The sequence below is a fragment of the Amblyraja radiata genome, chromosome 26, assembly GCF_010909765.2.
Source record: "Amblyraja radiata isolate CabotCenter1 chromosome 26, sAmbRad1.1.pri, whole genome shotgun sequence".
NCBI lineage: Eukaryota > Metazoa > Chordata > Chondrichthyes > Rajiformes > Rajidae > Amblyraja > Amblyraja radiata.
The window spans coordinates 32,856,382-33,144,739 of record NC_045981.1 but is presented as its reverse complement, the minus strand read 5'-3'; the positions used below and the strand labels follow the sequence as shown (position 1 = coordinate 33,144,739).

The 288,358-nt window shown below is 42.4% G+C and overlaps 2 protein-coding genes across 9 annotated transcripts; one reads left to right on the top strand and one right to left on the bottom strand.

Moving 5' to 3' along the window:
- Positions 1–111,440: 111,440 nt before the first annotated feature.
- Positions 111,441–247,332, top strand: tnrc6c (trinucleotide repeat containing adaptor 6C). 8 transcript variants are annotated; one of them, XM_033044627.1, is made up of 23 exons: positions 111,442–111,979; positions 151,888–151,987; positions 152,093–152,114; positions 172,282–172,632; positions 200,839–203,475; positions 210,203–210,409; positions 213,577–213,764; positions 213,895–213,975; positions 214,970–215,027; positions 216,296–216,441; positions 219,415–219,564; positions 220,589–220,729; positions 221,171–221,290; positions 222,057–222,140; positions 225,084–225,306; positions 227,370–227,537; positions 228,223–228,414; positions 230,607–230,756; positions 232,820–232,933; positions 240,422–240,622; positions 241,216–241,286; positions 242,630–242,769; positions 243,806–247,332. In XM_033044627.1, the coding sequence occupies exons 2-23, from the start codon at positions 151,925–151,927 to the stop codon at positions 244,164–244,166; spliced, it is 5,868 nt and encodes a 1,955-aa protein (XP_032900518.1). In that variant the 5' UTR covers positions 111,442–111,979; positions 151,888–151,924; the 3' UTR covers positions 244,167–247,332. The 8 variants fall into 8 exon arrangements, with proteins under 8 accessions (XP_032900520.1, XP_032900519.1, XP_032900518.1 ...); XM_033044625.1 differs by having other exon boundaries at positions 219,391–219,564; XM_033044626.1 differs by having other exon boundaries at positions 216,275–216,441.
- A 31,297-nt stretch (positions 247,333–278,629) lies between these two features.
- On the bottom strand, positions 278,630–280,045 carry LOC116988129 (GTP-binding protein Rhes-like). Its single transcript, XM_033044622.1, has one exon. The coding sequence runs from the start codon at positions 279,862–279,864 to the stop codon at positions 279,238–279,240; it is 627 nt and encodes a 208-aa protein (XP_032900513.1). The 5' UTR covers positions 279,865–280,045; the 3' UTR covers positions 278,630–279,237.
- Between the last annotated feature and the right edge of the window lie 8,313 nt (positions 280,046–288,358).

Below are 288,358 nucleotides of genomic sequence, written 5' to 3'. Positions count from 1 at the left end.
CTGTCTACCCTATCAATGCCTCCTATGCTTCTATCAGGTCTTTCCTCACTCGATGATGCTCCAGAGAAAACAATCCAACCTTGTTCAACCTCTCCTAAGATCTAATGCCCCTTAATCCAGGCAACATTCTGGTAAACCTCTTCTGCACCCTTTCCAAAGCCTCCTCATCCACCCTGCAATGGGGCAACCAGCACTGCATGCAATACTCCAAAAGCAGCCTTGCCAGAGTCCCATAAAGCTGCAACATGACTTCCGGACTCTTATACTCAATGCTCTGACAGATGAAAACAAGCATACCATGCCAATTTTTTTTACCGATAAGGCAAGCATACATGCCAATGTTGGCCACAAGTTCTGCAACTTAATATCAATATCCCTGTTGCAATTAAAGCGGCTAGTGTCAATGATCAGCCAAGCTAGGTGATTTTGTCACATCTCACACCAATTGCTTTGTGCAAAATCAGCCAAGATTCAGAAGCAGGTATAATATGCAGTGTTTCACAGGGAAGAGAGCATAAGGGGAATAAAAAGGTTTCTGATACTGCTAAATCAACATGTATGGAAAATTTGCTTTACACACCAAATGTTTTGAGCTTCATACAGAGTCTTGTGAAGTCTTGTCCAAGTCTTGTGATGGTTCATTTATTTAAGTCAGTGGTTATATTGATTATTTAATGGCACCGTTTGTAGGGTTGTTTACTTTGCGAGTAAATCTGAAGAATTTCTGCAGTGGTGTTCCAGCTTTGTATTTGATTTATCCCCACTTTTCCGAAGCTCTTCTCTAGAGAACGCAATTCTGAAATTCTATCCATGTCTTTGTTCACATAAAATACAATGAAAACTTCTGTTGCCCTGGAAGTTAATGCTGTGCTAAAACTGCCTTCTAAAATAATTCCATTCTCAATCCCCAGTCGTGTAGTAAATGGTTTGTAGTTTAGGGTTTTTTCAGCTTGTTCAGGTTTCTTGGAAGTATAATTAGGGATCAAGCACATCGCCATTGTATGTGACTAATGCAAGCTTCAAGCAATAAAACCTTTGCTTCTTTTAATGAGCATTTTTTGAAATGCAGACATCAGAAATTTGGCATAATAACTGAAAATATAGGTTTATTTATATTGTTTTAAAATCAGGTAGGAAGTACCGTTTATTAAAATGCCAGGAATTTAATGTGACTTTGGATCTAAATGGAGAATATCTATCAATTGCAGGTCATATCGTGCACAGCAAACAGGGTAACAGGTTTAGGATTTGCAGTGTCACGGAATGAGGGACTCCAAAAAGGTTCAATGTAAGGTCTTTGGGACCTGTCTGAAGAAGGGTCACCCAACACAAATCATCACCTATCCATGTTCGTCAGAGATGCTGCCTGACCCGCTGAGTTACTCCGGCCCTTTGTGACCTTCAATGTATGGTCTATTCTGTCAACTTCCAGCAAGTCTTCAATGGGAAATAAAACACTAAGGGCTGGAAGACCTCAGTAGGCCAGGCAGCAACCATGGTAGAGAAGGGTCCTGACCCAAAATGTCTGTGCATTTCCCTCTAGAAATGCTGCCTGACCTGTTAAGTTACTCCAGCACTTTGTGTTTTGCTCAGGATTTCAGCCTTTGTTGTTCTATGTGTCTCCAATGTGAGGTGCATGTTCATGACATAGAAAATGGTGGATGTCCTCAACAAGTCAATAGGAACTGCAGGAGGACAGAGAAAGCTTTCGACAGAGAAAGGTTTTGACATTTCCACCCAGGGAAAAAAAGGTTCTGATTGTCTACACTATCTATGCCTCATAGTTTTATATACTTCTATCAGGTCTCCTCTCAACCATCTAATCCAGGCAAACCTCCGAGAAACCTCTTCTGCACCTTCTCTCAAGCCTCTACATCCTTCCTGTAATGGGGCCAGAACTGCATGACAAGTCCATCTTTAACAATACAAACGTTCAGAGGCAAAGTAGGACGGACTAATGAAACAGATTTAACATCAGTCATCTCATGGAAAGGTTGCAAAATAAAATATAAGCAAAGTTGTGAGAATAGATTGTGGTGATCAGCCTACCAGGAAGGAAAAAATATAGTCTCTTTATATGTGTAGGGAGGAGGAAGGAATGTCTGAAGAAGGGTCTCGACCCGCAACGTCACCCATTCCTTCTCTCCAGAGATGCTGCCTGTCCCGCTGAAATGTAAAGTCTAAACTCAGCGGGTCAGGCAAGGTTTCTGGAGACCAAGGAGAGGTGACCTTTTGGGTAAAGAGTAAAGGGCCTGTCCCACTTTCACGACCTAATTCACGACCTTTTTTACTCGTGGACATTTTTCATCATGCTAGAAAAACACCCCGATCTAGATGCCACGAGTACCTACGACTAGCATCACGGCCTGCTACGACCTATCTACAACCTCGTGACGACCATGCTGCGAGTATGAGTCAAGGGCAACCTCGGCAGAGGTCGTGAATTAGGTCGTGAAAGTGGGACAGGCCCTTAAGTAAAGGGTCCCAACCCGAAACTTACTTACTTAATTGAGGGCACAGATTTAAGGTGAGAGGGGAAATGTTTAAAAGGGACCTGAGCGGCTACCTTTTCGGATATAATGGTGTACATGGAACAAGCTGCTAGAGGAAGTGGTACAGACAGGTACAATTATGACATTTAAAAGCTACTTAGCTGGGTACATGGATAGGAATGGTTTGGAGGAATATGGACCAGGCAGGTGGGACTAGCTCAGTTAAGAAACTTAGTTGCAGAGTGAGGCCATGTGCAAATTGAAGGAACAGCACCTCGTATTTTGCTTGGGCAACTTCTTCTTCTTGCGTATCGCGTGCACAGCCTAAAGTTGCAAGACAACTTGCTCTGTTTGATCTTCTGTTTGTGCACGCCAGGTTGATTGCATTCGTTAAAACAGGGTGGACCACGTGAAGGTTGCAATCTCCCACCCCCTTGGGCAACTTACAACCCAGCGGTATAAATATTGGTTTCTCTCTCCGTCCCTCCCACACCCTGGTCATCCTGCTAGTATATCTTCATTATCACCTCCTCCATGCCAACAATGGACCATTGTGGGCTCCTTGGCCATCACTGATTTGTTCTGTATCTTTACATACCTCTAGTTTCCCTTTCCGCTGACTCTGAGTCGGGAGAAGTGACCCGGCCCAAAACTTCACCTATTCCTTTTCTCCAGAGATGTTGCCTGCCCTGTTGAGTTACTCCAACATTTTGTGTCTATCTTTGGCATGGACATGTTGTGCTGTATACCTCTACGACTGACTATGAGATGTAAATGCCTGATATAAATCTGATAATACCTGATAATATATACTTCGAGGGGAGAGGATGGGGAATTAAAACAGCTAACTTTTCCATCTACTCAGATGTCGTCTTTATTAGTTGTGGCTTTTCAGTTGCAAAAGACAATTTTGCAATTTCTAGGTCGAATGGCCTCTAACACACTTATTTACACTTAAGTGACATACCAGGAAATCACAGGCCTATTCTCTGATCAGATGTTAACTGAACATTTTCACCTGGATAACAAGGAGGCTCTTTGTTTTTGACTATTTCAGGGAATTTGGGTGAAAATTATGGGAGAGGAGATTGGATGCCTAATCACTTATCATTTCTACTTCTGATGACTTTTCAGACGAGCTAGAATTAGTATCCATTGTGAAGTCACAGTCAAACACCTCATTAATGCTCACCCACTGAGAATGTTAATTAGTCCGGTGAGAGAGGATTCTCGGCAGCTCTGAAGTTGAATTGCCACATGGGAATCACTTTGAGTAAGATACGTTCTCACACGCTATTTTACTAAAAGCAGGATCTTCAGTGCTACATTAAAATAATGAGGTTCAGTCATCTGAATGTAGAAAAAATTTGTGAAGAATCTGTACATAGTCGGTTCATGAGCTCTTTAATATCCGTACATCCACCCAAAAAGTGTTGGAGCAACTCAACAGGTCAGGCAGCATCTTCGGAGAACATTATGTGGCATTTTGGGTCGGGACCATTCTTCAAATTGTAGAGTTGTGTTTTTTAACTGAAAATCCAGTCTGAAGGAGGGTCGCGAACCGAAACATCACGCCTCAATGTAGCTGTCTGAAGAATGGTCCAAGATCCAAAACATCACCTATCAATGTTGTCCACAGGTGCTGGCAGGAAAATGGGGTTGAGAGGGACAGATAGATCAGCCATAATTGAATGGCGGAATAGACTCGAAGGGCCGAATGGCTTAATTCTGCTCATATAGAGGTGATCACTGGTCGACGTGGACTCTGCATCTAGTGGGAGGCAGAAGGTATGCAACATTTCACAAACCACCCAACCTCCCATCCTGTCAGTAATCTGAGAAGCTCTGTGGTCCCCAAGTTTGCCTTGACAGCCACCTCAGAACCCCATAAAACCAGAGAGGAAGCTAGTCACTCTCAATCCCAAGGGATTGCCAAAGAAGAGAAAGCCATATGAAACAAATTACTGCGTTTTTATTCAAGGAGTAGAAAGCAAGGCGTAAAGACAAAGAACGCAAAAATCTGAAATTAAGGCTCTGAAATTTCTTGCCATTGTAAGAAGTAGGAAAGGGGCGGCACAGTAGCGCAGCGGTTGAGTTGCTGCCTCACAGCACCAGAGGTTCGATCCTGACTATGGGTGCTGTCAGATTCTCCCTGTGACCGTGTGGGTTTTCTCCAGGTGCTCCAGTTTCCTCCTCGACTTTAGCTTGCAGTGAACGTTATACTCTTTATTCCTGTATCTGTACACTGTGGACGTCTGGATTGCAATTTGGAGTATTGTGAGCAGTTTTGGGCCCCCAATATCTGAGGAAGGATGTGCTGGCATTGGAGACGGTCCAGAGGAGCTTTATGAGAATGATACCAGGAATTATGGGGTTAATATATGATGCACTGGGCCTGTACTCGCAGGAGTTCAGGTGGATGTGGGGGGCACCTCATTGAAACATACCGAATACCAAAAGGCTTGGATAGAGTGGATGAGGAGAGGATGTTTCCACTAATGGGAGAGTCTAGGATCAGAGGCCACAGCTTTAGAATATAAGGACGTAGCTTTAGAAATGGATTCATTGCCACAGAAGGCTGTGCAGACCAAGTCAATGGATATTTTTAAGGCGGAGATTGACAAATGCTTGATGATTACGGGTGTCAAGGGTTATGGGGTTTAGACAGGAGAATGGGGTTGAGAGGCAAAGGTATCTATGTCATGATCATGCTCATGATATCAGGCAACTGAACCATCGTACCAACAATTAGAGAGCAGGCCTGAGCTACTATCTTCCTCATTGGAGATCCTCAGTCTATCTTTAATCGGATTTTACTGGACTTTACCTTGCACCAAACGTTATTCCCTTTATCTGTACCCTTATCTGAACCCTGTGAATGGCTCGATTGTAATCATGTTTTGTCTTTCTGCGGACTGTTTAGCATGCAACAAAACCTGCTCACTGTACCTTGGTACACAAGACAATAAACTAAACTAAACTAAACAGTACCATGAAATTTACTTCATGACATCAAAATGGCTGATAACCAAATGTATTCAGAACCGCATAATCCAAGTTGCTATTTATTGGCATAAAGATATATCTTGATATATTTGATTAGTACGGGTGTCAGGGGTTATGGGGGGAAGGCAGGAGAATGGGGTTGAGAGGGAAAGATAGACTACGCATGATTGAATGGCAGAGTAGACTTGATGGACCGAAAGGCTAATTCTGCTCCTATACTATAACTCATGAACTTGTGAGCTTAAATGTGATTAGTACTTATTAGAGGGACCTTGCCTGTCTTTAGCTAGATGCTGAGGTTAACTCAGATGGTTCTGCAGCTGAGAATGTGGTAGGCAGCATCATATTGAGAAAAGTAATTCTTCCACTAATGTAATCATCAGACAAGAAGGATTGGATCTGCAGTTCTCCTGTAGAAGCAGTGCGTTATCTTTGTTTGTTGACTTGATCGGATGAAATAATATTTCTTTATCAGCTAAATATTATCCAATACAGTGGATGATTAAATTTTACACTTAGCATTTAACATATATCATTTGAGTCAAATGCCTTATCATTTAGTGAAGGAATTAATATAAACACATTAGAAAGTATAATGAAACAATTTTGAACTGTTTCATTATACCCATCTACCCCAGCAGCAGACTATTTAAACCTATTATTATACTAATAGCTATATAATAATTATAATGTGAACAAAATAAATATTAATTAGAGCCATGCAAAGAGTTCATAAATGTAAAAATACCAGAAGGAAATTTTAAAAGATTTAATTGTATGTTTCTTTGTTATCAATATGAGTTGCAAAGGTTTCCTTGGAAACTTCTAAATTTCTTTTTGTTGAAATCCAAATGTACTTGCATCTATAAATCAGTCAGCTCGGAGCTGTGTCCAAGACATCCTCTTCACATTAGTTACGAAATGAACACAGAATGGTATAGCACAGGAAAAGGCCCTGCGGCCCATAATGTCTGTGTCAAACATGATGCCAAGAAAAACTAACCCCCTCCACTTGCACATAATCCATATTTCTCCATTCCCTGCATTTCCATGTGAAAAGCTAAAAGCCTCTTAAATGCTACTATCGTATCTGCCTCCACCACCACCTCTGGCAGTGCGTTCCAGCACACACCACCCTCTGTAAAAAAACTTGACGTCGCTCATCTATATAACTAAACGTCTCATCTTGACCACTTCCAATCTGCGCTGTATATTGATTTTTGAAAAAACGCTACCATATATCGCTATGATTTTTAGCCCAACTTACTCACTGTCCTCTTACGCTGAGGCAGCCCCGAGGATTTTTCCGAGCGATGAAAAATAAAAAGGTTATGAAGGTGTAAAAGATCTTGAGATCAGCTGATTGCTCCTCTCGCCTGTCAATCACCGTGAAGAAGGTAACGCCTCTTCCGGGGCGGGCAGGACTATAAAACCCCGGATGCCTGGTCAATCTGGAAGATCGTGAGGGAGAGTCCACAACTGTGATTCTAAGCTGTGAACTAAACTGTGAGTCTGCAATGTACTTGCAATAAATGATTGTTAGCCCTTAATGACAATGTAATGAGTTGTTTGGCAATTTGGTGGCCTGCACACTGCTTGAAATACTACAAAACCGAATTTGGTGGCCTGCCCTCTGCCTGAAATGCTATGAAATTAAATTTGGTGGCCTGCACTAGGCCTGAAATGCAATTTCAAGGAATAGCCGTGAGTGAACTGCCAGCCGATCAGCCCTGAGTGACTGAGCTGCCAGCCCACCAGGCCTGAGTGACTGAGCAGCCAGCCCACCAGGCCTGAGTGACTGAGCTGCCAGCCCACCAGGCCTGAGTGACTGAGCTGCCAGCCCACCAGCGCAAGAATCCCTTCGGCGCACAACACCCATACTAGCGCTCCAGAAAGCGACCCCCACCCACTGGCCTCCAATATTGGAATTGGTGGAGAGGTGGAATATTGCGTTGGGGGACCAGCCCTCCCATGTGAACATGAGACCCAACGGGTCCCACTTCGTCTAGTATCTCTTAAACTTTGTCAAAGAGCACAGAAAATTCTAACCAGAGAAAAAACTGGCTCAGCCTTTATTTTTTCAGTTCAGCTCTTCCTGAATACTGATCATTGACACGCTATCTTAGTGCACTGCACTGGTGAATTGGCCGCAGTACACTAACACAGTCAGCTTCATGTCTCCCACTTCTTGGGGACACTGCTTTAGTTTAGTTTAGTTTAGAGATAAAACGCTGAAACAGGGCTATCGGCCCTCCGAGTCCGCGCTGAACAGCGATCCCCGCACACTAACACTATCCTACACTCTACGGACCATTTCAATTTACAGAAGCCAATTAACTTACAAACCTTCACGTCTTTGGGGTGTGGGAGGAAACTGGAGTCCCCAGAGAAAACCCATGCTGGTCATGGGGAGAATGCACAAACTCCGTACAGACAACACCCATGGTCAGGATCAAACCTGGGTCTCTGACGCTGTAAGGCAGCAACTCCACCGCTGCGCCACCGTGCCTTCTTCAACTGAACTGGCCCATTGCAAAATATGAGCCCTGAACGGGCAGAAGGAGTGGGGTATTCTGGTCACTGCTCACTTTATGTTCAGAATTACCTGGTTACAATTAAAATGTTGTTCACGACAAAGCCATAGTCTGGGAAATCAACCATCAAATAGCCTAAAATAAATCCCTTCTTCAATGTGTCTGCTGGATGACACGGGTGTTATAAATGTTAGGAATAGAATTAGGCCATTCGGCCCATCATGTCTACACCGCCATTCAATCATGGCAGATCTATCTCTCCCTCCTAACCCCATTCTCCTGCCTTCTCCCCATTACCTCTGACACCCATACAAATCAAGAATATATCTATCTCTGCCTTAAAAAAATCAACTGACTTGGCCTCCACAGCCTTCTGTGGCAAAGAATTCCACAGATTCACCACCCTCTGAATAAAGAAATTTCTCCTTCTTCCTAAAAGAACATCCTTTAATTCTGAAGTTATGACCTCTAGTCCACCACACAGGTGTTATGGCCTGTTAGATCGTTGCGTGCTGTGATATGGTCCGCCACAAGGCTTTCTGCTGTAATTCACTACAAGTAACTACATATCATCCAATTTAACACAAACTTACAGGCAAAAGCAGCTGTAGATTTGTCAATTTGAACCAGATGCTCACTCACTAAAACACGTGGAGGATTTGGGAGTGTCTGGGCTTATACCAGCATTAACCCAATTAGTTTTATAATCTTACTAGACCCACTGGGACCCGTTGGGTCGCTGTCACACGGGAGGCCTGGTACCCCAACGCAACCCGTTCCCCAACGCCATATTCCACCACTCACCCATTCCCCCATATTCCAGCACTCACCCATTGCCCCCAACTGTGGAGGGGCATATCCCCAGCACTGCCTCTCCCTCCTCTTGCTTTGAGGACTTTAAAAAATAATGCAATTGCCCCCTCCCTCTCCTGTTGAGCTAAAAACTAGGTGAAAGGACTGGGTGTTGCTCATTTGCAACTTTGTTACAAGCTGTGCCAGCAAGGATTTAGATGTTAAATTCTTCTTGAACTTGAATTTTTAAACCTAAAAATCATGAATGACGTGAAATATAAGATCAATCTGAATGAAACTTTAGAGGAAGACCACGGGACGAAGGTGTGGAAGGTGGTTCAAAAACTTTAGCGCTACCGTGTACCGTTTTGGCATAGACACCTTCTCAATCGCACACACACAAACAAGACAAGACTTTTAATAGTATACTAGACCAAGTGCAGATCCGTTGGGTCTGTTCCCCCAACACGCATTTGCAGGGGGGAGGGGGGCATGCAACGCCACACACACTAACTACCCCCACACACACACTAACTACCCCCCTTGATATTATATTAATATTATTAATTTGCTCCTTTGACCCCATACCCGCCCTATCCACGGACGCATAGCCCCCAACTCGCAGGCCCGCCTAGAGAGGGGGGGGGGGGGGGTAGAGAGTGAGGGCAGAGAGAGAATGGGGAGAGACAGAGAGAGAGACAGAGACAGAAGGGCAAGAGACAGAGGGAGAGGGTGGGTGGAGGGGAGGACGAGAGGGAGGGTGGGTGAGGGGGGTGGGTGGAGGAAGAGGGAAGCCAGAGATGGGAGGGGAGAGGGGAGGAGAAAAGGGGGGAAAGGGGGGCTGAGAGGGGGAAAAGGGAAGGGGAGAGGGGGTGGGAAGGGAGGGGGGAAGGGGGTAAAGGAGGGGGTGGAGGGAAGGGGGTAGGGAAGGGATGGAGGGAAGGGTGGGGGAGAGAGAGAGGGGAGGGTATGGAGGGGAGGGGGAAGGTTTAGGGGGGGAGGGTGAGGGAGGGCAGGGGGTTGGGGAGAGGAAGGGGGAGAGAGAGAGAGGGAGGGGGGAGAGAGAGAGGGAGGGTAGGGTGAGAGTGGGGAAAGGGAGGGGGAGGGGGAGGTGGAGGGAAGGGGATGGGGAGGGGTGGGGGAGAGAGAGAGGGAGGGGAGGGAGAGAGAGGGGAGAGAGAGAGAGGGGGGAGAGAGGGGGGAGAGAGAGAGAGGAGAGAGAGAGGGGGGAGAGAGAGAGCAGGGAGAGAGTGAAAGAGAGGGGGGGAGGGAGAGAGAGAGGAGAGGGGGGACCAGCCGATCATGGCTTCCGCAAAAGTAAGCGCACCCACCAGCGTGACCGAGTCGGGCCGGGCAGGGGAGGGGAGGGGTGACAGACGATCGGGCCTCCCCGGAGAGGATGTCGTCCCATGTGACGGGTAGAGAGGAGAGGGGAGAGAGGGAGGGAGGAGGTGAGAAGTGGAGGGGGGTGTTGGAGGGGAGCCGGGCTGCGAAATGTGGAGACAGAAGCGGCTTCTGACTCTGTGGGAACCCACAGCTGGAATGAGCGGGCAGGAGATGGGAGGGGCGGGGCTTCACGACCTGCGTTGACAGTGAGGAGAACCTCATTCAGCGCATGAGCGATCTGCAGAACAAAGATCCTATAGCGGAGCTGATCTGTATGGTCTGCTGCAGAACATTCTTGTTCTTTCTGCGCCTTTTGAAGGACGGGGGGGTGCATGGAGTAACGCACCTCGTGGAAAACTGCGCATGCGTGGTGACAGCAGCTGCATTAATCCACAGCGGCAGGCAGGGGGGTGCAGGAGGCAGGTGAGCCTTGATTGGTGGGCATGTGGGCATTGTGCGTCAGCAGCTGGCAAGCATTGATTTTATTTTTTAAGTGCGGTTTGTGAACAATTTTATTCAAAATCTGGGGAAATAATTGAGTATAAGTTAAATCCCTACTGGAATATGTAAAAATCTCCGCGTTTTTGCGTCTGGTTTTCGAGGAGATATGTTTCAAAGGCAAAATGACATACACCCCCTCCCCACACACACACACACACACACACATACACACATACACATACACACACACACACACACACACACACACACACACACACACACACACACACACACACACACACACACACACACACACACACACACACACACACACACACACACACACACACATAGTTTTAAAAGTATACTAGACCAAGTGCAGACCTGTTGGGTCTGTTCCCCCAATGCGCGTTTGCGTCAGGGGGGGGGGGGGGCGGGGCGGCATGCGGCGTCACACACACTAACCATCCCCACACACACACTAACTACCCCCCTTGATATTATATTAATATTATCAATTTGCTCCTTTTATCCCATAACCGCCCTATCCACTGACGCATAGCCCCCAACTCGCAGGCGCATCAAGAGAGGGGGGGGGGGGTAGACAGTGAGGGCGAAAATGGGAAGAGACAGAGAGAGAGGGGGGGTGGAGGGGAGGAAGAGAGGGAGGGTGGGTTAGGGGGAAAGAGATGGGAGGAATGAGAGGGGAAATGGGGCCGAGATCTGCTGAACAAAGATCCTATAGCTGAGCTGTAGAATCTTTGTTCTGCAGAACTTTCTTGATCTTTCTGCGCCTTTTGAAGAACGGGGGGGATGGGGGGGGGGGGGGGGGTGGTTGGCCAACGCACCTCGTGGAAAACTGCACATGCGCGTTGAGAGCAGCTGCATTAATCCGCAGCGGCGGGGGGGGGCGGGGCCAGGAGGCAGATGGGCCTGGATTGGTGGGCATGTGGGCATTATGATGTCAGCAGCTGGCAAGCGGCGAGTATTTTTTAAAAAGTGAGTTTTGTGTGCAACTTTATTCAAAATCTGGGGAAATAATCAACCGAATTTGGAGAGAAGTGGGTTTCTGAAATCATATGTTAAATTCCTACCGAAATTGTAAAAATCTCCACGTTTTTGCGTCTGGGTTTCGAGGATATACGTTTCAAACGCAAAATGACATACACACACACACACACACACACACACACACACACACACACACACACACACACACACACACACACACACACACACACACACACACACACACACACACACAGTTTTTGAAGACAGACAGACAGACAGACAGACAGACAGACAGACAGACAGACAGATAGACAGATAGATAGATAGATAGATAGATAGATAGATAGATAGATAGATAGATAGATAGATAGATAGATAGATAGATAGATAGATAGATAGATAGATAGATGAGGTCGTATTTGTTCATTTGGTCAAATTATATTTGTCATGAATATCGCTGAGACTTTTCATACAGCAAGATTACAATCTGGGAATGTTCACTGTGTTATTTCCATCACTGGCATAAATTTGATAGGTGTTTGCTATTAGCTAATGGAAAGGTATTCTTTAATTAAAATAGGCTTCATTCCTAATAAATGCATAATTAGTCCACCAAAGATTCCGCTTGAATCAATACCAATAAATAATAATCACTTGTATACCATGTACCATAATCATTTAATCAAACGCGTCTTAATTCAATCTAAACAAAAACAGCAGAAGGAAACAATAAATGAATGAAGAAAATTGATGCTCTTCTCTGTATAATGCCTGAGGAAGTCTGTTTCTGATTGACTGCACTGTATGTACAGAAATACATTAAATATCCATGTGGTATATTTTATGCAAAAAAAAGGAGTTTTAAAAGATAATCAAAAACAAAATGCAAATAACTAGGAAGCAAAATATGCATATGTTGTGCTTTGTAGAAGCAAATTACTAAGTCATATAACGACCTAAAAAACACATTAGGGGTCACTTCATCAAACCAGAAATGATAATATTTAAAACCAAATTCTCCTTTTTATATTTCTACTGTTCCAGAAATGAATTTGGAAATCATTTTAGTTTTTTTTGAAAAGCCAAGGGAATTTTGGTATTGGGTTTAACATTATTAACAGTGTTGTCTTCAAACATAAGACTGGTGCTTGTTGATTACTCCCTAATTAACCTGCAAAGAAGCTTGAAAGTGCACACCACCAGACTCAGGAACAGCTTCTTCCCCAGTTATCTGGGTTCTGAACAGTCCTTCCATAAGCTAGGGTACTGTCCAATTCACCTCTCCCCATTGAGGGCATTGGACTGTCTAAGAAACTGATGCACTACAATGGATAGACACAAAATACTGGAGCAACAGGCAGCATCTCTGGATAGAAGGAATGGGTGATGTTTCGGGTTGAAACCCTTCTTCAGACCATTACTACATGCACTACAATGCTAAGAACTATATTTCACATTATATATCTACAACTATGCTCCACCTATTGGACTTGAGTTTGACTTGATTTTATCTATTTTTGGTATATCTGATTTGCCTGGATAGTTTGCAAAACAAAGCTTTTCACTATACCTCAGTACACGTGATAACAATATACCTAAACCCAAACCAGAAATCTACACCATCACTGCATGGCCACTATTTGAGGGTTGGTTTGGTGAAGCATTTAACAGTTTATGGGTTATCTGGCTCTAACTATTTTTATTTTCTGCATTTGTAACCCATATATGCTCTTTCATTGGCTTTCTACTCTACTCATGAACATGTAGAAACAAGGAATTGCAGATACTGCTTTACATATGAAGACATAGAGTGCTGGAGTAGTTTAGCAGATCAGGCAACATCTCAGGAGGACATGGATAGGCGACGTGTGTAGGAAGGAACTGCAGATGCTGGTTTAAAGCGATGATAGACACAAGAAGCTGGAATGACTCAGCGGGTCAGACAGCATCTCTGGAGAAAAGGAATAGGTGATGTTTCAGGTCAAGACCCTACTTTAGACTGAATCAGACTCAAGAAGGGTCCTGACCCAAAATATCCCTATCCATGTTCTCTTGAGATGTTGCCTGACCCGCTGAGCTACGTGAACACTCTGCTTCTTCTACTCATGGGCATGATGGGCTCAATACCTTATTCTATGATGCCTTGTTATTGATTTGTTTGACAAAATGATGAAAATACAGAAATTATTAACAGTTGGATCTCCAGCCAAGTACTCACCCAGACAGATTCCTAGTTGCTATCTATCTTCAAGCATGAAGAAAAATCAGCTGGGCAGGTTTAAATGCAAACAGCTGAATAATGTGATTTTTCTGATGTTTCCAATCTTATTCGGGAAATGCTAATAATAGACGAATTGGGAATGGTACGTTCGGATGCAGCCAAATACTAAAATTCTTTGAACATTCATCACAAAATACTTTGAATGCTGTTTTATGAGAATATTTATGTATAAACAAAATAAAAACATTGGAAATTAATTTTAATATAGTGATACCACATAGAAACATGCCCTTCGGCCTACCGAGTCTGTGCCAACCAATGATCACCCATACACTATTCTACACACTAGGGGAAATTTACAGAGGCCAATTAGCATAAGAAACTGCACGTCTTTGGAATGTGGGAGGAAACCCGAGCACCCAGAGAAAAACTATGCGGTCACCGGGCGAATGTACAAACTCCGCACAGACAGCACCCATGGTTAGGATCAAGCCTGGGTCTCTGGCACAGTACGGCAGCATCTTTACTGCTGTACCACTGTGCGGCCCCTCTGAACAGAATTTGAGCAGAACAATCAGCCCCTCTTGCCTGTTCCATCATTCAGTAAGATGACGGCAGATCTCTCATCTCAGCAGAACAAACCTGAGTCTTGCTTAGATGGAGCATCTTGGTCAGCATAGACGAGTTGGGCCGAAGGGCCTGTTTCCATGCTCGATAGCTCTATGACTCTGACTCTAAGACATCCTCAATTTTTTCAAATGAACAAATCCGAAAATGGGAGGTGAACAATTGGCTTAGTCATAGCCCATCAGAACCAGAACAATAAAACACTGCATCAACTAGAATTCTAAAATAAAACAGAAAACACTGGAAAATCTCATCAAGTTAGGCCGCAGAGAAGTAAAGTTAATATTTCACATCAAGGACTCTTTCTCAGAACTCAGTCTTCAACCGGAAATGGTAGTTTTGTTTCTCCTTCTGAGATGCTGCCTGACCTGTTGTGGTTCCACCATTTTCTATGTTTACTCCATCAAAACAAGCTGGACAACGTTGAAGCACCACTCTCTTCCCAACTGCCTTCTCTGTTCTAGAATCATGCTCACCTCATTTCTTCCTATAATTTTCACCAAAACATCACAATCAAGAGGAGACTTGTCAGGGTAGATGTTGAGGAGATATTTGCAGCAATGGGAGTCTCCGACAAAGGGGCACAGTGATGACAAAGGAGTGATAATTTAAAACTGAGATGTCTTACAACGTCCTGCACAGGGTGGTGGATCTCTGCAATCCTTTACATTTGTGGGTTCCGGAGGCATGAACACTGAAGGTATCTCAAGGGCCTGTCCCACTTGGGCGACCTAATCCGTGAGTTCTGGCGAGTTTGCCCTCGACTCATACTCGCAGCATTGTCGACACGAGGTCGTAGGAGGTCTTCGTAACTCTCCTTCATGCTGGAGAGTGGTCTCCGCATACGCGAGGTCTCAGCTAGGTCGCGGCGTTTTTTTCTATATGTTAAAAAATGCCCGCGAATAAAAAAAGGTTGCCCTGGAAAAAATCGATACTTTTTTTACTCGTGGTTTAGTCATAGCAGGTCGTAGTAGGTTGGCATGTTAGTCGTAGGTAAACGAGGGTAGTCGAAGGTAGTCGTAGATAGTCTTCATCATAGTCGAAGGGAGGTCGAAGGGAAGTCGATGGAAATCAAAGGAGGTCGTCTTCACTCTCCACTATTCGGTGTCCAATTTTCCCGAAGTTAGTTGTAGCTAGTCCTAGCTAGTCGAAACTGGTCTTCAACATAGTCGAAGGAGGTCGAAGGAGGTCTTCAACATTTCATTTTTTCAACTCGCCAATTAGGTCGCCCAAGAGGAACAGCCCCTTAAAGAGGAAGTGGGTGAATTCTTGAACTCAGTAACTTGAGTAACTCAGTGGCTCATGCAGCATCTCTGGAGAACATGGAAAGGTGACATTTTGGGTCAAGACCCTTATTAGCAAATTTTGTTTGCGGATGCTCTTGTAGTGCTTTGTTTTGCTACATTAAAGACACTAGGCAAGTAAAATTTACTTGCTTTACAACCAACATTCCTTTCCAATTTATAATGAATTCATTAAATAGAGGAGTTGATATTCCTTGTAACACAGTTTGTACGACTGGTAATGCAAGCATTTCTATGTTTCATAAAATACCATGTTTTATCACATGTAACTCAATCCAATTAATTAACCTTCTATTACAAAGGAAGCAATTGACTTTCCCATTCAAATAAAAATCAGAATTATGGACTTGAGTACTTCATACCTTCAATTTTATTCAGCTGAATAAACAGGAATCCTGTTGAGGTAACCTACTTCTTTCAGAGGTAAACACCAGACCTGCGTTATTTTAAACAGAAAAGCTTATTCTTTAAGTCTTCCATTGCAGCAAAATTACTGAGCAGTAGGTTTTCTTTTTACCCATTGTCTTAAATTGACCCATTTGTTCGATTTAAAAATGCATATCATGGTCTTAGCTTCTTAACTTGGGGCTTTCATTTATAATTTCCTGTACTTACACACAAAGAGACAAGAAATCAGTATTAATAGATGGTAGGGGAACCGCAGAACCGCACCTGCCGTCTGAAGGTTGAAATAATGGCATCTCAGCATTGCTTCTTTCCCCCAGGGGCACCCCATACAATGAAGAAAATGCTGTGAAATTGGCACTGCTGCTTAAGAGCTCGATGACTACAAAGAACTCGTTTGGTTTTGTAGTGTATGTTTTAAATATAGCATTTTGCAAAGATACAGATCTTGACCTGGAAACATTATATTGCTCAAGCGACCTTGAAATGAAATCACATTTATGTGCTACTTTCTTTTTCCTGAGTGTCGAGGTGAAGCAGCAATAAAAGATAACTCAGTCTGTGTCACTTAGTATACAAGACAGCCAGTAACAGATGCTAATTGTGTTTCACTGCACACACTCCAAGGCACAAGATAAATGGAAGCTGAGTGAAACTGTGATATGTTTATGTAGTCCAGAGAGAGAAAGACTAGAGATCTAGTCATATCACATTAAACTATATACTACTATCGACAAATAATTTGTGACAAACTGTAAGTATGCAAATGTAGAAGTTACAGTGAGAGGCTTAAAATTCTTCCGCTCAATATTTAGTTACATTTCTATTTTTGAGGCACTAACGTGTTTCTTCCAAAGGAAACTCCTACAGATTATTCTATGAACTCAAGAAATAGTACTGTTGATTTAATGGTATATTCTTTTTTTTTTAAGTATGTAATCTTGAATAATAAGAAATCTAATGAGGTCGTGTAGATGTTTATCGAGTTTTAGTTTTGAAGCGGATTTTCAAAGGACACATGCGGTATGCCACATTGCTTTTACTAGCAGACATTAGGAGAATGTGCCCTAATTAATAACCTCTCACAGCCTTGGACTTGGCAGTCACTGTAAAGGTTGCTGCCTTTCTATTTTATCTGCCCACTGCTGATAGTGGCAGCCAGCAATAGCCCTGTGGTGCACGCATGAATGATTATCCGGTTTTCTTTGAAAAATTCATGAGGCTGAATTGTTAGCATGTGTAATTACTGTGTAATAACCAAGGCTTAGTCTGCTGTTTGTCCAAATAGGGGAGGGATAGCTGCGTTTAAAGGGAGTCTAGGGGGAAGTAGGGTGTTGCAAGGAGAGTGATAGGTGGTCACCTAGTCATGCTCAGTCTTATCTGGTCAGACCATTTGCAAATAACACCTTTAGACATCCTTTAAATCAAACCTACTGTGGCCATAGGGAAAAGAAAAACCACACCACTGTGTTATTCTGTTTCTAAGCATTTTTTTTCACACTTGCAGGATATTAGAACATAGATTATCATAAAATCATGGGTCATAAGAACAGAATTAGGCCATTCGGCCCATCAAGTCTGCTCCACTATCGTGGCTGATCTATTTTTTATTCTCAACCCCATTTTCCTGCATTCTTCCCCATAACCTTTCACTTCCTTACTAACCAAGAATATGATCAGCCATGATCATATTGAATGGCGGTGCAGGCTCGAAGGGCCGAATGGCCTACTCCTGCACCTATTTTCTATGTTTCTATGAACCTATCAATCTACATTTTAAATATACCCGATGACTTGGCCTCCACAGCCATCTACAGCAATGAATTGCAGAGATTCACCACCCGCTGGCTAAAGAATAGAGAGCAGTACAGCACAGGGACAGGCCCTTTGGCCCTTAACGACCATGCTGAACATGATGAAAAGTTAAGCTAATCTCCTCGACCATGATCAATATCCCTCTATTCTTCTTAAAGCTTCTTAAATGCCACCTTCTTCTTGTGTTTGGCGTGCCCAGCCTAAAGTCGTAGGACAAACGTGTTCTATTCGATCTTATTTGATTGTGCACGCCGGGTTGATTGCATTCGTTGAAACAGGGCCGACCACGTGAAGGTTGCAATCTTCCACCCCAATGCCACCTTAAATATGCTAATTTAAAAGACCTCCTCAAGTGCAAATATTTAACATTATCGGGCAAATGTGTGGTCGTGTGTCTGCGTTTTATTTTATTTTTTTGTCTGGCCATGGGGAGTGATGGGGAACAAGTCTATCTCTGCTTGTTCCTCCTGTATGCTTCGATGTTTTTATATTAACAAGGAGTGCTTTGTTAATATCTTGAAACTACCTGGTGGAAATGGAATTGCGAAGAATCTCAAATAAACAGATGGCAAAGTATGTCATTCTGAATGCATTGTGTAAAAGAGGAGACTGTGGCAATAATTAGACCGTACTGCTTCAAAAAAAGCATTAATGGAAGCCATTTAAACATTTTGATACTCACGGGCAGTTACCTATGCCTCCTGATAGAAATCGTGCAAGATTGGCAGAATCCATTTTCAGAGAGAAAGGCTAGATTGTGCCTGTCAGTTTCTGGTAAAGTTTAATAAATTTCATGTCATTGTAAAGACCAGCTAGTGACGAATGGCCCAAGGCAAATAAAACATGATGAACATATGATACTGTAGTTTAACACACTCACTCATATGCTTAGTCCAATACCATTATGAATACTAGCTTATTTGCTGTCAATGGCTATCATGTGGCACATTTTACTAACCATTCACAGCACATGTAAGCACCCGGGGCAAGTTAATAACTGTATGATTATTAGTTATTGCAGTTTTGGACAATTATTTTTATTATTAAATATTCATTTCCATCTTACCCACTTTTGTTTACTGTCTTCTTTTGCTAGAAGTTCTTTATCATTACACAACGATTCACTTATCAGTTGCATCAAAGGCGTGTTCAGATGGAATATTGGTTTAAATGTGCACGTGTTATCACATTTAACAATTTCCCCAATAAATGCTGTTCAGTGGGAGAGTAAACGTCTTTGGATTATGTTTAATTCCTGCACAATATCTACTAATTATTCATTACATTGTTTGAAGAATGGATATTCCGGGATACTTGCTAATTAATGCATATTGTTTTTTTAAATTAATCAATCAAAACTCATTGTATCATGTGGAAGCATGCTGCATGCACAGCTAAAGCCCCTTGTGTCTCCAATTAGCTCACGTTGTTAAAGTGTCTCTTTGAATTTTAATCAGGTACTTCAGAAAAAAAAGGTTGTACTAATAGTAACCAAAGGAAGTGAAAGAACTGATATCTTTGCAAATAACATGATCACATTTAATGTAGGAAGAGCTTTCAAGATAAGAGACATTAAACATCTTTAGCCTAATTTGTAATTAATTCATTTTCTTCTTGGAGAGTCCCAGGGGTTCAAAGATGACCCTGCTGCCAGTTCAGTTCTGTGGACTTTGAGGTGACTGATAAGGGCAGGATGGGATCTGCTGATTCTGCCTCAGATGCTGGATGGGACAAGAGTGTGGGACATCACATTAAAGAATATTTAAGCAATTTTAACCATTTGTCTTCAAAACAGCATGAATGCATTCGAGACAGATTATATAAAAAAGCAATATAATAGAATCAGGGCCTTGAAATTGCAAAGAAAATTACTGACACAGTGCCCTCCATAATGTTTGGGACAAAGACCCATCATTTATTTATTTGCCTTTGTACTCCACAATTTGAGATTTGTAATAGAAAAAATTACATGTGGTTAAAGTGTACATTGTTAGATTTTAATAAAGGGCATTTTTTGAATATTTTGGTTTCACCATGTAGAAATGACAGCAGTGTTTATACATAGTCCCCCCATTTCAGGACACCACAACGTTTGGAACACAGCAATTGCATGTAAATTAAAGTAGTTATGTTTAGTATTTTGTTGCATATCCTTTGCATGCAATGACTGCTTGAAGTCTGCGATTCATGGACATCACCAGTTGCTAGGTGTCTTCTCTGGTGATGCTCTGCCAGGCCTGTATTGTAGCCATCTTTAGCTTAAGCTTGTTTTGGGGGTAGTCCCCTTAAGTTTTCTCTTCAGCATATAAAAGGCATGCTCAATTGGGTTCCGATCGGGTGATAGACTTGGCCACTCAAGAATTGAACATTTTTTAGCTTTGAAAAACTCATTTGTTGCTTTTGCAGTATGTTGGGATCATTGTCTTGCTGTAGAATGAACCACCATCCAATGAATTTTGAGGCATTTGTTTGAACTTGAGCTGATATGATGTGTCTATACACTATATAATTCATTATGCTACTACCATCAGCAATCTCATCAATGAAGATAAGTGAACCAGTACCTTCAGCAGCCATACATGCCCAGGCCATAACACCCCCACCACCATGTTTCACAGATGAGGTGGTATGCTTTGGATCTTGGGCAGTTCCTTCTCTCCTCCCTACTTTGCTCTTGCCATCACTCTGATATAAGTTAATCTTCATCTCATCTGTCCACAATGTCTTTTTCCAGAACTGTGGTTGCTCTTTTAAGTACTTTGTGGCAAACTGTTATCCGGCCATCCTATTTTTGTGGCTAACCAGTGGTTTGCATCCTGCAGTGTAGCATCTGTATTTCTGTTCATGAAGTCTTCAGCAGACAGTGGTCATTGACAAATCCACACCTGACTCCTGAAGAGTGTTTCTGATCTGTAGGACAGGTGTTTTTCTTTATTATAGAGAGAATTATAGTGAATAGGTGCAGGAGTAGGCCGTTTGGCCCTTTGAGCTAACAGAAGTAGGCCATTCTTCTGTCATCAGCTGTGGAGGTCTTCCTTGACCTGCCAGTCCCTTTGTGATTAGTAAGCTCATCAGTACTCTCTTTCTTCTTAATGATGTTCCAAACAGTTGATTTTGGTAAGCTTAAGGTTTGGCTGATTCGTGTTTCTCAGTCTCATAATGGCTTCTTTGACTTTCATTGGCACAACTTTGGCCCTCATGTTGATAAACAGCAATAAAAGTTTCCAAATGTGATGGGAAGACTGGAGGAAAGACTGCGGGGTGCTCTAGGAGGCATTTAAACACACCTGAGCAATTCAAAATGCCTGTGAAGCCATGTGTCCCAAACATTATGATGACCTGAAATGGGGGAACTGTGTATAAACACAGCTGTAATTTTGACATGGTGAAACCAAAATGTATAAAAATACCCTTTAATAAAATCTGACAATGTGCACTTTAACCACATGTGATTTTGTTCTATTACACATCTCAAATTGTGGAGTACTGAGGCAAATAAAGAAATGATGGGTCTTTGTCCCAAACATTATAGAGGGCGCTGTATATGTCCTTAAAATACAAAGGTAAATGTTCCCAGAGTGTTTCCCTTTAAAATTAATACCAGCCTAAAATTAGGTGAAACTTTAAAAATATTCACTGCATTTGGCTTGATTGTTCTCATGTATAACATGACCTGATTTAATTTGATGGCCAGCAAACAAAAGCTATTCATTGTATCTTGGAAAGGCAGTACCAATACCTTATGTAGAATGAATCCCTCATAGAAATAAATAAGAAAATGTTGATTGATTTCTTCAGAAAATAATGGAAATGTGCTTCACTGTCATTTTCTGCTTATTGGGTATTTTTATCTATTCCGACAAATTCTTTTGCTGGAGTGTGTGAGGTGGGAAAAAATGTTATCTAACTGTAAGTACAGCCCAATGTGGAAATGTTGCAATATTCCAGAATAGTTAGAGTCTTGCTCGATTATCCTGCAATATTTGTACAGACCGTTCCCATGGGATAATAAACAGATTGGCTTGAATCCATGACAGGAAGGTTTGAACTCGATCAGCTGAGCGGTCATTTTTTAATCCTCGTTTTATTATGTTAGTCATGATGAGGCCAAGTTAGTGCCTTACGGTGTCCCAGCAATGACAAAATGTAGTTCTGCCTTTGTTCCAGTATCAGTAACTGTAGAGCAGCTTTGTAGTCACTGACTAGGTTTAGATGGGCATTTAAGACAAATCACTGATTGGCATGCCAGTGAAGCAAAAAAATATGGACTTCATCATGAAGAGGTATGTTCAGAAACTGCCCAAGATGTGATCAATTTCTTTCCACAGACGGAAGGGCCTGTGGTGTGTTTCTGTGCCTGCATTATGACTGACAGTGACTAGAATGAAATACAAAGCTTGCTGACTGCAGTGCACAGCTAGGATATGAATATAATGACTATTTTTCAACCAGCCAACCAAAGCTTTATTAATGCTTTAGGTGTCATCCTGTCTGTGTTCCGTGCGCGATTGATATATTGAATATTTTTAAGCTAAATATTGCTGCAGAATTAAATTTATGAGATATATGAAACTATTAGTATTTAAAATAATTAGAAATAATAACATACTAAATTAGTGGCTTCGTATTACAGAGTCCTTCCCTGGCAGAGAAAAGATCAGGTGTACAACGCCTAGTCATTAATCAAGCTTTAACTTTAAATAGGAGCTCAGTATTAGTAATGGCACAAAGTCTCACCAAATACTCAATGTTTTTTTGTTAGACTGTGTGGTATATAGATTAATAATATACTATTGATGATAACAGTACAGGCAGACAATATTGCGGTATCCAATTTACATGCCGTGTCTGACGTGACATTTCTGCCAGAACAGGAAAAAATATATTAAAAATGTTGTTGGCTATAAATGTTACTTCTTAACAAAATATTCCCCATTCTTATTTTAAAGGCAGGTACAACATTTCGCACCAGATCAAATGAAAATATAGTCATTAAAGAATTTATTCCTTATTTATTGTCTGTATTCTGCATTGATATTTTATCCAGCCATCTTTCTCTCTTTAAACTGTTCAGCAATTCCATTGTAAGTAGCGAAACAAAACCTTCAAGTCCATTTGATATGTGTCTTTTTTTTGTATTTACCTTGGAACATATGCCATTTTGATGAAGTGTCTAATGAATAGACCCAAACACAATTTTCACCATTTTTTTTACAGTAAATTAGGGAATGATTCTCACGTTAGCGTCACAATGAGTAAGATAGGATTTTCAGTATTTGTGTGACCTCAAGGTCACCTGAAGGAAAGCAACATAAATCAAAGTGACACCCGGGCAAGAAACCTAAACTGTCCTTGTATGTCGACTCTAACACAAAACTGAGGCATACCGTGTGCTCGGCAAGTATTTATTTCAGAGCTTCAGGCAGCTAATTTTGACAATTATTTGATAAACCCATGTAGATCGATTAACATTTTAGACTGGTGGAACAAAGGGAGAAATAGTTCATTCATTATCTTTAAAATTCTTCAGTCTCAATAAAAGAAGGAAATAAAATATGTTGTTTTACGATTACATTTCTTTTCTCCCCAACAGTAAGAAACAATGTTTTATTTTAAACCTGTAACCCTCCATGCACGCAGCCAATTATAGCAAAACTTCACTCTGTGACCCTTCTCCACCAGGGTAAAGGCAGTATACTGTAACCAGGAAACAAAGAGCTGGGAAAATATGTACAATTGCAAAATGTGGATGAATTGGGATACATCAGCGTGTGAAGATTTTCTTCAGAACGTTGCCTCCTATTCCGGCCACTCTTGCAAGCTATGATTTTGATGTATTCAGTTTAGTGTTTTAATCTGCTCAAAGAGGATCTCCCCATTCTACGATTAGCTAGAAAAGAGTAAATTAACTGACACTTACCTCAAGAAAATTAAATGATATTATAGTAATTTAATCTTCAAGATGGAGTATTCCAAATAGTCACATAAATAAATGTTCAATCTTCATAAATATAATACAGTAAAAATATTAAATACATTTATAGCATCATGGGCCTGCATTACATTTTTTAATTAGTTTCAGGTTATTTGTGACAATGTCTTGTAATGAGTAGGTTTACAGTAAGATGGAATTGCAATTCTCCAAGGGATGCAGTCACTCCAACCACTTTATTTCACATCAGGTTTAATAGCCTTGCAACCTATAGCAAGCAGTCTTGTCAAATTCACCTCAGGCTCAAACAATATGCTTTGCACCTCAAATCTCAGCTTGCCCAAGACAATCATGTGTGTGGAGTGGTTTTGCGCTTGCTGTATTTGGAACAGCCCTATTTTTTCTCTACACCAGTTCAGCAGTAATCCTGCTGAAGCAATAAAAGAGATTTACGGAATCCACAGCACATATTGAATATCTGAAATAAAAACAAAATCAAAGTGCTGCAAATGCTTTGCAGGTCAGGCGGCATTTTGTGGGGAGAGAAACAGAACTAACATTTCGAACTCTTCATCGGGACTGGAGTAACTCAGCGAGACAGGCAGCATCCGTGGAGGGATTGGGGCCATTCCCAAAAACATTTCCTGTCCATTCCCTCCACAAATACTGCCTTACCCATTGGGTTACTCAGCACTTTGAGTTTTGCTCAAGACTACAGCATCTGCAGTTCATTTTGAGTGTCAACTATTAACTATTTGTCTCTCCACAATGATATATGAATATTTACAGCAGTTTCTGATGTTCAAAACCATACCAGACATTCCCTTCCACTGGCCTCCCAATTCAGGGCTGAACCCTCTATGCATAAGTGCACGATTATTTATTTTTCTGAAGTTACCATGAATCATTTGACACGCTTCAATGCCTAATTATTCTAACACTATTTTATTTTATTCAACTTATTTGTCCTCATTTTTCATTCAGGAGTCTCCTACCTACACAATGTTGTAGACAAAGAGTTTACTGCCTCTCATTAATTGTCCATAACAGTAGCTATCAAATGATTTGGGCAGCACAGTGATGCAGTGGGTGAGTTGCAGCTGGTGAATTGCAACCTTACAATGCCAGAAATCCAGGTTTGGTCCTGACTGTGGATGCTGTCTGTATGGAGTTTGTACGTTCTGCCTGTAACCGCATAGGTTTTCTCCAGGTGTTCCAGTTTTCTCCCACACTCCAAATACATACAGGTTTGTCGATTAATTGGCTTTTGTAAATTGTAAATTGTCCCTGGTGTGTATGATAATGCTAGTGTATGGGGTGATCGCTGTTCTGTGCAGACTCAGTGGGCTGAAGGCCCTGTTTCTGCGCTAAAGTCTAACGTCTAATTGACTTGGAATGGTTTGTAATAGTTACATGTCTGAATCTTCTAATGGGGGGTGTTTGGAGATAATAATAATAATAATAATAATAATAATAACAATAATAATAATAATAATAATAATAATAATAATATATCTTTATTGTCATTGCACAGAGGTACAACGAGATTTGGAATTCAACTTATATCCGATGTAATAACTTAATTAGCTAAAAATGTAGACACTCAGAGAAACAAGATAAAAAAAACAGTTAAAGCAGTATAAAGTGCAAATAGGTCTGTGCCGGGTCGATGTGCGACGTGACCATCTGAGGGAGACAGTTCATGTGGGTGGGGGGCACTCAGCAGGGCCGGTTCAGAGCAGCTATAACTCTGGGGATGAAGCTGTTCCTAAGTCTGGTGGTGCGGGCGTAGAAGGCCTTGTAACGTCTGCCGGATGGTAAAAGTTCGAACAGACTATTGCAAGGGTGTGAGGAGTCTTTATGAATGCTGATGGCCTTCCTGAGGCACCGTGTATTGTAGATGCCCTCCAAGGCTGGTACCTGTGTCTCAATTATCTTCTGCGGTCTGTGGACAACCCGCTGAAGAGCTCTCTTCACCGCCTCCGTGCAGCTGAGATACCACACAGAGACGCCATATGTTAGGATGTTCTCTGTGGTGCAGCGGTAGAAGGTTGTCAGCAGCTGTTGGGGCAGACCAGTCTTTTTCAGTATTCTCAGGAAGAACAGTCAATGCTGTGCCTTCTTGACCAGCGCATGGTGGACCATGTGAGGTCCTCCAAAATGTGTGTGCCCAGAAACCCGAAGCTGGACATTCTCTCCACACTGTCCCCGTTGATAAAGATTGGAGCCTATTCCCCATTATGTGACCTTCTGAAGTTGATGATCAGCTCCTTGGTCTTAGAGGAGTTTAGGGACAGGTTGTTATCTGAGCACCTGTCCGCCAGGTTCTGCACCTTGTGTGTTTCATCACCGTTGATGATCAGCCCGATCACCATTGTGTCATTTGCAAACTTGACGATAGGATAGTGTTGGTGTCGAATGCAGGAACACAGTCGTGTGTGAAGAGGGAGTAGAGCATGGGGCTCAGTACACAGCCCTGTGGTGTGCCGGTGCTCAGAGTGATAGTGGAGGACAGGTGCGGGCCCAGTCTCACTGCCTGTGGGCGCTCCGTCAGGAAATTCAGGATCCAGTCGCATATCGACGAGCTGAGGCCTAACTGATGGAGTTTGGTCATGAGCTTGGTGGGGATGGCCGTGTTGAAGGCAGAGCTGTAGTCTATGAAGAGCATCCTCACGTATGTGCCCTGTTTCTCCAGGTGAGTCAAGACAGTGTGAAGAGCCAGAGAGATGGCATCCTCTGTTGATCTATTTGCCCTGTATGCAAATTGACGAGAGTCCAGTGAGGCAGGGATGCTGGATTTGATGTGTGAGAGGACCAGCCTTTCAAAGCACTTCATGGTTATTGGTGTTAAGGCAATCAGACGGTAGTCGTTCAGGTTGGTGATTGTTGTCTTTTTCGGCACCGGCACTATGGTAGCTGACTTCAGGCACTTGGGGACCGTTGTCAGAGATAGAGACAGGTTAAAGATCCTGGTGAATACCTCATCCAGCTGTTCAGCACAATCTTTATAGTACCCTTCCTTGGACTCCGTCTGGGCCTGCAGCCTTGCGTGGATTAACCCTTCGCAAAGCGCACTGTACCTCCTGAATGCTCAATGTTAAGATCTGTCCCTCCGCCATGGCCGGGGTTATTCCACTCCTGGTGGTGTTGCCAGTTTCGAAGCGGGCAAAGAAGGTGTTAAGCTTGTTGGCCAGTGTGATATCACTCTGGGGGCAAGCGGGGCTGCTCTTGTAGTCAGTGATGTCCCTGACATCCTGCCACATGCTTCTGGTGTCCGCGGTATTGAAGTGATCTTCCACCCTTTGCCTGTGGATGTCTTTGGCCCTTTTTATACCTTAGTTCAGGTTTGACCTGGCCGCACTGTATGCTGAAGTATCACCGGATTTAAAGGCATTGTTGTGTGCCCTTAGCAAATTTCTGTACCTCCTTGTACATCCACGGTTTCCGGTTTGGGAACATCTTTATTTCCTTGTCCACTGTGACAGTCTCCACACAGCAGTTGATGTAGGAGAGCACAGTGGGTGTGTACTCCTCCAAGTCTACCTCTGTACCACAGGTTGCCCGTTGTGCAAAGAGGTCCCAGTCGGTGCGATCGAAGCAGTCCTGGAGTTGTAGGGTGGCGTCCTCGGGCCATATTTTGACCGTCTTTATTGCAGGTTTGGTCTTGCGGATGAGGGGTTTGTATGCAGGCAGTAGAAACAGTGAGAGCTGATCGGATTGTCTCAGGGGTGGGCAGGGGAGAGCTCTGTATGCGTCCTTGACGTTGGTCATCTATTATCATCTCACAATGAAAAGTTTCGCTCACCAATTGGTGTAGTTTCCCTCTTCAGGTAGCAGCAATCTCATGAAAATAATTTAATTTTACATTGGTGAAAAAAGTATCTTGGCTAGTTGCATCATGGCCTGCTATGGCGATTCCAACGCATGGGAAAACACGAGGCTACAAGGAGTGGTGAACCCAGCGCAGTCCATCATGGGCACAGCCTTCCTCGCTATCAAAAGCATCTACGCGAAGCACTGCCTCAAGAAGGTGGCATCTATTATCCTATTTTCCTTTGAAGGCTTTGGAAGTTTGGTATGTCCCCAACAACTCTCACCAATTTCTACAGATGCACCGTAGAAAGCAGTTTATCGGGATGCATCACAGCATGGGAATCGCTCCATCCTTGACGGCAAGAAATTACAGGGAATTGTGGATGCAGCCCAGACAAACACACAAACCAACCTCCCTTTGATTGACTCTGTCTACACTTCATGCTACCTCGGCAAGGCCATCAGCATAATCAAGGACGTGTCTCTCCCCAGTCACTCCCTCTTCTCCCCTCTCCCATCATACATTTATGGAATTTATGAAATTCCCTGCCACAGAGGGCAGTGGAGGCCAAGTCACTGGATGGATTTAAGAGAGAGTTAGATAGAGCTCTAGGGGCTAGTGGAGTCAAGGGATATGGGGAGAAGGCAGGCACTGGTTATTGATAGGGGACGATCAGCCATGATCACAATGAATGGCGGTGCTGGCTCGAAGGGCCGAATGGCCTCCTCCTGCACCTATTGTCTATTTTTCTATGTTTCTAAGGGGTACAGAAGTGTGAAAACGCAGACCTCCAGATTCAGGAACAGTTTCTGCCCAGCTGTTAGCAGGCAACTTAACCATCCAATCAACAACTCGAGAGCAGTTCCGATCTACCATCGACCTCATCAGAGGTCTATTGGACTATTTTTAATCAGATTTTACTGGTCTTTAACTACTGCCACCATATGTTATTCCCTTTATCCAGTATCTGTACACTGCGGACATGATTGTAACCAAGTATCGTTTTTCTGCTGACTGGATAGCATGAACAGAAATCTTTTCATTGTACCTCGGTACTTTTGACAATAAACTAAACTAACCAACAGAGTGGAGATATATTTATTTTGAATGGACCAGTGTCAAGAGTCAAGAGTCAACATTGTCGTATGTACCAACAATGACATCCCTACATGCGGCAACTTAACAGACCCGTAAACGCAGTACGCACTGATAAAATAGATTCATCTTTTTTTTTAAATAACATAACAGCAATAATATTGGGTAGCCCTAAAAATGCAAATACCCACGTCCTTCTTGATACTTTCCATCAGTTGAAACCTTAACTAAGCCGAAAAACCTGCCCCTCTCCTGTATATTTGTGGTTCAGAATATTGAAATTCTTCCTTGCAGTCGAAATTTCATTTATATATTCTTCTATAGGTTTAATAAAATAAACAGGATTGGGCAGTTAAATGTTGATTTTCTTGAGGATTTCTTGTAATCCACACTGGCTACCATAAAATAGATGATACAAAAGCCTTACTTTAACATTTTACCACTCATGAGATGTCAAAACGAACTGGCGATCTTAACGAACAGAAACATTTCCAGCAACCAATGACAGAAATTAATAGATTGAAGATGATTTCCGCACTAAATCATGAAATTAACATTTTTACCTAGATAACTGCTGGATGCCTAGAGCACAGAGCACGGTGCGTGTGGGTGTTACATGAATCGCAGAAGGCTCTACTACCAGTCAGTTAATATGAGATGATTCACCATTTAAGACAAAAGAAAACTTCACCACAATGCAGCTCAGTTATACATATTCAATTCTAAGACCATTTCTCAGGAGAAGTACCAGTTTCATTGTGCAATTAACATATTTATCTTTGTGATGGGTTTTTTAAACCATGTAACAATTAAGACGTGAAGCAGTTTGCTCTGGAAAAATATGATAATTTGTTCTGGGAGATACAGAACTAATGGACTCAAAGTCCAACAGTCATTAACTTTATTGAGAGTGACTGAGTAAAGGAAATGCCATTTAAATTCATGCTGCTTTCCCCTAAAATCAATGTCAAGAGCAGTATTTCTTTCTAATTACTTAGTTTTGTCTTCCTTAAATTTATCGATTGATTGCAGTGTTCGCATTGGCTTCAGCTGTTGGCAACTGAAAAGTACTCTGCATTTTTTTTCAAACCTTTCATACTTTGGCAATGGGTATGAAATAGCTTTTGGGAAACTTTGATGGAGTTCAGGTGTATCGTTGTTTGGCTCCTCTACATAATGAATCGATTTATTCTTCCATTAAGTTTCAAGAGTTTCAAGTTTCAAGAGTGTTTATTTATCATATGCAGTGGAGATGAACCAGGCTTTGCCTTGTCCCTCCTCTCTCCCAGGTTTCTTCCCCCCCTAACATCCCCACCATAATCAGTCTGAAAAAGGGTCCCTGCCCAAAATGTCACCTATCAATGTTTGCCAGAGATGATGCCTGACCCGCTGAGTTACTTGAACACTTTGTCTCAAACACTTTGGGTATTTATTTCAATGAAATTCTTACTTGCTGCCGCTTTACAGGCACATTAGATACAACTACAGCAACAACAACAACAACAACAACAGCAACAACAACAACAACAACAAATACATAAACAATAAATGATCTGTTATTAAAAGTAAACCAGACTGGATTTGTGCAAAAAACTAAAGTACGTAGACCATAGTAGTGCGAAGTCTGTTGTGGTTCATTGCTGAGGTAGGGTTGTGGATACAGTTGTGCAGGGTTGTTTGAAGAACCTAATGGCTGATAGGAAGAAGTTGTCGTTGTACCTGGAGGTCACGGTTTTCAGGCTCCTGTACCTTCTTCCTGATGGGAGCAGCAAAATAAGAGCATGGCCAGGGTGGTGTGGGTCTTTGATGATATGTTACGTAGCACAGCGTGAAAAAATCCATTACTTTTGGAATGGATGAGGCCTAACAACTCGCGGTAAGTTCAAAAGGTATAAAATATGTATTTGCAGCAACTTCAGATGTTGTGAGCATCTGAATGAGGGGTGACTGGTTAAGGCACCATTAGCACAGCTTCTGGGAGAGCTGAATAACTTGGGGATAATGTTGTAATGTTTAAAAGTGCACATGGAGTCACCAGATCTACTTTTTAATGATAGTGAGTGTGGATAATGTTATTTTTACTCCAACATCCAAAAGTAACTTTTTAGATACATGTTTGACTATACAAATCTTAAGAAAACGAGTTGGATGAGCAAAGTGATATAATTCTGCTGTCAGGTTAATTTTGTTAACTTAATATCTTACATGGTTAATCAAAGCAAAGGGGTGCAAAAGTCAATGGATTATATTGAATAATACATTTTGACCATTTTGAGACCATCTATCAAAATTGTTGGAAGAGACCCTTGACTTTTGAAATGTAACTTACAATATTCTTAGAAACTGAGTAGTGCTTCATGAGTCTGCCACCACTTTAGTAAAACAATATATTAGTGGAGATTTAATTAAATGAAAAATTAATTTCGCTTTATTGATAGAATGAACTGGAAATAGCTTCTGCAGAATAATTTTAGAAACAGGAAACACAAACTATTTCTGATCAAGAAATATTAAAGTAAAATTAAATCCCTGTAGGAGAAAGAATCTAGCATTAAACCTATAATTTTAAGTATGTTTGTTTATGCAATCAAACATCACCAAAAATATTCTTCAACCACAAGAGGACTGCACATAGCTAGGTTGCTAGGAGATATGCAACACAGGGACTTCCAATTTAACTTCCATCCTGGCGAGGGAATTAGAATAACACAAAGATAATGTATTAGATGTCATTCTGGTGTTAGACATTCAAATTAATAATGAAGAAAGAAAAGATAGAGTGTATAATAGTTTTATTAGGCTGCACTTTGGGATCAATTGTAATCTATTATTACTCCCAGTGAGAGCAATTACAACTTGCATTAAATAGTAATTTTCAACTTTCCAGCAATGTGATATTTATTTTAAATAAAATATTTATTTTTAAAAGTTTAATTATTTTCCGTAACTTTGCCTCATCATATACAATGGAATAGTGACGTAAAATTAACAGGGAAGTAATTAATCAGCTGAAAATAAATATGGGGTATTGATCTGAAATCAAGTGGCCTGTTGTTCACAATGGATCTTATAGAAAAATACATTAAAAAGATCTAAGGAGGAATATATTTACGGTATAAAATCAGTTTGCAGAAGAGGCTACATACGTGATTAATAACTTTAGAATCATACAGCATGGAAACAGGCACTTCATCCCAATCCACCCATTCCAATCAAGAACTCTCATCTGCACACATTTGGCCCATATCCCTCTAAGCTTTTCCTATCCATGTAACCATGCAAATGTCTCTTAAATGTTGTCATTGTACTTGCCTCCAATACTTCCTCTGCAACTTGTTCCATATACCCACCACCCTCTGTGTAAAAAAACTGCTCCTCTGGTTCTTATTAAATCTTTCCCATCACCGTAAATGTATGTCCTCTCGTTCTTGTTTCTCTTAGATTCAAGATTTAAGAAATTCAAGAGAGTTTATTGTCATGTGTGCCAGATAGGACAACAAAATTCTTGCTTTGCTTCAGCACAACAGAATATAGTAGGCATGAATAATACAGAAAAGATCAGTGTGTCCATATACCATTATATAAATATATACACACATGAATAAATAAACAGATAAAGTGCAAATAAACAGATAATGGGCTATGAATGTTCAGAGTTTTGTATGGGTTGAGTTTAATAGCCTGAAGGCTGTGGGGAAGTAGCTATTCCTGAACCTGGACGTTGCAGTCTTCAGGCTCCTGTATCTTCTACCTGAAGGTAGCGGGGAGATGAGTGTGTGGCCAGGATGGTGTGGGTCCTTGATGATGCTGCCAGCCTTTTTGAGGCAGCGACTGAGATAGATCCCCTCAATGGTAGGGAGGTCAGAGCCCATAATGGACTGGGCAGTGTTTACTACTTTTTGTAGTCTTTTCCGCTCCTGGGCGCTCAAGTTGCCGAACCAAGCCACGATGCAACCGGTCAGCATGCTCTCTACTGTGCACCTGTAGAAGTTAGAGAGAGTCCTCCTTGACATACCGACTCTCCGTATTCTTCTCAGGAAGTAGAGGCGCTGATGTGCTTTCTTTATAATTGCATCAGTGTTCTCGGACCAGGAGAGATCTTCAGAGATGTGCACATCCAGGAATTTGAAGCTCTTGACCCTTTCCACCATCTATATAAATATCTATATAAATATATAAATTGATATAAATGGGACTGTGGGTCCCCATCCTACCCCTTCTAAAGTCCACAATCAGTTCCTTGGTTTTGCTGGTGTTGAGGGCCAGGTTATTGTGCTGGCACCATTTGGTCAGTCGGTCGATCTCTCTTCTATATTCTGACTCGTCCCCATCAGTGATATGTCCCACAACAGTGGTGTCGTCAGTGAACTTGATGATGGTGTTCGCACTATGATCGACTATGCAGTCATGAGTATAGAGTGAGTACAGCAGGGGGCTGAGCACGCAGCCTAGAGGTGCTCCTGTGCTGATTGTTATCGAGGCTGACACCTTTTCACCAATTCGAACAGTCTGTGGTCTGTGAATGAGGAAGTCGAGGATCCAATTGCAGAGGGATGCGCAGAGACCCAGTTCTGCGAGTTTGGTAACCAGCTTGGAGGGGATGATTGTATTAAATGCCGAGCTGTAATCGATGAATAACAGCCTGATATATGAGTTTTTGTCATCCAAGTGGTCCAGAGCAGAGTGGAGAGCCAGTGAGATCGCATCCACCGTTGATCTGTTGTGGTGGTATGCAAACTGCTGTGGGACCAGGTATTTGTCGAGGTAGGAGTTGATTTGCGCCATGACCAACCTCTCAAAACACTTCATCACCACCGACGTTAGTGCCACTGGTTGATAGTCATTGAGGCACGTCACCTTGCTCTTCTTGGGACCTTGGGCATAATTGATGCCCTTTTAAAGCAGGTGGGAACCTCAGATGTGAGAGGTTGAAAATGTCCGTAAAAACTACAGCCAGTTGGTCCGCACAGGTTTTTAGAACACGACCGGGTATACCATCAGGTCCAGGCGCTTTTCGAGGGTTCACCCCTCTGAAGGATTTCCTGACGTCGGCTTCTGTGACTGTGACTGAAATACCATCACAGCAGATGGGGGCTCGAGAAGGCACATCAGTGTTCTCCCTATCAAAGCCTGGGTAAAATGCATTGAGCTCGTCAGGGAGTGATGTTACGCCGACATTTCGCCTTGTAAGAGGTGATTGCATTCAGGCCCCGCCACAGCTGTCGAACATCCGTCTCATCCTCCAGCTTGGAGCAGGTCCCTTTTGGCCTTTTTGATGGCCTTACCAAGGTCATATCTGGACTTCTTGTAGGCCACTGTATCATCAGACATGAATGCCCGGTGTCTGGTCTTCAGAAGAGTGCAGATCTCAAAGTTCATCCAAGGCTTCTGATTGGGAAACACTCGGAAGGTTTTTGTAGGGATGCAGTCCTCCACACATTTCTTTATGAAGTCCGTAACGACTGTGGCGTATTCGTTCAAGTCCGCTGCCGAGCCCTTGAACATTGCCCAGTCTACAGACTCCAAACAGTCCTGGAGTTGTTCCTCTGCCCCCACCCTCCCCCCCAACCTCCCCCTCCCAGCTCTGTACAGTCCTCACCTCTGGGGGTGCTATCTTCAATTGCTGCCTGTAGGCAGGAAGAAGCAGCCAAGAAGACCAAGTGTATGGTCGGATTTACCGAAGTGAGGGCGAGGGATAGAACGATAGGCATTCATAATGGTGGTGTAGCAGTGGTCGAGGGTGTTTGGTCCTCTGGTGCAGCAGGAGACATGTTGCTGGAAGTTAGGGAGCGATTTCGTAAGGTTTGCTTTATTGAAATCCCCAGCTATGGTGGTAAATACCTCGAGGTAAGACGTCTGGTGTTTGTTGACCACGGCGTGCAGCTCCTCCAGTGCCAGGCGGACGTTTGCCTGGGGTGGGATGTAGACCGCGGTCAGGGTGATGGAGGTGAATTCTCTCGGGAGGTAGAACGGACGGCACTTCACCGCCAGATGTTCCAGGTGTGGAGAGCAGGAGTTGGACAGGACTGCCACGTCTGAGCACCACGCAGAGTTGACCATGAGGCAGACGCCCCCTCCTCTCCCTTTCCCAGATGCCTGCGAACGGTCCATACAGTGGATGGAGAACCATTCAGGCTGGACCGCTGAGTCTGGGGAGCTGGGGGTGAGCCATGTCTCTGTGAAACAGAACACAGAGCATTCCCTCAGCTCCCTTTGATAAAGCAGCCTTGCCCTTAAGTCCTCCACTTTGTTTTCAAGTGACTGTACGTTGGCCAGTAGGATAGTAGGGAGAGGGGGCCGAAGTCCCCTGCGCTTCAGTCTGACCTGAAGTCCTGCCTGTCGGCCACGTTTCCGGACACAATGGAGATCCCCCCGTAGTTTCCAGGTACTGTGTTTAGTGTACCTGCTGTTTCTGCGAACCTGCGTTGGAACGGGGATTCCCTTGCAGACGGCAGCTCCAGCTCCGTTCCGATTGAGGATTCCCTTGCAGACGGCAGCTCCAGCTCCGTTGCTCCCGGGAAATCCTGCTCGTTGGCTCCGGAGGGCTTCCCAGATACAGTCCCTTTGATTTCTAGACGGGTCGGGTTCTCTCCAGCTGTCCAGGGAACGCTTGCAGTCGGAGGCTCCTGCAGCTGAGGGAGATCGTGAAATCGTTAGTGCCTTCAGATGCACTAGGAGCTTATCCGTTACGGCGCCGATTTCTGCTGTTTTTCCGATCCAGGTAAGTTGCTTGTTGCTGTAAGTAATCTTCATCTGTTTGGCTGTTAGCAAAAAGTCGCCGCTGGCAGGCGCCATCTTAGGGGATCCTATATCCTACCCTGGCTATTTTTGATTTACCTACACTGTGAAAAAGATAATATGCATTCACCCTATCTATTCCCCTCATGGTTTCATACAACTCTATAAGATCACCCCTCAGTCTCCTGTGCGCCAAGGAATAATGTCCTAGCCTGCCGCACCTCTCCCTATAACTCAGGCCCTCAAGTCCTAGGAACAATGATAAATGATACGCGTTTATATTCCAAAATAAATCTTGGCTTCAGTAGATTCCTAATGTGATATGAATGGAAAAATAATAAATCCAATAGATAGATGCAAAATGTACACGTTACAAGATAAACGCTACCCAAAACATGACCTATCTACAGTACGTTCTCCAGAGATGTTGCCTGCCCGGTTGTGTTAATCCAGCACATTGGATCCTTCATTTGAATGGTCATTCTTCGCTGTATCATATCATTTTCCCGTTGGAAACCAGAACCACTGCGTCGCTAATGTTTTCAACGATGATGAATGAATGAATGAATCATTTCAAACCATGTTGCTGAAAGCTGAGAACGTATATCAGTCCTTATCTGAATGTTAGAGAAACTTTTGACAAAGTTCCATCAGTCTCTATGGATGGGAGCTTCTTAAAAAGTTGCCATCTGACCTGAACTTCATGGGAATGCATCTGACCAGCCACAGTGATGATGCCATGTTGGTTCACGCCCATTGAAGAATTCTGACAGACAAAAAGGCAGGAGAGAAAAAGCTAATTAACCTCCACAGATGCTGCCCGGCCCATTGAGTTCCTCCTACAGTTTGCTTTCTTTACTCCAGATTCCAGCATCTGGTGTCATCCACATTATCCAGCTTTATTCGTTATTCCCTTTATCATGTATTTGTACACTGTGAATGGCTTGATAGTCATCACGTGTTGTCTTTCCGCTGCTTGGTTAGCACGCACTGTAAATGATTTTCACTGCACCTTGGTACACGTGACAACAAACTAAACTAAAACTAATCTGCAGTTTCCTGTGTTTCCACTGTCTTAAAGCTTTAAAAAAAACTAATATTCAGAGACCTTTTAAGAACCATTAAAAGCAATGTAGATAATTAAAATATATATATATATTTAAAATATTTAAATCCAGAATATGCAAATAAGGATGATTATGTGAACAGCACTGTGAACAAACAAGCAAACAAACAAAAGGAACAAAAGGAACATCATTTAAAATGGTGATATCTCAGACTCTGTGTTTTCAACATAATACGCTACATCCTTTGCATGTTTCTGCACAAAGGACCCACAGGGGTACAGATACCACAAAAATAAATTAATTGAAGACACATAAAAATGCTTGGAAATCAATCAAAACTATACAGTAAAATAATTTGAAAGAAAATCACTTATCTTCCCCGTTCCGGAGACTCCGAACATGTGAATGGGGATTTAGATCCTTTATCAGATCTGACCTGATGTCAAATTGGAAAGATTCCCTGGTTGTGTAAATCCACAAAGAGAAGATATATTGATTTTTCTTTACTCATTAATTGTCATATGCTCCAGCAATGGAACAATGAAATTCTAACTAACTGCAGCATAACAGGTCCATAAATACAATAATACACAATATTCAAAAATGCAATATATGAATACAGTAACTACAATAGTTCAAAACTGAAGTCTGTAGTGCAATAAAAAAACACAGTCCACAGCAGATTATAGTTGCTGAGGTTAGTGTTGTGTAGTGTTGCTGGTAAGAAGCTGTTCTTGAACCTGCTGGTCATGGTTTCAAGGTTCCCTGCCCCTTTTCCCGATGGTAGCAGCAAAATCAAACCATAGCCAGGGTGGGTCTTTGATGATATTGGTTTCCTGAAGGGTCCCTACCCAAAATGTCATTTATCCATTCCCACCACAAATGCTGCTGGACTTACCGAGTTCCTCCAGCATTTTACCTTTTGCCCTTCAATCAAATTAGTGGTTAATGTTGACTTCTGGGTCTACGCCAAGTGGCCACCATTCCACACATGGCATCCATAAATGCTTTAAAAGAAGCCCACATGGTCACAGGGAGAACGTACAAGCTCTATACAAACTCTATACAGCACCCGTCATCAGGATCGAATCTGGGTCTGGCACTATAAGGCAATAACTCTACCGTTTAGCCACTGTGCCACATTTTACTTTACACACTCTGTATGTTACTCACTGGAGTAAAGTCACTACATAAAGTTAATGGAAAACACATTAAAATGCAAATCAATAAAAACAATAAACAAAAGCAAATGAGCAATTGACGTTAGCTCTTTCCACAACCTAGTTCTTACATTGTGTTATATGTAAGATTTCCTTGCTGGAATGGAGCCATTTAGGCATCTTTGACTCTGACCAGAGGCCACCCTTGCTGAAGAACACCATGTAGTTGTTTCTGAACAGGATCACAGAAGCTGTGTCATAAAGCTCGACCCACCACTGTCACCGTGTAATGATTCCGCTTTAGTCATTAAACTCTCTGTGGTTTAGTACTGGGAGAAATCAGCTTGTGTTTGAAATAAAGTGAAACGTTTACTTGATTAGTTTAATTTATTGTCATGTGTACTGCGGTACAGTATAAAGGTTTTTGTTGCGTGCTATCCAGTCAGTGGAAAGACTATACATGATTACAACTAAGCCATCCATAGCATTCATATTGAGGATAAAGTAATAACATTTAGTGCAAGAGAAAGTCCAGTAAAGTCTGATTAAAGATAGTCTAAGAGACTTCATTTAGATAGATGGTAGCTCGGGACCACTCTCTAGTTGTTGATAGGATGGTTCAGTTGCCCCATAATAGCTGGGAAGAAAATGTCTCTAAATCTGTATGTATCGCATATCATCGCATGAGTATAGGTAAGCTTCGCACAGACTGTATCTCACTTGCTTGCTTCAGAGACAGGGTTGAGAAGGTGCAACTCCAGAGCCAACAATATCATGAGAGACCCCTTCCACCCCTGCAACGGACTGTTCCAGCTGCTACGGTCAGGCAAACGCCTCCGTTGCCATGCGGTGAGAACGGAGAGGTTGAGAAGGAGTTTCTTCCCAGAGGCCATTCGGACTGTAAACGCCTATCTCACCAGGGACTAACTCTACTGAACGTTTTTCCTTCCATTATTTATTATGTAAAAGAATATGTGTGTTATGATTGTGTTTATAGTTTGTTTGGTTGTTTGGTTGTTTGTCTTTTGCACAAACGTCCGCGAGCATTGCCACTTTCATTTCACTGCACATCTCGTATGTGTATGTGACAAATACACTTGACTTGACTTGACTTGAAATCTCTTGCACGTCACCTCAATTACGAGGGTGTTTAGTGATATCAAGGATCTCTTTCCATAGGGGCTCTTACAATAGATTACAGAGGGACATCAGGGATGTAGGACATTGGTCTGCAAGTCTGCATGAGTCCCGGAAATGATGGCAGGAGAATGGTGGAGTATTGTTGATTGCCTCGTTATCAGAGAAAGAAAAGGTTAAAGCTTAAATCTCAGATCTAAATGCTAAAATATCCTAGGCCATCTCTGCCATTTATTTGGTAGAAACCGATCCATAAGTGTATTGTCTGTGCTGCAGTTTGATAATGGGAAATAAAGGAAAGAATTAAAGTATGGGGTATAATGAGTTTTTCACCTTCATTTAAGAATGTATGAACATTTCTGATCTTCTAATGAAAGCCTGAATCAGGCTGAAGAAGTGTCCCAACCCGAAATGTAGTCTGAATCAGTCTGAAGAAGGGTTTCAACATGAAATGTCATCTGTCCATCCCCTGACCTGCTGAGTTCCTCCAGCACATTGATTTTGTTTTGCTCGGAATTTCTCAGCAAATAAAATATTTTAGAATTTCAATATTTGAAGTTTAATAGGCCATATTTTTTTGGCAGCACCCTGCACTGAATACTCATCTATGTAGGAAGGAATAGAAAGATTAAACGAGAACTTACCGTTTGAAGTTTGATCTTTATTTTATGAGAAGCTGGTGAGGGAATAGTGAAGAGCCCGCCAGCCCACATGCGCGTCAATCTTCAGAGCAACTGTATGAAACCACAGACCAGTTGCAGAACTTAAACTATAGAAAGACTAATGAGACTAGAGTTACCGGATGATCTTTTATGAGAATCAGGGTTGGGAGTGGAGGGCACGTAATCCCTCACTTCAACTTCTCATAAAATAAAGATCAAACTTCAAACGGTAAGTTCCCGTTTAATCTTTCTATTTTATTTCGAAGTCACGTGAGTGACTACGTGAAGACTTCAAAGCTATGTGGTTTCATGCAGTAACCCAATCTGTGTGTGAAACACTTAAACAGATAAAACCACAAATGGTAAAAAGACATGGGTTATTAACAACATAGAAACATAGAAACATAGAAAATAGGTGCAGGAGTAGGCCATTTGGCCCTTCGAGTCTGCACCGCAATTCAATATGATCATGGCTGATCATCCAACTCAGTATCCTGTACCTGCCTTCTCTCCATCCCCCTGATCCCTTTAGCCACAAGGGCCACATCTAACTCCCTCTTAAATATAGCCAATGAACTGGCCTCAACTACCTTCTGTGGCAGAGAATTCCACAAATTCACCACTCTGTGTGAAATTTTTTTTTCTCATCTCGGTCCTAAGAGACTTCCCCCTTATCCTTAAACTGTGACCCCTTGTTCTGGATGCTAACTTGCATACATGGCCATTGCTCTTAATCGGACCATAGTCCCAATTGGCTTTGAGTTCGACAATAACTCATGCAACCCTGTTCAGAATTCTATCTGCAAATATCTAGACATATTCAACCAAATTTTATAACTTCTGAACACGCACTATGTAAGCCTCTTGCTGTATGTTGAAAGGGAAATATCCATTTTATTGGCTGCTCATGAGCCATCAGCAATCTCTTGAGAGACTATTAAATAACAATGAAGAAACTATCATTCATCTCATAGGTACTAGCAAGCTCAGTGTATCTGTATACATAATCACACCCCCAATCTCCGATCTGGTGGGTATGCTGTCAACTCCAAATGTACGCAACCATACCCGTTTTGCTTTATGATATAATTCCCATAACAAGCTACCCTAATGTCAGTTATGACCCAGACACCGAGTCAGAGATTGAGTAAAGACTGTGTTATTTGTGCTGAAATCAGTTGCTAAAAGGATAATCAACTTAAAGATACTGCTCCCATTAGGAATACAGTAGATGAATATCTGCATAATAATTTACTGATATACATCGCACACTACGATGATCGTAGGCTTTTAGAGCGGTCATATAAAAACCACCTTGTGTAGCGTTAGTGAACAGCGGGTGAATAGCCAATCATTTATTGTCCCACTTATAGAATTATAAAGAATGACAAGACAGCACAAGCAGTGTTAATTGTGCTATCACATAATCGCTTCTCTAAGCCCAAACTGAAAGCAACACAAACCTCTGTCATTTCCGTTTAAAATTAACTCACATATCTTGTTCACAAATTTCCCATACAATTTTGGAGAGCTAGCTGCCCGAGAAAAGAGGCTGCACCAGCCATCACTCATGACTTCGAGTAAATAGGAGCTTCTTAGCCGCCTTACCATGACCTGAATGAATAGGCAAAGTTGGCACAATTAAGTTTCATGTTGCCTCGTCCTTAATATCGTAATAGGCATCTACTGATAAACCCCTAAGTCTTATCAGCTGCAAATTTTGCATGTCATCTAAAACTTAATGACACAATGCCCTTTGATCTGAGTAGGGCAGCATTAGCTTCCACCACTGGCTATGTTATCAAACACCAAATATATCTGTGCCTCTTGTGTATAGATATGGCAAAGTATGCCTCTTCAAGATAGATTCTCTGAATCAGCTAAATTGCTGAAAGTCAATCATCCATCTCAAACTGGGTAACCAACCACATGATCAGATTAACCAAATCCTAACCTGATTTGGCATGCTCCATGTTCCTACAATCTTGAGAAATATCAGAAATATACCCCTTTTTGTTCCTGAGCAGACTACTCATCCTCTGTGAGATGTCACTGATTCCACTTGGAATCACCGTTCCTCTATTGACCATACGGACGGAGGTTTCTTGACTTCTCTTGCCACGGAGGATGCATTATCTAGTTATTCATTCAATTCGCTGATAACATATAATCAGAACCTTATGACTAGAGCTGAAACACCGAATCCACTTGATGTGGGAATACGAGTTCCCTGTCAACTCTAGACTATTAGAGTCACCATAAATCTTCAGCGTTCTTCCTCAGAGTGGAAATTAGCCTAATGCGAGCCTGAACCAGGAATTGCTTCGCAGTCCTCTGACTGAAACCACCTGTCTGAGTTGCCAGAGTGGGCAACACAATCTCTTCGACCAGCCACTCAATCAGGAATACTGGTCTTGAGAGCCTACAGATTATTATATATACCTTTTTGATTCACAACATGAACCTGCAGGTCAGATAAAATACTATATGCCAGACCGGCTTCCTGCTAGTAGCTACTTATCCCCGAGAGGATGGCAATGATGTTTTCAATAAACTGGCAACTGCACTAACTGGGCAGAATTTTAACCATGTGTTAAGGGAGATTACAACTACTTCCCTCTACTGAGCAGCCTGATATTCTCAATCACAGATGTTGAGGCAGTGCTTACCTGGTCAATATGACACATATGGCCAGCCAGTTCCAGAATGGTCTACCCTGAACGAGGGTAACCAAGCTGTTCCTACTTGGAAATTACAGAGGTTACTATGCAAGGCACCCTGCCAATGTCTCTGCATCAATCTGTCTTCTCCAGAGACAGTGAAAAGATACTAGACAGCCCATGCTGCCAGTAAATCCAAACCTGGGCCAACAGACTGCTCCATTTCGGAGTTTTATGGAGGTTAATAAAGAGACCTTACCTGCCAGCGTCTCTGAACCCGGGTCGACCTGCTTGTTGGAGCTTCAGCGAAGTTCCATTTGCAGACCCTGTCTGAGCACATCTTCAGCCCCATGCTTGCCATTCCTTCAGCTGGTGTGATGTTAGATAGCTGATACTGCTGACCAACTCCTCTTGTAGTGGCTTGCCCGTCCCCGAGGGAACAGCAAATTTAGAGGCAAGACCAAGCAGCTCTTCCTTATGCGACTCTCGCACATCATGCATTAAAGCATGGGATTCAGGCACATACTCATATTTGGAGTCAGCTCCATACTGACCTCCCACACTCCCCTCATCCGAGTGGGAGGAATATTGCAACCCTGAACCAGGCGTTGCCACAGGCATATGACTCGAACTGCCTGTGCATGCCTCCGCAACACAGAGCATATGTTGTGCCATCATCTCCGACACTCCCTTCATCCGAGTGTGAGGAATATTGCAACCCTGAACCAGGCGTTGCCACAGGCGTATGACTCGAACTGCCTGTGCATGCCTCCGTAACACGGAGCATATTTCGTGCCACCATCTGATCCATCAGATGTTCCAATTGAGACAAACGGCCAATCACATCTGCCATAGATGTGGGGACAGAATCCTCTTGTCCCGAATCATCTGACAGGACTTGTCTCACAGACTTGGCTTTGGCTTTGCCCCAACCCGGGGTTGCCAAGCTGCTCCCTCTAGGAGCTGAATCAGAACTAGCTGTGCAGATCGGCGTCGTCAGCGACTCCGAAGTGGAAATGGATGGCCGTCGGCTTTTCGCACTGCCGCGGTCCTCTGCTGCTGGTATAAATCATCATTATTTATTGTACTTACCAGACAGGTTGCGCCTGCTAGTGACTCCGAGTCAGAAAGATTGTTCCCGATGTTGGGGAAGTCCAGAACAAGGGATCACAGTTTAAGGATAAGGGGGAAGTCTTTTAGGGCTGAGATGAGAAAAACATTTTTCACACAGAGAGTGGTCAATCTGTGGAATTCTTTAGTTGAGGCCAGTTCAATGGCTATATTTAAGAGGGAATTAGATGTGGCCCTTGTGGCTAAAGGGATCAGGGGGTATGGAGGGAAGGCAGGTACAGGATACTGAGTTGGATGATCAGCCATGATCATACTGAATACCGGTGCAGGCTCGAAGGGCCGAATGGCCTACTCCTGCACCTATTTTCTATGTTTCTTTGTTTCTATGTTTCCTTGCTCCTCGAGCCTCAATGGAGTATTTCAGGGGAGGAAATAGAGCGCAACCCTGAACCAGGTGTTGCTTCCTCAGGTGTCTGATAGACACAGCTCAAAACGCTTCCTTAAGCCAGGAGCTCCTTTCTGGAGCCTCAATGGAGTTTCTTAGGGGAGGAAATTGCCTCCTCAGGCCTCTGGCTGACTCTCTTTCGGAGCATCAACCTGTCCAAACAGCCGCCTGCTCCAGTGGAGCCCCATTCTGCTACGATAGTCACAAACGTGACTGAGCGGCAACCGCTATTATAAACTGCCGGCTCTATTTATAGCTGCCCTATAAATAGAACATTCGCTATACGCTGCTCTACAGCGTATGCTGAACCGACCTCAGCTGGACCAATATCACTGAACCAATATCCTTCCTTGGCTTAAAATAAAAAGGACTTTTGGAATAAATATATCAGAAACCAATATCATGATTAAATGTCCAAATTCCACATTGTGACTCCCCTTTCCAAGTCTGTATTTTATCTCTTGCATTTTGTTCTGCATTGGTGTCATGTCATTCAACAGCAATAGACTGATTTTGATGGACCTACAATTGTTCATTATCAGTATAATGTCGCTGACCCGGCCACGCCGGCAGCCGCAATATTGTATCCCCAGCTCCTTATGGAGCCTCCACGGCGGCCTCCAAATCCGGCCGCCTGCTCCCGTTCGGAGTTCCAATGGCGGCAGCAGCACAGGCTGCGCCCGTCAGCTACTCCGGGCCCGCTGAACCGCAGCGACCCGTTCCTGAAAACAAAATGAGCTTACCTGCCAGAGCAGTTTCGAACTGCTCCGATTCCCACGCCACGCGTCGGCGTATTGAAGCGCATGCGGGCTGGCGGGCTCTTCACGTAGTCACTCACATGACTTCGAAATAAAACTGCAGATGCTTGTCTATACTGAAGATAGACGCAAAACGCTGGTGTAAATCAGCGGGCCCCTGCTTTAGTCAACTGTCAAATATTGTACAAAAATTGAACCTCTGTCACTTTCAAAAACATTCAAATATATAAAACTAAAGTAAAATAAAAAATACACATAATTAACACAAAATACATTTAAAAAAATGTATATGGTAAATTACTGTATCTAATATAATCCTCCCTCACAGATCAGCCTCCCACTGGGGTCTGAAGAAGGTTTCCGACCCAACACCTCGCCTATTATTTTTCTCCAGAGATGCTGCCTGACCCGCTGAGTTACTCCAGCACTTTCTATTTATCTACACATTTGTGGCACAGCTAGTAGAGCCACTGGTTCACAGAGTAAGAGACACGGGTTCAATCCTAACCTCGGGTACTGTCTGTATGGAGTTTGCAAATTCTCCCTGTGAATGAGTGGGTTTCCTCCAGTTACTCCGGTTTTCCCCCACATCCCAAAGACCTGTGGGTTGGTAGGTCTTCTTCTTTCGTGTCCATCTTCCATGTGTTAAATGTTGACATCGCTGTCATCGTCTGTCCTGAAAAGGACACAAACTGCCAGCAACAATCAGTGGGAGCCATCACTTGGTGCAATAGATGATAGTGGTAGCAGAATTAGCTCGGGATACTTCCAGTTTCCAGCCACGTGGACGCTTCTGCTATGGGGCCGGTAGGTAGGTTGATTGTTTGTTATGAATTGCCCGGTGTGTGGGAGAGTGCAAGAGTCTGGAGAGAGTAATGAGAATGTGGGGAGAATTAAACTGGATTAGATAAGTGTAGGATTAGCGTAAATGGGTGGTTGATGGTCGTAGTGGACTCGGTGGGCCGAAGGGCCCGTTTCCATGCTATACCTCTCTATGACTATAAAGTAGAATAACACATTTTCAAATGATTCCAGTAAGTTTAAAGAGAGCATGGCAAACAAGGAGGCTCCAGTAAGTTTAAAGGGAATGCGGTCAACTGAAGCAGGTGGGTTGAAAGGGAGCATGAGAACTGGGATCCCGGCAAGTGGATGTGGAGCAAACATCACATGGTGCTCAAGATGCTGACTGACCCATCAGGATTACAAATAGTTGAATAGCAGATTAGTGGAATTCTACTGTATCAGGAAATTCAGAACTAATTTACAAACTTGAGTATTACATAGAGAGATGCTGGAAAATCAAGGCGGTAGTTTGATTGAAGGGAAAAAAACTATTTAACCAGAATAAAGATTGAGTTTCTTTGCACATGATTCATGTTTCCATGTTGTGTATAACTTCACACAATAACCCTCGCCCTGTCATTACACCTTGCTTAATGTATTAAGATGTTTGCATGGTGGTGCAGCAGTTAGTGTTGCTGACTCTTGGCTCCAGGGACCTGGTTTTGATCCTGACCTAAGATGCTGTGTATGGGAGGTTTGCAAATTCTCCTCATGACTACATGGGCTTCCACTTAGACCCCAGGTTTTCTCCTAAATCTCAAAGACATGCTGTTGGTTAACTGGCTGTTGTAAATTATCACTCCGTGTAAATAAGTGGCAATTAAACCAAAAGGAGATTGATGGGAATGAGGGAGAATAAGTTGCAGGGAGCTACAGGGAAAAGAAAGAATGGATAAGGAATTTGGCAAGGACCCCAGAGAATGTAAAACTTACAAAAAAATCGCAGCCAGCAAAAGAAATCCAAATAACACAAATTCAGACTCAGGTACCTGTAGCACTTTGATAGGTAAGTTTAATCAATGTTGTGGCACATTATTTTACTATTCTCTTTGTTGCAATACCAGCATGACTAATTTAGCTTGATGTTATCAGAGACATACAACATGATAAGTATAGCCTTTATCATTATCATTTCCTCAGAGGTTGAATAATAGCAATGGAATATTACTGATCTCTGAAATTGCTTTTACTGCTTCCTCCTTATTTACATTAAATGCATTGGAAATCAGCTTTTGTCATTATTGAATTAGCTGAGTAATTTATTTTTAGTCAGTTAATTTATGGGCTTTTAATGCACACAATGATTGTTATTTATAAATTAAGCAACTAACTCTTAAATTATGTGACATTACTTGACATAACGTGATAGCGTATAAAATTACGTAAATAGATTTCAGAAAAGTCAAATTAAAATGCTGTCAGTGAATGATTCCCATGTCTAATTATCTGGTTGGAATGATACAACAATATACCAAAATGCATATATGCACATGATTCCTTATTACTGGGGTGATTATCCAACATGTCAAATTAAATCAATTTAATTTGACAGAAGATAATTCAATTGTAAATGCAACATATGGGGAAGAACCATGTTAGCGGGGTAGTTATATCCTGCTACAAGTAACATTATTTAACTCAATACAGTTAAATAGGAATGTTGACATTTTTAGGTAAGTGGAGGCATAAAGGTACATTGTCCTCCATTTATTGAAGTTATATTTTGGTGTGAGTGTAAAGTGTAAGAATCTTGCTTTATAATCAAACTGACATTTTCACTTATATTGATAAATGGAAAAAACATTACCCAATAGTCATTGGTACAATTGCCTTTGACAGCTGTATTGGTTACGAGATCGGAGATGCATGTTCTGCCTGATCTGAACATGTAAAATATACAAATTCACACACGTTTCTCAATGATTTGGGATGAATTTGTAATTTTTTTCTTATTTTATTCAAAATATGTTTTTAATTATTTAGTTTTAATGAATACTAGACCAAGTGCAGACCCGTTGGGTCTGTTTCCCCAACGGCGTTTTGCGGGGGTGGGGGGGTGGGGAGGGGGGGCTGCGGCATCAAACTCACATTAACCACCCCCCAAACACACAGGTGGGGGGAGGGGGGATGTGAAGAGGGGAGGGAGGGGAGAGGAGGTGGAGGAAACGGGACAGATTTGGGAGGGAAAGGAGGTCGGGGTAGGGGGTGAGAGAGGGGGATGGGGAGAGAGATGTGAGGGAGGGGGAGGTAGGGGAGGAGGGAGGGTGGAGGAGAGGGGTGGGGGAGAGAGGGGAAAGAGTGGGGAGGGAGAGTGGAGGGGGAAGGGGGAGAGGTGGAAGAGTGGGGAATTTTGTACGTTTCTATAAGATACCCCCTCAATCTTCTAAATTCTAGCATGTACAAGTCGAGTCTATCCAGTCTTTCGTCATATGAAAGTCCTGACATCACAGGAATCAGTCTGGTGAACCTTCTCTGTACTCCCTCTATGGCAACAATGTATTTGAGCATTGGGCATTGTGACATCACACGATGGAACGTTCACCAGGGGCTGGGGCTCCTGCAAAGGCATATGTAAATGAATCCATTCCGATTGGACATCTGTGAGCATCGGGCATTGTGACATCACACGATGGAACGTTCACCAGGGGCTGGGGCTGGTGCTGCTTCTATGGGTGAGAAGCCAGTTTAGTTTTGAAATATTGGGGGGCGGGAGAAGGATTTGATTAAAAACGTGCACTTAAACACGACGAAATGTAATGAGGAGCAGATACTTAGAAAGAAAAGTGAAATCTCTACCGAAATGGAAAAGATGTCGGCGATTCAGCTTTCCCCCTTATCCTTAAACTTTGACCCCTTGTTCTGGTCTTCCCCAACATCCGGAACAATCTTTCTGCATCTAGCCCGTCCAACCCCTTAAGAATTTTATACGTTTCTATAAGAGACCCCCTTAATCTTCTAAAATCTAGCATGTACAAGCCGAGTCTATCCAGTCTTTCATCATATGAAAGTCTTGACATCCCAGGAATCAGTCTGGTGAACCTTCTCTGTACTCCCTCTATGGCAACAATGTCTTTGAACATTAGGCATTGTGACATCACACAATGGAACGTTCACCAAGTGCTTGTGCTCCTGCAAAGGCATATGTAAATGAATCCATTCCGATTGGACATCTGTGAGCATTGGGCATTGTGACATCACACGATGGAACGTTCACCAGGGGCTGGGGATGGGGCTGGTGCAGCTTCTATGGGTGAGAAGCCAGTTTAGTTTTGAAATATTGGGGGGGGGGGGGGGAAGGATTTGATTAAAAACGTGTACTTAAACACGACGAAATGTAATGAGGTGCGGATACTTAGAAAGAAAAGTGAAATCTCTACCGAAATGGAAAAGATGTCGGCGATTCTGCATCTGGTTTCGGAGTTGCAGCGAATCAAAGGAAGAAATGCGGCCGGAAGCCGTCCATGTAAATGGATCCATTCCGATTGGACGTCTGGGAGCGTCGGGCATTGCGATTGGACGTCTGCGAGCATCGGGCATTGTGACATCGCACGGCGGGAACGAATCGAAAGGCAGAAAGGGATCCGGACGCCAGCCGGACGGATGGGGCGAGAGTTTTATATATTAACTAGACCAAGTGCAGACCCGTTGGGTCTGTTTCCCCAACGGCGTTTGTGGGGGGGGGGGGGGGGGGGGGGTTGTGAAGGGGGGGGGGGGGGGTGGGGGGGGGGGGGAAACGGGATTGATTTGGGGGGGAAAGGAGAGCGGGGTAGGGGGTGAGAGATGGGGAGAGAGATGGGGGGGATGGGGAAGATGGGGAGGAGGGAGGGAGGGGGAGAGGGGTGGGGGAGAGAGGGGAAAGAGTGGGGAGGGAGAGTGGAGAGGGAAGGGGGAGAGGTGGAAGAGTGGTGAGGGAGGTGGAGAGGGGTAGGGGGAGTGATGGAAGAGGGACATAGGGGTAGGAGGAAGGGGGCGGGTTGAGAGAGGGAAGGGGGTGGCGTAGAGAGGGAAGGGGGTGGGGAAGAGAGGGATGGGTTGGAGAGGGAGAGGGGTGATGAGAGGGAAACATAGAACCATTGAAATTAAGTGCAGGAGTAGGCCATTAGGCCCTTCGAGCCTGCACCACCATTCAATATGATCGTGGCTGATCATCCAACTCAGTATTCTGTACCTGCCTTCTCTACATACCCCCTGATCCCTTTAGCCACAAGGGCCACATCTAACTCCCTCTTAAATTCAGCCAATGAACAGGCCTCAACTACATTCTGTGCCAGTGAATTCCAGAGATTCACCACTCTCTGTGTGAAAAATGTTTTTCACATCTCGGTCCTAAAAGATTTACCCCTTATCCTTAAACTGTGACCCCTTGTTCTGGACTTCCCCAACATCTGGAACAATCTTCCTGCATCTAGCCTGTCCAACCCCTTAAGAATTTTGTACGTTTCTATAAGATACCCCCTCAATCTTCTAAATTCTAGCGAGTACAAGGCGAGTCTATCCAGTCTTTCGTCATTTGAAAATCCTGAAATTCCAGGAATCACTGGTGAACCTTCTCTGTACTCCCTCTATTGCAACAATGTATTTGAGCATTGGGCATTGTGACATCACACGATGGAACGTTCACCAGGGGCTGGGGCTCCTGCAAAGGCATATGTAAATGAATCCATTCCGATTGGACATATGTGAACATTGGGCATTGTGACATCACACGATGGAATGTTCACCAGGGGCTGGGGCTGGTGCTGCTTCTATGGGTGCGAAGCCAGTTTATTTTTGAAATATTGGGGGGGGGGGAAGGATTTGATTGAAAACGTGTACTTAAACACGACGAAATGTAATGAGGAGCGGATACTTAGAAAGAAAAGTGAAATCTCTACCGAAATGGAAAAGACGTCGGCGATTCTGCGTCCGGTTTCGGAGTTGCAGGGAATCAAAGGAAGAAATGCGGCCGGAAGCCGTACATGTAAATGGATCCATTCCGATTGGACATCTGCGAGCGTCGGGCATCACGATTGGACGTCTGCGAGCATCGGGCATTGTGACATCGCACGGCGGGAACGAATCGAAAGGCTGAAAGGCAGTCGGACGGATGTCGGACGGATGGGGCGAGAGTTTTATATAAAGATAGATAGATAGATAGATAGATAGATAGATAGATAGATAGATAGATAGATAGATAGATAGATAGATAGATAGATAGATAGATAGATAGATAGATAGATAGATAGATAGATAGATAGATAGATAGATAGATAGATGATAGATATTGGCAGAATGAATTTTGGGTGGCAGATAGACACAAAATGCTGGAGTAACAGCGGGTTAGGCAGCATCTCTATAGAAAAGGAATAGGAGATGTTTCAGGACCAGACCCTTCATCAGACTGAGAGTCAGGGAAGGGGAAACTAGAGATTTGAGTAGGTACAGAACAAAGCAGAGCCTGCATCGATGAGTCTGGAAATGTGGAGCCCATTGTTTTTAATTTTGGACGCCTGGGTTTCATAGACTTAACATTGATAATTATATTAGCAGAGTGGAGAGAATATTTTGATCCACCTGTGTGCAATTAAATATACTCAAGACCAGTGTATTTGTAACTAAATATGCTCTAGACAGTATATTGAAATCTTTTTAATATTTCTCTTACTCATAATCAAAAGTGTAAGCAAATGGGCCTGTCCCATTTAGGCGATTTTTCAGGCGATTGCCGGTGACTGTCAAGTTGCCGGCAGTCGCCTGAAAAGATGGCAACTGGAGCAGCGACTGTCAGAGTGGAACACACACACACACACACACACATCGCTTCCTTCACCAGCCAGTTCTGCAGGCGGGGGACAGGGCAAGCGGGGGGCGCACTGTCTGAGTGAAATTCACACGGTGCAAAGCCAATGTGATACAGACTCATACCGCGATGAACAGGAAGGTTGGCGCTGTAATTAAGAAGCTAAAAAGCACAGTGTATGGTAAGTCCTTTAAAAGAGGGGGGGAGAGGGAGAGAGGGGGAGAGAGGGGGGGAGAAGGAGGGAGAAGGCGTGGAGACACTCCTCTTTTTTAAGAAGCCACAGATACACGGCTGTGAAGCTCGGCGGATATTAACAATACTGGTCGGTTATCCTTGATTCTGAAAACTACTGCTTACGGTTTTTTTTCCCAATGAGCCAATGAAATTCACCGATCTGCACCGGCTTCAAGGACAATAGCCTAAGAGAACCATCGACCTACTGGCAACCCACTAGGACGTCCTGGATACCCACCTACGGCACAAGAATTCTTGCTACTCTCTATGGCGGCTTCTTTCTAGTCGCCGCTAATTTTTCAACATGTTGAAAAATTTGCGGCGAGCATAATGAGGCCGCGACTAGTTCCCAGAATGCGGGAACTCCTCACGACCATGAAGGCGACTCCCCGGCAACCACCCGCAAACATGTGGCGACCATGTGGCGACTGCATAGTCTCCTAAAAAGTCACATAAGTGGGACAGGCCCATAAGTGTGATGTGTCATTTGGCTTATTTTTTTTAACGTCATTGTTACACTTGTACTTCACCCATTTTCATTTTTTGATACTGTTCCTTTATACTGTATTTTCTTCTCTGTCTTCCACTTTTTTTGTTAGGGTTCCAGGCACACATTCTCATTTGTACCTCTTTTTTGAAGTATTACGTTTAAAGTATTGAATGTTGGAACTGTGGTTTGATGGGAAGAAATGGAAACAGGCAGGAAAGATATACTTTGAAGGCAGCTGCAGTTTGAATGGATTGTGACATACTTTAGGAAATAGGTGTGGACGTAAATGTTTATTTAAGGTGCAACGTAATGCCTTCAAAGCATCATTGTTACGGCATGTATTTCATTGGAGATAGATATTAAATATTATTAAGATACCAACTGTCAATGTTCATCAATGGATTCAACCATAGTTCCCTGATTTGTTTAGGTTAAACAAAGTGCACACTAGTTTAATTTAGTTTATTATTGTCAGATGTACAGTGAAAAGCTTTTGCTGCCCAGTCAAAGAAACCTAGTATACATGATTATAATCAAGCCATCCACAGTGTACAGATATATGATAAAGGATACAACATTTAGTGCAACATAAAGACCGACCTGCTGCGGAAATAAATAATTAAATGAATGGAACGATTGTAATGTATGATAGCAGATCTTCTTCTGGGACCAGCATGCAAAGATTCACCTATCTCCAATGCCATCTTAATACTAAAAGTCAATGAATAAGGCCACAAATGCTAAATGTTTTAAATGAATCCATATTGGACACTTATTTTCTTTCTCTGAATGACTTCTGTTGTGAATATTGTCAGTGCATTAAGTGTGATTTGATGTTTAGTTTGTAAAGAGGGCCTAATCCCACTAAGACATAATGGACACAGCAATCATTAGTGCTGTAGAATTATAAAAAATAAATCGTGGTAATTCCTCCAAAATATCTTGCGGTTGTACAAGAAGCAAACAAGTGAACATTACAGATTAGTGAGCTAGAACTAACAAAATATGCATCACGTTCCATTCACTGGACCTCCTGAGATGGTTTATTGTGTTATTTGTCTATCAGTTCAGGTAATCAGTGGTTCTCTGTTACTGTTTCACTATTGTGCAGTATTCTATTTGTAGGTTGAAGGGAAATATATTCAATTCCTTTCTGTAAAGGGTGTTTTTTGTGCACAAACATTTTACCAGAGTTATTGTGTATTACTTTATGTTATCCAAGCCTTCCGTGTAATTAGATCACTCTTTTGAGAAGTACTCTATTAGTATGCATGAGTGAATTCATGGAGAATCGACCCTTATCTAGTCGACAATTAAGTTATTTGAAAGCTCACATATGTAATGAAAACTGAGAAAGAAAGCTTTCTCTCCGTGTATGTATTTATGATTATGATATGGGCTTCTAATAGCCATTTCATTATAAATATGTTCTGTGATTACAAAGAAAGTGTTATGAATGGCAGGTGAAAGACACAAGTGATTGCATATTTGTATGAATGATTGTCATAGCTTCACACAGTGACAGCTAAAGATTATTGACATTTACTGTCATGACAGTGTTTCATGGAATTAATAGTTCATTCCCATTCTATGTTTCATTTGCAAATTGCTTTATTTTTGGTATGTGTTTATATGGGTTTTCAATTCAAATTTAAGCAATCAAGAACTCTGCTTATAAAATAACACGAGTTCAATATAGTAATTTGGGTTAAATGTTATTTTATATATCTTGCAGTCCCTCAAGGCGCAATGATGTTTGTTCTGTTTGGCAGCATGAAATACAAGTTCATGCCTCGAAATAATTATTAATGAGCTAATTGTGAAGCCAGTTCGGAAAGGAGGGCCTATTTGTGCATATAACATATGAAGATAAATTGATTGTATGTACACTGGCAGTTGCTAAGATAGCATTCTCAACTATCTCTCAAAGGTCCAATGCTCTATGGATACTGTCTACTGTCAAGAATATATTCACTTGCTGTGGAAATACATACAAGGAGGAAAGAGTATGTTTATCCTCCATCTTGCCATTCACCACCCTGCCCCACCTTTCCTTCTTGCTTTGCCTCACTGAAATATTAAAATGTTTTAAAAAGTAAATTACTACAAAATATTCCAGTAATGAAGTGAATGCCATGGGAAAGATTAACACTCAATTACAGATCATTTACAACCCAGGTAGCAGAATACTGTACTGGCATAAAGAAATATCCATAAGGTTAAAACATGTTTGGCTAATATCTCATCCATTGGGTGACCTAACGCCACACATCTTGATCATGAGGAGTATGGCAAATGTTCTCGAACTGCTGAGTTCAAAGAAATTCACAAAATTTCAACTTTGAAGGAAATTAATGATATAAAAGTATTTCTACAACTTTAACCATATAAACTATTTGGAGGTCAAATGTTTCCTGATCTTCAGATTTATTTATTTAGTCATAGGAGCAGAAGCAGGTCATTCACCCCCATCAAGTCTACTCTGCTATTCAATCATGGGTGATCTACCTTTCCCTCTCCACCCCCATTCTCCTGCCTTCGCCCCATACCCCTTGACACCCTAACTAATCAAGAATCTGTTCATCTCAGCCTTAAAAATACACGTTGACTTGTCCTCCACAGACATCTGTGACAATGAATTCCACAGATTCACCACCCTCTGACTAACGAAATTGCTCCTCATCTTCTTTCTACGGTCCGTCCTTTTATTCTGAGGTTATGCCTTCTGGTCCTAGACTCTCCCACTAGTAGGAACAACTTCTCAGCATCCAATCTATCCAGGCCTTTCACTAATCAGGCTAGATCACAACTAACCTCTCATCAAAGAATAATTTATAAATTAGCTGTCAAATATTCTAAGATTCTAGTATCTGGAAGGGCTTTTCCATGCCGACCAAGTTTGGATAGCCTCATTTGCCTATATATGGCCCATATTCTAAACCCTTCCTATCTATATACCTGGCCAAATGTATTTTCAAAGTCGTAATTGTAAAGATGACCTCAACACAATCAGCATTTATTGCTCATCCTGAACTGCCCTTCGGTAGTTGGGAGAGCTCCGCTATCTTCAATTGCTGTACTCCCACTGGGCTGTAACTGAAGGAAATTAAAAAATATTGATTAAAAAAACAGCATTATATTTCAAGAATGGAATAGGACAATATCAGGAACTTTGGGCATGGATACATTCCCATGTATCTGCAGCCCATGTTAGTGGCAAGTCTGTGGAGGGCTGATAAAGAAGACTTGGTTCCAATACATGTGGTTCCAATCAAGCAGCTATTGCGACCCAGATGGTGCCAAGCCTCTTAATTATCAATGCAGAGGCAATCATCCATGAAGATGAGGAATCGTCCTCTTGTCCAGCTTGTGGTAGGAAAGCTTTGAAGAAGATAGGGGTTGATTGTACTTCTCAGAGTATCCAGCATTTACTTTATTTTGTAACTACTATATAAATGTATTTCTTTTCATATAGATTTAGCTTGTACATGCTCCAAAGCCCTTCTTATTCCTAAATTGAGGTGCCAAGTTTTGGATAGTGTAAGTGTTTGGGGATCGCTGGTCAGCACGGGCTTGGTGGGCCGAAGGGCCTGTTTCAATGCTGTATCTCTAAACTGCATTAAACTAAACTAAGTCCTGGTGCACCATGTATCAGAACATGGTCAAAGAGCAGGGGTGCAGCAGGAAGTATAGAGGGGGGGAAAGGGTTTCACAGAACTGTCGGCGGAGAGAGGAGGGGAACTTCGTCAAACTAGGGTTACTTTGAAGAGATGGAGCTGTAAGGTGAAAACATAAGGGACTGCAGGCTGTAATCTTGAACAAAAAGCTGGAAGAACAGGTTAGCATCTGAGCAAGAAATAGACATTTGATGTTTTGGGTCAAGAAGGTTGAAAAAGTATTAAATGCCCATGCACTCGCCCGTGACTGTTCAAAATAAATATTTGAGGTGACTTTAAGAACCTTGAAACGCTTGTTGGGGAACCAAGAAGCCCAACATAAAAGGACGCTAAGCCTCCAAACTTACCATCCAGCCACCTCTGTTAATCGCCTCTTTACTCAGCAATGGTCGAGCCTGCGGATCCCACATTAGCCTCATCAGCCACCTCAGAACTCACAGGCTGGACTGGAAGTATGCTATACTCGACCTCAAGGGTCTGCCCATGAAGAAATAAAATCACCACCCACATTGTACCGTGAAGTTCTTTCTTTGAACTGCAATTACTCAAATGAGGTTATTATTTTATTCAGTCAACTTCATTAAATTTCTATTGAGGAGCTGTAACGTTACTTGTATTATGTACTCTATTAACAGCAGAATTCACAATGTTTTAGTCATAAAAGCAGCCACTGCACTGGAGAAGTAATTTGTCTTAATTCTACTGCATAATAATGCAGATTAAATTAGACCAAATATTGTTCTTGCTATTGAAACACGCAGAAAGCAAATACTTCATTTGCAAGGTGCACGGAAAAGAAAATAGGAAACTATATTATGAAAATATAATTAGGCATTCTCATTATGCAGTTTTATATCATCTCTGCTGGGCAGAAGCAGACCATTCAGCTGAGCCATTCCATGCTGATATTTATGCTCCATTCAAACCTCCTAATATATTTTTGCAAGAATGAAGTAGAATCTGATGAAAGTATACAAAATTGTGAGAGGCATAGATAGAGCAGACAGTCAGAATCTTTTTCCCAGGGTAGAAATGTCAAAGGCGAGGGCATAGCTTTAAACTGAAAGGGGCAATGTTTAAAGGAGATGTGCGGGGCAAGTTTTTTTACACAGAGTGGTGGTAGGCTGGAACATGCTGCCAAGGGTGGATGTGGAGGCAGATACGATAGAGGCATTTAATAATGTTTTGGGCAGGCACATGAATATGTCGGGCATGGACAGATAAAAATCGCACACAGGCGGAGAAGATTAATTTAACCAGGCATCATGTTCAGCACGGACATTGTGGGCCAAAGGGCCTTTTCCTGTGCTGTACTGTTCTAAGTTCTATAACATTACAGCTACAAATATACTATTTGTCTTGTATTGTATGGTAGAGTATCCCTCATCTATTAAATTCTGCATAGGAAATAGACAGTAACTGGTTGGTACTTAATTCAACCTGCAGTCACACTATCCATGCTGGCTTTGTGATTTTACCCCTGCCCTCTAATCAATAGGATCCTGTTGCCTCTCCCTGCCTCAATATAACAACTCATGCCGTTAAGGCCCGCTTCACAGTTTTCAAATATTTCTGTTAATTGGCCATTTAAAACACAAAATTGAACCAACTAATGAAATAAATAAAAAATATATTAAACTATAACATTAGATAAAAATGTGCAAAAAGTAATAAAGAAAAGATAAAAGTCTTTGATAAACCTATCTTTGTAATTAAGATTGATAATACCATTCACATCTGAAGAAAGGTCCTGACCCGAAACATCACCTGTCTTTTCCCACCCCAGATGCTGCCTGATCTTTGTGTTTTTGCTCAAGATTCCAATGTTTGTAGCCACTTGTCTCCTGTAGCACCATTCAAATCTCTGAGATGACGTGAGGTATGACAGACTTAGGGGAGATTCGAAATATATCCTGCTCCTTGACTCTGTAGATTAAGAAAGTTCCTTTAATCATTGGTAAAGCCAACATCGGAGCAAGAGGTGCATTGTGCCCTGCACTTCTGTGCTCCAGTCTGTAGGCACAGATGTGGGAACCCTGAATGTGTTGACCTGCAGAATGCAGCAAGCTGCTGGTTCTCTTAGGAATCACCAGTTTGCCATCAGCCTTATCCGACCCATTATCTCTTGGCAGTACTTTGCTTATTGTCTAAGAATAAACATGCTGTGAGCTACAGCTTTGGCTCTTAAACCATAATTAAGAAGCAGGGCTCTGGAATAAAAAACAAGACTTAACATGTCAGCAGTGATTTAATGAGTTAAACTTCACACCACATGAATGGCGTGGATATTGAACATGACACTTTGAAAACACTAGCCTGTGGTGATTGTGTGTACTAGGATAATGAAAGATGTATGATGACTCTACTGTTACATGAGGTACTAGAAGGCCATTGACATGTTGGAGGTATTCTGAAAAAACTATTTGATCCATTTGTTTTCCGGATAAGCACAAGCAATAACGTGGGGGTCAGCCACCTCCTTTTGTGGATGGGGAGGAAAGGTTTGGATCTTTTTAATAGGTAGGGAATAAATGAATCGGTGTATAAATATCTTGACAGATTTTTGAAGAATACAGCTCATGCCCCAAGGACTCTACACAGTTGCATTACTTAAAGGGGCTGCTCCTTGCCTTCAGGCTGCATTTCTCACCCACCATCCTCATCTTTGGACACCCTGTGCGCAGGAGAGAGTATAGGGCCAAAGATGTTCTGGGTGGGTTGCTCCTGGGCCTGGCCAAGCTGGCCATCCACAAGTCACGGTGCTAGGCGGAAGAGGGCTCTGCCTGAGCCGGCTGCCTGCCCCTTTTCCGGGGTTACGTCTGTGCCCGGGTGGTACTAGCGAGGGACCCTGGGGAATTTCTGGGACCGCAGGGGGTTGAATGTATCCTCAATAAAGATTGTAACATAGTTGTATAGTAGTGTATTTAGTATATCTGTTTGTTATGTATTACGGTGGTGGCTTCTGTTTGTTTTATTGTATTGTAAATATTATTTTTAATAATTGCATACATTTTTTGATTTGAAAAAATCTGAGTCTGAGTCAGTTTGTGGCGGTAAACCAGATATGCTTGTTGACAGTTTCCTTATTAGGTTTAGAACAACAGCCAGCAATCCAAATAAAAGGAAATGATGAAAAGATAGTTGCCCAACACATTTGTTAATCAATATAAAGAGAACTTTGATTAGGACGGAGGAGCAAATTACAACATGGATGAAGAAACAAGGAACTGCAGATTCTGTTTTATAAAAAAAGATACAAAGTGCTGGAGTAGCTCTTTGGACAACATGGATAGATGACATTTTGGGTCAGGATCCTTTTTAAGTCTGAAGAAGGCTCCTGATCCGAAACATAATCTAGTTCTCAAACCTTTCACATGAGAGACATACTTTGAAAATCCACGCTGTCACAGCCCCTCTGAATCATAATGGCTTCAATCAAGTCTCTTTCCTGAAGAAGGGTCCGGACCCAAAATGTCACCACCAGACTCAGGAACACCTTCTTCCCCTCTGCTATCAGGTTTTTGAACAGTCCTTCCATAAGATAGGGTACTGTCTGATTCCCCTTTGCCCAATACATTGAACTTTTTCTTTGGAACTGATGTTTTACAGTGCGTTACAATGTTGAGAATGATATCCTGTGCTCTGTATCTTCCCCCTTGCTCTATCTACTGTTCTTAAGCTTGACGATTGTATTTATGTGTGGTATATCACATCTGATTGGATAGCATGCAAAACAATGCCTTCCACTCTAGCTCGGTGTAACAACAATAAACCTAAACCTCGCACTATACATGGATAATAGAGATTCCATCATCTATCTATGGAATGTAAGCATGATGGACTGTGATCACCAATGCAAGACCACAAAGATAACATGAAAGGTTTTTGAGCTATTATTCATTCTGAGATACAGTCCAGGAATAGAAATGGTGCCAGCAGATGCATTATCTTCACCTCTCTTGGTCCGTTCACTGCCATTGAATTTTTATTTCTTCGACCTGCATCCAGTTCAGGTTCCCACAAACTCACTGGGACTTCAGTTCCCACTGAAATCCATGCAGCAAAAGAAGAGTTGCACAGGGAATGGTATCATCCTACTGCAAGAATAACACATGACCTGAAATGGTTGTTGTTGTGGTTCACCCGAGAGAAAATACTTGCACAATACTGAATCGCTCAGCATTATGTAAATTCCAGGCAATTTTCTTCATGCAGAGATCTGGCCGTTTGCATTTCCAATTTAAAATACGGAATACTCACTTCAGATTACAATTCTGTGTTTGTTATTTAGTAGTGGGAATTTTAGAGTGACCGAGGCTTACGTGTAAGAAGCAACGTCCTATTCACCATTACCAGTAAAACAATATATTTCCTGGTGCGTTTATCCGAGCCTCATTGAGCCACACAGGGATTCAGATTCATTTGGCATGGAAGGCTCAATTATGGCATTAGCTCCAGTCGGACCTGAAGGAAAACATTGAATTGCCAGTGAAGGCCACAGCAGCCACAGTCAATTTTGCCTCAGGGATTTTCCAGGCTGACAGAAAGAACATCAGCAACAACGGCGGGCTGCAGTGCGCAGGTGCATCAAGCTGAAACCTTTTCTGTTGGAGAAGGCAATCATGTTCTTTTCCCCTGGGTAACGTAGAACAACTGGAGGAAGCTGTGTGATTTTTCCAAATGGCAAGATTTTCTTGCTCCTGCAAACAAGCCTGTGGATGACCTGCGAAGATTTCTACTTGATTAGTGTTCATCTTCAGCACGAGTACCTACATAGGGTAATGCCAGGGAATACACAGCCTCCGACAGAAACAACAACGCATTTATTTTACAGTAACCTATCATGCCCACATTAACTGCCAAAAGAAATCAAAACAGAGGAGATTTACTAGAATGTTGCCTGGGTTTCAGCATCTAAGTTACAGAGAAAGGTTGAACAAGATAGGGCTTTATTCTTTGGAGCGCAGAAGGTTAAGGGGGGACTTGATAGAGGTCTTTAAAATGATGAGAGGGATAGACAGAGTTGACGTGGATAAGCTCTTTTCATTCAGAGTAGGGAAGATTCAAACGAGAGGACATGATTTGAGAATTAAGGGACAAAAGTTTAGGGGCAACATGAGGGGGAACTCTCTTTACTCAGAGAGTGGTAACTGTGTGGAATGAGCTTTCATTGGAAATGGTGAAGGCAGGTTCGTTTTTATCATTTAAAAATAAATTGGATAGGTATATGGATGGGAAATGAATGGAGGGTTATGGTCTGAGTGCAGGTAGATGGGACTAGGTGAGAATAAGTGTTCGGCACGGACTAGAAGGGCCGAGATGGCCTGTTTCCGTGCTGTAATTGTTATATGGTTATATGGTTGGATCACGTTCAATTTCAAATTCATGTTTATCGTCATGTTCACGAGTACAGTGAGGTTTAGAGATAGAGCGCGGAAACAGGCCCTTTCGGCCCACCGGGTCTGTGCCGACCAACAATCCCCGCACATTAACACTATCCTATACCCACTAGGGACAATTTTTACATTTACCAAGCCAATTAACCTACAAACCTGGACGTCTTTGGAGTGTGGGAGGAAACCAAAGATCTCGGGGAAAACCCACGTCGGGACAGCACCCATAGTCGGGATCGAACCTGGGTCTCCGGCGCTGCATTCGCTGTATGGCAGCAACTCTACCGCTGCGCCACCGTGACATGAGAGGTGCAGGTACAATAAAACATTTTGCTTGTAGCAGCATCACAGGCACATAGACAAACACACAAAACAAATTATATGTAGATTATATGTAAAATTTCTGAAAGAACGAATACGGTGCAAAAAAGACGAGACATTAATACAAAAACATGATTTGAAGAAAAACAAGTTCATAATAGTGCAAGGGGTGGGCTACAGTTTTCTGTTATTGAAGTACGGTTAGGGTTGCCCAGATTAGTTTAAGGGCTCTTAGTAAATGCTATAAATGGAACTAGATTGATGGGGCATCTTGGTCGGCATGGTCGAGTTGGGCCAAAGGGCCTGTTTCTGTGCTGTAGGATTCTATAACTATGAACTGATTGTTGTAGCAAAATAGTTGCATCTGAACCTGGTGGTGTGACACTTCAGGCTTCCTGTACTTCCTGAGTAAATGTACTTCCTGTAGCAGTGAGAAGACAACGTGGCCTGGGTCAGGGCCGGCCTTAAGCGGCTTTTTCACGGGGCGACTTGACGCAAGAGTTAACCAGAGTTTAACATCGTGGGAACCTCATGCGATAACAGTACGGCATTCGTGGACCACCGTGGACCACCGTAGCGCTAACGGCAGGTAATCGTGTAACTTGGTGACTCGGGAGAAAATTCAAGCAAGTTTGAATTTCTCCAAGAGTGACTTGTACACTTGTGGTTGAGCATTGCAACATTATATGAACGTAGTGGCCAGTGCGATATCCGTGCGATATCCGTAATAACTCTTGCGGTTACCGTGGGAACTCCTGCGAACGGTGAACCCGGAAGCTGGACAGAGGGGACAGAAGGTGAGTAAAAATTGTCTTCTGTGGGATTGAATTTAAAAAATAAAGATTTGCATCCGCATATGGACATCAACTTATTCATGAGTTATGTTAATGAGATTCCAGAAAATAACTATAATCTTTAAAAGGGACTTTAAAAGGAACTTTACTGAAAGGTCCCGCATTTTTATGGTCCGTGAGGAATTTTTCATATGTACTTCTTTGAGAGATACAGCTCGGAGTCCTCGCCGACTAGCGATCGATGCCTTTCCGAAGCAGGGTCCGGAACGCTACCAATCAATGTTCTCCAGAGACCCGTGTAAGGAGTGAACTGCACATGCTGGTTTAAACCGAAGATAGACACAAAAAGCTGGAGTAACTCAGCGAGTCAAGCAGCATCTCTGGAGAAAAATAGCTGATGTTTCGGGACGAGACACATCTTCAGACTCAATTCCGATAAGGATGTCTGAAGAAGGGTTCCGATTCGAATCGCCACCTATTCTTTTTCTCCAGAGATGCTGCCTGACCCGCTGACTTACTCCAGCTTTTTATGTTTTTCTTCCCAGATCTGACTTACCTGCTGAGTTACACCAACATTTTGTGTCCTTTTGAGCGTATTAACCAGCATCTGCAGTTCCTTTAGACATTACCTAACTTCAGATTTTAGAGATATAGCGCGGAAACAGGCCCTTCGGCCCACCGAGTCCGCGCCGACCACCTATTCTTATCCGGCTTCAGAACGGTTCTTCTTTCCATTCGTTTGGGCACTGACCCGACCTACCAACCTACCTCAATGCGGACATTGGACTTTTCCCCCCTGGAACTGTCCTGAAAACATATATTCGGAACTCTGGTATTTTCCTCTTCACTCTACCTGGTGTTCTTGTGCATGTGTCGGAGGGAACAGCAGATGCCGGTTTAAAGAGAATGCTGGAGTAACTCGACGGTTCAAAATGCTGGAGTAACTCAACGGGACATGCAGCATCTCTAAAGAGAAGGAACGGGTGACGTTTCGGGTCGAGGCCCTTCTTCAGACTGTACGTGGCTTGGTTATATTCATGTATAGCATTATCTGATATGATTGTATAGCACGCAAACAAAAGTTTATTCCCTGCATAGAATCATACAGCGTAGAAACAGGCCCTTCGACCCAACTTGCCCACACCGACCAACATGTCCCATCTACACTAGTCCCACTTGCCCGCGTTTGGCCCATAACCATCTAAACCTATCCTATCCATGCTTCAGTCTAATGCGTCTTAAACATTGCGACAGTACCTGCCTCAACTACCTTAACGGATAGCTCATTCCATACACCCACCACCCTTTGCGTAAAATAGTTACCCCTTAGGCTCTCATTAAATCATTCCCCCCGAACCTAAACCTGTATCTGCTGGTTCTCGATCTGAGACAATAATAACAAACCAAAGCGAGTTAGGACATCAACGGGGAGATCTTGGATAAACCCAAGGTAGCCACAAAATGGAGAAACTCAGCGCAACAGGCAGCATCTCTGGGGAGAAGGAATGGGTGACATTTCGGGTCGAGACCCTTCTGATATGCTGCCTGTCCCGCTGAGCTACATGTTGTGTCTATCTTCGTTTTAATCCAGCATCTGCAGTTCCTTCCTGGCCGAACCCGATTGAAAGATGAGAGGCTGGGCGATAGAGCACTGGGTGTGACAAGGATCAGGCTTCAGTAAGCAAAGTAAAGAGAGGTGGCAACGTTATGGAAATGAAGCGGGTAATCCGAGTGATGGCGAGACGGTATCCTCTAATGTGTCGGAAAGAACTGTAGATGTTGGTTTGCGCCGATGATAGACACAGTAATACTGGAGACAGACATAAAATACTGGACGGGCAGCATCTGGATAAAAGGAATGGGTGACGTTTCGGGACGAGACTCTGAAGAAGGGTCTCGAAACGAAACGTCACACATTCCTTGTCTCCAGAGATGCTGCCCGTCCCGCTGTGTTACTCCAGCATTTCGTGTCTATCTTCCGTATGCTCTGTGATGGTCATCTCGGAGTCAAGTGGCAACTCTGGTCTGTAGACACGAGGAACTGCAGATGCAGGAATCACGAGCAAAACACAGAGCATTGGACGAGCCTGACCCTTTGAGTTCCTCCATCACTTTGTGTTGAAGTCAGGTCTGGACATTGCTTGGCTCAGTCTCAGGCGCCGGCTAACTAGGAAGGTCGAGTCAAAGTCCAGCACTAACACTCAAGAAATAACGTTTGCGGCCTGATGTTCCCAATATTTAATTGAAATCATTAATAAAGTAAATAAATAGATACCGGTCTAATCAGTATCTACGGGATTGGACAGGCTAGATGCAGGAAGAATGTTCCCGATGTTGGGGGAGTCCAGAACCAGGGTCCCAGTTTTACAGTCTACCGTGGGAACTCTTTAACTCAGTAAAGTAAAGTAAAGTAAAGTAGCCTTTATTGTCATATCAGCGCACAGGCAGCAGTTGATTGTTGCTCTATTCAGTTTCCCAGGGGGTCGGGACGGGACTGGAGTTGGGAGGGAAAGGTGGGGGAGTCGAGGGAGAGGAGGGGGAGACAGATGGGGGTGTCTTCATTTACTGGCGGTGGGTGTCTGTCACTGAAACAGGCAGGTGAGATTTCACATCCACCTTGTGTGTGCCTCTCTCTCTCTCTCCCTCCCTCCCTCTTACACAGGCTGAGAGACTCTGCCTCTGTGAGTGTACGTCTCTTTCTCCCCCTCTCCCACACACAGTAAGACCGAGGTACTGTGCTCAGTCCATCTGTGTCTCCCACATACACAGTAAAACATGTCTCCAAATGAGCCAATTCAACCAAGGGAGGATATTTATAGTGTGTGAAAAAAAAGTGACATCATTTGTGCCACGTGATGATTTAACAACACTTCACAATGTTCATTCAAGATATAACGGGAAAGCTCGGGAGACGGACAAGTCACTCGCACAAATAACAGAAATGCCGAGTACCGTGGGAACTCTTTATCTACCCCCCGTTATATCGTGTGATATCGTGCTAGACCACGACCACTTCACTGGTTACATCTTGCGTCAAGTCGCCCCGTGAAAAAGCCGCATTAGGAGGTGCGGGGCCCAATTGGGAAAAATTTTCATAGCAATATAAATAATTAATTATAAATGAGTCACGTGTCGTGAGTAACATGACAATTCGGGGGAGAGTTCCTTTCACAGCGTGTGGGGAGTCTAGCCAGGGGTAAAGTTGCGGGGAGGGAAGGAGAGTACCCCCTCCTTCTCAACCCCCCCCCCCCAGCAGCGCTGTCCTTTTTCAGCCACTTCCCACTTTACAGCCGCTTCCCATCAGCTGCTATCAATGAGGGATAGACTTGGCTATCCCTCAGTACAGCAGCATCGTTCTTGATGTCGCTGTACTGAGGGATAATGAAGTCTATCTTTCATGGCTAACAACCTAACCTTCGGCATCCAAGATGCAGGTACATTTTTTAGCAATGTTACAACATTTTGAGATTTAAAAAATCAAGTCAGCATAAAAAGAAGTTTAATTTGACACCTAATTCACTTTCATATCTTCAGTATTAAAAAAGGTTATGGCCATTTTCATACTCGGAAATTAGCAGCTTGTTCCCTATTGCTTTTCCATTGACTTAACACAAAAGCTGTGATCGAGGACAGTCAAAAGCCCATAACTTTCTTAAAAATTAAGAGAACTGAATTAAATTTTCAATTATCATAGATTGAAGCATTCTGAAACAAATATAAAACATCTTACTTGGATGACCTGAAATTAAAGCATATAATTAGTTAATTACCTAATTGTAGCTAATTACAAAATTGACCGTTGTGACGGAAATAGTAATAAACACCCAGACTGCCTTGAATAGTTCAGAACTTTAATATTATTGTATTATATGCTGTAAGTCCATAACAGATAGGTAAATAAATTACAATTTCTAGCAATAGACCAGGTCTTTATGGAGAAGATCAGTTGCTAGTTGGTACATTGGCATACCATAACCAGTAGCATCATCATACTCCTCAGATTGTAACCAATAAGCAACTGTACACCTTGTTTTTCAATTTTTTCAACTTTTCAATTTTGGCATTGTAAACTACAAGTTTTTGCTCTTCAAACCACGCATGACATGCCTTTCTGAGCACTACTTTCCCATTAATAATGTCCTGTAGATTCAATTTCTTAAGAAAAAAATATATTTTTTAAATAGCCTAAGTATCCAAATAACAAACTAATCCCATTCACACAAGAATTCACAATATATTATGATTTTTAGATCTCACTGTCATGAATTTATATGCCAGATGGAAGGAATTTAATGTTTAATTCCCATAAATTAATCTAGAAACATCCACTCAAGATAATCAAAATTATTTTTTGCACAATACATGTGGCTATAACTGTTGTGTATATTTAACATGCCATTTCTTAGCGCTAACGGCAGGTACTCGGGAAACGTGGTAACTCATGAAGATTTTTCAACATGTTGAAAAATGTCCACAAGAAAAATATACTCAGGATGTAAAAATGTGATACTTTTGAACACGTAGTCAAACCGTAGTAGCTTGTGAGTTTACTGTAGTAGGACCTGGTGTCCTATATCACTATTGTATGTTCATGATGGAAATAAGAATACTCTGTATATTCATTACCTTTGATTTGTAGTTTTATGTAATCCTCCCATAATATCTGCGTTCCATTAACAATATCTATCAGACATACAGAATGTTGCAAGGTAATATCTTGCCCAAACTCAGTTGTATCTTTCTATCTCAATAAATATCACAAAATATGCCATTGTTTCAGTCAAATTATGACAAAATATAAAATGTAGGTTATTTGTTATCAGAAATGCCATCCCAGAATCAACAGTACTTAATGAACATTTGTTTTACTAATTTACGATCCATATCCAACAAAAAGTTGTGATAATTGCATAAAATGTATTATTGTCTTAGAAATTTGGTGTGGAATGATAATCCATCTCAGTACTCCTTTAGGCAAGTCCCAAGCTATAGATACTTTTCCCCTACCCCCAATCCCCCTCGCCCGATCTTCATTGAACGTACCATTTGACTAATCTTTTACTCAGCTGCTGTAACGTTTCCTTCCTATCAAAATCTCTGTGTAGCATCTCTGTCCCTATCTTCCAATTCCCACTTTGAAATAAAATACAACTTTAGACTTTCGATTTTCGACTTAAAAATTTCACAGCAGGATCGCTATATAAATGCAAATATATGGTATTTTATCCTAGCATCCCCCCCCCCCCCCCCCCGACTCCCCCCTCCCTTCCCACCGTAACTTGAAGCGTTTGCATTTGGAGAAGTTCGATACGGACCAGGAATTAAAATTAATAGCTATGAATCGATTATGAATCAATCAATTATGAAGCGAGCTACGAGGTTAGATTGAAACACCTGTCAGAGGGCTAAGAAACAATCCTGAGTTGACGGCGTATTGTTTTAAGTGAGCGTTTTGCAGTTACCTCATTCTGGTTAAATATTCTGGTTAAATATAATTTCCACGGAAATCTCCTATTTCACTTTGAAATTATATCAGTAACCACCTTAATGTTCGTGCGTTTAGTACCGGGTATGCTTGAAACAATTTATTGTAATGTACTGTATCTTTAAAAAAAACTACATCAACCAGTTGTGAAAATTACACTGAATCGAACGATGATTGAAAATGCGTGGGAATCGACTAATCGTGATCCTGCTGCGAAATGGTTAAGTCGAAAGTTGTATTTTATTTCAAAGTGGGAATCTGAAGATAGGGACAGAGATGCTACACAGATATTTTAAGCTCTTGGGTGAACTCGCACAGTGGGACAAGGCTTGAGGCAGCATCTATGGAGCGAAGGAAATAGCCAGGTCTGAAGAAGGGTTTCGACCTGAAACGTTGCATATTTCCTTCGCTCCATAGATGCTGCCTCACCCGCTAAGTTTCTCCAGCAATTTTGTCTACCGCAAAACGTCAATGATTCCAGGAATGCCGAGAGAGCTAGAGAGAGAGGTGGGGAACGGGAGAGAGAGAGCGCACGAGAGAGAGAGGGAGGGAGAGAGTGAAAGACAGAGAGACACAACGTGGGTCGGTAGGTAAATTGAATGACTAACCTGCTGCAGACCAAGAATCTCACCAAGAAGAAGTCCTCAATCATGATGATGAGTTTTAAGAAATTCTCAATGTGACATTAATGCATCAATCTACATTCCTCAGTAAATGTAATTATGTTTTGAAGAAGTGTTAATGACACCGCGTCAATTGGATTCAAAGGAACGCAGCGTCATTAATACTTCTTCTAAAACACAATTACATTTACTGAGGAATGTGGATCGATGCATTGATGGCACATTGGATAACTATTTGTTATCTACTGGCTGTTCACAAATGCTACAGTAGTTAACACATCGTTTGTGTCTGATGGCCGTACAGCGCTTGTTATCCATGTAAGTTTTGTAAACAAAATCCGTATGGCAAATGTTTTTTTTAAAAATCTTTATTTAACAAAGCGAATTTGTATTTCCATATGAAATACGGTAAATTAACGCGGGGCCCCCCCTTGGGCGCGGGGCCCAATTTGGAAAAATCTGTTCAATCGGCCTAAGGCCGGCCCTGGCCTGGGTGGTGGGTAACCTTGAATATAAATGCTGTCTCTATCATGCGATAAACGTGATACCTGCTTGGCTATTGATTAGTGATCCTTCTGCAGCATTATTAAAGAGCAAGCACAGTAAAACCTTGATTATCCACAATCGGACCATTCAGAAATTCCAATGGTTCAGCATCCAATCCACAGGTGATGTTCCTTGTACATTAGACTTGAGAGGTACAGCGTGGAAACAGACCCATCAGCCCACCGCGTCCGTGCTGTCCAATGATCACCCCGTACAATAGCACATTAATACATACTACGGCCAATTTACAGTTGACATACAGTTACATAAACCTTTAGACAAAATCACTGACTATTTGCCTCACAGAATGAATCAATCATTGTATCCACAATTCAACTTTAAAGCACCATCTTTATCATTTACACTGTCACTCTAATTGATGTTAGTTACACCTTACTGCATATATTCATTTTAGAGCCACACAAATAAAAATGTTACAATTTCAGGAGTCCTGCATTATTTAAAATGCCACACTGTATAATTTGGATAGGACTGAAAGAAAGATGAGAAGGTTCCATTTTGCTGTTAATCCATGTCTATTTGATCTGGTGAAGTTGGTGAAGATCTGGTGAAGGACACAAAATTTGTGCTAGATCCTCTTTAACTTGATAACAGTGAATTGACACCAATCTCAGTGTTCCTGACTTCATCATCTGACTACAGGGATCATGAGTGGCCAGTCCTAACTGAAGCGTCTCTTAAAAAGAACATTCTTTGTGGCTTTGCCAGTGATGGGATTTAGCCCAAGGTCTTTAGAACTTGCTTGAAGCCTTCATAGATCACAAGCAAGTACAAGCACCGCAATGATCAGAGTTTGCTGTGGAGGCCTTGACAATGATATGAAAGAAAAGTTTCCTTTGCACAGATGGTCTGTAAATCTTCCAGACAGATACTTGAGAGCATTGGAATCAAGCCTGAAGGAAATTGACACCTTTTAATATCTTCAGATGGATGATCAAGGTTAAGGTAAGCGGCATCCATTCTATCTCCTTTAAGCTAGAGTACTAGCATCACTTGCAGTGCACCTTCATCAATAGCTTATAAACATCAATGAAAACTCATTCTCGGCATTTACATGCTTCACCAGACCCTAAAGGGCCTGTCCCACTTGCGTGTCCTTGGCACGCAAATTACGCGACCTCGTGGTCGCGTTGAGGCGTACGGGCATCGTATGGCCGTGCAGGGATGGTCACACTGAGAAGCGCGGAGGGGTATGTAGTTGTGCGCGACATCGCGCGGGGCTCCGAAATTTTTGTTGTGAACTAAATCTTTGCGCGCCAACGGCCTGTCGCGGAACTGATGGCCAAAGTGGGACAGGCCCAAGACCCTGGCGCGACGCAACGTCTCGCCTTCAACAGCAGCAGAAGCAGGCAAACGATCGCTGAGCGCGGCCTGGGGCTCACGGCCGTTGCGGTCCGGATCCGCCCCCACTTCTACTCCCAGAGCGGGGCCAAGGAAATTGAAGATAGACACAAAATGCTGGAGTAACTCAGCGGGACCGGCAGCATCTCTGGAGAGAAGCAATGGGTGACGTTTCGGGTCAAGACCCTTCTTTTCAGACGGAAGAAGAGTCTCGACACGAAAAGTCACCCATTGCTTCTCTCCAGAGATGCTGCCGGTCCCACTGAGTTACTCCAGCTTTGTGTCCATCTTCAAATGACGACATGCGCTCCAGACGGCTGTGCGTAATCGCGTCCGACCTTCGCGGAACCATCGCGGCTCAACGCGACCTCGATGTCGCGTAATTTGCGTGCCAAGGACACGTAAGTGGGACAGGCCCTTAACAGTCTTGCCAGTACTGCAAGCCTCACACCATGTCCCATAGCTTGTAGACATTGCCAGCTTGTTAAACATGACAGATACATCATCCAAAGTAATTGCAAAGCATCCAATAGCACATTTTCGTGCAAGAAAATATGCCAAACACCAACAATCGATAGCTGAGTGAAAAATCAACTTTTGATCTCCCCAACCTGGAGTACAGAGTGCCTATAATTATAGATGCAAACACCATAGAGTCGATAGCCAGTCATTGAAATTGACTATTTTCGTCATATCACATCTTCTTTTCCAAATCACAATCACTTCTGATTAATGACAGCAGATAGTATAAATATGCATCTCTTTCTTCCCTCCCTCCTCTGAATATAACCGTTCAATTTGTATGTTTCTTTCAGATGACCTTTAAGTTAAAACTGACCAGCCAGGTACCGGTGCATGAAGACAAAGATGCAAAGTGCACAGCATCACTCAATCCAGCACCTGCAGCACAGTTTAGAGAATGGTACTTAGCATATTGTAGAGATTGGCTTTGATGTGAAATTTATACATGGTGAGTTACAGGGACACGTGACTTATAGCCAGAACTGGAGTAAAGGGTAACATAGGTGGGAACACCCACAGGAGATGTTTGATGACTATCAGGTCTTTTAGAAAGAATATGTGAAATGCCAAGCAAGTTAAGGGATTCCAGACTCAACATCAAACATTGCATGGAACATACACCTTTGTGCCAAGGATACACTACAGGCTAAACTATCACTCAGTGTCTAAAAGCCAAAGTCTGAACTGCTTTTATAGGCAGAAGCTGTAATTATAATTGGAAGTTCAATTTTCTGTTGTGCCATCATTTTGTGCTGGCAATAGTGGCTCTGGACAACTGCAGTGATATTCAAAGGAGTTTGTGAGGTTCACAGCACTCCAACAAAGTGGCTTCCAGTGAATTACTGTACATCAAATCTGCTTTTCTTTCAAAGAATGGCAATATCTGTAATTGCATTGATACTTAAAATGTCCATGCCGGTCAGCCAGCCAGTCCGTGCAGAATATAGCCTTATAAAGCCAGAGAAACTAAAGGTACTCCTCCAAGATAAACTGCAGTGCGCTCTAGTACGAGTGAATATTCCTTCCATCAGCCATGCTTTAGAAACATAGAAACACAGAAACATAGAAAATAAGTGCAGAAGTAGGCCATTCGGCCAGCACCACCGTCATCCAAAATCAGTACCCTGTTCCTGCTTTCTCCTTGATTCCTTTAGCCATAAGAGCTATATCTAACTCTCTCTTGTATACATCCAGTGAATTGGCCTCCACTGCATTCTGGGGCAGATTATTCCACAGATTCACAACTCGCTGGGTGAAAAGTTTTTCCTCATCTCAGTCCTTTAAACATAGGTACTCCTTGGATGCAAAGCATATGCTCAAGATTGATTAATTGATATTGCTATTATTGTTATAATGGTAAGAATGTAAATATATGGCACAAACATGATTTGGTTTGGTGCTGCATTCGTCAATTATGAGATCAAGTATATACTGGGATGATCAAGAGCAGATGGATGCAAGGTGGCAGTTGAAGTGGAATGGACAGTGTTTTTTCTGGACTTCCAATCACTCATAAGACGTAGGGATCAGTGAAAAGGCCAGCAATGAGTGAGTTTTCTAACTGGCCTTGAGATGTTACTGTGGACCTCAGTCTTCAGCGGCTGCACACCACATGGTGAAAGCACTTTCAGGTGCAGATAGATTCCAGGATTTTGATACTGTTACCATGGAGGGAAAAAAATACATTTCCAACTTAGGCTTATGTAGGTATGTTACAAAACTTACCTTCAGCGGCGCTGCAATTCTGCCACAGGCCGTGTGCGCAATGTTGGCGCGTTTGAGGGGGGGGGGGCGGGGTTAAAACAGGGTTTTTTCCCGACCTGGTCCTGAATTATATTTGTTGGAGTGCAAGATTTTGCTAAAGAATCGTTCCTACGGCCGTTCTGTGTGTTTTTAAAAATAATTCACCCGACAAGTTAATCGCTGTAATGATTTTAAAAGCAGCTTCTGAAGCCGTCAATGCCGGCAACTGGGACGGATTTTATGCAGGACCAGGTAAAAGAAAGTTGTTTATTTTTATGTATAAAAGTGTTGCTTAAGATGTATTTAATTCACATTTTACATTGCGAAACGCTGATTTTGTCCCCCCGAAGAACCGGCAGTGTATTTGCTGCAGATATGGGGGTATAAATTCACCGCATCTGAACGTTCTAAATGGTCCCGTTCCAGTAAAACGCACTCGCAAGCTGATTTAAATGGCCATTAATTTACAGGTATTAAACATTAAATTCCTTCCATTTGGCCTATAAACCCATGACAATGAGATTTAAAAATTATGTTATATTCTGAATTCTTGTGTGAATGTTATTTGGACACTTAGGCTATTTAAAAATGTTAATCTATTCTTAAGAAATGGATAGATGTTTAGATCTAGTAATTGAATTTTGTAATTAGCTACAATTAGGTAACTAACTAATTATATGCTTTAATTTCAAGTCATCTAAGTAAGATTGTTTCATATTTGAAAATTTCTTTCAGTTCTCTTAAATTTTAAGAAAGTTATCGGCTTTTAAATGTTCTCGATCACAGCTTTTGTGTTAAGTCAATGAAAAAGCAATAGGGAACAAGATGTCAATTTCCGAGTATGAAAATGGCCATAACTTTTTTAATACTGAAGATATGAAACTGAATTAGGTGTGAAATTAAACTTCTTTTTATGCTTTATCTGATGGGATAAATTAAAGACTTGATTTTTTAAATCTCAAAATGTTGTAACATTGCTAGCTTGTGGTGTATGACTGCAGGGAATGTGGGGATGATACCGTTGTCATGCCACTGCTGCCCTTTTCCTTCATGGTAGTTTAAATAATGCGTTTAAGAAATACTGTGGAATAAGTCTTGGTAAAATACATCACTGCATCTTGTTGGTGGTACATATTACTGCTGCCTTTCCTCAGGATATTGTTGGGGAGAATTCAGCAAAGTGGGGAGATGGGCATTGGTAAATAGAACAGCATGAATCCAGGGACACTATATTTTGCCTCCTGCTCTGTGCCTGAAGAACGATAATGAAGCCTGCTCTCCTTGAGTAATTTTGAATAATCCTTGAGTATGTTTTACCTCCTGACTCTAGTAGAGTGCTGAGAACTGAACAACAGTACAATCTCCGTCACGAGACTGGAAAGAGCCAGAGGCAGAGAAATAGTACAAGAGCAGTCTCTGCCACTGGCCAGGTAGTTCATGCCCAACTGTGCCACCGAAGCATGTGGCAGATCTCTTTGTGAACACCCTTGGGGAAGTGATGCATGTTCACGTGTTGTTCCAATTAAAATGAAAGGGAAGAGCAGCAGCTGGAAACCCCTTTGTTCTTGTTTTTTTTCCGTTTAGAGCTATTTGCCCCAATATCTCCTTTAACTATTTGCCTATTTCTTTCTCCATCATGCATGTAGGTACAACAAAGTCCCATCAGTAACTGGCCTGCGACAAATTATAACTGTATTTTAATCGACTGCGACCTCTTAATTATTATCAAATATCAATGATATACAACAATCAAATCAAACTTCGGCAAATTGACTTATCTCTCCTTTTAGTTAAACCCGCAATGATGCAGGATGTGGGAATACAGGAAGGAATGGATAGACAGAGATAGGTACTGCTAAATACTGGTTCTCCCATTCACGTTCAACACATGATGTACCTGGATCATTGCAGTCCAATTTAATAACGATGAGATCAAATTATTAAAAGGCAATCACTGAGATCATGATCTGTACACTTACATTCAATGCCACATTCACTATCTCCCTTAAACATTTGGCATATCAAGTCATCAAGTCAAGTTTATTCGTCACATACACATACGAGATGTGCAGTGAAATGAAAAGTGGCAATGCTCGCGGACTTTGTGTAAAAAGACAAACAACCAAACAAACTATAAACACAATCATAAACACACACATATTATTTTACATATTAAATATTGGAAGGAAAAACGTTCAGTAAAGTTAGTCCCTGGTGAGATAGGAGTTTACAGTCCAAATGGCCTCTGGGAAGAAACTCCTTCTCAACCTCTCCGTTCTCACAGCATGACAACGGAGGCGTTGGCCTGGCCGTAGCAGCTGGAACAGTCCGTTGCATGGGTGGAAGGGGTCTCCCATGATTTTATTGGCTCTGGAGGTGCACCTCCTGATGTATAGTTCCTGCAGGGGGGCGAGTGAAGTTCCCATAGTGCGTTCGGCCAAACGCACTACTCTCTGCAGAGCCTTCTTGTCCTGGGCAGACCAATTCCCAAACCAGATGGTAATATGGTATGAATAGCGCCAAAAATATATATACTCACAATCATGCATAAAATTAGCACTTCCTCCCCAACAATACTATGAAAATACCACAATCAGCAGTTGAAGAAAGCAGTAAAAAAGTAATTAGCAAAAGGTGATAAATACTGGCATTGCCCTAGACTGCTATATTTTCTGAAGAAAATGAACAATTAAATCAGTCACGTCCTCAAATTCAACTTTCTTAACAAAAATATCAAGTATGAGTGATATGAAAACATTGGAAATAAGCAGCCTAGCATTGTTCTCACCTATTCACTGCACAATTTTGGCTGCAGTCTACTCCTGAAGTGATTGACTCGTGTGCCAAGATTAATGCATTTGACCAGGATATAATGAGGTCTTTGTATGTTACTCTGGTGCCTTTAAAAAAAATCAATATTTTTGAATCGAAAGCTCATTTTTGCAAGTGTCTGCATCTCCTTGTGTGATTGCATCGCTGCATATGTAATTCTAACATCAGAAATGAAAGCACCATGTTGATTCTAAATCTTTAGAAAGTAGAAGAGTGAACCTTCTAAAAATGTGTTCCTGAGACAAAATATAATGCAGTGAACTGATATGGGTGTACATTATTTCAGGGAAAAGTGCAGAAGTGTGGAATAATCATCATGCTCACATAGTGACAAATAAATGAATTGTGACCAATAGCCAATGCTTCCTTTTCATCAGAATCCAGTAACTACTTCTGGGGGTAATAACAGTGAATATTTAATATGCTTGTGTGGCATTGCTCTGATGGTTATCTTAATACATGGGTTAATGTATTTGCTTTAAATGGGCAATGTGCTGCATGCACCTTGTAGCATACATTTTATGGCCAAGAGCAATAAATGAGAATAATTTAACTGAACCGTCACTACAAAGGTGAGGGACTCTATCTTGATCCGAGAAAGTCCCACATGACAAATTTCTTATTTCGGTAATGATGTTAAGTGGGAGACAGTGCTTCTGGGATGAGAATGGAGCATAAATTTTCCTGAAACACTCTTGAGTGGTTGCAAGTGCCCCGGTGTCAAAACTCAATTGACTGAGGAATGAGAGCAGAGTGTTTGCCCAACATTTCAGTGCTGACAAGTTGCAGAGTATAAAAGGGAAGTCAAATCAGAAAGTATAAGGTAAATAAAGGAGAAACAAATAAATAAAAGCAGCAGCTTTTAATTCGGGAACTTTTATTAATTCAGGCCAGACTAATGACATGTTGTGCCTTTGTTTTGAAGCTGTGTGGACATAGGAATGATTTAGTGCACAAAACTACCTTGTAAATATTATGTGCACATGCGACTATAGACAAATTCCCTCGTTTAGATCATGCATTGTCCACATGCAAATTGTCTTGAGTGTAGTTGTTTCTTCATTCAACTAATTTCATTAAGTAGGACAAGGGGATGGTTTTGAAGAAAACGAGATAGTTTAAAATTAAATTAATGTAAGGCACAAGGTGATAAAAAGGATCAGGAACACATTGATTTTTAAAAAATATAAGCATGAATCCCAATTAAATAAACTATTAATGCCTCCAGAATGCATGCTCTTCAATGTATGCAGCATCAACAATAAAAAGAGATCCTGAACTAAAATTCATAGCATAGACACATATGGGGAAAGAAGGAGAGGGGTAGAATAATACACAAGATTATTTCACCAATGATTGATAACTAATGTCTGGAGAAAAATAAAATTCAGAACCATATTCATATGAACTGAAATAAAACAAACTTCTCGAAGTTAAAGAGTATGCTGCAGAGCACATAAAATAGAAGGCTGCAATAAATCAATTGTCAGGTTTATTATCATATGCACAAGTACAGTGAGGTACAAGTGCAATGAAAAATCTTGCTTGCAGCAAACACGCAAAAATAAATTATACATAAATTATGCACAAATTTCTGAACAAAGACCATGCAGAAAGCAAGACATTAGTGCAAATGCATAAATAAGCAAAATAAAGTTCATGGTGGTACAAGAAGTGGATCATCCTGTTCCATTATCGAGGTAGGATTAGGATTGTAGTGGTTGGTTCAAGAACCTCATAGTTGCAGGGAAGTAGCTGTTACTGAACCTGGTGGTGGGGACTTCAGCTTTCAATCTTTCCTGTCTGATGGCTGCAGTTAGAAGAGAGCACAGCCCAGATGGTAGGGATCCTTGATGACAGATTCTGCCTTCTTGAGGCCGCACATCATACATAGGCTTTCCATGGAGGGGAAGGCTGTGCCCGTGATGGACAGGGATGGGTCCACTACTTTCTGCAGCCTCTCACATTCGTGAGCATTGAAATTGTCATACCTGCCCACGATGCACCCAGTCAGGATACTTTCTACATACATCCGCAAATGTTTGTTCGAGTACTTAGAGTTATACCCAGATCTCTTTAAACTTCTACAAAAGTAGAGGCTCTGGCATTTCTTCATGATTATATCCACGTTCTGAACCCAGGACAAGTCATCTGAGACGTTTATGACCAGGAATTTGAAGCTGCTTTCTCTACCACTGATCCACTGTTAAAAACTGTCACAAGTCTCCTCACTTCACCTTTCTGAGGTCAACGATTGCTTCCCTGGTTTTGTTGATGCTGAGTGAGAGTTTGTTGTAGTAACAACATATATATATCTCATCTTGACCACTTCCTGTCTCCGCTGTATATTGATTTTAGAAAACACGCTACCACATATCACTATGATTTTGGGCCATCTTACTCACAGTCCTCCTCCGCTGAGGCAGGCCTGAGGATTTTTCCGATTGATGAAAAATAAAAAAGGTATGAGTGTTTAAAAAATCTTGAGATCAGCTGATTGGTCCTCTCGCTTGTCAATCACCAAGGTGAAGGTAACGCCCCTTCCCCTAGACCAGGACGAGGAGAGGATTGTCGTTTAATGTTATTTAAACAGATAGAGGGAGAGGAGGGGTGTAGGGAGGGGAGAGAGGTTATGGAGGGAGGGAGGGACTGAGGGTAGGGGAAAGGAGAGGGAGGGAGAGGTGAGGGAGAGAGTGGGGGGGGGGGAAGAGGAGAGGGGAAAGAAGAGGGAGGGTGAAGAGTAGGGGATGGGAGTGCTGTGGGATGAGGGGAAATGAGACGCGCCTGCGCAGTTGGGGGATATAGGTGAGTGGAGGAATATTGCGTTGGGGACACGGGTTGCGTTGGGGGAACGGGTGAGTGGTGGAATATTGCGTTGGGGGAACGGGGCCCAACGGGTCCCGCTTGGTCTAGTATTTATATATAAAACAGTATGTGAGATAATTAAAACAATATAAGTATTATCATTGAATCTTTTAATCATTCAATTACTTTTTCAATTCTCCAGAAGCGAGAATGAGGGTAGTACAGAAAATACGATGGTCACATTATGTGCAGGGCTCCTTTGTAACCAAATATAAAAAAGGGAACATCTAAACAATAGTAATCATAACATCTAGGTCGATTTTGTGATGATCGTGAGCTAATTAAAGATTAAAAAACATAAATAGGAGAAAAGGGCAGGATAAATCAGTGACACTGAAACAAATTGTTTATTAACAAATGAATAAATAGAGAAGCAGTTGGAGATACTTAGAAAGATGAATAAAATCATTCTGGAGAATATGTCAATATAAAACATCGCTTTTTGGAACATTTTAACCTGAAGAACAATAAATGTAAGGTTAGAGATTAGACCACGCACGACTGTTAAATCATTTGGCCCCTTGTTTGTTGGAGAGAATGACTGTGATAATAATATGAGAAAAGATCAAAAAGATGTAAAATCCTCTTACAATAAAGTGCAAGGGTTAGGTAAGGTGGGTTATGGGGTAGGGCAGTGATGATTAACTATTCAGTCTAAGAGAGGATCCTTGGTCTATCCTAATTTCATTTATGCATTTAGTAAGAGTTTAGAAAAGAGGCATTATGCTATTTATAGAAAAGAGCCTAGTCCATCACGGGTGCTGACCTCCCCACCATCGAAGGGATCTACAAGAGTCGTTGCCACAAAAAGGCAGTCAGCATCATCAGAGACCACACCACCCTGGCCACACTCTCATTTCACTCCTGCCATAGGGAAATAAGTATAGGACCTTGAAAACTGTTATGTCCAGGTTTAGGAGCAACCTCTATCCTACAATCATCATTCTATTAAACACTACAACCATATAGGCGCTGAACTATATATCCTTGGGAGGGAGGGGGGGGGGGAGGCATTATTTTTGACTGCATTATTATTGTTTAATCATTTGTCCATTTGTTCTATATATATACTGAACATTTTTTATTATTATGGGTATTACAGAGCACTCTGTTCACATATCTGTTGTGCTGCTGCTAGTAAGAATGTCATTGTTCCATTTCAGGACATATGACAATAAAATACTCTTGACTTTTGAATTGTTGTTACTCAGAATATCAAATTGTATGTCACAGCATTCCACTAGTGTCAGTGTTGCGACTATTAGAGTTTACCTTTAATACTGAGGACTGTGCAAAAGTAACATAATAATTTACAGAATGAACTTGTTCTCATGCACAGGAATTTCAATAGGGTTCAGGGAGAAGAATGAAGAAGGAGACTACCTATTTCTTCGAAAATAAAGTCTCAACATTTAGTGAGTTGAATTTCCAATTGGAAGAAGGAATTCTGATTAAGAGGCAGTTTTAAATGCACAATATTTTAATTTAAATATATTCTGTAGTCAGTAGAAAGCCTGATTCCAAGTATTGGTTCCTGACTAGTAGAGAACATTTCAGAAGTGATTATGAGGTGGGTTATTAGCCCATTAGGATCACAAACATGTGGGGTTTGCAACATGACAGTTTTGGAGGACAAACTACGGGAGCCTCAGAGAGATTGGGGCAAAGATGAATATTTGGGAGTTGGCGATCCCCTTTTTCCTACTCCTCCTGGCCCACAAGCTGAAAACTAGCAACTTAACTCTTGCAAGCAGCAGTTTTTTGCCTTAATTTAGTTGTTAGGGAATCTCCAACATGCATTAAATGTCGGACTAAATGTAAAAGTCTAGTCATCCAATTAAAATATTTAAATGACTGAAACAAATCTTGGGAGTGCGTGGTTATCCATCCCTTTTCAGTTAAAGTTGGAAATGTGGAATCAGGGATGAGGGTTTTTAAGCCTTAATATCCATTAAACCACTATTTATTAAAGGTTAAGACTACCATTGAGGAGTTTATTTTCTAAAGGGACAAAATAAAAAAAGCATGTTGATTGTGTACAGAAACCTAATTACACCACATTGGAGTCATCTTTATTTCTTGCTCAAGATGGATATTGGAAAGGAAATGTGCCAAAAGTATTTACCAGAATGAAAGTAGAACCATGTGGTAACACCTTAAAGGAAAAATTGAACAGGGTTCGGAATGTTTTCTCTAGAATGAAACTATTGGTGCACATCCTGTAGAGCACTTCAAAATGATGAATGGGCTAGATAGGGTGAACACTGTTTCCATTTGTGGATGAATTGATATTAAAGCTGTCAATACAAGATTTACAATCATAATTTCAAGGAAAACCAATTCATCCAGAAAGTTGTTGGAATATGAATATACCACCTGAAGCAATTTGACTGAATCATGTGTGCATTAACAGGTGAGAGAAAATAATAGGACAAGTAGCTAGGATTAGATGAAGGCGGCTTATGTACAGTATAAAGCAAAGTTGCGATTGTTGGGCCAAATGGTCTGTCTCTGTGATCTAGCTGCTTTGCAATACCATGTTTTCTTGATACTGTGGGGAATTTTGGAGTAGTGGTAATTGGTGGTTGTATGTGAAGCCAAGGTTTGGGAATAGTTATAGTAACATTGAGCCCTGATGAGCAGACAGATGAAGTCTCACTTCAGTCAAATAAAAATCCTTCAGGACAGTGAAAATACCGTCAAATAATTTATCAGGAGGAGAACACAGTGACTATTATGCTTAATGACTACAGGCCTGTCGCACTGACTGCTGTAGTCATGAAGACCCTTGAAAGGCTTGTGCTGGCCAAGCTGAAAAATATCACAAACTCCCTGCTGGACCCTCTGCAGTTTGCATATCGGGCCAATAGATCTGTGGATGACGCAGTCAACCTGGGCCTGCACTTCATCCTCCAGCACCTAAATTGCCAGGGGACCTGTGCGAGGATTTTGTTTGTTGATTTTAGCTCTGCATTCAACACCATTGTGCCAGAGCTACTACACTCCAAACTTTCCGAGTTGACTGTGCCTGAACCCCTCTGTCGGTGGATCACCAGCTTCCTGACAGACAGGGAGCAGCATGTGAGGCTGGGAAAGCACATCTCGGACCCGCAAACCCTCAGCATAGGAGCACCGCAAGGCTGCATACTCTCCCCTCTCCTCTACTCTCTCTACACCCATGACTGCAACTCCACTGACTCCTCTGTCAAGCTTCTCAAGTTTGCGGATGACACAACCCTGATTGGACTGATCCAGGATGGGGAAGAATCTGCCTACAGACAAGAAGTGGCACAGCTGGCAGCCTGGTGCCATCGCAACAACCTGGAGCTCAATGCTCTTAAGACAATGGAATTGATAGTAGACTTTAGGAGAGCTCGCCCTCCCCTCACCCCACTCACCATCAATAATACCACAGTCCCATCGGTGAAGTCTTTTAAGTTCCTGGGAACCATCATCTCCAAGGGCCTTAAATGGGGGGCTACCATCGACTCCACAGTCAAAAAGGCACAATAGAGGATGTACTTCCTGCGGCAGCTGAGGAAGCACAATCTGCTACAGGCAATGATGGTCTAATTCTATACAGCCATCGTAGAGTCTGTCCTCACTTTCTTCATCATGGTCTGGTTTGGCTCAGCCACCAAGCACGACATCCGGAGGCTGCAGCGAATCGGCCGATTAGCTGAGAAGATTATTGGCTGCAACCTTCCCTCCATTGATGAACTATACACTACAAGGGTTAGGAAGCGAGCGGGTAAGATCATCCCTGACCCCTCTCACCCTGGCCACAAACTCTTTGAATCACCTCCCTCTGGAAGGCGACTCCGGACTGTCAAAGCTGCCACAGCCAGACATAGAAACAGCTTTTTTCCACGAGTAGTAGCTCTACTCAATAACCAAAAATCTGTAGCCTCCTTTTGCTCTGGTATTTTACTTAATTCACATGTTTAATCAATAATGTTTTGTTATTAATGTTTAATGTTTTATGTGTCATTCCTAACTGTCACTGTATGTCGTTGTCACTTGTGGGCGGAGCACCAAGGCAAATTCCTTGTATGTGAATATTGACCAATAAACTTATTCAATCATTCCTATTCACTCATTCATTCATTCATTAATATGTTAATATATCGCTCTTAAATTTAAGCATAAACTTCTAAGTACACACCATATAGGGGAAACTTCAAAATTAAGTAAAGACCCAATATTTTGGAAGGTAAATGGTGCTTAGAAATAAAATCTTAATATACTTCGCACTGTACCTGTTAGTTCCAGTTTTCAAGTTAAAATAACCTGTTCTTGATTTATTAAAAGATCTTTGAATTAGTTCTTCTACTCAATGCTACTCTTTTGGCTTGGATTTATAAGTTTTATTTATTGCCTGTGGTTATGAATATAATTTCTAAATTTATAGCTAAGATGGATAAAGTGTTATAAATCACGCTATACGTCATTGTAATGATCCAGAGCAGATGATAAAGTCCTACATGTTTCAAAGAGTGCTTGCATTGGAAAAAATGCTTGTTTATTGTAGCTTGTTAGTTTCAAACATACATTAATGATTCAGACTTTCAGCATATTATTTTAGCCATGTTTCATTCTATGGATATATTTGCATTGAGAAAACTGGTATAGTCATTGTTTAATATCAAAATTACTTGGAATTGATATATGCACACACAATGTGGCAGGAATTCTCATAAAGTACTTTACACAACTTTTTATTAAAGAAAAGATACTGAGGTTGGAGAATTCAGAATTGGGTGAACGGAGCTATAATAACAATAGCAGAAGTACTAAATTTGAACAAGGTCAAATTACAGAAACTTGACAGGATACACCCATGGATCTGAAGAATTTTGGTGGAACACGGGGAGGAAATTTTGTAATTGGTGATAAAGGTGAAATTATTAAATATATAGATGAAGTGAAAATAATCGGAGATGGTACAGATTTTAGAAAGAAAGAATGGATGATACAATGCACAGCTGGTAAAGTTGCTGCCTCACAGAAACCCGGGTTTTATCCTGTCTATGTGGAGTTTGCACGTTCTTCCTGTGATCCCATAGGTTTCCTCCAGGTGCTTTAGTTTTCAGCCAAATCGCAAAGACGTATGGGTTAATTGGCCTCTGTAAAAAAACGCCCCTAATGTGTTGGATGTGAAAGTGGGTTAACAGAATTATTGTGAATGGGTGATTGATGGTCAGCGTGGACTTGGTGAGCTAAAGAGCCTGTTTTCATGCTGTATCTCTAAACCAAACTAAACGTAAAAGTGGTTAATTTCTTGAGATGTATTTGGTAGAATGTGCATAGCCAGTGGATGGGATAACTGTGGAATTTCAGAATGCCTTTAAAAATTAGGTGCTACATGAGGAACTATTGAGAATGATAATGGTGTGAAGAGAAGTGTTCAATATATTTTATACTCTTGATCTTATTAGTTGCAGCAATCAACTTTGTTCAACAATCAACTTTGCAAACAACCTAGGATTGGCCATGGTCAGGGCAACCAAATATTGCAATACATTTACGAGTCACTGCCCTTCTGACTCAAAATGAATGTGCAATTCATGTTTGCTGTAGTGGAGGCTTGGGTCTGAGAAACAATGAGGCATCATTTTCATAGTTAATCCTTCACTCCTTCTAAGCCTTATTGGTAAAATTCAATTTTTAACATGAGCTCAGTCCTAATGAGAATTACCTTTGTAGCAGCTGATACTTTTGAACTAATTGCCTATTTAAAGTTGAAATATAAAAATTGCTGAGTTGCAAAACTATATTCTTCTAGATCAGTTTGTCGTAAAGGTGTTTTATTTTTATAAGATGTAATTTTAAGCTTGTCTGCCAATGTTTACAGTATTCCCAGAAAATAAAGAGGTACCAAAATCAGACTTTAAACACCCTCAACCGCAATTTGAAGCTGAATGTTCAACGGAGAATCAAAGCAAATTGTTCCACACTTTGACTGGGCGAATCAACTGTGATGTGCTGTAAGAAAGAACTTAAAAAAGCAAAATATAATTCTTAACATAAGTTCATCAATTAACTAGTCAAAACAGCAGAGTATTTCACTATCATGTTCTTCACAGGTAAACTAGATTTAATTGAAAGACAAATTATTGTAATCCCAAAGCAATTTTTCAACAAAATCTCTTTGAAATTATATCAGATATGCTTACTATTTGTCATGCAATTGTTTTCATTGCTATTTACTTATTTTGATGTGTGGTCTTAAATTTATTCCTTTAGGAAGTATAGAACAGTGTTTTCTCTGTAATTAATTAATTTTGATTATGTATATTAAGTAGTGGCTTGGTAGTAGAATGTAAAAGGGCAATCCTGTCATATGCCACCAGGGTTGGTAATCCACTGTGGTAGTGTGAGAATGAAAATGATGCAATGTAGGCAAATGCAGTTAATGTTACAATTTGCAGCTTTTGGTAAAGCTGAATTGTTTCCATAAAACAACAATTTGTTCTGCAAAGTCAAATGAAAGATTTCTTCAAATACATACGCACTTAATGATATAATGTCTTTAAAATGCATTTCATGCATCGTACTGGTCAATTTTTCCACAAAGAAAATCAGAGGTTGTACAATGACTATTAATTGTAGGAACATTGTGACCAAATCGCTTAGGGGTGGCATCAATGAAAATTATTGTTTTTTGTGAGATAGAGCTAAGATATTATAGATTCTACTTTGGTAAAATGTCATTGTTAGAAATGTTTAAATCAGAAACACAAAACTAAGTTTATTTGAATCAAAGTTAAATATATATTTTTAAAGCTCGGTTACGTACATTTTCTCCACATTTTTGCCTAATAATAGCAATGCACATGCTACATTTATGACAAAAGCTTTTGTGCAAATTTAGCATTTTATTTATTTGGATAACTCATGATTTAAATCACAAATCATGATGATCACTGTGATCTCTTGATGAAGTTAGACAAGAAATAAAAGGGCTGTGGTTACTGTAAACTATAAGCAGGCTGATGCTGTCTTGAAACAAAGGCTTATATCCACCCAGACCTGTAGCAGCTGATACCTATGAACTAATTGTTTATTTAAAGTTGAAACATTAAAATGGCTGCATTCCAAAATGATGTTCTTCTAGATCATTTTGTTGCAGAGGTATTTCATTTTTAATAGGTTGTAATATTTGGCATGTCTGTCGGTGTTTACAAATAGTGCCATTATTGTCAATCACACCAATATCAATTGTGCGTTGTTAAGTTCCGACTCTATCACTAGTGGTGAAACAAAGGAACCAGCACTGCAGTGTCGACGTTTGCCATGATAAGTAGAGCCGCTGAGCTGTTTGTAAACAAAGCCATTCACTATAAAATGCTGAGATCTGATATAAAAATCATAATTAGAGCTTAATAATGAACTCTAAAGCTGAAACTGGTTAATTATATGGTACTTCTGCTTTAAATGAAATGCCTTGTTTATGCTCCCTTCCATCACACTCTTAATGCACTGAAGATTATTTCATCTTCAATGTCAAATACAATTTGCACTAGCGTGGAATACTGAAATGCTATTGTTTGGAACATGCTTTAGGCAACAGTGAAAATATAAACTGAAAATGTTATTGAATTTGAACATACTTAAAACTGGTGTACTGACAATATATTAAATTAAAACCTTCACTAAAATGGTTAACTAAAGAACTACTTTCATTATGATATTTTTATTGGTTAGATGTTTAGCTTCTATTTTGTATTATTACATGCAGCTTGTTCCGAGACTGATACGTACAGTTCATTATTTATTCGTTTCTCGGACTCTAAATAGATGGAGTGTAACACTGGAACAAGAATTGTGTTCCTTTTCGAGAAAGCTTTGATGGATTTGTGCTCTACATCTATCTTGGTTTGCCAAATGACAAATACAGTGGCCTCTGGGGGTTCATGTCGGCCACCCCCATCTGAGCATACTGCTGCCTGCATACCATTTACTGTTTGTTGCAAAGCAAGCACACAAATCCACATTTTGCAGTTATTGATTTTAGTGTTTGTTCATTAGTTGCAGAGGGAACAGAAGCTGCATTGGTAATCTATAATAGATAGGGATAGCCATGCGAGAGGTTCTGGCGATCGTTCTAACATTAGAGGGCTTTATCTTATCAAATAGGCAGTAAATAGGCATGTCTACATTGCATTGGCATTGCTGTGTGCCATCTCTTATTTCTGCTCGACAGTTGTTTTCTATTTATGACTCTGGCAGTCTCTGTGGAATCCTCGCAGTGCCCTTAGAAGAATTTAGCAATCAGTTCAGTTAATGCATCCAGCCAGCTCAATTGAACCCAACAAATAATACCTAGCTCATGGAAGATACATGTTTGTCTAATTTAAAAATATTCTCTGGATCCAAATATCGGCTAACCTTATTTGATGGAGAATTCAAGGTTCTTTTGCTTTACTTTGTTGAAATTGAATAATTGCAGTGCAGTTGTTTGTGTCAATTGCCAAAATGTCAGAGTATAAATGATAATTTAATTATAAATCAAAATATTTTTCTCCATCATTATCTATTCAGTGTTTTTAGTTTCTTTAGATGGAACTTAAATTGAATGTTCATAATTTTCATTGTGAGTTTGCATCTTTTAATTAAATATAAAGAAATTAAACTTTTTAAAAATCTGCTACATCTTATAAATGTCATAGAGTGAGTTTAATGGAGACTTTCATTTTTTTTTTGCATTATTAATTTGTTCCCAACTACATGTTAGTATGCTTCCCATTATTCTGTTGAAGAAACTAGACCACTTGCCATACACTGTCTCTCAGTGCCACTCTTGCTGGCAAGCAATCACAATCTAGTTGTTGTTTTCTCAATGTGAATTTTGTGGTGCGGCGATATGCCCGAAATGAAGGCGAGGAGCCGGGTATTTCGGGGGGAATTTTAGTTGTTGTTGTTCTCTTGTCCAGTCGGGTCTGCAAGAGGATGATCGCGCCTAAACCCCTGCCCTTTATCCCTGTAGCTAAGGGCCGCCCCCGTACTAGTCCATTCCCGTGCCGAGGGGTTCGATAGTGGAATAGCCCGACCCTTGGGAGCCGCCACAGGACCCTCCCCCCCCCCCCTCCCCCAGAACAGGAGGCACGAAACGCACCGGCAGGCGTACATCCCGACCGGACCGTGTATGGAAGTCGGCCGACAGAGGGGCCGGCGGAGGCACAGGTGGAGTGACAGGCGGAGGGAGCCGTGAAAGGGGGGGCGCCCTCGAGGCCGAGGTTGGGCAATGTCCAGATATGCCGGCTTTAACCAGTCAATCGACACGGCCTCCTGCCAGCCCCCCATGTCCAACACAAAGGTCGTCTGTCCGGAACGGGCCTTCATACGGCCTCTGGAGCAGCGTCCGGTGGGCGTCACGTCGCAGGAATACATAGGGGCAGTCCCAGATTGCCGATGGCACGTGCGGGTGGAATGTCCCATGGCGGGACGTTGGCATGGGCGTGAACATGACAACTCGCTCGCGAAGGTGCTATAGGGTGGATGAGGGCGGTCCCTGCTGCCCCGGCGCCGACGGCATGCGTCTCCCCGAGCCCCGTGAGCGTCGACCCGTAAACGAGCTCCGCTGAAGATGAGGCCAAGTCCTCCTTAGGCGCAGTTCGGATGCCCAGCAAGACCCACGGAAGGGCGTCCATCCAGTCCCGGCCGGAAAGTCGCGCCTTCAGCACTGCCTTGAGCTGCCGGTGGAACCTCTCTACCAGGTCGTTTGCCTGCGGGTGATAGGCCATGGTGCAGCCACACACCCAACAGGTGAGCCATGGCCAACCATGGCTCAGAGGTGAACTGTGGCCCCCGGTCCGAGGAGATGTCCACTGGCACCCCAAAGCGAGCAATCCAGTGCATGGACAACGCACGAGCGCACGTAGCTGTCGAAGTATCGGCCAGCAGTATGGCCTCCGGCCACCGCGTGAAGCGGTCCACCATCGTGAGGAGGTGGGTGACGCCCCAGGACGGCGGGAAATGCCCCACAATGTCCACGTGGAGGTGGTCGAACCGCCGGTGAGGTAGGCCTAACTCCCGGAGGGGCTCCCTGACGTGGCGCTGGATTTTTGCCGTCTGGCACGGAATGCAGGTGCGGGCCCAGTGGCCAACCTGCTTGCGCAGACCGTGCCACATGAACCGAGCTGTCACTAATGCCATCGTCGCCCAGATGGATGGGTGAGCCAGCCTGTGGATCACGTCGAAAACCCTCCGGCGCCAGGCGGCAGGGACGATGGGGCACAGCTGACCAGACGACACATCGCAAATTATTGTTGCTCCTCCAGGGCCGAGAGGGACATTCTCAAGGTGAAGGCCGGAGATGGCAGTCCGGTAGGCGGGCATCTCACCATCCAGGAGCTGAGCCTCCACCAGGGCAGAATAGTCAATGCCGGTGTCGACAGCGGGGCGGGACAACACATCGGCCACCCGGTTCTCCTTCCCCTCGATGAAGCGGATGGAGGTGGTGTACTCCGAGATGTACGCCAACTGCCGCTGCTGCCGTGTGGACCAAGGGTCGGAAACCTTTGCCAGGGCGAAGGTGAGCGGCTTGTGGTCCGTGTAAGCGGTGAATGGCAGGCCCTCCAGGAAGTAGCGGAAGTGGCGCACCGGCAGATACAGAGCCAGGAGCTCGCGGTCGAGTGCGCTGTACTTCGCCGGCTGAAGAAGGCCAGGGGCCGCCAACCCCCGTCCGTTAGTTGTTCCAGTACGGCGCCAACCGCCGACTCCAAGGCGTCCACCATAAGGGTGGTCGGGGCATCCTCCAGCGGGTGAACCAGCAGCGCAGCCCGAGCAAGGGCCTCCTTCAAGCTGCCAAATGTCGCCACCGACTCGTTGGTCCACTCAACGTCCTTACGCCTACCCGCCAGAAGATGATACAGCGGCCGCATGATGTGGGCCGCGGATGGCACATAATGGTGATAAAAGGCCACCATGCCAACAAACTAATGCAGGCACAGTGTATGGACGGGGAAACCGGCGGATGGCGTCGACCCTGTCCAGCAAGGGATCCGCACCTTGTGAAGTCACGTGATGGCCGAGGAAGTCGATGGTGGTCACCCCAAACCGGCACTTCGCGAGGTTCACAGCCAAACCATGCTCACTGAGCCACTGACAGAGCTGCTGGAGGTGGGCACAGTGTTCCTGCTGCCAGCGGCTGGCCACCAAGATGTCGTTGAGGACAAAAACTCGAGACCGCGACACACACCGTCCATTAACCGTTGAAATGCCTGCGCGGCGTTCTTAGGGCCGAACGGCATCCGCATGAACTCGTACAATACAAACGGCGTAATGATTGCCGTCTTGGGCACATCCTCAAGGACCGGGATCTGGTTATAGCCCCGCACTAAATCCACTTTTGAGAAAATAGTAGCCTCGGCCAGATGGGCGTTGAAGTCCTGTGGGGCACGGATATCGGTTTGTGGCGGTAGCGGCATTCAGCCACCGATAATCCCCGCAAGGTCGCCAGCCCCCGCTTACCTTAGGTCCATGTGGAGTGGGGACGCCCATGGTCTGTTCGAAGGGCGGATGATCGCCAAGGACTCCATCATGCTGAACTCCTGCCGTGCCAGATGTAGCTTATAAAGCGGCAGTCGGCGTGCTCGTGCGTGGAGGGGTGGGCTGGTAGTTGATATGAAATGCATCACCTCGTGGTTGGGGGTCGACGACCGGAACTGTGGGGTCAGGATGTCCGGGCAAGACCCGAGCAAAACAGGAGTCCACGGACGACAGGGGGCGTGCAATCGGCTCATCCAGACGCAGCCCAGTTACTGATGCTGTATCATTAATAAAGTCTTTTTACCTTTATCACGGTGTTAGACTTCAGTTATTTGAACAGCAACATCGCAACATGGTGTCAGAAGCGGGATACGAACCCACACCTCCAAAATTCCAGCATATAGCAACCACCCTGAAGTGCTGGCTGGTGAATTGACTGCCGTTGTCAGTTAACAGTCTGCCCAGAGATCCGTGGACTGAAAAATGGCTAGATAACTTTGAAATCACCTCGCTAGAAGTGGGGCTGCTGAGAAGATCGGTGTCAAACCATCCTGAATATCAATCGACGAGTACCAGGTACTGCTTGCCATGCCACTCAAATATGTCAGTTGCCACTGTAAACCACGGGAGTGCAGGTACCGGATGTGAAAGAGGTGGTTGCTTTTGCTGGTGAGGTGTCAAGCTGTTGCACACTGCACAGGATGCCACATTCTCAGTGATGTAGTCGGCCATGCCAGGCCAATAAAACATGGTTCTTGCCCATAGGACAGTAGTTTCAGCGTCTGGGTGCCCTGCATGGACAGCGTTAATTTACTTGTTGTGTAGCGAAGCAGGGACCACAGCCTTGTGTCCTTTTAAAACAATGCCATCCTGCAGTACTACCTCATCACGGATGGCATTAAAGGCCGGACTGGCAGTGGAACGTTGTAGTGATTGTCTGGCCAGCCGCGCTTAATGACAGAGGTAAGCGACCGTAAAATACTGTCAGCAGCAGTGTGGGCAACTAAATCCTCCATATAGAATGATGGGATAAAAGTCACGGCCATTACAATAAAGTATTCATCTGGTGAGGGCGGATCCTCGCAGGTCTTCCAGGGTGCACGTGAGAGAGTGTTGGCCAGGTGCATATCCTTATCGCGTTTGTGGATCAGAATAATGTCATATTTTTGAAGTTGCAGCAACATCCACTGCAGGCGCGCAGGAGAGGTGTGGATCTGTTAAAAATGCTGATCAGAGGTTGGTGGTCAGTTTCAATTGTGACCGTGTGTCCAAAGATAAAATCATTGAATTTCTTGCAGGCGAAAACAACCGCCAACAGCTCTTTCTCAATTTGGGCATATCGTTGTTCTGTGTCAGTCATAGTACGCGAGGCATAGGCAACAGGCCTATTTCCGTTACCGTCATTTTGAAGACATGCTGCACCTAGTCCATGTTGTGAGGCGTCACAAGTCAGTGTGACCGGCCATTTAGGATCAAAGTAAGCAAGAGTAGGAACACAAGACATCTGCTGCTTAAGAGTGTCGAACGCCTTCTGTTGTTGCTCGTGCCAAGTCCAAGCAGTGTCTTTGTGTGTAAGCTGGCGCAATGGGGCTGATATTTCGCTGAAACCCGGAATGAATTTGCTCAAGTAGTTAGCCCTGTCAAGGAATCTCTGCAAGCTTAGCACATCTGTGGGTGCTGGGAGCTTGTTGATAGCACTGGTTTTCACTGGATCAGTTTTTAGGCCGTCTTTTGTAAACACATGGCCTATGTATTTAACCTCATTCACCCTGAATTTGCATTTTTGAGGGTTCAGCTTGAGATTGATGGCCTTGGCACGATCCAAGACTTTCGTCAAATTGGCATTGTGTTCTTCGACCGTTCGTCCTGCAACGAGGATATCATTCATTACGATGGAGCATGGGTAGCCTGCAAACAACTGCTCCATAGCTTGTTGAAATACTTCACTAGCAGAACATATTCCAAAGGGCATGCAAATAAATTTATAACGTCCAAACGGAGTGCTGAAAGTGGTTAACTTGGAGGAGTTGTGTTCCAGCAAAATCTGCCAGAATGATCTCTTGCCATCTAGCACCGTGAATACAGTTGCCTCAGCCATCTGCGCAGCAATCTCATCCACAGTGCACATGGGATAGTGTTGTCGCTTAATTGCTGTGTCTAAGTCTTTGGGGTTGATACAAATCCGTATCTCGTCTTTGTTCTTCTTGGTAGCCACGACTATGGTGGAGACCCAGTCCGAGGGGTCTGCTATGGGAGCAATCACACCTAGAGACACCATTCTGTTAAGTTCACTTTGAACACGGTCCCGCATAGCGTGGGGGAATATTGTGAGCTGGACGAACAACAGGAATTGCCTCAGGGTCAATGGTAATCATGTACCTGACAGGCAGCCTGCCCAGCTTATCGGCAAACAAAACCTTGTATTGTGTCAGGATTTGATGGTTAAAGTCACAGTCTGTAATCAGGTGACAAACAGAAGGGCTGAAAGTAATTAGGTTCATGTCTAGACATGCGTTAGCACCCAGCAGAGATGGCACATTTTCACGAACCACATAGAAATCCAGGTTGTGGACACGTAAGTTAAGACAGCAGCTTAACGCAACTTGACCGATAGGGTGCACTCGACCTCCTGCTAATGGAACAAGGGATGTAGCCATTGGAGAAACAGTCTGTTTTTCCAACTTTTGGAACACAGCCAGTCAGATAACATTGCAATGAGCTCCAGAATCCGCTTTCAGATAAAGAGTTTTGGTATTAATGAGCAAAGCGACCTTGGGGTCTAGTTGTTTATGCATTAAATCAGACAAAGCATGCACATCGACATCAACACATTCGCCTGCAGCCTGTAAATCCATGGGAGCTGGTTGTGAGAATTCTGAGATAGAGCTTTCTCGTCCAAGTGAATTAACAGATTGTTTGAACTCTGTTGTTACATGAATGGCAGCACTTGAGGAAATGGTTTCTTTTGTTGCAAAATCGACATAATTTTCCATACGCAGGGCAATGGTCATGAATAGCGCCATGTGAACCCCCACAGTTAAAGCAATTGTCAATCAGTCTCAACTTGGCATCCGGCACGTGAGAAAAATGAGGAGCGATTTGATAAGACATACCGGCAGCATTGACTTCACGATTAGTAGAGTGTCCCAAAACTTAGATGTGAGCATCAGCCAATTCAGCAATGCAACAGCAGTTTTCAACAGTCTCTAGGGTAAGGTCAGCATCCCGCAGTAACTCGTCACGTAATTAATCATTGCGGATACGATGAATCAAACGGTCCCGGATTAGGCTGTCACATATATCTCTGAAATGCTCTGTTGTGCTTCAGCGAACTGACATATTTGAGTGCCATGGCAAGCAGTACGTGGTACTCGTCGATTCATATTCAGGATGGTTTGACATCGATCTTCTCAGCAGCCCCACTTCTAGCGGGTGATTTTGAAGTTATTTCGCCATTTTTCAGTCCAAGGATCTTCGGGCAGACTGTTAACTGACAATGGCAGTCAATTCACCAGCCAGCACTTCAGGGAGTTTGTTATACGTTGGAATTTTCGCCATATTACTAGCAGCCCTGAATATCCTCAATCGAATGTACTGGCTGAGCGGGCTGTCAAGATTGCCAAACAGCTCATGGAACGTTCGTACAGAGCCAATTCCGACGTATTCCTGGACCTGCTCAACTTACGCAACATCTCCCGCGACCCCATATTGGGTTCACCCACTCAACGTTTATTGTCAAGGCAGTCCTGTGGCGGATCAGGCATTGATCCCACAGGTGATCCCACCCGAAGAGGTTCAATCCAGGTTGCAATATAAGCGTGACATTCAAAAACAATGGTTTGACAAAACAAGTAGGCCACTGCCACCATTGAACAAGGGGCAGGTGGTCTGTTTACAGACTGACAAAAGTTGGTGTGATTTCTGCAATTGCTTCTGAGCCACGCTCGTATATGGTCAGTGCTGATGGCGGCACCTACAGGCGTAACAGACAACATATCCTGGTTCTTGGTTCTTGGTTTCTTGGTCCTCCAAAATATTCCAAATGGAATTTCAGATTCAGATTCAGATTCAGATTCAATTTTAATTGTCATTGTCAGTGTACAGTACAGAGACAACGAAATGCATTTAGCATCTCCCTGGAAGAGCGACATAGCAAATTATTTGAATAAATAATAATAAGTGTCCGGGGGGGGGGGGGGGGGGGGGGGTGATTGGCAGTCACCGAGGTACGTTGTTGAGTAGAGTGACAGCTGCCGGGAAGAAGCTGTTCCTGGACCTGCTGGTCCGGCAACGGAGAGACCTGTAGCGCCTCCCGGATGGTAGGAGGGTAAACAGTCCATGGTTGGGGTGAGAGCAGTCCTTGGCGATGCTGAGCGCCCTCCGCAGACAACGCTTGCTTTGGACAGACTCAATGGAGGGGAGCGAGGAACCGGTGATGCGTTGGGCAATTTTCACCACCCTCTGCAATGCCTTCCGGTCGGAGACAGAGCAGTTGCCATACCATACTGTGATGCAGTTGGTAAGGATGCTCTCGATGGTGCAGCGGTAGAAGTTCACCAGGATCTGAGGAGACAGATGGACCTTCTTCAGTCTCCTCAGGAAGAAGAGACGCTGGTGAGCCTTCTTGATCAGAGTTGAGGTATTGTGGGTCCAAGAGAGGTCATCGGAGATGTTGACTCCCAGGAACCTGAAGCTAGAAACACGTTCCACCTCCGTCCCGTTAATGTGGATGGGGGTGTGCGTGCCGCCCCTGGACTTCCTGAAGTCTACAATGAGCTCCTTGGTCTTCTTGGAGTTAAGGGCCAGGTTGTTGTCAGCGCACCATGCTGCTATGTGCTGGACCTCCTCCCTGTAGGCCGACTCATCGTTGTTGCTGATGAGGCCAATCACCGTTGTATCATCTGCATGCTTGATGATGGTGTTAGTACCATGTACAGGTGTGCAGTCATAGGTGAAGAGGGAGTAGAGGAGGGGGTTCAGCACACAGCCCTGTGGAACGCCGGTGTTCAGGGTGAGGGTTGAAGAGGTGTGCTTGTCTAACCTAACAGACTGGGGTCTGTTGGTTAGAAAGTCCAGTATCCAGTTGCAGAGGGAGGGGTCGATGCCCAGGTTACCGAGTTTGGTGATCAGTTTTGATGGTATAATGGTGTTGAATGCTGAGCTGTAATCGATGAACAGCATTCTTACGTAAGTGTCTCTGTTGTCGAGGTGGGAGAGGGCGGAGTGAAGTGCCGTTGAGATGGCATCCTCCGTACTCCTGTTCTTGCGGTAGGCAAACTGATAGGGATCTAGTGTGGGGGGTAGGCAGCTTTTGAGGTGTGCCAGGACCAGCCTCTCGAAGCACTTGGTGATGATGGGGGTAAGTGCAACTGGGCGGAAGTCGTTGAGGCTTGCCGCAGTGGAGTGTTTTGGCACTGGCACGATGGAGGTGGTTTTAAGGCACGTGGGGACAACTGCTTGGGCAAGTGACAGGTTGAAGATGTCAGTCCAGACGTCTGTCAGCTGCGCAGCACAGGCCCTGAGCACGCGCCCGGGGATGCCGTCAGGGCCAGCAGCTTTACGTGCATTAGTCCTACTCAGTGCCACGTATACGTCATAGGGGGTGAGTGTGAGGGGTTGGTGATCGGCAGGTAGCACAGCCTTGATGGCTGTCTCTAGATTGTCCCTGTCGAAGCGGCCATAGAAGTGATTAAGCTCCTCAAGGAAGGAGGCGTTGCTGGATGTGGGGGTGGTGTTGGAGGGTCTGTAGTCCGTGATGGCCTGGATGCCTTGCCACATGCGTCGGGGGTCGGAGTTGTTGTTGAAGTGCTCCTCAATCCTGAGCTTATGGCAGTGCTTGGCCTTCTTGATGCCCCTCTTCAGGTTAGCCCTGGCTGAACTGTAGGCTCGAGCATCGCCTGACCTAAAAGCGGTGTCCCGTGCTTTCAGCAGTAGCCCGAGGTGGTGGAGGGAGGGCTTAAGCCAGAAATACGAGCCAGTTCCTCCTCCGTATTATCCAGACCATACAAGTATACTTCCGTCTGTGTCTCACAGCACTCTTCCGCCTATACCAGCACAACAACCCGTGTCTGCAACGGCTCCATCTGGCTGAGCCCGTAAACCTGGAGCAGGAGCTGTTAAGGCCGAGGTATTTCTCGGCGGCCGGGGGGTCTTCGAGGAACTGAGTGACTTCTCCAGCCGTGTCCTGGTCGAGGGCCCCCACCAGATAGAAGTAGCGGGTGTTGTCCGCCGTAATGCCCCACAGCTGGAATTGGGCTTCCGCCTGCTGAAACCAGACACGAGGCCGGGCAGTCCAGACCGTAGGTAGTTTAACGGCAACCGCGTTGAGAGACATGGTCCGGTTGGCCTGAGAGGCAGCCGGATGGGTGGCTCTGTCTTTTGACTCCATTATGACACCAATGGAGTGTCGGGTTCACCAATGTGCCGCGGCGATAAGCCCGAAATGAAGGCGAGGAGCTGGATATTTCGGGAGGAATTTTATTAGTTGTTGTTCTCTTGTCCAGTCGGGTCTGCAAGAGGACGATCGCGCCTAAACCCCTGCCCTTTATCCCTGTAGCTAAGGGCCGCCCCCGGAATAGTCCATTCCAATGCCGAGGGGTTCGATAGTGGAATGGCCCGACTCTTGGGAGCCGCCACAATTTATTAGTTTGCCATAATTGTTTCCACTGGTGATGCATCCCAAATTCTGCGTAAGCAATTGCAAACTAAAACTACGAGTCCATGAAATGGTTATGTGAGGTGAAATCTACACACAGGTTCACAGAGAACATTATTATGATCCTAAAATTCAAATTTTCAGAGTCTGTTTGAGTTGTAATTTGTTAATGTAGCCATCCAGAGTGATTCAACAGGTGTCAAATTGTATTTGTAATTAAATGTCTTCTCTCTTTCCTACTTGTATCTTAAGTGATTTTCAGTGCAAATGAAATGCCTTATGTTCACAAAACAATTACTGTTGCTGAATACTTTTGTATGCATGTACTTCAATCTTAATACTGCTGCTGAAACTGAAAATAGAGGCAATGTATGATTAAACAGCAATTTATTGTTCTTTTTCAAACCTAGAAAAGGAAGTTACCAAATTATATTTCACGATAACTTAACTAAAGCAATTAAAAACCACAGATGACGGTTTACAAAAAAAAAACAAGTGCTGGAGTAACTCAGTGGGTCACATTCCTGGAGATGGATGTGAGGTTTTGGACCTGGACTCTACTTCAGAATGATTGTCCACCCATCAGACAATCTAACCTCTCTCACCTGCTCCAACCTATCAATTTTAAACCAGCATCTGCAGTTATTTCAGACACATTTTGTCCACCCACCTATCAATTGCCAGGTTTCTCCAGCTTTTTCCCTCTACTACAACATTACAACCTAGTATGGACCTTGTGGGCCGAATGGATTCTTGGGCTGGCACCTCAGTCACTCAGGCCTGGTGGGCTGGCAGCTCAGTCACTCAGGCATGGTGGGCTGGCAGCTGAATCACTCAGGCCTGGTGGGCTGACAGCTCAGTCACTCAGGCCTGGTGGGCTGGCAGCTGAATCACTCAGGCCTGGTGGGCTGACAGCTTAGTCACTCAGGCCTGGTGGGCTGGGAGCTCAGTCACTCAGGGCTGGTGGGCTGGCAGCTCAGAAACTGCCAGAAATTCTGCCCAAAACAAGTTAGAGACTGTGAGAGGGAAGGGGGAGAGGGTGGAGAATCAATTTTGGACATTTTTCATCTATTTCCACAGATCACAGCAATGAATGAGGAAAGTCTATCCTGGCCTGGATTTTACAGGGAGACAATGAAGGGAGGGAGAAAAATACTGGGGTGGCAATTAATATTTGCAGGAAGAATATTTACTGATGGGCTGAAGGGTCTCCTCCTGGGCTGAAGGGACTCTTTAAAATCTCAGTGTAAGGCAGTTTTTCTGGACTTTTCCTGGCCTGGCACGGGCCTTTAGCGCCAAAATGCTCTTCCTGGGTTACTACGGGCATTTTGGGCAAAAGGGACTGGTTTCTCGCATAATAGGAGCCTTGTGGGCCGAAATGAGTGGTTTCAGGCAGGCCAAACAACTCATTTCATTTCATTTCAATTTCAATTCCAAGCTCAGGGCAGGTCAAAAAACATATTTCATTTTCATTTCATTTCATTTCAGTTTTAAGCACAGGGCAGGCCAAACAACTCATTTCATTTGCATTTTATTCCCATTGCCATTTCAGTTTCAAGCACAGGGCAGGCCAAACAACTCATTTCATTTTCATTTTCATTTCATTTCATTTCCATTGCCATTTCAGTTTCAAGCACAGGGCAGGCCAAACAACTCATCACATTTTCATTTCAATTGCCATTAAGGGCTAACAAATCATTTATTGCAAGTACATTGCAGACTCACAGTTCAGTTGACTCACAGTTCAGTTGACTCACAGTTCAGTTGACTCACAGCAGAATCACAGTTGTGGCCTCTCCCTCGCGATATTCCAGAGTGAATGACTCACGTCCAGGCATCCAGGGTTTTATAGTCCTGCCCCCCCCCCCCCGGAAGGGGTGTTACCTTCATCATGGTGATTGGCAGGCGAGAGGACCAATCAGCTGATCTCAAGGTTTTTTAAACATTCATAACTTTTTTATTTTTCATCTATCGGAAAAATCCGCAGGGCTGCCTCAGCGGAGGAGGATTGTGAGTAAGACAGCCAAAAATCATAGCGATATAGGGTAGCGTTTTTTTCTAAAATCAATATACAGCGCAGACAGGAAGTGGTCAAGATGAGACTTTTAGTTATATAGAAGATATATATATATATATATATATATATATATATATCTTCTATATAGCTATAAAGCTATAAAAAATGTTGCAGTATTAAAGAAAAGCTTACATCTCTGTACCTGATGCGAGTAAAAGTTACATCCATCAATATGAAATTAAATAGTACATACATATATGTATATATGTATATATATATATATATATATATGTGTGTGTGTGTGTGTGTGTGTGTACTTGTGAGTATGTGTATATATACACATACTGAACCTTTTTTTTCTCTCTCTAGTTTATTATATTGTTTACAGTGTACTATGTTTACATATTCTGTTGTGCTGCAGCAACTAAGAATTTCATTGTTCTATCTGGGACATATGACAATAAAACATTCTTGACTCTCTACTACAATAAATCTGAAGAAGGGTCCAAAGTTGCCTATCCATGTCTAAACATTGCCTATCCATGTCTAATTAAAGTGCCTTTATTGATTAAAATACAAATCACACTACTCTGACCTATTATTAGGCATAAAATGTAAAATGCTTACATCCAGAATTAATCAAAATATTTAAATTAACTTCTTCCTTTTTAAATACATTTTTCATAGCTGGTCTCACTAAATAGTCCACAACCACATTTCAATTAAAATATGAGGCAGATGTACTTATGATGTTGGTCCAGTAGAGTGTCTACTGGGAGCATGACCAGTATCCAGCTTTGATTTCACTGTACCTAGCCCACTTACGAACTACTTGAGAGAGTTAAAGAAAGAGCTCCTCATTGAGGTTTTACAATGAACACAATATTTCTCAGCAGGGACATATTTTAATAAAATCTCTCAAGCACTTTTCAACTAAACGCCTGGTGAGTGCGGGTGGGGGGGGGGGGCTTTCTGGAGTGCTGGTATGGGTGTTGTGGGCTGAAAGGACTGGTTTCCAGAGAGCTAGTATGGACATTGTGGGCCAAATGGATTCTTGAGCTGGTGGCTCACTCACTCAAGCCTGTTGTGCAGGCACTTCATTCACTCACGGCTGGTGGGATGGTAGTTGACACGACTATTCCTTGAAATTCCATTTCAAGCAGGGTGCAAAGCCACCAAATTCAAGTGCAGTTTCTTACCACTTCAAACAGGGTGCAAGGCCACTAAATCCAAGTGCAGTTTCATACCATTTCAAGCAGGGTGCAAGGCCACTAAAGACAGCGAGTCGTGGCCTCTCCCTCCTCCATCTTGCAGAGACTGAGCCACGCCCACACTTCTGGGCTTTATAGTTCCTCCCTCCTCCCACCAGAAGGGGCGTGGCCTTCATGGCGTGATTGACAGGAGAGAGAATCTCAACATTTTTTAAACACTAATAACTCTTTTACTTTTCATCGATGAAAAGAATCCTCGGCACATGATGAGCGGAGGGGGACTCTGAACAAGATGGCCAAAAATCACAGCCGTACGTGGTATCGTTTTTTCTAAAATCAATATAAAGCGCAAACCGGAAGTGGTCAAGATTAGACCATTCCCTACTTGATTAAACTATATAGAAGGCAAGGCAACTTTAATTAGGCAAGGCAACTTTAATTAGGCAAGGCAACTTTAATTAGGCAACACAGCTTTAGCATTTCCAAACCAAATGCAACACAGCTTCAATATAAATCAATATAAAGCGCAAACAGTAAGTGGTCAAGATTACTTTTAATTATATAGAAGGCAAGGCAACTTTAATTAGCCAAGGCAACTTTAATTAGGCAACACAGCTTTAGCATTTCCAAACCAAAGGCAACACAGCTTTAGCATTTCCAAACCAAAGGCAACACAGCTTTAGCATTTCCAAACCAAAGGCAACACAACTTTTGCATTTCCAAACCAAAGGCAACACAGATTTAGCATTTCCAAATCAAAGGCAACACAGATTTAGCATTTCCAAACCAAAGGCAACACACCTTTAGCATTTCAAAAACTATATTTTCAAACCACATTAAGGACACTGACAGGTCAGTAAAACCACTCAGTTTAGCAGTCATGTGTTCAGTGTTATTCACAGCTCAGACTCAGAGACTCTCTCGCTCCCCCATCTTGCGGAGACTGACTGAGGCACTCAACACTTTCGGGTTTTATAGTCCCTCGGGAAGGGGCGTGGCCTTCAGGAAAGAGAATCTCAACATTTTTTTAAACACAAATAACTCTTTTACTTTTAATCAATGGGAAAAATCCTCTTATCCTGCACAGCAGAGGGGGACTGAGTAAGATGGCCAAAAATCACAGCGATAAGTGGCAGCGTTTTTTTTCTAAAATCAATATACAGAACAACAGGAAGTGGTCAAGATCAGACTTTTAGAAATATAGATTACTAGACTAAGTGGAACCTGTTGGGTCCCTGTCACACGGAAGGCCTGGTCCCCCAACACAACCCATTCCCTAACACAACATTTCACCACGCACCCCTTCCCCCAACGCAACCCGTTCCCCCAACACAATATTCCACCACTCATAGCCCCCAACTGCACAGGTGCGGCTCATTTCCCCTCATCCCCCAGCACTCCAACTCCCACCCCATCCCCTCTCCTCCTCCCCTCCCCCAATCCCTCCCTCATCTCCCTCCCTCTCCTTTCCCCTACCCTGTCATTCCTGCCCTCCGTAACTGCTCTCCCCACCCCCTCCTATCCCTCTATCCCCCACCTTCCCCACTCACCTCTCCCTATCCCCCCCAATATCGCTCCTCACCTCCCCCACTGCACTCCTCTTCCTTTATTCCCCACTCCCCCCCTCCTCTCACTCTATTCCCCCTCCTCCCCACTCCCTCCTCACCTCCCCCACTTCCCCCCTCTCCATCTGTAATCCCCTCCTCTCCCTCAATTCGCCCACTCTCCCTCCTCACCTACCCAGGATCTCGATGGTGCCACTCCTTTCCCTCCTTGCGCGCCCAAAGCAGCAGCGCCACCGCCCTCAGAGCCAGGCTCAGTGCCCAGGCCTTGGATCGGCGTGGCCTCTCCCCACCCCGAAGTCTGCCGCACGGGCTCAGATCAGCAGCAGCAGCCGTCGACCTCAGAGCCAGCCTCAGCACCCAGGTCCCGGATCGTTGGCGCAACTTCTCCCCGCCCCGCCTCGCCCCACCCCGGAGCCGGCCGCCGCCATGCGCAGATGCAGCCCCAGCCTCAACGCCAAGGCGGCGGATCCCCACGGGCCCAGGATGGGAAAAATTAAAACGGAAGTAATATTACCCGTGTTGCCCTTGTGAAAAAAGGTGGCGATCAGAATTCTGGAAAGGCCCCAACTGCGCAGCCACGGCTTGGTTGATATTTGCGACGCCAGTAAAGACGCGCATGGGAACTCTACCCCAAATGCACATGCGCTGGTGGGGGGCGCTGTTCCCTAACTAAAACTAAAAATAAGTTAGTTATTTTTAAACAATAACTTTTAAAATATACCATCAATCTGAACAAAACTTGATTCATTTACAGCACGGGACAATCGTGAGTAAGGTGGGTTTAAAATCGTAGCGCTATCGTGTACTGTTTTTGCGTAAATAGAGGTACAACGCAAATCTGCAGATAACAAGTTGAGTACTCGGCAGCTTGAGAGACCATTGTGATTAGTGCACTGAGAGTGGCATTGTGACAACATCATTGGAAGCTCCTGGAAAAAAGGCTGTCTATGAGAAGCTGTGGTTACCGTTGGCAACATCCCATTGTAATGTCATTGTGGAACTCGGCAGCTTGAGAGCCCATTGTGATTGGTGCATTGTGAATGGCATTGTGACATCATCATTGGAAAGTCCTGGAAAACGGCTGTGTGTGAGAACCGTTTTTTGCCTTTTTTAAAACTTGAATCGTCAATAACTTGTGAAATATACGATGAAATCTTAACTGAACCAGATTACTGCTTGGTGGGGGGAAATGTAAGTCAGAATATGTGAAAATGTAAGCGTTAGTGCATAGCGTTTTGACGAAGGTAGAATAGCACATGCGGAAACAGGTACACACACACGAAAGCACGCATACATACAAGATGAGACTTGATAAGTATATAGATACTAGACTAGACTAATTGTGATCCGTTCCCACAATGCAATATTCTAGCACACCCATAGCCCCCAACTGCGCAGGCACGGCTGATGGGTTCCCGTTGTGATGCCCCTGATCCCCCCCATCTCCCCTCACCACCACCCCACTCCCCCCCCTTCCACATCCCCCCCCCCCACTCACCAACTCCATTCCCCCTCAACTCTCCACTATTAGCGGCTCTCCGGCAGCGCAGCCATTCCGGCCCATTGGGTTCCCATTGTGACGTAGAACATGCAGGTATAACTGCGCAGGCTCGGCTGATGGCCACGGCTAGTGGAAAAGGGATTTATTAAAGCTTAAATGTGAATAACACTTAAAATATAAGAACAAATTAAATGTTAAAGATGAGATTTATTCAGTTCAGTTCTTTCTTGTTGCGTCTCTTGTTCCCTTCTCTTCCTTGCTGCTCCTCGACGTCCCTTTTAAATCGTTCCTTGACCATCCCGAAGCTCTTTTTCTCCTTCTTAGCATGATGTTAAAAAAGCAGACTAAACACAAGTTCAGTAAACTGCCACTGGCCCCGTTTTCTCCAGCAGGGCGGCAATGAAGTTGTACTTGAGGTAGGGGCAGTCCAGGGGGGCTTGAAGCGGGTGCCGTCGGGGGGGTGAGGTTGAAAGGCTTGAAGGGGGGGCTGTCGGGGAGGTGCTTGAAGCGGGGGCTGTTGGGGGCGGGGGCTTCAAGCGGGTGTGAGCGCCCTGGAGCCAGGGGGGGGGGCGCGAGCTTCCTGGAGCCGGTGGGGGGGCTTGAGGCGGGGGCTGTCGGGGGTGTGCTGGAAGTGGGGGCTTGAAGCGGGGACTGTCGGGGGGGGGGGGAGGTGGGAGAGCTTGAAGCGGGGGCTATCAGGAGGGGTGGGCTTGAAGTGGGTCTGTCAGGGGGGGGCTTGAAATGGGGGCTGTAGGGGGGGCTTGAAGCAGGGGCTGTCGGGGGAGGCTTGAAATTGGGGCTCTCGAGGGGGAGAGTCATGGAGCCGGAAGGGTGGCGAGCATCTTGGAGCCGGGGGCGTGAGCATCCTGGAGCCGGCGGGCGGGTGCTTGAAGTGGGGGCTTGAGGTGGGGGCTTGAGGTGGGGGCTGTCGGGGGGGGGGGGGGGAGGGCTTGAAGTGGGGCCCATCGGGGGGGGGGGCTTGAAGCGGGGGCTGTCGGGGGGATGTCTTGAAGCGGAGGCTGTCAGAGGGGGGCTTGAAGCGGGGGCTGTCGGGGTGGTCTTGAAGCGGGCGCTGTCAGGGGGGGGCGAGCGTCCTGTAGCCGGGAGGGGGTGTCGAGCATCCTGGAGCCGGGGGTGGGGGAGGGGATAGGCCGAGGGTACGCAGCACGGCCTCTCCCCACCCCCAGTGGGACCCATTGGGTCTCTGTCACACGGGAGACCTCGTCCTCCAACGCAACCTGTTCCCCCAACGCAATATTTGGCCATTCACCAATAGGCCCCACGGGAGGCTTGTTCTCCCACTGCAACCCGTTCCCCAACGCAATATTCCACCACTCACCCGTTCTTCCAACGCAACCCGTTTCCCCAACTCACCCATAGTCCCCAACAACTTTCCCCTTATACACCCTCCCTCATTTTAAACTTTAAAAAAAATGCAATTGCACTTGTTTGGGCTGGCAGGACACAGTGTCCTGGGATAGCAACATTGTAGCAAGTAGGGCTACAAACCCATTGTGATGTCATAGCTGTAAGTGCCAGTGCAGAAGGAAGAAATATTTCACAAATTGGGGTTTGTAAATGTATAAATGTATAAATGGGAATAACTTTTAAAATATAACATCCGAACGAAACTTGATACACTACACCACAGGACAATGGTGAGTAAGGTGGTGCAAAAATTGTAGCGCTATCGTGTATCGTTTTGGCGTAGTTCAGGTTATGAAAAGCACGCTCACAAACAAACACGCAAACTCACACACAAGATGAGAGTGTTAGTAATATAGAGATACACCGGCCCTATTTTCTCCAGCACGGTGGCGATGAAGATGTACGTGAGGTGGGGGCTGTCGGGGGAGGGGGGGGTGAGCGTCCTGGTGCCGGGGAAGGGGGAGGGATTGAGGTGGGGGCGGCGAGCCATGGCGGCTGTCAGGGGGCGTGGCGAGTGGGCTGGAGCCAGGCGAGGGGGAGGGCTCGAGGCAGGGGCTGTCGGGGCGGTGAGTGTCCTGGGGCCAGGGGAGGGGGAGGGCTTGAGGCGGGGGCTTTCAGGGGTGAGCTTCCTGGAGTCGGGGGAGGGGGAACGGGAGGAAGAGTCCGAGGGTACCTGGCGCAGCCCCTCCCCACCCCCGGTCCCTGCACCGGCTCCAACCCCAGCCCAGGGGGGGGGGGGGGGAGGAGAAATTAAAATGGAAGGAAATTTAACCGTGAAGCTGTCGGGTGTGATGGGAAAAAAGATAGCGGTCTGAAATTATGGAAAGGCCACGTTGAGGACCCGTGGGGTGTCCTTTATGATGCCTGTCAAGTAAAGGTGACAAGTGGGGGCGGTCAAGTGGGGGCGGGGCAAGTATTGGCGCTGTTTTATTTATTTTTTAAGTTTTAAATGTCAATAACTTGTAAAATAAATGATCAATCTGAAAAAACCTTGTTTTAATGTACATCATAGGACAATGGTGACTCTTGTTGAGTAAGGTGGGTCAAAATTTGTAGCGCTATCGTGTACCGTTTTTGCGGAAATACAAATCAGGCAAACAAACGGACAAACAAACGAGATGAAAGATTTAGTAATAGAGATAGGTGTGACCACTTTGCTTGATATGGGCAGAGCTAATGTAATTATTTTTTTTTTAATGAAGGTGCTACATAGAACAATTCATCTATCATTATGAAACCGAGTAAGAAAATCCTAGATGCCTAACATATGGTTAATTACTTGATCTCACCCAGCGCAATCAGAGTTCAACAATTTGCCCACATGGTTTAGAGAGGTGTTAGGTTTTGCATCCCAATCTCCACCCGCAATCTCTCTTGAAGATTTCAGAAGCATAAGGATCTTTCGGTTTTACTGCAGCTTTTATGATGAAATAGATGATTATGGGAGACTGCCAGGATCCACATTCATAATGGTAATTAATGCATGTAAATAAGGGACTGACAGACCTATACTGTGAAAATTATTCAGTACTTTCCAGAGAAACGATGAAACAAGCGAGAAACACTGAGAAGAAAAGTACTTTAAAACAAAATGGTCAAACCATCATATCATATTATAACATATCATCCTATCATATCTCTATACTTTATACTTTATCTCTATACTATACTCTAAACTCTGATATTGGATGTGTGTGTGTGTGTGTGTGTGTGTGTGTGTGTGTGTGTGTGTGTGTGTGTGTGTGTGTGTGTGTGTGTGTGTGTGTGTGTGTGTGTGTGTGTGTGTGTGTGTGTGTGTTTGTTTGTGTATAATCACATCTTCTCGAAAATTCTACGCAGTAACAATAACATTTTTACATATTCCGGTCGATATTTTTTCCGCGGAGTCCAAAATTGCCTTAACTGAAAATTTCATGCTATATATCTCTAGTTATTACTAAAAATGTTCTAAAATCGGACAAAGCTTTGAAATAAAAATGACTGTCTTTCGCTGATGATGTCACATTGGGTCTGAATTGCTGCCGTCTTGCTCGCGCTGCGAGTGATGTCACCCCCCCACATCTCCCTACTCCCCCCCATTATTCAAAAGACGTTGCCGGAGATGAAGTCGCCGAACTCGCAGTCTTTTGGTTGCTGGCCGCACCCCCTCACTTGGGGTCCTCGGGTCAGCGCATGGTGGGGAGGTTGCTGCTGCAGATTGGACCTGGGCTGGAGCAGATCCAGGAGCTGGAGTGAGGGAGTATTGCGTTCAGGAACCAGCCTTGCCCTGTGACGCCATGCTCCATCTCTCTGTGCCTCTGCCCTCTCTCCCACTCCCCCGGTCCTCTCTCCCACTCCCCCGGGCCTCTCTCCCACCCCTCTCCACCCCCTCTCTCTCCCCCCCTCTCAACCACCTCTCTCTCCCCCTCTCTCTGCCCTACTCCTCTCCCCCCTCCTCTCCCGCCTTTCGCTGATGACGTCACAACGGGTTGTCATCCTCGCGCTGCGAGTGATATCATCCCCCCGAACCCTCCCTCCTCCCCCCACATTATTCAAAAGACGCAGCTGGAGATGAAGTCGGGCCGTGGACTGAAGACCAAAGATCATTGCTGAAGACTGTGGCGGCCCAACTCGCGGTCCTTTGGTCGACGCTCGCACGCTCGCTCGCGTCCTTGTGTCGGCGCATGGTGAGGAGGTTGCTGCCGATCTCTGCCTCAGTCGCTGCCCTCTCTCTGCCTCTACTCGCTGCCTGTCCTCTGCTTCTGCCCTTTGCCTCTGCCATCTGCCTCTGCCCTCTGCCCTTGCCCTCTACCTCTGCCCTCGCTCTCTCTACCCCCCTCCGTCTCCCTCTCTAGCAGTGCCTGCGAGTTGGGGGCTATGCATGAGTGGATAAGGCAGGGGGGGATGGGGTAAAAGGAGCGAATGAATAATATTAATATAATATCAAGGGGGGTGGTTAGTGTGTGAGTATGCGGAGTGGTTAGTGTCCCAACGGATCCTGTGAGTACCCTTAATGTGGTTTGAAAATATAGTTTGGAAATGCTGAATGCAACGAGACCTGGGTGTCATGGTACACCAGTCATTGAAAGTAGGCATGCAGGTGCAGCAGGCAGTGAAGAAAGCGAATGGTATGTTAGCATTCATAGCAAAAGGATTTGAGTATAGGAGCAGGAAGGTTCTACTGCAGTTATACAGGGTCTTGGTGAGACCACACTTGGAGTATTGCGTACAGTTTTGGTCTCCTAATCTGAGGAAAGACATTCTTGCCATAGAGGGAGTACAGAGAAGGTTCACCAGACTGATTCCTGGGATGTCAGGACTTTCATGAAGAAAGACTAGATAGACTCGGCTTGTACTCGCTAGAATTTAGAAGATTGAGGGGGGGATCTTATAGAAACTTACAAAATTCTTAAGGGGTTGGACAGTCTAGATGCAGAAAGATTGTTGCTGATGTTGGGGAAGTCCAGAACAAGGGGTCCCAGTTTAAGGATAAAGGGGAAATCTTTTAGGACTGAGATGAGAAAAACATTTTTTACAGAGAGTGGAATTCTCTGCCACAGAATGTAGTTGAGGCCAGTTCATTGGCTATATTTAAGAGGTCAGTTAGATGTGGGCCATGTGGCTAAAGGGATCAGGGGGTATGGAGAGAAGGCAGATACAGGATACTGAGTTGGATGATCAGCCATGATCATATTGAATGGCGGTGCAGGTTCGAAGGGCCAAATGCCCTACTCCTGCACCTATTTTCTATGAAGATGTGTTGCCTTTGGTTTGGAAATGTTAACGCTGTGTTGCCTTTGGTTTGGAAATGCTAAAGCTGTGTTACCTTTGGTTTGGAAATGCTAAAGCTGTGTTGACTAATTAAAGTTGACCTTGCCTAATTAAAGTTGCCTTGCCTAATTAAAGTTGCCTTGACTAATTGAAGTTGCCTTGCCTAATTGAAGTTGCATTGCCTAATTAAAGTTGCCTTGCCTAATTAAAGTTGCCTTGCCTTCTAAATAATTAAAAGTCTAATCTTGACCACTTCCATTTTGCGCTTTATACTGATTTTAGAAAAAAACGCTACCATATACGGCTGTGATTTTTGGCCACCTTAGAGTCCCCCTCCGCTCAGCAGTGTCAAGGATTTTTCCCATCGATGAAAAATAAGAGTTATTAGTGTTTTAAAAATGTTGATTCTCTCTCCTGTCAATCATACCATGAAGGCTCCTTCTGGTGGGAGGGGGGAAGGGACTATAAAACCCAGAAGTGTGGGCGTGGTTCAGTCTCTGCAAGATGGAAGAGCGAGAGGTCACGACTCGCTGACTTTAGTGACCTTGCACCCTGCTTGAAATGGTATGAAACTGCACTTGAATTTGGTGGCCTTGCACTCTGCTAGAAGTGCTAAGAAACTGCACTTGAATTTGGTGGCCTTGCACCCTGCTTGATTTCAAGGACTAGCTGTGAGTCAACTGTCAGCCCACCAGCCGTGAGTGAGCTGCCAGCCACAACAGGCTTAAGTGAATCAACCGTCAGCCCAAAAATCCATTTGGCGCACAATGTCCATACTAGCCCTTTGGAAACCAATCCCTTCAGCCCACAACACCCATACTAGCTCTCCAGAAAGCCCCCCCCCCCTCCACTGGCCACCAATATTGGAATTGGTGGAGAGGTGGAATATTGCGTTGGGGGTCCAGCTGGGATGCTGGGACCCAACGGGTCCCACTTAGTCTAGTAACTATTAAAAGTATGATCTTGGATGTTTGTGTGTTATCACATATTCGCGAAAAATCTATGCGGTAACGATACGATTTTTACATATTCCGGTTGACATTTTTCCTGTGGAGTCCAAAACTACTTATCTGAAAATTTCATGCTTTATTTCTTGACATTACTGAAAATGTTTAAAAATATGACAAAACTTTGAATTTAAAAACGACTGCCTTTCGCTGATGGGTCACAATGGGTCTGCTCCGCGTGCCGTTCTTCCATGCGCTGCGAGTGACGTCACCCCCCACCCGACCCCTCCCGTCCCCCCCTCCCCGGTTATTCAAAAGACGCAGAAAGAACGAGAAAGTCGTGCCCAGTACTGGAGCGGCCGAGCTTTTAGCTCCGTTCCTCGGGTCCTCCCTTTCTTTCTCCCCCCCCTTTCACTAGGGAGTGGTGAGTATTGGGACCAATGGTGGAGTGGTGCCCCCTCCCTCTCTACCCTCTGTCTCTGCCCTGTCATTGCGCTCTGTCTCTGTGTCTGCCCCCTGTCTCTGTCGCAGGCCTCTGTCGCTGACCTCTCTCTGTCTCTGTCGCTGCCCTCTCTGCGTCTGCCCTCTCTGCCTCTGTCTCTGCCCTCTCTCTGTCTCTGCCCTCTCTCTGTCTCTGCCCTCTCTCTCTACCCTCCTCCCTCTCTAGGTGCGTCTGCGCAGTTGGGGGCTATGCGTGAGTGGATAGGGTGGGGGATGGGGTAAAAAGAGCGAATTAATAATATTAATATAATATCAAAGGGGGTGGTTAGTGTGTGTGTGTGGGGGGGTGGTTAGTGTTTGTGTGTGGGGGGGGGGGTGGTTAGTGTATGTGTATGTGGGGGGTGTTTAGTGTGTGTGTGACGCCGCAGGCCACCCCCCTCCCCCCCCCTCCCCCGCAAAATAGTAACTATTAAAACACTGATCTTGAATGTGTGTGTGTTATTACATCTTCACGAAAAATCAACGTGGTAACGATAAAATATTTACATATTCCGGTTGACATTTTTTCCGTCGAGTCCAAATCACCTTATCTGAAAATGTCATGCTTTATTTCTCGACTTATTACTGAAAAAGTTAAAAAATATCACAAGACTTTGAATTTAAACGAGAAGCTCTCGCTGATGATGTCACAATGGTCCTGCTCGGCGCCATCTTCCACGCGCTGCGAGTGATGTCACCCACCCAACCCCTCACTCCCCCCTCCCCCCGTTATTCAAAAGATGCCGCTGGAGATGAAGTCGGGCCCTGGACTGAAGCTGCCGAACTCGCAGTCCTTTGGTCGATGCCCGGCCACCTCCTCGCTCGGCTCCTGGTGGGGAGGCAGCTGCTCGGGTCAACGCCCGCCCCCGCGGCCTCCCTCAAATCCACGTCCGCCCACTGCCCTCTCCCTGCCTCTGCCTTCTCCCTCTGTCTCTGCCCTCTCCCTCAGCCCTCTCTGTCTCTGCCCTCTGTCTCTGCCCTCTGTCTCTGCCCTGTCTCTGCCATCTGTCTCTGCCCTCTCTCTGTGCCTTATCTCTCTGCCCTCTCTCTCTCTCTCTGCCCTCTCTCTCTCTCTACCCCCTGCCTCTCCCTCTCTAGCCGCGCCTGTGAGTTAGGGGCTATGTGTGGGGGTAGGGCGGGGATGGGGTAAAAGGAGCGAATGAATAATATAAATATAATATCAAGGGGGGTGGTTAGTGTGTGCGTGTTACGCCCCCACGCGTTGAGGGCACAGGACCCAACGGGTCCCACTTGGTCTAGTTATTTTTTTTAATTCAAGAAACTATTATCACAACTTAAATTCCTGGATTATCTCATTGCTGACAATTAATTGCCAGTGTAGGAAAGAAGTGCAGATGCAGACACAAAATGCTGGAGTAACTCAGCGGGATAGGCAGCATCTCTGGAGAGAAGGAATGGGTGACGTTTCGGGTCGAGACCCTTCTTCATTACAAATGAATTGCTGGTGTTTTGCTGTAAATGTTGCAGTAGTGATTTGAAATGAAACTAAAGATTACCCAACAATGCAAAGTTTGAAAATTGGGAAAAACAATGCAATGAGTTTTTTAAAATCAGATTCAGGCGTGGTTTATGAGAGATTTGATCAGAGGATGAAATGGAAACCGTGCATCCCAATGATATTTGCAGCTGCTGTAGCACAGTGGAGTGCCGATTCAGCTATAATGTATTTGATTTTGATTGGGTTATTTCACTAGGTCAAATTAGATAAGCTTTGTATCTATTAAGCAGATGAAGTCGAGCTGTATCAGATCATGTACAATTGACAATTACTAGGTCATTTGTATATGTTAAGGACAGGCTTGTTTGTGGTTGGCAGTTATAGATGATTGGGCAGACGGTTGCCACAGCAACGAGCCATGGCAGCCACGTGACCCCCAGCGCTGGCCGTGATTGGTTGGATTCGTGCACCCTGGATGACATGTCAGGCGGATCTCTGAGGAGATTTGTTTCCCAAACTTTTATCGCTTTAATTTTAATTCATGACCTTCTCCCCTCACATCCTTCTCCTCGAGTGTTTACCTGTCGCAATATGGGGTCTTTGGCGCCTTTCCTCGCTTTGCTTTCTTACTCGACTTTCAGACAGCGGATCCCTCTAACCCGCCCGAAGACACGGAGTGACGGGCGCCAATGGCGGGGGGGGGAGAGGAGGGAGGAGTTTGCCCGGCGTCGCTGTCACGTGGTGCAACGGCGCCGCAAACGATAGGTCAGAACGGTCGCCGTGGCAACGCGGAGCGGCGGGTCGGTTGAGCGAGGAGGAGGAGGAGTGACGTTGAGTTGTGATCACGTGACCGTCAGACAAGGTCAGAGGTCGTTTCCTCAGCAAGATTAGCCCGTTCTTGTCAGTGACAACAAAATGGCTGCTGGTGCACCGTTATCAACAATTTACTAAACCCCCGGGGGGAGTGAAAGTGGCTCAAATTTTCCCACCCTCCCCCCGCCTATCTCCTTCCTTCCTTCCCTCCCCACTTCACACACCTCCGGCGTTTGTTTTTTTTTTCCGTCTCCGTAGTTGGATGTTTCCCCCTTCTCTTTGCACTTTAAATTGATGAGGTTTGTAGTGCGCGGCGGTACGCTGGCCGTCCGCGCCGTTGCTAGGGGCTGATCGTGCCGTCGAGGGGGCTGGGGCTGCTCTGAAGTGAGGCGGGTGGCGGCGCTGGTGCCCCCGCCGTGTGTTGGTGTTCGTGGCCGCCCACCGGCCGCAGCTCTCCCACACCTTCAGCCATTTAACGGTTTGGAGGATCTTTTTGTCACCTTATCCCCCCTCCCCTCGGATCCTTCCAGAGAACCCGAGTTTAAAGCTGCCAAAGAGCCTCAGGAAGAAATTCAAAGGTAAGCAGGCTACCCTCGACTTTATTTTGAGTGTTGCGCACGTTATTTCTTGCATTTAAATGCACGCAAACGCACATACGAGCCACGGGTTGACTTGAAGGGTTGTAAGAATTGCGTGGTCGGGAGTAAATTTGGTTTGACCTGCGTCGGTCTTTCAGCCGGTGAGTAGGTTGTGAATAGCTATGAAAGGGGGTTGCACCTTCTCCCGTGTTACTGATGAGCTAATGATTCAGGTTCAGTCCGTCAGGTCTTGGAATCTGTAGATCGGATGATACAAATCGTTTGCAAAACACAAAGTAACTCAGCGGGTCAGGCTGTATCTGTGGCGGGAATGGACAGGCGACGTTTCGGGTCAGAACCCTTCTCCAAAAATCGGTTCCCGGTCGAGTGTCAAACCCATGAAATGACAGGAACACCTTAATGAGATACCGCAGCTTGTTTCACAGACTTGCGAGCCGCGACAGTGAAATTAAACGGCAGGAATTCTGCAATGCTCGTTTTGATTCAGTGATTTCACAGTGGAAATATGATATTCAGGGGAGGGGGGTAGACAGTTTTTGAAGTTTTCGTGGATTTGTGGCGATTCAGTAGTAATCGCATTTCTGTTATTTAGCCTAGTGCTGAGCTCGAGTATTGGCTAGCTTCTGTTGTGGAGCCAAAGCGCTGGCATTTTTGGATCGTTGCCCACGTTGTCTCGTTCTCGTTCTCTCTCTCTCGCTCTCTCTCTCTCATACTGTATCATTTTTGATGGCTTCTGAGGTGGAATGTGCATTTTGAGATTGGCTGCGGTGTCGTGCCTGTTCCAGCTTTGAATGTTGCTCCAGTTATAATTAAATAAGCGATTAAAACATACAATCATGCAAAACCCACAGTAAGATCAATATGTGCCTACGTTCTGTATCAGAATGTTTTATATTTAGCGTTTTTAATTCACTGCAGCAATTTGTTAAAATGCAAGTGGCGTCAACCATTATTACAATTGTCATTAGATATTTTCCTTCTGTAGGAAGTGTTGAGAAAATAAATGCATTTCTGTGACCCCAAATTTTGCATTATTTTTTTAATCTGGTGTAGCCGAAGTAAATCTTTATTAAATCTAAATGTTTTTGTGCTTAAAATTTTGTCTCTGAAGAATTCAAGGTAATGTAATTAATGCATTTTGTGAAAATTGCCAGAACATCCAAATAATCTAATATATTTATAGAGTTACAATTTCCTGAAAAATTGTTGTAAAAAAGAGATTAAAGAAAGTGTTAGCTATTTTACAGGACATTTAATTAGGTCTGTGTAGGAATGTATAGACATATCAATCAGGAAAAAAAACTATTATGCCACTTCAAATTTGAAGTTGTTCCAAGAATTTAAACTTGCAGGTGAGGAGTTGTATGAAATAAGTCTCATTTATGCAAAGACTATTTCCCAAGTGGTTCAGCATGTAGTTGAATTATGTAGCTTAGCAATGTTCCAAGCTCAGTATCCACTTTGCTTTCAGTTAACTGATTTTCTCAGGTTAATTTGCTTCTGTATGTCTTATTGAAGTGAATATAGAAAGGAAATTTGGTCAAAGGACTCGATTCTGATCACTATCTGTTGGTGCAGGTTTAGGTATCAGCCTTGGTTGCAAAATCGGAGTTATTCACGTACAAGGTTTGCAAAGAAATATTGACCATATAATTGGGTGCGATAAAAGAGTGTGCCTGGTGGCCATGTAACGGCAATCCAGGAACGAGTCGGTGTCGAGGGAAGATGAAAGGAGGAAAAATAAAAATTGTTTGACTTGTGCCATACTTATAAAGAAAAATTGTGCCCTTTCTGTATTTGAGTTTTTCTTTAAATGTAAATCAGTAGCTGTCAACATTATTTTCAGAGGCCCTTGCTAAAACATTTTGCAAATCTTGTTAACTCTTGAAACTCTGTTTTTCTTGCTGCTGTTAATTGGATTTACAAGATCTGTGTTATGCTTTGGTTTTTGTGCAACACAAATGAAGTTTGTGGAAATAATATCCCCATTTGGTTCAAATAGTGTTAACTCTAAAATTACTGGTAATATTCTAAGTATTTTCAGAGATTCCAGTCATGCATATGTAGTAACTTGAAATGAGCTATTGCTGATTGCAATACAGTAATTTGGAGTCTTTTTCAACACTGTCAACTTTATGGTGCACTTGTGTTAATAAATCCTAAAGGATGATACCTAAAGGCAATTATTAAATATTGTACTGCAATGTTGGCTGAACAGGTGCTATTTGAATCAAACTCAAAATGTATAGAATGTCTTTATATCTTGTGGGGGGCATGGGGTGAGGTTGGAAAACACCATAAACATACCATCTACTAAGACATGCTTAGCCTCGAGCCACGCATGTGAAAATTAATCGATCTGTAACCTAAATAGTAAATGAATTGGATGATGGAGGGTGAGGAACTTGCCCATTATCAGCCCAACAGTAATGTCAGGTGTGGTTGGTGCTAACATACAGCATTGAAGGTCCAATGGAGACACAAACTGCAGTTGTTGAAATCTTGAGCAAAACAAACTGTTGGAGGAACACAGCGGATCAGGCAGCAAATTGAAGAGAATGGAGAGGCAATGTTTTGGTGGAATAGCGCCTCATTCTGCTCGAGTACCTTACAACCCAATAGTATGAATGTTGACTGCTCCAATTTCAATTGATACTGAATTATCTCAATGGGATTAGGATAGGTAAGGGGGAGGTGCAGCGAGACCTGGGTGTCCTTGTACACCAGTCACTGAAAGTTGGCGTGTAGGTACAGCAGGCAGTGAAGAAAGCTAATGGAATGTTGGCCTTCATAACAAGAGGATTTCAGTATAGGAGTAAAGAGGTTTTTCTGCAGTTGTATAGGGCTCTGGTAAGACCACACCTGGAGTATTGTGTACAGTTTGGGTCTCCTAATTTGAGGAAGGACATCCTTGTGATTGAGACAGTGCAGCGTAGGTTCACGAGATTGATCCCTGGGATGGCGGGACTGTCATATGAGGAAAGATTGAAAAGACTAGGCTTGTATTCACTCGAGTTTAGAAGGATGAGGGGGATCTTATAGAAACTTATTAAAGGACTGGACAAGCTAAATGCAGGAAAAATGTTCCCAATGTTGGGCAAGTCCAGAACCAGGGGCCACAGTCTTAGAATAAAGGGGAGGCCATTTAAGACTGAGGTGAGAAAAAACTTTTTCACCCAGAGAATTGTGAATTTGTGGAATTCCCTGCCACAGAGGGCAGTGGAGGCCAAATCACTGGATGGATTTAGGAGAGAGTTAGATAAAGCTCCAGGGGCTAGTGGAATCAAGGGATATGGGGAGAAGGCAGGCACGGGTTATTGATTGGGGACGATCAGCCATGATCACAATGAATGGCGGTTCTGGCTCGAAGGGCCGAATGGCCTCCTCCTGCACCTATTTTCTATGTTTCTATGTAACTCCAATTTCCCAACCCTTCAGACTGGAGTAGGGTGGGGAAAATGAAAACTGGAAAAGTAGTGGGGGTGGGACAAAGCCTGGCAAGTGATAGGTGGATAGAGGTAAGAGGGGCTTCATTGGCAAATTAGTGGATTCAGTGATGAAGATTAGAAGTGAATGGTAGACAAAAGGGTGTTGTATATGGAGAGGAATGAAAGGTAAAGCGGCGGGAGGGATCTGGGTGGGGGTGGGGGGGGGGGGGGTAAGAGGAAAATTGGGAGGCTTAGAAGAGAGATAATTGTACGAGGAAGGGAAATGAGCATGGTTTCGGGGGGGAGGGGATTGGTGGGAGAAAGGGAGGAATGGTTAGCAACAGGACATACAGCAGGCCTTGGCTGCAGAGCATGTGTTTATCAATCAGTCATCTAGTCTATGCTTGGTCTCGCTGATCTCAAGGAAGTCACATTGGGACCACTGAATGCAGTAGATGAGGTTTGAAGAGGTGCACATGAACCTCTGTCTAATCTGGAAGGGCTGCTGGAAACCCTGGATGGAATGGAGAGAGGAGGTGGTGCATTTCTTGCAGTTGGAGGGGAAAGTACCTAGTGAAGAGACGGATTGGATAGGAAGGGATCAGTGAAACAAGGAGTTATGGGGGGTGGGGGGTGGGGGAGCGTTTTTTACAAAGCAGAAAGAGGTGGTGACAAGAAGATGGAACTAGTGGTGGGATCATGTTCAACGTGGTGGTAGTATCAAGAAATTATATGATGGGTGTGGAGACTGGTGGGTTGAAGGGCGAGGACCATGAGAACACTTTGTTCTGTCTCGGAAGGTGAATTGAGCAGAAGGTATGGCAGGTATGACTATTTCAAGGATATTTTATTGTTTAATGTATTATTTATTGGTGCACAGCAGGAAGAATAGATGGAAGAAGAGTGATGTTTGGGGGTGGTGATATCTATAGCTAAAAATGTTGTGGACCTTCATAAATAGTGGTATAGACTTTAGAATGACTACTTTTGAGCAGCTTACCTCGCAAATGGTAATCTTTGATCTCTGTTGCATCTCAAAGGAAATTTGTTTTTTTTCAGTGGTCTTTTGCCGTCAAATTAATTAATATTCCAGCAATCAACAGTATATACAGATCCACCACCGTTTTCCCCCTGAAAATGTAGCGCTTAGGCCGGGTGAGGAGGCCTATCTCTACCTCATTGGGACTTCCGTACTGTTCGTCGGGTTGAATCTGCCCCCTGCGGTCAGGTCACTGGAACTCTGGCCCGGCCCAGCTGGAGACGGCAGATCCGTTTCCATAGCCGACTTTGTGGGCTGGTATCTTAATACCCCGGCAGCCTAAGCGGACTGTTCCAGTACCATTGGACATTTCTTGGAGGCCATGACCTCTGGTCCGGCAAATTGGTCAATCCAGAAAGGCTCTGGAACCAAGGGTGCTGGAAAATCGGTGGCAGACCTGTATCACTTGAGAGATTATGTTGATAACAAATAGCATTGTTTGCTCCAGATTTATTGAGGCACAAAGTTGCAAGTGGATGCTTGCAATAGGGTAATTGTGTAAACTCCTCGATGGAAACAGAAAGTCCATTTCCATCAGGCATAGCTCAGCCTGGCACATTTGAATCAATATTTGTCCAGAACTGTGGCAGAGTTTTGAGCACCACATCTTGGGTGACTGCCTGTGAAGTATCGAAAGAATCCTGGGCTCTCCTATGCAGGTAATGCATTAAAAAGATTATTTGAGACGCCATAAACAGATAAGAGATTCAATTGTAGCGTTTTGAAGGGCGGAAGTATTTATTTCTCAACCAACAATAGCATTGTCAATTACTTGATATTCATCGTAGCTGTTTATAGCCATTTGTTGTGTGTCAATTTGCTATTGTGCATTCCACATTACTACAGTTACTACATGACAGATTTACTCATTTGACTGTGAAAGGTTGAGAAACAATTCTGTAGACGCAATTCTTTTGTTTTTAGATGTGTGCCTGTTATTGCTTTTATATCCACACTTGCACAGTAGTTTAAGACCATTAGTTTGTTTTGAGATAAACCAATGTTGTCACAGACCAAGGTTATACCCAAATAAATTTGCAGCTTTTAAGAAAAAAGTTGCTTAAGTGTGAGGGTTGTTGCCCAACAATATTTCTTGAAGTGGAGCAATGTAAATTTCACAAAGAGAGAACATGAATTCTTCTCTTGTTTTACTTAAATCTGCTCCATTATATTCAAAAACAATTTTTTTGTGCTTTTAAAAAATGTACTGAGCAATTCTAATATGATAAAAATATTATCGAGTTGACACAGCATCATTGCAAGATTGTGTATTTACGCTCTAGGTCTTTTTAAAATATATTTTCATATACAGAATACACAGTGGGATGCCAACTTTATTACTCTCTGGAAGACCTCTGTGCAGTAACCTGTAAGTTAACAGGTTTGTCACGCATGTAATTAACATGATGTTTTACTGTTCCATTTTCACAGTATTTAACCATTATTGGTGCCACATGAAATCATGCAGAAGAGGTCTTGCAGGTGTAATTAGTTTTCGCGATAGATGGAAGATAGACAAAAAGCTGGAGTAACTCAGCGGGCGGGCAGCATTTCCGGACAGAAGGAATGGGTGACTTTTCGGGACGAGACCCTTCTTCAGACTGAAAGTCACGTGAAAGGGAAACGAGATATAGATGATGTAGAGAAATATAGATGTAGAGAGAAATTAATGAAAGATATGCAAAAAAGTAACGATGATAAAGGAAACGGGCCATCATTAGCTGTTTGTTGGGTGAAAACGAGAAGTTGGTACGATTTGGGTGGGGGAGGGATGGAGAAAGCGGGAATGCCGGTGTTACTTGAAATTAGAGAAATCAAGGTTCATACCACTGGGTTGTAAACTGCCCAAGCAAAATATGAGATGCAGTTCCTCCAGTTTGCGTCTTGTCTCACTCTGACAATGGTGGAGGCCTAGGACAGAAAGGTCAGTGTGGGAATGGGAAGGAGATTTAAAGCATTAAAGTAACTGGGAGATCAGATAAGTCCAGGCGGACTGAACAAAGGTGTTCAGCGAAACAATCGCTAAGTCTACATTTTGTCTCTGAATGTACCTCTGCGAAACCTGAAAGGACTGTTGGGTCCCTGGACAGAGTTGAGGGGAGAGCTATGTTTGTGTCTGGAACAAGAGCCAGGCTATTGGTGTATTCTCGTAATGCTTTCTGATAATTCTGCCGCTTGAATGCCAGGTCTCCGCGGAACTTCAGTGCAGTCAGCTTCTCCACATCATCAGCTGTCGAGAGTTTATCCACAAACCACTCACAGATGTTTCATCTCCTGTGGTTGCAGGAGAAGGTACCTAGGGACGGGTTGGCTTGGGTGGGAAGGGATGAGTTAACCAGGGTGTTGCAGAGCGACCGGTCTCTGCCGAAAGCAGAAAGGCGTAGAGATGGGAAGATGTGATTAGTGGTGGGATCTTGTTGGAGGATGCGAAAGTGTGTCGGATAATTACATGTTCTTGGTTCTTGGTTTCTTGGTCCTCCAAAATATTCCAACTGGAATTTAAACTGGAGGTGGTGGAGGGAGGACTTAAGCCAGAAAGGGTTATTAGGAAGAAAGAGCTACTTTAAATTTAGTTGCATCTGTTTTATGCGACGGCTGATGTGGTGAAAGGATAAGGACTCTGTCTCTGTCTGAAGAAGCGTCTTGATCCGAAACGTCACCCATTCCTTCTCTCCACAGATGCTGCCTGACCCGCTGAGTTACTCCAGCATTTTGTGTCCAACTTCGATTTAAACCAGCATCTGCAGTTCTTTCCTGCACAGGACTCTGCCTCTGTTGCGACGAAGGGGAGCAAGGGCGGAGCTGCAGGATGCCAAGGAGACACGTGTGAGGGCCTTGTCTACGATGAGAGAGGGGAACCACCATTCCCTAAAGAATTAGGACATCTCGGATGTCCTGGTATGGAACATCTCATCTTGGGCGCAGGTGCGGCATAGATGGAGTATTTGGGAGTAGGGGATAGAGTCTTTGCAGGAAGCAGGGTGGGTAAAAGTGTAGTCGACATAGTTGTGAGAGTCAGTGGGTTTGTAATAGACATCAGTCAATAGTCTACCTCCAGTGAGGGAGACTGAGACAAGAAAGGGGAGGAAAGTGTCAAAGATGGTCCAAGTGAATTTGAGTCTAGGATGGAAATTGGTGGTGAAGTTTTAATGAAGTCCATGGGTCCATGCAGGAGGTAGCACCGTCAATGTAAGTTGTCATGCAATCGTCAATGTATCGGAGATAGAGTTCGGGAATAGGGCCGGTGTACGCCTGGAACAGGGATTGTTCAACGTACCATACAAAGTCAGGCAAAGCTGAGCCCCATGTGGGTGCCTATAACTACGTCTTTGATGTGGAGGAAGTGCGAGGAGTCGAATGAGAAGTTGTTAAGGGTGAGGACCAGCTCCAGTAGTGTTAGTAGAGAGAAATTGGATGGCTATCCCTATAGATAGGGATCACATTAGATGGTTGCATGTGCTTCGGTGCATTGAAATAGCAGTTGTTTATGGCCTAAGTTAAAATAAGATTCTGATTTGGTTACTTAAAACAGCGTGGTTACTATTTCACATTTGGTACATCCAACCTTAACTAGACCGTTTACCAGAAGATGGGCACTTCTGCATTAACTAACAAGCTGAAGTGATCAAAGTGAAAAGTGATATGAAAAGCTAAATCTTCATTATTGTAGTAATATGCTGCTTTGGTATTAGCGCTGAACATCAATTTGTAAATCTAATTTAAGGGGATGTGAAAGATCTCATAGAAACATAATGGCCCATCACTCAAAGATGCAATCTGTGTCTTTGGTGCATTTTGGGACACCTTGGAGAATGAGTAAAAGGACTTGAAAAATGATATCCAACACAGAGTAACCAAAGCGAGATTGTGGTAGAATTAAGGGATCTCATCGCCATCACCGGAGGCCACCGGCTTGCATCTGAATCCACTCCGTCTTCCCCACCCGATGGTAGAACATGGCGGGGCACGCGATGAGAAGGTGGCCATTACTCCCTCTGGGGAAACCTGCAATTCCTACGTTGATCGCAGGGACACGCGAGAGCTGCCGAGGCTCTCCACGCCACCCGAGGTCGAGAGAGCTGCCGAGGCTAGCTGCTGTTTCGCAGTCGGCCCCGTCCGAGCAGCCCGCTCCATTCCTCCCCCTCCTCTCCCCCACACCCCCCTCATCTCCCGCCCCTTCCTCCTTCTCTCTCCATCCACTCCCTCTCCCCCTGCCCCTACCTCTTCGCCCTCTCTCCCCGATCCATCTCCCTCACCCCCCCCCTCACCCCCCCCCCTCACCCCCCCCCCTCACCCCCCCCCCTCACCCCCCCCCCCTCACCCCCCCCCCCCCACCCCCCCCCCCCCCTCACCCCCCCCCCCTCACCCCCCCTTCCTTTAGGAAGGAAAATGGAAGTTGTTGGCCTGGTTTTGAGCTTGTACCTAATATTTACTCAGCAGATGTGGGGGTTAGTGAGACAGTGTTGCCCACTTCTAACTGCTCTTGAGAAAATTATACTGAACTGTAATTTAACTGCAGGTGTTCTTTTAATGTTTTCATAACTGATTCATAGGAAATATTGTTAATTTGCATTGCATAAATCTGTATGATGTAATTGTGATAGGACAGTAGATTGAATTCTTGACAAGTTGGAATGGCAAATGTGATACACATTCAGCTCCATCCAAGACCATGAGAAATTACAGCGAATTGTGGATGCAGCCCAGACCATCATACAAACCAACCTCCCATCTATTGACTCTATGGTGTTCGGTAAGGCCAGCAGCATAATCAAGGATGAATCACACCCTGGCCACTCCCTCTTCGCCCTTCTCCCATCAGGCAAAAGGTACAGTGCAGTCAGAAAGTATTCAGACCCCTTCACTTTTTCCACATTTTGTTACATTACAGCATTATTTTAAAATTGATTAAATTCTTTTTTTTATCATCTATCTACACACAATACCCCAGAATGAAGAAGCAAAAATAGGTGTTTCGAAATTTTTGCAAAGTAATTAAAAAGAAATAACTGAAATATCACATTTACATAAGTATTCAGACCCTTTGCTTAGGTTCATCCTGTTTCCATTGATTATCCTTGAGATGTTTCTACAACTTGGAGTCCACCAGTGCTAAATTAAATTGATTGGACATGATTTGGAAAGGCACACACACCTGTCTATATAAGGTCCCATAGTTGACAGTGCATGTCAGAGCAAAAACCAAGCCATGAAGATAAAGGAATTGGCCGTAGACCTCAGAGACAGGATTGTGTCGAGACACAGATCTGGGGAAGGGTATAAAACAATTTCTGCAGCATTGCAGGTCCCGAAGAGCACAGTGGCCTCTGTCATTCTTAAATGGAAGAACTTTAGAACCACCAGGACTCTTCATAGAGCTGGCCTCCCGGCCAAACTGAGCAATCGGGGAAGAAGGGCCTTGGTCAGGGAGGTGACCAAGAACCTGATGGTCACTCTGACGGAGCTCCAGAGATCCTCTGTGGAGATGGGTGAACCTTCCAGAAGGACAACTACATATGCAGCACTCCACCAATCAGGCCTTTATGGCGAGACAGAAGCCACTCCTTCGTAAAAGGCACATGACACCCGATTGGAGTTTGCCAAAAGGCACCTAAAGGACTCTCAGGCCATGAGAAACAAAATTCTCTGGTCTGATGAAACCAAGCTTGACCTTGGTCTGAATGCCAAGCGTCACGTCGGGAGAAAACCAGGCACCGCTCATAACCTGGCCAATACCATACCTATGGTGAAGCGTGGTGGTGGCAGCATCATGATGTGGGGATATTTTTCAGTGGCAGGAACTGGGAGACTCGTCAGGATCGAGGGAAAGATGAACGGAGCAAAGTACAGAGAGATCCTTGATGAAAACCTGCTCCATAGCATTCTGGACCTCAGACTGGGGCAGAGGTTCATCTTCCAACAGGACAACGACCCAAAGCACACAGCCAAGACAACGCAGGAGTGACAAGTCTGAATGTCCTTGAGTGGCCCGCCAGAGCCCGGACTTGAACCCAATCGAACATCTCTGGAGGGACCTGAAAATAACTGCATCGACACTCCCCATCCACCATGACAGACCTTGAGAGGATCTGCAGAGAAGAATGGGAGAAATTAGCCAAATACAGGTGTACCAAGCTTTGTAGTATCATACCCAAGAAGACTTGAGGCTGTAATCGCTGCCAAAGGTGCCTCAACAAAGTACTGAGTGAAGGGCCTGAATAGTTATGTAAATGTGATATTTCAGTTATTTATTTTTAATTACTTTGCAAAAAATTCTAAACTCCTGTTTTCGCTTTTTTATTATGGGGTATTTTGAGCAGATTGATGATAAAAAAAGAAAATAATTTAATCCATTTTAGAATAAGGCTGTAACGTAACAAAATGTGAAAAAATGAAGGTGTCTGAATACATTCTGAATGCACTGTATAGAAGTGTGAAAATGCACACCTCCAGATTCAGGGACAGTTTCTTCCCAGCTGTTATCAGGTAACTGAATCATCCTACCTCAATCAGAGAGCAGTGCTGAACTACTATCTACCTCTTTGGTGACCTTTGGACTATCCTTGATTGGACTTTGCTGGGTTTACCTTGCACTACATGTCTTTTCCTTATTGTGTATCTATAGACTGTAAATGGATCGATTGTAATCATGTATTGTCTTTCTGCTGACTGGGTAGCACGCAACAAAACACACCTCGGTACACGTGACAATAAACCTAAACGGAAACTGAAACATTTGATTATACCAGTCATACTATAATACATGTGCCTTAATCCTTGCATTGTCTTGAATCATTAGTGGAATCCACATAGTGGAACAGAGCATAACATATTGAGGATCCATTGATGTTAGCTTTTAAGTGAGACTTTCCATAGTTAATTTTTGTTAATATCATATCTTCATTAAACATGCTAAAAAACACATACTTTGTCTTTTCCGTTCTTCACTGTGGACTTGCTTTACAGACTTGAATGAAGAAGGAAATGATTCTTGCAAAAATCATAAAAATTGCATCAGAATCTCATCCAAGCCTTCAAATGTTGGATAAAGCATTATGATCTATCAAACTCTCTAACCTGTCTTTTTTGTTTTTGTTTTGGTATCATTGCTCTGGGATTTGTAAGCAATTCTTCAAGTGGATGTAGTCTTTCACTATTTATTCCTGTAAACCTATGTGGAAGATTTATAAGGCAAACTTTTTGGTCTACATCAAATTGTTGAAACTTTCTAGTACTTGTAACCCCATCCTCTCTCCACCCCTCCAAAGAATGGAATGTAGAGAACTATTGCAATATTCTTTCTTGCATAAAATGAAATAAAAATTTAGCACAGTCCACCAGGCTAGTGTGTATCCTTGAGAAATCCTACACTGGGCAGAGTTATCTATTAATTTTCCACAATCTGAGTGTTACTGGCAAGGCCAGCATTAAATAACCATGAACTGATTATTTTGCTAGACCATTTAAGATGGCATTTTAATAGATAACTAAATTAGATGGCCATATTGATAAGATAGACGATGGGTCTGAAGAAGGGTCTCGTCCCGAAATATCACCCATTCCTTCTCTCCAGAGATGCTGCCTGTCCCGCTGAGTTACTCCAGCACTTTGTGTCTACCTTAGATAGAAGGAGGTTCCTGACCGGAAAGGTTGTCAGTCCATTTCCCTACACAGACTCCACTGAGTTCCTCCAGCACTTTTGAAGTCACATTTAGGCCAGTTAAAGGTTAAGATCACAGATTTCCGGCTTGTTATTGGTAAACTAGATGTGTTTTGTATAACAACCTGGTACTATGTCATCATTAATAATTACTTTTTTTCCAGAAATATAGATTCTTAAGTTCAAATTCCACAGCTGTCATGGTGGGGGTTTGGTCTCTGATCTCTGTATTGTTAATTCAAACTTCCAGATTATTTTTCCAACAATTTAACTACCCCACCACAGCCCTACGCATTATGTTGTGGCTTTGTTCGTTGGGTCAGGCAGTACTGCTCTCTTTTGTAAACAATATAAGAATCTGCTGTCAAATGCCCAGTAGGTAAATTAATGTAATCAGAAGATATTTCAATAGGATCTGAGCTATTATGCTTTCACACGTCCAATATTTTTGAAAATGAGCCATAAGAATACTTGGTAAAGATTTGCCAAGTTTAAGTTACCTTATTTCATAGTTGTGAAAATGAATGCATGGAGCAGTGTTTATGATCAGTTGTACTTTAATCTCTTATCAATTTTTGTGTGACAATATATAATGTTTATCATTGCATGTTTTCAATCATGAAGCTTTCTTACTTGGAGGAATTAAAATACTTCATATTTAATATGTCTAAAAGGGAGGTGGGGGTTTCTAAGTCAGGGTAAAATAGAGCTGGACCTAAATCTTGTGCCTGAATCTCAGTCTGAAGAAGGGTCTCGACCCGAAACATCACCCATTCCTACTTTCCAGAGATGCTACCTGTCCCGCTGAGTTACTCCAGCATTTTGTGTCTACCTTAAATCTTAATTCCATCCCTATTTATGTTGCTGCATTCAAAATCAAAGAATGGATTTGTGCTTGAATATACCTTCTGTCGAATACTGGAATAACCATCAATGCAATGGTGGAAATGTTTTTGCCTGGTATTGTAAACCATGCACCTGGCTACGTTGCTGTAAAACATTTCTTTCAGCTCAGCTGTGCAGTTCTATGTACACCTCGTGCAGAAGAATGCCTGCATTATGTTTGCATATTTTCTGAATAAAGTTAAAGGTATTGGTTTGCATGGAATGACCTTGGTCCTTTGTTGTAAGGTACATAGAGAATCCTCTAGGATTGTTCCTCAAGCCCTAGTAAAGATTACTTGTCAGAATGACTAATTACCAGAACCAAGATGTTGCTTGCCTGGTGATGAGAAGCACCCTCCTTGTTAGATCATCCTTGCACAGCTATAGTCTTGATGCCACCATGTGCTGCCTTTGTTGCAGCTGGGTAAGAATAAGAACATTGTTCATCTACTTCTGGTTTTCAGACTTGTTAAGCAGGTCTGAAAAGAGATGCAGCGTGTTTTGTTTGGCTCGTTTCATCATAACGTCTTGTAGGCTTCTTTCTGTACAATATAGCCTTCTCTATGTTGGATGCTGTAAAGAAGTTAAGTCTGACACACTTGTAACTTTACTTATTGTTTAATGAGCACTCAGGTTAAACACATTCCAGCACTGACTACTAGCAATCTATAACCGTGCTGGAACCAAGAGGGCGTGAGAGAGATAGAGAGAGAGTTATTATACTTGATAACTAAGGCGTGGTTAGTGGCACAGAGGTAGCTATATTATTGGTTGCATGCATGGACCATCTACAGATGCTAAGAAAACACATGTTGCTACTGGAAGGTTAGTAACTCAGTGCTTGATGTCCCCTGGTCTTCCCAAACTAGTCTTCAAATATAAGGAGTTGCTTGTGACCTAATGCTAACTTTACACCGGGAGCCTGGGATCTCTAGATGAGATCGCCAGTGGTGGAGCTCCAACCGGCGCGGCCTTGTTGGCTTTGGAAGCCGCGGCCTCCAGTACAGAAGCGGCCGTTCCAGGGTTCCCAAGCCGCTGAGAGGACTCTCCCGACGCCGGAGCAACATCACCCGGCGAGAACGGCCTGGACAATCGGGCCTCCGTAGAGGCAACTGTGGAGGCCTCAATAGGCCCGACTATGGGTGAACTGGGGTTGGGGACTGGACTTTGTGCCTTCCCTCATAATGGGAACCATTGTGGGGGGATGTTCTTTATGTTTAAAACTCTTATTAATGTTATGTCTGTATTCCTTCTTTATGTGCTGCAAAATGGCAAGAAGCATTTCACTTCACTACACCTAGGTGAATGTGACCAATAAAATACCTTTGATACTTTGAACTAGCTTATTCTGTGGTTTGCTAAAGCTTACTTTAGCTGCTTCAAAGGCTCACAGGGGCTAGGTCACACTTGGGTATTCCTGTTAATGCACATTGAATGGGTAAAGGTTCTTTAAATATATGCTAAGGCAGATTGATGAAATGTATTACAGAACATTTTATTTCTTTATCCTGGTAGTAAAAAATAGGTTGTTTCTGGTCTCAGCAACCATTTCACTCTCTGGTTCTTAACCATTTAAGCCATTTGTTCTTTTTGTGTTAGGAACAGTGATCTATAAAATTAGCGTAAAGGGTTGTCGGCAAAGTTTGTTTAAAAATTCCTGTAACTGTTCTGCTGATCTCCATATAGTTTAGAGGTCTGCTTTTGAGTTGAATCCAGGCATTTATAATAGTTTTCGTCTAATACAGTATAAGTTGGGGCTAATGGCAGTGAAGTTAACTTGTAAACAGCTAAATTAGACGTTAAATTATGGTTATGTCACTCCTTAACAGGCAGAGCATGGAGGTTCTCATTTAATTGTGAAGATCGTGTCAGTGAATGGAGAGAAGAAAACCTTGTGTAAGAGATACATTTACAATTAAAGATTTTTAAAAAGCTTTGTGATTCGCTTACTGACTTGGCATTTCACAACCTAATAACTGCAAACTAAAGAAGAAAATGTGAATGTCCATAAAGATGGATTATTTTGGCTCGAAACATTGCTAATCATGCTTAAGTTGTTTGCCAAGACTAGCTGTTCAAAGCTGCTAATTCAACATTATTCAGGGAATTACTTTTGAAATTCATTAAGTTAAGGCACTGTCCCACTTAGGCGATTTTTCCCCGGCAACGATAGGCGACTAAGCTGTCACCACATAGTCATGGGGTGACGCCTGTATGGTTGTGAGTAGTCTTCTCAAGTCGCCTAAAGAATCGTAATGTTTTTCTGGTCGACGCTGGATTTTGAAATGTTCAAAACTTTTCGGTGACTGTGGGTTTGACGTAGCTTGTCTTCTCCTGTCATAGGTGCTGTCGTAGGTTGTCACAAGGATGACTCTGGTTGTCGCCAGGTGACGTTAGTTGTCGCCAGGTGCTGACTTCGGTGAATTCCATTGGCGACTACCTACATCAACTGGCGACAGGTAACGGCGACTGAATTGTCTTCAGTTGTCGCCGACAGGGTCGTTGCTTGTGGACGTATGTTGACTTTGGTTGTCGCCTGTGAGGTCGTAGGTTGACTGGTTGCCGCCTGTGTGGTTGTAGGTTGTCGCCTGTGGTAGGTGGATGTCCTAATGGGTCGCAGGTTGTCGGTCGCTTGCCGTAGCTTGACGTCGACTAAGTGGTAGGTTGTCGTAGCTTGTCGTAGACATTGTCGTGGGGGGGTCCAGTCGCTGCTTTTTCGGCGACCTGCTACGACTGTGACAGTTGCCGGCAGTCGCTGAAAAAATCGCCTAAGTGGAACAGGCCCTTTACAACCACAAATTCTGCTCTTTGCCCTAGTTGGTATTTACTAACTTGAAGTACAAACTTGCAGTAGCAAATTTAATTCTAAGTTTTATAATATCACTGTCTGTTAATGATTTACATTTACGTTGTTAAATAGTCATCTGGGTTACTTCAATGTATTTTGTAGCAACTTGAAGTTTAACTGGAGGTCATACGTTTCGAACCAGTATTGGTGTCAGTTTTCTTGAAGATTTAGAATGTGAGTTCATTTAGGCAACAACAGAATAAACCAGTTTGGGTCAATTTACCAATTCCGTAATGGGCTGTGTTCAATTAAAACATGGAGGGCAACTCAATAAATGACCAGCAGATCATCCAAAACACATTCACTTAAGAGTGGACTAGGCAACTCTGGTATCCGTCTTCCCTGAATCTTTCAGGAAGTAAAACTACAGATTTCTCTTCAGCTTTCTAAAATAAAGAAATATAAGGATTCAGCTGGTTCCTCAATGTATTTAATGGGATATCTGACCTGATTTTCTTACTGTGTTTATAATATTTGAAACATGAACGTTCTGTAAAAAACCTGAAATTTAAATGTTAAATCCCATTGTGTCTGCTCCCCAAACGCAAGATTCCACCACTCAACCGTTCCCCCAACGCAATATTGCATCACTCACACATAGCCCCCAACTGCGCAGGCGCGGCTCACTTTTCCTCATCCCCCAGCACTCCCTCCTCCTCCTCTTCATTCTCCCTCTTCAATTCCTAGGGGGGGTGGGGGGCATCTCCTTCCTCCAACCACCCCATCTCCCTCCTTCAACCTCTCTCTCTTTTTAGTATTATAGAGATTCTTGTTATTATAAAGTTGTTCTGTGGGAGGGGGAAATAGGGAAAAATAAACAACTTAGCAACTATTGCCATGAATCCATGTATATCACAGCCTCTTAAAATTTACATTGCAATTTCCACAAAACTCGACTGATGTTGATTCTTTTGTTACCTGTTCTATTCCGTGATTGATATCAGTAGCGAGGGAATGATTGAGATGAGGCTTATCTCATTTAAAATATATATTTTTTACGTATTCAGTTGCTATTTATTAATTGTTTGGCATTTTCTTTTGTTTCTTCAGATCTAGCAATGAACTTTGATATTCTGGGTTTGTCAGTTTTGTATTTTTAATGCCACTGGAAGAATTTTTTTTTGTCTTGCAATACTGTGGAAACACTGAACTGTCAGTGGTACTGTGGTATATCTGTTGTCATTCGTCTGAGACCCTATCTAGCCTTTCAAATAGCTACCAAAATGCCATTACATTATGTAGAAGAATAATAAATTAATTCTAATGCTTTATCAGTAAATATCTCACAGTAAAACCTAATTATCTAATTATCTTGCATTGCATTGCTCTTTGTAGGGAATAATAGTTGACTACCATGTTTTGTACTTGATAACAATGACTATACCTAAAGATTTTAATTGGTTGTGAGATTCTTAGGTATGTCTACAAGCAACCCAAAGTGTTCTGTTTTAAATGCATTTATCCAATTCTGTGTCATATGTGGTGCCATTTTGACAGTGTGATTTTTGACAGCCATTAACAAAATTAGATTTAATTAGGTCTTTGCCCTCCTGGTTTTCTCTGCATTATCTGTGCCAGCTGCCATATTTTGGCACTTAATTTTCAAAGTTGGCGTCCTCTACTTCTGATTAATTTTGTGGCTTCTTCCGGAAGTGGCGGCGCTGTGATACGGCTGTGGCTCGCCTGCAGTCTGTCTGTTTTTACTTTTTTGTGTTTTTTTTTTTTGTCTAGTTTAGTACATTTTTTGGTTATTAGGTGGTGTTATGTGTGTGGGGGGGGGGGGGTGAAACAGGGCTTTCTGTCTCTCCCTTCGAGGGAATGCGACTTTTTTGTCGTATCCCCCTTCTCTTCCCCCGTCTGCGCTGAGGCCTAATGGCGGAGCTGGCGGCCTCCAACCTGCGACCGACCTCGAGGGTCCGGAGGTAGAGCCAACCAGGACTCACCAATGCGAGGCTGGCCGTCTTCGAGCTGTGGCGACGTCCGGGTAGCGGCACGACTCGGCACTCCGGTGAGGGCGGATGGCGTGGGGCTGAGACATTCCCGTGCGGGCGGCACGGCTACCGGCTGGAAGGCGCTCCCGTGTGAGCGGCCTGGGTCCCGGCTGGAAGGCGCTCCCGTGGGGGCAGCCCCGGTGCGGGGCTGAGACGCTGCCGTGTGGGTGGCCTGGCTACCGGCTGGAAGGCACTCCGGTGAGGGCGGACCGGCTCCCGGCTGGAAGGCGCTCCGGTGGGGGCAGCCCGGTGCGGGGCTGAGACGCTGCCGTGTGGGCGGCCCGGTGCGGGGCGGAGACGGTGCTCCGGTGGCTGAGGCGGCGTTCTGGCGGCGGCGACCTGGATCCGGGGCTCGGCCGCGGGCCAGTGGATGACAATGTCGGGAGCTCGCAGGTCACAGGCTGGTGCCTGTTTTCCGGAGCTCCCGTTGCAACAGCTGCGTCCGCTGGACTGGAGGGCGGCAGCTTCGACCGCCCCCGGGCCGCGGAGCTTGAACCGCAGGACTGATACCATCGCCCGGTGGGGTATCGCCTCGGCGCAGAGGGAGAAGAGGAGGGAAGAGACAGTAACTCTAAGACTTTTGCCTCCATCACAGTGAGGAGGTGTTTGGTGAACTCACTGTGGTGGATGTTAATTTGTGTTTATTGTGTGTTGTTATTATTACATGTATGGCTGCAGGCAACAGCATTTCGTTCAGACCGAAAGGTCTGAATGACAATAAAGGAAATCTAATCTAATCTAATCTAATTACGTTTCCCTTGAATGTAGTGATCTTGGAGGTATATAAACATGAGGGGCATAGATGAAGTTGATAGTCTTTTCCCCAGGCTGCGAAAATCTAAAACTACAGGGCATAGCTTTAAGGTGAGAGGGGAAATATTTTAGAGGGTTGAGGGACATCATTTTCCACGTATGGTGGTGCATACATGGAGTGAGATTCCTGGAGAGGTGGTAGAGGTAGATAAAATTATGAAATTTAAAACTCACTGGGCCAAATACATGGACACCTGCCAAATCAAGGACCAATCTCACCCGGACACTTCTTCTCTGCTCTCCCATCAGATAAGCAGTACAGAAGTTTGCAAATGCAGATTCAGGGACAGTTTCTTCCCAGCTGTTATCAGCCAACTGAATGACCTCATCAGCTAGAGTGCGATCCTGACCTACCAATTACCTCTGGAGACCTTTCAACTACTTTTAATCGGACTTTATTTATCTTACACTATGTTCCACCCTTTATCCTTTCTCTGTGCACTGAACAGCTTGATTGTAATCATTTATAATTTCTTTGACTGGATATCATGTAAATAAATCCTTTTAACATGTACATCAGTACATGTGACAAAACACGCACAGGCGTCTTCGTTCTGTGAGAAGCACAAAACTTCTCAAGACTTTCGGGGAATGGCGACGGGAGCAGGCCACGTGATGGCTGGAAGCTCCTAGTCAAGAACCGGCACGGAAGCGGTGAATACTTGATTCAATCGCTCAACTATGGACATAAGGGGGAAAGTTGTTCGGTAGCAGTATTCATGTCTGAGCAGTCCTATTTAGGATCCACTCTGCTCACCCTGAACTGGGAAGAAAAGGTGCCCTAAAAATAGTCTGCTTCGCCTCGTACTGTCTGGAAAGCCGCATCCAGAGGGATCACCATCATTCGGTCGAAAACCATCAAGAAGCGAAACTACGAAACTCGGAACTTGGTATATTTGAACTCTGATGGACAACCCAAACTCAGACCAACCAGAGAGAAGAGCTGCCTTTGTTGCTCGGGAACTCCGAAAATTCAGCTTTGACATCATTGCTCTGAGTGAGACCCGCAGAGCTGGAGAAGGGCAACTAAAGGAAGAACAAGGTCAATACACCTTTTTCTGGAAAGGTCTTGATCCTAAACAACCGAGGATCCACGGAGTAGGTTTTGCCATCCGAAACGGCCTACTTCAGAAGCTGACAGAGCAACCACTGGGAATCAACGAACGTCTTATGACTCTACGAATCCAGCTCGTCAGGAACCAATACACCACCATCATCAGCCCCTATGCTCCAACTCTGGACATTGAAGACTAAGTAAAGGAGAACTTCTACGCCCAACTTGACGATGTCCTTTCCTCTGTTCCCAACGACTACAAGATCATTATCTTGATAAAGAGATCCAACATCGTCTTAAGTGTGCTGGAACAGCTTTTGGACGTCTTCGAACGAGTCTTTAAAATCGTGACATCCGAACAGACACCAAAATGTTAGTGTATAAGGTGATTCCAACGCTTCTGTATGCATCAGAAACCTGGACAACATACCGACGCCATCTGAAAACGCTTGAAAAGTTCCATCAGTGATGTCTTTGTAGGAGCTTAATTATCAGCTGGGAAGACTGAAGAACCAACGTCAGCATGCTGAGTGAAGCAAAAACATCTAGCATCAAAATCTTTGTCATCAAGAACCAACTAAGATGTTGTTCGGATGGAAGACGAGCGTCTACCAAAGCAAACCTTCTACTCCCAGCTTAAAGAAGGCAACCGTAAAAGAGGCTGACAAAAGAAGAGATTCAAAGTAGGCACCCCGAAACGTTGCCTATTTCCTTCGCTCCATAGATGCTGCTGCACCCGCTGAGTTTCTCCAGCATTTTTGTCTACCCAAGAGATTCAAAGACAGCATGAAGAAATGTGAAATCGACATCGACAATTGGGAAACCAATGCCAAGGACAGGAAACTCTGGCGAACCATCATCCAAGAAGGAACAGCGACCTTCGAAGCCAAGAGATGCGCATAATTAGAAGAAAAGAGAAGAAAACAGAAAGAGAGGCAGCAACAACCATCTAGAATTACCTGTCCTGAATGCAGAAGAACTTTTCTCAGTTTTTATGGACTCTCAGGATTGGACTCGGAAGCCACCTGAGAGTCCATAAAAACAACAGAACGTAGACCATCATGCACGATCCTCGAGGGATAGCCACGACATGTGACAATAATAAACTAAACTAGACGGAAGATTAGGAGGACCAGGCACAGGCAGGTGGGATCAGTTCAGAAAAGCAACTTTGGTCAGTATGGACAAGTTGCATCTGCTTCTGTGCTGTATTGCTCTTTTGGTGTTGGTTATTTTAGTCACGTATCGAGAAAATTGGCAGAATGCAGAATGTAGTGTTACAGCATTGTAGTGTTACAGTTGCAGAGAAAGTGTAGGTAAAAAGAAAAGTGTAAAGTCTATAATGAGGTAGTTTGGAAGGTCAGATGCATCCTAGTTTGACTATTTGGTGGTCTGAGAACTGTTCCTGAATCTGGTGGAGATTTCCCGATCTCCCGGTGGCTCAGCACTTCAACTCCACCTCCCATTCCGTATCCGACCCTTCTGTCCTGGGCCTCCTCCATGGCAGAGTGAGTCCCACTGCAAATTGGAGGAGCAGCACCTCATATTTCGCTTGGTTTACTTACCCAGCGGTATGAACATTGACCTCCTATTTCAGGTAGTCCTTGTTTTCTCCCTCCTCTCCCTCCCCTTCCCAGCTCTCCCAAAGCCCACTGTCTCTGCCTTCCATTCTTCTTTTTTGTCCCCTATTATTTCTTTGCTCTGGTAATTCTTTTCAAAAGCACTTTAAGAAAACTTGCTCATGTTAAATAGGTTATAGAAATGCTATGATTTTGAAATGTTTGTCCTTTATGAAGCCATAGATTATCAGATTATTATTATTGTGATGGTATTAGAATTTTGGTTTTGTGCTCTCTACACCTTTTTTTGATCTTTAGAACTATTAGAAAAGTGTGGATAGCATTGTTTGGATATTTCTGGCAGACATCACACCAATAATGTCTCCTTGGATTGTCACCTTGTCGTGGTGGAGAAGCTTGTGTGGTCCTGATCCTGAGAGCGATGCTGCCTGGAGCTATGCTCCTGGTAGGGTCACCCATGGCGGGAAGGTCTCTGACAAAGAGCAATCCAACCAAGACCTCAACGGTGGAACAGGCGGAGGATGATGGCTGACTTTAGTGGAGCGTCACAACGGCCGGGAAGGCGGATGAAGGCTGCAGCAGAAAAGGGTCCTCGGTCGTCTTGGATTCCATGCCACTGGATTCTGACCCAGATCTGTCAAGGACCGTGTGGTGGCTGTCTGTGCACCAGTCTCCCCACGTTAAACAAAGTCACGCTGAGGTGTCCTCCATGAGAGGACAGTCCTACTCGTTTCGAGTGACTGCCGATGATGATGATGATGAATGTCAAAGTAAGTTAAACTGACACTTTTGGTCTTGAGATAACTGATGCACATGGCCAGCTGATGTGCCAGCATCACATGGATTCTGTAGCATTAGAATTAGTTGTAATTATCTTTGCCAGTTAAGGAGGATAAACATGGGTGAATAGCAATGTTATGTGATCTTGTGGAAATTGATACCATTTATTTTAAAATTAATTCCTTTTTTGAATATATTGCTACCAAGAGTAACTGCTGATCCCTTAATGCCATTCGCAAAGTGCGGCAAAACCATTCTCTTGAACTGCTGCACTCCATTTACAAGTAGAGATTTCTACAATTTGTAAATGCTCATGGTTTTCCAATTTTGGGTAGGATGTGATTTGTGCGTTCCATTTGCCTTCAGCCTGTGTTCTATGTGGTAGAGACTGGTACACAGACAGCCACCACACGGTCCTTTTAAAAATTTTAAAGTGATGGATGGTAAACCAATCAATCAAGTGGCCTTTTCCCAGGTGAAATGGAGCTTATTCTGTGTAGCTGAAATCACCCAGATAAATGAAGAGTGTTCCTTCTGACTTGATTTTTGTGCACGTGGAATGGCTTTGGGCTGCTGTGAAGTGAACCAGTAGCTACTGGAAACATATTCTTTGATTTGCTATTGGAGCCACAGACAGTACTGGCCAGTTGAATTTCTGGTTGGCAGTGATCTGCAGAATTTTGTTGATTGATCATGAAACTGGCCAGCCTTTATTCTCAATGTTATGAACACAAGCTTATTGAATCATTTTGATTATTGTCCTGGTTCCTAATACTCATTTTTCTTTGCTGTTTGTTTCCGAACCTTATTAACCATACTGTTGTACATTTGATGGTTAGATGGATTTGGTACTTCATGTAAATAGGAAAATCTCTTTCTGCTCAAATTTCTTTTGGAGGATTCCCAGCTTTTCCATTAGATTTGAGATAAAAGTATACTTAAAATTTCACGACCTCCTAATAGACCACATGTTTCATATACAACTTCAGATGAGATGTTTCTGCAATTAACCATAATTTTTTCTATAAAACCATCATCAAAAAACCACATGTAAAATCATCATTAAAGCACTTAACTATTGCAAACTATATAACAAACTACTATTGATGTTCATGTTCCTGTCCTATTTTCATTCAGTATACATATTTTCCTTGATAAAAGATTTCTTACAATATTAAGAATGCATTTCATTTATTGGATGCATAAATTTCGCTGGATCTGCAAATATAACAACATTGCAAGTTGTTTCTAATTTAAGAAAATTTGATAAAAAAATAGATATTGCACTATGTAGAATTTTCGTGTTTAATTTTCTAGTCACTATAGCTGTTATTTTGCACTTTAGAGAATATATTTTGCTATGTTAGCCAACATTACCAAATCTAGTTTTGGAAACCCAAGCTTCAATTTTAATTCCCTTACCTGTTTGATAAACAAGTCAGTGAGTGGAGTTTAAATGATAGCAGAATACTTAAATTAATTGCACCTATGATTATTGGTTTAACTTGTGTTTAGTAGAAATGTTCAAGCACCATTTCAGGAATGCAAAGAATGTCATGGATATATGAAGGCTGAAACCTTGCAATCCAATGTGGTTTTGAAGACCAATGTGATTTTGAAATCAATTGCGCAAGCCATGTAGCATGCTTCCGCAATTAAGAATATCATGTTCTGTTTCAATACATATGAAAATTAAACACTCCTGACTCTTGTCTCCTACCTTGCCCAGATCATTTCCTTCACGTTGCAAGATGTTCATTTAGGTCCTTGTCAATGGCTTCCTACCATAATAGTGCATGTTCCACTTTGTGGATTTGAGCAATGGACCAATATTTAACCTGCTTGTACTTTCCAAATGCATGTTACAGTTTGCACCCTGAAAGTTTGGTTGTTATTATTAGGCATTACCAAGCTAGGGAGATAGCATACAGATAAAGTCACATCATACACTTCTTTAGCAACATGAATTAGTCCAACCAAAGAGAATCTGTCTTAATGTATGTTTTTCATTCCATAAAACAACCATGTGAGATTGCCCTTGAGTGCTACCTTGGTGATGTTTGTATTCTTCATCCTTGTATAACCATAATGTGCAAACAGATTCTGCAACCAGCAGAGGAGACCTTTCATCCATCAGAAACAGCAGGAATTACATCCAATTGTCAAGTGTGAAGGGTGAATGTCTAATTCACTGTTCCATCTCGTTTCTTTGTTTGTTCTTCAATAAAAATGCTTGCCCTGGGTTTTATTATTCTGGAGTGCAGTTTGTATTAAAGTACAGTGCCTTGCGTTACTAATTAACCTATCCAGTGGGTCAAAATGTTACTTTGTGCTGATTAAATATTCATGAGAACATTGCATTTGGTAGAATTCAGTAGGCATACTGATTTGAGATGGAATGAACTGGTTATGGACAAAAAATGCTGGAGTAACTCAGCAGGACAGGCAGCATCTCTGGATAGAAGGACGTTTCAGGTTGAAACCCTACAGACTGCGAGTCAGATGAGAGGGAGACGGAGATAAGCAAGTGTAAGGTGTGAAAACAAGACTAACTAGTTATAAGTGATGAAAGTGTGTTTACATTGCTACGGTTTTAGGAAAGAATAGTGGCAATATGTGTGCTATCTATCTGATGGTTCTGACATGTGTGCATAACATATTTAAAATACCATTCCGCAGTATTTCACTAGTAAACTCCTGCGCGCGCTCCCCCCCCCCTCCACCATATTAATTCAAATGTCTCATTTCTCTCTTTAAAATGTGTATATTTCTTCTTGTGCTGGACTTTTTCACTAAGTATATTGAACTGTCTTCCTTTCTGCTGCCGGCATTTTTTTTACATAAAACACATTTGCAGCATCTACAATTAATTCATACATATGTCAGAACCTCTCCACTGTTTATCTCTCCTTCCCACCCCTCCCCCTCTCAAATGGGGCCTTGCATTGTATGCTTTTTGGGAGTTCAGTGTATATAATTTTCTTTTTTTTTTGCAATCCATCACAGTCCAAATCCTGACATAAGCATTTCAGATACGTGGGGGAATTGTTAGATGCTCATTGTCTTTCTTTATTTGCTTGATTTATTTTCCTGATTATGTTCTGGAATGCTTCAAATTAGCTGTTCAGTTTGGATAAGAAAACTGTCCTATGGTACCTCACATGATACGAGCAACCTTTACTGTGAGGTTGAACATTTGTTTTTTTTAATGTTGTCTTCTCCTGGATTCATAGAGCACTACAACAGCACTCAAGAATTTTCATTGTTCCTCTTTTGTCCGTGTTTGTTAAGAGAAACTGCTTGCCTTTTTATTGAGAGGACACACAGTGCACTCCATAATGTTTGGGACAAAGACTCATCATTTATTTATTTGCCTCTACTCCACAATTTGAGAATTGTTATTAAAAATAAATCACATGTGGTTAAAGTGCACATTGTCAGATTTTATTAAAGGGTATTTTTATACATTTTGCCTTCACCATGTAGAAATTATAGCTGTGTTTATACATAATCCCCCATTTCAGGGCACAATAATGTGTAATTGCTCAGGTGTGTTTAATTGCCTCCTTAATGCAGCTAAAATAAAGCTCTCGGCACCTAGTCTTTCCATCACCTTTGGAAACGTTTATTGTTGTTTATCAACATGAGATCAAAGTTGTGCCAATGAAAGTGAAAGAAGCCATTATGAGACTGAGAAACGAGAATAAAACTGTTAGAGAGATTCGCCAAACCTTAGGCTTACCAAATCAACTGTTTGGAAGAAAGAGAGCACTGGTGAGCTTACTAATCACAAAGGGACTTGCAGGCCAAGGAAGACCTCCACAGCTGATGACAGAAGAATTCTCTCTATAATAAAGGAAAACCCCCAAACACCTATCCGACAGATCAGAAACACTATTCAGGAGTCAGGTGTGGATATGTCAATGACCACTGTCCGCAGAAGACTTCATGAACAGAAATACAGAGGCTACACCGCAAGATGCAAATCACTGGTTAGCCACATAAATAGGATGGCCGGGTTTCAGTTTGCCAAGGAGTACATAAAAGAGCAACCACAGTTCTGGAAAAAGGTCTTGTGGACAGATGAGATGAAGATTAACTTGCATCAGAGTAATGGCAAGAGCAAAGTATGAAGGAGAGGAGGAACTGCCCAAGATCCAAAGCTTACCACCTCATCTATAAACCACGGCGGTGGGGGTGTTATGGCATGGGCATGTATGGCTACTGAAGGTACTGGCTCACTTATCTTTATTGATGATACAACTGCTGATAGTAGTAGCATGATGAATTCTGAAGTGTATAGACACATCCTATCTGCTCAAGTTCAAACATGTCTCAAAACTCATTGGCCGGCGGTTCATTCTACACCAAGACAATGATCCCATACACACTGCTAAAGCAACAAAGGAGATTTTCAAAGTTAAAAAATGGTCAATTCTTGAGTGGCCAAGTCAATCACCCGATCTGAACCCATTTGATATGCTGAAGAGAAAACTGAAGGGGACTAGCCCCCAAAACAAGCATAAGCTAAAGATGGCTGCAATACAGGTCTGGCAGAGCATCACCAGAGAAGACACCCAGCATGAATGAATCTTAGACTTCAAGCAGTCATTGCATGCATAGAATATGCAACAAGATACTAAACATGACTACTATTGTTTGACTGTCGGCTTGTGTTTGAAAGATGGGGAGTGTATGGATTACCTCTGATTTATTGCTAAAAACTGTGATTATTAATTATGCAATAATACTTTTACATAAACCCACACAGTTTGCCTACTTCTGATCCTGTTTGTGTACCTAATGCTAATTATCATTGTATAAAATTTAGTAATGGGGCATGTTGCTCCATAAGCTTTGTTCCATGGAAATCTTAAGGAACTTAAGTCTATCTGATATGGCTATTCCATTCATTCATTCATTCATTCATTCATTCATTCATTCATTCATTCATTGTTTTCTTGTAGTATCCTTTCACTTTAGGTCAATTTGCTCCACTATTTGTGTAGCAGTCTCTTAACATGTTACTGGAACTTGTTTGGCTGTTCCTCCAACTGTTTCAGCTGAAACCAGCAAAATATTGTTGGGAAGGAAAACTACAAAGAATTTCGTCAGGGCTCTCGCTTAACTTTTTTTCCCCTGTTTCCAGGCGGGCAACCTAGGCAGCTTTTTAGGTTGCCAAGTGACAGTTTAGGTGGTCATTTAAGAAGGCTTGCATGACACGTGCGATAATGTGCTTGGATGAAGTGCGTAGTTACCAGTCAGAATTATGGTCAATGAAGCATTCACATATTATTTCCGCTTCAAATAAAGTCACAAACTAAACATATTCACCAATCAAGACATGATAGAACCACAATGACATACAGCAAAACTACAATACAGCATCTCATCTCTTTTTACACGTTGCAATGAATGCAATTTCTATTATTTCTTTCCACTTCCAAACAAAATTCTGGTTGGATTATTCAGCGTATGATCAACCTCGGTGAGACCAAGTGCAGGCTTGGCGATCGCTTCACACAACAACTCCACTCAGTTCGCAATAACCAACCTGATCTAAAGGTGGCTCAGCACTTCACAATCCGACCTTTCTGTCCTGGGCCTCCTCTATGGCCAGAGTGAGGCTCACCGCAAATTGGAGGAACAGCACCTCATATATCGCTTGGGTAGTTTACACCCCAGCAGTATGAACATTGACCTCCTATTTCAGGTAGTCCTTACTTTCTCCCTCCTTCCCCTCCCATTCCCAGCTCTCCCACAGCCTATTGTCTCCGCCTCTTCCTTTCTGTAGCGGCAGATTTTCATATCTTTCAGGTAATTAGCACCCTAGCCGCTATTTGGATGAGAATGGTGGAAGGGGGTGTCTTCTAAACGCATGTGAGCTCACTTACAGAGACCTTCAGAGTTTCTTCTCAGATATGGCTTCAAAACACAGCCTTTTGATGAATAAATGCTTTATTGTTGATAGAAAACAGTAAGATACATCCAAGTTTCTTCCGAATCGTTACTACAATCTTCTTCGAACTCCAGCTTATTACTTTAAACATTAGAATACACCTCGTGTCTCCGTAACACTGGCAAGATCTGGCATGATCTCCTTTAGATCTCCCATAGACCCCGCATGGTCCACATTATCCCGCATGGTAGAAGGGTTCACCTTCCCCATCGTCTCTCCAAACTAATCTAAAAACGAGACTTCTGCGCAAGCATCTAAACTCCAAACACGCCCCAAAACACGTCATAAATCCCACCCACAATATAACGAGCAGTCTGAAATTTAAAGGCACATGCCATCATCAATGACATGCAAAACAGGCCAAATGGCCACTACTTTTCCTGACCCCCCCCCCCCCCTCCCCTCCCCCCCGACATCAGTCTGAAGAAGGGTCCCGACCCGAAACGTTGCCTATTCCTTCGCTCCATAGGTGCTGCCTCACCCGCTGATTTTCTCCAGCTTTCTCTACCAACGGGATCCCACCTCTGGCCACACCTTCCCATCTCCTCCCCTGTTGGCTTTCGGCAGAGACCGCTCCCTCCGTAACTCCCTGGTCAATTTGTTCCTTCCCAGCCAAACCACCCTCTCTCCTGGCATTTTCCCATGCAACCGCAGGAAATGCTACACTTGTCGCTTTACCTCCCCCCTTGACTCCATTCAAGGACCCAAGCCGTCTTTCCAGGTGCGGCAGAGGTTCCCCTGCATCTCTATTGCATCCGCTTCTCTAAGTGTCAGCTGCTCTACATCGGTGAGACCAAGCGTATGCTTGGCGATCGCTTTGCCCAACACCTCCGCTCAGTTCGCAATAACCAACCTGATAGAAACATAGAAAATAGGTGCAGGAGTAGTCCATTCGGCCCTTCGAGCCTGCACCGCCATTCAATGTGATCATGGTTGATCATCCAACTCAGTATCCTGTACGTGCCTTCTCTCCATACCCCCTGATCCCTTTAGCCACAAGGGCCACATCTAACTCCCTCTTAAATATAGCCAATGAACTGGCCTCAACCACCCTCTGTGGCAGAGAATTCTACAGATTCACCACAAATTTTCTTCTCATCTCGGTCCCAAAAGACTTCCCCCTTATCCTCAAACTGTGACCCCTTGTTCTGGACTTCCCCAACATCGGGAACAATCTTCCTGCATCTAGCCTGTCCAACCCCTTAAGAAATGTGTAAGTTTCTATAAGATCCCCCCTCAATCTTCTAAATTCTAGCACTTCAACTCCCCCTCCCATTCCAAATCCGACCTTTCTTACATTGGCCATAAAGTTGCTGCCTAAAATTGCCAGAGACCCGGAATTGATCCTGAATATGTGTGCTGTCTGTATGGAGTTTGCTCCTTTTCCCTTTGATCACATGGGTTTTCTCCGGGTGCTCTTGTTTCCTTCCACATTCCAAAGGTGTGCAGGAACCTTTTTCAGACCCAAACCAAAACGTAATATTTTCCTTTTGTCCAGAGATTTAGTCTGACCTGTTGAGTTACTCCAGCTTTTTGTGTCTCCATTCAGTATCTGCAGCATCTGCAGTTCCTTCCTACACACAGGATACTATACGATAGAACTTTATTAATCCCAGGAGGGAAATTGTGTGTGTGTGTGTATATAGTTATATATTCATATATAAATATACACAGTTTTATTTTCTCGTTTATAACATTGTTTACAGAGTACTATGTTTATATATTCTGTTGTGCTGCTGCAAGTAAGGATTTCATTGTTCTAATTGGGATGTGAGAGAATAAAACACTCTTGCGTCGCTAATATGTGGGATGGAACTAGTGCACCGGTGGTCGGCGTGGCCTCGGTGGGCCGAAGAGCCTGTTCCCACTCTGTATCTTTAAATTAAACTAAAAACACTAAAACCAGAGGAAATCTAAAGAAGGGTCTTTACCCGAAACGTCACCCAATTTCTTCCATCTAGAGTTGCTGGCTGCTCCATGGAGTTCCCCCGCACAATTAAAGCATAGAATAGTCTTCAACCTACCATAGGTACCCAACCAGATGCAACTAAATTTAAGGTAGCTCTTTTTTCCCCAAGAACCCTTTTTTGCTTAAGTCCAAGTCAAGAGAGTTTTATTGTCATGTGTCCCAGATAGGACAATGAAATTCTTGCTTGCTGCAGCACAACAGAATATGTAAACATAATACAGAACAGGAGATAAAAGTGTAGTGTGTCTATATACCATAGACCATATATATACGCAATAAATAAACAGATAAAATGCAATAGGCTGTTATTTTTCAGAGTTTGGTGGCAGTGGGTCCACTCCTGTTTAAATTCCATTTCGAATATTTTTGGAGGACCAGGGACCCCAAGAAGCCATAGTTACTCCAGCTCCAGCGAGTGATTCTGCGTTGGTTTTCAGCGGTCGCGGCGACCGGACAGCAATGGCGGCCAGATCTCCCACAATGCGAAGCAAGGGATAAAGTGGCAGACGCCGACCAGTTGCAGTGGCAGTGCGCACGTGCAGGGTGGCACATGCGCCCAACCACGACCGATGATGTGCTGGCAAAAGATCCTCGCAATAGGATCTTTGGTGCTGGCCGTGGTTGTGCGCAAAGATTATAGAGCGGAGCGGAGATTATAGATTCAGATACTGAATCTATTACTATGGCAATTAAGTAAAAAACAAGACTCGACATGAATGAATGTCTGAAAATTTTACAATTGCAAAGTTTGTGTATTTTTTAAATCTCAATTTTTCTGTTGGTCTTTATCAACCATGTGTCAAAGCAAATTGGAGACAATGGACATGATAGGGACAATCCTCAAGGCTGGAGTCCAACTTCACACTGTCCCCGGATATTTATGTCCTGGGTTTGCAATTGATCAGGAATACGACTTCACCAACCACACATTCTTAAAGAGAAGGTCAGAAGCTGGGTATCCTGTGGTGAATTATCACTTGCATCCCAAAGCTTTCACACCATCTAAAGGGCATGTCACAAAGATGAGGTGCTCTCTCCTTGCTGGTTGAGTACAGCTCCAATAATTCTGAAGACGTTGGTGTACAGTTCTGATTGCCACACGATAGAAAAGATACGTGGCTGTGTGGCAGGAAAGATTCACCAGAATTTTGCCTGCATTGGAAGACTCCACTTCTGGGCTTGTTTTCCCCAGAGTGAAGAAGGCTGTGGAGAGACCTTTTAGAGATGTATAACATTTGAAGAGGCATACATGGAAACATTTTCAAAAACTTATTCCAAAGCCTGGAAGGATACAGGAGTTGGAAACACAGGGACACCTATCTCTTCCCCTACAGAATAGATAGATAGATAGATAGATAGATAAATACTTTATTAATCCCCTTATTCAGGGGAAATTCTGATGTCCATGCAGCACACTAATAAAAATACAACACAGTATTCGTAAAGAAATTCAACACCAAAACATCCCCCCACAGTGATTCCCACTGTGGGGGAAGGCACAAAGTCCAGTCCCCATCCCCTTGTCCACCTTGTCCACCCAAAGTCGGGCCCAATTGAGGCCTCCACAGTCGCATATCATTTGGACTTTGCTATTCATATATTGCTATTCATTTATTTTCATTGGGTTTAAATCTGTCTCAATAATACTGGAGTATATTATTAGGATTGCACTGTTTCAAAAAGCTGGCTCACCAGCATCACCATGAGAACAATGGGGGTGGGCAATCAATGCTGGTATATTAATGATGTTCAGAAATCAAAAATAACTAAAACCCTTACTGGTGTCCCAAGAGTATGACCCTTTTTCCTTTTGTCCAGGCTTGGCAATTTCCATTAATAGGCTAGCCTAATCTGATTAGCGTGACTTGTACATTATTAAACAGTGGGAAGATAATAGTGAATCCTCGGGACTTTCCTGGCTTGAGGTGGTATCTCAATGATACAATGTAGTTCATAATCGCTGTGCAATTGGAACTTCCCTGTCATGGATGAAAGATGGAATGAATCTGAGATTAGCCATGATAACTGGGAGAGCATCTCCAGAAGGACAGTTCTTTTGTCCAAAATAATCTATAGCTGTATAATTCGGAAGACTATCAACATTGGTGAAGCAGTTGGTAAGGAGTAAGCCCAAGTTATCTAGAATATCAGGGCAATTAGTTAGTAAACTTCTATATACATTTTTAAATGTAGAAAACAGATGCCCTTCATATGTGTATTTTTACAATACTGGAGAGATTTCAGCACAGAACATTAAAAATGTTATATCTTCACTGGTTCAAGTACTTTTCACGGATTGTTACTCAAATGTGCAAGCGATAGTAGAGATCAAATCAAGTTAGGAATTAAACTAATTCCCTGATTCAACCAGTTTATCTCAAAAATATAAATTTTAGGAAACCAAAAATGTGACATGCTTTAACACAATGAAATAAAGAGGAAATGTCTGCATTAATAGTTTCATTATAATTCAAAACATTTTCAAAACATTTGTTGCTTTGCAGAGATGCATATTTCACAGTAATAAGCAAAACTTTTGATGAATTGGGCATTAAGTGCTCTGAATGGCCATATTTCAAAGAGTAACTGGTTACTCTTGGTGTCCACCCTATTTTAGAATAACATCCGTTACACCACAATGGTAAATTAAAACCAAAGAACTTCCCAATGAGATTGAACATTTTCTAGTTTGAAGAACTCAATAGATAATGAAATTATGAGAAGAAAGTAACTTTAATATCAAGATTCTGTAAAAGCTGCTGCATGCCAAAATTAGTGAATATTTTTGGTGTCCACAATCACACGCGTAACACCAGCATTTTGCAGTAGCTATATTTCCATCAAATTTATGTACCTGCAGTCTCTTATTGCGTATGAACAATTACAATAAAGTTTATTCAAAACATGAGAAAGAAATTACGAAAAAAGAAATACTGGAAGAAACAGGAGCTACTTTCATTTTGGTGTCCACCCTTGGACACTGTAACGCACGTTTCAGTAGATAACAGGAATATTGCTCATTTGGTCACATACTCCATGTTTATAGCAAGAAAGTACATTTGTATGTTGAAAAACAGCAAAAGTGAAGAAATCAGCTATCATGCTTTAGAAAAAAATGACTCTAAATTTCATGTAACGGTTGTTATGGTGGACACCAAACATAAAGTGTAAAAAAAAAAACATTGGATCGCATGTTAAACAGGAATTTTGTTCATTAATGAAATTTTCTCAAACTTCATGAACTATCTCTCCCTGTCATATACTGCCACTGTGAAGGTTTTTGATTAATCTGAATCATGTTGACAATTTATTTGTGAACTTCAGTTTTACGTATGATGTCACACTTTTTGGACCCAGTATTGTAAAAACACACAAGGTTCTTGAAACATCAAATATTTACAACAGCTGGGCTACCATGTTGGGCTTGTGGTGGTAGAAGGAGCTGGAGCTCTGCATCTTAAGTATTGTATAACGATTAACTGTAATAATGACTATATGATGGCTATCCACTTGCACATGCTCTTAGTCAAGTTGTATGCTTAATCTTGTTCGTCAAGAATGCTGTCCGCCTAGAAATGTTTAAAAGCTGTGCCTATCAGTTGATTGACCACTGCCTAATAATGATTAGGCTATTGGAAATAAGGACATGTGGACGGGAAGGCTTAGAAATGGTTGTACAAAATCACGCAAACTCATGCTCCATTTGGTTTTGTGACTTTCGATGAACATCAGAGCTGGTGAGAAGAGGTGAAACGTACACTGCTCTTACGCAAAACAAACTATCTTTCCCCTATCACTATCCAAGCTCCCAGCATAATTGTTGATTTCCCAGTTGCTTGGTTTGAAAACTTTTCAATCTAATTAATAGGCTTCAGTGTATGACACATCTATGATTGACCCTAATATAAAGTGAAAATTGAGTCTAGTCACATAATCTCAGATGCTGACATGAACAAGCTTCTTTAGGTTCTGAGCAAGAATGTAATGGCAGAATTTAATGGTCATGTAAAATTTGCGTAATTTGTTTTTGTGGTTGTCTGACTCCGTGGCTGTGAAGTATCTGTAAGCAATTTTTTCACCATTACTTTACCTCACCGAAGTTGTGTAGATGACAAATTCGACTTGGTTTGTTTTCAACCAGTAACCTCATCAGCAATAGTCCTGTTTTGTTGAATCATTGAATATTAGCAGATGCAAATGGCTTCCATGTATCCTTCTGCACCTTTCCCATCTGAATTCAAATTAGATCGGCTTTCTTTGTAGCTACTGGTCAATGTCCTGGAGGTCCTTAGTCCTTTTTTGTTTTTATAATTTGAATCTTTGTTTATTAAACCCTAAATAGTATTAGTCTTTTAAATAGTTTCATTTATCAGTGCTTGTAATTTAAAGGAAGTATTTGACAATTGGATTGCTATTGTTCATTTGTAGATTTGTCTTTCTCTTGAACTTGTATTCCTTATTTTCTCCATCCAAATGTTTTGTCATATTTTGCAGTATTAAATTTATTTTCCGCTTTTCTTTCCCAAGTCCTTTGCTACATGCCAGATTATCTTTCTCTACAATATCAGCCAAACTGAGCGAGCAAAACTGAAGTTTATTTAAAGTGACAAAATATTGTATACTTCAAGCAGTATTATATAATTTCACGGGTTGAAAGCTTGGATTTTGTGTTTGCTCCTACAGCTGTTTAATGAAGCATAATACTGAGCACAAAAGCTGAATTTCTAATTACATTTTAGTTGAAGGCAATGAAACCAAATTATTTAAAGTATATTGTAAATAGGTGAAATTGGCACATTTCTTGTCTTGTTTTCCAGTTGAACTCCAAAATGTTTTCCAATTGCAATCCAGAAAATATAAAGTTAAGGCCCTGTCCCACTTTCCCGAGTTACTCACAAACTCTCCCGAGTTTTCCCTTTGATTCGAACTCGGAGAATTACGGTAATAGCCATTCGTAGGTACTCGGGGCCATTTTTTAAACTAGTGGACATTTTTCAACATGTTGAAAAAACGTCCTGACTTACCTGATGCCCCGAGTTCCTATGGCTGGCATTACGAGCTGCTACGAAACATCTACGGACTCCTACAAGCTCGCTACCGACATTCCCCAACATTCCCCAAATTCGAATCAAGGGGAAAACTCGGGAGAGTTCGTGAGTAACTCGGGAAAGTGGGACAGGGCCTTTAATTGTCTTTCTGCACCAGCTACTTTTATTTTGAATTGATTAATTTAAGTGGTTTTGCTCAACAAAATACAAATTTACGTGTACTATAGTATCTTTGTTGCAAGTCTTTCAAAATCAGCATATTCTTTCTGTGAGGCGGCATATCTTTTCTGAACACTTTTGACCACTTCCAAGTACTGTAGACATGCCAAATGAAGTACCTTTCAGAAGTCAAATGAAGGTTGAATATGTGGAAGGTGCTATTTTAATATGCTTATTATTTAAAGCTGATTGAAATGGTGAAACTTGTGGTGTTAACCTTCAAAACAAATTGTGACACTCTTGGTTATTTGGTCATTATGAATTGCCCTTGGTAAGTGGTAGTATCTGGGTGTGTTTATGAGAATGTGGAAATATAAAACAAGGTTTAATGTAAGATTAGTTTACATCTATACGTAATTAAAACTCTGATCTGGTTATCTTCCGGTTTGCGCGGTCTTTCTATTTGCGCAAAAACGGTACGCGATAGCACTACGATTTTTCGCCAGCTTACCGTTCTCCTGTGTTGCGAGTGCACCAAGTTTCGTTCCGATCGGTGGTCTAATGTAAAAGTTAGCGAGGTTTAAAAATCTTAAAACGCGCGTGCGCAGATCGATCTCCTCTCCTACCAGTCAGCGCCGCGTGGATTGGTCTTTCCTCCTGTCATTCCGCGGGACAGTCCGCCCCTTCCTGCGCCATTGCGTCTTTACTGGAGCTGAGGGATGCGCTGGATGGCCGGCGGAAGTCTCCAACCGGACACAATTTTTGGAGGGACCGGAAGCGGCCCAGCGCTGTGTCGAAGATGTCGTCGATGTCGCTAAACGAAGACTCTGATCCCGGTGGAGGAGAGCGACCAGCGCCCGCTGTGAGTCCCCATCACACTGTCAGCTCCAGCCCCTTGTCCTCTGGTCCCCCTCGCTGGCTCCTGCCCCCCTCCCCCGTGATAACCTCTTCTCCCTCTTCCCCACAACCCCCATCTTTTCTCCAAGCTCTACGTCACAATGGGAACCCAATGGGCGGGAATGGCTGCGCCGTCGGAGAGCCGCAAAGAGTGGATGGGGGGGGGGGGGGGTTGAGGGAGGATGGAGTGAGTGCGTGGGAGGGAGGGAGACATGACAACGGGAACCCGTCAGCCACGCCTGCGCAGTTGGGGGCTATGCGTGAGCTATTGCATTGGGGACAGGCCTCCCGTGTAACAATGGGATCCAACGGGTCCCACTTAGTCTAGTGGCTGATTAATAACTGATTCATATTAATTAATAAAGTTAATAACTGCTTAATAATATCAATGCGCCTATGTTTGCGCGGCTTGTCTCTGACAGTTCTATACTTAATGTTTATGCTTTGATCAAGGAAAAAAATAAACTTGGTTCAAATTATTTCAGATATTAACATTTTGCAATAGATGGTACTATTCAGCTCCAGACCCACAGCCAAGGTAAATTCTTCTGTACATCTCAACACCAAGTGGAAATCCATTCATTGTGATTTGCCCAAAGGAATAAGCGAGTTCGGTTTTCTGAAAAACGCAAGGAATTATGGGATTTGTCAAAAGTCACAAGCGATTAAAAACTCGGTAGCCGTGCCGCTGCGTGGAGATAGACCTGCGCCTCATCTGCAGCCAGGATCAATCCTGGGTCTCTGGCGCCGCAATCGCTGCCGAACACTTTGGCAGCGATTGCGGCGCCGGAGACCCGGGATCGATCCTGGCTGCAGATGAGGCGCAGGTGTATGTCCATGCCACGGCACGGCTGCCGAGACTGTTTTTCGCTTGTGACCTATGACCTGGGCATGCGCAGACGGAATACTGAACTCACTAATTAAGGACCTTCTGTACCTGTGAATTTACAAATCAGGACTATGCCACTTAAACTTGCTCCTTAAAACTAATCATGGTCTGATGTTACTGCAGCTTTATATTTGTCGTGCTAGCAGTACACTTCACTCCTATTCAATGATTCAAACTGCAGCTTTCAGGGGACTGTGTTTGCCACAAAATTCTGGCTGTTTCATGCATGAACACGGGCATCTGCACTAAATGTGCATTAATCTTTCCAGTAATTCCCACCCCAACATGTCATGCTTGCACATAATGTTAATGCTACTTACCACCAATTCCCATTATATTTTTGAAGACTTAAATAACTGAACAGAAAAGTACATTCTCATAAGAGCAAAGCTTGCTTAAAAAATGTATGCATTAACATCAACTAAATTTGTATCACTAATTGAATGTAAATTTATAGCTAAAAACAGGGAATTTCAGTGGTGTTGACCTGTGTGGTCACAACTTGACGTGTGGCTGCAACTACAAAACTCCCTGGATATTTGTATATTTGTCTCCCTGATACTGGAAAGGTCACGAGATTGGAAAGGCACAAGTGCAACATCATTGTTCAAAAAAGGTTGGAAATTAAGAAAATGTAGCTTGATATTTAGCCTGCCATCTGTCATTAGAAAAGTATTGGAATACATTATTAAAGATGCAGTAACTGGAGATTTTGAAAATAAATGGCAACCAAATAGAGCCGGCATGATTTTATGAAAAGGACAAATTCGGATTGGTACAGAATAACTTGGGTTTCTTCCCACATGAAGCGCACACTTGGCATAAAGTCGTAGCAAGTCATGAGGGCGGCCGATGGAACTATGGCATTCATTATAATGGGAAAGGCCTTGCATGATCCTCCACAAAGATAATGGCCATGGATAATTTATTGAGCGCTGCATTCAGTTATGGCCCCATTTAAGAAAGTATATGGTTTATTTGAAAGCAGCCTGAGTTGTTTCTTGGAGTGAAAAGTTTATCTTGGGGTGTGGGGGTGGGGTTGGAAAGTTGAGCAGGTTGGGTATTGTTCATTAGGGTTTAGAGGAATTACAGTGATCTAATTGAAAATATGATTTTGACAGAATATGTATACAATAGCACTAATGAAAGCATGCTGTTGGAGTGCATAACAGCTTGGTTTGGGAACAACTTTGCCCAAGACTAAGAAATTGCAGAGTTAGTTGTAGATGTACACCAGTCCACACACAGATCAGACTTTCCATTATTGACTCCATTTCCACTTCACACTGCCTCTGAAAACAGAAAAGCAGCCCACATAATCAAAGACTTAAGATAGACAAAGCTGGAGTAACTCAGCGGGTCAGACAGCATCTCTGGAGAAAAAGAACAGGTGACATTTTGGGTTGAGACGCTTACATAATCCTTCCAACATATAATCAAAGACTTGTCCCACCTTAGTCATTGTTTCTCCCTGCTCCCGTCCAGCAGAAGGTTCAAAAGCTTGAAAGTGTGCACCATCGGGCTGGGGGACAGCTTTTTTCTCTCTTATCAGGCTTTTGAACTGTCCTTCCATAATCTAGGGTACTGTCCAATTCACCTCTACCCCATTGTGGGCATTGGACTTGTCTGTGGAACTGATAAGCTACAATGCTGAGAACTCTATTCTGTACTTTGTATTTTCTCCTTTGCTCTATCTGTTGTACTTGAGGTGGGCTTGATGTATTGTATGGCATATTTTGTTTGTTTGGATAGCATGCAAAACAAAGCTTTTCACTGTACTAAGACAATAAACCTAAACCTAGAAGTTGACCTGTGGTGAGGATTGGGGGCAGGGGCATATACTTTGAAGATGGGTGAGAAGGAATCTTCTTCTGTGGATTGTGAATCTTTGGAATTCTCTACCCCAGAGACTTATTGAGGCTGCACATTAAATATACACAGTGAGAATAGATTTGCTATCTATAGAGGTGTGCAGGATCACGGGAAATAAGCAGAAAGGGCAAACTGAAACCAGTGTCTGAGCTGTGGTCTCAGTGTGTCAAGCAATCTTGGGGAGCAGATAGTCTGTTCTTTGCTATTTATTCTCATGTTAACAAATGTAGAAACTACAGAAAAGTAATTATCTTGAGGACTACGTGAATTTCAGACATCACTATGAAACAGCCTCTGGGTTTTACAAAAAATCTCAAATGGGAAGGGTACTTAGTTACAATATTTTAATAATGAGCACCTCTTAGTAGCGGTGGGAAAGTAAGCCTGTGCATGTATTTATTACATTGAGAAAACAGGCCGAAAAAATTACGCCTGAATCTTATTACTTTTATTGCCCATAATTTGTTGCCTATTTACGAATATAAGGGCCATGTTTTGATGTGGCGACTAGCATTTATGGGCAAAAATAACACTGCATGGTATATGGATTTGGAGTTTATTGATTCTGACATATATTTGCCAAGAGTTTAATAAATTCATGCAAATGTTTACAGAAGTGTTATTACCTGTACACATTTGAATTAAAGTCAACAAAAATACATTAATTAAAATCTATCTTGTTGTACATGAAATTACTGCATAAACTGACTGGGATGAATGCATTGTCACACCAGATCTTGATCTAAATGATTAATAGACCTTAGTATTTGAGATGTCAAACCAATCAGGAAGGAGAATTCTAGTTGCTGGAACATTGATCGCCTTTTGTAGCTTTGAAATTGCTTAATGTATTGTAATTAAAAATCACATAATTAAAACCTACTAAGTTAGCTACGTGGTGGTTAAGACTTGTTGGAGAGCAATGAATCTTTGAAAAACCATTGGTGCATCAATTGGTGAAATGGTATGGGAGCTAGAGCAATAATTTTTCAAATATTGTTTGTTCAATAAAATAGTGAGAAAGAACAAGAAACTAAAGAAGAGGACCGTTTGATGGAAGAAAAGAAAAAGAAAAAACAAGAAGAGAAGAAGAAGAAGGAAGCTGCGCAGAAAAAGGTATTTTATTTGATATTTGCAATGTTTGCTTATACTTAACTTTTGGTGATGTTATGTAGATAAATGGAATCAAGTTTTATGTAAGCCTTTTTGTTTTTCTTTCAGGCTGCTGAACATAAAACCAAAGGTTAGTTATTTGCTCTCTAACTATTCGCATTATTGAAGTAAATTGGCCCTGCACAGTCCTTTCCATTCAATGATTAATCATCGAATAAGCATTTGATGTTTTGAAAATTATATAACTGTTGTTTAATTAATGTCGATACTTCAATTAAAGTGGAATACATTTAGTTATTTTAATGAAGGATAATATAACCGTTTGTATGATTTTGTCATGGTTAGTTTCCCATCTTGCCTATTTTATGGAATAATGTACCTTAATTATTTGTTCCGATTATTTAGTTTTTATAAAACTTCCCATTTGAACTGGACCTTTTACTGTTCCGATAATTTATTTGGGTGAATTAATTCAAAACACTGTCCTTGATATTTCTTCAACCCCGCACCAATCCCCCTACAACCCGAAATACATATCCTACCCTCAAGTGCTGAAATACCAATTATTTATATTTGTGTTAACTGATGATTAGATTTGCATTCAATGGGCAGTTTTGAATCCACAGCAATGGCAACACCATATTTACTGGGGTTTCATTCAACAGCTCTTGTTTTTCTTGAAGTAAATTGTAACTACACTGTACAAACCAAAATGTTGTTAAACTACTTGTATGAAGCCGTCTTCTCCCAAAGTTCCCACACCTTTTTGGGGAAGTTTGATGCTTCAAACAATTTGGGCACAACTTTTTTTATAATAATTGCTCAGTTAGAAACATAGAAACAGTTATTACTATATTAGTACAAATTTTTGAATTGGCTGATAAAATTATGGGAATTGGGTTACTTACTATCATTAGAAGGCATTTTCAATTTTTTGAGGAAAGATGATGTCAAAGAAATAGTTATCAGAGCAAATTTGATCAAAGAGAATAGTCATAGAGCGATACAGTGTGGAAACAGGCCCTTCGACCCAACTTGCCCACATTAGCCAACATGTCCCAGCTACCCTAGTCTCACCTGCCTGCGCTTAATCCATATCCCTCCAAACCTGTCCTATCCTTGTTAACTGTTTCTTAAACGTTGGGATAGTCTCAGTCTCAACTACCTCCTCTGGCAGCTTGTTCCAAAAACACCACCCTTTGTATGAAATAGTCACCCCACAGATTCCTATTAAATCTTTTTCCCTTCATCTTGAACCTATGTCCTTTGGTCCTCAATTCCCCACTCTGGGCAAGAGATTATGTGCATCTAAATGCACAAGGTAGACAAAAAGTAAAACATTTTTAAATGTTGGAGATATTAATGATTTATTTTTCCTTTGAAGGCTCCAGATAGTAGATTCATAAATTTAAAAAAACTATTCTAAGTATCCTAAATTGGTAAGATACTTGTTATTTTCTTTTAATAGTTGTGTTCAAAATGAACCACAAATCAAATAGCTGAACAAATTCCACAATTTATTTACGTGCTAGTCAGAGTAGAAATAGGAACATATTTCAGATGAATACGTGGCTTGAAAAATGGTGCAAGGGGGAGGGATTCAAATTTCCAGGGCATTGGAACCAGTTGTGGGGAGGTGGGACCAGTACAAACAGGACGGTCTGCACCTGGGCTGGAATGGAACCAATGGGGGAGTGTTTGCTAGTGCTGTCGGGGAGTATTTAAACTAATGTGGCAGGGGATGGGAGCATGAGCAGAGAGACAGAGGGGTGTAAAATGAGGGTAGAAGCAATAGGTAGCAAGGTGAAAAGTAAAAGTGGTAGGCACACAAATCCAGGGCAACATTCAAAAAGGGCCACTTTTCAACATAATTGTATAAGGGGTAAGAGTGTTGTAAAAACAAGCCTGAAGGTTTTGTGTCTCAATGCAAGGAGCATTTGTAATAAGTTGGATGAGTTGAATGTGCAGATAGTTATTATTGAATATGATATAGTTGGGATCACGTAGACATGGCTCCAGGGTGACCAAGGCTGGGAGCTGAACATCCAGGGATATTCAATATTCAGGAGGGGTAGACAGAAAGGAAAAGGAGGTGGGGTAGCGTTGCTGGTTAGAGAGGAGATTAACGCAATAGAAAGGAAGGACATTAGCTTGGAGGATGTGGAATCGATATGGGTAGAGCTGCGAAACACTAAGGGGCAGAAAACGCTAGTGGGAGTTGTGTACAGGCCACCTAACAGTAGTAGTGGAGTTGGGGATGGCATCAAACAGCAAATTAGAAATGTGTGCAACAAAGGTAAAACAGTTATAATGGGTGACTTCAATCTACATATAGATTGGGTGAATTAAATTGGCAGAGGTGCTGAGGAAGAGGATTTCTTGGAATGTATGCGGGATAGTTTTCTAAACCAACATGTAGATGAACCAACGAGAGAGCAGGCTATTCTAGACTGGGTAATGGGTAATGAGGAAGAGTTAGCTAGCAGTCTTGTTGTGCGTGGCCCCTTGGGCAAGAGTGACCATAATATGGTTGAGTTCTTCATTAGGATGGAGAGTGACATAGTTAATTCAGAAACAAGGGTTCTGAACTTAAAGAAAGGTAACTTTGAGGGTATGAGACGTGAATTGGCCAAGATAGACTGGCAATTGATTCTTAAAGGGTTGACGGTGGATATGCAATGGAAGGCATTTAAAGACCGCATGGATGAACTACAACAATTGTTCATCCCAGTTTGGCAAAATAATAAATCAGGGAAGGTAGTGCATCCGTGAATAACAAGCGAAATCAGGGATAGTATCAAAACATAGAAACATAGAAACATAGAAATTAGGTGCAGGAGTAGGCCATTCGGCCCTTCGAGCCTGCACCGCCATTCAATATGATCATGGCTGATCATCCAACTCAGTATCCCGTACCTGCCTTCTCTCCATACCCTCTGATCCCCTTAGCCACAAGGGCCACATCTAACTCCCTCTTAAATATAGCCAATGAACTGGCCTCGACTACCCTCTGTGGCAGGGAGTTCCAGAGATTCACCACTCTCTGTGTGAAAAAAGTTCTCCTCATCTCGGTTTTAAAGGATTTCCCCCTTATCCTTAAGCTGTGACCCCTTGTCCTGGACTTCCCCAACATCGGGAGCAATCTTCCTGCATCTAGCCTGTCCAACCCCTTAAGAATTTTGTAAGTTTCTATAAGATCCCCTCTCAATCTCCTAAATTCTAGAGAGTATAAACCAAGTCTATCCAGTCTTTCTTCATAAGACAGTCCTGACATCCCAGGAATCAGTCTGGTGAACCTTCTCTGCACTCCCTCTATGGCAATAATGTCCTTCTTCAGATTTGGAGACCAAAACTGTACGCAATACTCCAGGTGTGGTCTCACCAAGACCCTGTACAACTGCAGTAGAACCTCCCTGCTCCTATATACTCAAACCTGCTCCTAAGCTCCTATACCTGCTCCTATACTCAAACAAAAGATGAAGCATACAAATTAGCTAGAAAATGCAGCCTACCAGAGGACTGGGAGAAATTCAGTCCAGCAGAGGAGGACAAAGGGCTAAATTAGGAAAGGGAAAACAGATTATGAAAGAAAACTGGCAGGGAACATAAACTGACTGCAAAAGGTTTTATAGATATGTGAAGAGAAAAAGATGAGTTAAAACAAATGTAGGTCCCTTGCAGTCAGAAACAGGTCAATTGTTCATGGAGAACAAGGACACGGCAGACAAATTGAATAACTAGTTTGGTTCTGTCTTCACTAAGGAAGACATAAATAATCTGCCGGAAATAGCAGGGGACCGGGGGTCAATTGAGATGGAGGAACTGAGTGAAATCAAGGTTAGTCAGGAAGTGGTGTTAGGTAAATTGAATGGATTAAAGGCCGATAAATCCCCAGGGCCAGATAGGCTGCATCCCAGAGTGCTTAAGGAAGTAGCCCCAGAAATAGTGGATGCATTAGTGATAATTTTTCAAAACTCTTTAGATTCTGGAGTAGTTCCTAAGGATTGGAGGGTAGCTAATGTAACCCCACTTTTTAAAAAGGGAGGGAGAGAGAAAACGGAATTACAGACCAGTTAGTCTAACATCGGTAATTGGGAAAAATGCGAGAGTCAGTTATTAAAGATGGGAAAGCAGCACGTTTGGAAAGTGGTGAAATCATTGGACAAAGCCAGCATGGATTTATGATCATGTCTGACCAATCTTATAGAATTTTTTGAGGATGTAACTAGTAGAGTGGATAAGAGAGAACCAGTGGATGTGTTATATCTGGACTTTCAGAAGGCTTTCGACAAGGTCCCACGTAAGAGATTAGTATGCAAACTTAAAGTACACGGTATTGGGGGTTCAGTATTGATGTGGATAGAGAACTGGTTGGCAGACAGGAAGCAAAGAGTAGGAGTAAACGGGTCCTTTTCAGAATGGCAGGCAGTGACTAGTGGGGTACCGCAAGGCTCAGTGCTGGGACCCCAGCTATTTACAATATATATATATTAATGATTTGGACGAGGGAATTGAATGCAACATCTCCAAGTTTGCGGATGACACGAAGCTGGGAGGCAGTGTTAGCTGTGAGGAGGATGCTAGGAGGCTGCAAGGTGACTTGGATAGGTTGGGTGAGTGGGCAAATGCATGGCAGATGCAGTATAATGTGGATAAATGTGAGTTTATCCACTTTGGTGGCAAGAACAGGAAAGTAGACTATTATCTGAATGGCGGCCGATTAGGAAAAGGGGAGATGCAACGAGACCTGGGTGTCATGGTACACCAGTCATTGAAAGTAGGCATGCAGGTGCAGCAGGCAGTGAAGAAAGTTAATGGTATGTTAGCATTCATAGCAAAGGGATTTGAGTATAGGTAGCAGGGAGGTTCTACTGCAGTTGTACTGGGCCTTGGTGAGACCACACCTGGAGTATTGCGTACAGTTTTGGTCTCCTAATCTGAGGAAAGACATTCTTGCCATAGAGGGAGTACAGAGAAGGTTCACCAGACCAATTCCTGGGATGGCAGGACTTTCATATGAAGAAAGACTGGATAGACTCGGCTTGTACTCGCTGGAATTTAGAAGATTGAGGGGGGGATCTTATAGAAACTTACAAAATTCTTAAGGGGTTGGACAGGCTAGATGCAAGAAAATTGTTCCCGATGTTGGGGAAGTCCAGAACAAGGGGTCACAGTTTAAGGATAAGGGGCAAGTCTTTTAGGACCGAGATGAGAATTTTTTGGTTCACACAGTGTGGTGAATCTGTGGAATTCTCTGCCACAGAAAGTAGTTGAAGCCAGTTCATTGGCTATATTTAAGAGGGAGTTAGATGTGGCTAATGGGATTAGGGGGTATGGAGAGAAGGCAGGTACAGGATACTGAGTTGGATGATCAGCCATGATCATATTGAATGGCGGTGCAGGCTCGAAGGGCCGAATGACCTCCTGCTGCACCTGTTTTCTTTGTTTCTATGTTTAGGTTAAGTAGTTTAACCCCTCAGCCAGGCAGCAGTTGTAATTTCATTTATATTTCCGTATGGTTGTTAATGCTTACAATGGGTAATTTGTATTAATGCAATAGGCAGTGAACAGTAAAATCATGGATCTAAAAATAAAATTGTAGTTCTAGGCACCCACCAGCAGGATCGGAGCAAAATCCTTTGGTTAGTTTTTGTGCCGAGGGTGAATTTTCTTTTAAAGCAGTTTAAACAAAACCTCTGGAGCCAAGTATCCTTTAGAATTAAGGGTTTCAACTATTTTTGTTATTCAGATTTTTTTTTAAATCTCTCTATAAGTGGGGGTTGGGGGGTTGGAAATACATTGCACTAATTAAATTTAATGTTGGCAATAAAGGTCAACTATGTGGAATCTACTCTAATTCGTGGTTTAAGAATCCAGCAAATGTCTTTTTTTGTTAAAGTGCATGTAAACTATTAATCATTCTATTAGCTGTGCTTGTCAGTAGGTTGTAGTACAGCTTTGAATGTGTTTTATAACTTCCTCCAATTTTTTAACTTAGTTGTACTTTTGAAAAGACTTGGAAGTTGAAGGCCACCTGATATTTCATGACTTTAATAATTGCATTAATTTCAACAATGTACAATTATATTAATCTCAGGAGTTTCATAATATACTAATGAGAAGTTATCTGATATTTACAAATTCATTCATGGGATGTTAGCAGGCAATTATTGCCCATCCCTAAATACAGGCCCTCCAGACCAAGCTTCCCTCGATGTCCTAATATATGCTTGGTTAGGCCCTGGAGATTTATCCAACTTTGTGCATAGACGTGCCAGCAGCACCACCTTTTGTAATGTGAATAAGTTTCACCATATCACTACTCTCTTCCCTGAATTTCCGAGCTTCCATGACCACCTCTACAGTAAATACAGACAAGAAATATTAATTTATGACCTCGTACCTTCGGTGGCTTCACACACAGTCTGACATTGACTAAGGGGTTCTATTTACTCTCTGGTTACCTTTTTGCCCTTAAAATTCTTATGAGATCTCTGGGGATTCTCCTTTATGTCAACCCTGTCTCATGTCCTCTTTTTGTCCTTCTGATTTCAATCTTAAGTGTGCTTCTACATCCTAAGTATTCCTCAAGGGATTTGCTTGATCCCAGTTGCCTATACCAGACGCATGCTGTCGCCTTAACCACGAGCAGAGCCTCCATATCCATCGTCAACCAGGGTTTCCTAATTCTGTCCGCCTTACCCTTCATTCTAACAATAACTTGCGAGCTCTGAATTCTTCCTCTCACTTTAAAAAAAAAAAACTCCACTTGCCAGATGTCTCTTTTCTAGCAAGCAGCCTTTCCCAATCAACCATTGCAAGATTCTGTCTGATGCTGTCAAAATTAGCTTTGCTCCAATTTGGAATATGTCCACAAGTTCTTTATTCCAGAACTATTTTAAAAGTAACAGAATAATGGCCATTAGTCATAAAGTGCTCCTCCACCGGCACTTAAGTCACTTGCTTTGTCCCTTTTTCTAATTGGATGTCCGGTGTTGGGCCATCTATATATTGCTTGTGAAAATCTTTCTGGACCCACCCAAGAAATTCTGCATCATCTAAACCCTTGGCTACATGGTAGTCCCAGTCAATACTGGGGAAGTTAAAATCATCTTTTTATCTATACATAACTAAAGCTCCGATCTCGTTATCTTCCAGTTGCGTGGTCATTCTATTTGCGCAAAAGACGTTATGCGATAGCGCTACGATTTTTCGCCAGCTTACCGTTCTCCTGCGCTGCGATTGCACCAAGTTTCGTTCCAATCGGGATCCAATGTAAATATTAGGGAGGTTTAAAAATCTTAAAAACCACACTCCTCTCCTGCCGTTCAGCGCCGCACTGATTGGTCTTTTCTCCTGTCATTCCGGTCCGCCCCTTCCTGCGCCATCGCGTATTTATTGGAGCTGTGGATGGTCGGCGGAGGTTTCCAACCGGACACAATTTTCGGAGGGACCGGAAGCCCGGCGCGGGAAATGTCGCCAAACGGAAAACGGAGTATCTGATCCCAGTGGAGGAGAACGACCAGCGGTCAGCGACCCCTGTAGGTCCGCTCCAGCCCTTCTCCTCTGGTCCCCCTTGCTGGCTCCTGCCCCACAACCCCTGTCTTTTCTCCGAGCTTTCTCCGACCACACCCCTCCCCCACATACCCCCACTCCATCCCCCCACAACCCCGCTCCCCATCCACTTCTGAGAGCTGCTAAGACCTTGGTTTATCCCAGCTGCTTATATATCTGGAGATACTTCCCTATCCCTGACCAGACCCTTTATCCATCATCAACCATAGTTCCCTAACCTTGTCCTTCACTCTAACAGTCAAATGCTGGCCATGTACGCTTCTTAATTCTTTGTCCACAGACAGCTTCTTAACTCCCAAAATGCCAGACTTCTTGTCCGTTGCCTTGGCAATTAGTCTTACCTCAGTTTAGGACTTTAACTTGAGGACCAGTCCCATCTTTTCCTCAGGCTATCTTGAAATTAACTTAAGCTATCATATGTGTTGATAATAAATGTCTTAATGTAATGATTCGAGTGATTCTTAACAGAAAAAGTGCATGTGGGGCTGTGGAAATAATTTAGGTTAAAAATCGATATTTTTACATGCTTGTATGTTGAATTGGTGGAAATTCAGTTATACGTTGAAATGTCATGATTTTTGACTAAGTTACCTCTACGTCTCCTTTAATATGATTTGCAATTCCCTCAGTGCATTGGCCGATATAGCACAAATTATTAAGTTCCTAAGTTAATTTAACTCTCTAAACAGCATTTGGAACAACTTAGACTCTGCCACATTGTGGTAATGAGAGGTGATTGTTTGGATTTCTTATGCAGAAGTAAATGCTAGGATTGTTATGCATGCATATTGGTGTTAAAATGGTTTGTTTTGATAGAGGTTTGCAGTGCAGAACTTGGGTGTAATAAATTATTTTGCAAGGAAATGGGTACCAAATGGTTTGCATTCTTTTACTGGGAACTTGGCTGACAGATGGATGTGTAATTGAAGTAACTGTGCCTAGAAATATTCCAGGCTTGGCTGAAAGTCAAACTCAACAGCCTTAAGTTAAACTTTTCTGGTACACTTTAAGAAGTGGTGTAGGTATAGTGTCTTCCAAGGTCATTCTCCAATTAGAAAACAATTGTTTCGACCTTGAGAATTGAGTAAGTCAACTATTCGAGATCTGCAATGCTTGAAGATGGAATGTAAACCGGCACCAGTTTGCATTTTCCTATTCGCCATTTCTAATGAGGCCTGAAAGAGAAAATGGGAATGTAGTTTCCGCTGAGTATTTTGGCTTCCTTTTTGATGTTGTATTGTGCTGAACAGCTATCCTCTAGCAAGCTGCCAGAGCAGCAAGTAAAGAATCACATAACATTTCACTTGTGCCTTCAGCTTGACTTTTATAAAATAACTTTTGACGATTGTACATCTTATCAGCTACTCCCCAATTAACATAATTTTATGCAAGCAGTTTAAATCTATTATTTATTTATTGAATTTGGCATTGCTAGCTAGGTCAGCCTTCATTGTATTGTATTGTATTCAAATTTATTAGAGACAACGAGAGACAACGAAATGAATTTCCCTTTACAGTCAGTATCATAAAAATAAATAAATAATAAATAATAAAACATATTACAAATAAAATAGAATTTTAAAAAAAGCACAAACACAAAGTCCACGACACAACATAACACAATGGCACCAAGGTGAGGAAGGCACCATAGTCCAGCCAGCCTCCCCTCCGATCTTCCCAGATGTTCACCCGTGGGCGGGGCCTTCTGAGCACCCGCAGTCGCCACCCCGGGCGGCCCGATGCTCAGGCCCTCTCGCCGGGCTGATAGAACGCCGAACCCCGACGCCGAACCCCGACGGTGAAAATCCTCCTCAGCGGCCCGGACCTCCCAATCAGCCGCCTCCCACCGGAGTCCGCAGCTCCCGAGTCCGCAGGCCGAGCCGGGCAGTCGCAGGACCCCACGATGTTTGTCAGCGCCGCCCGCGTTGGGAGCTCTGCGAACCACAGCTCCAGGATGTCGGTGCCGCAGGCCCAGCGCTTCGGGCTCCAGACGGCGATCCCTGGTAAGGCATCGCCAGCCCCGCGATGTATCAGCGCTGTCCCGTCGCTGCTGGAGCTCTGGTCGATCCCGGCAGGAAAGGCCGCGCCAATCCAGTAGGTAGGCCGCTGGGGGGCGAGGACGCGACTCGAATAATAGTCGCGTCCTCTCCAGGAAGTGACTGAAGGACGGTATCCCCCTTACCGTACCCTCTTCCCCCACATTAAAACATTAAAAAACCCCATAAAAAAACACACTTCAACATGACAAAAAAAACGAAAAAACAGAAAGATACCGGGCTGAAGGTGGAGGCAGCTGACACCAGCGCCACCGGAAGTTCAATGCCTGTTCTACATTATTTATCCAAGTAGCTGACCCATTTCAGAGAATAGTTTGTGGGTCTGGAATCTCACATAGCTCAGGTTGACCAAGAGTGGCAGATTTCCTCCCGTGTTGTACATTTCATGGCAATCTGGTAGTTTCATGGTCGCAATCAGTCATACACCGAATTCAAACTTTGTCTTTGGATCATTAATCCAGGCATCTGCATACTAGTCTGCTATGCTTTGTCACCGGAGTTGACAAATTGGCTATTATATACAGTGCCCTCCATAATGTTCGGGACAAGGACCCATCATTTATTTATTTGCCTCTGTACTTCACACTTTGAGATTTGTAATAGAAAAAAATCACGCTGGTTAAAGTGCACATTGTCAGATTTTATTAAAGGGTATTTTTATACATTTTGGTGTCACCATTCACTCTTCAAGATGGCGGATGTGCAGGAGTGGGCGCCGTCTGTGTATAGCAGCCTGCCCGCAGTCCGTCTCTTCACCTTTTTTTTATTTTAATTCCTGTCATAAAATGTCATAACATGTTAGTTGGAGGTCTTTTATGTGGGGGGGGGAGGGGGAAAATTTATTTCTTAGTCCCCTAACTGGTCGGAGAGGCAGCATCCCTCCGAGCTGCTTCTTCACCCCGTCCTCGCGGCCTACCATCGAGAATGGAGCGGCATTTCCTGTCAGGACCGGCCGGGACTACAGCTTCGGCGCCGGCGCAGAGCTGGGACACCATCATGGAGCGGGTGATGCCTTACCGGGTCGCCGTGCGGTAAGCTCCGGAGCGCTGTGGCCGCCGACTCCCAAATTCGCGGAGCTGTGGCTGCGGGCGTCCGGCCGCGGGCGGCGCTGGATTTGGAGCGCCGCGGAGCCTGGGATCGAGTTCGCCAGGGTCGGAGCTCCAACCGGCGCGGCCTGAGGGCTATGAGTGCCCCGTTCTCCGGGGAGGAGGCAGCCGCTCCAGACTTTCCAAGCCGCTGAGGAATGTTTCGCCCGACGCCGGAGTTCCATCTTCACAGTAAGAGGGCCCTGAAAATTATCGGACTGGCTGCAAGGCCACAAATGGGCCCCGACCTCGGGTGTTTCACAGAGGAAGAGGATTTAACTTTCTGGTGCCTTTCCCCACAGTGGAAATGTTTGATTCTGCTGTGGGGGGATGTTTGTGTTGAACTCTATAATGTGTTGTGTCCATTTTCTTTATTTTTTTAACCTTTTTCTATGGTTTGTATGGAAACTTATCTATTTTATGTAAAGCACTTTGGTGTCAATGCGAGTTGACTTAAAACGTGCTATATAAATAAAACTTACTTACCATGTAGAAATTACAGCTGTATTTATGCATAGTCCCTCCATTTCATGGCTCCATAATGTTTGGGACACATGGCTTCACAGGTATTTGTAAATGCTCAGGTGTGTTTAAATGGCTCCTTAATGCAGGTATAAGAGAGCTCTCAGCACCTAGTCTTTCCATCACCTTTGGAAACTTTTATTGCTGTTTATCAACATGAGATAAAGGTTGTGCCAATGAATGTCAAAGAAGCCATTATGAGACTGAGAAACAAGAATAAAACTGTTAGAGACATTTGCCAAACCTTTCGGCCACCATTCAGATAATAGTCTACTTTCCTGTTCTTGCCACCAAAGTGGATAGCCTCACATTTATCCACATTATACTGCATCTGCCATGCATTTGCCCACTCACCCAACCTATCTAAGTCACCTTGCAGCCTCCTAGCATCCTCCTCACAGCTAACACTGCCCCCCAGCTTCGTATCATCCGCAAACTTGGAGATGTTGCATTCAATTCCCTCGTCCAAATCATTAATATATATTGTAAATGGCTGGGGTCCCAGCACTGAGCCTTGCGGTACCCCACCAGTCACTGCCTGCCATTCTGAAAAGGACCCGTTTACTCCTACTCTTTGCTTCCTGTCTGCCAGCTAGTTCTCTATCCACATCAATACTGAACCCCCAATACCGTGTGCTTTAAGTTTGCTTTAAGTGTGCTTTAAGTTTGCATATGTGGGACCTTGTCGAAAGCCTTCTGAAAGTCCAGATATAACACATCCACTGGTTCTCCCTTATCCACTCCACTAGTTGCATCCTCGAAAAATTCTATAAGATTCGTCAGACATGATTTACCTTTCATAAATCCATGCTGACTTTGTCCAATGATTTCACCTCTTTCCAAATGTGCTGCTATCCCATCTTTAATAACTGACTAGCAGTTTCCCCACTACCGATGTTAGACTAACTGGTCTGTAATTCCCGTTTTCTCTCTCCCTCTCTTTTTAAAAAGTGGGGTTACATTAGCTACCCTCCAATCCTCAGGAACTACTCCAGAATCTAAAGAGTATTGAAAAATGATCACTAATAACCATATAACAATTACAGCAAGGAAACGGGCCAACTCGGCCCTTCTAGTCCGTGCCGAACACTTATTCTCCCCTAGTCCCATCTACCTGCACTCAGACCATAACCCTCCATTCCTTTCCCGTCCATATACCTATCCAATTTATTTTTAAATGATAAAATCGAACCTGCCTCCACCACTTCCACTGGAAGCTCATTCCACACAGCAACCACTCTCTGAGTAAAGAATGTTCCCCCTCATGTTACCCCTAAACATCTGTCCCTTAATTCTCAAGTCATGTCCTCTTGTTTGAATCTTCCCTACTCTCAATGGGAAAAGCTTATCCACGTCAACTCTGTCTATCCCTCTCATCATTTTAAAGACCTCTATCAAGTCCCCCCCCTTAACCTTCTGCACTCCAAAGAATAAAGACCTAACCTGTTCAACCTTTCTCTGTAACTTAGTTGCTGAAACCCAGGCAACATTCTAGTAAATCTCCTCTGTACTCTCTCTATTTTGTTGACATCCTTCCTATAATTAGGCGACCAAAATTGTACACCATACTCCAGAATTGGCCTCACCAATGCCTTGTACAATTTTTACATTACATCCCAACTTCTATACTCAATGCTCTGATTTATAAAGGCCAGCACACCAAAAGCTATCTTTACCACCCTATCTACATGAGATTCCATCTTCAGGGAACTGCACAGTTATTCCTAGATCCCTCTGTTCAACTGCATTCCTCAACTCACTACCATTTACCATGTACGTCCTATTTTGATTTGTCCTGCCAAGATGTAGCACGTCACACTTATCAGCATTAAACTCCATCTGCCATCTTTCAGTCCACTCTTCCAAATGGCCTAAATCTCTCTGTAGACTTTGAAAATCTACTTCGTTATCCACAACACCACCTATCTTAGTATCATCTGCATACTTACTAATCCAATTTACCACACCATCATCCAGATCATTGATGTACATGACAAACAACAGCGGACCCAACACAGATCCCTGTGGCACCCCACTAGTCACCGCCTCCAACCTGACAAACAGCCATCCACCATTACTCTCTGGCATCTCCTATTCAGCCACTGTTGAATCCATCTTGCTACTCCACCATTAATACCCAACAATTGAACCTTCTTAACCAACCTTCCATGAGGAACCTTGTCAAAGGCCTTACTGAAGTCCATATAGACAACATCCACTGCTTTACCCTCATCAATTTCCTGAGTAACCTCTTCAAAAAATTCAAGAAGATTAGTCAAACATGACCTTCCAGGCACAAATCCATGTTGACTGTTCCTAATCAGACCCTGTTTATCCAGATGCTTATATATATTATCTCTAAGTATCCTTTCCATTAATTTGGGAGGCAGAAACCAGATATAAGGAACAAGTAAATAATAGCAGTAAACAGTTATAGGGTAGTAGATGAATGCCACAGACTCTCTCTGGAAGATGGGACCACATGAATTCATTGTCGAGGATTATGTTCTGTTTTTTTTTTATATACAGCCAACACAAACAAATATTAAGGACAAAGGAGATGTAGCAATGTTACAACATTTTGAGATTTAAAAAATCAAGTCTTTAATTTATCCCATCAGATAAAGCATAAAAAGAAGTTTAATTTCACACCTAATTCAGTTTCATATCTTCAGTATTAAAAAAGTTATGGCCATTTTCATACTCGGAAATTGACATCTTGTTCCCTATTGCTTTTTCATTGACTTAACACAAAAGCTGTGATCGAGGACATTTAAAAGCTCATAACTTTCTTAAAATTTAAGAGAACTGAAATAAATTTTCAGTTATTATAGATTGAAGCATTCTGAAACAAATATGAAACAATCTTACTTGGATTACTTGAAATTAAAGCATATAATTAGTTAGTTACTTAATTGTAGCTAATTACAAAATTCAATTACTAGATCTAAACATCTATCCATTACTTAAGAGTAGATTAACATTTTTAAATAGCCTAAGTGTCCAAATAACATTCACACAAGAATTCAGAATATAACATAATTTTTAAATCTCATTGTCATGGGTTTATAGGCCAAATGGAAGGAATTTAATGTTTAATACCTGTAAATTAATGGCCATTTAAATCAACTTGCCTGTGGGATTTTCTGGAATGGGACCATTTGGAACGCTGAGGTTGCGGTGATTTTAGTCCCCATATCGGCAGCAAATCGTTCGGGGAAAAAAATCACCGTTTCTCAGCTTAAAATGTGAATTAAATGCATCTTAAGAAACGCTTTTATACATAAAAATTAACTGCTTTCTTTTACCTGTCCCCTGCATAAAATCCGGCCCTGTTGTCGGCATTGACGGCTTCAGAAACTGATTTTAAAATGACTCCAGCGATTAACTTGTCGGGCGAATTTTTTAAAAAAACACACAGAGCGGCCGTCGGAAAGATTGTTTAGCAACATCTTGCACTCCAACAAATATAATCCAGGACCAGGTCGGGAAAAAAACGCGTTTTAACCACGCCCCCCCCCCCCCCCTCTCAAACGCGCCAAAATAGCGCACACGGCCAGTGGCAGAATTGCAGCGCCGCTGAAGGTAAGTATTGTAACATACCTAGGAGATGGATCCAAGATTGCTCGCACAACGTTATGAATCCAGTTCATGTTTTACTTTTGGGTGTATATCATTTGTAAAGGCTCAGATGATATACAGCAAGCTACTATCAGCTCATGATGACCCAGTTGTGGTATTGACATGTTGAGTCATAAAATGGAAGTGTTTTCCATGAACCAATTCCGACTCAGTTTTGTTATTACGTTAATATTTGGTTAAGTCTTCTAGCTGAAGGGTAGTTATGAAAGTTATTCAGTCTGAAGAAGGGTTTCGGCCGGAAACGTTGCCCATTTCCTTCGCTCCATAGATGCTGCTGCACCCGCTGGGTTTCTCCAGCACTTTTGTCTTCCTATGAAAGTTATTTGATGTCTTCACAAAAAGGATTCGACTTTTTGCCAATTTATATTTCTGTTTCTCTGGATTGTATCTCTTAAGTAGCATAAAGGGGATAAAAAATGTGCTAATAATAAAATTGTAGTTGTAATGTTAGGCACAGTTGTAATGTGGTGTTTTATTTTTGATACTCTAAAAGGCCTGTCCCACTTTTATGACCTAATTCACGACCTCTGCCGAGTTTGCCCTTGACTCACACTCGCAGCATGGTCGTCACGAGGTCGTAGGTAGGTCGTGATGCTAGTCGTAGGTACTCGTGGCATCAAGTAGGTCGCGGCGTTTTTGCTAGCCTGATGAAAAATGTCCACGGTCGTGAATTAGGTTGTGAAAGTGGGGCATGCCCTTAAGGCATAGTTGCAAAAACAATGGAACAAAAGCAATGGCGATGTGAGAATTTTCAATAATCTAGAGTTTTAGAGTTTATAGTTGTACCAAGGCATAAAAGACTATGGCCCAAATGTGGTAAATGGGACTAGTATAGATACTGTAAGTACAATAGTAGGACAGTTGTATTGTATGACACTCTCAATTTTTAAGAGACTTGAAGTTTTGTTTCGCATTGACACTGATATTGACTCTTATTAGAAATCTTGTATATTTATGAAGGGGGCATTGGAGCCAGAGAGAGAGACCTGATAGAAGTTTATAATTTACAAAATGATGGGGGAAAATAGATATGTTAGAAAGTCAAAATCATTCTTCCTCATGGGTGATGTCAAAGGTCAAAGGTCAAAGGGCATAGCTTTCAAATGAGGGGTAAATTTTAAAGGAGCTGTGCAGGGCAACTATTTTACACTATGGTCGATGCCTGGAACATGCTGCTGGAGTGGGGAGGGGGGGGGGTGTATGTGTGTGGTGGAGGCGGACGCAATAGTGGCATTTAAGAGGCTTTTGGACAGGCATGTGGATGTGCAAGGAATGGAGGGATATGTATAATGTGCAGGCAGAAGGGAATAGTTTGACATCGTTTAGCACAGATATAGTGAGCTAAAGAGCCTGTTCCTGTGCTGTTCTATGTCTCATGTTATGTGTTAAGGTTTGATCCTGACCTCCAGTGTCATGCATAGAATTTATACATACTTTGAGCATGAGTTTCCTTCAGGTCCTTCCACATGCCCAGAAGATTACTAAGTTACAGTAAATGACTTCTAGTGTAAAGTAGTGTTAAAGTAGAGTGAAATAGGGAATTGATAGGAATATGTGCGGGAGAATAATTTGTAGAGTTATAGCGAGGTAAGGGGAGCAAGAGTGGTTCTAATGGGATTGCACCCCTGTAGTCTGTATGGATCCAAGGGCTAAAAACATTTCCTGTGTCATGAGAATTGTATCAGAGATGCCAATTAATTTTTAGTTGATCTTGGCTTGGTTTTCCCTCCAAACTTGCACTTTGATAATCATGTAGTGGAGGGTTATCCTTAAGCTGTAATAAGTGTCTTCAGTTAAGATGAACTAAAACTAAAATTGCACTGAATACAGCTTATGCACACGGACTTGAAAACAGCATAGTTGATATCGACCTCGGGTCTGCCCAAACCATCTCTCTTTAATAATATGGAGGTCATGGTCCATTCTTTGATTCTGGTCCAGACCTCTGTCCTTGTTCTATCCCTGTGATATCTTATTGTGTTGAGCTTGCATCCACATGGCTGAATCTCCAAAGGAATTGCCTAGACTGTCCAAGCTTGCATTTAAGTTACTTTCTTCCTTGGTGTTGAAATATCAATTAATTCTCAGAGTATTTGCTTTGATTTGGCCTCTGATTTGATTCGGGACCAATCCGCTCCCTGGCTACTCTAGTCCAATGTGAATATGTTCATAAGTGTATGTGTGCCCCTATGTAGCAAGCATATGTAATAATGACTCATTCTTTCTCTGCAATGAGACTCTTGGCAAGGGTTCTGTGGATTTTTTATGGCACATGAGAAGACCCTTGAGCCTGGAAGTTGCAAATTCCTGGTTATTGTGACATTTAGTTTCATTTTCTTGCCCATCTTTCAAAAGTATTCAAAGGTTTTTATTAGTCACATTCACATACACCGAGGTGTAATGAAGTGAAATGCTTTTTGCCATTTTGCAGCACACAAAAAAAAGAATACAGACATAACACCAATGAGAGTCTTAAACACAAAGAACATCCCCCCACAATGGCTCCCACCATGAGGGAAGGCACAAAGTCCAGTCCCCAACCCCAGTTCACCCATAGTCGGGCCTATTGAGGCCTCCACAGTTGCCTCTACGGAGGCCCGATGTTCCTGGCCGTTCTCGCCGGGTGGTGGTGCTCCGGCGTCAGGAGAGTCCTCACAGCGGCATGGGAACCCTGGAACGGCCGCCTCCGTACTGGAGGCCGCGGCTTCCGAAGCCGACAAGGCCGCGCCGGATGGAGCTCCACAACTGGCGATCTCGTCGCGAGATCCCAGGCTCCCGGTGTAAAGTTCGGCGCCGCCGCCTGCAGCTGGCCGCTCCACAGTCCCGCAGCTCCGCGATGTTGTTCCCGGCAGTCTCAGCTCACCGGAGCTCCAGCGCGGCGACCCAGGCAAGACATCGCCCGCTCCACGATAGCGCTCCAGCGCTGTGCTGCCGCCGAAGCCGAGGTTCTGGGCGGTCCGAGACAGGAAACGCCGCTCCAGGCCCGCTGGTAGGCCGCGAGGACAGGTCAAAGCTGCAGCCCGGAGAAAAGCTGCCTCTCCGACCAGGTAGGGACCCTGAAAGGCAGTTTCCCCCCTTCTCCCCCCCCCCCCACCCCCCACACAAAAAAGTCTAGACCTCCAAACAAAACACTTTAACTAACTAAAAATAAAAATAAAACGGTGAAAAGACAGACAACTTACTTTCCTTACTTGGGTTTCCATTTCCTGACACTGCAATTGCCAGTAAAAAAAAATCTGACGACCTTTTTTTTCATGTATTTAAATAATGTCGGTATGAATTTTTGCAGCACAAAATTATTCAAATTTAGTTTTACTGAAGTACTGTTTTCTTAATTGTGACTATAGTTTGACATAAATTTGGTTCCCTTTACAATTTCTCGTGTCACTTTTTCCACTATTCACTTTTGCACTTTTCTGTAGTATGTATTGTTCTTATCCTGCTCTCATCTGTCTCGGGTTGAGTTTTGATACGTATCTCAAAATTTCTTTAGAATCCAATTTAACATGGCTTTTTTTTCTTGTCATTTCCATGTAGCCATTAGTTTCCCAAATGCCTTTGGGGAAACTTCCAGAACACAAGCGGTCATGTTATGTCTACTCATTCACAGTATTAAACAAATATATACTTATAATTTAAATGTTGGGAGACCAGTCATTGTCTGTATAAAAACGGTGATCATTTTCAAGACTACTTCTATCAAGTGGCCCCTTGCGGCTTAGCATTGCAGTGCCATTTGAATAGTGCATGATCTTTAAATAGCTGCCCTTTGTAATTTGATATCAAAATATCAATACATTAAAGCATAGTTGTTTCAAAGCTACTATATCGATGTTCCAAAATAAATATCTACTCTCTATATATAAGCAGAATTTCAGTTACGTAGTGCTTTGTCTGAAGAAGGGTTTCGGCCCGAAACGTTGCCTATTTCCTTCGCTCCATAGATGCTGCCGCACCTGCTGAGTTTCTCCAACACTTTTGTCTACCTAGTACTTTGTCATGTTTTTTTCTGCATAATGCTGTTGAAAGTATTTTTCTGTGAATGAAGCATGAACATGTTTGGAAAATTCAGCCAGACAGTCTTTTTTGAGTCATTTTTGTATTCCCGATGTGGATTCCATGTATGGGCATACAGAGTAATGCCATTCATCTGGTCTCACTTGGGAGACTTGCAAGGAAAATAACATGCTTCCACTCATTATTGGAGGTTTTTTAGCCAGCACCTTCCCATTTACCACCATCGCAGGAGATCACCCAACACCCTGTTTTACAACATCTCCCCTTGTCCCAATTTCCTGTATTATAATTGTTCCCCTTTTATCTGGCCCGCTTTCCTTACGTTGGTTACAGCTGGCTCATCTAACATGGCATTTAATTTGAATGGGTTGGCTTTACTGCAAAACTATTTCAAAGTTTCACTTGCTCTTTTAATAATTAAAAGTCCATTGATTTCCAATGGCACTTAATTGTATCAGATTTAAATATGGCAATCTAAAGGGCCTGTCCGACTGTACGAGGTAATTCAAGAGCTCTCCCGAGTTTTAAAAAAAATCAAGCCCGTGGTAAGTACGTAGAATGTACGTATCAAATGTACGTGTGGAGTTCGGGAAGTCTCTTAGCGGCTCGTAACGCTAACGGCAGGTACTCGGGAAACGTGGTAAGCTACGAGCACCTACGAGCGGCTATTACCGTAATTCTCCGAGTTCGAATCAGGGTAAACTCGGGAGAACTCTTGAATTACCTCGTACAGTGGGACAGGCCCTTAACAATCTTCTGCTATTCATAGGTTACAATTTTAATGCTAAAACATTAACTTAAATGCAGATAATAAATTTAAAAAATTGTTTTACTTTCGCTGTAAATATATGTGGCTTGAACAGTTAATATTTTTAGTTTTATGCCAGTTAAAATTAATTAGCAGTTTTCCAGCTGTTTCTAAATGTCATGATTGGAGATATTTGAAAATGGTAAAAATACCTTCTGATGGAATGAGTTGGCAGAAGATCACCTAGGAAGTACAGACGTGGGTCTTACTATGTGCCCTTGCCCTTTTTGCTTTTGGGAAACTTCCAGAACACAAGCGGTCATGTTATATCTACTCATTCACAGTATTAAACAAATATATAATTTCAATGTGGAGTGTTATTACTCCATATCCAACTTAATGTACTGTCAAAGTTGTCTTGTAATTGTCTTTACTGCAAAACTATTTCAATGCTTCACCTGTTCTTTTAAAATTGGATGGATTTCCATTGACACTTAATTGTACCAGATTCAAATACGGTAATCTGCCTTGATCTTCCACGTATAAATTACAATTTTAATGTTAAAACATTAGCTTGAAAGTGCAGATCACAAAATAAAACTTTTTTTAAAACTTTTTAAATTGTCAACTAATGTTTTGTATTTCTGACAGTGCCAGAAACTACCAAGACCAGTCAAAGCCAGCCACAGCCTGCCAACTCCTCCAACAGCACTTCCACTACCACTGTCACTAACAGCAGTGGAAGCAATGGAAAGCGAGCTTCTACCAGTTGTCAGCAACAGGCCTTGTCTCGTTACCCACCCCGTGAAGTGCCACCTCGCTTCCGGCATCAAGAACAGAAGCAGCTATTGAAAAGAGGGCAGCCACTGCCACCTGGAACTGCCATCAGCAATAGTTTAGCACAAGGTACAGGGCAAGTGGCAGCAAACTCTTCACAGCACAGCACTCAACAGACGTCTGGTGGACCACAGCAACTCCAGCATCTTGGTAAAGGACAGACTGGTAAGAGTACTCTTGAATCTTCAAGTGAATAAGCAGCTGTATAAAATAGCGATTGACTTTACTTTAGATTCTAAGCTTTTGAAGGACAACAATGTGCCAAATCGTACACTGAAAAACAAGGAATTATGCGCAGAACTGTAATCCAATATTGAACTCGAGGAGTGCAGTGATAGAGCACAAACATGTGGCAGTCTCCCAGCACTTACAGTGGGAAATTTGTCCACTGTAAAGTGATTCCATTCACATAAATGGAACTTGGGTGCAAAACAGTTGGTAGATGATTAAAACCACTGTGGAGGCATTACTTGGGAGACTTGCAAGGACGAGAACACCTGCACCAGCACCCACTCCTCCTCCTGACTCCTTCCAGCTGGAAGTCTGAAATAAGAAACAAAATGCAAGGAATATTCAGAAGGGTAAAGAATTCCAAAACACCAACTTTATTTGTCTCATCAGATACTGCCTGATTCATGATAGATCAATAGAATTTTGTATTTTAAGAAAATCAAGGACTATAATGTTAATATGGAGAAAATGGAACTGAGGTGATAGCTCCGAGGCAGTGCAGGCTGAGGGGACCCAATGGCCTTGCCTGCATCTATAAACACCAAATTTCCCATCACTGATCCACGTGAAACATCATTCAGCTTCCACTGCAAATCGCTAGCCATCAAATAATCCATTCTGCTACTTGTCTTCTCATTCTTCTGAGTCTAAGAAAATAAAAGGAGCAAGCGCTGCAGTGCCTCAAGCCTACCTTACCATTTAGCATGATCATGGCTGATCTTCTTTAGGCCAAATCTCTAGACAGTGCCAGTTTCTCATAAAAGCTTATCTATTTTCCAAATTCCCACAATGATCTTGCATCCCTTTTCATTGGAATGGATTATTCCAAAGATTCACCTCCCTCTGTGAGAAATTGTTCCTATGCACCTCCATTTTAATTGACCCCCTCCCAATCTCGTGACTCTGCTCCCTTCTTTGAGATCCTCTCGTGAAAACATATACTATATCATCCTCCCTCAGGATTTTTCTTTTCATAAGATCACCCTTCATTCTTCTATACTCCAAAGAATGTAGATCCAATTTCTTTAGCTTGTGATAGGATAACTTTTTTACCCCAAGAAATAAGCTTGTGATTCTCTTGGACCTTCTCCCATGCAGTTCTATCCTTAAGGGGACCAAACCTACACAGTACAGGTATATAGGTTAATTAGCTTGGTAAATGTAAAAGTGGGTATAGGATAGTGTTAATGTGCGGGGATCGCTGGTCGGCGTGGACCCAGTGGGCCGAAGGGCTTGTTTCCGCGCTGTCTCTCTAAACTAAACTAAAGTACTCCAGTTGTAGTCTCACCCGAACCCTGCAAAATTGTACCAATGGTTCCCTATTTCTAAACTTGCAGCAATGGCCATTGTGCCATTTGCCTTCCTAGCTACTGGCTGTATCTCCTTGCTAACTTTTTGCAATAAATGCACTGGAGCACCTAGATTTGCTCATCTGAAATCTTTCTCTATTCAAGTAATACCCTGTCTTAGATTCCTTTTGATGAAGTATGAGTTTCACTTTCTTTCACATTAAACTTCATTTGCCATGCTTTCAACTCTCTCTCTCAACCTATCAATATCCTCATGCAGTATCCAAATATTCTCATAAGAACATGTCCTCCATCTATGTTTGTGTCATCTGCAATCTTGGATAGCTTGCTCTCTGCCCTCTCCTCAAGGTCAATAATATAAATCATAAATAATTGAGGGCCAATATCCTTGTGGCATTCCACTAATTACATATTTTCAACCTGAAGCAGCCATTTTTTTCTGACTTTTTTCTATGGAATAATCAATCTTCCATCCATGCTAACACAATTATTCCAGTTTTTTTTATTTTGTGTACCTGTAATATTTGATCTTGTGTATCAAATATTACACAAGATACCTTTTTTATTTAATGCCTTCAGAAATTCAGGATACATTACATCTACTACTTTATCATGGTCTGCTCTCTCTGGTACCATCTGGAAATAAGTTGGATACCCTGGCAGCAAAGGTCCCCCAGAACATAATTGAGGTTGGAGTCACCCCAAAAAAGGTTTTGATTTTGAAAGTTTTCACCTTTAGTAAATCATAATTTAAACTTTGGAGTGAGGGTAGCTTTTCCAGTTTATGTATCCTAATTTGGTGCATGGTGCTGCAATTGATGATTATAAACAGTATACAAACTGGTTGTGTAATTATCATAGTCCAATATGCAGTATCATTAGATGCAGAAGTTATGGAAAAATAATCAGCACATTATCGGTATACACTTTTTCCATTCCACACAACTTTGGCTTGAAGGATTAAAATGAGTGGTAGCTAAAACAGGATCCGTAGCAGTTACTATGGAATGTTGTAAGAAAAGTTAGCTGTTGCAGGGTTATTCATTCCAAGTAATTGATGTAAGAGCTGATGGCAATACAAAAATAAAAAAAAGAATAACTGATCAGAAGGTGAGAAAATGCCTGTATCTTTCAGTAAAAAAGAATCTGTTTAAACCAAAACAGATCACATAATTGACATTTGCTTGTCAGGATTTGAGGATGTCTCTCGAAGAGTGAAATTAATTTTGTCAATTGTTTGAGGGGATATCTGCAAAACAAAGATCTCATAATATTATTAATGTGACCTTTGTAGTTAACCTAGACAAAGTTATAACAGGAAAAAAAACACTGACGTTTTATATTGGTATTGTTTCCATTTAACACATTGCATGCAAGGAATCACATTAATACTTTATTAACCAAGTATGTTTTGCAACATACGAGGAATTTCATTTGCCGAGTCAGGCATACTAATAAATAGCAACGGAACACACAAAACACATTTTAACATAAACATCCATCATAGTGACTCCACATTCCTCACTGTGATGGAAGGCAAAAAAAAGTTCAATCTCATCCCTTTGTTCTCCCGTGGTCGGGGGCCTCGAGCCTTCCGTTGACGGGATGATCTTTACACCCGTAGTCGGTGGTGGGCCCTCCGTGTCGAGGTGATCAGCACCTGCATCGGGGGGATGTCAGCTCCCCCGCGCCAGACGATCGAACCACGCGTCGGGGCTGGTCGAACCTTCCACGACGTTGGTGCTCCTGACATCCACGGCCTCTCCCGAGACTGCAAGCTCCAGATGTAAAGACTGCAGGCCGCGATTGGAGCAATCCTAGGCAAGGGATTGACTCCGATGTAAGTCCACACCCCGCGGTGGGTCCCAAGGTCAGTCCGAGGAGGTCTCCAGCTCCATCGATGGCAGGCCGCAGAGCGACCGGAGAATGCGATCCGAAAATTAACCGCATCTCCGGTCGCTCCAAGAAACATTACAAAAAGTTTCCCCCTCCCCCCACATAAAACAAACCTGAGAACATTCTTACGCCAAGAAACGTTAAAAAAAGTTTCCCCCTCCCCCCACATAAAACAAACCTGAGAACATTCTTACGCCAAGAAACGTTAAAAAAAGTTTCCCCTCCCCCCACATAAAACAAACCTGAGAACATTCTTACGAACTTTTAACAAGCACTAACATTATTTTTTAAAAGCCAAAATAACAAATTGACTGTTGGCGTGGCTGCCAATCATGCAGAGCCCCTGTTAGTCTTAATCACTAAAATATCCTTGACAATCAACACAATGTTTAAGTCAGCCGTGTTTGTTGTTTACTGGTACCTTGCGGAATGATTTTTTTTTCTTTTCTCAATGCTTTCTTTGGAATTTAATCATGTACACTGTTGCACAGGAAGAATTTGAAGCAATGTTAAAATTGTTTGGAAAACAAACTCCCAGTCCATCTTTGCTGCTTGCAATGAAACGTTAAATTGAAATCCAGATTTCTCTTGTAGAAGATATGTAGAAGATGGTATTATCTGGAGAATAGAGCTTGTCTCTTGCAGAGTGAAGGAAGTGTTCTAGTTTTCGGCCACCAGGTATCATTCACACTTCATCACTAAAAACTTGAATATCCAGTTAATCTTTCTTTGCATGTGTGGCTTAATACTATGTGCAATTTGCTCTTGAGTTTTTTTGCATTACAACTGAAGTATTTCACTGAAGATTGTGTGATCAATAGAAGCATTGTAAATCTAAGGGTTTTTTTTTGAATTTTTGATATTTTTGCAAATATTTTTGACCATCTATAATCTTCAATGCTGCTGCTACTCTAAAGTACCAGCAAGCCCAGTTCACTATTGGCATTGTACCTTGGATAACAGAGGCCTCAGTTCTTAAATTATCCACCCCCTCACCCCCGCCCAAATGCCTGTCCACCCAATTTCTCCTAAATGCAGCTACTCAAATTCTATCTCCCTGACTAAAGACACGCAAACTGGAGGAGCAACACCTCGTATTCCACTTGGATAGCTTACAACCCAGTATGAACATTGAATGAATGAATAACTTTATTAGCCAAGTATTCACAAGCAAGGAATTTGCCTTGGTGCTCCGCTCGCAAGTGACAACATGACATACAGTGACAGTTAGGAACGACACACAAAAAATTAAACATTAGTAATAAAACATTATTGATTAAACATATGAATTAATAATTCTTCAATTTTAGGAAATTACAAAACCCTCCCCCTCTCCCTTCTTCCTGCACATTCTCTCTTTTCTCACCAATCTCTCCCCTGTACCCCATCTGGACTTGCAACCTATTTATTGACTCCCCCTCTCCTTCTACCTACATTCCTTCCTTTAGCTTCACAATTTGCAACTCTTTAATCCTTTTGTTTTGCATCTTCTGTCTCATCATTTCTTACATTTGTCCAACCATTTGCCTATCATAAAAAAACCTCCCTCACCTGTATCAACCTGTTACCTGCCTAGCTTTGTCCTGCTCCTCTGCCAGCTTTCTTTCTCCTCCACATAATGTCTGAGGAAGGGTCCTGACTGAAACGTCACCTAATTATTTTCTCTGGGCAAGCTGCCTGCCCCGCTGAATTACTCCAGCACTTTGTGTCTAAATATTTTGGCACTTTGATTTCTAAAAGATATGGTCTTTCATCTAACAATTGTCTATTTGAAATATAGAGATTCCTGTGTTGCATATCATTATGCTTAAAAAAATGTGGAGTTTAAAAATAAATTGCAACCTTTCCAATGCTTAGAACCCCAATGTATTTAGAAATATTCCATTGTGTGTACAGAGAGACAGGTAAAAAGAATTGGTGGTATAAGACAGTGAGGAGTGCTAAGTTTACAAGGATTTGGAACAACTAAGGAAAATGGGGCCAGGAATGGCAGCTGGAATTTAACTCTGACAAGTATGAGGTGGGGTACATTTTGGCAAGTCAAACCAGGGCAGACTTGCACTGCAAATAGTAGGGTCCTGGGAAGTGCTCTAGGCCTGACCCAATCGAGGTACATGTGCACAGTTCTCTGAAAGTGGTGACAATCTTGCACTAAAAGTGTTGAAGATGGCATTTGCCATGCTTTCCTTACTAGGTAAGGGTATTGAGTACAGGAGTCAGGATGTCATGCTGCAGCTGTATAAATGTTAGTAGAGAAACCAACTTTGGAATATTAGTAGGAAGGAAATGCAGATACTGGTTTAAATCAAAGATGGGCACAAAATCCTGGAATAACTGGAGAGAAGGCATGGTGACATTTCGGGTCGAGACCCTTCTTCAGACTCAATGGGTGATGTTTCAGATCACAATGGAATATTGTGTGCAGTTCCAATCACCCTGCAAAAGGAAGGTGTCAAGCTGGAAAGGATGCAAAAAGATTCAGCAGAATGTTAACATGACTCAAGGCCTTAAGTTATAGGGATAATCTGAATAGGCTGGGGCTTTTATCCATGGAGCATAACAGGTAGAGAGTTGCTGAGAGCATACAAACCATGAGAGACATTGTGATTGGTCACAGTTCTAGAGGCGCCTCGATTTAAGGCGAGAGAGGAGAGGAAAGAATTGAAGGGCAATTTCTTCATCCAGAGGGCCCATACATGGAATGAGCTGCCAACAAACTAGAGGTGAATACATTTGTGACGTTTAGAAGACGGTTAGACATGAAAAGAAAAGTTTTAGAGGCATATGTGCCAAACCTGGGCAAATGGGACTAGATCAGTTATAGGCCTGGTCTGCATGGACAAGTTGGGCAAAGTGGTTGTTCTCACTGTTCATCTCTAATCAAAGGACACAATTTAGTGTGTCTGTTCCAGGATGGCCCGATTGTTCATTAGAATTGACCGACTATTTTGTAGTTTATAGGACAACATTTAGAGTTTTTGGTGCTTTGTCAAATATGTTGCATTGCCGAGAATAAAACCTGACTGATACAATGAAATTGAAGTAAGTAATTCGAGAATCTAGCTTTCTGTTACGATGGGTTAACTACATGGCAAGGAATTGTCACAAATTTAAAGCTGATTATTGCCCTGGTTAATTCACCATCAGTTTTTTACACAACCCCACCATTTGACCAGCATGCAGAAGTGCACAATTCTGTAGTTTGTTTTATGAGAGCCACGTTATTGATTTATTTGAATTGTTCCTTTGCTATGTGCCACTTTAAAGTTTTTTCACTATTTTTCTTTGTACACACTTTCCCTCAAAATGTACTAACAATTCATTGCTATATTGGAATCTCAATGGTTCAGGTAGTCTTATACGATGGTGCTACAAACAGAGTTCTGGCAGTAAATGCTAGGAGGTCATGTTGCTTGGGGAGGGAGGGGAGAAATGGGGCTGTTGGGGTGGTGGAGGACCCCCATGAACACCAGATGTTGTAAATGCATTTGAACAGAAGTTGCTGGCTTGCCACTAGATTTTTCTTACTGTCAGGTACTGTCTCTGCTAATGGAGTTTTGTTACTCCAGCAGAGACTAGGAATTGATCCGGGCCCATTGTTAGTCTTTCTGGTTCAGTGAATATCCTTATCCATCTGAAATTCTAGTGCTTGTTTATTTTAATTGTAGTTTGCAAAGCACTATGGCATTTCAAATACTATGGAATTGATTCTGTTAGAGCACATGACTCTGAGTTAGAAATGTCCAATGCACTGAAAGATTGCTGCATTTAGTGATAATACTATATTAGATTCCTCTCAAAAGGTCCAAGAAACAAGCAGAGAAACAGGGCTACTTTATGATTTATCCATGTCTTCCAATTGTAGCCAAGCAGTATCACATATAATGGTAGCCATGAAAGATATGTAGGCTGTGGAGGTGGCTCTTGCATTCACTGCTAAAGACAAAGACGCTGATAACGAGATGCCTGCCAGGAAATTGCTTTGCAGGGGACCCAGCAAACTCGCCTTGATGATCCCAACAGGAAATGGTTATCAAGAAACCTCCTCAAGGGGGGAAGAATTCCTGCAAGATAGAGTCTGGTTTTCAAAAGGTGTGTCAAGGTATTCTGCATACCACTGGAGAGAGGTCTTTATTGAATGATATATTTTAGGCAGAATATTGCTTTCATGAAATGAATGCTATCCGTCAGCAAATTCTATGCCCAGCAAATCAACACTGTAGAAAATTATTGAAGATCTTGGAGCAGAGATTCATTGCATTCATTACAGAATGTCCTACAAAGAAGATGCAAGAAACGTCATACATATCTGGGCTCCACTTTATTTATAATGACCTTAGGAAGTAGGGAATAACCCTTGCCCCCAGAATTTATCCCTTAAGCAAGTGCTTACCGTTGAAAACACCAGGTGGCAAGGTCTCCCCCAGATCCACAAACATTACTGTGTTTGAAAAAATCATGGTTCTTGATGGGTGCCAAAATGATGCAGCAAATGAGTGCCTGTTCTTGTGGGAGATGCTGCTTTGTTCTCAGAAGTAGAAATAAATTTGTTACTGAAGACTCGTATGCACTCTGCCATGTACTACAGTTTGCAGTTCAATGCTACAGAGAGAGGGATTGCAGCCTCAGGGAAAGATTTCATGAAGATGACTTTAAGTGTCAATGTGGCCTTGACTCTACACAATCAAAGTTCAAGAGAATGGTTAAGGTCGTCCCGCAGAACGCTGCATCTGTGGCAACATCCTTGGAAAACCTAACCCATTGAATTATTCTACAGGGGACGTTTTAGTAAAATGTCACACTTCTGAAGACCTGCTTCAGAAGTTGATTCTTTGCAGATGGGCATGTGTTTATCTCCTGCTGTACAGTTTCTGACGTATTATGAGTGGTTGGCCATGGCTATGAAAGTGGCTTTAGTAATGGACGAATGACTAAAAGTATTTGTTTAGTTTATTGTTACATGTACCGAGGTACACTGAAAAGCTTTTGTGTGCTAACCAGTTAGTGGAAAGATAATACATGATTACAATCAAACCATCCACAATGTACAGATACATGCTAAAGGGAATAACGTGAATAACGCTTAGTGCAAGATAATGCCACTAGAATCCGATCAAAGATAGTCAGAGGGTCTACAATAAGGTGAAGTAGTTAGGACTACTCTCTAGTTGCTGGTGGAATGATTCAGTTGCATGATAACAGCTGGGAAGAAACTGTCCCTGAATCTGGGGGTATGCGTTTTCATACTTCTATACCTTTTGCTCAATGGGAGAGGGGAGAAGAGGGATTGGCCAAGATGGGACATCCTTGATTATGTTGCTGGCCTTGCCGAGGCAGTGTGTGATGTAAATGGAATCAATGGAAAGGAGGTTGGTTTGTGTCATGGACTGAGCTGTGCCCAAAATTCTATGCAATTTCTTGCGGTCTTGGATGGAGCTGTTCCCAAACCATGCTGTGATGCATCGTGATAAAATGCTTTCTACGGTGTATGTGTAGACATTGGTGAGAGTTGTAGGGGACATGCCTAACTTCTTAAGCTTTCTAAGGAGGTAGAGTCGTTGGTGTGCTTTCTTGGCCATTGCTTCAAAATGGGTGGTCCAGGAGAAGTTATTGGTGATATTTACTCTTAGGAATTCAACCATCTCTACTTTGGTGGCGTCAATGCAGACCAGGTATGTGTATCACTTCACTTCCTGAAGTCGACCACCTTTGTCATGCTGACATTTAGAGAGTGTTTTTTTTTGTCTCGACACCAGGTGACAAGGTTCTCAATCTCCTTCCTGTACTCTGTCTCATCATTATTTGATATCTGGCCCACAATGGTGGTGGTGTCAGAATTTGTAAACTGAATTAGATTTGGCCATGGCTGCACAGTTGTGGGTGTACAAGGAGAAAAAAAGGGGGCTAAGAAGGCATCCTTGTGGAGCAACAGTGTTGAGGATTATCAAAGAGGATGATTTGTCCCCTATCCTCACTTATTGGGGTCTGTTGATCAGGAAGTCGAGGATCCAGTTGCAGAGATGAGCGCTGACTCCAAGTCCCGTGGGTTTGGTGATGAGCTTGGATGGGATAATGGTGTTAAAAGCATAGCTTTAGTCTACGAATAGGAATCTGATGTAGGTGTCTGTCTTATCTAGGGGTGAGTACAGGGCCAGGGCGATGGCATTATCCGTGGACCAGCTGTGACAGTAGGTGAGCTGCAGTTGGTCAAGGCTGTTTGGTAGACTGGATTTAATGCATTCCATAACTACCCTCTTAAAGTAGAGGCATTGTTGAGGCATCCTCAGAACTAATTTTTCAGCAACTGAATATGGGAGAAAACTCTGCTTGTCAGTTTAATTAGTCTGGATTATGAACAGCAGCTCGGAAGCTTCCCTGTTGGATGTTCTAATGGGACTGCAGCATCCTTTTTTTTAAAATAGCAATTTAAGCATTGTGCTCCTCATTCTACTAGAACTGATTTATGCTGCTCACTGTGGAGCTTTCAGCATAAAGTCATAACATTATCGATGGCAGCGGCGCTTACAGGAAAAGGTTAGACAATTTTACTGTGTGTGACTTGAATTACCTTGTGTCAATTTGCACATAGTTTAGGGCAGGGGTCAGCAACCTAAGGCCTCCGAGCCGAATCCGGCCCGTAACCAGAAATTATCCGATCCGCAGACTTTTTTTTTTCCCCTCAATCATCCGGCCCGCAGATTTCCGTCATCTCCGGTACCTGGAATATAAAAGAAAGAACTGCAGATGCTGGAAATATCGAAGGTAGAAAAAAATGCTGGAGTCAGTTTCACCAGCATTTCTTTTCTACCTCCGGTACCTGGAAGGTGATTTGGCTGTACCGCATCCTGTGCCAAGCCGCGCGCCTTCTGTGTCTGGGCTTCACTGTCTGGATCGGGGTTGTCAGTAGGCCGGGGACGACTGAATATGATATTTGAGTTCAGTGCGCTTCCTCGAATGGGTGGGATTTTTGTGAACACATGATTTGATGTCTGCCATCCGGGGTGGGATGGGGGCGGGATCCATGGGTACCTGTGATAGATATGGCCTGCCATCCGCTCACAAACATATGTCCTGGCCCCTTGGCTAAAAAGGTTGCCGACCCCCGGTTTAGGGTAATAATCTGAAGATTATAAAACTAATGGTATTGCTCTTTCAGCTCGGAGGCAAAATATTTTCCAGGAAGGACCTCCTGCTAACTGTTGCTCCCAGCAGCCATAATATCTGCATGCTTCTACTTCATCTTCCATATCTGTAATAATGAAGATCTCGCCTCCTTGCCTATCAAGCATTTGAACATGTAATTTCTTTCCTGTCATTCTTCCATCATCCAAGTATGATCACAATATTCCACTCTTGAGCCACCCAGTAGCAACATATGAACATCCTTCATCAGCTTTTCTTTTCCTGTGTTATTTGCTTCTGGGGAAATAAAATCTTATTGCCATTTCTACTTCTGAACCTCATCAAGATCCTCGTTAAAATCAGGCTAAGATGTGTGTGTGTTCTGATAAAGGGACATCCCATTTCACACTATGATCTTGACTCCTCCAAGTCTCAAATATTACATGGTCTTGAATACACAGTTTTCCTTCAGCTGAGCTGCAAAGGCTGAAGGCAATGTTCTTCATTGTCCTGAAGTCCTCGTTTCCATCGTCCGTCTTTGTCTGTCTCTACCTTGGGTTGAGGTTTGTGGTCTCAATGGTCTATTTGACCTCAAGCTCTTCATCACAAACAAGGTAATATTGCACACTTGTGCCCCTAATTTAGTTCAATGGTTTTTATTACTTTCATTTTCGATTACTTAAGTTCATCTGCCAACCAATGTACTAATCCAGTGTAGGCCCTGTTTACTCATTTTGCCTGTGTCTATATTAGCTGCATTAATTTCTAATCTAGTTTTATTATTCAAATCTCTGTACGGCTCAATAGCTCCGAGTTCCTTGAATTTCATGACTTGACTTGCTTTGATTCTACAAACCTTATTTCTGATATTGCACCTCTATCCTGCTCCAGATTTATTTTAATGGTGTTACTTAAAATACATCTCTGGCCAAGCTTTTAATCACCAATTCTATTATCTCATTTTGAACATGAGTTGTCTTATTTGCCTTCTGAAGTACCTTGATAATTTACTGCTATAAAACAATTCTCACAAAATACAGAATATTGTAGAATGGAATATACTTTTGCTTGCATAATGGTACAAAAGTAATCGTGTGTAGCTGTTTGAATAGGTAACATGAATGGATTGTATTTTAAAGTATGTTAATTCCAAAACAGCAGACATTTGTCCACAAATTACAGAAGAGAATTTTCAATGTTTTCTGAATGTTCAAATATGCTGCACATATCTTTTCCTAGTACATGGTTTCAATTTCTTCTGCGCTATGGATTTGTGTAGCAGCTGGATACACTCCTAATTCCAAAGAACCTGATGGTGCCTAAAGCTTTAGGCTTAGTTTACACTGCAATCTGGATAACAAGTGCTGTGGCCTAGCAACCAAGTTACATGTTTGTGCTCAATGATAGGCAGGTTTCCATGACCTTAAGTTCACCTTGGCAAATGAACAACATGATGAATTCTCCTGCCTTGGTTTGTCTTGCAGATTCTGTTATAATTTACACTTATACCAGCAGTAAAGATGTTTTGTTAGTGGAGCTATTGTTCATACTAACGTGTGCAGATATCGGCATATGTTGACAAGCTGCAGCAAAACCATAACATTTGCCTTCCCATCCACGGACTTTGAATGTTCTTGTGGGCATAATGCAGCAAGCATTAAATGTGCTTTGGAGTGGAACGTGCTTGCCTTTTTAAACTGTTTTTTCAATAATGGATTTCTAGATTTTTGTTTAATGTTTAGTTTCAGTGTCGACCTGGCTGGATAGTAAATCTTGAAACTACCTTAAATCTCACATATATATTTATTCCATATTGAATATTCGTGCTGTAATGCTATGCCAAATGACGACGGCTGATGTTTTTAAAAGGCATTAAACAGAAGCTTATACTTGCATGCAGCCAACCACTGCATGCGGTTGTTTTTTTGGCTGACTTTCAAAAACCAGCTGGTGCTAATTGCATTGCAAGAAGAAAATGTTTATTGACAGTCAAAGAATTTTAAGAAGGGAAGATGAGTTTAATGTCATCAGTAATTAGGTAATAAAGCTTGATTCTTGCCGTTGATATCTAAATATTGAACCCCACCTCCAGAAGGACAGTTCCAAGCAGGGGCGGGCAGGTTGTCAGCAAGTGCAAGTGGTTAACAGCATGTACTACAGTGTCTAGCCTGCAGACAGGAGGCGGCATAAGCTGCACACAGCCGACATATTGAAACTGCACAGGCCAGCATAAGCACAAATATTGCGTATCCCAGAATGATTGGGTGTCACCTTTGGCTAGGTAATTTTCAACTGCAGCCCCCTGCGGATGAGAAAAATACCAAGTAATTGTTGCTTTGTTCTCCACGTATTGCAATACATTGCAAAGCTGCTGCATACAGTCTGAAATAGTTAGCTGTCGAAAGTGAGAAAATGGTGTCTTAAGAATTGGCTGTTTGTTAAAGGGAAACTGCATCCTGTGTAAAACAGTAATAAAGTCAATATATAGATGCTCGGGTTTTGATAGTGTTTGTCATTTTTATTGTCAAAGTTTTTGAAAACTTTAATTGGCACTAAATAAAGGTTAGATAAAAGATAAACCAAATTCTTGGTCTGTATTATGTTTGTAAACTGAAGTTGATAATAATATAGAGGTTTATCTTGCCGGTTATTTCGAGATTGACAAGACATGGCATGTGGCAATCCCTATAAACATTGTAAGTTGCGTGGTTGATGTTCAGTTCTCATGTTAATGGTCTAGTCTACTGTGACTTCTATTTTAAAAAAATCAAGCTTCAACAGACCTTTTAATTAATAACATGCAAGTTTTACAGCTTTTGGTCAGAATTAAATTTCATTTGCACAAAATGATGAGTAATAAAGTTGATGTGCAAAAACAATTTCCTTACAACATTTGTAATTAGGTAAAATATTAAATTTGGTTTCTCAATTTTACATGTAAATGGTTATGAATTTGAACATTTGAATGCTCTTCCACAAATGGTAAGCTTGTAACAATGTCCTTTGAAGCCATTCATAGAAACAGAAACATAGAAAATAAGTGCAGGAGGAGGCCATTTGGCCCTTCGAGCCAGCTAAGCCATTCATTGTGATCATTGCTGATCATCCATAATTAGTAACCCATGCCTGCCTTCTCCCCATATCCCTTGATTCCGCTAGCCCCTAGAGCTCTATCTAAATCCTTTAAATTCATTCAGTGAATTGGCCTCTATTGCCATCTGTGATAGAGAATTCCACAAATTCACAACTCTCTAGGTGAAAAAGTTTTTTCTCATCTCAATTTTATTCTTAGACTGTGGCCCCTGGTTCTGGACTCCCCCAACATTGGGGAAAATTTTTCCTGCATCTAGCTTGTCCAGTCCTTTTATAATTTTATATGTTTCTATAAGTTTTCCTCTCATCCTTCTAAATTCCAGTGAATACAAGCCCAGTCTTCCCAATCTTTCCTCGTATGATGGTCCCGCCATCCCGGGGATTAACCTTGTGAACCTACGCTGCACTGCTTCAACAGCAAGGATGTCCTTCCTCAAACCAAAACTGCACACAATACTCCAGACCTCTTTACTCCTATACTCAAATGCTCTCGTTATGAAGGCCAACATGCCATTAGATTTCTTTGATGCCTGCTGTACCTGCATGTTTACTTTCAGTGACTGGTGTACAAGGACACTCAGGTCTCGTTGCACTTCCCTTTTTCCGAATCTGACACCATTGAGATAATAATCTGCCTCCTTGTTCTTGCCGCCAAAGTGGATAAGGTCACATTTATCTACATTATACTGCATCTGCCATGAATCTACCCACTCACTCAACCTGTCCAAGTCACCCTGCAACCTCCTAGCACCTTCTTCACAGTTCACACTGCCACCCAGCTTTGTGTCATCTGCACATTTGCTAGTATTACTTTTAATCCCATCATCAAAATCATTAATATTGTGAATAGTGGCGGTCCCAGCACCGAGCCTTGCGGCACTCCACTCGCCATTGCCTGCCATTCTGTCAGGGACCTGTTTATTCCTACTCTTTGTTTCCTGTCTGCCAACCAATTCTCTATCCATGTCAATACCCTACCCCCAATACCATGTGCTCTAATTTTGCCCAATAATCTCCTTTGTGGGACCTTATCAAAGGCTTTCTGAAAGTGCAGATACACTACATCCACTGGCTCTCCTTCATCCATTTTACGTGTCACATCTTCAAAAAATTCCAGAAGATTAGTCAAGCAGGATTTCCCCTCCATAAATACATGCTGACTTGGACCAATCCTTTTACTGCTATCCAAATGCGCCGTTATTACTTCTTTAATAATTGACTCCAGCATCTTCCCCACCACCGATGTCAGGCTAATTGATCTATAATTCCCCATTTTCGTTCTCCCTCCTATCTTGAAAAATGGGATAACATTAGCTATCCTCCAATCCACAGGAACTGATCCTGAATCTATAGAACATTGGAAAACGATCACCAATGCGTTCATGATTTCTAGAGTCACCTCCTTGAGTACCCTGGGATGCAGACCATCAGGCCCTGGGGATTTATCAGCCTTCAGTCCCATCAGTCTACCCAATACTATTTCTTGCAAAATGGAAATTTCTTTCAGTCCCTCCCAGTCTCCCGAGATCCTCCGTCCTCTAGTACATCTGGGAGATTGTTTGTGTCTTCCTTAGTGAAGACATAACCAAAGTACCTGTTCAACTCTTCTGCCGTTTCCTTGTTCCCCATAATAAATTCACCTGTTTCTGCCTTCAAGGGACCCACATTTGTCTTTACTAATCTTTTTCTCTTAAAATACCTGAAGAAGCTTTTACTATCCTTCTTTATATTCTTGGCCACCTTACCCTTGTACTTCATCTTTTCACCCTGTATTGCCCTATTTGTAACCTTCTGTTGTCCTTTGAAAGTTTGCCAATTCTCCGCTACTCTTTGTTTTTACACCTTTTCTTTTAGTTATATTTTTATTCCATCCCTAACTCCCCTTGTCAGCCACAGTTGCCTCTTACTCCCCTTAGAATCGTTCTTCCTCGGTGGAATGAAATGATCCTGCATCTTCTAGATTATGCCCAGGAATTCCTGCCATTGCTGTTCCATCGTCATTCCTGCTAAGACCCTTTTCCATCTGACCTTGGCCAGCTCCTCTCTCATGCCTTCATAGTCCCCTTTGTTCAACTGTAACACTGACACTTCTGATTTAATCTTCTCTTTCTCAAATTGCAGATTAAAACTGCATGGTCACTACCTCCCAGTGTTTCCTTTATCTTGAGTTCCCTTTATTAAATCTGGTTCATTAGACAACACTAAATCCAGAATTGCCTTCTCCCTATTGGGCTCCAGTACAAGCTGCTCTAAGAATCCATCTCGGAGGCACTCTATAAACTCCCTTTCTTGGGGACCAGAACCAACCTGATTTCCACAGTCTACCTGCATATTGAAATCTCCTTTAATCATAGTGGCATTACCTTTGCTACATGCCAATTTTAACTCCAGCTGCAACTTACACCCTATATTCAGGCTACTGTTTGGAGGCCTGTAGATAACTCCCCTTAGTGTCTTCTTACCTTTACAATTCCTCAATTCTATCCACAGCGACTCTATATCGCCAGTCCCCATATCACCCCTCGCAAGGGACTGAATTTCATCCCTCACCAACAGAGCTACCCCACCTCCTCTGCCCAGCTTCCTGTCCTTTCTATAGGATCTATAACCCTGAATATTCAGTTCCCAGTCCCGATCCTTCTGCAGCCATGTCTCTGTAATCCCCACAGTATCATGTCTACCAATCTCTAACTGAGCCTCAAGCTCATCCACTTTACTTCTTATACTTCGCATTCATATATAATACTTATAATCCATTACTCACCTCCCCTTTCACATCGATTCCTATTTCACTTGGCCATACTCTCCTATCCCTTCATGAGCTTTCGGCCCCGTTAATTCTGGTGTCTTTCTTTTCGTATCTGCTCTTTCCCTTTAACTCCATCCTTGTATTTAACCCCCCCCCCACTATTTAGTTTAAACCCACCTGTGTAGCAGTGGCAAACCTGCCTGCCAGAATGCTGGTTGCCCGCCTGTTAAGGTGCAACCTGACCTTTTTTGCAATTCACCCTTACCCCAAAACAGATCCCAGTGGTCTAAGAATCTAAATCTCTATCCCCTGCACCAGCTCCTCAGCCACACATTCAGATCCCCGATCTCCCTGTTCCTGCCCTCACCAGCACGAGGAACTGAAAGCAAACCAGTGATAACCACCCTGGAGGTCCTGCTTTTCAGCTTTCTTTCGAGCTCCCTAAAGTCACGCTGCAGAATCTATTTCCTTCCCAACGTCATTTGTGTTGACATGCACTACCACTTCCGGCTGCTCACCTTCACCTTTGGGGATGCCCTGCAATAGGTCCGTGACGCCCTGGATCCTGAGCACCAGGGAGGCAACACACCATCCTTGAATCCTGCCTGTTGGCGCAGAAACCCCTGTCTGTACCTTCCACAGTGGAGTCCCCGACTAGCACGGCTCTGCCTGACGTCTGTCTCTTCAGCTTTGCTTCACTGCCACATTTTGACTCACAGACCTGTTTGCTGCTCAGAATGGCAGTGTCTTCTGTCTTGATAGCTTCCAAGAGGGTGAACCTGTTTTCAAGAGGTACATCCCCGGGATCTCCTGTACTCCAAGCTTCCTTCCCTTCCTCACTGTCACCCACCTTCTCTCTTCCAATATCTTCTGTGTGACGATCTTGCTGTAGATCCTGTCCAGAAAACTCGTTTTCCCAGATGATCCTAAGGTCATCCAGTTGCCTCTCCAGTGCCCCAACACGGTCCTTCAGGAGCTGAACCTGAAGCAGAGGCACCATCAGTGTCCCTGACCTCCCACATCCTGCAAGCATCACACTGAATCAGCTTACCTGTCATTTCTTCACTGTGTCTCACCCTCTCCAACTTTTGGCATAGTCTCGTCCCTCGGCCTCCTCGCCGAAGACTCTCGAGCCAAAGACTTGCACTTTCTCACAAGGCACTCGAGCCAAAGAATCGCACTTTTCTCACAAGGCACTTACCTCGACAATGTCGCTCCCCTAGAGCAAACCTTGCTTATATTGGCTGATAAATTGACTAATCCGCGAACTTACCTATTTGCTAATTAAAGTTCTCAGCCAATCCCCGCACTCACTCCTTCACCTACCGATCCTCTGCTGTCCTTTCTATCTAAAGGAGGGTCACAGATTTGATCCCTATTATAATTTATGAACTGACACTGCAGCATCATAATTAGCACCAGTGTTCCTGAGCAAGGAACCTAAAAAATAATGATTTCCACTTGCCATTGAAAAATAGCCCGATATATATACTTTTGTAGGAAACTCAATGGAATCTCTCTTGTAGAAAAGAGCCTGGGTTCTTGGTTTGTATTTGATAATTGTATTAGGAAAGCAAACTTTGAGCCCTGATTTAAACGAAATGGGAGAGGCTACCCATAATCATTGCGTCCATCAGGAACGAAGGGCACCAACAATTACAAGGTAAAGAAGTCGGGGATCTTATAGAAACGTATAAAATTATAAAAGGACTGGACAAGCTAGATGCAGGAAAAATAGACAATAGACGATAGGTGCAGGAGTAGGCCATTCGGCCCTTGGAGCCAGCACCGCCATTCAATGTGATCATAGCTGATCATCCCTAATCAGTACCCTGTTCCTGCCTTCTCCCCATATCCCCTGACTCTGCTATTTTTAAGAGCCTTATCTAGCTCTCTCTTGAAAGCATCCAGAGAACCTGCCTCCACCGCCCTCTGAGGCAGAGAATTCCACAGACTCACCACTCTTTGTGAGAAAAAGTGTTTCCTCATCTCAGTTCTAAATGGCTTACTCCTTATTCTTAAACTGTGGCCCCTGGTTCTGGACTTCCCCAACATCGGGAACATGTTTCCTGCCTCTAGCGTGTCCAAACCCTTAACAATCTTATATGTTTCACTGAGATACCCTCTCATCCTTCTAAACTCCAGAGTGTACTAGCCCATCTGCTCCATTCTCTCAGCATATGATAGTCCCGCCATCCCAGGAATTAACCTTGTAAACCTACGCTGCACTCCCTCAATAGCAAGAATGTCCTTCCTCAAATTAGGGGACCAAAAGTGCACACAATACGCCAAGTGTGGTCTCACTAGGGCTCTGTCCAACCTCAGAAGGATCTCTTTGCTCCTATATTCGATCCCTCTTGTTATAAAGGCCAACATGCCATTTGCTTTCTTCACTGCCTGCTGTACCTGCATGCTTACTTTCATAGACTGATGTACAAGGACCTCCAGATCCCGTTGTACTTCGCCTTTTCCCAACTTGAAGCCATTTAGATAGTAATCTGCCTTCCTGTTTCTGCTACCAAAGTGGATAACCTCACATTTATCCGCATTAAACTTCATCTGCCATGCATCTGTCCACTCCCCCAACCTGTCCAAGTCACCCAGCATTCTCATAGCATCCTCCTCACAGTTCACACTGCCACCCAGCTTTGTGTCATCTGCAAATTTGCTAATGTTACTTTGAATCCCTTCATCCAAATCATTGATGTATATTGTAAATAGCTGCGGTCCCAGCACCGAGCCTTGTGGTACCCCACTAGTCACCGTCGCCTGCCATTCTGAAAGGGACCCGTTAATCCCTACTCTTTGCTTCCTGTCTGCCAACCACTTCTCTATCCATGTCAGCACTCTACCCCCAATTCCATGTAGGTATGTTGCAAAACGTACCTGAAGCGTCGCTGAAAATCTGTCCCAGCCCGTGTGCGCGATTTTGGCGCCGTTTAGAGGGGGGCGGGTTTAAAACGCGATTTTCCCTAGGCTGTTCAAATCGAGGTTTTTCAGCCTAGTTAATTATTAACGAAAAATCGCTGGAAGATTCCCTCGCTTGAGCTATTATTAGTTTTAAGGGTGTTATTTAATTGTTATAGTAGGTTAAAAATTAACCTCTAAACCCCCGACCGCCGACAACGGGCCAGATCTCATACAGGGGAAAATGGAAGGTAGGCTGGTTTTTTATGTTAAAAAGGGCTTCTTAAGATCCCTTTATACAAAGTTTAATGTTGCGAGTAGCTAATTTTGGGCCCATTATATCCCGCAGTATTTTTCTGGGCATTTGAGGGTACATATCTACCGCAATGTGAACGTTCTAAACCAGCGCGTTCACAGGATCCCACTAGAAAGCTGATTTAAATGGACTTTAATTTATAGCAATTAAACACTAAATTCCTTCCATTTGGCCTATAAATTAGTGTAAATGAGATTTAAAAATCATGTTTTATTGTGAATTATTTGTGAATATTATTTGGACATTTAGGCTATTTAAAAATGTTAATCATTTATTAAGAAATGGATAGATGTTTAGATCTAGTAATTGAAGTCTGAAATTAGCTACAATTAGGTAACTAACTAATTATATGCTTTAATTTCAGGTCATCCAAATAAGATTATTTTATATTTGTTTCAGATTGCTTCAATCTATGATAACTGAAAATTTCATTCAGTTCTCTTAATTTTTAAGAAAGTTATGGGCTTTTGACTGTTCACGATCACAGCTTTTTTGTTATGTCCATAGAAAATCAATAGGGAACAAGATGCTCATTTCCGAGTATGAAAATGGCCATAACTTTTTAAATACTTGAGATATGAAAGTGAATTAGGTGTCAAATTAAACTTATTTTTATGCTTTATCTGATGGGATAAATTGCAGACTTGAGTTTTTAAATCTCAACATGTTGTAACATTGCTATACCATGTGCCCTAATTTTGCCCACTAATCTCCTAAGTGGGATCTTATCAAATACTTTCTGAAAGTCCAGGTACACTATATCCACTGGCTCTCCCTTGTCCCTTTTCCTAGTTACATCTTCAAAAAATTCCAGAAGATTAGTCAAGCATGATTTCCTCTTCGTAAATCCATGCTGTCTCGGACCGATCCTGTTACTGCCATCCAAATGTGCGGCTATTTCATCTTTTATAATTGACTCCAGCATCTTCCCCACCACCGATGTCAGGCTAACTGGCCTATAGTTCCCTGTTTTCTCTCTCTCGCCTTTCTTAAAAAGCGGGATAACATTAGCTACCCTCCAATCCACAAGAACTGATCCTGAGTCTATAGAACATTGGAAAATTATCACCAATTCATCCACGATTTCTAGAGCCACTTCCTTAAGTACCCTGGGATGCAGACCATCAGGCCCTGGGGATTTATCAGCCTTCAGTCCAATCAGTCTATCCAACACCATTTCCCGCCTAATGTGGATTTCCTTCAGTTCCTCCGTCAAACCCAGATCCTCTGGCCACTACTATATCAGGAAGATTGTTTGTGTCCTCCTTAGTGAAGACAGATCCAAAGTACCTGTTCAACTCATCTGCCATTTCCTTGTTCCCCATAATAAATTCACCTTTTTCGGTCTTCAAGGGTCCAACTTTCGTCTTAACTAATTTTTTCCTCTTCGCATACCTAAAGAAGCTTTTACTATCCTGCTTTATATTCTTGGCTAGCTTACCTTCGTACCTCATCTTTTCTTCCCGTATTGTCTTTTTGGTTATCTTCTGTTGTTTTTTAAACATTACCCAATCCTCTAGCTTCCCGCTCATCTTTGCTACGTTGTACTTCTTCGCTTTAATTTTTATACTGTCCCTGACGTCCCTTGTCAGCCATGGTCGTCCCTTTCTTCCCTTGGAATTTTTCTTCCTCCTAGGAATGAACTGATCCTGCATCTTCTGTATTATTCCTAGAAATACCTGTCACCCCTGCTCGTGTATCTTTCCAGTCAACTTTGGCCAGCTCCCCCCACATAGCCCCATAGTCCCCTTTATTCAACTGCAACACTGACACCTCCGATCTACCTTTCTCCCTCTCCAATTGTAGATTAAACCTGAACATGTTATGGTCACTACCTCCTAATGGCTCATTAACCTCGAGGTCCTTTATCAAATCCGTTTCAATACATAACACTAAATCCAGAATTGCCTTCTCTCTAGTAGGCTCCAATACGAGCTGTTCCAAGAATCCATCAAAAGTCCCTTTCTTGGGGACCAGTACCAACCTGATTTTCCCAGTCTACCTGCATGTTGAAATCTCCCATAACAACCACAGCATTACTTTTAACTCCTGATTCAACTTGTGCCCTATGTCCAGGCTACTGTTTGGGGGCCTGTAGATTAGTCCCATTAGGGTCTTTTTACCCTTACAATTCCTTAGTTCTATCCATACTGACTCCACATCTCCTGTTTCAATGTCACCCCTTGCAAGGGACTGAATGTCATTCCTCACCAACAGGGCAACCCCACCCCCTCTGCCCACCTGTCTGTCTTTTCGATAGGAGGTATACCCTTAAATATTCAGTTCCCAGCCCTGGCCCTCTTGCAGCCATGTCTCAGTAATTCCCACAACATCATAGAAACATAGAAACATAGAAATTAGGTGCAGGAGTAGGCCATTCGGCCCTTCGAGCCTGCACCGCCATTCAATATGATCATGGCTGATCATCCAACTCAGTATCCCGTACCTGCCTTCTCTCCATACCCTCTGATCCCCTTAGCCACAAGGGCCACATCTAACTCCCTCTTAAATATAGCCAATGAACTGGCCTCGACTACCCTCTGTGGCAGGGAGTTCCAGAGATTCACCACTCTCTGTGTGAAAAAAGTTCTTCTCATCTCGGTTTTAAAGGATTTCCCCCTTATCCTTAAGCTGTGACCCCTTGTCCTGGACTTCCCCAACATCGGGAGCAATCTTCCTGCATCTAGCCTGTCCAACCCCTTAACATCATACTTGCTAGTTTCTAACTGAGCCTCAAGCTTGTCCACTTTATTCCTTATACTTCGCGCATTCATATACAGCACTTTGACCTCCGTATTCACTTCCCCCCTCGCACCGCACGCAATTCGCCCTGACCTTACTCTGTTGTCCGTTCTCGAGCTTTCCTTCCCATTAATTCGAGAATCCTTTGTCATTTTTCCTGTAGCCACTTCCCCTTCAACTCCATCTTTATACTCCCAATTTGTCAATCCCTCCCCCCCATTATTTAGTTTAAACCCACAAGTGTAGCCCTAGCAAACCTGCCTGCCAGAATGTCGGTCCCCCTCCAGTTAAGGTGTAACCCGTCCCTTTTGTACAAGTCACCCCTACCCCAGAAGAGATCCCAGTGATCTATACATCTAAATCCTTGCTCCCTGCTCCAGCCCCTCAGCCACACATTCAGATTCCCTATCTCCCTGTTCCTGTCCTCACTAGCACGAGGTACTGGAAGCAATCCAGAGATAATCACCCTAGAAGTCCGGCATTTCAATCTTCTTCCCAACTCTCTGAAGTCATGTTGGAGCACCTCCTTCCTCTTCTTCCCGATGTCGTTTGTGCCTACGTTTGTGTTTGCACAACTACTGCCGGCTGTTCACCTTCTCTCTCGAGGATGTTCTGAATTTGGCTTGTGACATCCTGAACCCTGGCACCAGGGAGGCAACAGACCATCCTCACATCTCGTCTGCCGCCACGGAATCTCCTGTCCGCTCCTCGGACAATGGAGTCACCCACCACTAGGGCTCTGCCCGACGTCAGTCTCGCCGGTCGAGTCCCATCTCTAGGATTGGAGCCACCGACATGTCCGCTGCTCGGACTGGAAACATCCTCTCCCCGGACAGTTCCCAAGAGCGCGTACCTGTTTTCATTAGGCTTAGCCACCTGGGCCGCCTGCACTCCATGATTTCCACCCTTTCTCTCCGTCAGACACCTTGGTTCTTCCCGTATCCTCGACGTGACTAAAAATGTTCTCAATGTTGGGCGAGTCCAGAACCAGGGGCCACAGTCTTAGAATAAAGGGGAGGCCATTTAAGACTGAGGTGAGAAAAAATGTTTTCACCCAAAGAGTTGTGAATTTGTGGAATTCCCTGCCACAGAGGGCAGTGGAGGCCAAATCACTGGATGGATTTTAGAGAGTTAGATTCCTCTAGGGGCTAGGGGAATCAAGGGATATGGGGAGAAGGCAGGCACGGGTTTTTGATTGGGGACGATCAGCCATGATCACAATGAATGGCGGTGCTGGCTTGAAGGGCCGAATGGCCTCCTCCTGCACCTATTTTCTATGTTTCTATGAACAGGGCGTGTCCAGAAAAAAGATCAACCATGAACAGAGAAGAACCACAATAATAGTGGAGGTCAATGGTTTCATGGATGTGGAAGAATATTCCTGCTCTTAAAGACAATCACCTTATTCACTTCTGTCTTGCTAAATTGTTGACATTTTGTTTCCTGGGGTATAATTGTGTTTGTTTTTGGAATACATCAAATTCTGACTTGAATAGTTGTAATTTAAATAATCCACATTAGCTGCCCCATTCCTCCAGCTATGTAGCCTTCCATCAACGGATTTCATAGGAAAAACATTGAAAAACTTTGTCCCCATCTTGCTATCTCCATTCCTCTCATATTGTTCCTACTGGATAGGGTATTTGCATTGGTGGTGGTTGTGGATTAGTAGGTTGGTTTATTTTTTGAAATTCTATTGATGGATGCATGCACGGAGCAGTGAAAGGAGAGAGTTACGATGTTTCCGCACTCCTGTCAACTTATTGAAAGACACCAAATTCTGAGTAAGTCAGCGAGTCAGGCTGCATCTCTGGAATGTGGATTATAAAGGAATATAGATTAAAGGCATGCAATTTAGCCCCTTAATCCTGCCATTTGATGATATTACCATTGATCAGACACATGGACACACAGGCAGACAGACAGACACACACAAACAGACCCCCCCCCCCCTTCCATATGGGTTGATTGTCATTCTCTAACTTGTATATTAATTGATTCTGCTTTCCCAACTCTTTGAAGTGGAGAATTTAAAGTGTTGAGAAATTCCACCTTTTATTCTGGAATCATGTGAGATTGAAAGATCGCCTCTCATTCATCCAAATTTCCAATGAGTAACAACATCCTTCTTCACTGCTCATTCTGTACTCTGTCTCCAGTATGATATTCCTTCAGTATGGAAACCAAAACCAGGTATGGTGATTCAAGGAGTGGTTTAACAGGCACTCTGTAAAGTTGCATCGAAGCTTCTCTCCATTTTTCACCTTACCCTTTGCAAAAAAGGTATCTTATGTATCTGCATGCTAACTCATAATGTTATATTTACCAGGAACTCCACATTTTTTTGCTGTTTCATTCTTACTTGGTGGCTCACCCCTAATATTCTCAAATGATACTCCGTCTGCCAACTATTGTCAAACACATTTAAGTATCGATGTCTCATTGCAAACTCTGTTCTCCTTGTATCTAACTAACCTGACTACTATTTTGTATTTTCAACATATTTGGTTTCCTTTCACTGTCCCTTCATCTAAGTCATAAATATAATTTGTAAATAGTTGAGGACCCAACACTGATAACTGGCAACCACTGTTTACTGATTCCAATCATAAACATTGACTCTCTAATCCTGACTTCCGTTATCTAATTTCTTATCCAAGCCAATGTATTGCCACCAGTGCCTTGAGTTGTTATCTTATTTAGGAAGTTTTTGTGTGGTGATTTAGAGACTAGACTGGCTTCTAGAAATCTATTGGTTCCTGTTTACCCAGTCTAATTGATTAATCTTCAAAAAACTCTCTCAAATTTGTTTTCTCTTCTTGCTCCTCCATAAAATATGTATACTCTGCGAGGTTGTTGTGATTTTCTAAATATTGGAATGGTAAAGAAAAACTGAAGGAGACCATTTGACTTATTGTGTCCATACTGACATGTTCCACATCTTGCTGCCTTCTCCATACACTTGAAACTTGTTTCTGACTTTATGTTTATCCTCCTCACTATTGAAGGCCACAATGGAACCTGCCTCCACCACATGTACAAGCAGTGCATTCCAGATTCCAACCATTGTGTTGTTTAATAAAAATATTCTCATGACACTAGTTCTCGTCCTCTTTTATTTTATACTTGTAACCTCTAATCCTCGACCCTGCCGCTGAGCATTCTGTCCAATTCCCTCATTTGATCTCCCCTCCGTATTCTCTTCAAATAAAACTCTTCCAGTCCCTCTAATTTATCCGTACAACTGTACTCCCTCATTCCAAGAACGATTCGTATAAATCCTTTCGACAGCCATTCTCATTCTTCATATTGTAATGTGGTGACCTAAAGATGAATGCAATACTTAGCTGAGACTGGACATGTTCTGTAGGATTTAATATATCTTTCCTGTTTCTTTTATTCTGAACAGTGTATGCCCTGTCACTTTCAATGATTACTGTAGGTACACATGCTCCCGGTTATCTCTGCTCCTGCATTGCTTTTAGAACAGTATGCATTGCTCTTCATTCTTTTCATCATAATTAATCACCTAACATTTATCTGCAATGAACTACATTAGCAATGTGTCCACCCATCTCACCATCCTTTGTTATATTTTTCTATAATTTACCTCAATTCTCTATTCAATTCATACTACTAGTGTAGTTCTTTCACACTTAAAAAAAAGGTTTTAACACCACGGCCGCGCAGCCAAGGTGACGCAGCGATAGAGTTGCTGTCTTGCAGCGCCCGAGACCCGAGTTCGATCCAGACTACAGGCGCTGTCTGTATGGAGTTTGTACATTCTCCCCATGACATGTGTGGGTTTTCTGCGAGATCTTCGGTTTCCTCCCACACTCAAGACATACAGGTATGTAGGTTAATTGGCTTGGTGTATGTGTAAATTGTCCCTAGTGTGTGTAGGATAGTGTTAATGTGCGGGGATCGCTGGACGGTGGGCCGAAGGGCCTGTTTCCGCGCTGTATCTCAAACTAAAAACTAATCCCATGGAACGGTGCTATTCACCACCGCCTCCTCACAGTCTGGGAAAGTGACCATTCTTCGTGTCCGTGGTGTCAATATTACTTTTAGGCCATGTACTTCAGTGTTCTGCCATTTCCTGAATGGATTCCAGCATTTTTACCAAAGACAAATGTTGGGTTAACTGACCCATTGTGTACCTTTTGGCTCAATCCTTTGATTAGTGTTGCTTTCAGGGTTTTCCAATCCACCATAGCGCACAGTAGGTCTATCACTCATATTTGATTTGATTTGATAAGATTTATTGTCATTCAAACCTAGGTTTGAACGAAATATCCTTTCTACAGTTTTTTACATTACAAAACAATCCAAGACCCACACTTAACACAGTTTACATAAACATCCATCACAGTGAGTCTCCAACATCTCCTCACTGTGATGGAAGGCAAAGTCTTTATCTCTTCCCTTTGTTCCTTATCCCATGGTCCAGCAGTCCAACTGCAGTGTCGAGGCGAACTGGGGCTCCGATGTTAAAGCCCCCGGCGGGCGATGGTAAGTCCTGAGGCCGTTTAAGCCACGCCAGGCGATGTTAGGCCCCGGCTTCATGTCCTTTAAACCCGCGATTCCAGCGGGAGAAGTCGCCGTTGCGGAGCTCGGAAAAGCGGTCTCCCACCAGGGACCTGCGAGCTCCCGATGTTCCCGTCCACCGGGTCTGCGGCCGGTGCCTCCGAACTCCAAAGTCGGGTCGCAGCCGCACGCCACCACAGCTCTTCCCGCTCCGAAGTTGGCCAGCTCCGCGATCTCCGTTCCGCAGGCTCTGCAACTGGAGCCCTCAGGTTAGTCCCGGCCGGAGGTCGCCGCCGGCTCCACGATGTTAGGCCCAACGACATCCGAGACCCGACAGAGAATAGTCGGGTACCCGCACAGGGAAGAGATTTAAACGGTTTCCCCCACAGCCCCCCCACCACCCCCCACATATACACAACTATAAAAAAATAATAAAAACTAACTCAAGACATACATTTAACAAGACAAAAATAAAAAAAGACAGACGACTGTAGTCGAGCTGCTGCCGTTAGGCGCCGCCACTCCCACTATAATATGCATTATAATACTCTTTAATTGGCATTGGTACTTTGTTCAAATGTGTCATTTCAGTGTCCAAATATTTAAATGATCGATACATCATACAGAACTGCTTTGCCTTGGCAATGTACCTTCTGATAATATGATTTATTTTTGAGCAGAGTGCTGCTTACTTCTTCCATATAAATTGGCCACACTCCTTTTCATTTATTGTACTTGGATACAATAATAATATCTGGTTAACTAGAAAAGATTTTATATTTTAGAGCTTTCAATTCCTGCAAAGTAATTCCTTCCATACGTGTTAACAATATAATTAAGGTGCAACATATGCACAAAAGAAGCAGAATACAGAAATGGGTTTTTAATGGGCTGTTGGTTTTTATTTAGCAAGCTGTAGTGCTTGAAATAAGGAAATTGGATCTATCTCAAACATTGGAAGGAACATTTGTGCAGAAGTGGTTAAACTACAGTACTCTGGCTGAATTTAACCATGTGAAGACCATGTCGCCAAAAAGTAATAGCTGAGATTGTTCATTTGAATCTCCATTATATTCTATTAGACTCTTATAAATAGAAAGATCTGATTAGGAACGCCATCAATTAGAATTATTGCTTGTAGTTGAATTTGTTTGAATTTTCAGGATTTTACAATATGTTTGCAGTACCTGGAGCCCCCAAAATGCTTTTACCTAATGCTATTAACATATTTGATTTGAATATGTGATTTTGAGTATGACCAGTTAGCTGCTGTTATTAAATTGCAGCTCTTGCTAATTTTTCTTGATTTTGGCCAGGGTTCACAAAGTTTCAGTATGTGAATTAAAATTGTATGAGAACAAGTTGATGCAAATAAATTTGTTTGCAGTGTTTTTAAATTTCTTGTCTGAAATTGCATTGTGCAGTTTTTTTTACTATCATTAAATTACTTCTTAAATTTTTCTTTTGTTTTATTCCAGATATCAGCCACAGTGGTTTGGGAAATCATTATGAAAATTCCCACTGGGGTCAACCCCCCTTTAGAAGTGAACCAAACAGCATCTGGGATAAAGTGATAATAGACGGGAGTGACAAAGAGGCTTGGCCTTCCATTTCTGGAAACGAGACTGAAACTGCCTCAGAATGCACAGACACTGACTCTGCCTCAACCTGTGGCTCTGATACTAGTAGCATGGCTACAGGGAGTGCACCAGGCAACTTCAATGGACAAAATAAAAATTGCAATAACGCTGGTAATGGGGCACTTGTCCAAAGCAGTTCAAACCAGAGTGCCATTGGAGGTGGAGCAAATGGTGGAAATGGAAATTCGTCCAGGGTGTGGGCTGTTGCCTCAGGTTCTGCACCTGGAATAGGTCACTGCTCTGCTACCAGTGCAAGTGGAAAGATGGACAGCATTGTGAGTGTAAATCCAAACTGTTGGGGCACTTCTACATCCACTGCTGGCATTAACCTGAATCTTAATCCCAATGCCAACCCAGCTGCTTGGCCCGTAGTTGGGCAAGATATTCAAGGAATCGTAGGAGGAGGAAATGCTTCAACTGTTTGCAGTTCCAGTAATTCCATTGATCAGAATCTTGGTAATCCCAATAATGGTCCGACAGGTACATTGAATACCTGGGGAAATTTGCTGCAGCAGGAAAGCACAGAAATACAAACATCCACTTCACAGAATGTGTCTTTCAGCATACAACCTCAGAACCTTAACACTGATGGACCAAATAACACTAACCCCATAAACTCTTCACCAAACCCTATCAATGCAATGCAAGCAAATGGACTGCCTAATGTTTCTGTACCAGGAGGCTGGGCAATGACTGTAAGCATGGGTGCAATAAACCCATCCCATCTTCAAAACCTTCCTGGTGCTAGTGGATCACCTGCAGTTTCTCAGCTCAATGGAGGTAACAGTGAAGGAATGAACAATCCTTCATGTAACTCTGTGTGGGGAGTGCCGCACACTAATCCTACAGCCACCAATGGTAACTCTGGATTTAGTCAGGGGAATGGAGACACTGTGAATTCCGCGTTAAGTTTAAGTGCTAAGCAGACATTAGCAAACAATTCTAATAGTGCTGTAGAAAAGGATGTTGGAAGCAATGCTTGGGACTCTGGCCCTCCTACCAGTCCTGGGGTACTGCCTTGGACAAGGGCTGGTACCATTGGGGGCTTGCACTCTGGTCCCAGTAACAATGGAACTTGGGGTAACACAACATCCAACAGGAACACCAACAATGGTGTAAATGGAGAATGGGGAAAACCCTCAAACCAGCATTCCACTAATGAAGCGAATGGTAATGGAAAAGGATCGTGTTCATGGGAGGCCCTTTGTGTTAGTAGCCAAGCTCCTGTTTTGCAGCAAAGTAATGAACAAATTAACTCTTGGGTGAAACCTTCTGAATCGGGTACCACTGGTAGTGAGGGGAGTAATGAAAGTGGTGGTAGCCATCATGAAGGAAGCACTGGAAGAAATGGAGGAAGGCACAATGGTAGTCGGCGAAAGACTGACAAAGGAATAATTGAACAGCAAGGGCTGGTCCAGACTGTTGTATTAAAACCGGATCATGACCCTAGAGTTTTATGTAATACTGGATGGGGCCAGACACCAGTAAAACAGAACATTTCTTGGCAAATTCAAGAATCTCTGAGGTCTGAGCGAAAAAGTGACATTGGAACTGAGGCTTGGGGTTCAGTTGCTGCCCAATCTTCAAACTCAGGAGGGAGAAGTGATGGGTCTAGCATGAGCAGTACTAATACCTCTACAGTATCCGGGTGGGGAAATCATCCACCAACAGTCATGTCCAATAGTACAGGTTGGGGAGACAAAGTACCTAATGGCCAAGGGGGATGGGGGGATTCTTCAAATTCAAATGCTGCTGCTGCCACAGCCAAAAGTGGCCATGCCTGGAGTGGGGTTTCTGGTCAGGAGGAAAAGCCACCCACTTGGGTAGACTCTCAGAAACCTAAGCCTCAGAATTGGGGTGAAGGACAGAAAAGTAATCAAGGCTGGGCATCAGGAGGTGGAGTCGTAGGGGGTGGTAGTGGAGGAGGGGATTGGACTGATTCTGCCACAGGATCGTTAGCTGAGGCAAAGAAAAATGGGTCTGGTTGGGATAATGAAAATAACAGATCTGCACCTAATTGGAGTGAGACCACCAGATCGCAGTCTAGTGGATGGAGTAATGGTACTACCAGCAAGCCAAACCCAAGTACAGGCTGGGGAGAGCCTTTAAAGTCAAATGGACCACAGAACTGGGGAAATAAACCTCAGGATAATAATGTTAATACCTGGGGAGGGACTGCTTCTATAAAACAGTCTAATTCAGGTTGGATTGGTGGACCTGTGTCTACAAAACAGAAGGACAGTGAATCCACTGGCTGGGAAGAGCCTTCTCCGCCATCTATTCGCCGCAAAATAGAGATAGACGATGGTACCTCAGCTTGGGGAGACCCAACCAATTACAAGAAAACAGTAAACATGTGGGATAGAAACAATCCTGTGAATCAAAGCAGTAACAATACCGTGACTGAACAGCAACAACCACCTCCGCCTCATCAGTCATCTGCTGCACAAAACCGCTCGCCGCTGATTGCTCCTGGTAAGAATCATTATTGTTTTAATGCTCATGTTTTGTAACCAGAGGATTGTGTTAATATATGTGTGAGAAAGTAATACACCTAAGATCTGGAAATTTGACTGAAATGCACGATGTAATATGAAAAAGTATCTCGGTGACTGCCAATCACCCCCCCACCCCCCGGACACTTATTATCACTTATTATTATTTATTTAAATCATTTGCTATGTCGCTCTTCCAGGGAGATGCTAAATGCATTTCGTTGTCTCTGTACTGTACACTGACAATGACAATTAAAATTGAATCTGAATCTGAATCTGAATCTGAAAAGAATGCAGATGCTGCTCAATAATATTAGATTGATGGTATTTTTTTTTTTTTAATATTTTATTTTATTAGAAGTAAGTACAATCATATGGCACCAAAGTGCCTAATATATATTTTCATAATACATTTTATGTACAGCTTCTTATTTTTTTTGTTATAATAAAGAAGAATAAGAATAAGAAAAATAAATTAGATAGTAAAGGATAGAAAGACGTGAGATATATAGTGTGTGAAGAAGAAGAAAAAAGAAGAATGAGTGAAGAAAGTTGAAGAAAAGAAAATAGGAAAAAGAGAATAAGACATAAAGAAAAGAAGTAAGGAAATCATTGTTTATAATCTTGACCATCCCTCGCCCAGTCAGATTGATGGTATTGAGGCGTACCCATGCAATACTAAAATATATTTTGTCTCTTTTATTCAAACCCTGCTCTGTACCATTTTTGTCTGAAAATGGCAAAGACTTTGTTGGCTTGTTGTAAATGCTTGACCCAGCATTATCAAAGGTGGATAGTTAAGTTGATCCATGAAATCTTGTCAAACCATAAAATGCTGGAAATACCGTACAAATCAGTACAGGTGCACAACCTTTTATCCGGAGTTCCGGAAACCGAAAATCTCCGAAAACTGGACATTTTTTCCAGGATGTCGTCTGCACACCAAAGCTCGCGTTTGGCACCGAACTTGACCCGAAACGACCCACGGTCAACCCAGGTCTGTACTACTGTAGCGGTTGCCTCCTCCCCGGAGACCGGGGAGACACTTAAACATCTGTAAATCATTGCTTAAATGTTAGTCAGTTAGATTGGAGGGCTTTTATGTGAAGGGGGGGGGGGGGGGGGTGAAGGGGGAAACTTTAATTCTTAGTCCCCTACCTGGTCGGAGAGGCGGGGAGCGGACAATGCCTTACCGGGTCGCCGTGCAGTAAGCTCCAGAGCGCTGTGGCCGTCGACTCCCAACATCTCGGAGCTGGGGCTGCGGGCGTCCGGCCGCGGGCGGCGCCGGTTGTAGCTCCGACCCCGGCAACTCTACCCCTGGCTGCGCGGCGCTCCAAATCCAGCGCGGCCCCTGGCCGGACGCCCGCAGCCCCAGATGTTGTGAGTCGGCGGCCACAGCGCTCCGGGGCTTACCGCACGGCGACCCGGTAAGGCATTGCCCGCTCCCCGCTGGTATGCCAGCGCTGCGACGCCGCCGACTCCCAACATCGCGGAGCTGGGGCTGCGGGCGTCCGGCCGCGGGCGGCGCTGGATTTGGAGTGCCGCGCAGCCAGGGGTAGAGTTGCCGGGGTCGGAGCTCCAACTGGCGCCGCCCGCGGCCGGACGCCCGCAGCCCCAGCTCCGCGATGTTAGGAGTCGGCGGCCACAGCGCTCCGGAGCTTACTGCATGGCGACCCGGTAAGGCATTGCCCGCTCCCCGCCTCTCCGACCAGGTAGGGGACTAAGAATTAAAGTTTCCCCCTTCACCCCCCCCCCCCCCCATAAAATCCCTCCAAACTAACTGACTAACATTTAAGCAATGATTTACAATGATTCCCCGGTCTCCGGGGAGGAAGCAGCCGCTCCAGACTTTTCAAGCCGCCCGCGCTACCTACCTAATCTACGCTAAAAATCTTCCATTCGAAAATCCGAAAAATTCCGAAATCCGAGAAGTGTCTGGTCCCAAGGCTTTCGGATAAAAGGTTGTGCACCTGTAGTACAGAGATAATAAAGTTGCAAACATAAATGGATGCAAGGGTAGACAATTCGCCCCCTTCTGCTATTCAGTAAGATTATGGCTGATCATCTAACTGCATAAATTTCCTGTATTTATCTGATATTTTTTAATTCCCTTAAAATCCCCAAATTAATCTAATTCTGCCTTACCTACTTGGTGATCGATTCTCTAAAACCCTTTTGGATAGAGAATCCCAATGATTCGCTGCCTTTGGGTTAAGAAATTCTCGATTCAGACCTGCATGCCTAACCCATTTTTTTAAGACTGACCACTTCTCTCCCTCCCAGTGCCATCCTTATGGGCATGTCCCACTTTCGCATCTTTTTCGGCGACTGCCGGCACCTGTCATAGGTCGTTGCAGGTCGAACATGTTGAAAATGTTGCAGGTCGAACATGTTCGAACATGTTGAAAATCCAGCGGCGACCAGAACAAGGTACGACTCTTTGGGCGACTACTCACGATCATACAGGCTTCACCTAGCGACATGTCGCTGGAGTATCGCCTTTATGGTCGTGAGTAGTCTCTGAGGAGTCGCCCAAAGAGTCGTAGCGTCTTTCTGGTCGCCGGTAAATGTTCAACATGTTGAAAATTTTCGCCAACCTGCAACGGCCTATGACGGGTGCCGGCAGTCACCGAAAAAGTTACGTAAGTGGGACAGGCCCATTAGTCCACTAAAACTCCTTGCCTCACCCACCACCTTCTCAGGAACTGTTTGTTGACCTTTCACTCCCTCTGGTAGAAGTGTATTCTCCTTTGGGGAAATCTGACCTGCGCACAACATTCCTGATGTGGTTTTACCAGGGCCCTGTGTGATTGTGGGGGAAACAAATGTCTTTACTCTTGTATCCAAATCCTTGCATTGCTATTTCCCATCTACCATATTTCTTTGCTCATTTAATGGTGTGTCTGTTTTACCTTGAAGCTGGTTTGCTGCGTTCCCAAGCTCTTACTTGGGAACAGTTACAGGTGTCCTTGAGACTCTTGAAAGGCGCCCATAAATAAAATGTATTATTATTATTACTACTGCCCAGCTTTCATTCATGATTTGTTGCTTTAACATTAATGGATCAGTACAACAGCAGCTCTGGTCATTTACAACATTTTCATTTCTGATTTTCAACCCACCTGCAGGATTTTGCAATTGTTCTGCATATCGGCATTATGTGGCACAAATGCAAAATACTACACCCCATTGTGTCCTGTTTTTAAAAAATCTTAAACAACAGAAATACAAGAGATCTTCTGACAGTGAATATGTCAAATGGCATTCAGAAATTGGAAAAGATTCATGCTTGATAGTAATTCGGCCCAAAATATAACTGCATTCTGATCTTAGAATGTCTCGGTGGATATCAAATCAGCCAGATGAAGTGTCGGCCTGACCCGAAGCTCCACCTATCCATGTTGGCCAGAGATGCTGCCTGACCCGATGTGTCATTCCAGCACTTTGTCATTTTTTTAAATCAAATTTGTAAAGGGACATCTTCAAAAACAGAGAAAATTGTTAATCCATGTACCACCTGTGCTGGCATTATGCTGCCATCGAAAATAGCAATAGTATTCTAAATGTTTCTGCTGATTTTTTTTGTTTATTCTTGACTGATTAATTTTTTAAGTTTTCTTGAAGGCATTTAATTTAGTTAACTTTAAACTTCTGTAGCGATTGTAGGATTGAAAGAATAGATATTATAGAATGTTTTATTATAGAATGAAATAACGGTGTCAAAAAAGTTAGAGAAAGACAACGAAGCAGAATTAGGGGCCAAATATTACAATTTTTTTAAACCATTTTGTTAATTAAGATTCTAAATTAAGATTGACATAGCATAGATCACCCTTCTCTTTGAGTAGTAGAATGTATTCGTTCAAAGCTGTTTTACATGATTTTATTTTCTTTCAAAGTGCATATTTATCCCATTAGGAAATATACTTTGAAGAATGATGCACTTAAGTGAAGTTGATAGCTCGATAATATTGCATCTTTGGGAGAAAATGCTGGGAAATGTTGTGCCATTCATAGTGTGTATGAATGATAGATATTTGGAATAATTTATTTTTATAGTTAATATTCACATTAAGACAGGTTGTGCATTATGTTGTTATTTCTTAAATATATTGAGTGTATTAATGTAGCATGGAAGGTTGTATTATCAATTCCAAAGTGTTAGTCCCTTAAATTTTTTTAAGTGAAAAGATTGTTGGCCTTAATGGGGGAAAAAAATCACTTTCAACCCATGTAATTTATTGTTAAAATAGAATTCCAGTAACAAAATTCAATTGCAATAATTAGTGGTTTAACGACTAATTTTTAATGCTTACTGTCTATGATTAACAAGTAACTTGTTTAATGATAACTATTTGCATATCATTTGCTCAATTAGTGCTGAATACTTAGCACTTGGATTTGCATGCACTTACACCAATTAGGCTTGTACATTTATTACCAATTCTGAAAAGAGCATCGTTAATGAGAAGAGGTCTACATCATCTTTTCTCTTATGAATGTAACACTTTATTTAAAAAATGGTTTACTTTTATCAATTTATGCAAGGCACAGGCAATATGATAATATGGGGGATCTAGCTACATTTCACGAAGTTGTTTTGATATAATCATTGTACAATATTTAGTGTTTATTAAATAATGGAATTGCTTTGCGCGTCATCAAGATATAATAAATTAACCAAATAATGAGCAAGTTCTAAAATATATCCACGATTTCTGCACAAAATGATGACTACCATGTTAACAAAAAACAGCCTGGCAAATGAAGGTGCTACGATAATTATTTTATTTTAATTACAATCGTTCGTTGCATAGTTGAACTATGTTTATTGCCGTTTCTGAACTTGCTTAAAGTTAATATAAATATCCATGTGACCATTTTGTACAAAGGGCAAAAGTAAATAACTGAATTGGGGAACATCACTGAGAAATCATATTTTTTGTTGTGCACAGTTAGTTTAAATAAATAATGGGTGGCCTTGTGAAAACACACTATTTCCTTTTTGGATAATAATGAGACATGGCATCTTCTTTAAATGTTAACTTTTGAATGTACATTTGCTTACATTATTACAAGTGTTTCTTTCTGTTCATTATTGTTGGTCGAATTGACAATGAAATCATATACTAAAAGTTAAATAGAGACTTGAATTTGACTGATTTCAAGAGATGTGTATTCCTGATGCACATTATGTTAGTTTGTGCATATCTATACTGCATAAATGCAAGTGTTGTACTATGTTCTTTAAAATAAGTTCCATAGAAATTGAAGCATGTGCCACAGCAATTGTCATTTGAAAGACATAACAGGTTGCTGTAATATAAAATGACAACTTAATTGTGATAATAAATTGGCATGGTCAAGAAATGGCAAAAGGGTTCATTAAATACAAAAGGAAAGGAACGACTAATTCTTGATAGAATAAAAACTACGAAACAATACTGAGATGAGCATGTCGGACAATATAAGATGAGGCAAAAAAAGCTATTTGCATAAACAATCCAACATGGGAAATTCACACGTTTGGATACAATTTTTGTCCCTTGTGGTCGCCTTCTTGAACGTACAATGGTAAGGTATTTGTGTTTCTGTTAAATTTAAATATCTGTGGCAATTTTTTCACAAATCAAAATGTTCAACTTGGGAAGCTGAGAGAAGATTAGATTTTGAAATCTTCTATCGTCTTTGAATCTGAACTTTGTGTTCAGTATATTGTCATTCTGCCTTGTGCAAAAATTGAGAATGTGGTGCATGCAGCTGCAGAAAATAATTGAACTAATCATACACTAAAAAGAGAAATCAGGAGGGCAGTAAAGGGGACATGTGGTAGCTCTGACAGATAGGTGAATGCTTGTAGGCTGTAAAGGAATATTAGGAGCAAGAAGATAACCAGGGAGGAAATAAATATGCTTAAGGATCAATGTGTCTGTCTATCGAAACAGCCGCCGGAAATGGGTGAGGTCCAAAGCAGCGAGGTCTGGACGGCTTGTATTAAATAGAGAGACTGGGTAGGCTGGGATTGTTTCCCCTGGAACGAAGGAAGTTGAGGTGAGTCCTCTTGGAAGTTTATAAAATCATGAAGAATGTTGGTAAGATTAATGGCCGTAGTCTCTCTACCAGGATGGGGGTATCTAAACCAGAGAATATAGGTTTAAGGTGAGAGTGGAAATACTTAAAAGGGACCAAAAGAGTGGTGGGTATAAGAAATGAGCTCTTGATTTCTAGGAATCTTACCCAATCATTTTTTGGCAATGGCATTTTTGCTCTATGGTTGTCTTTCTATGTTAATTGCATCTGTTGGAAATAAGATGAATAATTACAGTTGTTACTTAAGACAGCTGAAAGAGTAAGTTCAGATGCAGTGTTAACTGGGCCAGGTTATTTCAGGGTAACAAACAATGAAAAAGCAAGAGGAACTTTGTATTGATTCTGACTATTCATGGGGGAGATTGGAAATGATATTCTGAAATTGGGCTTCCATCTTTGTCACCTACTGTGCTATATCTGTAACTATGTTAACAACTAGACCATTATTGTGTTTAAGGTTAATAATCAATTTGTATGATGAGGGTTGTTAGTGATATGTCAAATATATTAGCTACAATGCACTAATTATAATTACAGGAATATTAATCAAATGAGAACTTTTGTGCAATGCAGAGTTTGTTCATATTCATTAGGTAAAGAGCTTAATGTTTTCACAGGTTGGGGAGAAGCACTCAGTGTTCCTGCGAAAACTGAGAACTCTTGGGGTGAGCCACCTTCTCCATTGACTGCAGTTGATAATGGGACTTCAGCATGGGGCAAACCTCCCAATGGCAGTTCAGGGTGGGGAAATAATACTGTGGAATTAACGGGGAACTTTGGAAGAGGGAATCCTCCCGCTGCTGCCCCGGCAATGTGCAAACCAGGTAACAAAATAGGAGCAAGATTCTTTTTCTGCAAGTGTGCTGCTCAGACTAGACAGATGCTGAATGCTTTGTACTAACTTAATCCTTCACCAGGATAAAGCTCCTCTTGAAATATGGTGCATTTTGGTGAAGCTTCTCGATCAAGTTGATGGGTTTAGATACCCATTGTAATAATTAGTGAATTGAATATTGCAAAAGGGTATGAAATGTATTTTATGTACTGAAATCTATATCATGGCTATGTATTATACATACTTGTAGAAGGAAGTATTTTAAAGTTTGTAAGTTGCTAATTGTATCGAAAACATCCAAGCGCAAATATTACCTTGAATTAACAAGATTCATATGAGGCCCATTGTTCAGATATCTTTCCACCCTGGTTGGCAAGTGACAATTTTGTAATATTTCATTAATGTTGTGCAGACTTCATCTTTAGTATTAAGAAAGAAGGCTAAATGAATGTGCTGAAAATAAACAAAGTTGCATGGTTGTGATCAACTAGATTTGTGCGAGACATGTTCGGATCAGTATTAATGATGATAAATGAGATTATAAAATATTAAATGCCTTAGTATAACTAAATATTGTTTCTAAAGGCAAGTGTAAATGTTTTTCATAGTGTGTTGACATATTTATTGAGATCTTCATTATTTAAAATTTATATTTCAATTATTTGGCAATTAGTTTTTCCTAAGATCCTAAATTTGGTCTTCATTATGCCCTGAATTTTTCTCGATAGATACTTGGGCTCCAAGTGAAGCTGTGCTAATGAACATGTTGAAATAAAAATATTTTGTGACAAGCTGTAATTAATCAGTGGTGATCAATAGTTTTAAATTCATTTGTTTCCAAATTCCTGAAATATTGCAATGTAATTGCAAACCAAACTCAGTGAAAAACATGTACAAAATAAAATTATATGTTAATGAGCCCATCTGGATATAATTGCAAAGGATTTCATTCTCTCTGGATATATATGACGTGATGTAGATGTCTTTTTTTTCACTATTCCATTTAAATGATCACCAACACTTTCTGATGATTTATCTTGAATTGTGATTTTTACATTTCTACCATCTTCCCTTCATGTCTTCTCCAAATCCATGTCCATGATAATATCTCCTATTCTCTCGAAATAATTTACATTGAATTTGAAGTCCAAATCCTGTTCCTTGTTATGTTATTAAAGGTTCTCTTCTTGGATACTGATTGCCCCAACTTTTTAACCTCTGCCTCTTTTTCACAACTCCACTAAACTTTTCCAAATTGGTCATCGTCACTTCTCTCTTTAACAAAACACTTGCATCTTGCCAACATCTTCATTCTTTAGTTCTCAAATGGTTAGTTTCCCAAATTCATGTCCACTTTACCTGGAACATGGTGTGATGCCTGCAATTAGGTTTCTGCCCCATCACATAACCGAAGTTTATTTACTCGGTTATTATTGACGTCCTGTTTGAATTTTGACAGATTATCAATCCCCACTCCTCAACGTTTCGACTTCCTCTATGTCTTATCACATGCACAAGCCATTTGGGTAGATGTGAGTTTGAGGAAAAAGTGTAATGCTGAGAAATGTATTGTACACTCTGTGTTTTTCCCTTTGCTCTGCCTATTGCACTTAAATTAAGCTTGATTATACTTTATTATCTGATCTGATTGGATTGCATGCAAAACAAAGCTTTCCACTCTGCCTTGGTACACCTGGCAATAATAAACCTAATCCTAAAGGCTAGATTCACATTTTACAAAATTTACATGCAAAAAGTAAAATGTCATAAAATTTAAGAAGAATTCTGCAAAGTCTGCTACATTCCCACATCTACAGCTCTTGAACAATTTGGCTTACCCACAATGTTATAAATAGTCTTTGAAAATGTATATAAGACTTATTGGATGAAGCCATGAAGACAAAGGCTGAATCAGCAAATCTAATATCATACTTATACAACATTATTTTAAATATAGAAATACCTACAACCGATGGTATTAGAAGAGACTGGGAACAAGAACTAGCTATAAAAAGTTCAAAAGAGAGCTGGGATAAACACTATATGTGCATAAATGCTCGATCAACGTACGACATACAATACAAAACATTACATGGACTATATTATTCAAAAACTAAAATAAATAAACTTTTCCCCAATGTCTCACCCATTTGTGATAAATGTCAGTCACAAGAAGCTACCATAGCGCACTCTTTTGTTTTTTGTATAAAAATCCAAAAATTCTGGAACGAAATATTTGAAATCTTCACAAAATTATTTAAAATAAATCTTGTACTAAAAGCAGAATGGATCATTTTTGGAATATCGGAAGGTAACCCCGAATTAAACGTGTTTCAAAAGAACTTACTTAATTACGGGCTAATAATGGGAAAAAAGCTTATACTCAAATTTTGGAAAAATGCTCCAATACCAACAATAAAAATGTGGATTTCAAACATGTTCGAAACACTACACTTGGAAGAGATGAGACTCCTCCTAGCAGGCAAAGCAGACCACTTCCAAAAGACGTGGTCTGCATTTATGGAACTATTACAAGTATAAGGTGCAATAGTAATTTGAAATATAAATGGTACCAGTTTTAAAAAAAAAACAAAAAAATTTTTTTTTAAACGGTTGGTATATCCTTGTTTGCGGAGTTTTGTGTTACAATAGAGCGATTGTTTTTCCTTTTTTTTCTTTTCATTCTAGGGTCTAATTTCCTTTCTTTACTTCCTTCTCTAACTTCTTCCCTAAGGGGCTTTCTTTTCCCAACACTTTCCTGCACCTTCACGATTCTTGCTCACTTTCCTTACTTTTATTTCTATCTTTTTTAAAGCTTGGAAAACGAAGTGGTACAACAAATGTATTAAGATATATGTGATGTGTATTATTGTAATTTACTGTACTAATAAAAAAATAAATAAATAAAAAATTAAATGTATATAAGAATATATATTACTTGAATTACCAGAATTCGGAGGGCCAATGAGAGATGGTAATTTTTGAACGTATATGGAGTACATGTCCACAAGAAATATGCAAAGTTAAATGTTGATCTCGCTTTGCTCTGAATATTTTTTTATAAATAAGTGACAAACTTAACCATTTCCTTCTTCAAGGATTGTTGGTGTCCATGCATAATTTAAATGTCCTTTTTTCATATTTATTACAATTCAGCTTCTAAAACTATGCAAGAAGGTTGGGTCGGCGGTGGAGATGAAATTTCCCTCAATAGTAGCCATCATTCTAACTGGGAAGAAGATGAGGGAGAGATGGGAATGTGGAATAATGTAGCTTCTCAGGAGAGCAACTCTTCCTGTAATTCATCAGGCTGGAGCAATGCTAGCAAGAAAGTGCATCAGAAGGTATATCTCCCTTTTTAATTTTGTGATTTTTCCAAAAATTGACATTTTATTGTGGTGAAGGCGGGAGAGTTTGACTGCCATTGTCAATGTTTAAAAGTTTCTGATTAAGATGTTTGCTTCCTTTTTGAAGAGTATAAAAGCATCCAGTAAGCAAGAAGAGACTTGGCTTATGAATCGCCTGATAAAGCAATTGACTGATATGGGTTTTCCTGTAAGTACCCTTTCGTTAAATCTCTTGGCTTCCATTTTAAATACATGCACAATCATGTTTTGACCATGTTGAGTTTGCAATTAGGGTTGAATCGGTTGTACGAGATTGGCTAACTGTCAGAGGGCATTGCATTCATTAGATTTTGGATTATTAATCTGGTGTGAATCTGTCAAATTCAGTAATTGATTCAATAGAGAATTACCAATTATTGCAGCTTAACAAGTGAAAGGTTAAACACATGAGGGCACATTTAAAACAAGTCAGTTATGACTGGATAGAAGTTGCAGTCAACTTTTATACAACTGGATACATTTTGTGGAGTTATCAAGATTTACAGCAAAACCACTGGAATTAGTAATTTTCTGGATAAATGAAACAAATCCTGTTCTAAAATATGTTCGAAAATTGTGTTTTCCTGTTGCTTTAAAATGTCTTGCCTTGTTCAGTTTAACGACTGGATACTCCTGATTTCATTGATTCTGAGTAAGTTGTTGAATTAAAATAAAGGCAGAAATGTGTACTCTTTTCAACTTTGGCACAACATTGAAATCTATCCCTTTCTTTTGAAAAGCAGCATTTTATACTGCCTTCAGTAGCTTTTCTTTGGAAATGTGTGTACTCTAGGTGCATTGGTGTGTAACGATACTCATTCTGTTTATGTCATTCAGTTTGCTTGAAATGTTCTGTGTGGTGTGAAGTTATAGTCTTAACATATCAAAAAACAAACTTTGCATTTAAACCTGTGCACCTTCATCAGATAGAATGACTGTTTTTGCCAGCACTGGATTCTGATATGTTGTTAACACATTCAGGACAAATGTATCTTGTTAAAAATTATAGTTTGTGTACAAATCAATCTTTCTGAATGCTCATCAGTTATGCAGTTGCGTATCAGCATCACATTTGTAAGAATGTTGTCTCGCATAATTAAGCTATTTTGTATTTGACATCTTTAATGCAAACAATTAAATATGGCATAAATAATCATTCACAGAGAGAACCAGCAGAAGAGGCTCTGAAATGTAATAACCTGAATCTTGATCAGGCTATGGGTAAGTCTGAGAGATGTGATTTTGACATTTGTTCTTATTGAGATTTCTAAGCATTAAAAGTCATTTGACATCCTGATTTATTTTTATAATAACAAATCTTGCTGGTTTAAGGCCATGTTGATAGATATACTAATGTGAACTCCAGGAAGCCTTGAATTCTGCATGTTGTACAAAGTTCCAGTGCTGTATATGCCATACATGACCATTAGGCTGGCCTTGGGGTATCCCTATTCTTCTGGAGGAGGAGAGAAATCCTGAAGTAGACAATTCATTTTTTTTACAGTCTGGTTCAATGTCTAAAATCAATTTACCACTAGCATGGAAAGGTGCAAGATTGATTGCTTATATGAAGAACAAATGCTAACATAAATTGATTAGGCTGAATGGCCCAAGTCCCTGCTGCGGTCGCTGCATATTTCTCATCCTCATTCATGCTTTGTAAAATCCTAAAGTTTTCTTTGGTTGAAGTACATCACCATCCAATAATTTAAGAGCTTCTCTTTACTTGCCCTTTCTCCGAAAAGCAAAATTACAAAATGACCTTGCTAAGCTTGGCCAGCTACTGTATCCATGCAAAAGTATGAACATACAACAGAGTGGAGCTTGGGTTATGGAGAAAATATAATTTAAAATGTGGTCTTAGTAGGCTTGGCTTCCTGTGCGACACACTATTTCCATCCCATTGAATTTTTCTTGTTAGCACTCCGATTCGTAAACCCAGCTTGCCTGCAGCTTTTGAATACACTGAAACACAAGTAGATTTCATTTGAAGTACTTGGCATTTACCATCTACCATCACCCCATGTCGTTTGCTATAGCAAGCCATTTATGAATCCAGAATTATTCCACACCTCTTGTTCCAGCTACTATCTGTCAAACAGTTACTGCTAGTCATATGGGTCTATTTTCACTTTGCTCTCAATAGAGAGCAATAAAGTATTTGTTAATCCTTTATCATAGTCTTTGTAATAGATTTGGGGGGTATTCCTTTCCTCTCCCTTTTAAATTTTGGGAGATTTTTGCTCATTGTCTTCAAGCCCAACAGTGAAATGGCATTCATCAGCACGTTATTGTATAGTGGATTGTTTCAATCTGTTTTCATTCAAGTGCTTCTCAGCATGTGACCATTCATAGCATGTTGTATGTAAATACTTTTGCACTTCACCTGCACTCACTAGCCTGTGTCTTTAGTTGAAGTTAATGTTTGTCTTCTGTTTTTTCCTTTTTCTTTTTTATTTTGTGTTAAGATGGATTTTCCCCTTTTCCAGGTGCTCTGTTGGAAAAGAAAGTGGAGATGGACAAACGTGGAATGGGAATATCAGATTACAATGGAATCGTTTCTAAACCACTTGGCTGCCGACCACCTTCTGTCTCCAAAGAGTCTTCCGTGGATCGCCCCACCTTTTTTGACAAGGTTTGTCATAACTAACAGAATCTGAACAATGGTTTTGTCCTGATGGAGAATTTCATTACCTTGTGAACCAAAATTATTTTGGGGGGAAAACCAAACTATCTGCTATACTTCAGCTGAATTCAAAGAAGAAAATGGAATAATGCTGGATAGCTAGTTTGGCCAACATTTGGATCTCACTTAGAAATCTATGTGGCAATCTATAGGGGGGAAGAAAAAGATTTTAAGTAATCGGATGAAATTTTAAACTGGGATGAACTTTGTTTTAATAGTGTCAAGTAGCCTTTATCCCTAGCTGTATTCTTGAAGTGTTACTTTTGACTGACATCCTGCAGTAAAATATCATGTGAAAACTAACATTTAAAAAATACTTTTTGCACCAAAATAGATTTAACAAAATACAAATTGAGCTCATGCAAAGAAGTCAATATTTTTGTGTTGTTTATGAATCTCTGGGCACCTTAACATTTTTGAAAACTAGCTTTAGTAATAATCTGAAACGCTGCTATGGGAGGACAAAGTAACTGACCATGACTGTTACTGATCTGTTGGGGTGCAGACATATTTTGCTACATTGTAAAAAAATAAAAATTGGCTAAAATTAAAATAGTTTTGACATGATTGCAGTAAGTCAAACATTCACTAATTGACATTGTTCTTTGCTATTGTTTTAAGATAAACTTGGATCTGTCAAAGTAGCATTTATAAAGATCAAATATTTACAGATCAGCATAGCAGATAATAGATTAAACTCATTAATGGGAGTTTTATGGTCGCCAAATCATAATGAGATTGATGTTCCCAATATGGTACAAGTATCATGACCTTGTTTCTGAAACACAAGCCCTCGGAGCTTTTGAGACTGGTTTATTTCAAGAATCTTAAATAAGTAGAAGTCAAAGCTTTAAAAGCATCACCAAAAGTAGTCATTAAACACTTTTATTTTGGCAAATGTTTTTAATTATGTAATTTCTTTGCTAATATTACTACATCATATTTGTATGTACTTGAATTTAGATATCGAGAATTAATGCTCGTTGTTTTCCGTGCAAATTAATTTTAATTAGGCTTTGTTTATATTTCCATATTGGTTTTAAAAAATGTGTTTCAGTTTGTGATTTTTACGTTAAAATATCCTTGTGTTTGCCCTCTTTTAATGTGTGTAAGGGTGTATTGAATAGGTTGATTTCTCCACTGTTTGGCATCAGGTTCTTTGTCTCTTACTCTCACCTTTTTTTAAAGTGCTCTCTTTGCATGTACATTGAAGTACTATATAAATGGAGGTTGTTAGTTAAACATCTAAATGTTTTATCATTTGTTAATACTGTGGAAAGCATCCATTATATGTTATATAAAACATTGCTCAATTCTAGATTTAGCTCAGCTGGTAGCATTTCCAGCTCTCGGTCAATAGGTAATGTTTAATTCCAGAAACATGAACAAATAAATCCAGTATTGTACTATTGAAAGAACTGTCTCGCAGTTTAGTTCCCAACCCACAACTGCTGTTAATATCATTGCACTAATTCAGATGGCTGAGCAGGGCAGTGATCGCAGGTGGTGTGATTCATCAACCTTAGTGAACCACATTGCTTAAGCATTGGGGATTCTTCCTCTCTCCAGCTCACACCTTGTGCTAACCTTTTGTGACCCCACAGTTTAAATCAATTTCTAGGCCTTACTACCATGATGATACTGAAAGGCACCGTAGCCCATTAGTTCTCATCCATCAGTGTGGTTGGGGCATTGTTTCATATTCTCTTGCCTGGGGGCTGCTGAACCTGAGGCTGTGTCCCAAATGCCCTGACCCTCCCTTCTGTCAAGAGGAATTAAAATCCTTTTCAATGTATCTGACACTCTGATAGTCTGAAATCAGCTATTCAAGCTGAAGTTGAATTCTGAATGGCAGCTTTTAGTGTAAAAAAACTACCCACCAAATTTACTACATCGCAGCAGTAACTGCAATTCAGAAGTATTTCCTGATCTGTAAAGTGTTTTGTAAAATCCTGAAATAGATATGAAAGACACATTAAAAACCAAAGATAAAATGTAAATCTGTCTTAAATATTAACAGTTCATAAGTTATAGGAACAGAATTAGGCCATTCAGTTCCTCAAGTCTACTCCGCCATTCAATCATAGCTGATCTATCTTTCCTTCTCAACCCCATTCTCCTGCCTATATCACATAACCCCTGACACCCATACTAATAAAGGTTGGAAGTATGTGTGCAATGTGATCACCTAAAAGTTATATGCCTATTTTAACGAAAAGAGAACATTTGTCTTCCCAGAAAGTGGGAATAACACAGCAGGTCAGCAGCATCTCTGGAGGACATGAATCCTGACCTGCTGAGTTTCCCCACCACTTTGTATTTTACTCAAGATTCAAGCATCTGCAGTTCCTTGTGTCTCAATGTGTTTTCCCATTGTTCCTTCCCAATGTGTCTTCCAATTGATGAAATAATTTACAATTTCTGTATAATCATAATTCTTGCATTTAGTTTAAGGACTATGGATTCTTAAATTAAATAGTGAAACATATTTGTTTCTTCATTGAAGAAACTAAATGGTATTACTAAGTTCACTGAAAACTGAGCTGAATGGTGTAACAGTGATTTTAACATGTTAAAAAATTGATGTCAATAAGTGAGTTATATTTTGAAATGGAGCTGGTGAAGTTGCTGTCACTGCTGTCTTTCCTCACCTATTGGTTTGTTACTCCTGCAGTGTTTGCTCTTTTTAATGTATGTACATCATTGTTAACATGTAAAGTTATTAATCATGCACCTTAACGCTGTTTTTCTTTCTCTCTCTTTCACTTTTCCAAACCTGCATTTCCCATCAACCTTTTTAACCCCATTTTTATTTTGACTATGGAATCCTTCTGTCCTTGCTCCGAATACCACTCCACTACCATCTAACAATGCTGTGCCCTGGTTGGCACTGCATAGCTCACCCTATCTTTCTCCAATCAGGATGGCGGCCTAGTGGAAGAGTCCCCTACTTCACCATTTTTGCCTTCACCAAGCCTGAAGCTCGCCCTTTCAAACAGTGCACACCCTAATCAGGCTCTTGGTGCCATTGCCTCCGGGCTGGGCATGCAAAACTTGAATTCTTCTAGACAGGTAAGACTGGTTGTTCGTGAATTATTGCTTTAACCCAGTTGATATTACTTTGTAATGCAATCAGATATCTTTCTATCTACTAATAAATATTAAGTGTAATCATAATTCTTGAAATTAGTTTAAGAAGTCTGAATTAGTAAAACAATTGAACCATCCTATCACCAACTAGAGAGCAGTCCTGAGCAACTATCTACCTCATTGGAGACCCTTGGATAAGCATGCAATAAAAAAGCTTTTCACACTACCTCTGTACATGTGACGATAAACATATATATATTTCTTTCTTCATTAACTAAAATATATAAGTTTGCTGAAAGCTCTCATAAAGGGATAACTGGAGTTCTTACCCAAAATTAAATTCGTAACACTGAGCATGTCAGATTTGCGTCTATGAAACACTTTTATAATTGCCGCACAATCTACCCGAACTCATTGTGAATACATTTCCTTTATTGTTCATTTGTACGATGCTCTTCCCCGCTCATTTTCCAGCCCACAAAAAATCAAGTTGGCTGCTTCCGTCTGCTTCTATGCTCAATGAGCCCAAAATTATCCTTTCAAGCTTTCCCTAGATTATTATGATTCCAAAGTAAACCAAGGATGCAAGCAAAAGTGATCAGCATGTTTGGGCATCAAGGTTGGCATGAATGTGGTGGACTGTTTCTGAGCTGTAGATAAACACAAAAAGCTGAGGTAACTCAGCAGGACAGGCAGCATCTCCTGGGAGAAGGAATGGGTGATTTTTGGGTCGAGACCCTTCTTCAGATTGAAAGATGGAGAAGGCCAGAGCAAAACAAGGCTGGCAACAGATGACCTCGGGAAGGTGGAGTCCATAAGGCCTCATTGTTGGGTGGGGAAGATGTGCTAACGACAATAAATAACGTGTACTTTCTCACATTTGTGCTGCTTTAGCACTAAATAAATTGAAGACTCTCTGATTGCCAGTACTAAATTGATGTATGTAAATCAGATGATATTAATCTATGCACATGTCTGATAAACTGGTATTTTTATTAATTGACAGAGTGGCAATCTAGGTATGTTTGGCAATAGCGGAGCAGCACAAGCCAGGACCATGCAGCAGCAACAGCAGCCGCCAGTGCAACCTCTTAACTCATCCCAGCCTAGTCTTCGTGCTCAAGTGCCTCAGTTTCTATCCCCTCAGGTACGAGATGTGACAAACTACCGTAGCTGAAAGGCTCGGTAACTATCTTGTGCTATCTCTAAATTCATTCGGGCTTCAATCTAAGGCTTATTTTTTATGTCTGAGGAAAACAATGCATTGTATAAAACCAATTGGATATAGTTCGATTAGAATTTGTGACGCAATATACAATTTTATTTTTTATTTTTGGCTTTGAAGAGCAGAGCCCATTTAAATTTTAATGTTTATTATCTTTGGCAGTTAAATGATACATAACTATTTTGCTTTGTCATGGATCAAAATGTTTAGAGTACTACTACATGGCTGAAGTAAGGTATTCATAGTTAAATGTATAGTTTTGAAACGCCTATGATTATTGATTTTTTTTTCAAAGAGTAGTAAATATGTATAATTCTGGACCGAAACAGTATTGGCTTGAGCATCTTTCTATATTCTCTAAAGGTTCAAGCACAGCTCTTGCAATTTGCAGCAAAAAACATGGGTCTCAACCCTGCACTATTAGCCTCGCCAATTAACCCTCAGCATATGACTATGTTAAACCAACTTTATCAGCTGCAGCTGGTAAGTATTTTTGTCATCTTCAACCACAGTGATAATGTATGTAATCAAAACTGTATCTTAATATTCTTATTTTTATTTTTTGGCCTCCAAGGTCAATTCACTTTGAAATTGTTTTCTATTATAAAATACTACAAAATAATTCTGCACACATCCTCCTCGTATTAATCAAGTTTGGTTTTTTCCCCTTTATGGCTTTGTGATTTACTTGCCCTGAATCACAAAAGAGATGTTACGTGAACTGCAAACTGTTTCTCCATGGCTAATGCCAATGTAATAATCAATTGTTTAGATGAATTCTCTGATCAGTTTCCTAATATCTGTACTTTTAAGTTATACAGATGAGCTTCTGAAAAAGTTGACTCCTCAGGAGAATTGGTTAAAATAAGTTAGCATGGAAATCTAATGTTCCATTAGAACGAGCAGATTTATTGCCACCAAATGAAGCTGAATTTGCCAATGTTAGGTGAAAATTTTAATTGAATAAAGAACATGCAGTTTAAAAGGAGGTTCAGTTAATGCAAAGATTACATGAACCTCTGACAAATATGAAGTCATTGACATGAATTACCTTAGTCACTCAATGACTAAGGATAGGATAGAAAGAAAAGCAGTTTCCGTTGAAACTTGCTGTTCTACAATAAATGTCAAGAATGTATTACCATTTACTGGATGTACAAGAAGAGTTTGAATTGCACTGTTAAAATGGTTCAAGATTTTCATTGGCATGTTATTCTTAAAATTAAAAATAACAATGCTTTCTTTGCAGGCCTACCAGCGTTTACTCTTCCAGCAGCAGATGTTACAGGCCCAGCGCAATGTTTCTGGAACCATTAGACAACAAGAGCAGCAAGTATGTACAGTATGGGTACAGAATTGACTTCGGTTCAGTCATTTACTTATCTGGGTTAACTTCACATTTCTCTCTCATTCATGCAATGTCAGTACTTCTATGCTCTTCAATATTCAAAAAATGTTGAAAATATAACTTCAGTAGTAATGGTTATTGCATATGATGTCAAAGAAAGTGACATATTCTGCCAGGCATTTGTGTTTACATTGTTCTGCTTAACTCCTACCTGTTACTATTGTCCTGTTATGTCACAGTTGTACAAGACGTTAGCAAGACTGCATTTGGAGTATTGTGTTCATGTTCATGGATAGGACAGGTTTAGACGGAGATGGGCCAAACGCAGGCAGGTGTGACTAACATAGATGGGGCATCTTGGTCGGCATGGACAAGTTGCGTCGAGGGCCTGTTTCCATGCTCTGTGACTGTCACTTTCTGCGCGTCTTTTGCAAGAGATCTGTGGAGTCATAAAAAAGATTTGTGAAAGTTAAATTCCAAAATGCTGTGAACAGGGTGGAATGTTGTGCAATTTTCAACAAATATTCCCACTTCTGATCTAATCATGGAGCAAAGATTGTTGAAGCCTACCTGCCTGAGGGCACCCGACCTGAGGAATGCTAGCACCAAGTCCTTTTCTCGCGATGATTGGTTTCCAACAACTACATCAATTTCATCTGTGCTAAACATGACTCCGTTATTCCAGTCTAAGTTCTGCCTGTCAGTCCTGTCGACACAAATGTTACTAGGATTCAAGAGTCGCTACTCATTTCATTACTGGAATTGTCCATATTTGTACCAAGACAGTAATGACATTTCTAGTGATTTCTCTGGTGAATGCTGGTGAATCATAATCTGAACATTGGCAACCGAGTTATTGGTGCAGCTTGACTGAAATAAAAAGATTGCAAGATTTATTCAGTGGATCCATCTGTGAAGATGGAGTCAATGTTCCAAATCAATAAACATCATCATATTTTCATCTGATTAAGTTCATTAACCCAAAACTTTATTTCTGCTTCACACTCCAGATTTTCTAATTTGATTTAATTATGACGGTATTTTGCATTTGTATTGCTGCTGGATAATGCAGTGTATAGCAACTCTCATCACTTTGCAGAAGATTGCAGAGACAGAGTTAGTAATTAGTAAGATTGGAATTTTGCTGCTTTGTGGTCAGGACATCCTTGGGCATTTTTCCACCTTAGCTGGCATATGCTAGTGTTGTAACTTGTGGCTGGAACTGCTTGACTCAAGGCTTCATCCTTGGATGCATTAATATGTTTCCAAGAATATACTTAAAAAGCAATGGAGCTTTTTATTCATTGCTCTTCTTGCACTGCTTTCAAAATTGGGGATCTTTTCAGGGATAAATATTTTATGCACCACAGATTTTTATTTTGGGCTTCCTCCTTTTGAGGTATTGGCCAAAGATAATAGTTCTCTGTTGTTGCTGATTGAGGCTGACAGCGGCTTTAATAACAACAGCAAGTGTATAGTTAACTGTGGAAATAAGGAAGCTGCTCCTATTCCTCCAAAAGGTCCTCCCATATAAACTTAGAAACATAGAAAATAGGTGCAGGGGTAGGCCATTCGGCCCTTCGAGCCTGCACCGCCATTCAATATGATCATGGCTGATCATCCAACTCCTGTAGTATCCTGTACCTGCCTTCTCTCCATACCCCCTGATCCCTTTAGCCACAAGGGCCACTTGGCATTGATATCAGTGTAATGGCTTGGTTTACTTATCCAATATTTTCAAATCCTACAGAGCTGAAAAAGTAAAGGTCCTTTCATTCAGGAGTGAGTGTAAGGTTTTATGATTATCCCACCTGCATCTGTTTTTTGTTTTGCTTCTAGATATATAACAAGCATTTGGTTTCACATCAAAGCTATACAGAGGATGGTGTGCTCCCCAATGATGATAACTGGGAAATATAGGTTTGGGAAGGAAAGATGTGTTGGGAATAAGAGACAAGGGTACAGATGGAGGAGCAGATTCAGCAAATCCCTGACCCCTCAAACTTTGTGCGTTCACTCCACTCCTCTCTCAACGTGCAGGAAAACATCCAAAATCTATTCTTGCTGTGGTGATGTACAAGCTCAGCAGTAAATGTACTCTAGCTATTTGATAATGAACACAGTTGCCAGTGAGAGGGGAGGGTCACATCAAATCCGGGATGTGCATGAGGACAGCATTAGAAGAATACCCAAAATCCCAGACTGCAGGAAGTTACATAGGGAGATGCAAGCTGTGGAGGGATTTGACAGCTGAAAGTTTGTAATTAAATATTACATTTACTTCTCATTAGATTAATGAAAAATATCAGTGTGCTATTCTTCTCAGTACAATTAAACCCCCATTTAACTTTCATTGTTTAAATCTTTTGACACATTCACTTCTGGGTATTTATGATGTCATAAGGGTGGTGAATCTGTGGAATTCATTGTCACTGACAACAGTGGAGGCCAGGTCATTTGGTATCTTTAAAGCAGAGATTGATAATTAACAAGGTTCATGATTAACAAGGGTGTCAAACGTTACAGCGAGAAGGCAGGTGAATGGGGTTGAGAAGGAAAAATAGACTAGCCATGATCGAATAGCAAATTTGGTGGGCCGAATGGCCTAATTCTACTCCTATGTCTTATGTATGGACATCAGCAATTCTAAAGCTTGTGAAGTTCCATCTAGTGCTAGAAGTTTGCAACTGCAGTAGTGGTCTGGTCATGATCTGTTAAACTGCAAATTGTGGGACCTACTTAGCAAATTCAAGAGAATATACTGCCTAACAAAAAGTGCCCCCCCCCGCCCCTCATCTTGTTAATAATTTGTTCCTACATACGATGGGTTCATCCATGAGGAATACGTTAGTTTTTGTCAATTAATTGTGATTTTTGTTCAAAGCTGGAATTATTACCACTTCTGATATGCATTTCCTTTACTCTTAGGTTGCACGTACAATCAACAACATGCAGCAGCAGATCCAACAACACCAGCGGCAGCTGACCCAGGCCTTGCTTATGAAACAGCAGCCATCACATCCACCATTGCACCCATCTGCAGGCAAAGTAACCATTGATAATCTGAGTCATCATCCACCTCCCAGCCTTTCAGACCTGCAGACCAAAGAGCAACAAACTTCACCCAATTCTTTCCCTGCATATTCCTTGGGTAGGTTCTTCTGTCTATTTTACTTAACCTACAATAATTATTGGTGAAACTTGATCTTTACACTAGAGATAGTGTGGAAACAGCCCCTTTGGCCCACTGAATAGCAATCACCCAGCACAGTAGCACTATTCTACACACCAGGGACAATTTACAATTATTTTTACCAAAGCCAATTAACCTACAGACCTGTACGTCTTCGAAGTGTGGGAGGAAACCAGAGCACCCGAAAACCCACGTGGTCACAGAGGGAACGTACAATCTCCATACAAACAGCACTCTTAGGATTGAACCCGGGTCTCTGGCGCTGTAAGTCAGCAACTCTACTGCTGCGCCACAGTGCCGCCCTAAACCTCCCCTGTGATCTGATCACAATAATTACTGTTCATGGGATCCTACAGTGATTAAAAATACCTAACGTTTGTCACTGTTAGAACTAAATGTACATCTTTAACGTGAATAGCGGGCATTCTAAAGATGTGTAAGGACATTGAACTCTGAGTTCAAATTCCTTCCACATTTGTCTGGGCATTATTTTTCAAGGAAGTGATTATTTTTCTGCTGCCAGGTATTATTGCACTTTCCTAAAGCTAGTTGAGTTTTTTGAATGCATTCGGCATAGCTGCTAATAATTTGTTTTGTTTTGGCAATAGCAATTTTAGTGGTTACATAAATGTTATTGATGCTTGTAACTGGCGGGGTTGGCAAAATCACCAACAAATATAATCGAGGCTCATGAAATCATCCTGTAAACAAGATAACGCTGAAGGGTTCATGTTTACGTCCAACTATTACACACTGTGCAAGCCAAATCATCAGATTGGCTTATCAATAAAAGATAATTTTATCAATAAAAGTAAAGGATCATGCTGAATGCATCTTGTTAGCGACTGTAAAATTACTCAAAATATTAAAACTTCTCAGCAGTTGTCAGTATGACAACAACATTGGCATTGGATTATACAGTAGCACTTCACATAGTGCTCAGAATGCGTTGCCTGGAGAAATGGGTGTTAAAAGGCTTATTGTAGCATTATGTAACGAGTGTTGTGTAGTTTATGGTGCTGCATTGTCAGAAACCTAGCACGAATGTTGGGCAGTTTGGAGAGCCCACCTTTTTCGTGTGGGCTGCTGCAAGCCGTGCTATCATTCAGTCTGAGATGTTGGGCTCTACGATTCTGTCATCACCTCTATGGAATATAATGTGAATATCCTCTTTGTTTGGCTCGTTAGCTTTCCCTGACGCAGAGGTTTCTGTACAATAACAAGATCAATGGGCAGCAACCACCACTGATTAGATATCTCTGGGCTGGACAGAGCACATCCAGGAGGAAGTGCTCAGGGAAACTGAAGAATTAACTAGGTCTCTGAGCATGTAGAGCAGTCGGTGCCAATGACCTGTACCCACTTTGCCAGCCAAGATGCAGCCTTGAGCCCAGCACCCAGCTTCTGAGTGACTGCGCAAGTAGCCCCAGCCCACCCAGTACTAGGTCTCGCACAACCCATTGGGAAAGTCAGTGCTGCAGGCGCACCAGTGGAGAGCAGGGATTCATGCAAATTTCCAAGCGGAGCAGTGCACAACAAAGGGCAGGTGTTCGCCCCAGGTTCATAACACAGTAGCTTACAGCCTGGGTATATAATTTAAAGTTTAGCTGGGTGTATACGCGTGAATTCTGACTGGAGGACTGAGAACACACTATATCATGCCAGCATATATGTGCTAACACATCAGCACATTATGGTAGATCTAAGCACGTAGCCAGAATCAAATGTGGTCTCAAATGAGCAAGGTCATAATTTTGAAAACTTTTCCAATATTCTAGAGAGATATTGATAGGGTTTGTCTTTGCTGGAAGTAGGCTTGGAAAAGTGTCATAGTAGAGTAATAAATCAGCCATATGGTTCAACAGGCTATGGTTTGCTCAAAGAAAAATAATTCAAATGTTCTTAGATGCTTTTATGACTTACACAGTTGATGGGCTCAAGGGGCGAATGATGCATGGAGGGAACTGTTTTCATCGGCTTCACTGCAGCAGTACTTTTTTTAACATGCTTTTCCCTTGCAGCTGGATTGATCCCAAATATGAATGTAAGCAACATGGAACTAAATGCTGGTTTATCCATGAAGGATCCGGCTCAAGCCCAATCTCGATTGAGGCAGTGGACCCACCCCAACTCTCTTGAAAATTTAAGCAGCAATTCTTTATCGTTGGATCAGAACCAGAGCAAGCATGGTAAGAGCCCTGTAGGGCAGAGTACTTCCAGACCAAAATACTTTAGCAGTCCATTGGCACTAAAATTATTTTGGTATCTCAGCAAATTTGTGTAAGAAACACAGAATATAACAGTGTTTATGACAGACTTTTCAAACCCGTTAGGAAAATAAGGCCGGTTTCAATTTGTTTGGCCACTTACAAGACTCTGGTCTATGTATACACATTTAAAATGCTGAAAGCATGCTACGTGGTAAATGAAAAAATGAATTAAACAAGCCATCATATCGTCACACTGATTCAATGCCGACATCAACCCAACTCATTTTGTTGTCTTGCACATTCAACTAAAACAACAGACAAAATTGGAAACATGTAATGATATATTTTACCCCTCGAATACCGAATTATCTGCGCACATTTCAATTGGAGCAATATACCGCAGAAGATTTTTCAGTTGCAATATTTTCAGAGTAAACTGTGGTAACTTGTTTTACTTTGCCTATGAAATTTGTTTAGTTCTGAAGAGCTTTGATGCTGTAATAAAGGAAGGGATAGATCATCAAAGACTCGTTCTGAATTACCTCAGCATTTATTTAACTAACTGGGTCTAATTTAGCTACTGCTGAGATTCAGTGTCAGGACCATAGCAAAATGTTTTTATATCCATGACCTTGCCTTTCTGTCCCACTTAACACATATTCAGGTGCTATCCCTGGAGGTCTCAATATTGGTCCAACAATCAAGCCCTCCCTTGAGGACTCCTACAGTCCATATGATCTGATAACCAGCAGTGAGTCACCAGCCAGTCCACCGGTACCAGTCAGTGATAGCTGGACACGTGCCAAATCCCCTGCCGATAAGATCTCAAATGGCTCCAACATTAACTGGCCACCAGGTAAACCCCAAAGATTGGCAAAAATAAAATAGGTGTTAAGAATGTTGTGTTTAAATGAGACCTGTATATTTATTACACATTGAGAGAAATTAGTAAATTGAAAAGAGCTGCCAAATGTGTCAACTTAATTTGCTAATTTAGTGCAAATATTGCCAAATAATGTAAGAGATGTCATTCATTTGCCCCCCTTTAATATCTTTGGGGTTAATCCATGCTTTACAACCTTAGATGGGCAATTATTGTATAGAATTCTAAAAACGTGGCTGCAATATAATATAACAGAAGTTAGCTTAGTAACGATCTAACATTTTGGCTTTGGTCTTGACTGATATTCTCTTCGAAATTCCGATGCATGCAATCACATCACAACATAACTGCGTCTTTTTTAAAGAAAATAATTCTCGATTGACCTGCTGATTTGATTCCAGCCATTTGCTGGAGTATATTTCCAAATCGAGCATGCTGGATATAATTTTACAACTGGGCTACATTTCCACATGCATATTTGTTGTTTCATTTTTCTTAGTAAGTTGATATGCCATTTCACTTACTGAGGAACAGACATTGTGATGTTTTAAATTTGAGAAACTGAACCAAGGTGTGCTGTAAGCGTGTCTTGGTAAGCTTGTCTGATGCAGTGTTACTTTATTGTCCTAATAAATTCACTTTTTGAATAAATTAGTTTGTTATATGCATAGTCTAAATGCCCCTTTTTATTCCTTCTAATGCAATTACAGCCTAGATTATTTTCTTGTCAACTTTACATTTACAAAGCAAAACTAATAAGCAGCTCTTTTGGTCTTATGATGTGGAATCTATATGTTATTTTGTAAATGTTAAATGCAATTGGTATAGTGTTAACTTAATATTTGAAATGTCTTACTGGACAGTATCACCTAAGCACATGGTGTGTGTGTGTGCGTGCGTGCGTGCGTGCGTGTGTGTGCGTGTGTGTGTGGCACATAAAGATGCATTTCCGTTCACAAAACCACTGGTTGAACATAGTTTTGAAATGTAACCATCGTATATGTAAGGGTTCATTTGTATTTAAACAATATTGTCTATACCTTTTGTAGTTAGAAAAAATTGCTGCCAGTGTTACTGATATGGAAGGTCATTATAGAAGCTGCGACAGTGGAGTTCTTAAAATTTAATAAACTTTCTCAAGGTATTACTTTTCCAAGAGCAAAAATTATTAATCTGAGACCTTTCAGTATTTTTATTTTATACACTGTTGCCTGGAGAAAATAATGTGATATCGAGCACAAAATTGTTCGTGTGGGCCAGCCTTTTATTTCTCCAAGATAATGTGATAATTTCACAATTTATTTCTGGATTATACAATTAATTGACACTTAATGGTAATACTATCCAATATCAAATTGTAAAACTTCAAAATGCTCTTGTCCTGGATGTTTTGTATTATCAGCATCTCACAGGGGAGTGGCATTGTTATTGCAGAAGCCTTGGTTTCATACTACCAAGAGAAAAATATAACATTGATAAAATGAATCTAATTATTTCAGCCAGTATTTTCATCACCTTAACAGAAATAAAATCTGTTAAGGTCTTGTTTAAGCATGGTTAAATGTGATGGAATAATTCAATAGCCTTTTGTAAATAATAATTTGTAATCATTCTATATATTATACTTCTTGATTAGTACGGGGTCAGAGGTTATGGGGAGAAGGCAGGAGAAGGGTTAGGAGGGAGAGATATATCAGCCATGATTGAATGGTGGAGTAGACGATGGGCCGAATGGCCTAATTCTGCTCCTATCATTTATGATCTTATGATAAGAGTCACATGGCAAAGGATTTCAAAGTGCTATTATTGGGCAACTTGCTCAGCTAAACCTTATGTTACAATTTCATAAGTTCTAAGCGGTGCCCACTGGCATAGTTCAGTTTCAATCCCTTGCCTGTGTTAAATTAGTTAATCCCAGTTGATATGGGCAAGTTTCAAAGAGGAACTGGCACTTATTGATTTAAACCCCAGCAAGGGGCTTATGTCTTTGGGTTGGGATGCAATAAAATTAGAATTATACAAGAAATAAAATTAATTTAACAATGTTTACTTTTGTATTTTTTTTTAAACTGTAAACAAAACTTTCAATTGAACAGTAATTTGTATGGCTATTAAACTACTAAACGTGATTTACTGTTCTACTGCCTACTTCCTAACTGCTGAAGAGTTTCGGCCCGGGGAACCCTGGAAAGGACTTCAGAATATCGACCCTGAGACTGACCCTAATGTTACACCCGGAAGTGTCCCAAGTGGACCTTCCATCAATACTACTATCCGGGATGTGGATCGCTATCTGCTCAGGGACAGGAGTGGAGGTAAGAAAACCAATTACACAAATTACGATAATTTTCACACAAAAACGATCTTTTGGGTTTCTTGAAAGAAATAAAACAAATGCTATAGTTGTGTAGAAGTAAGCTACATGATGTAGGTCATCCATTGCATCACAATTTTTTCTCTTGAGAAAGTAAAAAGCAAGAGATGGCTTCAACTATTTAATATATCATAGTTACTACATTGTGCTGAAATCTATATGAATTAATCTGAGATTGATAATAAATATAAAAAGCTGAGGGATATGGAGAAACAACAGTTGCATGATTAGAATCTCAAATCAGCCATAATCGGCTTGGCATGTCCACCTTGAAAGGAAATATAGCCTCCTGTCATTCCTGTGCTCCCATATGAGTGCACATATGAGGCTGAGACTAATTTTCAAATATCTTGAAGAAAGGTTTAAGTTTCCTGCTGGATAAACATGGTCATGAATTCTTAGGTGTAAGCTCTGATTTGCAGACTGATTTCTGCTACATGATAGGAGGTTGAAACTGAGGTGGAAAATCAGCTATAATCCTAATGTATCATTGTGCAAACTCAGGGTGCATGCCCTAGATATCAATTTATTGTGTTCATTTGATTACATATAATCTATAAAAATGATTTTTATTGCAGCAACACATAAATGCTTGTTCTCTAAGGAGATAATAATAATAATGGTGTATGTATATTACCGTATCTAGTAAAGCGTCACAGACCACTAATTTGTCATAGAGCTCTTTGTTCTGAAGTCCAAACACTCATGGGTATGTACCTTACTGTACTTTAAATCTGCTCAAGTTGTGCACTGTGCTACTGTGGTGGGAAGCTGGCATGAAACTCTGCTCTCCACATGCACAAGCAATGATTACCTTAAACCTTGGGATGGGGCAGCTACTTTTGGAAACTGGTATGTTTCCAGGCATAGGCCTGAGTGTTGCAGGTGTTATATGCTGTGGTGTGAGTTTAGGGTGCATCCAGGCCAGCATAGACAGGCACATGCCACTGCTGCTTGTATCGACAGACCGACCGATCCTGCGGTCTGTCTCGTCACCTCTTGTTGGATGCAATGGATGCTGCCTCGTCATGGAACAGCTGCACTGCTCGTCCTGGCCCAACATGTGTTTTCAAAAGCAGCCTCTCCATCTTAACATGTAGGGTAATTCATTCCTTGTGCCTAGGGAGTCTTCCCTTTGTTTTGCAGCACAGCTCCCTAGCCCAGAGCTTTCTCTGCAGTAACAAACCCAATGGTTTGTAATCACCATTTGAGCACTGGTGCAGTTTAGAGACCCACAATTTATTGCTGAGCAGATGCATCTTTATTCCCAGTCCTCGCATTCAGCCTTTCCATCTGAACTGTGAGGGGATTCATTGCTCGCTTCTTGCCAAGTTCCTGGTGGAGCAGCGGAGAGTACTGGGGTTTGTGCCAGTGCTATCAGTATATGTATAAATGACCCCTTTCAGCACCAAAACCATTAATTTCCTCAATCCTGGGAGAAACCGTCATGTGCACTGAAGTGCCAGTCTGTTCTGTCTCTGTTCCACTTTATTCCTTGCTCATTTTAGCCATTTGACATGTGAAATGTTTTGAGTTGCGCTTTTCCGCACTCTGGCTTTAATCCATGCAGATCTTTAGAGCAACAAGTTGTCAGTAACTGAATATTTAAGTAGAATGTAGCGAGCAGTTCCAAAAAGCAAATATGTTTCTCCTTAAGAATCAATTTTTTGGATTTTTCGTTTGGATTTAACAACAAAGCAGGCTCTGAGGTGAGTTTGCAATAGTAATTTACACAAATGGAATGGATTAAGAAGTATTTTTATGATTCTATTATTCTGCATTTTCAGAAACCTGAAGAAATAGTTAAACCTGAAGTGCTTGAAACTTTGCATTCCTGGGAATTGAATTTAAACAATAATATGGGATCGCTGAACATTTTCCCACCCCATTCATTTGTTTTTTGTCAAACCTTTCACGACCAAAACGACAAATGGAACAATCATCTTAAGATTTAATTTAAAATCATTTTCCATTTCTTTGGTTGCTTTTTTGCTGTTTATGCAGGGTCATCCCCAACATCTCAGAACGCCACGCTGCCTTCATCTAGTGCCTGGTCCTTCAGTGCCTCTGGCTACACTAGCTCTTTCAGCAGCTCTACATCTGCACCTAATCCTGCAGGTAGGGGTCCTTTTGCTTTAATTGCTGACCACGCCAAAAATTCTCCATTGAAAATGAGGATTGTAACAAAAGTTTAAAATGCACCATCTAAATGTTGGTTTGTGCAGTGATTGGACCTATAAAATGGCTGGTGGAATTCAGTACAACAGATGAGCAATGGTCCTTTCTATGTAGTTTTTAAGTGGTTATTTAATAATTCCTCCTCTTGAACTTGACTCGGAGCTGTATAACTTCCCCGCTACATCATGAAAATGGTGTTTTGGGTGGGGCTAGTGAAGAGCATAACATTTGTTGAAAAGCTTATTATTATTTCTTCAAATTTAATTTAATATTGTTTGACTCTTCATTACCCAAACATGTTATGGTTTTTCTTTCCTCATATTGAGTGCATGCTTACGTTTCTTCATTCTGCTACAAAGCTACAGTGATTAATGCTCAACTGGGATTCAAAATGAAATTGAGAGTAAAAATGTTACCTTATTTCAATTGATGACTCAAGTTTGTATTCTTAATCTTTTGGGGTCTACATGCTGATGTACAATGTTCGAAAATACTTGTTGGACTTAATGTCAGCCACAAAGGATTTCACTTGATTCGTTGATTGAAAAAGGATCCTGACCTGACCTATTGCCTATCCATTCCCTCCACAGATGCAGCCTGACCTGTTGGGGTATTCCAGCATTTTGTGTGTTGAATTGTATAAAATTGTCATTTTTGTTTAATATGTAATATGCAAAACATGGAAGGGTATGGATCACATACAGGCAGAAGTCATTTGGCATGTTTAGTATGGGCAAAGGGCCTATTCCTGTGCTGTACATTTTTTTTAAACATAAAGAACTGAAATATTTTTCATCCCAAATTTAAAAAAATAATTTTAAAAAATGACAGTATTGGAACATTCATAGCATTGGGATAGTTATAATATGCAAATATTTGTTACTATTTAACACTGAGAATATAACCAAATTGCAAACAAAATATTTTTTTTCCGTATCCAAACAAATACATTTTCTAAGGTACACAAAATTGCTGGAGAAACTCAGCGGGTGCAGCAGCATCTATGGAGCGAAGGAAATAGGCGACGTTTCGGGCCGAAACCCTTCTTCAGACTGATGGGAGGTGGGGGGGAGAAGGAAGGAAAAAGGGGAGGAGGAGGAGCCCGAGGGCGGGCGGGTGGGAGGAGACAGCTAGAGGGTTAAGGAAGGGGAGGAGACAGCAAGGGCTAGCAAAATTGGGAGAATTCAATGTTAATGCCATCCGGACGCAAGGTCCCCAGGCGGAATCTGAGGTGCTGTTCCTCCAATTTCCGCTGTTGCTCACTCTGGCAATGGAGGAGACCCAGGACAGAGAGGTCGGATTGGGAATGGGAGGGGGAATGGGAGCCGCCGGACCGGGGCTCCCCCACCATGGCCGCTGCAATGCACCCGATTCATCTCGCCGCCGACCTTCCGCCCACCGGGACCACCCACGCATCGCCCGCGGACCCCGACTCAACCACCACTGGACTCAGACCATCGGGTCCGTTGACCCGAGCCACTGGACTCCGACCATCGGGTCCGTTGACCCGCGCCACTCCACCCCCCTCCAGCAACCCACAGCCGTCGCCTTACCTGGAGCCTGGACTCTGCACTGGGCCTGGAGCCTCCACGCTGCTTACTCCCACTCTCCTGGACTTAACTCCACTGGGTCCTAGTGCCCGTCTGCCCAGCCTTGCCAACCTCAGTGGCTGCTCCACTGACCCTCCCCCATCCCCCCCCAACCATGTCACCCCCGCTCTTCCCCACCCACATTACAGCCCTCTCTCCCCCCCACCCCCTGACCACCCACCACTCCTCCAACACCCACAACCCCCCCCCCCCCCCCCCCCCCCCCCACACATCGCCCCGTCCCCAGTCAACCCACCTGCCTTCCTCTGGCCCCAACTCCCACCCCTGCCGGGTGTTCACCATCCCCCCCCGACCTCCCCCTCTCCCACACCCAACGGTCTGTCCTCAGCAGAGGTCTTACCTTTGTCCCCCTCCGTCCCCATCTCAATGAGTTCCGCGCCCACCATGACTTGGAGCGCTTCTACCGTCGTCTCCGCCTCACAGTGCACTTCCATGGGAAGGAGTCCTCGCCCCCCAATGATGACCCTTTTTCCCGTCTCCAACGCACCCCCTCCTCATGGAACCCCTCTCGTAAAGTCCCGGCTCTGGAACTCTTTATCCAGAACTGCCGCCGTGACGTCAACCGCCTCAACTTCTCCACTCCCCTGTCTCACTCTAATCTTTCCCCCTCTGAACGCACTGCCATTGAATCACTCCGCAAAAACCCAGATTGGGTCAGCCGACAAGGGAGGTGCCGTGGTAGTCTGGCGCGTCGATCTCTACAAAGCTGAGGCCACGCGCCAATTCTCGGACACCTCCTACTTACCCTTGGACCATGACCCCACTGACGAGCACCAGGCCACCATTTCTAGCACCATCGCCGACTTCATCAATTCCCACGCCCTGCCCGACCAAGCTTCCAACCTCATCGTTCCCCAGCCCCGCACGGCCCGTTTCTACCTTCTCCCCAAAATCCACAAACCCGGCTCTCCCGGCAGACCCATTGTCTCTCCGTGTTCGTGCCCCACCGAACTCATCTCCACATACCTTGACTCCATCCTATCCCCCTTGGTCAAATCCCTTCCCACCTATGTTCTAGACACCTCAGACACTCTCCGCCACCTCCACGCATTCCACTCTCTGGGCCCTCACCCCCTCATCTTCGCCATGGATGTCCAGTCACTCTACACCTCCATCCCCCACCAGGGTGGCCTCGGAGCCCTCCGGTTCTTCCTCGACCAGAGAAGCAACCTATACCCAGCCACTGACACTCTCCTCCGCTTAGCGGAGTTGGTCCTCACCCTCAACAACTTTACATTTGACTCCTCCCATTTCCTCCAAACACAAGGCGTAGCTATGGGCACACGCATGGGCCCCAGCTACGCCTGCCTCTTTGTCGGGTACGTTGAACAATCCTTGTTCAATATGTACCAGGGCTCCATCCCCGACCTCTATCTCCGTTACATTGACGACTGCTTTGGGGCCACCTCCTGCACCTACACACAACTGACTGACTTCATCCACTTCACCACCAACTTCCATCCGGCACTCCAATACACCTGGACCATTTCCGACACTTCCCTACCATTCCTTGACCTCACCATCTCCATCGCAGGGGACAGACTCCTGACCGACATACATTACAAACCCACTGACTCACATGACTATCTGGACTACTCGTCTTCCCACCCTGCCCCCTGTAAAGACTCCATCCCCTACTCCCAATTCCTCCGCCTACGCCGCATCTGTTCCCAGGATGAGACATTCCATACCAGGGCATCGGAAATGTCCTCGTTCTTCAGGGAACGGGGATTCCCCTCCGCCACCATAGATGAAGCTCACACCAGGGTCTCATCCATACCCCGTAACACTGCTCTCTCTCCCCATCCCCGCACTCGCAACAAGGGCAGAGTCCCTCTGGTCCTCACCTTTCACCCCACCAGCCGTCAAATACAACACATAATCCTCCGCCATTTCCGCCACCTCCAACGTGACCCCACCACTCACCACATCTTCCCATCTCCCCCCATGTCTGCCTTCCGCAAAGACCGCTCCCTCCGCAACTCCCTCGTCAATTCTTCCATTCCCTCCCGCACCACCCCCTCCCCGGGCACTTTCCGTTGCAACCGCAAGAAATGCAACACCTGTCCCTTCACCTCCCCCCTCGACTCCATTCAAGGACCCAAGCAGTCGTTCCAGGTGCGACAAAGGTTCACCTGTATCTCCTCCAACCTCATCTACTGCATCCGCTGCTCTAGATGTCAGCTGATTTACATCGGGGAGACAAGGCGGAGGTTGGGCGATCGTTTCGCCGAACACCTCTGCTCAGTCCGCAATAACCAACCTGACCTCCCGGTGGCTGAGCACTTCAACTCCCCCTTCCCATTCCCAATCCGACCTCTCTGGCCTGGGTCTCCTCCATTGCCAGAGTGAGCAACAGCGGAAATTGGAGGAACAGCACCTCATATTCCGCCTGGGGACCTTGCGTCCGGATGGCATTAACATTGAATTCTCCCAATTTTGCTAGCCCTTGTTGTCTCCTCCCCTTCCTTAACCCTCTAGCTGTCTCCTCCCACCCTCCCATCCGCCCGCCCTCGGGCTCCTCCTCCTCCCCTTTTTCCTTCCTTCTCCCCCCCACCCCCCATCAGTCTGAAGAAGGGTTTCGGCCCGAAACGTCGCCTATTTCCTTCGCTCCATAGATGCTGCTGCACCCGCTGAGTTTCTCCAGCAATTTTGTGTACCTTCGATCTTCCAGCATCTGCAGTTCCTTCTTGAACAAATACATTTTCTAGTTGTCTGATAATTTGATCAACCCAGAAGCTATCTTTCCAAGTGATAGCTTGGTAAGTTGCTTATCATTTGTTCCTTCTGTATTTTATTCAGTTAGAAAAATTCAAAGAAGATGCTCAGATTTGATCCATTCATTTTTCCTTCTATTTTTGCAGATGGAATTTAATTAAGCAGTTCCAAAAATTGCGGAGTAATAAGAGTGGTAGCATAAGTCTAATTATGATGACATTGGACAGGAACTTGCAAATGTTAACTGAGAGAGGCTGTTAGCAAGTAAAAGGATGTCCGACAAGTAGGAAGGTTTTAAATATAGGATAGAGTTCATGGTGCACCTCTTCCCATTAGAATGAATGGCAAGGCAGGCAAGATTAGGGAACCTACTCGGACTAGGGATGTTGAGACTCTGGTCAGGAAAAGAAGGTTGCTTATGTTGGGTATAGGCAAGTGAGATCAAGCTGGTCCCTTGAGTATAAGGGATGTGGGAGTACACTTAAGAAGGAAAACAGATGGGCAATAAGGGGGCATTGTAGATAAGGTAAGGAGAATCCTAAGCAATTCTGTCAGTATATTCAGAGCAAAATGGTAATGAAAAGAATTGGTCCATTTAAGGATCAGTGGGTTGAGTTACAGGAGATGGGCAAGGTCTTAAATGAATGCTTCTCACAAGGGGAGATGCTTATGGAATCTGGGAATTCAGGGAAGAGAACGCTGATATCCTGAAACATATCGATAGTGTGAAAGAGTTGGCAGTCTTGAGGCACATAAAGATGGATATATCCCTAGATAAATCTCACACAGGATGGTGGGTATATAGAACGAGCTACCAGAGGAAGTAGTAGAGGTGGGTACAATTACCACATTTAAAACACAGGAACGCTTAGCACTGATGCATTCAAGAACATTTTATGTGGATTTGAGGAAGAAAATTATGTCTTCCTGAAGACTATATGAAATAGGGTAGCCTTGGTGGTTAAAGATTGCTTCGCTATTTAGTTTAATTTATTGTCGTGTGAAATGTCATGTGTTTATTATCATGCAGTGAAAAGCTTTTTGTTACAAGCTTTAATTTAAACACGGCATAAATGCCTTTCTCTGCTATTGGTTAGACTTGATTCAATCGGAACATGAATTGTGAACATGACTTTTGATGCAAGATGATTAAAAATTTGCGAAGCATGTGAAAAGATGAAGTAAAATGATAGGACTGGAACACTGAATAATTTGCCTTCCGTGTAGTAAATGTGAATTCTTTCTTTTAAATAGATTCCTCGTTACTTTTTCACATAAATTGTTGACAAATGTCCTTATTTTCTATATTCACTTTACAATTTCATTGGAGGAAAGATGACCAAAAACTTGAATTTGCAGTTGTTTGCTTTTAACCATGGTATTTATGCCGGTTTAGAGCTAACCATAGAATGGTTGTTTGTGTCAGCTGGCATTTTTCCAGTTTGTATTCTCGGGTTTATCACAGTAACAAATCGACTGATGCGTTAAAAAAATAAATGTATAAATAACTGTAACAATTAATTTTGAGAATGATTACAGTTCTGTCCGAGCACTTCAGTGCCACCTCGACCCACATGCACCTTTTTCATCCAACTTTATTCTCCAAATCCCATTTTCCCTTTTGCATCTTCCTTGCCGCATTTGCCTCATTCCTTTCATATTCACCATCTTCTGACAAACTCTAACCTTCCCATCTTATTTGTGTTCTCTTGCACAGATGGGGATTTTTGTGCCTTGCTTTCTTTTAAATGAATGCCATCATTCTTTTAATGGAAAGGAATGACCTGGAGATGCTGGTTTGAAGAAGGGTCTCGACCCGAAACGTCACCTGTTCCTTCTCTCCAGAGATGCTGCCTGACCTGCTGCTACTCCAACATTTTGTGTCTGTCATTCTTTTAATGGGAATGCCCTAATTTTCCCGTCACTCTGTCATATTCTGTCTCAAATTGAGCAGTCAAACAGCAAGAGAGTGAAGATATTTTAAATTGCTCTGCTTCAGTACTTTGTAAACCAAGTTTTACTGAAGTTGGACTAAAGCACATTCTAAAGCACCTTGTGAGTCACGTATAGAATTTGGAGAACCGTCTATCAAAAGTTTCAATTGGACAAGCAAGTTTTTTGTGCACAAGCATGGATAATGATGATTCACTTGCATGATGCTTTATTGGCTATCCGCAGAATGAATGTGTTAATCCCACATGGGTGATGAAGCTTCTTCCTCAGCACCTTTATATGTTTTAACAAAAAAACTTGTAGCTCTCTGCGAAAGCATGATAGAACCAAGTAGTTGTTCTTTGTGAGTGCTCAAAATCTTTTTGGTTCAATCCTAACCCTCATTGTTTTGCACAACTTTCAGACTTTCTCACGAAATCGGAGAATGCAATGTATCTAAGTAGTATTGAATTCTAAACATCTGAATGAAAGTGTGTTTGTTAACTTCAAAATTTAATGAGATGTAAATGGTGAAGCCAAAATATGTATGGATTCGCAAAAATGTTTAAGTTATCCATTTAGAAATATTTAGAAAACTTTGGCGTAACCAGAGTTAGTTTTTTTTCAATGAGCACATGTGAGCAGTTTGGAATTTTTTTTAAATTAATTCCTAATGTTCTGACATTGGTGCAAATTTCATAATTGCTAGTCTTTTTTACTAGTATTTTGAATTTGGTCATTTTTTAAATAAAGTTAAATCAATCAGAAAACATCCAAACTCAATTTAACTTTCGCAAGAGATTTCTTGATGGATGCAAGGGTTAACTTTCCCATGTCAAATTGTTTTTCCAAGTGACTAGTTGTCAATTGAAATGGGAGATTCTGGATTCTTTACATTGGTTCACTGATGATATGAAGTTGGGAAACATGTATTTTGTTGGATCGTTGCTAAAAACAACATTAACAGTTGCTTTTCACCATTATATTAGTAATATTCAAGAATTTGTATGAGAGTATGTTCCATGGTTATGCAGGTCTTTATTCAATTATAGAAATATGTGGTTGAAGTGCTAGTATTTTCAATTTTGACATGTGTAATAGACCTGAAATCAATGTAAATTTAATTTGAAGCTTTTGACTAAAAATAAATGTTTTGCCTGTTTTCCAGCTAAACTGACAGATAAATCTACTTGGTCACCTGGACCCATTGCTCAAAGTCAAGCACCACTGTCACATGAATTGTGGAAAGTGCCGCTAGGATCCAAAAACACTAGGCCACCACCAGGTCTGACAAATACCAAGCCATCACCATCCTGGGGTGTCAATTCGCTCGGACTTGTCTCAAGCTGGCCAAGCTCTTACTCCTCCAGTAAGATGTGACCTATATTATTATCTTCTATGTTTCTCTATGAGATGAATTCAAAAGATGTTGCAATGTGATCCTAATTTGAAGGAGGTTCTGGTGTTTTTGTTTTATAAAAATAGAAATCCACAACCAGAGATGTCTAAATACTGTTGCATTAGTCATCAAATTTAATTAACTGATGATTTACAATAATTCTTCAAATTGATACTAATAACATTGTACCTATCTTACGAATATGCATTTTTCCTACTTTTTACGTTCACTCAAAGTTAGTTGAATGGTTCTCTCAATTAAAGAATAAATAGCTTTGGATGGAGATTGATATTTAATTTACAAGCTGCCTATTAATTTCCTATTGTACTTCAGTTGCATATGTCGTTTCATTTGTTGGCCTCTTCAACAAGGAACCAAGGAAATCATCACATTTCTATTCTTGAGAGGAAATGCCAATTTGCTTGATGACACTATATAGATGCAATCAAAATCTAAATGACATTGGGTCTTTTTGAAGAATGGTATAGCCTCTCCATTTTGATATAAATGAATTTAGTTTCAGAACATAAACATGGTAATAACATTCATCTGTTGTCTCTTAGATTCTGCTTGGAGCACTGATAGCTCTGGAAGAAATAATAGCTGGCTGGTTCTGCGAAATCTAACACCCCAGGCAAGAAGCGATCATTTCTTGTATTGTGAAAGTAACCTCAGTTTGCCTATTCATTCATCGTAAATAAGTTTGAACGTCGCTATAACTGAAATTTACAATTGAAACTTTTTGAATGGAAATATGCAGTTTTACACACTTGCATTTCTTGAATTATTATTTGATTTAACTTTAAGTTTAAAGTTATAACCATAGACACTAGAATATTAAATTGAGTCTATCGACCATTTAAAACATTTGTAAATGTGTGAACAGTGAAAACATTCTGTCAACTGATTTTCAAATAGTAGCAAAATCCCACTTCGCAATGTTTTGAAAGGGAGGGTTAGGTTTCATTTGTAGCAATGTTATCATAATCTCGTTCTGAAAAAACATTCATCCACCTCATGTCATCCATATTAAGCTATGAGTATCTTGACTGTTTTAAAAAGTTAAACTCTTGTGAATAATTTGTTGTATTGCCTCGAATTAACATATGCAAGGAACACTCTTACATCAAAAAGCTGCATCTTCAATTCCCATTGCAAAGATTTGGGTACAAAATTCAGGCTTGGGGTCCAGGCTAGTACAAAAGGAATGTTGTAGTGCATCACTTATCATAGTTTTGCAATAGCTTTTATGGACCCATTCAACACTTGAAACTTTTTGTGAATGCTGATTTTGGATATACCAAAATGTCTTTTCACGTGTAGGTGAAGATTAATGTGTTGGTAGTGTTTAATATGATCTGCTCCCTGATGTAAATCATCACTACACCAATGTTTATTCTTTCTCCAAATGCCCATTTGCCCTCGCCCTACAACCCTACGCCCACTAAAACAGTGTATTCTCTGCTTATAAAGCAATGTAGGTTTGGAGAAACATCTGCAGTTTACACCACAAAATTATATTGCATTGATAGTTTTTTATAATTTTTCCTTTTTCAGTGTCAATTGTTTTCCATAAGCTGGAGAAATAGGTTGTGCATCTTCAATTTTCTAGCTTTAGTAGGATTTGGGAGTTCAAAGTTTTAGCAGTTAGTTTTGCTTTAGAATGATATAATGACAGGGTAGACAAAAATGCTGGAGAAACTCAGCGGGTAAGGCAGCATCTATGGAGCGAAGGAAATAGGTCACACTGAGCTTCTCCAGCAATTTCGCTACCTTCGATTTTCCAGCATCTGCAGTTCCTTCTTAAACATAATGACTTAGGGTAGTGGTCTACAGCTTGAATGTTAGAATGAGTAAATGTTGTGCAGCCAGATAATTTATCTCTTAAATCCATTAAATCTTAAATACATAAAATTGTGGCTACTAAGTGCATGCTCTCAGATTGATAAGTAAAGGTGGTTTGTTCTTTTGCTGCAGATTGATGGCTCCACTTTGCGGACTTTATGCATGCAGCATGGTCCATTGATAACATTCCATCTGAACCTAACCCAAGGAAATGCTGTGGTTCGCTACAGCTCTAAGGAAGAAGCAGCTAAAGCCCAGAAGTCTCTCCACATGTAAGCTACCTGCATGATTCCACACATGAGAGTTTTGAACAATTTAGTATTTAGAATTTGAATTTGTAGTGATGAATCAATGAATTGATAGAAACACTTCTGTTCTCCTCATTTATATCAGAAATAAAATTATTTGTTATCCCGGCAACTGCTCCTCAGTATGGCATGTCATCTGATCGATCCAATTTTTTTGTATTCCCCCACAGCCTCCTTGTTTGCCAAAATGAAGGATTAATTGGTGTCTAGCATACAACATAGGACCCGTGGGTTGCCATGTACTTTGGTTTGTGGCCAATTCTTCCCAAACCATTAGTCTGTTTCTTTAAGGGAGTCTCGCTGATCTAACCTCCTCCATTAATCCCTCCATTGTCTCTGAAGAAATACTGAGAAATGCACATTGGTAGAATTTCTTAGTTCAAAGAGCACTCCCATCTCTGCCCCTCTATTAGAACTCCACATGGGCAGGTTCAGGGAGGATTGTAACCAAGGGTGTCTCAGAATCTTTTCATCGCTATTATTTTGATCATAATGCAATTGTCAGAACTGGAACTGACAAAAATCACTTTGAATGCATTGATGCCACTTATTTTTAAGATACATCACGGACAAAAAATTGATCTTGACGCACTAAAATAACAGCATATTTTAAGAGCCCTGACACAAAACGTCGCTTATTCATGCTCTCCAGAGACTCGGCGTGACCCGCTGATTACTCACTTATTTCGTCTTTTTTTGTTAACCAGCATCTGCAGTTCCTTGTATCTAGCATATTTTAAAAGCCTGCCAAGCTTCTGAAATAAAAGGTGTAGATATTTGAGTGACTGTTTGCCGAGAGACAGAATTAGAACAGTAAATTTAGTCCAAGCTTTACAATAGGCGTAGCAGTTCTTGGTATTGTTCCATAAATATTTTTTGTCTGAACTAACGTAGAGTGTGCATGTATAAGATTGCATTTATTAACACCATTCTGAATATGTAAGCCTTTGACGTGATCTGGTTTACTGCGCTCTCAACATTTGACTTTTCCTTTGACTAGGTGTGTTCTGGGAAACACTACTATCCTCGCTGAATTTGCCAGTGATGAGGAAGTAAACCGTTTCTTTGCACAAGGTCAATCGCTCTCTCAGACCTCCAGTTGGCAGTCTAACACAGGAACAAATCCGAGCCGACTTGGGTCAAGCACCAACTCTCACGGATTGGTTCGCAACGATCTAGGTCACTGGAATACTACAAGCTTGAGTGGGAAAGGAACCAATGACCTCCTCTGGAGTAGTGTCCCTCAGTACTCCAGCAGTCTATGGGGTCCTCCTAACAATGATGACAGCAGAGTAATTGGCAGCCCTACACCTATAAACACCTTACTCCCTGGTGACCTACTCAGTGGAGAATCAATGTAGGGAAAACTGATGATGTTGTGAAGCTAACAATCAGCACTAAACAACCCAATTCCGGACATCGTTTGGCCCTGGATCCACAACCTCTTCTGGTTGGGTGAGGGAATGTGGGCAGGGAGTGGGGATGGGGTTGGGGAGGGTGGGGTTGGGGTTTGGGGCATGGAAAGTCTACTTTTGCGAGCCTGGGTTTAGTATGCACATTACCCTTGCTTTCATTATTTTGTTTGATCCCAAAAACATATCAACACAAATACTTGAATCAAGCAGGCCAATAATGAAATGTGAAAACCGTCTAATTTACACTTCTGAGGTGTTGTCATCACAAAATAGGCTCAAACAAAAAAAGTTTATTGTGTGTGTGTATGTGTGTGTGATGGTGCAGATGTATGCATCTATTTGTGTGAGTGTGTATGAAATCAGTGTGTTTTGTTTCTTTATACAGTATATGCTTTTATTTGCTCGTTGGTCAAATTACTAGCTTCTAACTTTGCACTGAGTGTCTGCAGCCCCTCCAGCTAATCTTACAAAGGGGGCCAGCAGCAATTCACGTGTAAATGTTTACTCAAGGACACTCTTAACAGTGTGTGCTCTGGAGATGATGTGTATACCTACCTTTAGTGGCTTTTTTGTGGACTAATGCAAGAGAATTATTACAGGAGTATTGCACCAGTTTTCTTTCAGAGTATAAAAATAAAATAAAAATGCTCTAGTTGAACTGTGGCCATAGCTACACAATAGAGTGGACCCATCCTGCAAGCAGGTTTGGGAAGCACTTGGACTGGATATTTTTGTGACTGATTTAGAGGTGCCTATGTTTGGTAACCTCCTGTTTACAAACTTTGCAGAACTAAAAAAAAAAAAAAAAAAAAAGAAAAGAAAAAAGGACAATTACTCTTCCATCAAAACCTATTTTCAGAATGAAGATGTGCTACTTCAGAACTCTGGGAATGAAGTGTTTTTTTTGGCCATTGTTGTGTATTTTTTCCTTTGTAAATTTTTGCTCACTTTCTTGCACACAGTGGATAACGTCTCAGGAAGGCCTGAATTTTCTGGGGAGCTACTCCACGCCATTTCATGTATTTTAACCCAACTTCTAGCACTGAAGAAAAAGAAAATACCTGTTTATTCTGTAGCAGTTACTTATTTACCAAATAATGGACACAACAATGTTTGAAGAGTGCTTTATGAAATGCTTTATGTTTTTAAAAGAAATCAATGCTTTTGATTGTGTTAAAGACAATTGACTAACATACTGTAAAGTATGTTGCTGTATAAACTCTCCTTGTCCCAGCCTGCTTGGATCAGGTAACTTGTGCATTATCTTTGAATAGGTTTTTATTGGTTTTATCAAGCTGTTATTGGCAAGAAAAACGCTGGTTTTAAAGTGGATCATGAACTATGCACAAATGGGTTCAAGATTTTTGTGTTTTCTGAATTATAGTAGAGTGTATTTACTTGTTTCTTCTCGAAGGTATTTTGCATCTCATTGCCATTATGTATATTCCAAGCCGAAAATAGTCTTGAGTTGTAGAAAAAAGCCTGACTTTAAAAGATTTTGGGGGGGTGGGGGGGAAAAGTGGGAGTGAAAGTCTGTGTCTGTTTCATTTTTGCCTTTGAATTACAAATGTTGGTAATCCAAAATTTTTTTTAAAGAAAGTTGGTGGCTTTTAACAATTTCTTTTCCTCATAGAATGTGATTGTAAAAAAGAAATATGCACAGCAAATTGTTTTCTTGAACTATTGGGCTTCTTTAGAACTATTAATTGCAGTTTTCCCCTGGGAATTGAACAAGATCGTTAAAGCATTATTCATTTGAGATGAAGGATATTTTTTATTCACTTATGCTGAGTGAATCCTAAAGACTCAGTGCATTGTGGTGAAGCTGCTTACCCACTCCATTCACTGTTTACTATGAAATTAGCAGATTACCCCATGGTGGATTGCACTAAGTGGATAGTCTCGGTTTAAAGATGAGGTAACCCCATCAAATCTACAAAGATGTTGTTCTGTCGAGATATCTCTGAAACATTAAATGTTGAAAACTTAAACCATGTCGGAAACAAACCTCAAGCAATTCTATGATAGCATGTAATTTTTTTTTCAAAATATATGCAGTATTGTGCATCTTTTGGTGAGATCCCCAAATGAATCAGTGAACCATTCCATGAGTTTGATAACCTGGTCTGGCACCAGTGAAAATGTGTGTGTATATTTTGTTGGGAATTTAAGACCACCCACTGGTTTATCAAATGCTGCCTCCACAAGAGCCTGTGAATACATGGAATTATTTAATTTGTAATTACAAATTGACACCAGCATTCCAAATTGGTGTAATCAGATTTGAAGTGTAGCTCCACTCCCAAATTCTGACTTGTTATTGGAAGTCTTATCGAAGAGATATTTTTCTGCCCCTCCTTTTTTTGGGGGGAAAAATGTGGTAACAGTTTATTTCCGATTTCAGTACATATTGTGGAATCTTGCCTGTACTAAGCTGACAAATGAATCTTGGAGGTTTTCTCGCATCTGAACTTGTATTGAATAATTAGACTGCACTGTACAAATGACAGGCTTCTGTATATAATCTACTAGAGTTCAAATTCAGTTACAGAAATGTTATGTCAAAGCACTGTTGTAAACTGAAACACAGAACTAGTTTCGGGTAATAAAAATGTTCAGTGTGGGAGCTGAGAGAACACATGCCATAACCCCTTCCCATGCGTAGTTTTTTTCGTTAAGAAATGGAACGTTTTTTTTTCAAGAAAAACTCCAAGCTTTACTTTGAGATAGCAAAGCACAACTAGCCACATTGAATGCAAAACAAAAAAAAAATTTAAAGCGCAAGGGTTTTTCAGGTGAAATGTTTAAATGTGATGCATTTGAAATTAAAGTTTGATTTGGGTTAACCATCGTAAGTAAAGACGTTTGACCGTTTGTTTACTTTAATGGACTATTTTCCCTTTCCCGTGATCCTTTGTACCAGAAACAAGGGGCAGAACTGACACAAGCCCAAACGTTGAAAAAGTTGTGGCAAGCATTGTGCGCATATGTTGTTCATCGGATATTCATCCAAATCAAGTTTTCACCTTGTAATGTTTAAAATACATTTTTTTGTTTTTGCTGTTACAATATGTATTATTGAGTCAACAATGAATAAAAGATTATGCCTCCATTGGGTGGGTGTTTCTCTTCAATCTATAATACCATTACTTAACACACTTCCACTATTAAACATTGGATTTCATGACAATCTTTTCAGGGATGCAAGATTGGAAATGGAGATTCATTCTATTCCAGGTTCAGTTTATAGTAAATTTAAAGACCATTTTGTCAGATGCACTGTAAAGATAGATATGCCTTTGTTAAAAGCAAATGGTTTGTCATTGCCCAAATAAGCTTCCCTATTTTAAATCTCATTTATACATTCAAGTAAGAGCAATGTTTGTATTTGCAGATCATAGTGGGCTTTTGAATGAAAGGTTATCACACTTATAATTCGTGTCACACAACAGGATTATTGGTGTAAATAGGAAGTGAAATGGTAAAAATATTCATGCTGGTTCCAGTGTGCAAATTTCTCATTGAGAAGATTTTGTGTTTTTTTTGTTTAATATACATGTGTCTTGATTAATCTAGCAATAAATAAGTTGATTGGTGAAGCTAACATTTTTGGAGATGTCTGCACATTGTTGGTAAGGCCAGTATTTATTACACATCCCTAATTGCCCTTTTAAAGATGTTGGTGAGCTACCATCATATACTGCCACAGTTCCATAGTGAAGGTATTCCCATAGTGATCTTGGGTAGGTAGCTCCATAAATGAGACCCACTGGTGATAAAGAACAACCAATATATTTCCAGATTCTGCCTATGTCTATGCAAGTCGAGTTCCATGTGAAAACATAAAAGGATTTTAAGAGAAAAGAGTGGCAAAAGGAAAAGTTTAATGGGATAATAGAAACATAGAAAATAGGTGCAGGAATAGGCCATTCGGCCCTTCGAGCATGCACCGTCATTCAATATGATCAGGGCTGATCATCCCACTCAGTATCCTGTACCTGCCTTCTCTCCATACCCCATGATACCTTTAGCCACAAGGGCCACATCTAACTCCCTCTTAAATATAGCCAATGAACTGGCCTCAACTACCTTCTGTGGCAGAGAATTCCACAGATTCACCACTCTGTGTGAAAAATGTTTTTCTCATCTCGGTCCTAAAAGATTTCCCCCTTATCCTTAAACTGTGACCCCTTGTTCTGGACTTCCCCAACATCGGGAACAATCTTCCTGCATCTAGCCTGTCCAACCCCTCGAGAATTTTGTAAGTTTCTATAAGGTCCTTCCTCAATTTTCTAAATTCTAGCGAGTACAAGCCGAGTCTATCCAGTCTTTCTTCATATGTAATGTGGGATGTAATGTTAAAATTGTACAAGGCATTGGTGAGACCAAATCTGGAGTATGGTGTACAATTTTGGTCGCCCAATTATAGGAAGGATGTCAACAAAATAGAGAGAGTACAGAGGAGATTTACTAGAATGTTGCCTGGGTTTCAACAACTAAGTTACAGAGATAGGTTGAATAAGTTAGGTCTTTATTCTCTGGAGCGCAGAAGGTTAAGGGGGGACTTGATAGAGGTCTTTAAAATGATGAGAGGGATAGACAGAGTTGATGTGAGCAAGCTTTTCCCTTTGAGAATAGGGAAGATTCAAACAAGAGGACATGACTTCAGAATTAAGGGACAGAAGTTTAGGGGTAACATGAGGGGGAACTTCTTTACTCAGAGAGTGGTAGCGGTGTGGAATGAGCTTCCAGTGGAAGTGGTGGCGGCAGGTTCGTTGGTATCATTTAAGAATAAATTGGATAGGCATATGGATGAGAAGGGAGTGGAGGGTTATGGTATGAGTGCAGGCAGGTGGGACTAAGGGGGAAAAAAATTGTTCGGCGCGGACTTGTAGGGCCGAGATGGCCTGTTTCCGTGCTGTAATTGTTATATGGTTATATGGTTATATGAAAGTAGTGACATCCCAGGAATCAGTCTGGTGAACCTTCTCTGTACTCCCTCTATGGCAAGAATCTCTTTCCTCAGATTAGGAGACCAAAACTGTACGCAATACTCCAGGTGTGGTCTCACCAAGACCCTGTACAACTGCAGTAGAACCTCCCTGCTCTTATACTCAAATCCTTTTGCTATGAATGCTGACATACCATTCGCTTTCTTCACTGCCTGCTGCACCTGCATGCCCACCTTCAATGACTGGTGTACCATGACACCCAGATCTTGTTGCATCTCCCCCTTTCCTAATCGGCCACCATTCAGATAATAGTCTACTTTCCTGTTTTTGCCACCAAAGTGGATAACCTCACATTTATCCACATTATACTGCATCTGCCTTGCATTTGCCCACTCACCCAGCCTATCCAAGTCACCTTGCAGCCTCCTAGCATCCTCACAGCTAACACTGCCCCCCAGCTTCATGTCATCCGCAAATTTGGAGATGTTGCATTCAATTCCCTCGTCCAAATCATTAATATATATTGTAAATAGCTGGGGTCCCAGCACTGAGCCTTGCGGTACCCCACTAGTCACTGCCTGCCATTCTGAAAAGGACCCGTTTACTCCTACTCTTTGCTTCCTATCTGCCAGCCAGTTCTTTATCCACATCAATACTGAACCCCCAATACTGTGTGCTTTAAGTTTGTATACTAATCTCTTATGTGGGACCTTGTCGAAAGCTTTCTGAAAGTCCAGATATAACACATCCACTGATTCTCCCTTATCCACTCTACTAGTTACATCCTCAAAAAATTCTATAAGATTCGTCAGACATGATTTACCTTTCATAAATCCATGCTGACTTTGTCCAATGATTTCACCACTTTCCAAATGTGCTGCTATCCCATCTTTAATAACTGACTAGCAGTTTCCCCACTATCGATGTTAGACTAACTGGTCTGTAATTCACCGTTTTCTCTCTCCCTTTTTAAAAAGTGGGGTTACATTAGCGACCCTCCAGTCCTCAGGAACTACTTCAGAATCTAAAGAGTTTTGAAAACTTATCACTAATGCATCCACTATTTCTGTGGCTACTTCCTTAAGTACTCTGGGATGCAGCCTATCTGAAAAGGACCCGTTTACTGGAGATTTATCGGCCTTTCTTTGCTGTGGTGTCTTTTAAAGTTGTTTCATGGTACTATTTCCAAATTAAATCTTGCATTTTCCCTAATACATCCTAATATTTGTCCAAAAACATGGTTTAAAATAATGTGGGACATTTAAAATGTATGGAATTCCAGGATTCGGCTTTGGCAGCTGAAGGAACTGGTAGGGTGATGAGAGATTTGAGGGAAAGCCAGAATTATCTGGATTTCTACAGTCGGGGGAACTTAGAGATGTGGAGAGGGTTCAACTGCCATTTCCGTATTTTCTTTTACTTCAGCACTTTGTATCTTATAGTCCTAACAATTATGTTAACTCTCTCCCTCTCTCTCTGTCTCTATTTTCATTAGCCTCCAATGTTACGTTACTTTCAAGCAAATCAGCTGCTATTTAGAAGCTGCTTCCATCCCCTCTCAGTCACTTGCGTTATTCAGTCGCTGTTATTCGCCACTCTATGATACACACTTGCTTTGTTCTCAGAGATCATCAGATTTGTAGACACAAGGAATGTAGGGTTATAGCAGAAGTGTGTTGCTGAGGTTTAAATAAGCCATGCTATTACTAGCTGTTGAAGCAGGCATGAGAATCCAAATGGTTTGTTCCTTGCATTCGTAGGAGCAAAAAGATTTGAAAATAAAGATAATAGCATGACCATTTAGCTAATCTATATCAGCTTTGCAAAAATATCAACAGATGGATCATCAATGAGATGAAAGTTGTACAAAATTTTTTTTAAAATGTAATATTCAAGGGATATGTCATTTTGAATTAGATTAAAATGAATATGAGGGGAGATGAAACATTGAAATACTGAAGCATATAAATGTGGGAAATGTATTTAATAGATAGGAATAAAAAACCTAAATGACTAATGAAAACGACATACAGAGAATGCAAGAGTTTTTTTTTGTAAAGAATAGGCCTGCTTACAATGAAGGGACAATATAGAGTATGAAGCTGTAGTGGAATTATTAAATCTTATGGAGATCGTATGGAGGTATATAAAATCATGAGAGGAATAGATCGGGTAGATGCACAGTCTTTTACCCAGTGTAGGGAAATCGAGGACTAGAGGACATAGGTTCAAGGTGAAGGGGAAAGGGGAAAGGGGAAAAGATTTAATAAGAATCCGAGGGGTAACTTTTTCACACAAAAAAAGGTGGGTGTATGGAACAAGCTGCCAGAGGAGGTAGTTGAGGCTGGGACTATCCTATCATTTAAGAAACAGTTGGACAGGTATGTGGATAGGACAGCTTTGGAGGGTTATGGACCAAGTGCAGGCAAGTGAGACTAGGGTAGCTGGGACATTGTTGGCCGGTGTGGGCGAGTTGGGCGAAGGGCCTGTTTCTACACTGTATCGCCCTATGACTAATAGGACCACCTTAGGGGTACATTTAGAATTGAAGTGGCGCCATGCCCATGTTCTCTTGATGTAAATATTTGGATTTGGCATAACACAATTAGATTTAAGGAAGTTAGTAAAATACAACATCTCCCATCTTCATAATACTGTGTGCTTTGTTAAAATATTAAATGCGATGTTCAAATTCTATTACTTAAATGTAATTAAAATATTAGTTGTATTTAATTAAAGAGCTGTATTAAAGTTGGACACTAAAACCTTAAGATATGCATCTTCAATGTAGCACAGCCATCAAAAATCATACTGTCGCACAGTTGCTAGTTATGATGGTTTTGTGAGTTTGCTTATTGTAGTGCATTTATACTGATATTTTGAAATATCAAAATTATTTGGGAAACAGTTGCATGAGCAGGTATAAATATTAGAATTTTGCAATTATTTGAACAAAAACTAGTGGGTCAATTTCAGCTTTATTCAGGTAAGATGTATTGTTTTCATGGAGCAATGTTTATGTACATGAATAATAAATGCAACTTATTGCTTGTATTATGCAAATATCAAAGCTATTTTAAGCTACTTAATAATGCATGTGAGTACGTATGTCCAAAAATGATCACCATTTAAACTTTGAACCGAAATATTGTTCTGCAGTTTAAAAATTCATGTAGAAAATAATTGCAGATAAATTGTGAAAGATAGACAGTTGGATACTATTTTCCTTATTCAATTCTTGAATTATATAAATAAAGATTGGTGCAGTAAAATGCTTCTGCCAGAATAGGTGATTTCTCCAATTTAATACCAGCAATGCCTCATGAGACGTTAATGCTACATAATAGACTAATTATGGGTAGATGCGTACTGTTTTCTATAATTTACAAGTATATTTGTAAAAGTCGGATCTGTAATGAATCTTTTATTCGTTATATCAATGAGATTTAATTCAGTCAATATAGTGGGATTTAAAATTGTACACTGTAGATCATTTGAAAAGCAAAACTAATTAGTGCTCTGTAAACTATCTTTTAAGGCTAATAAGCATGTAAAATTAATCACTTAAATATAACTGGCAAAATGACTTAAAAAAACACAGTTGCTATCAGTTGAATTCTGAACAAGCCATATTTTAAATTGAGCTGATTCAGAAACTATTCTTATTTCCATTGTTAAATCAGAAATATATCTTACCTCAATGTCAAGGGAATTAGGAAATTAATATTAACAGGATTATTCAACAATAAGTTCAAGGCACTCTGAAAAGTTAAATAATTAAGATGCATAACGTTTGAGATGCAATTTAACGAGTGTTAGTGATTTGGCTATCGAGGGATTTAAAAAAACCCATTTTACTTACAAAAGTGGATGATATTACACAGATTTAATGATATAAAAATTAACTGGAGTAGCTTCAGAAATACATAAACAAGCAGTGAATGTAATCCCCCAACTGGGAGATGCTCATTAGAGGAATAACTACAGCAGATATTAAATGATTTTGTTTTAAATGTGGTTAGTCATTGAATTAAACAAACATCTTATTGAAAACAGCAAACTTAAAATTGATACACAGTAATCTTTTCAATGCCGATTGTTATATTGGTGCAATTTTAATTGAAGAGGACGATTTTGGACACCAATGTTTAAATATTGCAGGTTCCAACTATTGGAAATGCGGTTATTTTTGATCCTTCAAACTTTGATCAATTTACCTTAAATAAATCACCTTATTAATAATTTTATAACTTGTGCCTTTTCACAAGCAGCTCCCTTGTGATTTTGTTTTTGCTTAGGCCTGATTTGGTGACCGGAATGCACATGAGTGGTAGTATATCTGGCAAATTTCCCACCTAAAATGTATAAATGAATTTCTTGCGGGAAGTCCTTAATAATTAAAGCCAGCCATTGTTTTAATATGGTGGCGCAGTGGGTAGAATCTTACAGTGCCTTTCAGCGCTTGCAGCTTCGGAGTCCCGGGTTCGATCCCATTTACGGGTGCTGTGTGTACGGAGTTTGTACGTAACCCCATGACCACGTGGGTTTTCTCCGTTATCTTCGATTTCCTCCCACACTCCAAAGACATTCAGGTCTGTACCTTTATTGGCTTGGCATAAGTGTAAATTGTCCCGAGATTGTGTGGGATTGTGTTAATGTGCGGAGATCTCTGGTCCGTGCAGACTCGGTGGGCCGAAGGGCCTGTTTCTCTAAACGAAACCTTTTTTTACTTTATGAAAGACCAGTTCATAACAGTCATTCAATATTTATTCGTAACAATATAAAAAACATTGAAGCTTGTCGCATTTAAGACTAATGTGTAGGAAATTTTGAAAGGTAGTTTTGTTGAATTGTATGTCAATTAATAAATTGTAATCAGACTATTTTCCAGTACAGTATCCAGTGGCATTTATTTCTCATCAATCACAGTTTAAATGAAATAAATATCATGGGATATCCAACTTCACTCTACAAATGACTGTATCCCTCTGTGAAATTATTTTTTCCCCAGCTTACAAAACCATCCTAGACTCGAAAATACTATACATTTATGAACTGGTAATGTAACACGTGCAAAATGCAACCAATTACAACCTTCTTTGAAAGTTGGTTTAACTGACGGATCCCAAACATAATATTTTAAACAATAAACATTTTCTAGTGAAAATTTATCAATGGATAATTGCATTCAGCAACCGTACAAAAGGAGTAGACAGTATTCATTGTCAATATTCTTGCGATTGTACAGTCAGTTTTACTAAACTATAATTTGTAGAATTTAGAAAAGATAGTGTGAGCTATGAGAAGAATGCAGAGTCCACAAGATAATATAGGCAAGTTACATAATTGGGCAAGACATGGAATGTAACATTGAGAATTATAATGTCATCCATTATGGTAGAAAAAACAAAGTATGTTTGGTTAAAAATTAAAATTTGTTCTAAAATTTGATCAGAAAAACTTTGATGACCCTTTCATTGAAAGTTAACGTGAATGTAGAGCTGAAAATGAGGAAGGCAAACAATATGTCCAAAGATAGACACTAAAAGTTGGAGTAACTCAGCGGGTCAGACAGCATATCTGGAGAAACGGAATAGGTGACGTTTCGGGGTCAAGACCCTTCTTCAAACTGAGAGTCAGGGAAACGAGATATAGATGGTGATGTAGATATAGAACAAATGAATGAAAGATATGCAAAAAAGGAACAAAGATAAAGGAAACAGGCTATTGTTAGCTGTATGCTAGGTGAAAACGAGTTACATACAAAGTCTCAACAAGATGATTTTGAAGCTGGTACCACAGCTTGGGTGGGGGAAGGGTGGAGAAAGGGGATGCAAGGGGTACTTGAAGTTAGAGAAATCAATATACTGCTGGGTTGTCAGCTGCACAAGCAAAATATGGAGTACTGTACCTCCAATTTAATTTGGCCTCACTGTGACAATGGAAGTGTGAGGCCAAATGCAAATTAGAGGAACTGCACCTCATATTTTGCTTGGGCAGCTTATAATCCTGTGGCATCAATTTAATATCTCTAACTAGGTAACCCTTGCATCCCCTCTCCATCCCTACCCAAGTCGTTGTCCTAACTTCAAAGTCGTCTCGTTGAATCTCATTGTAACTCGTTCTCACATAGCCCACAGCTAACTATGGCCTGCTTCCTATATAATCGTCCCTTTTTTGCATATCTTTTATTCATTTGATCTATATCACCATCCATATCTCAAGTTTCCCTTTCCCCTGACTCTCAGTCTGAAGAAGGGTCTCGACCCTAAACGTCACCTATTCCTTTGCTCTTAGGGCTAAGGGAGTCGAGGGATTATGGGGGGAAAAACCAGAACGAGGTACAAATTTTGGATGATCAGCCATGATCATATTGAATGCGGTGCTGGCTCAAAGGGCCGAATGGCATACTCCACCTATTCTCTATGTTTCCAAAGATGTTGTCTGACCCGCTGAGTAAAGACCCTGTCCCACTTACGTGCCCTTGTCACACTAATTACGCTACCTCATGGTCGCGTTGAGGCGCAACGGTCCCGCGAAGGTCGCGCACGATTTCATGCGCCCGCACAGCCGTCTGGAGCGCGTGACATCATTTGAAGATGGACACAAAATGCAGTAGAAACTCAGCAGGACCGGCAGCATCCCCGGAGAGAAGGAATAGATGATGTTTCGGGTCGAGACCCTTCTTCAGTCTGAAAGAAGGATCTTGACCCGAAACGTCATCCATTCCTTCTCTCCAGAGATGCTGCCGGTCCCGCTGAGTTACTCCTGCATTTTGTGTCTATCTTCAATTTTCTTGGCCCCGCTCTGGGAGTAGAAGTGAGCCCCAGGCCGAGTTCGGCGATCGTTTGCCTGCTTCTGCTGCTGTTGGAGGTGAGACGTTGCGTCTTGGGCCTGTCCCACTTTGGCCGTCAGTTACGCGACAGGCCATTGGCGCGCAAAGATTTTGTTCGCTACAAAAATTTCGGAGCCTTGCATGATGTCGCGGACAACTACATACCCCTCCGCGCTTCTCAGTGGGACCAGCCCCACAAGGCCACACGATGCCCGTGCTCCTCAACGCGACCACGAGGTCCCGTAATTTGCATGCCAAGGACACGTAAGTGGGACAGGCGCTTTACTCCAGCTTTTTGTGTCTATCTTTGGTTTAAACTGGCATCTGCAGTTTCTCCCTACACAAATAATATGTCCATCTTTTTCTGTAAGGGTGTTTTGAGTATAAATATCATATTCCTTGGACAGAAGACTCCCAGTGAGACTACTTCTGTCTTTTCCCCCAACATAATAGAGGAATTGCATTGCATTGAATGTTCACCAGATTCATTCTTGGGAAGGTGCATTTGTCACAGGAGACTACTTTAGGCAGACTGGGAAGACACTCAAGAGAGAGTAGAAGAGTAAGAGCAAGAAACAAACTGCTGGAGGAACACCGCAGGTCAGACATCATCTATGGAGAAAAGTGGCCACATGACATTTCACTCCACTGATGATGTGTGACCCGCTAAATTCCTCCAGTTTGTTTTTGCACAAGATCCTGGAATCTGTCATTAAAAGAATGAAAATTGGTCTCATTGAAATTTGCAATCTTCTGGGCCCAGATGTGGAGTCAACCTTTTCCATCCCTTGGATATCTAGGACCAGGAGTTATGGCCTCAGAAATAAGGGATTGCCACTCAGGACTGAACGTGAAGTCATTTCATCCTGAGAACAGTTCATCTTTGAAAATTTCCTTCCAAGTGTCTATTTCAAAAGGATACAATTCCTCGGTAATAAGTAGGGGGGAAAGGCGGATGCCATGTCACTGGGAGTCTATGCTTGGAACACGATGAATCTCCTCTTGCACTCAAATAACCTTGCAGAAGTCGAACATATTCTTTTCTGCCTTACATTCACTTTAGCTTTCAATGAAAGAGTCACCAAGGTTTTCCTGAAGGACAACTATTAATCTATAAGACTTTGTATTTTCTCTACCATAATAAACATAATAATTCTCAACATTATATTCCATGTCGTTGCCTATTCACATCACTTGCCTATATTATCTTGCAGACTCTACATTCTCCTTGTTGCCCACACTGCCACCCAGCTTTGTACAGGGGACAGTAAATTTTACACCTTGAAGATTAGAAAAATTATGATAGTTTAGCCACAAGTACATTGACAATGAATATAGGCCACTCCTTTTTACAGTTGCAGAATGCAGTTACCCATTTACCAAGGGATTTTACTTCGGAGTCACGTGAGTGACTACGTGAAGAAGGGCCGTCCGTCTGCGTGCGCGTCATTACGTCTGAACGCAACGCGCACTACGGACTGGAGAGGCACTGTGTCCTCCCAGCCGTTGGGATTTTAAAAAGGCGGCTGGTAAGAGAAGCTGAACTACTTACCCTGCGCTTTCTGGTCGGGCTTGAAAAAATATTTGTGTTTCAGAGCCCCAAAAATGTCGATGAGACGGTCCACGGGGAAACCAGCTGCCGAAGACCGCAGCATTCCCAGTAGCAGGGCGACGGTCATTTTCACCGACATTACCGCCGGCATCAGAACCGGCAGCAGCAGACTTGGTGCAGGAGGAAAGCACCGTGGTGGTCCCGGCGGGGCATAAAGCCACCCATAGGTCTGCCAGACCCGTAGACTCGGACGAGTCCGGGGAAGAGGGATACCCTCCCTCAACGGGAAGCGTCCGAGGACGACTCTCCCACATGGAGCAACTTGTGGAGAAGTTGCTCCACAATGATAAGCTCCGAAGGAAGGAGCGATATCAGCATCAGTCCCCTCAACAGACAGTGCCAGCAGCCTCGTATACTGGGCAGCACTATGTCTTCCCCATTGAAGGGGGAAGTACATATGGGGACTACACGGTATCAGAATACGGAAGCACAAGGGGGGAACATTCCCAGGGGAGAATGGAGGAAGTACCTCTACAATCATCCATATTTGCTATTACCACATCACTGGGTGCTCCCCTGGATGAGGACCTGGCAAGTAACATAAATTACTTAACATCTCACCAACTCAAAGAACTGGTCATGGAAGAAACCATGAACAGGTACCCCCCACCATCTAACTGTGCTTCCCTGAAGGTTCAAGCAGTGAACCATGTAATCTGGGGACAAATTGGTCCTATCATCAGGAACCAAGAACTAAAGTTCCAAAAAGTACTAAACCTGCTGGGGTCTGGTATTACTTCATTTGCAGGAGGAGTGGAAGGAGGCCTCCTCACTGACCGGGAACAAGACACCATGGGGCTACTATGTAATGCCCGCTTCGAGATAAACTGCATTCGGAAGGATGCAATTAAACCAGCAATCAACTCGAAGTTCGCAGCTCTTTGTAAAGCCAGCAATATCCAGCCCGCAAACTACCTGTTCGGGGAAGGCCTGCCGAGACAGGTACGGGATCTGGATGACGAGGCAAAGACCATGCGTCTCATAACCAAAGGTCAGGCTACCCCTAGGGGTCCATCAACAAGATTTCACCCCTACAGCTCTTGGCGTTTCACGCCTAGAGAGCCAGGCACTGGAAGAAGACCCACACCTGAGTCAAGGTCTTTTTTAGGGGCAGGCCCCAGCAGGCCGACAGCGAAGATGAGGAGAGAGCAACCACCAGCTCAGCTCCCCAAACCTCGCGGACGAAAACCAGCGCCATCCCGCCAGTAACAACAGAGGTAAGCCATACCAGTTCCTTAGGGAACATTCCAGATGAACCTCACTTACAGGTGGGAGGAAGGTTAAAATATTTCTTGAGAGAATGGTGTTGGGTCACTAAGGATCTGTTTGTACTGCACAGTATAGAAGGATTCAAAATTGAGTTCAATTTGAATTCATCACCACCCCCAACACATTCCAATATTCGCACATATGTCTTCTCCCAAAAAGATACTATGGATATACCGAAAGAAATTGAAACTTTATCTGACAATAATGTAATTGAGAGATCACATACAGAACCTCACCAATTTATATCCAATATATTCTCTAAAGAGAAGAAAGATGGAGGGGTCCGCATCATTTTGGATCTTACGGAACTCAATACATATGTGCAATACAAACACTTTAAAATGGTCAATTTTGGAACAGCAACACAGTTGGTTTCCAAAAATGGTTATATGGCATGCATCGACCTCAAAGATGCATACTACTCTGTGCCTATTCACAAAGAATATAGGAGATATTTGAAGTTTAACTGGAAGGGTCAATAATGGCAATACAGGGCTCTGCCAAATACAATACAATACAATACAATACAATACAATTCAATTTATTGTCATTTGGACCCCGTGAGGTCCAAACGAAATGCCGTTTCTGCAGCCATACATTACAACAAATAGACCCAAGACACAACATATTTTACATAAACATCCATCACATTGCTGTGATGGAAGGCCAAAAAAACTTCTCTCTCCACTGCACTCTCCCCCCCATGTCAGAGTCAAAGTCAAAGCCCCCGGCGGGCGATGGCGAATTGTCCCGTGGCCATTAAACCACGCTGGGTAATGCAAGTTCGCGCACCGGGTCTTGGTGTTAGAGCCCCCGGTGCGCGCTCGCAGCCCGCCGCCATTCCAAGCCGCGCGGGGCGGTGCTGTAAGGCCCCGCTCCAGGAGCTCTTCAACCCCGCAACTCGGGCGGGAGAAGTCGCCGTTGCGGAAGCCCCGAAAAGCGGTCTCCCTCCAGGGACCCGCGGGCTCCCGGTGCCGTCCGCCAAACCCGCAGTTGCAGCCACCGAATCTCCGGGGGTCGGGCCGCAGCAGCGTCCACCACCGCTCCACCCGCTCTGGACTCGGCCAGCTCCGCGACGGTGAGGTGAGTGTCGGCACTGGAGTCCCCGGTTTTCCTGTTGGAGGCCGCTCCTCGTTGCAGCCCCAACTACAACGGAGACCCGACAAAGAAAAGGTCGGGTCTCCCGTGCAGGGAGAGATTTAAAAGTTTCCCCCTCCCCCCCACACCACCCCCACCCCCCCACACACATGCCCCAACAAAAATAACAAAAACTACATTAAAACATAGACATAAAATAATAAAAACGCAGACGGACTGCAGAGGCCGCTGCTGGCAAGAGCCGCGCCGCCTACCGGATTATTAAATGGGTTGACATCAGCCCCTAGACTGTTTACCAAATTACTGAAACCAATTCTGGGGCTGCTAAGATCTCAGAACCACATAGTCATGGCATATTTGGATGACATTTTCATCTTTGGAGTCACCAAAGAATTGGCAGAAGCAACAGTCAAAGCAACAAAAACCCTGTTTGAAAGACTTGGGTTCCTCATCCATCCAGTTAAATCAAAATTGACACCTACCACGGTAATTGATTACCTAGGATTTACAATCAACACAGTAACCATGTTGGTGACTTTGCCTAGGGGCAAACAACAAGATTTGAGGAAAGCCTGCAATGATCTGATAGAAAAATACAAACCAACTATCAGACAAACAGCAAGTGTAATTGGCAAATTGGTAGCTGCCTTTTCCTGCAGTACACTACGGGCCTTTGCATTACCAGCATTTACAGCGAGCAAAGGAACGAGCACTGATATTACATGTAGCTGGTAACCTATGCGATTACCAGCTGAGGCCATTGTTGAACTACAATGGTGGATGGCAAACATAAGACTCAGCTCAAGGGAAATCTTGCTTGAAAGCCCATCCGTGTTTCTCCAAACCGACGCAAGCGGTTTAGGATGGGGAGCTACTAACACAGTCAAGAACTGTGGCGGCAGATGGAATGAGCAGGAGTATGCAATACTCCAACAATATGGAATCAATTACCTGGAATTGTTGGGGGCACTATATGGGCTCAAGGCTCTCTGTAGCAACATGCAACATGTGCATGTTCAAATTCAGATTGATAACACTACAGCGGTGGCATATATCAATCACATGGATGGTGTAAAATCTGTATCCTGTGACAGATTATCAAACCTCATCTGGCACTGGTGCATCCAGAGGGATATTTGGGTCACAGCAGTGTATCTACCAGGAAGATATAACACGGTGGCAGATGCAAGGTCACGAATGTTTAATGATAACACAGAATGGATGTTGAATCGTACAGTATTTAACGAAATAACTACACGATTTGGCACTCCAGATATGGATCTGTTTGCATCTAGATTAAACTATCAGTTACCCAGATATGTGTCCTGGGAGCCGGACCCAGGAGCAGAGGCAGTGGATGCTTTCTCTCTAAACTGGGGAGGAATGTTCATGTATGCTTTTCCACCATTCTGCCTCATAAACCAATGCTTGACTAAAATCAAGCAAGACAAAGCCACAGGCATCTTAGTAGTACCAGATTGGCCTACACAAGCCTGGTTCTCGAAAATATTGGGAATCATAGTCCAAATGGTTGTACCTAAAAGGAGGGATCTCCTAGTAAACCCAGTTACAGGAAGCAACCATCCACTTTTTGACCGTATTAATTTGTTGGTTTGCAGATTCTGAGGAGGCCATTTCAAGGTATTGGACTATCCGAATGAACTGTGGATGTCATCACAAAGGCATGGAGGGACAGTACTAAAAAACAGTACGCCACAAATATTAAGAAGTGGGAAACTTTCTGCCATGCCAACAATATAACATACAACACAGTTCGGATAACGGATGTCTTGGAGTTCCTATCAGCCCTGTACTATGACTACAAACTAAGTTATAGCGCAATCAACAGTGCCAGAAGTGCACTCTCCTCCTATCTGACACTGGAGGCAGGGCACGGGCCGATAGGAACGCACCCCTTTGTAACAAAATTCATGAAGGGAATTTACAATTCAATACCTCCAAGGCCAAGGTACACGGACACATGGGATGTGAGCGTGGTACTAACCCTACTTCATCAGTGGGGACCGCCTATGGCTTTATCATTGTCTAAACTAACACTGAAGGTGGTTATGCTGATGGCACTAATAACAGCCCAAAGAGTCCAGACACTATAAAAGCTACGACTGGACTACATGACCAACCATACGAATAATATAACATTCGTTATAAAGGACCTGATCAAACAGAGCAGGCCAGGAATGCCAGGGATGAAGATCCAGTTCCCGGCATATCCAGAGGACCAACAATTGTGTGTGGTGACATATTTACACCACTACCTGAGAGTTACGGAGAACCTCAGAGGCTCAGAACAATCGGTCCTCATCAGCCACAAAAAACCACACCAAAAGGTGTCAACACAAACTATCTCCAGATGGTTAAAGGAGGTAATGGTGGTAGCGGGAGCAAACACTCATGTCTTCAAATCCCACTCCACCAGGGCTGCATCTACATTGGCAGCAAGAACGATGGACGTACCCCTTGATGACATTCTAGCGGCTGCAGGATGGGCGAACGAAAGAACGTTCCAACGGTTTTACAACAAACCCATAACCGGACCAGGGGTGTTTGCTCGTGCCATCTTAAGTTCTGTTACCTAGTTTTCCCCCAGGTTGGGAGGGGAAACTATTAAATATATATATATTTTCTTTAAAGCATCAGTGTCTTTACTAACTACGTTATGTCTGAATGCTTTAATAATACTTTCATCCATGGTCAATCCATTCAGTGTGTGACGCCTGGATTCGTAACCGGCGTGAAATCACAGAGCTTTGAAATCTTCACGTAGTCACTCACGTGACTCCAAAGTAAAATAGTAAGATTAAACGAGAACTTACCAGTTTGAAGTTTGATCTTGGTTTTATGAGGAGTTACGATGAGCGATTACGTGCCCACCGCTCCCACCCTCATACTATCAAGGGCATATGGAAGTTCTAGTTTCGTCACAATCTTACTATTCTCAGGTCTTCTTTTTATCTGTGATTTAACCGCTGCTTTGAAGATTGACGCGCATGCAGACGGACGGCCCTTCTTCACGTAATCGCTCATCGCATCCTCATAAAATCAAGATCAAACTTCAAACTGGTAAGTTCTCGTTTAATCTTACTATTTTGGTTGCTAATTATATTCAAGCCAGATATCGATAGATTTTTAGATACGAAAGGAATCCATCGATTTGCAATTAGTGTAGGAAAGTGCAGGCTGGAGGGACTATTGTAGATGGGACATGTTGGTCAGGTTGGGCCGAAGGGCCTATTTCCACACGGGGACTGTGGAAACCATTTAAATCCCCATTGTCAGTAAGCTATTCTCTACTTTCTTGCAATCAGTAATATTGCTTCATTCTCCAAGGCATTTTCTCAACGTGATGCTATTTGACAAACAGGACAATATGAATGAGTTGTTTATTTTTGTGAAACCTGGTCCTAAAATTCTTGCAGTCGTTAGTTGCAAGTCTCTTTTCGCTGTTAATTTTGAAAATTAGTATGGTGAAGAGGCATAAACCAAACTAAAGTAATTTGATTTTTAAATATTAATTGACTCGAATGACATTCCTGCCTTTTTAGTCAGTTGTGCAAATCAATCCCCAGTCCAGCATTCAGATTGTTCCCCAGTCAGATGGTGTACTGTATTATTGGAAGCATTAATTGGATCTTATCCTGAACATTTGATTCAGTGTATGTTTTGTTTTTTCCAATCTCTGGTTCAATTTTCTTGTCTTAATTCAAAAGGGACTAATTACAGATTTTGTTTTCATTGGTATTATCGAGCACTTGCTGTGAACAACAAGGCCCTCGTTTGTTTAAACAAAAACATTTGTTATGCTTCATTTTCCCCAATGCGCTGCGTGGTAGTGGAGGCAGATACGATAGTGGCGTTAAAGAGCCTTTTAGATAGCCACATCGATATGTAAGGATAGACACTAAAAGCTGGAGTAACTCAGCGGGACAGGCAGCATCTCTGGAGAGCAGAAATGGGTGACGTTTCGGGTCGAGACCCTTCTTCAGACTTGGAAAGATATGGATCGCGTGCAGGGAGATGTGATTAGTATGACCAAGCATCATGTTTGGCACAGAAACTGGACCAAATGGCTGGTTTCTGTTCTGTACTGTTCTATGATATGAAGATTACTAAACAAACACGATTTTTAAACAAAATGTTATACAGTATATAGAACATTTAAGGTTATTCAACAATCGTAGTGCCAAAAAAGACACAAAGTACTGGAGTAGCTTAGCGGGTCAGACAGCATCTCTGCAGAACATGGATAGGCAAATCTTTGAGCTGAGGCCCTTCTTCAGAGCCTTCTGAGCCATGTTCTCCAGAGATGCTGTCTGACCCGCCGAGTTACTCCAGCACTTTGTCTTTTTTGTAAGCCAACATCTGCCGTTCCTTGTGACTACATTATAGCACCAATTAGGACTGTGAATGTAATAAGTCAGATTTTGTTATTTTTGGGGGACTGTTAGTGGTGATGGGTGCACTTAATTTAGATATACCTAAAATGTATGGACAAATAGAACAATCCTGTAGTCTTTGAAATAAGATGTACATTGTCTTAAACATCTAAAATTACCATGGGCAAAGACGTTATTTTATCATTAATGTAAAAACCGGTGCTTCACTGCAGGTTTTGTTAGTAGTAATTTGATAACAAGATCATATAAAAGGTTTAAAAATAGTGAAAGTGTAAAAGCTCTCCAAATTGAGCACATGGAAGGTTTTCCTGAGTATATTGCTTGTTAGAAAACCTACAGAACATGTACCTTTTGGCATCATTCCGTCGGCTCCTCAAATATCCTCTACACGATTCAAGATTAAAGAGAGTTTATTGTCATGTGTCCCTGATAGGACAATGAAATTCTTGCTTTGCTTCAGCACAACAGAACATAGTAGGCATTGACTACAGAACAGATCAGTGTGTCCATATACCATTATATTAATATATACACACATGAATAAATAAACTGATAAAGTGCAAATAACAGATAATGGGCTATTAATGTTCAGAGTTTTGTCCGAGCCAAGTTTAATAGCCTGATGGCTGTGGGGAAGTAGCTATTCCTAAACCTGGTCGTTGCAGTCTTCAGTCTTCAGAAACAATGTGTGGAAATCACTGAGCAAAATAATACTTCATTGTCTTTTAGGAATGTAAAAGGTAAAAAGAGGCAATACACAATCACACTGTTTTAGAGAAATGGACCTGATCAAATTACTGGTAGTTTTAAATATCAGTTGTTTAAAAGATATATTGAATTGAAATTGAGTGAATAGCATTAAATCTATCTTTCTAGAGTTATTCCAGGTATCATATTTTACTTAGATCAAAATAACAAAATATTTCAATGCTGAAAAATAAAATCGCAAACTTGGTTGCTACCAATTAGAAATTCAACCTTAAGTTTGAGTGACACATTGCTTAATTAAAATATGTTTCCATATAAATGCATATTTTAAGGATCAGTTTTTATATTTAAATGCAGCTTTGATTGATTAAAGGAACAATTTCAATGAGTCGTGAAGATCTTGTATTCCTCTTTTTTGTTCTTTCAACTTTCCCAATTGAAGTTCCTCCATGCTTCAAGAGAAAGTCAAACTCCATTCCTCAACAAATTATTCAACTTCAGATGCGACCAAATGATGTGACCAGCCACATACATAGTGAGCTGCAAGAACAGATCAGAGTTTGGGAACCCTGTTAAGTGTGAATGAATGCTCTTCAATTACCTGCATACATCCAGCTCTAGTTAACACTCCAGAAGCTCAACACCATCCAGGACACAGTAGTTAACTTGACTGGCACATTCGCTACCGTCCTATACATTTATGCATAGCGTCACTGTTGGTAAACCCTGACTATAGTCTGTGTCTTCTGCTGAATCTATTGCAATGTTTCACCTAGACTGCCCCATCTGCATCTCCCAGACTTGGAAATCTCAGCACTTTGTACACATCTACCATATGATTTGATTGGATGTCACGCAAATAATTTTTCATTGTACATTGGTACATAAACCAATACCAAAAGCAGCAGGTAGACTGAAATACCTGTACACTGTTCTGGCCTGAAAATACATCACGGTTCCTTGTCAATGAATCCAAATTCTGGAACATCCTACCCAATGTCAATGCAACAGTGGTTTAATCTATAACATTTCAGTGGTTCAAAAATCACTGTGTGGGGTGGCACTGTAATGCAGCAGTAGAGGTGCTGCCTTACACTGCTGTGGAGACCCGAGTTCGATCCAGATTATGGGTCCTGTCTGTGCAGAGTTTGTATGTTCTCACTGTGACGATGTAGGTTTCTTCCAAGTGCTCTGGTTTCCTCCCACACTCCAAAGATGTACAGGCTTGTAGGCTAATTGGCTTGGGTAAAATTATAAATTGTCCCAAGGCTATAGGATAGTGTCAGTGTACAGGGTGATCATTGGTCGGTGTGGACGATGTTCCGTCGGGCCTATTTCTGCACTGTATCTCTTAAGGAAAGTCTAAAACTAAAAGTAAAAGTTGGCCCACCAGCATTACTTCAGGGTCAGTGATGTCAACATCCTAGAAAGTATATTTTAGTAGAACAGTATGCTTTATTTACTTCATTTCCTCACCATATGGGAGGCAAAGACCTGGGAGATGCCTGTTAAGACTTGCAATGGGCCACCCTAGAGTGCTCCTGAACTATCGACAGTTGACTGTGGCTTGGAGTGAATGATCAGAGATTTAGTGATATGATGATCAGACCAAATGAAAATGGAACAGTAAGCAGACAAGGCGATGGAGAAATAGAATTCAAGGACACTAAAACCAAAACATCACTGCCAAAGGAGCATATTTTATGTTCTGGAGAATTGAAATTTGATTACAAACAGCTTAAAGATTAAAAGAGTTTAGAATATGTAAGATACGGAATCAAACCCATTTGCAGAGAGAGAATCTGCACAGAACTTGATCTGAGCTTGGAATCTGCTCTGGACCCCAACCATTTTTTTTTTACAGATGTACTGTAGAAAGTATCCTGACTGGTTGCATCAGGGCCTGGTACAGCAATTCCAATGCAAAGGATCGCAAGAGCCTGCAGAGTGGTGAACTCGGCACGGTCCATCACAAACACAGCATCCCCCCCCCCCCCCCCCCCCATTGAAACAATCTACATGTGATGCTGCCTCAACAAGGTGGCATCTAATATTGAAGTTCCCCACCATCTGGGACATGCCCTCTTCCCACTGCTGCCATCAGGCAGGTGGTTTAGAAACCTGGTCCCACACCATCAGGTTCAGAAACAGCTATTTTCCAGCAGCTATCAGGTTCTTGAACCAACCTACACTACCTCAGCAAAGGAACACTACAGCCCACATCTTGCGTTTTTATGAAGTTGTTTTCTTTTCTAATTATGCTTTTGCACGATTTTGTTTTGCACAATCTTTGGGGTTTTATTTTTGTTTGAGTCTATATACGATGTTGCTGCGAGCAAGATTTTTCTTGTACTTGTATTGGGACAATAAACTTGAATGCATCTTAAAGTGAATTGAATGAAGACTACCACACTCAGCATGTACCAATGTTAAGAAAGGATTAATCAAATTTGTAAGTCTGCAAGTGAAATAGTGGTTATTGATTTTTTTTTTTTGCTAAAAATCAAAGCTAATTTTACCAAAATGTTATCTGAAAATAGAATTGTAAAGAAATTCTATGTATATGATAGCTGGCTTAATGAAACCCCCTGCAATTATAGAAGATTCTCAAATGAACTAACTATTTGCTTAATCAAAATAATAGGAGAGGTGTTTCAGGAAATATCTTCTGTGTAGGCACTGCAAATATGTAACAATCTCCATGGGTATTCAAAAGTGTTGTTTTTATTGAATGGGTGACTCCAAGGCTTTACATTCATTCATGGGCGTGTGATTAAAAAGCCTGGAAAGAAGCAAGTATGCTTTCTGCAGGTGCGGGAGAAACTGATGTTTTCAAGGTTAACACAAAAATCTGGAGTAACTCAGCGGGAAAGGCAGCATCTGGAGAGAAGGAATGGGTGACGTTGCGGGTCGAGACCCTTCTTCGTCTCGACCCAAAACATCACCCACTCCTTCTCTCCAGAGATGCTGCCTGTCCTGCTGAGTTACTCCAGATTTGTGTATCTATTTTCAGTTTAAACCAGCATCTGCAGTTCCTTCTTACAGTTTTCAAGGTTGATTTATGTTCAGTAATATCAATTAATGTAGCGTGGAGCTACAGCTACACGAACAAAACAATCGGATTTGTAACCAATGAAGCATAATCTGAAACAGCCCTTGATGCAATTGTGTTGAAATGTATAAAACACAGCAGTTTGTAATTGGGATTAAAATTCAAGTAAATCTGATCGATTGATATGCTGAACTCAACACTAACTGGTTTTAAGTGAAAGGCTTCAAATATATTTTAACTGCAATTGCATGTACTGAATGCTAAACAAATCTTAGGTGTCTGTCTCTAACATCTCCTTATTGATTTTGAAGAATAGTTTAAATAAAGTCCATCTAATAATGGCAGGATCCAACGATAACAGAATTTCAAATGCATTGTTCATTGTACAATTACTTTGAGTGTTTGATTTCAAATTCATAATGCAAAGTACTATTTTTAAGAAAGAAAATGATGATGTTTGTTTCTTTGTCATAACAGTATATGGTTGTAACCAAAAAAAGACCAAGTGCTGGAGTAACTCACCAGGTCAGGCAGCATCTCTGGGTGACCATGTTTTTTTCTGGGGTAGATCGGATGGAACCTTTGTGGTACTTTGTTTTGGAATTATAGGTTTAAGGTGAAGGTGAAAAGATTTAATATGAACCTGAGGGGTAACTTTTTCACACAAAGGGTGGTGAGTGTATGGAACGGGCTGCTGGAGGAAGTAGTTGAGGCAGGGACTATTGCAACGTTTAAGAAACATTTAGACACGTACACAGATAGGAAAGATTTAATGATATGGGCCAAACGCAGGCAGGTGGGACTAGTGTAGATGGGACAGGTTGGTCAGTGTGGGCAGGGTGAACTGAAGAGCCTGTTTCTATGCTGTATAACTCTGACAGCATAGAAGTTGTCTATGATTCTAATTAACGTAATGGTAATTTGAAACATATTTTCTTAATATTATCATGTTTAAAGCCTGAATTGATTTTAATGTGGTGCATCAAAACTTTGTATGTCTCATCTCCATAGAGAGGTGAGTTTTTCCATGCTTCAGGTAAGATCATGACTGGAGTCTATCTCCTGCATTTAGTTGTGAAATATCCCATGGTTTTATTCAGAGTATAGGTTTTAGTTTAAAATAGAGACACACACTGCTGGAGTAATTCAGCGAGTCAGGCAGCATCCCTGGAGAATGTGGATAGGTGATTTTTTGGGGTCAGGACCCTTCTTCAGACTGATTGTAGGAGGGGGAAGGAAAGAAAGTAAGAAGAGAGAATATAGATTTCTAGTGTTCTGCCCAATAGGAAAGTGTGAACCTATGACATTGAAGTCAGCTTAGTTTTATCTGGCCTGTATTGACTGGTGAACCTAACTGATATTATATGAAACCAAGATGTGTACACTAGAATAATCTAATTTGGATGGCTATTTTAGTCTTTTCCTTCCAACATTCTCTCCTGGTGCCAATAATATTGCTATGCATTTTTGTAACTCTTTCTCCTACCCCCACTTACAATGTCACTGTGGGCCTCTGTGGGGGAAATGCCATTTTGTGCTTTTGGTTGAAAGATGAGCACTAAACTGGTCTCCAACACCAGAGATGACCATTCCACACATCTGCAGGTCCCAACACCACAACATCACAACAGTAAAAGGGTGACTGCATTCGCAAGTATGGCAAACTTTACTACAGGATTTGAAGTCTCAACTCTTCAAAAGCGAGGCATTTGTTGGTGGCTTGGAGAACATGTGCCACTTTTTGTACTTGTCAGGGTCATTTCTGTATTTCACTGGGGAAATTAACAATGCAAGTAATTTGCCACGTTCTTTAATTTTTGCACAGTACACGTCTAAAGTGGTGAAATTAGCTCGCCTCCCAAATAAGGCATGATATTCTTGTATCAAACACATGATATACTATCATTCAACCAAAGAATCCGCATAATTTCCTTTCCTGGCACAAATTATATCAATTAATTGCATTGTTTAAAGTGCTGAATTACTCTGAGTAGGTGCGTATGGATTTGAGCAACATTCCTTGTACGGAGGCCTGATTCCAGTCATGATCTAACATGGTGGGTCATGCAAAACCATGTAAACAGCTTTTACTCTCGTCTGCATATTCCAGCAGGTGCCACCAGTGTGGCAATTTTTTAGCTGGCTTTTGAGTTCTATTTCGGCCCTTTGGCCTTCATCAGTCAATAGACAATAGGTGCAAGAGTAGGCCATTCGGCCCTTCGAGTCAGCACATTCAATGAGATCATGGCTGATCATCCACAATCAGTACCCCATTCCTGCCTTCTCCCCATGTCCCTTGATCCCTTTCAGAGCTCTATCTAACTCTCTTGAAAGCATCCGGATAATCGGCCTCCACTGCCTTCTGAGGCAGAGAATTCCACAGATTCATAACTTTTTGGGTGAAAACGTTTTTCCTCATCTCCATTCTAAATGGCATACCCCTTATTCTTAGACTGTGGCGCCTGCTTCTGCACTCCCCCAACATCGGGAACATGTTTCCTGCCTCTAGCGTGTCCAATCCCCAAATAAATCTTATATGTTTCAATAAGATATCCTTTCATCCTTCTAAATTCCAGTGTATACAAGCTCAGTCGCTCCATTCTTTCAACATATGACAGTCCCGCCATCCCGGGAATTAACCTCGTGAATCTATGCGGCAGTCCCTCAATAGCAAGAATGTCCTTCCTCAAATTTGGAGACCAAAACTGCACACAATACTCCAGGTGTGGTCTCACCAGGGTCCTGCTCAACTGCAGAAGGACCTATTTGCTCCTATAGTCAACTCCTCTTGTAATGAAGGCCAATTAGCTTTCTTCACTGCCTGCTGTACCTGCATGCTTACTTTGACTGATGTACAAGGATACCCAGATCTCGTTGTACTTTCCCTTTTCCTAACTTGACACCATTCAGATAATAATCTGACTTCCTGTTCTTGCCACCAAAGTGGATAACCTCACATTTATCCACATTAAACTGCATCTGCCATGCATCTGCCCTCTCGCCCAACCTGTCCAAGTCACCCTGCATCCTCATAGCATCCTCTTCACAGTTCACACTGCCATCCAGCATTGTGTCATCCGCAAATTTGCTAATGTTACTTTTAATCCCTTCATCTAAATCATTAATGTATATTGTAAATAGCTGAGGTCCCAGCACCGAGCCTTGCGGTATCCCACTAGTCACTGCCTGCCATTCTGAAAGGGACCTGTTAATCCCTTCTCTTTGTTTCCTGTCTGCCAACCAATTTTCTATCCATGTCAGTAACCTACCCCCAATACCATGTGTTCTAATTTCCTAGTTACATCCTCAAAAAATTCCAGAAGATTAGTCAAACATGATTTCCCCTTCATAAATCCATGCTGACTCGGACCGATCCTGTTACTGTCAAGTCAAGTTTATTCGTCACATACGCATACGAGATGTGCAGTGAAATGAAAAGTGGCAAAAAAAAAAGAAACAGAACAGCAATTTAAAAAAGACATCACACAACAGTAAATTGGCACAGTAAGTTAGTCCCTGGTGAGATAGGAGTTTACAGTCCTAATGGCCTATGGGAAGAAACTCCTTCTCATCCTCTCTGTTTTCACAGCATGGCAACGGAGGCGTTTGCCTGACCGTAGCAGCTGGAACAGTCTGTTGCTGGGGTGGAAAGGGTCCCCCATGATCTTGTTGGCTCTGAATTTGCACCTTCTGATGTATAGTTCCTACAGGGGGGGGCGAGTGTAGTTCCCATAGTGCGTTCGGGCAAATGCACTACTCTCTGCAGAGCCTTCTTGTCCTGGGCAGAGCAATTCCCAAACCAAATTGTGATGTTTCCGGACCAGATGCTTTCCACAGCCACTGAGAAGAAGCACTGGAGGATCCTCAGAGACACTCTGAATTTCCTCAAATGCCTGAGGTGATAAAGGCGCTGCCTTGACTTACTCACGAGTGCTGCAGCGTGTGATGTCCATGTCAGATCCTCTGAGATGTGGACTCCCAGGTATTTAAAGCAGCGCACCCTATCCACAGTATCCCCATTTATCTTCAACGTGTGTACGTGCTCGGATGATGTGCTCTCCTAAAGTCCACGATCAGCTCCTTAGTTTTTTTGACATTCAAGAGGAGGCTGTTGTCCTGACACCAGAGCGCCAGATCAGCCACCTTCTCCCGGTAGGCCGTCTCATCGTTATTGGAGATCAGGCCCACCACCACAGTGTCATCAGCAAACTTGATTATAGAGTTGGAGCTGAACCTTGCCACACAGTCGTGTGTGTACAGGGAGTACAGTAGGGGGCTGAGGACGCAACCCTGGGGGATCCTGTGCTCGGGGTGAGGGACTTCGATGTATTTCCTCCCATCTTGACTACCTGGGGCCTGACGGTGAGAAAGTCCAGGGCCCAGGCACACAGGGGGGTTTGAGCCCCAATTCCAGCAGCTTCTCAGCCAGTCTGGTGGGGACTATCGTGTTGAAGGCTGAACTGAAGTCTATGAACAGCATCCTCACATAGCCCCCCCTTCTGGCTATCAAGGTGAGAGAGAGCGGTGTGCAGAACCTGGGAGACCGCATCGTCCGTGGATCTGTTCGAACTGTATGCGAATTGTAGTGGGTCCATGTTGCGAGGGAGGAAGGCGCAGATGTGTTTCTTGACCAGCCTCTCAAAGCATTTCATGACTACCGAGCTCATGCTATCCAAATGTGCCGCTATTTCATCTCCAGCATCTTCCCCACCATCGATGTCAGGCTAAATGGTCTATAATTCCCTGTTTTCTCTCTCCCTCCTTTTAAAAAAAAGTGGGACAACATTAGCTACCCTCCAATCCACAGGAACTGATCCTGAATCTATAGAATATTGGAAAATGACCACCAATTCGTCCACGATTTCTAGAGCCACCTCCTTAAGCACCGTGGTATGCAGACCATTAGGTCCTGGGGATTTATCAGCCTTCAGTCCCATCAGTCCACCCAAAACCATTTCCTACCTAATGTGAATTTCCTTCAGTTCCTCAGTCAGCCTAGGTCCTCTGGCCACTAGTACTAGTCAGAGTATTGAGTTGGGAGGTCACATTGCAGTTATAAGACATTGGCGAAGCCACATTTACAGTATTGTGTTCAGTTTTGGGCCATGTTATAGGAAAGATGTTGTCAAGTTGGACGGAGTGCAGAGAAGATTTACAAGGATGTTGCCAGGACTCGAGGGCCTGGCCTATGGGGAGAGGTTGAGCAGGCTAATACTCTATTCCTTGGAGCCCAGGAGGATGAGGGATAATCTTGGAAGTGTACAAAATCATGAGAGGAATAGATCGAGTAAACGCACAGAATCTCTTGCCCAGAGTAGGGGAATTGAGAACCAGAGGACATAGGTTTAAGCTGGGGGGAGGGGAAGATTTAATAGGAACCAGAGGGGTAAGTACTTTACACAAAGTGTGGTGGGTGTATGGAACGAGCTGCTAGTGGAGATGGTCGAGGCAGATACTAATGCAACATTTAAGAAACTTTCAGGCAGATACATGGATAGGATTGGTTTAGAGGGATATGGGCCAAGCGCAGACAGGTGGGACTAGTATATACAACAGACTATAGATAGGACAAATGTTGGTCGGTATGGGCAGGTTGGGCCAAAGGGCCTGTTTCGAAGCTGTATCTGTCCACTTGCATTAGATGCAATTTTAAAGCTATGGCCACCAGTGCTTTTAGAACTAAAGACTGACCTGAAATCAAGAAACACTCTATAGGGTACTGAAATAAAATCCTCATTAGATTATTCCTGACAACATATTGCACATGAATGTAACCAAAGAATGCTGATCATCACTCCCAAAACAAAAGTAGGTTCAAATCCTTGGGTTAATCAGTGGCACAACTGGTAGAACTGCTGCCTCACAGCACCAGAGACCCTAACCTTGGGTGCTGTCTATGTGGAGTTTGCACATTCTCCCTGTGACTGTGTAGGAAGGAACTACAGATGCTGGTTTACACTGAAGATAGACACAAAATGCTGGAGCAACTTATTCCGATTCCTTTTCCCCAGAGATGCTGCCTGACCCGCTGAGTTGCTCCAGCATTTGGTGTCTTTCTCCCTGTGACGACTGCATTGGTGCTACCTCCTGCACCCACACACAACTCACTGACTTCATCCATTTCACCACTATCTTCCATCCAGCACTCAAATACACCTGGACCATTTCCGTCACTTCCCTACCAATTCTTGACCTCACTTCCCCTCTTCTACTATAGATGAGGCTCTCACCAGGGCCTCTTCTATACCCCGTGACTCTGCTCTCACTCCCCATCCCCCCCATTCGCAACAAGGGCCGAGTCCCCCTTGTCCTCACCTTCCAACCTACCAGCCGTCATATACAACAAATAATCCTCCGACATTTTCGCAACCTCCAACGTGATCATACCACTTGCCATCTCCTCCCCTGTCTGCTCTCCGCAGAGACTGCTTGCCTCCGTAACTCCATGGTCAATTCGTCCCTTCCCATCCCCTCTCCGGGCACTTTCCCTTGCAACCGCAAGAAATGCTACACTTGTCGCTTTACCTCCCCCCTTGACTCCATTCAATGACCCAAGCCGTCTTTCCAGGTGCGGCAGAGGTTCACCGCTGGAAAGGGTGGATGGGTAGGAGAGTTTTGGGTCGGGACCCTTCATTAGATTGGAGGTCTCAATCTGAAGAAGGGTTCTGATCCATAAGGTCAGCTATCTTTGTCTCTTGGTGATGCTGCCTGACACCTTAAATTACTCCAGTTCTTTGGGGTTTTTGTTTTTGAAGCTGGTGCTCACTGTTTTCATTAGCAGTACCTTCTCCTTCGCACTTGTAGAACTGTGCAGCATGAGCTGTGGTATAGGGGGGTTGCACGTAAGGTAATCGGGTCAAAGTCCGTGACGTACGGACCAGCTCAATCCATGTGGAGGACATGGCAGCTTCCGGAATATGCTGTTAATACACGAAACACGTACTTTCTTACCCGTTAAAAAACGCTGAAAAGGTCATTTTTTTGCGCTGTAAATACCTATAGAAATCGGGGCAAGTGTGTGAGACATTTATCCTACTTCAGATTTTCAAAAGTGAAGAGAAATAATGGCACAGAGAAGCGAGAGCTGAAGGGACAACAACAGCTAAAGTGCTTGGCGATCATTGTCCGTGCAGATATCGAGATTGAAAATATTGGGAATTATTGCGTTTGCTCACTGCATTTCATCAACTCTAAGGCATTATTTGTGCTTTTTCTTGATTGGTATCTAAACATTTTCAGAAGTGATAACCCACTTGAGAACCATGGGCAATTTTAAAATTCTACAGCCAGATTTATCACTTCTGAAAGTTTTTAGATATCAAAGGAATCAAGAAAAAACACAAATAATGCCTTACTGTTGATGAAATGCAGTGAGCAAACGTGATAAATTCCAATATTTTCAATCTCGATATCTGCATGGCCAATGTTCGCCAAGCACTTTAGCTGTTGTTGTCCCTTCAGCTGCTGCTTCTCTTTACCTTCATTTCTCCTCACCACTGGAATTCTGAATTAAGATAAATGTCTCTTACGCTTACCCCGATTTCCATAATTATTTACAACGCAAAAAATGACAATTTCGGTGGTTTCAACAGGCCTACTACGCTGGAAACAATGGTGAGTGCTTACCTGCAGTTCATCGCGTGTATTCCAGTTGGCGTAGCATGGCAACAGTACTGTTCACGGTACACACAAAAATGCTGGAGCAGCGGGTGCAGCAGCATCTATGGAGCGAATTAAATAGGCAACGTTTCGGGCCAAAACCCTTCTTCAGACTGATGGAGGGGGGGGGGGCGGGGAGAAGAAAGGAAAAAGGAGGAGGTGGAGCCCGAGGGCTGAGGGATGGGAGGAGACAGCCCGAGGGCTGAGGAAGGGGAGGAGACAGCAAGGGCTAACAAAATTGGGAGAATTCAATGTTCATGCCCGCAGGATGCAGACTTCCCAAGCGGAATACGAGGTGCTGTTCCTCCAATTTCCGGTGTTGCTCGCTCTGGCCATGGAGGAGACCCAGGACAGAGAGGTCAGATGCGGAATGGGAGGGGGAGTTGAAGTGCTGAGCCACCGGGAGGTCAGGTTGGTTATTGCGGACCGAGCGGAGGTGTTCGGCGAAACGATCGCCAAGCCTCCGCTTGGTCTAACCGATGTAGATCAGCTGACATCTAGAGCAGCGGATGCAATAGATGAGGTTGGAGGAGATGCAGGTGAACCTCTGTCACGGGTCTTGACCCAACTGCCGTGCAACCCCCCTATTGTGGGTTGTGTTCAGCACCCTTATGAAGGGACTGTTGGTTAAAGTAAAAATAAAATGTCTTTAACATATCAATGTGCTATTTGTGGCTTTGATGGGGAAAAAATAGCCAAAAGAGGGCGCTGCTCTGTTCTGTATCAGAAATCGGATGTTTGTCACCGCCAGGGGGTGTAGAAGCGACTCGCTGGGAGATGAGAAACGGACTCATCGAGGGGTGGAGGGAGGTTGCAGGTGAAGTGCCTTTCTACCAAAGATTATATAATCTTTGCTTTCTACTACAGAAAATACGTTGTGTAGACTTTCACTCGATGCAGTGGTCAGACCCGGCGTTCTCCATAACAAGAGTCAAGAGTGTTTAATCGTTGTAGGCAGCAGGAACCGAACTTATTATTATTTATTCAAATCATTTGCTATGTCGCTCTTCCAGGGAGATGCTAAATGCATTTCGTTGTCTCTGTACTGTACACTGACAATTAAAATTGAATCTGAATCTGAATCTGAATGCAATAACACAATAAATAAATATGCAATAATGCAACATAGAAGAAATTAATATTTTAGGTTAGGTTTTTTTTTTTTTTAATCCCACAGTTGAAATTAATCTCCTTATTTTAACAGCAGTAATAATATAAGTCCTGGCTGATGGAATAACACTTCACGGTTTTGTTCCCAAGGTTCGGGAAATATAAATATGCATAAACATTTTCAGTCAGGCAAAAAAAAAAGTTCCACTGAACTGAAGTGAAATTAATCGCGGCTGCAGTGACAGCGGTAATGCACGGAAGGAAACTCCATTACACGGCATGAAACTTCATTGAGATTTCCAAGGCTAGGATTCTGAGTATTCAGTGCGAAGTGTTGCATTTGCTGTGTCTCAGTATCTCACTGGCCGTTACCGCATGCATTGGACCAGATAGACGCAGATAGGTTTAAGAAGGAACTGCAGATGCTGGAAAATCGAAGGTACACAAAAATGCTGGAGAAACTCAGCGGGTGCAGCAGCATCTATGGAGCGAAGTAAATAGGCAACGTTTCGGGCCGAAACCCTTCTTCAGACGTCTGAAACGTTGCCTATTTCCTTCGCTCCATAGCATTTGCTGTTGCACCCGCTGAGTTTCTCCAGCATTTATGTGTACCGCAGATAGAAACTGTTGCTCAACTCTAATTTGGCCTGATTGGCTATGTATATATATTTTAAGGTAACGACAAAATGCTGAAGTAACTCAGCGGGTCAGACAGACAGCATCTCTGGAGAAAGGGAAACGCTTCGGGTCCAGACCCTTCTTCAGACGGAATATTCTGTTGACGATGACGAATCAAAACTCCCCCAGTATCGCAGAATAAATCAGAAATAGATAGATTATTGATTAGTGTGTGTGTGAGGGGTTATGGGGAGAAGGCAGGAGTATGGGGTTGAGAGGGAACGATGGATCAGCCATGATTAAATGTCGGCTTAGACTTGATGGGCCGAATGGCCAAAGTCTGCTCCTATTACTTATGATCTTATGACTGCATCGCATTTTCTATGAAAAAATGAATCACCATAACAATGGAAGTTCAATGCCACTCAGAGCTTGTTAACGTGTCAATGTCATTGGTTGACTGTGCACGTTAATAAGAGATTCAAGATTCATGATGGGTTTGTTGTCACATGTACAGTGAAATTCGAGTTACCATACGGCCACGCCAAGTGAAAAGCAGTAAGACACACAACCACATCAAATACAATTTAACATAAACATCCAGCACAGCGGCTCCCCACATTCCCCACTGTGATGGGAGGCAATATCTTCCTCTTACTTCTCCGCGGTCGGGGTCATCAAAGCTCCCGCAGCCGACACGTCGGGGTGATGGAACTCACCACGGCTTGGAGCCCCGACTGACCAGGGACCGCGATGTTTAAACCGGGCTCCAATATGTTTAAGTCCACAGGGCCGAGGTTAGATTAGTGTTAGAACCCACCTTCACTGGTTTAGTGGCCTGCAACAGATTTAACCCCCAACTACCATTCCCTATAGAATCATCACCATCTCTGCTATTTTGCCTCCCGTCCGCCATATCTTTCAGCCGCAAGATCTTTTTTTCAACCCCAAAATACTACGACTTACCCTTCGGTCAGTGGATACCCTGTCACTAATATCACTGATTTGAAGTGTGCGGCCAGATGATTGCTGAGAAAATATTTCAAAACTCCATCGGTAAAAAACAGCAACTATGCAAATTACATCAAGAACCCAAACAAACTGTTCGGGGCATAGTCTTTATTTATAAAATAAATACAAAAGAATATTGATACTCGGTAACAATGTAACAATCAAATGGATAACAGGAAGCGCAAATAAATGTTTAAAGTTAACAAAGCAGGAATTTAAACTGTAAATAAAGCTTCCTGGCCTTGTGCGCTACAGGTCCAGAACTATCATTATTAGCTTAGGAATTTACCCTAAAGTTGTCCCCGTAATAAATACACATCATCTTCATTAAAATCAAATGTCAGCTCAACAAAGTATAGACATTTTTTTTAACTGAACTTATTTTGAAGTAACATTCTCACATCTATCTAAGACACTAAGTGCTGAAGTAACTCAGCAGGTCTGGCAATATCCTTGAAGGACATGGGCAGGTTCTCCGGAGATGCTGCCTGACTCGCTGAGTTACTCCAGCACTCTCTGACTTTCTTTTGTAAACCAGCATCAGCAGTTCCTTGTTTCTCACACCCATCAAGTGTTCTTACGTGTGACAATAAACTTCTCTCCAGCCGCCGTTCGCGCTAGCCAGCCTTCATGTTTTGATCGAGTCGATGGAAGGAGTGTTCATCCCGAGCCCGAGGTTCAGGAGATGAGACAACTGTTGGTTTTGTTCAAGAGATGTCTGGAACTGCTGGCGGTGGGGAAAGTCTCCCGTCTCCTTCTCAACGCGGGGCTCAGGCGGCTGGGCAAGTTGGCTTGTTGCAGGAGTTGCCTGAAAACCTCCAGCACATTGTCATTGTCCTTGGCCGAGGATTCCAGGTAGCGGCTGTTCCATTCCAACTCCACCAGTGCCACCATCTCCTCGTTGGACACCTGCCTCTCGCTCAGGTTGTCCGACTTGTTGCCGATCACCACGATAGGAGTGAACTTGTCTTCCTTGATGTCTAGGATCTCCTCCCTCAGTCTCCGCACGGCTTGGAAGGACTCAGCATCGTCCACGGCATAGACCAGGGCGAAAGCGTCGCTGGTCTGGATGGAGAGCTTCCTCATGGCGGGGAACGAATAGCTACCACTCGTGTCCATGATCTCTACTTTTACCTTCAGTGCTCCCACTTGGTACTCTTTGCTGTGAAGCTCGTCCACCGTCCGCTTGTACTTGGACTCGAAGGTATCGTGTAAAAATCTCCGTATCAGCGAAGTCTTCCCGACCCCGGCTGCTCCGAGGAAGGCCAGCCGGACTTGGCTCCTCTCCTTCACAGTCAGAGACATCACCGAGTCTTTGCAAATTTCACCTACAGGTACTAACTTCTTCCTGCCTGCCGCCGAGATGCGTTGCAGCCTCTGTGTGATTGGAAACAGCGCTGTTGTCCGGTATCACTCGCCTGCAGCTCCCAGCTTCATCTGCTCCGCCTTTATCAGGGATGGGAGCTCTGCCCATTGCCCGCCGCGCTCCAATCAGGGTGTCCCAGGCTAATCTGCGGCCAAATGCACCGAGATCTGGCGAGCAGAGTCTCTACGACACGCAGACTCAAGTGTTTGCCCGCACGCAGAGTTACCTCCTAAAGCCGCGGCTTATTATCAAGGCAGCAATCAATTGAAAGATACAGTCGTCATGCACTTCAGACCATGCAACACTGAAACGGGTCCTTTGACCCAATTGTCCATATTGACCAAGATGCTCCATCTACCCACCTGTGTCTCATATCCCTCTAAACCTTTCCCATCCACGTACCTGTCCATACCCAAGCAGACTACAGTGGGCCAGGCAGCCTATGTGGAGGAGGGAATGATCAAGCGATGTTTCCGAACCAAAAAGGTCACCTGCCCTTCCCCTCCACAAAAAATGTCTGGTCCACTGAGTTCCTCCAACACCTTATGCTTTGCTCAAGATTCCAGTATCTGCAGTTTGCAGTTCCTTGTGTCTGTTTCTCAAACCCATGTTGGTTCCAGAGGGTGTATGAAACAAAGTCAACGGTGCTGTCACTTAATCACCCCGTCTGCCAATCATACCCCCCTCCACTCACCTGTATCCACCTATCACTTGCCAAGCTTTGTCCCAAACCCACCCTCTTATCCAGCTTTCTTCTCCCTACTCCAGATCCCAACTTGGAATTATCTGACCATTTCTCTCCACAGATGTTGCCTGACCCAGACCCCCCTGAGTTCCTCCAGCACTTTGTGTTTTGCTCAGGATTCCAGCATCTGCCTCAGCAATGTTGTCTGTTTGATTTGGCCACAGTAGATCATGCCGGGGAATATAAAGCTTCATTTGACGTAAAAGTAAGTGTATGATCGTCTACATCTCACCCACGCTCTTCCTCCATCCAGTCACAGTGTGACTGACCTGTCGCTCAGCTCCACGTATCTGAATTACTGCGCATGATTTGAGGTCCTTACTAACAACAAATATATGTTTCAAATAAATGACTCGGTGGCCAGATTGCTACCATTCCATTTCATTCCTTAAAGGCTTGGCTCCAATGTTTCCAAGATTCTGCCCAAGCCAGGCGACTCTGTGCGTGCTGGTCCCAGAAGCAGATCTACAAACATTTATTACAATCGCTCCAATCTTTGTAACCCCTACTCTTACAGCAGTGTTTCTCTCTCTATCTATGCTCTACTCTGGACAGCTCAATTATAATCATGTATATACTGTAGTCTTTTCACTGACTGGATAGCATGCAACAAAAAGCTTTTCACCGTACATTGGTACACGTGACAAAAAACGAAACGAAACTATTACACGAGTGTCTTGACGTCCCCACTGGTTTTACACTACTGCATCGTTTTGACATTTTGAATATTTTGTTCAGATCTCCTTGCTATCGTATTTAGTTAAGAGAGTAAAAGCCAACTTTAGGCAAAGTCTTTATAAACCAACTTCATTTAATCAAAGATTCACAAAAAAGCTGGAGAAACTCAGCGGGTGCAGCAGCATCTATGGAGCGAAGGAAGTAGGTGTTTTTTTCCTTTAATCAACCTCTTCTTTACAATGAGAATTTTACAGTGTTGCACATCATTAATAAATTATCCATGGTTATAATGTGAAAATTATTTCATTGAATAATTACAAATTGCCTAAGAATACTATAAGAAATAAAACGTGGTCCATCCATGAAAAGGGGACTTGTGTGAGATTAGAGAATCATGGCTATGTGGTAACAGAGCAAGAATAGAGATCTAGAGCACCAGAGACCTAGGTTTGATCCTGGCCACAGGTGCTGTCTGTGTGGATTTTGCACATTATCACCGTGACCACGTGGGTTTCCTCCGGGTGCTCCATTTTCCTCCCACATCCCGCCTCTGTATACTTACCCTAGTGTGTAGGAAGTGGATGAGAAGGTGGGATAACCGAGAACTAGTTTAAATGGGTGATCGATAGTTGGCATGGACTTGGTGTGCCAGGTGGCCTGTTTCCATGTTGTATCTCTAAAAAGTAAACACAATTAAACTAATAACATTATAGGAATCATGTAACTGACTTAGTCCCAAATTCAGACAAGAGAAAGTTGCTCACAGCCCAATCACTCTTACACAATCCTTGTCACAAACATCAGGGACCTAATGACTGAATTGAGTGAGCTGTTCCTTATAATGTTCAAAGTGAACAGTATGACTTTGTTATCATTACAGATAGGTTCAGGTTTTACCATTGAAATTCCTGGTTACATCCTGTCCCATCAGCAGCACAGACCCACCACAGGGGGGCAGCATAAAGGCAAGGTAGGAGGTACAAGGGTTCCAAACCTCAAGGCATCAGGTCAAACACAGAAGAGGAAACCACCACTTCCAGTGGCCATTTGTCCTGGACGACCCCAACCTTCTTGGGTTCTACTGAAGCTCCATTTATCAATACAAGTGGAGGATGTTCCAATACAATTTTCACATGCCTTGCAGATGGTGAAAAGATCTAGGGAACCAAAGGTTGGGTTATCCACTGAATACTCAGCCTCAGACCAGCTCAATAATAATGACATGTCCTATCCCGGTCTTTGCCCCTTCTCCACACTCCTATCTGGCAGAAGATATAGAAGCTTGAAAGCAGGCTCCACCAAACACTGGAACAGCTTCTTCCTATCTGTTATCAAGCTTCATTAGCTAGGGGACTGTCTGATTCACCTCTACCCTCTTGCAGATATGGGACTTTGTCCATGCAACTGATGCACTACAATGCAGAGAACTATATTCTGCACTCTGGATTTGCTCCACGTATTGTACTTGAGTTTGACTTGATTAAACTTATGCATTGTATGATTGGATAGCATGCAAAACAAAGCTTTTCACTGTACCTCAGAACACGTGACAGCGATAAACCTGATCCTAGAACTCAACCAGTTGACTTTCTGGCCATTGGTGACTCCCCAGGATCCTGTGATGATAATATTACTGAGACGAGGGATCAAGTTTTCTTCTGTTTTAGGTTATCATTGTCAGGGGCACAATTGCTACCTACTATTTATCAGCTCAAACCATAATGTGTAAGGAGTGCTTGAATCATGCAATAAAATCACAAATATTGGACAAGCAAAACATTAATAAAGTATTTTATTTCTTCAGCCACAGTTAAGATGCGGAGATGTTGTGATTTTTTACTATGATCCACTCTCCTCATCACCATTTCATGGATAATGCTGATTATCTGTAGTGTGTGATCTAACCTTTGGCTCCCTGAAACCTTTCACCATCTACAGGGCATGTGATGGAATATGCTTTACTTGCATTGATAAAGTGAGTTTCAGTAAAACCTAAGAAGGTTTGATGATCCAGGGCAAACAGACTGTTTGATTGAGGCCTTATTCCATCATCCAACACATTTACTTCCATAACAAGGGACTGTGTGACTGCATTGTGCAGGGTTTATAAGATAGGCTTTGCAGTAAAAATATGCTATCATCTCAAAGGCAAAAGGCAATGGGAAAAAACGCTGGCTTTGGCAGTATTAAACACATTTTATTAATTTTAAAAAACGCTGTGTGCGGATGTGTGAGATTGATTTGCTGAACCTAATGAAGACTGACATTTATATTATCTGGTGGGAAGATTATACTACTGGCAAGTTTAGTTCTGGCCGGTAATAAACCGCCTTGTCTGAACTGTGCTCATGGCTGGAATACCACAGTTAGATTTGGTACCCCATGGCGGTGAGAATCGGTGGGGTGGGTGGATGTTGGAGAGTGGGAGTGGTGGTCTCTTTTTCTTTCACATAACACCACCACCTTTCCAAAACCACAGCAAGAAGGATTCCAGACCCAATAATGTTCTCACAAGCTCAACACGAAAACATTTATCACTTACCAGGCTTTATACCATCCCATGTTTCTTTTTAAGTCTAATCTCTCCTTACTTCAACCAGTTTGAAGAAGGATCCCAACCTGAAACGTTGCCTGTCCATTTCCCTCCATAGATGCTGTCTGACCCGTTGAGTTCCTCCAGCACTTTGTGTTTCGCTCAAGATTCCACCATCTGCAATCTCTGATAATTGCTCGTTTCTAAGCTTCCCCCCAGTCTAGTTTCAGTAAAAACATTGAATCAAGCACTTGAATCAACTACATTTTATTTTACCAAAAGCGCATCACAGATCACACACTGTACCTATTCCACCGCGGGTTCGATCCTCGTGTCTGCCTGTTCAAGCCCTCTAGACCTCACTCAGACAGAGGCACTCCAGAAGGGTACGCGGGCCTGAGCGCTCTTCCAGAAGATCGACGCTGAGCCTCGTGGTCGTGGACTTTTATATGTCCCGGGACTTCGAGGGCCGAACAACATGGTGGTCTCTTAATCACCCAATTACAGATATTGATTAACCCCATACATAACAGGCATTCCCCTAACCCAATGATACAACAGTTCAATACATTGTATTCACAACGGACTTCGAGATGAAGTCAACTTAGAAACATTTACCCTGATTAACAGAATACTCAGACAAGGCTCAACACCTCATCCAATCAACACTTAGCAAAGTCAGACTCTGCAACATTATTTACAACTATTTACAAGGTGTATGTCTGGTTTGCAGCCATCCAATTCTATCTATGCATTTTGCACCAGGTTGACAGGGTTTGCAGGGCTTCCCATTCTTTGCTTGCAAATTGTATCTAAACTCCAGACACTCTGGCACCTCTTCGCAGCCTGTCCCAGCTCTGCAGAGAGTAATTCCAATTTGCCCAAATCGCCCAGCAACTCTGAAACTTAACCCCATTGAGAAGTCCTAGCTGGTCCAATTTAGCCAGGATTAACATTTCTTGTGTGTCTCCACAAAATATTACCACTCTTCAGACTTTAGAAAACACAGAAACAGGCGCTTTGGCCCACTGAGTCCACGCCGACAAGCGTTCACCCCATACACTAAACTGCGCACACTTGGGACAATTTTACAACTTACAGAAGCTAATTAACCTACAAACCTGTACTTCTTTGGAGTGCGGGAGGAAACCAGAGCACCCAGAGAAAACCCACGTGGTCACAGGGAGAAGGTACAAACTCTGTATAGACAGCACTCGTGGTCAGGATTGAACCCAGATCTCTGATGCTGTAAGACTGCAAATCTACTGTTGTGCCACTGTGTCAGGCTACTCGGCTCACTCACCTTCTCTAGGCTTGATTTGTGCTCCTTGATAAGAATTTGACTGGGTGAGGAGCTTGCTAGACCTCTGCCTAATGTGTCACCGTCCATCATCGATGTAGGAAGTGAGATGGATATTTGCTGCTGGATTCTATCCCACCTCAACTGTACGTACCTGCAATACACATGACTCCCTGGAATGTAAGCATACCACTTTCTTCTTTGGGATGCTTGTCATAACTCTAATACAAAGACCAAAGACTCAAAGGATTTGCGACCCAATTGTTTTTGTTCCCTGCATCCAGGTTTCAAGTATGTCCAACGTGTAAAGAAGATGGATAGGACAGGTTTAAAGGGATATGGGCCAAACACAGGCAAGTGGGACTCGTGTAGATGGGACATGTTGGTCGTGGTGGACACGTTGGGCTGAAGGGCCTGTTTCCACACAGTATGACTATGACTTTAATAGTGACCAAGTGGAGGAGTGTCGGCGGAGGGAGCGGTCTGGAGGTGGGCAAGCTTGTGATCCTTAGTAGTTTCGAGGTAGACGAGGAACAACTTATTGAAAGCATGGGTCTGCCGTAGAATTACGTAAATTTGGGGTCCATAGCAGTTCTGGGTGAGTGAGGCCCGGAGCTGCGGGGGAAAGGTCCGAAGAATGGTTCTGGCCCAAAACGTCACCAGAGATGCTGTCACCGTCCATCATCGAAGTTTTTCTCCAGAGATGCTGACTGATCTGCTGAGTTACCCCAGAACTATGTGTCTATCTTTGGCATAAACCAGCATTTGCAGTTCCTTCCTGCACATGTAAAGAAGAGAATTCTGTATCTGGAATGAGCTTCCAGTGAGGGTATAGATACAGATTCGATGATGATTTTTAAATGTCATTTGGACAGATATATGCGCAGGAAGAGTTGAGAAGGATGCAAGCCAAATGCAGGCAAATGGGACTTGCCCAAAATGGAAATGTGGTCGCCAGGACAAGATGGGCCGAAGGGCCTGCTGCTGTACTGCTTTATGACTCTATCGTTCTAAGAAAGTTAGGATCACATAAAAATATTACAACACAAGTGTGTAACATGATTAAAATGTAAAGATCAATTCAGGTGACATTTAACCTATGAGACTCATCTATTGTCTTCTAAACGTCATCATGTTTTCTATATCATGTATGATAAAGTATGTTATGAAATGATAATAATAATTAATTGAACTAGCATGATCAGATTGAAGACTATTGTGGTTTTATTTCTGTTGATTAATGTAAATATATCACTCAGTAAACACTGTAATTATTTTACAATAGTGTTTGGAATTAAAAATCTGTCACACAGTAATGGTTATAAACGATACATTTGTAGCTTGAAAATAGTAAAACCAACATTGTTCACTATTCGAAAGCCACTTCGATGTTTCCTTCTTTAAAGTAATGTTGACAATGGTGTTAAAATACAGGATTTATTCTATAATGACAATGAATGGTACGATTAATTGACTTTATCACAGTATAAAGAAACATTAGTTTCGTTTAGAGATACAGCATGGAAACAGGCCGTGGCCCACCATGTCTGTGCCGACCAATGATACTAATACTATCCTACACACTAGGTACAATTTACAATTTTACCAAAGCCAATTAACCTATACATTTGTATTCCTTTTAATGTGAGTGGAGACTTGAGCACTGGGAGAAACCCCATGGGGTCACGGGGAGAACGTACAAATTCCGTACATACAGCATGGTCAAACCCGGGCCTCTGGCGCTGTAAGGCAACAACTCTTCTGCTGAGCCACTGTGCCACCACCCTAATGCACAGCAGTGTGTAGGAGATTAATTATTTTATACCTAGAGAAGCTCTTTATCTAAAATTATAATTTAAGTAGATGCAGTGACTTTGAAACAATCCTCAATATTTCGATACAAAATTATTTAGCACATGTGACCCCCATTAAATTCTCTAGTATTGTTGATGTTACAGGTAGCACTCTATTTCCTTTGTGTAATAGTTGCCTTGGTTACAGTAACCATCACCCTCTCACCGTGCTTTGTAGTCTTCTTGCCAATCTGTTGCATTTATGTCTGACGTGGTTTTCAAATAGATTTTAGAGTTTTAGTAAAATAGATTACAAAAAAAATAGTTTTGTTACTCTGCCAGTGAGTGTCATGGTAGCTAATCCTGCAATTATTCTGATTGGAATATAAAATATGAGACACTTAGAATGTTTCTTTGATGCCAGCTAACTGGCTTGGTCCAGGTTACAATGCCTTGCATTTGATTTGCTGTGTCTATGAAATAAAGCAATTGGAATCTGAAATCCCTTTCCGATAGAAAGCGAATTGTGTCTGGAACTTTCAAAAACTGAAACTTCAATGTATGCATTTAGTTCATGTTCATAAGTTGCAGGAGCAGAATTATGCCATGTGGCCCATCGTCTGCTCCGCCATTCAATCATGGCTGATCTATCTTTCCCTCTCAACCCCATTCTCCTGCCTTCTCCCCATAACCCTTCACACCCTTACAAATCAAGAACCAATCAATCACCTCAAAAATATCCATTGACTTGGCCTCCACAGCCTTCTGTACCAATGAATTCCACAGATTCACCACCTTCTGACTAAAGAAATTCCTCCTCATCTCCTATCTAAAGGTATATCCTTTCATTCTAAAGCTATGACCTCTCGTCCAAGTATTCCTTAGCATGCCTTATGATTCCTTAGTATTCATTTCTAAATTCTCATCTCGCTTATTCCAATCTTTATTCTTCTTTCTCCTTCTATTTGACCTCTAATTCATTCCATTTCCATCTCCATCCATAAATCCAATGGAGAAAGACAGCTAGTCCCATAATGAAGAACTCAGAAGTCCCGTTGGCTGGGATTACTTCTCAGTTTCAATGGCTCGTAATGTAGAAGTGGTGAAAGAGATGTGACATATTGACACTGGAAATGGTTGGCCGAAAATGTTATTATAAAAGTTATTTTTTATTATCCTACAACATATTTAATGGGAAGAATTAACTGATATCAACATTTTCTCTCCAGGAGTGGTGGGCGTATGGAACAATCTGTCAGAGGAGGTAGTTAAAGCAGGAACTATAGCAGGTACATGGATGGGAAAGGTTAGAGAGATATGGGCCAAAAGCAGGCAAGTGGGACTAGCTTCGATGGGTCATCTTAAGGAGATATTATTAAGGCGA

What these genes read in the sequence shown, in the direction of transcription:
- LOC116988129 (XM_033044622.1), bottom strand. Translation starts at nt 279,864, where the DNA reads ATGTCTCTGACTGTGAAGGAGAGGAGCCAAGTCCGGCTGGCCTTCCTC.
- tnrc6c (XM_033044624.1), top strand. Translation starts at nt 151,925, where the DNA reads ATGGAAGAAAAGAAAAAGAAAAAACAAGAAGAGAAGAAGAAGAAGGAA. An exon ending in TGCTGAACATAAAACCAAAG is followed by an intron (nt 152,115 to 172,281) that starts GTTAGTTATTTG and finishes TATTTCTGACAG; the next exon opens with TGCCAGAAACTACCAAGACC. An exon ending in GCAAGAAAGTGCATCAGAAG is followed by an intron (nt 213,765 to 213,894) that starts GTATATCTCCCT and finishes TCCTTTTTGAAG; the next exon opens with AGTATAAAAGCATCCAGTAA.